The sequence below is a fragment of the Thermobia domestica genome, chromosome 7 (genome assembly GCF_964235325.1).
Source record: "Thermobia domestica chromosome 7, izTheDome1.hap1.1, whole genome shotgun sequence".
Taxonomy (NCBI): Eukaryota; Metazoa; Arthropoda; class Insecta; order Zygentoma; family Lepismatidae; genus Thermobia; species Thermobia domestica.
In genome coordinates, this window is record NC_137460.1 from 143,702,147 (window position 1) to 143,956,046 (window position 253,900).

The 253,900-nt window shown below is 35.9% G+C and overlaps 1 protein-coding gene and 2 long non-coding RNA genes across 15 annotated transcripts; 1 reads left to right on the plus strand and 2 right to left on the minus strand.

Moving 5' to 3' along the window:
* Positions 1-2,060: 2,060 nt before the first annotated feature.
* LOC145690439 (uncharacterized) lies at positions 2,061-188,058 on the minus strand. 12 transcript variants are annotated; one of them, XM_081765321.1, is made up of 4 exons: positions 187,793-188,052; positions 127,774-127,949; positions 115,158-115,540; positions 111,459-112,229 (listed from the first exon to the last, which is right to left on the minus strand). In XM_081765321.1, exons 3-4 carry the CDS (start codon positions 115,499-115,501, stop codon positions 111,557-111,559), a joined length of 1,017 nt encoding a protein of 338 aa, XP_081621447.1. In that variant the 5' UTR covers positions 115,502-115,540; positions 127,774-127,949; positions 187,793-188,052; the 3' UTR covers positions 111,459-111,556. The 12 variants fall into 12 exon arrangements, with proteins under 12 accessions (XP_081621443.1, XP_081621442.1, XP_081621447.1 ...); XM_081765319.1 differs by lacking the exon at positions 187,793-188,052 and adding an exon at positions 143,911-144,000; XM_081765324.1 differs by lacking the exon at positions 187,793-188,052 and adding an exon at positions 143,659-143,679.
* On the plus strand, positions 167,773-174,487 carry LOC145688950 (uncharacterized). Its single transcript, XR_014132034.1, has 2 exons — positions 167,773-167,925; positions 174,152-174,487. It is a non-coding gene; the product is annotated as an uncharacterized LOC145688950 (long non-coding RNA).
* Positions 188,059-201,744: 13,686 nt separating the features above from the next.
* On the minus strand, positions 201,745-218,489 carry LOC145690440 (uncharacterized). Of its 2 annotated transcripts, none has more exons than XR_014132215.1 (3): positions 218,357-218,489; positions 204,104-204,196; positions 201,745-203,085 (listed from the first exon to the last, which is right to left on the minus strand). It is a non-coding gene; the product is annotated as an uncharacterized LOC145690440 (long non-coding RNA). The 2 variants fall into 2 exon arrangements; XR_014132214.1 differs by having other exon boundaries at positions 203,867-204,196.
* Positions 218,490-253,900: the final 35,411 nt, after the last annotated feature.

The window sequence follows — 253,900 nt, forward strand, 5'->3', positions numbered from 1 at the left end:
AGAAACACGTAGAAAACGTACAATAGATAAATATAGCGTTGAACCACCTTTCACCTTCAAAACAGCTCTGGTGCTACGTGGAGTGGAGTCATAGAGATCGTGAATGGTAGCAAGTGGAACATTACCCGATTTAGCGTGCAGTCATTCCGTGATAGAAAATAGAGGCGAAATCTGCTCCGGAGATTCAACGGGCTACGAGAGGTATGCAACTTCATCCCAATGTTCCTCAAACCACGCTGCATCAGTTCCAGATGTGTGAATTGGTGAATTATTTTGACGGAATATAACATTGTTCAGAAACAACATCAAGGCCACAAAATGCATATGATAACCTTAAAATAAGGACATAATTTCAGGCAGTGAAGTAACCAATAAGAGTCAGGAAAAGATCCATTGAACACCAGGATACTGCAGCCCACAGTATCACAAAGCCGCCGTGTTTAACGGTTGGGCGGAAACACCGGTTCATTTGCTTCTTTGGACGCCAGACACACGTGAACACAGCCCTTGAATTGAAATAATGTGAACGGTGATTCATCCGACCATATCACACGCTTCCAGTGATCAGCGGTCCAGCAGTACACGTTTGCGGCACAATTGGTATCTTTCTAAAGCGTGATCATCTTTTCTCAGCGGTTTTGCTAGTATAACCCAACGCCATGTGTTCTAGTCATGTAATGTAACGTCTAATATGATTGTCGACACAGGCTCGGGAATGTACTGCTTGAGTTTCTGTTACTTGCACCTTAATCACATCATAGTTCTGGGCGACAATCTGCCTTAATGCTCGGCGAAATCTAAGATAGAACTTTCTATCAACCATTGCTCCGCATCACCGATGTGGTTTTCCGGTGAGTTTTGTAGAACATTGGACACTGTCCTTCGCGAAACGTCCAACACGTTTCCCACTTCCGTCACCCTCGTTTCACCTAAACAAATGCGAACAATTTGCACGCTTTTGCAATGAGAAACGTAGCCCATTTGCACTATTACCGTCTTCTCAGTTCACCTTATACTGCAATTCTAGTCTTCTTCACGTAGTGTGTAGTTTGTACTAACATACCACCATCAAGAGCCCAGTGATACGGTTGTCACCTAACCGTTGCCAACCCGGAGACATTATATGTTTCGAACTCAATATGTTTCTGTTATTTGGATAACCATCTGTAGAGATTTCTTGGTAAATGAAACTCCATAAAAATCGACAAAGGCATATAGAATGACAGAGAACGTAACTAAAAATCATAGATAAAAAGATGTTAAGCCATCGCTAATATTATATTATTCTGAGACGTGGTAGATGAAATGGAGGGAAAAGAAGAAAAACTATAGTTAGATGCGAGTAATTCGTGTGTCAAGACGAACAAATTGACTGAGGGTAGTAATGCATGGTAGACAATTATAATTAATTGTATAACCAGAGTCCCGCTAGCTCTAATTCCAATATCACCCAATGTCTTATGGTTTTGGTACAAAAATAGTTGATGTCTGCAGAAATCACATGTTTTTAGTGTTGTTTCAATTTTAACATTCCGGATACTTCCATGGCACTTGATAACACCTGAAAAGCTATGACCTCACCTTGACAGGTTAGCATGAACTTCAAAATGAATTTCAAAATCAATACTCTGAACTAACCTTCCTTCACATTTTAAGGAAATTGTAAGTGTTACAGCAGTATAAGTAACAGGTGTAAACACTGTGAATAATGTTTTAATATGACTTGTAATTCTAAATGTAGTTTCTGGAATCATGAAATAAAATACACAGATAGGAAAACTCAATTCTTATATTTGTACTCTGTTATAAGAAAACAGTCATTACATATTACAATAAATACTGGTAGAAATCGTTCGGCATTGGCACATTTTTCTTAATTAAATGATACAATAAACTTAAAATATCGATGCGATTATTCCAATGATATGATTTCGAGAGGTACACTTGCTGTTATCCTCAACCTCTACAACTAAGAAAATCAGTGAATGCAGAGAACTGCATATTTATTGGCTCGTAACTAACGTACTGAATAAAACAGGTCAATTGGTATATTGTAAGGATTTTCGTATCACTTTATATATATATATATATATATATATATATATATATATATATATATACACCGGATGCGTCATTTATGTCAAACCTTGATGACGGAGAAACCAAAAGAGAGAAAAGTGAAACTCTGCACGAAGCAACTATACAAAGAGGCACATTGGTAGACGTATTATTTGACATCACCGGATGAACAGTGTTGCCAACCCAATGAAAAGTTGATTTTTTAAATGGAACGACCTAAATTGTATTTCATAATTGAATTCAACACGAAAAAGGAAGACGAAAGATATGCCACACTCAGGTCAATCTTGCAAACTTCTCGAGAAATAACGTTAAATATGTGTTACATTTAAACGACTTTTGCACACACAGGGAGTGAGGTACATACTAGTTTTGACAATAATTTAAATATTGGCCAGAATGGTTTAAATTGACATAAAGTTTAGATGGGTCGGTTGAACAGTGTTGACATAACAGAAAAGACAAAAGTCGAGTTTGGAGATGGTGCAATAACTCGAAAAAGGCCATAAGTACATTACGGTTTAAAATTTATAGGACAATTTGGTATGTCATAAGAAGCATTCTCACGTTTATTTGAAGTCGATAAGTCAAGTACTTACCGATATATTCGGAATTTTGTAAAAGCTGACAGTGTTACCAAATTCTACAGAGCAAAATTATCAGGTTGCTTTGTGCAAAGTTTCGCTTCTGTCTGTCTTTTGGTTTCTCCGTCATCAAGGATTGACATTATAAATGACGCACCCGGTGTATATATATATATATATATATATATATATATATATATATATATAAAGTTATTAGGGTTATGACTTGTGTAACCCTATGTTCCTGTGTCACAAATCAATTAACTTTTGTTCAAACTAACGAAAAAAGCATTAATTCGATTTTGTTGTCGGAAAAGGTCACCCGCAAACCAAAAAAATCACAATATACGCGTATATTGTGATGGTGATTTCGTGTTCTGCCCTAAGCTAGGTCCTTGACAAGATGAACCGATGGTGGTTTCCCATTGCCTTTCATGGGATGATGACCTACAGTTTAACGTGGGGTCGAAACCACTGTGCTCTCATGGGGAATCGAACCCAGGACCACGCACACTAGAAGCAAGCGTGCTAACCATTCCGCCACGAGTGAGTATTTTGTATAGGTAGTTTAGTTATTTCGTATTTGTATGGTATTGTTTATTCTATATATTATTTCCCGCCAAGTGAACTTTGTGGTGGACAAACACCGTGTGCGTGGGTTTTCTCCGGGTTCTCCCGTTTCCTCCCACTTTCTTCATTCCACCATTTCATTCATCTCTCATTATCACCGTCTCCTTTAGCCTAACCGGTATAACCGTGCGACGTAAAACTCAAAAATTTCATTTCATTTTCTATATATTATTTATTGTATTGTATATGGATTATTTATTGTTATTGCATAACATAAAACATTTATATAAATGGAAAATTACAATCTTACATATCAATTCTACAAGTACGAATAGCATAATTAAAGCATAACGAAAAATTATAATGTTTTGTTAGACAAAATAAATCTAAGCTTATCCTTTATTTTACAGACGTCATTAGGATCTTGGAGACACTTGATAGTTCGTTCTGCTCCATTTGTTCTGGGAATTCTTAGTCTCCAAGGCTCTTGCTTCCAAAACTTTTTCACAGTTTAATGCTTTTAGATGAACCCTGAAGCTGCTATATAACTTCTGATAATCATTCACACTCTAGATTTGGTCAGTAAACCAATGGTCTGCCCATTTGTAAGAGAGGAATCTACAAATTTCGAGTAGAGAGTCTCTTGTCTCTGATAAAAGAATAAATGCCAGAAGAGCTACTATCGCTCGAAAATTCCATCTTGCATAACTCAATTTCGGTTTTTCTGAAACTTCACTGAAGAAAATCTTCCAGTTGCTTCAAAAAACCGGAAAACTCGAGTTAAATGTAACAGAAATTTCATATCATCACACCATCCAGCTGTTTCTGTTATTTCTTCACCAGTCTCAAAATGAATCTTAAGCTGCTCGTAGTTCTTTACAAGCTCCACGATAAATGGATATTCGATATTCGGCGATGTGTTGTTTCCTCCAAATTCATCCATCACAATGCGAAGCACTCGGTCAGGAACATGGTGTTGACAACCAATGAATTCTGGTACTTCCAGTTTCTTTTAGGCAAACATCCTTTCTAATTGAATTAGAATTCCATTCCTTCTTGCAGTGTTCACATTAGTAGTGTCCGCAATAATCATTTTTATATCACCCTATAAATTGTATTCATCGAGAACATCTGATATTCCTTTAACCACAGTATCTGCTTTTCCCGTTTGGTAGAACATAACTTCTCTTCTTTCATTCTTCAACACTAGCACTTGATGTTCTTTGCCATCAATACGTTTACTATCGAAATGCAACGCTCAGTTTTCTAAATGCATATTTTCTTCATTTCTTCTTTAATAGTAGACTTCTAAATAAGAGATTGTGAATGAGTCTCAATGTAAATTCCATCTTGAGATAACTGCCGGCAAATGGTTGCTGGTTCATAACTGGGAAGATGTTACTAAATTTGTTGCAGTTTCGGTTTTATTATACATCTTCCTTGTCCTTATGGAGAGTTCATCTGAAGTTTGGGCCTCTTCATAATCACTCTCAGTATCTGATGTTTCGGAAGTTGACGTACTCGTTGTTGCTGCTGCTGCTGTTGAAGTAGACTGCAATGACATTTTTCTTCGTTTGGATGGATGGATATTTTGGAACTCGCAGTCTTCCCAATTGTATAACCAACATGTCCTTTGCTTTCGATCTGAATGTGATATAACCTTCTATCCTCACTACACAGCAATTCACTTTCTTTTGTGATGTCAAATATGTCACCCAATTGATCGTATTTTCCTCATTTTACACATTCGTCGTAGGTGTGCAGCACGTTATTGTTTTGTTTCTATGACTTGTATAGATACACTGGGGAAATTTATTTTGCCATAAACTTGTTACTTCTTTTGCTATTACATTTACACGTTCTTTCCTTGCCTTGATGGATGATCCACGTAACAAATAGCAACCAACAATTAGGATTTTGAATGGCATCCTGCTCTCGTTTTCCAGTGATTGTTCTTCTAGTGGAACATATCTTCTTTCCCTATGTAATTCTTGAAATTGCACTAGATTCTTCGTCCAGATTTTCTTGTTTCTTTCGGTGGTAAAAACACCTTTTCTTATGAAACATTTTGATTACAAATGGTAGTAGGAGGTTGTAATTATTGCGGAATAGTGTGCATGGTTTGGTCATATACAACACATCACAATGCCACTTAGAAAATTACAGTCAATCGCACCCACTGCTTCAGTTGTATATATTCTTTTGTTCCTGAACACGGCACTCAAACAATATTTGACAATAACTGTTTGTACAACAGGGCTCTTTCCCCCTCGTTGCAAGTCACCATGCCGAAACGATGTTGTATGTTTCCTTCTAGCTGCAGGCCGCGTACTCTCTGTTCTCAGATATCCGGTTATTGGATGGCGCGCTCCACTATCTACCGAAATCATCTAACACTGCTTTCATATGTCTCTAACTTGTCTGCCAGCAAGTGCCAAAGGAGAAGAGAGCTTTAGAAGACTTCAGAAAACTATAGTACTAAGCCTTGCACATTGCATAAAAAATGCGTAAACTGCTTATATATTATTTTTAGATATTTTGTTTTGGAGGTGACGTTTCTTAAAAACTAAGAATTAAGCCCGTTGTTATTAGCATTTCACAAAAGTTCATCAATTTATGGTACAGGAAATCAATTATTTTACAAAAAGTCAGAACATATACGTAGGGCGTTTCAAAACAACATCGACAATGTTTGGGAGGTGATTCCTGACACCAAGATAAGGCGAAAAGTATAGACCAACCTGGGTGCACAAATGCTTCCTTTCGGAGTTATAGGGTGCCGAAAACATGAAAAAATGAAGTTCAAATATCCATAGCTCCAAAAGTATTGGACCTACCGCAATCGGGTCAAGATTTCACTTAAGAACTAATATGTGCTCTATCCAAAAATACATGTTTCAGAATCCTAAGGTAGTCACGGAACAATTTTTATGAAGTCAGTTTGGCTACGGGCATACAATCTGAAGTACTCACCAACTACATCTATAAAAGTTGTTGCGGAAGTACCGCATTACTCTGACACATGGATATTTGGATAGAACACTTTCAAGTTCCTAAATAAAGTCTTGACCCGACTCCGCTAGGTCTCATAGTGTTGGAGCTATGGACTTTTGAAATTCATTTTTTCATGTTTTCGGCAGCCTATAACTCCGAAAGGAAGCATTTGTGCACCCAGGTTGGTCTATAATTTTTGTCTTATCTTGGTATCAGGAATCACATTCCAAAAGTTGTCTGTGTTGTTTTTTTTCTATATTCATCAATACAAGTGAGAAACATGGTAATTACCAATAACAATAATTGCAAACGATATATACAGAATGTTTAAAAACTTCTGCATGTTAAATGAATAAAAAGGAATAAAATTGCATTACATACAATGAAGCATCAATTATCGAATCAATTTGGTCCGATCGTGTCCGAAAGATGAATAATACAGATAAACAATAAATGTTACCATGAAGTATTCAAAACAGCGCTAGCAATTTCCAGGGTGGATTGATTTAAATCAGTCTGATTTAAATCACGATTTTAATCAAGATTTAAATCACTTGATTTTTTAAATAAAAATCGTTGATTTAAATCAAATTCCGAAATGAATTAATTTAAAGTGAAAGTAAGTAAAATCCCGTTTCTCTTCTGGTATTCCGATTATGGAAGATAATAATCATAATACAGTGAGACTCAAATGTATGTAAGCACAGCATGAAACGAGTATCATGTGGGAACTATCAGGGAAAATCCCGTTTGAACGGGTTACGGGTGAACCCTGCTTTCTTCTCTTTGTAACACAGGGTTTTAAAATTTCTGTTCCAACGGGGAAATAACCATGGACATTTAAGATGAAAGCTCTTTTGTGTTTATGTCTATTTGTTTGTTTCCAGATAATAGGGGCGTATTTAGAGGGTTCGATCCCCTCTCCGAAACAAAAAAAAAATAGATTTTAAAATTTTGGGCGACATTTATGTACTAAATACATAGAAGTTCCTCGGGATCGTAATACGACAAATTTTGGATGCTTTAAAATATCCAATAATACTTTTGATAAAGTGGATACTTGACCCCATTGCAGAACATGTCGCGATCTGCGATGTGATCGCAGAAAATTTGCCGCGCCTGTGCAGGAAAAATTGTAAGAGGAAATAAAATAGCCAACAGAAAAGTATAAAAACGTGCCTGCTATGTATAGATGTCTTAAATGCACAGCAACAACTCGCATTTGAACTGTTTTTCACGTCACATAAACCATATTTTTAACAATCACAAGTGTTTCTTCTTCTGGAACTGATCATCTTGATTTTTTATTTTGGAATTCCTGCAGGGAATTCGTGTTATTTTCAGTTCAAAATCTCTTATCATCGCGAATTGTGTCGAGGAATTTGAAGCTTTAAAATATATAAAACGATAATTATGCCTGTTGTGCTGTATGGTTGTGAAACATGGTCGCTTACGCTGAGGGAAGAACGCAGACTGAAAGTATTTGAGAATAAAATCCTGAAACGAATATTCGGAACCAAAAAGAACGGAAATGAGAAATGGCGAAAACTTCATGATGAGAAACTGCATAATTTATACCATTCACCAAACATTGTTAGGGTCATCAAGTCTTGGAGGTTCAGGTGGGCAGGACTGTAGCAAGAATGGAAGAAAGTAGGAACGCTTTCAAAGTTTTAACTGGAAGTCCAACCGGAAAACGACCATTAGGAAGACCTAGTCGCACATGGGAGGGCAATATTAAGATGGATCTCGCAGAAATAAGAATACAAAATAGAAACTGGATTCAGTTGACTAAGGATAGAAGTCAGGAGAGCTTTTGTGAACATGGCATTGAACCTCCGGGTTCCATAGGTCATAGAGTGAGTTAGTTAATTTTAGGCGAAATTTATGTACTTTATATGTATTTCGTGCCGCTAGCTAGTTCCAATTGTTTAAAAATATGCCCCTGCCAAATATCAGTAACTTTCATGAAAAGAAAAGTGTCATGTTGATATACATTGCTGTACTTTTTCCTTAATGCTTAAGAAACATTGTTTGGGATTGAAATAGGTTAACGATTGGGATTTAATTCAAAATTAAAACCCAATACTTTCACTTAAATGACATAATTAACATTTAATACTAATTTCTAATATTTTTTCTTCAGTTCGCGACTTGTATCATACGAAGAAAAAGTTTTGATTTAAATCAAAAAAATCGATTTAAATCAAATAATCAACAAAAATGATTTTTTTGAAAAAAATCATGATTTTTTTCCACCCTGGCAATTTCAGAGTGAAAACACAGTACTGATAAAGGACTTAAAAAGAACTATTTGTGCTGCAGTATAACTGGAACATATTGCGCTGAGCGTTAAAAAAAGGTATAGTGAACCATTATATACAGCATTTTCTGCACAGTCTGTACTACATTTATAATTAAGAACTAAACACATAATCGCTGTTCTGTTGTAGTTGTTGATACTTTTACGATGGATGCATTAGCTTACTTTTACATTTTTAAAGAAATTTACTTTTTACAAGTGTATGAAATGATCGTTCTCCTGTTATTGTACTAACATATGACAAAACACAATTTTCCTACTCCTAACACAAATAAAAAAAAACATCGGTCAAATAAGGTATACATAGGTCAACAAATACATGGAAGTTGGTCGGGACCGTAATACGGCAAATTGTGGATGCGTTAAAATATCGAATAATATTTTTTATAAAGTGGATACTTCCAAATATCTGGGATCAAATTAACGGACTAAAACCATATTCATGAAGAAATTAAATGTCGACTAAAAGCAGGGAATCCGTGTTATTATTCAGTTCAAAATCTCTTGTCGTCGCGAATTCTTTCGAGAAATTTGAAGCTTAAAATATATAAAACGATAATCATGCCTGTTCTGTATGGTTGTGAAGCATGGTCGCTTACTCGGAAGGAAGAACATAGATGGAAATTGTTTGAGAACAAGATCCTAAGATCAATACTCGGACCCAAGAGAAACGTGAATGGGGAATGGCGTAAACTTCATAACGAGGAACTACATAATTTATGCCATTTACCAAACATTGTTAGGGTCATCAAGTCTAGAAGGCTTAGGTGGGCATGTCATGTAGCCAGGATGGAAGAAAGTAGGAATGGTTTCAAAATCTTAACTGGCAGATCAACCGGAAAACGACCATTAGGAAGACCTAAGTGCAGATGGGAGGACAAAATTAAGATGGACCTCGCAGAAATAGAAATACAAAGTCGAAACTGGATCCAATTGGCTAAGGATAGAAGTCTGTGCAGAGCTTTTGTGCACGCGGCATTGAACCTCCGGGTTCCATAGGCCATAAGAGTTAGTTATAGGTCAGCAATGGCGAATGTTTCTACTTTACAGGGACACTTTACTTCTCTATTTAGGGAGCAGAATTTTTACAAATCAAAGCACATTTTAAAGAATTGTACACGAACCGAAAACAACAATTATAACTTCTATTTAAGGAAAGAATATGCTCTGAATATTATTTGGTCTTTACGCTCAGGAAAACAGGAAATTCAGAAACAAAATTAACAAACTAAAAATAGTTTAAAATTAATAATAAACAATAATTACAGCTATAGTATACGGCAAGCAAATTAGCGAATGATTTTGAGAGCTGCTCTTAAGTTGATTAACTCGGATAAAGCGGCGTTGCAACCGCAATGAAGTGGAAGGCTGCTTTGGCCGAAACTACACACAAACGTAATGTTTGTGACCTAAAATAATAACTGAGAGTTATAGAATATTTTTCTTATAATATTGATAAACCAACCAAATTTTAACTTAATTTGTTCGATTTTCACAACCATTTAATTTTCCTACGGTTTCTTGTAATTGCTACATTATGAAAGTTGGTTGTACCAATGAGAATTATTAATAACTAGATAGGGTTTATGACTCGACTCAGTTAATTAGAGCTCAGGTGAAAAGTGGGGTCGGAAAAAGAAACAACAGACTTTGCGTTTCGCGCATAAAGTCAAAACCACGAGTAGATAAGCTACGCCAAAAGATCCGATGGCTTGCGTCAGGCACATCAAGAAGCTCCAGGCAGAAGACTTTCAGGAGTAAGTGTGTGATGAGAGAATTAAGTCTAACCTGTAGAACAGTAGTTCCGAAGAGGCTGAATCTGAAAATGAGGACGATTGACTTGATGCTCTCATCGCAATGAAAAAATAGCAGCATAAACTACATAAATGAAATTTTATGCATATTCCATGACCTGAAATTGTATTCATAATTCAATGTCACGCTGATGTGCACTGTAGGCCAAATCAGACAGATAACAAATACAATAATGACGATGGAAGAATTACCGGCACTACAATTAAGATAACAGGAAATCCCCGAAAAAAAAAACTTCGAATATGTTTCCACCACAAGCTTGTAAAGGTTTGAATCGAATCAAGAAATATCAGTATCATAGGTGAGTGTTGTACCACTTAGCCATTGTGTACTCCGATGTGTATTTCCTGAATTGGTGCACAACACGTTTCCTTGTATGAGATTTCCTGTTTCTGGATTTTAAAGAAAAAGTGAAAATGGAGGACATTGACTTTCAGTTTCCGAAGTCGTAAATTTAATCTTATGGGAAATCTGAATGTAATTATAAACGACATACTTATGCCAACTAATCTACAATCTATTTTCATTGATACGTCTGATATAAATTTTCGAACCAAACGAAATATATTATTCGTTACACATTTATAACAGAAAGTAACATTACTACAATACTATGATGACATTACCAGTGTCATACTTTTATATTATTATAATATACTGAATTTGCTAATCAGACGACGATCTTTACAACATGCAACACCCACCGCAGAAAGTTGGTTTTCTCTCTGGATGTTTGGCAAAAGCGCACTACGGAGTTATTGGTTGATGCCAATCGTCAGTTCGGTTGACGCAGATTATAGTATATAATTAATATTACCATTTACCTCCTGACGGCAAATACTCATATTGTGAGGAATGTCTCGTACCGGTGATTATGATACATTGATGGAGCACTACGAAAAGCTCATAATTCAGAGTATGTTTAGGTCTATCTTTAAAATATCTGGTTTCAAAAGGATGTATTTTGTGACCGATTTAAGGCTTCATTCAGACCAACGAAATACCTGAACTTCTCTGAAGCAATTTTTTAAAACAAAAATATTATTATTATTATTATTACTCCTGTTTTAGTTGCATTTCTTGTTTTATTTTATTCCTCTATCCTTTCCGTGATTTTTCCTTTTTAATCACCTTGTTGCGTTAAATTTTCATCGACCTTGTGTTAAGTTTATACATTTTTCAAAGAAAATATTGTTCACCGATTTGCAAGATCCGTTTAGCGGACGACGATAGTTTTTTTTTTCTTTCTTTACACGATCACAAGCCAAACGACTTATTGAACCATCACCAGTACTAGTCACACTTCGATTGATAGAATAATGATGTTCGCCTTGCGCCGGTGTCACATAAACACTTGCGTATGTAGCTTGACACTGCTTTGCATCCAAGCTCTTTGAGATTCTCTTTCATGTGATGTAGCCGGTCTCACGGCCTTTTGTGTTATATTTAGGAACTGCAAAGGTATCAAACCCACTATAACTAATTCACAATAAATATATGTGTACTTACGTAATGCTTCAAAATTCATGAAAATTTGAATATGTATAATCACTATTAACGAATTCAATTTTAATTAAGGGAAGTGATCCTAATCACCATCTTTATGTATCACAGGGTAAACAAAATTCCGGTACCATCCTTTTAATTTGAAAATGAAATAAAATCTTTCAGTTTAATACGATTATGCTTTTACGCTAAGGAACAGGATGGTTAAAGCAAGTGAATGATTATGGAAGAACTGGTGGAAGGAGATAGTGGGAGGAAACGGAAATACCGCTAGAAAGCCCAACAAGATGTCGTCCACCACACTTATTTGGATGAGGATCGAACCACACCCCACAAACTAGAGGTAACCGTTTTACCAGTGAGCCACCGTCTCCCAATCCTTTTAATTTGATTATGAACTGACGGGGTAAGGTGACACATGGAATAGAGTTAATAGGAATAACGGACAGTGTGTCACTGCGGTCATCTTTTAAAAAGGCGAGTAGTGGACAAGCACCGCGTGCGTGGATTTCCACGGGGTTCTCCGGTTTTCTCCCACTTTCTTCATTCCACTACTTCATTTTTCACATCATCACTATCTCGTTTAGCCTAGCTGGCATAATCGTGGGACGTAAAACTTAAAATTTCATTTCACTTAAACAAGACGATCCTTCATTTACATACGAAGCTTCAACGGCCTGGTCATACAGCATATTTTCTACACTAACTTCATCTCATGAACAAAAATATGCAGTTACTTTATACTTGTGACAATTTAAACACTTCAAATTCGCACATAGCAAAACACAAGATGAGCTCTTCGTTGTCTAACATGTAAGAAACAGTAGTAGTGTGTAAGTAAACAAGGAAAACACTACACCTAACTGCGCTAGGTTTACTCACATGTTAGTGATTACTGTAGATGAACATAAGTGACTTTCTTGTGATAAATATTGTAAAGGTGGTCCAGAGAGAAATCAAGGTCGTAAAATCCAGAGAAGCAGTGGTCAGCTGATATATCGTCGATGACCAATGATCCATAAACTGGTCGTTTAGCAACTGACAGTCACAATCCTGTTAAGAACAGACTGCGAATTGACTTAAGGATTCACCAGTGATGGAAACACCTCTTCATGACTCATCTTGACATTGCGGTCAACTTGAAATCTCATTGATAAATATGGTTCCCACAATTATGGTGCCACATATTCCACTCAGTGTAGTTACTTGTTTCACACTGATCTTTCTACAGAAGTTAAGCGGGAATAAGTTTCTATTAGACCAATGACAGTAGTTTTGCTTTATTACTTCTTCGTTGACAGAAAAAGACGTAATCAAAACACCGATAGCTGTTCAGAAATACGAGGTACTGATTGAACAGTACCAAAGCCCATTCCATATTTATCCACATGTCTTGTTTATCTTCGGATAAAAATTGCAGCATTTGTAATTTCTAGGTATAGCAACAGTTCGGACCCAAAACTCGGAGCAATGATCGCTTACTACCAATATGGACTCCAAACCCGGAAAAATGTTGCCGCGACTGGCGTTATTGTTTTCCCAGATTCTCGCGTCTTCTTCAAATCACGTTCCAGCCTCGTCAAACTTATGCAACAGCAGCAAATTTGTTGCATGCGCAACTTTTTTTTTATCTAAATGTTGCACAATGCAATACTACTGCGACAAATTTTAGCACTACGCTCCCCAACTATTAATAATTTTTAATTCTTTCATGGCATGTTTGGCATCTCTCGAATTTCAAAAGAATGATGCCATATTTCAACTTAAACGATTCCGATCAAATGCAAGTACGTATATTAAAAATAACCGTATGTTCGTAATTCGGCGTAAATGCTCGTCTCAAAGGATATATTATGTGCCCCCTAACCCTTTGGAAATTTGTAGTTAAAATCAGAATAATGCCTCAAAGATGGCACTATAATGCAGACGAAGTTTGTTTGGTGTGTCCCGCTCCTTCTACCCATATATCATCACCTTCTCTCACGTGGTATTCAAATTGAAGCCATAATATCAAACTTTCGGTCACCTTGCAGCTAATCCGTATTTTACATAGCTTTTGTGTCTATTACGTCGATTTCTTCGTATGTACTCTGCTATGTTTAATCAATTGTGATTTTTGAATAAATGCCCTGTCACACTGAACACAAGAAAAAGGTCGTTCATTTGTATGAATACGACTATGTGTCTTAAGATTGCTCTTCAGTGCAAAAGCTTTTTGGCAAATATCACAAACATAAGGCTTCTCTTGCGTATGAACTCTCCGATGCCTGGCAAGATGATTTCCCTCGGAGAATGACTTCCCACATGTTTCACATTCAAAAGGGCGAATATTTGTGTGGCGTCGCTTATGCATCGCAAAGTTTCCTTGAATATGAAATGTTTTTCCGCATTCTTCGCACTTATATGGTTTTTCACCCGTATGTACTCGAATATGTTCAATAAGTGTACACTTACGGAAATACGATTTCCCACAAATGGTGCACTTAAAAGAAGTACTGTTACTGTGTTCTTCTTTCTCATGTCTTACAACACTTGTTCTGTAACGAAAAGTTTTATCGCATTTATCGCACTTATAAGCTTTTTCCGTCGAATGAGTGACTCTTCTGTGTCTACCAAAGTTACTGCAGTCTGTGAACACCTTCCCACATATTGGGCAAGTATACAAACGTTCCTTTCGCTTTACGTTATCTATTTCTGGTAATGTATCATTTCCTTCATTCACACAAGTGGCTGCAGAAGAATGTCCTACTGATTCTTCTTGCTTTACCGCCAAGTAGTGATTTCTGTCTTGGAGAGATGTTTCGCAATAGTCTCTAGAAGAAAAAATAAAAATATCACTTATAAGGAAATTGTTTGATTTATTAGAAATAATAACCGCATTTAATCCTTTATTAGCGACCATATCGTACATTGAAAAAAGCTTTTTCCTAAATCAAACTAGGGGAATAAAGGCACTTATTTTATAATAAATTACTTATTATGTAAAAGAATTTCAAAACAGGAAGTACACAAAATAAATATAATAAAATATGGAGATACACTTTAGATCAGAAAAGATAGATATATATATCAGACGGTGTTCGTTACTGGTAGCCTGTATCTTCTTTCCACTGTGTGAGATCATACTGTTAAGCTAATATTTTCACCAGAAATTTAAGGTACGTAGCTTCATATACGTATAGTGTGCTTAACATATTTGAAAAAACAAGAAACTAATCGTATTTGATATGGTAAAATTGCTACAGGAAAAACGCAAAAAAAATGTATATATTGTCCTGTAAGACTCCCATAAATCAATCAGAACCACACACGATAACTAAATAGTTTGTTTCATCAAAATAGCCCCTTTGAAACGAAAATGAATGAAATACATAAATTGCTTCACCCAATCTACGTCGATAATAGCAACGATGCTTCGAGAAATTTATGAACCCCTACGAACTGCAAGCCTCACATTTCAAAAACCACGTGATCCTTCGATGTAAAAAATAACGATATAAGCAAGGCATACTAAGTATAGACATTTATTTTTCTCAGACAATTGAAACAATTAACCTGTGCTACAGTAGTTGTAGTTTTCCAGTATTTCAATGAAAGAAGCATATAATAAATGCAAAGGATGTATGTCCCTATAAACACATCTACTTATTCTTGAAAGTTTCACACGATGCGATCAGCTTCAATTCTTACTCAATTATCATCACTTATACTGTGAAATTGATTATAGCGCTGCTGATAAGATTGTGAAGCATTTTCATTTGCAAGGAACTATATTCCGTAAAGCACATTTATATTTAATATATTTCACACACATATATATATATATATATATATATATATATATATATTATGTATTCTTTCAAATGTCATTCGAACTGAATTCGCACTTGTGAACGAAATGAACTAAAGACGTGTAATCTCACGAGACGTAAAATAAATATAACGTCAAAATTTGGAGTGTGTGCTTCGCACAATAGAAGGGATGTTCGTACGCGAATTCATACTTTGAAGATCCGCCTTACACATTCTCACACTTGAAACGTAAGAGAATTGCTGTTAAAACATCTGTCAATACGACTGTAATCACAACCAAAATGACAAAAAGACGTAAACACGGACTCACATGGAAGTTATGATGGATCTAAATATCTTGTAGGTAGCATATTTTGAGACTAAATATCCGTCTCTGTGTATACCTGGAAACACTCAATGCATTGGAGGATAAGGCTTTACCCGATATTTAAAGAGGGTCATCACATTGAAATGGCAGAGGTACAGTAAAATCATTTCCTTTCCTAACCTTTGCGTCCCTGTGATATTTTCTATTAAAAAACATGCATTTCATTTTATTCATCTCCAATTAATTACTCAAGCGCTGTACTGCTCAGACACCCACGTACTTTCTCTCTTGCCATGCGAAGAACTATCCCAATGTTCGTTAGTAAGACCTGACAATTCAAACAATTAACTGTGGTTGCATCCTCACAGCACAGTGCAGCAAAATGGTGGAGATCTGGACTTTCACTTTGTGAAGATTTTGTGGGTTTCGCCTAACATTGTAGGATTTTTTTCCTAATTTAGAACTGTAGCTTCCGTGACATATTGTTATATTAAATTCCGAATCATAAGACTTAATTTTACTTCAATTAGACGATTTTTAATCATACTTTTTGTTACAATTTTGTCATATCAAACCATGCCTTGCTTATTATTTATTTTTTAAAGTGACGCAAAGATTGTGTTTAACTTTAAGTATGTTGTGTTGACGCTGATTTTATGTGCATGTTTACTTAGCATCTTCTGCATGTTTCGATTATTAGCTGAACAGTATCTACAACCTCTTGATGATCTAAACGATATTTCCACTACGTAGTACTTTGAACCCATAATTCATTTACCACCGATTGCCATTCCAGTTACTAGAAACTATTATACCAATCTTAAAGACAATTTGCATTTATCTACCCATTTCAAGTATTTCCTATTCTTTCACACCGGACAGTTTAAACATGGCCCAGAATAATAGTGAGAATGCAGAAAGATCATTGACCTCGATTCATACGATAGTAAGGCCCAAACCATTTTATGCTAAATTTGGAGAAGACATCACGCGGTATTTGCAGAAATACAAGGCTATTGCCTCCATTAATAATTGGACAGGCATAAAAAAAAGTTCATCCTATGTACATTGATGAAAGGTCCGGCTGAATTTCGGATGAATAATACTTCCAAACAACCCGAATTTGCCAACTGGACTTACGATGAGTTCAAAGAAAAATTAATAGAAGCTTTTGGGAGCAACACCATGCCTTAGTTGAAAGAAAGTGAAATGCGTGCTCGCGAGCAAGGAGAAACCGTGAGTATATCTGATTGTGTTTATTCTAAACTCTACCTAAACTCAACACAATCATAGAAGGGTTGCAACCTGAGTATTTTAGGACCGTTATTCGTAAGGAATATAAGTCAGTTGAAAAATTGATATCAGACTTGATAACTGAGGAAAAACAAAGATATTATTGGAACAGAAAACCATCGAGAAATACATTAATTATGTACAGTGAAGTATTGATATTCTATTTTTGATAGTTTTGAAACTACTTTTTAGTTTCTGAGATATTTTTATAATCTGTTCATTTTAAGTATTATTTATTGTGTATGAGTAGTGAGTGGGTTGCATGACAAGTGTCATTTGAATATGTTTCGTATTCTTTCTTGACCTCTTTTTGGTCGCTTTTTTCACTGTCAGTGAACCTTCAAGATAACATGGAAATAAATAAATAAGCATATATATATATATATATATATATATATATATATATTAGACGAAAATAAGGGAAAGAAGCACTCGGATGTTTCTATTGCTGTATAGAGTAGATGATTTTTAATATTTTTTATTATTGCCCATAGCTCTTCACCATGAAGTTAAGAAGTAAACACAGGAATACTGCTTCAAGTCTATATTTAATAGTATCCCAACCAACCCCTCATTACCTGATCACTTGAATTTTGGTGCTGTACAAATAACTCTACCGTGTAACATCAAATTGGAAGTCACTCAGCATTTCTTTGTAAAAACAAATTTTCCCTACTTAATAATGATTTATCAAAACCTAAACATCTACATTTCCGGCACTGATTGTTAACAATGATTTATTTCTCGTTGGACAAAAATACAAACCCAATGCCTTCTTTAATGTCAATACATTAGTGACTGACTTCTGGACTTCATTTATTAGCCACATGAAGGTAACACCTTTTTCATTGGTTGAAACATCATTTGAACGTCCTATCTTTGAACATGAATGGTTTGTTCCCGGAATCATTTTTATTTCACAATTAATACTCACCATTTACGTAATTTACGTTTTCAAACAAAACAAACTTTTAATTCTGCCATTTTGTTCCAAGCCTGTGAGAGCAATGGAATTATCTTGGGCGTTTTAAAGCTTTTTAGGAATTACTGACCTGCTCATCTTTATAACCGTAGTTCTCATGTTATTTGTGTTAAGAAAAATATTTCGATTACTACAGAAGAAACCATAATCTCTTCATCTTACTTTTCCAAGATTTTTGCCTGCTACCGCTAGAAAAAACGCCTCGACAGAAACACGCGAGGACTTGCATCACTCCACGCAAGAACTTACTCCAACAAATATCTCAGCATTGTATTTAAACAATTACATCCCTTATGTATAACGTATTTTATCTCGTGGTATTCCAGTCATTTAACTAATCTGGAATAGTGCTACTCTTAATATACCGTTACCGAGTAGTCCGCTGTATATCGAACTTTCCAAGTACTTAGTAGAGAAAATGCTACTAACCCAATTACTTAATTTGATTGTATCCTCCCTTATTCTAACACACCCACGATATCAATTTTAACTAACACAAACTTTTACGAATATCTAAACTTAGAGATTCTAATTTGCATATGTATAAAATATATATTATTTATCTTATTTATTATTTATAATTTATCTCATTATATTACATATACTCGTATATTTATTTTATATATCACAATTAGGTTAAGGAATCATATTATTGTACATAAACAAGTTGTAATTAATTTTTCCTTCAAATGTCACTTTTCTCTTCCCACTTAACCCCTTACTTATATCTCAGCCATAATATATATAATAATCCCATATTAATATGATTACACTTACCTTACCTCCCATCAAAATTATATAACACCACACTTCCTGAAGTACTATGAACTAATTCATTTTATTCTTCTTTCATATAAAAAAAATCCGAATCAGCGCAACCTTGAATTCTATCCTTTTACCTCTTCAGTTTGTACGTAGTAATAGGAGCGTCCACCAGAGGGCAACCTTCAACAACATATAATTGATTCATACCTGACCGCCATTTTAAGGACATTAGAGAACTACTACAGCGTCTTTTGGTCATCAACGCTCACCTCCGGAACCTCCGAATTTTTTCAAAATCGTCGTGAAGAAATAGAGCAGGAAGTGTAGAGGATATTAGGCTAAGCGCCTATTTTGGATTCTCCCTGTATGTTGTTATTTTTCAAACAAGAAATCGTAATTAGTAAATAATAAAGAGACTTCCCTATATTGTCACCTCATCCCAATACAGATTCATGCTTATCATTCTCTTCCTAGTTTCTGTAACTTCATCAAAACAAACTCAGCCACGCCGTTTCAGCAATTAGCAAACTTCTCTATTGACCAAAATAATTTTGATGAGCTAGTCACCCACGTGCGAAGCACCAGGAAGAAGAGAGAGCAGGGAAGTAGAACAAAACCAGGGGACACGGTACCCTCAAGCAGAAGTGTGACAGAAGCTGCCAGAAACACACTTTGGACCGCTATTTAGAAATCATCTTAACATTAATTGGGAGACGGTTGGTACGCCGGGGCCCTCACTATCCATTGCAAGACAGAGGTGTCACTCCGAAGAGGCCAGGACATCTGGGAGCTGTTGCCCTGAGGTCAAAAGGTCCTTCACTCTCGAGCGTGAGGTCCGGGATCGATACCAGACGGAAACACTCAACACATTGGAGGATAAGGCCTTACCCGATATTTAAAGAGGCTCATCACATTGAAATGGCTGAGGTACAGTAAAACCCTTTGCTTCCCTAATCTTTGCGTTTCTGTGATATTTTCTATTAGAAAACGCATTTCATTTCATTCATCCCCAATTAATTACTCAAGCGCTGTACTGCTCAGATCCCCACGTACTTTCTCTCTTGCCATACGAAGTACTATCCCCATGTTCGTTAGTAAGAACGGACAATTTAAACAATTAACTGTGGTTGCAGCCCCACAGCACAGTACAGCAAGAATACAATGTTATATGTGGCTTATTAGCAGTATCACCACTCAATACTAAAAGTTCAACATTCACGACATGGTCAACTTTTAGACTATTTCGTCACGCCCATTACGAGTTCTACATGCTTTGTATGTCACTTGCTTCGCTTTAACTGGAATTAGTAATTGCACAGATGATTATTATCGTAAAAAAGTAATTACATTTGTAAATAATATCACTAGATTATAACTTAGTATCTACAAAAAAGAATCTGTTAATTTATCTACCTAAGAGTACTTGGAAATATCTTTAAAATATATAAAAGAAAGTAATATTGATATAAATAAAATAGTGTACATTTGATATAATTTCAAATCGATGACAGTACCAAGCATGCAATATGATTCAAAAATTTTTAAAAAATGTCAGTTTCCTTCCCCTAAAAATTATAGCTGCTAGTGTGTGGTGCACAGTACGTCCATACGTACAACCTGGAATGCCACTTTCTAAAAGCACTAAACAAATATGTTTGAAATCTCTATTTACTTTAACATAATCAATGTCCTTATTTTAAAACTATCAACATACCATACTAGTCTCTTGCTAAGTCATTTTTGATTTTCCTACATGTTGTATTAAGAGATTTAAAACTGAAGACCCTATCAGGATAAGAAACTTTTCAAGTTCACATATTTATCAATGACAGTTTTGTTATCAAAAATCAATATTTAGGGTATTGTAAACGATAGTGAAATTCTCACTTGGAACACAGTAGCTTGCAAGACCAACTGACTAATTTATCTACATAAAACGTACGTTTACATGGGCCCCTATACTTGTAATTACAAGAAGTTGAATCTCCAAACATGAAGAATTCATGGGTACGAGAAGGACCCAAAACAAACTGGATCGAAATTTAGCTTCCTGCTTGAAAAATCGGTAACGGAAGCTTTCCAAATACTGCAACATGCTTTCAAGAAGGATTCTATAAGCCGCACACAACTTTTCGTGTGATTTAGGCGCTTTAAAAGTTGTAAGGTAAATGTTGAAGTTCATGCTCGTAACGGGTGTCGCTAATCATCTTCTAATGAAGAAAACTTTGAAAATAATCCGCCAACAGATCAACAAGGATCGTCGTTTCTAGATCGACGAAATTTCAGAAGAGTGAGTTGAAGCTCGTGCTAGCGGATTTTGACTGAGGATTTGCAAATGAGACGTGTGGGCGCTACGTTTGTTTGTGTGCTCACTCAGGTTTAGGATGTTTGGCTCTCAGAGGTGGGTTATAGTTCCCCACCCTCAATATTTGTCAGACCTAGTCCAGTGTGCCTTTTTCCGTTACCAAGAATAAAAAAAAATCTAAATCGGAAGCGTTTTGTTGATATGGAGGTTGTAAAAGGATCTTAGCAGAGGGCACTAGACGATATCAAAGTTGAAGAATTCCAGACATGTTTCAGACAGTGGAAGACTGAAAAAGTGTATCACATTTAATGGAGAGTTCTTTGAAGGATAGTAAAATAATTTTGTAAAACGCTTAATAAATTACATTTTAGTAGTCCGGTTTACTTTGGGTCCCTCTCGTATGCATATAACATGTGACAAACCTCGGGTTAATTACAAAGGAATCCGTAGCTGTTTCTTGTAGGCAATCAATTATTTCTTTAGAATCTTCCAAACGATCAACTTCTTCCTTCTTTATATTGTGCTTTGATTTTACCTCCCACGGAGTTTCACTTATAGTACTACTGATATTTTCAGCAGCAGTATCAGGTAAAATATATTCTTCTTTCACGCAATATGAACTGTAGCTCGCTTCGTCGATAACGCATTCTTTGTCAAATGTAGGTTCACATTTCACAGGCACAAACTCAACAGGAGGGTTGTCTTTCGACGCAGAGAACGTAACCCCAAAGTTCAGTTCCATATCAGATATTTAAAATGGTCTCCGATACATTTCAGAAATTAATGTCTGAAAAAGAACAAGAAATAAATAAACACATTTAATTTAAAAAAACAACGAAAATTGACAAATATACAACACTAAAAACTTAAATGAAAGAATACAGAAAATAAAATTTTAAAACTAGGCTCACTGAAAATAAAACACTATATCTCAAAAGGTTGACAAAATTTTGCTATACACTTACAAGCCTGTTCTCTCTCAAGAAGAATGTAAAAGAAAGTATTGTCCGCAAAAATAGTAAATCCCTAAACTAATAAAACACAAAATAATAATTTTCAATGATACAGAAATCAAAAGAAGTAAATCAATAAGAAAAAAGAGTATTATAATAAACTTGAAACTAAAGAATCATGCTATTATACAAAAGGGTAACAAAAAATTTTGTTAACTACTACCCTTTTAAAGTGCTCTTCTCTCACTTAGGAGAACTTAATTTAAAAAGGTAACATCGCATTACGTGTACCAACAACAACTTAAGAAACTTATTTTCTTAATTCTGATTTAGAAGAAATCAGTTTTATGTTGCTACAATTTGTATTTCTATTTCTTCATCCTTAGCCAACCGTACAACTCTATTACCAAGATAGAAAAAGAAAAACAACAATATGCAATTCATAAACAGGATTATTATTATTCATATATTTTGCCAGCTTACCGTTTTAAATGTATTAAATTTATTGAAAGTGGTTCACTAATCAATAGAAAAATATTAAGAGATGATTGCTTATGGAAGGAAAGAAACACACTTTCTACTTATGTTAAGAATCCCAGGTAAGAATAATATTACGATTTACAGGCTTCCGAAAAGGTTAGGAAGTACTTTCAGAGCTCAATATCGGCAAAACTATTAAATGTAGAATTGATGCAGCAAGTTGTCAGTAACCAATACGTGACTCAGCTTCTTAAATATCGGTTACGTTAATTAAACTTATGATGGCTCTGTAGTACAGCATCCAGGTCTGGTCTGAAAAGTTCCTGATTCGAACCCAAACAAGTGGCTTTACGGTGGATAACATCATACCTATGAGCTTCGCAGAGGTCTCTGTAACCCTAACATTCTAACTCCATGCTGTCCAGCGCTGTTACAACATCTATTTATTCAAGCCTGTCCCTCAAAACGCGTGCAAAAAATAACAACATATTCTTTTGCCGGAAAGCAAGGACAAATATACTGTATATGTCACCTACTTGGAGAATTAGTGCCGCTTACAATGCAATAAGTAAAACAAACTTTTTGGATATATTCAGTAACAAAGAGCGTCACTTCAGGAACTAAGTTTTGGAAATCCTATGATTCATGGCTTATTTGTACACTTAATGTATTTTATTTGTCTTGTCATTATGTGTTTATTTATGCATGTATTTAAAATTATTTATCATCATTACTCTTACTAGTTAACTCGACATAAACACTAATGTTAACCTTCTGTAACTGGAGTTTTATACTCTGATGAGAGTACAAATACAAATACAAATTTCCTTCATAATCATTCACTTCTATCATGCATCCGACTCTTTTATCCTAAAAGTGCTTGAACGTGGGATATTAAATTGAATAATTCATTTTTCACTTAAAGTAATGTTCAGGTGGCTTTAAGAATTTAGAGGTGCCTTATAGCAACTATAGCTGATTATTTTTACAAGACGTCCTTGCAAAATAAGATTTCTTTCATATTGAGGAAACTTGAGTAAGTAAAGAAAGGTGATTAATTGAATATGGTACTTTTAGTTTCACGTCCTGTGGTTATGATCTTTAAGCTAACTGTTGCAGACTAACTTCCGTGTTCCACAGTGGCGAACTCACTCTCTCAACTTGCAAACTTACGAGACACCTAGATTATCGATTGTGAAGTGCTCCTTGTTTTACAGGCTACTGCACGATTATAATAGTGTCAACAGGATGTAACATTTTTACCTCTAAAACTTTAGAACTCAATTGATGAGACTAAGAGTTGATCTTTTTTTCTGTATTTTATTCTTCTGTTTTGTTGTTGCATTTTCTTTTTGTCTTTATGCTGTACAGTTACAGTTAACTGGCCTAGCGCTGTATGAAACTTTCTGAATAAATAAATAAATAAGACGGATGATAGATTAAAAGTGAACGGTTGTGAAATTAATTTTGTTGTACTCTCCGACCTGGAATCGAATCCAAGATTACGTGAAATAAAGAGACATGTGCTAGCCGCTAGGGTAATGGATATAGGTAAAGTTCAATATATTCGTAGTTATTTCACCGTGACTTCGAATAGTATGTATCCAGGAAAGCATCTAGGAGTATGAATCTGGGCAAGTCCTTTCGGGAATTCATTACGTAATTCGACTTCTTGATTACGTGATCTGATTCATTTGATTAATTTTTGAGAACGAATTGTTCCACTAGCAATCACTGAAATTGTTCATACAGCATGAAATTATAGGTTTTGCTTGGAGTTACTTGTAGTCAGAGTATATAGTTGGTTATGTTGTATTTGGCGTTTTCAGAGTTCAGATTTGCGTTTCGCGTGTGGTGGAATCAGGTTACGTGAATAATGGTTTAAACGTACTATTTGCTGAAAAGAAATTGTAGAATTAAAATCTTTTTGTCTGTTAAATGTAGGTGCGATACCTAAAGTAATAATTATAGGTTCTGCCTTACTGTTGCAATAAATATATAACAGTTGTTTCTGCCTGGAGTTATAAAGTACAAGAATGTCGATAATGAATGCTCATTTACTGCATGAGTTCGAAAACTGTTTCATGGGATAAATCACTATCTGACAGAGTTAATGTGTAAAAATATCTCGTACTCGTGTACTACAAGACGTGGAAAACTATCAAATTGAATAACTTAACCATTACATGACGAACGGTTCAAGGGTTGAATTTAAACCTTCATCGCTCCGCTCCGAATTTACCTAGAGACATGAATTAGGTGTATATCTCTTTAGAAAGGATGAAACTTTCCAACGGTGTGCATTTCGTTTACACTGGAGGTCCAGCAGGGAAAGATTGGGGGAAAATTTGGATGCTTTAGTTCCCCTTCGCCCTCAGCATTTGGAGAAAATTCTTCCCCAAAAAATAAGCATAAAAAGTGGTATCAATAAAGATAAATAAACATTCTAATTAATGATAACGCATGTTCGACCATTCTTGCACACTACAAATAAGTGTTGCCAACTTCGAGAAAATGTATTTTTCCAATTTTTCAAAATTTCTTTTTACGGGTAATATAAACTGACAGGAAACCCTAAGTTGGTTGGCAACCCTGACAAACTAGGTTGCTTGGGAGGAGTGGTAATGTTCACAGACGTGTTTTTAGGATACCGATAAGTACTTATACCAATTTTGAGGTTGATATGTGAATTCGTATGGAAGTTATTGGAAAACGTTAATTTCGCGATCATTTGGCAACACTCACTGGGATATCTCCTTAGTGCTTGGATGGCCCATCACAATTTTTGTGTATGTAAAACTAAATGTAATAAGCTTTCAAACAAAACAAATTCATTAAAAATCCATGATGGGGATATTGAGAAATAAAGGTTTGAAATTTATAAAATTGCGTTCTAGTTTTTCCTCAAAATGTTAACTTTCAAATGACTATAAGTTTTCTATCAGCTCTACGGAAAGTTTTTATTTTTTAATGGTAAACAACTTCAAGACAGTGTGAATTTTAAAAAATAACAATGTATCTGGCATTAATAGGAAGCGAAATATGATTGTTTTAGTGTTCTTACAAAACGGGGAAATATTATGTGGCCAGTGCTAAAAATGGATTTTCTTCTCATTTTTAAATGCAATAACTTCTGAACCGCTGATGCTATTGCAATAGAATTTACATATATGTAATCAGCATAAAAACTTTTAACTCTACCAAATTTCACCCAAATCTGAGATAGTGAGTTTAAAAGCCTTGGTTGAACTGATGTGGAATGACTCTTACAAAAAATATCAAAATATGTTCTCAATCTTGTAATTTGTTTATTTTTGCGTATTTCTTGCTCCCACTTTTTACTATTACTGTTACTCCTCTCATTAAATACTGGAGAGCGGTCAGAGCTCAAGTGTAGCAAAATGGACTATCGTACTGATTAATCCTTAGGGGAAATATATGGGTGCTCTTCACAGCCACTTTCGTACCTTTGTTAGCTTACGATTATTAGACTATATGGGTTACAAAGTAATTCTTTTTGCATTACTCTTTATTTTGTGGTGATGCAGGCTCACAATACTTCGTCAAAAAAAATAAATAAAAAGTACTTTTACGGTTAAAATGAGTGAAAGCATATAAAAAAAAAACTGTATAGAGATAAGAATTTCCGGCCAAAGATCATTTCCGCACACTGTAACACACCTGCATTTTATGTGAAGAAGTGTAGGGTTACTAGTCTGAAACCATTACAAGTGCAATACCACGGTTAAAAGCGATTACATATGAGAAATTACTGTATTAGGTACTAGTTTCCGACAACAGACTATTTGTGCACAAAGCACAAAAGCTGTATTTTATGTTTTCAATTGTACTGTCACTACTGCAAAATTATTGTAAATTTTACAGAAACAAACACAACTGTGAAACCACCATTAAGGTACTTCTAAATGCAACAAATAAACAATAACCTAACGTGCTGTACTAGCCTAACCTAACATCCTACTAACCCAATATACTCCACTAATCTAACCTACTTTAATAACCTAACTCAACAATCCCACTAACATACTCTACAAACCTAAGCGTTTATTTGGCCATGTTGCTTACAAGCAACTCTATCGCGTCACACGCACGATTGACAATTTCAGTGATGTATAGCATTCATGCTTTCATAAAATATTCATATATATATATATGATCTGCGGATTACTTGTTTATATAATTGTGATTTTCGGCAACAAGGTACAGTAAATGTAGTGCTGTAGAAGCTTTCACATCCCGAGTTCCACAAATGTTTATTCTATTTGTGGTTTCTTCGCCTGTAGGAAGGTACTTCAATGACTACTACTAATCACTTCCTCTCACATATAGCTTAATTATAATTGGCAATATTACGGTTAATTTTTCTCACTAGAACAGATGATAATTTAGGACAATTTGCATCGAAATAAACATCCTGTATTTTGTATCTAAAACATAAAATTCCTCTAAAAATTATGAAATCGTCGTCAGGAAAACGTGTTTCAAACATAAAAGCAACCAATCATCTTTAGGGGAGTTTTTCAATGTTTGCCAATTAAAAGGCTAACCTAACCTACTCTACTATACTATACTCCACTATAGTCTAGCACACGTTCGTGCATTTTTTCATGGTACATCGGTTCGCACTCATATTATTCATCTGTGCGCAATTTTTTGAAGACTTGTATGAAAATGATAAGTCCAGAATGTCATAAGGATATTTGGGCATTTAAAGTAAAAACAGTGAAGTTGTTATTAAAAAAAAAAAAAAAAAAAAAAAAAGTTGGACGAACTATTGTAAACATGCACGTGTAACTACTATGTTTCATATCTTTTTCTATGACGTTATTTCGATGGTTGAGCGCCAAAAAGGAGTAACTGCAATTTTATTAATTTAGAGGCTTAAGTAATATGTGCCTCTCTGGCACAGAACCAAATGCTAATAACTCAGTTATACCTTTATATCTTTTTCGAATAACGTTCCAAGGATAGAGATTTTCATTAAGGCGTCTTGGCACAAGAAAATTCAATCCATTATACATGTCCTCATAGCATTAACTTAAAACATGAAAATTCGACACTTACGCCCTTTTGGCGCTCAACCATCGATTTGTATTTTAAGACGCTAGTAAAAGTAGAAGTTTTTCTCTGAGGCATTAGAATTCTACCGCTAAGGATATTATTAATTTACAACGACCAAATGCTATATTTTTCGCTACTTACGAAGTTCATTTAAACTCTCTAATTAATATCTGCAATGTTCAATCCGTTTTTCCCACCATGGTAACATTTATTCGCATGTGAAACATTTCATTTCATTATGTCTCTTGTTAATAATTGCTGTCATTGAACGTCAATATAACATCGTTAGAACTAATGTTCTTTGGATACTATGTCAAATATAACATAGCTACAAATCCAATGCTTAGGTCCTGTTTTTCTCTTCTTATGAGGACATTAGAAGTTTTATAAATGAGAAACTGGCATTTTTCCCACTGCCATGCCTTGTTAGGACGATATCAGCAGGCAAAACATTTACCCTACTTTTTCTCGCCAATTTAATGCCCGAGGCAGGAAACAACGTTGAGCAATTATGAAGTGTATTAAGCAGAAAATAAATAAATAAAAACACATTTCACAGTGAAACATAAATAAAAACTAAGCCTTTGTAGGTGTCATCACTTCCTACGCCCTGACCAGACTACATGCAACATGTTGCCAGGTTCTCCCTTATTAGAAACCATCAAGTGAATGTCAAATATCCCTATTATGTAAAAACTATCGCTACACTTATGACTAGTATGTAAAGCATGACAACAACAGGAGGGGACGGTGGTCCGTCAGATAAGAACTCTCTCCCCAAATGTTCCAAAATGTTTTTTCAAACAATATACTTGTTTTGTCGGCGCAGTTTTACTATATGGATCCATAGATTATAAATTTTACAAAAGAAATTGGGTCAATACCTTTCAAATCACCCAGAAGACAATGTCGCAACATCTTTTTTTTTATTATTTTCATGATTAATTTCCCAATAGGTAGATAGTCATGAAACACTGAAAAAATATATGCCTTACTTTTTTCCTGGCACCCATACATGCCATAAAAAATTATATACCATACTTTTTTAAAATGGTGGTTGGGCTCATTTTAATTTTAAAAAAAAATATATGATTTCCGGAAAGTTTAATTGCCACGCTATTTTTAAAGATATCAGAATAATTCAAAAACCAGTGTGTTTAGCATGAAATTAACTTCTAGTATATATTATTTTAATAATTAATGTTTTATTATTTTAATAATCAATTATTGTTCTATCATACAAGAGAGTCAGTCAAACTCTTTACTGTAAAAACCAGGAAAAAATGTTACAATGTTAAAATGTATCAATCGTTAATTTTGAAGACCACTAGTTTTATGTAGGAAAGGCAACTCACTAATGATATTTTGCCATTCTACCAGTTCCAGTTTTAATAGAGATAGTATATTTGTAGTTTTTTTGTAGTTTATGTAGTCAATTAATTTGTAGGTTTTTTTTTTTTTACATATGAATCATATAACACTAAAACAGTATTTGAAAATGAAATCTTTAAGTTTTACGTCCCACGCGTATGCCGGTTAGGCTAAAGGAGGCGCTGATAGTGAGAAATGAATGAAATGGTCGAATGAAGAAAGTGGGAGGAAACGGGAGAACCCGGAGGAGACCCACGCACACGCTGTTTGTCCACCACAAAGTTCCTTGGCGGGGACTGGGATCGAACCCGGGCCCCAAGCACCAGAGGTGAACGCTCTACCACTGAGCCACCGCGGCCCCTAAAACAGTGTTTGAAATCAAAGATTTGGGTCAATTTGTTGCCCACGGGACTCGAGAAATTTCTCGTCTCAAAAATAAGACGATAATTGTTGTTTTTCTTCCCTCTCGTCTCGAAGTTAAAAAGGTACTTCTCGTGTCTTTTTCGAGATTATAATCAAGACAGACGAGAAATTTCTCGCCTCGTGGACAACACTATGTTCAGAATAGAATGAACTAGTGAACTTGCGCGGGGGTGCGTTTCTAGGCAGGTGCGTTAGCAACGGTGAGTATGCGCGTAAACTAGAAATTTATCCAACCATTATGTAAACTAAAGATTTTTAAAAAAAAAAAAAATATACGCGTTTCCTAATTGCTACATCACGAATATCGATAAATATTCAGTTTGTGTTTTCCTTACGCCACAGTAAAATATTTCGCACTATAAACTACCAAGGCGCTTACAGAAATGCTAATTTCAAATGCAAATTAACAAGTATCTCTGACACTTTCATTCAACACTTCAACCCTTTGGGAGCTTGTACGACAATACCATATAGCGGAACAGCGGTATGCGTTTGCGTAGACTGGCACCCAAACAAACGAGTTTAAAACAAATCAAAATTCTCCTGAATTGGTCAGCAAAGTTTCTACAAATTACCATTTATAACTCGAGCAACAAAATTACAATCTGGAACAGGAACTCAGCTAACAACCAATCTGGATATCTTAGCTTTATAGGGTAGCTGTGGCCTCAGCCAAGACTAAACTTCTAAGGAAACAGGTGTACGTTTCTTGATAAAGACTTGATAGCCAACAACCTTTAGGATATCATTAAGAAAAGCAAAAGAATATGTTCCTTCCAGTACGCCTGCGGTTTGTTAGTTCTATTGATAATACAAGTCCACGAACCTGGGGCGTTAGAAAAAGTGTTCAAAAAGACAGTTACAACTTACGTGATGACTTGTCCCAATCAACGCACTCAGTATCAAAAGAAAACTCACTAACAAAACAAAAGAGAAACTTCACTAGACTGGGAGGGCACTAGTTAGTCCTAGTACAGGTTCAGGTATATAGGTGTGACTATTTGATCTACCGGTGAGTTACGTGCTAGCTAGGTAATTAACGTAGAGTTTATCAGAACCCACATCAAATTGGGGAGTAACGGAAATTCGACCGTCAATTTCCTAAGTTGGTAGCAGGTTTGGAGCTACGTCGGGGTTGAAGCGAAGCTTGCAGAAGCAGATTGCCAGTTCGAAGGAGGCAGACCTTAACGTCAGTTTCTTAAGCCGATCACCAATTATGGGCAGACCCCTGGCTGACGTCAAGCTTTCAGAAAAGGAGTGTCAAGTTAGCCAAGAGAAAGAGGGAGAAACGGCAAGGTTTACTAGAAACCACTTGTAGTTCTGGGCTAAGTCATACCTAAGACATTGTGGACTCTGTCCAGATAGTACGACCTTGAAGGACTTCAGAACGAGGGAGCAAGGTGCTGAGAAAGTGCTAAACATGAGTTTCTAAAGGCTTCAAAAACCCTGTACTCAGCATTAATTTAGGTGTCGTACGGAGAAGTGTAACGTATGCAGACGTTGCCCTCCGTCCGTAAGATCAAAGGTTGGTCATTAGGGTGGAGCGAAAAAAACTTTTTTTCACCAAGCAAAACGCCTGGGGTCCAAAAAGTTGCGTAGTGGCATGGTGTCAACGGGTGTAAAATCTTGATCGGTTGATATCTTCAGGTTGCGCATGCGCACTGAAGTTTTGCGAAAATGGGGGAAATTTTAAAAAATAGGATATTTTAATTTATTTGCTTTTATTTTTTTTGTCACCAAGCAAAACGCCTGGGGTCCAAAAAGTTGCGTAGTGGCCTGTTGACAACGGGTGTAAAATATTTCCTTGATCGGTTGATATCTTCAGGTTGCGCATGCGCACTGAAGTTTGGCGAAAATGAGGAAAATTTGAAAAAATAGGATATTTTAATTTATTTTTTTTATTTTTTTGTCACCAAGCAAAACGCCTGGGGTCCAAAAAGTTGACAACGGGTGTAAAATATTTCCTTGATCGGTTGATATTTTCAGGTTGCGCATGCGCACTGAAGTAACATCCTTTTTTGCTTTACCAATAAATTCTATTATGCCATTAAGCCCAATTCGTGCACTGAAGTTCTGTTAGCAACATTCATGTATTGTTTGTAAGAGTAAGTTAAGAAGCAATTAGTTAATTATTCATTAATTAATTAATGATTAACAGGGGCCAAAGTCTTTCTTAGTTTCAAACTTCGGCATCGCGAGCCGATTCGGAAGACGTGCCCGGATGAAAAACCATCGCGCCTGTCCTGTCCACAGACTTGAGTTGCAGCTTCTGTCACCACACGAATGCATCGTTCGACGGCTTGCGTATGGCACGGTAGATCCTTCCACCACAGATTTTGAAGTTGATCTTGATCCAGGCTATCTTCTGGCAGTCCAATAACGAGTGGTGGTTTGGTGACAGCGAGGTCTTGCCAAAAGATGATGTCTGTGTAATCCTTGGCGCTGAAGTTCAACGGCGGAACTTCGAAGGTTCGAATCGAGCCGCCAGGACCAGGAGGAGCCTCTCTTGCCTTCAGTATTCGTTTCTTGGCCGAAGTACGAATATGAGGTCTCTCGTCATGCAGCATCGCCAGTAGGAGGTTTTCGGGATATGCGGCGAAGGCGTTTCTCTGCATGGTGTCGTAAACGACCTTCTTCAGTTCCGGATCGAGGTACTGCGACAACTGCATGGAATGCCATAGATTCTTTGGTGCATCCGTGATCTTCCAATGGCGCTTGATATTGAACCACATTGGAGCGTACACGCAGACCACGAACGTGGACAGAATGAATAGGTTTTCAGATGGGATTTCACTCGCCACATACAGCCGCAAGATTCGATTTACAGTAGTCAACCATTGTGAATGGGACAACATGCCAGGACTTCTTCCTCCCAGCCCTTGCGGGAATTGCCCGGTTGCGACAGCCCGACAGATGTCGAGTAGATACTGCTGGTCGGTGCTGAGGTCTGGGACGACGTCGGGAAAACTGCCTTGGATAGGCTGGAACTCCAGGACAGGAAGGTTCTCGCAAATATGAAGGTTCTTTGCGAGTGGTCCCGTATACCCTCGTGGGCTACTCGTAGGACTCTCTAGATACTCGATTAGATGACGTAGGGTAAGCTCATTGAAGTGGAGTTAACAGACTATCCACTGCAATGGCTTGCCCAGCTGAACTTCCAGGCAATGAATAACCCCATTTTGCTTTCCTGTGTTGACAGCAGTACCGTCGCTGCCGATCGCCTGCAGTCCCGACAACTCCATGTTCACGACGGTTGCGTATTCCAGGATTGCATTCGTAATTGCTATAGCAGATCCGAATTTTGGAGTAACGTGTCCGAAGTATGTAGACCCTGGTTCACTGATTAGGGACACGTGTTCCTCCACAATCTCCCTGCGATGTAATTTTCCACCAGCCATCATTTCAACAGACATCGTTTTGTCCTTTCTCCCGTCGAAGTAGAGTACCTGCAGTGGTTGGAGCTGGAGGGGCGGATCTTGTAAACCCTCCCTCATCTTCTCTCGCTCTCCCCTACTTTGCTTCTGTCGTTGACCGTACTCTCAGCTGACGGATGGGCTGTGTCGTGCAGAATAGCAGAAGCAATCGCTGCGGCAGGCCTGTCAGCAATCCCATATCTTTCTAACACCTGGGCAAACGTGGGGAGTTTGAGACTGGTACTGGGCGACTGCTTTGTGGATTTCCGGGTATCGAAGGTTACTGATTGGTCAGTTGTCTCAGCACTAGCAGACTGCGCGCAATCGATGCCATCGTTGGAATCCGAATAGTCAGCTTACGTGTCAAATTGGGACCTTGGACCGGAGTCTTCCTGAACCTGACGATGCCGCATGCGCAACCTGAAGATATCAACCGATCAAGGAAATATTTTACACCCGTTGTCACCAGGCCACTGCGCAACTTTTTGGACCCCAGGCGTTTTGCTTGGTGACAAAAAAATAAAAAAATAAATTAAAATATCCCATTTTTTTCAAATTTTCTTCCTTTTCGCCAAACTTTAGTGCACATGCGCAACCTGAAGATATTAAACGATCAAGGAAATATTTTACACCCGTTGTTACCAGGCCACTACGCAACTTTTTGGACCCCAGGCGTTTTGCTTGGTGACAAAAAAAGAAAAGAAAAGAAATTAAAATATTACATTTTTTCAAATTTTCCTCATTTTCGCCAAACTTCAGTGCGCATGCGCAACCTGAAGATACCAACCGATCAAGGAAATATTTTACACCTGTTGTCACCAGGCCACTGCGCAACGTTTTGGACCCCAGGCGTTTTGCTTGGTGACAAAAAAATAAATAAAAAATAAATTAAAATATCCTATTTTTTCAAATTTTCCTCATTTTCGCCAAACTTTAGTGCACATGCGCAACCTGAAGAAATCAACCGATCAAGGAAATATTTTACACCCGTTGTCACCAGGTCACTACGCAACTTTTTCGACCCCAGGCGTTTTGCTTGGTGAAAAAAAGTTTTTTTCACTCCACCCTATTGGTCATGCATGGAAAGTCGAAAAGTTTATCGGGGAGAAACCAAATAATTGTAACAAACCTATAAAGGAAGTTGATAGTTTGTGCACGGCAGTAGAGCCAAAGTCCGCCTGAGACAGGTTCCTCTGCTTGGAAGGAAAAGACGGTGATTGGAACACGTCGCTCACCCAAGGATGCCTGGGCAGACCTGGAATCAGGACGAAGGGTTCTGTTTATGCGCATGCGTATCTGTGGTTGAAGATCGAATTCCGTGAATTTGGGTGTATTGCCCCGAAAGCTCTGTAGAAGCTTTCTACATCGAAATATACAATAATCATACATAGTATCATTATAGCTATTGAACACAATAAGAATTTACATACTTGTAGCATGGGTCACCATTCATATAATTTATAAAAAGAACACACTCTTTTAAAATATGCATACCATCCGTAGTTTGAGAAAAGAAAAATATACTTCATCTGACTTCTAAAAACGAAAATGAAAAGATTTTTTAAAACAAACAGATTATACCGGTTTTCCCTTAACAAGATTCTAACACTAATAATATTAAAACTAATATCACTAATACTAAGATTACATATAGTAGACATTTGGTTGTGAAACATAGATATTTCATTTGTTGACGGAAGAAGTTCTTTAATGACCAGAGAGTTTAATTTTGAGGTCAACGCGAGGGAAGATAAGCGAACTGCAGAAAGGAAGGTAATAAATCCTTTGCTCTGACTAACAGAAAACAAAAAGTCTTCAACAAAAATTTGGATTTAGAAAGAAGTAATAAAAATATCAATTTTGTTGCGAAAAATAATACAAAAAGACAAAACGGGGGAAAATAGTGTGGATTGGCAGCCCACTACAACGACTATACTTATTAACATTTTACGTGTTCTTATTGCTGTGATAATTCGGGTTTGAACTTCTTAAAAAGTATTTCTACTCACAATTTCGATTTAAATGTTATCAAAACCAGTGGCGTATTTAGCATCTTGTTTTGGGGACTTGAGAACTAGTAAGAAGCATTTGTGTTGTATGTATAATGCGAAAAAATAATAATGAAATTATTTCGGTTTGCTTGAGTCCGATATCCCCCTAAAAACGTCACCACTGATCAAAGCATATTTGTTATAATTATTAGTGCATAAATGTAAATTATCCCTTATAATATTACTAAATACGTATGTTCATTGCATTGTTCAGAGATCAATATCATGTTGATGGACAAAGGCGGACTGGGAGTAAAAGGGCCCACCCAGAGAATGATGCTTAAGGGCCTTGATGAATAGCGAGTTGGTATGGAGTCTGGACTGCCTTTTGGGAATGAACCCTTAGCTGGAGACTTGGATAGCTAACCCTCCGCCCCCATGAAATGTGAAGTTGTGTATGCGTATCTATAACCAACTCTTATCTCGCTTTCATTATTTTGTACAGTCTGCAAAATAATGATTTTTCGAGTAGCTTGGAGGCCTCCACGCGGATTAATCAGACACTAGCCGTGGTAAAGTCTTTGCCTTTTTATTTATGTTGAAGTAAATTGCTTTGTCGCTGACATTCCTCAAATTCAAATAAATGAATGAAAGATATAAAAAATATAAAACTTACCTTTACCGCTTGAGAAGTTCATAGAAAAAGCACTTTTCGCTGCTTTGGATTATTTTCAGCTGCGACAAGTGCATTATTCTCTGCTTCTTTACGTTTCTGATATCCGGATTTTTTTCTTTCGATTTTGTGTTAATCATGTACTTTTTCTCGATTCCATCACTTCCAGATTTTAAAGAAAACCAAATTTGCCAAAAGAAACAGTTCCATGCTCAGAGTACCGCATATGGAACATAATCCTTACTACAGTTTTAGCGTCGCAATTATCCAGCTTTTTCTCTACTGTACGTTCTATTAGCAATGGTTCGCAAATCAAGCGGAATTATACTGAAACTGAATTAGAATACTCCGAATAATGTTTATTTAACTACAATGGAGTTTATTTCTTAACGCTTTTCAATTCTACCTTTAAAAAAGAACAAGTTCGAAATGAAATGAAATCTTCAAGTTTAACGTCCCACAGTTATGCCGGTTAGGCTAAAGGAGACGGTGATAATGAGAGATGAGTGAAATGGTGGAAAAAAGAAAGTGGGAGGAAACGGGAGAACCCCGAGAAAACCCACGAGCGCAGTGTTTGTCCACCACAAAGTCCACACGGCGCGAGCTGGGATCGAACCAGGGACCCCAAGTACTGGAGGTGAACGCTCTACCACTGAGCCACCGCCCCCCCAAGAACAAGTTCGAGTTTTACCTCCCAGATGTTTTAGATGGTAGTGAAAACAATTGATGTAGGGACTTAATCAAAAGAAAGCGTTATTTTATTTTTAAAAAGTTATTTCTTAGGGATTGGAAAGGGTGGGATTATCCTTTATAAGCTAATGAAATGAAGTCGTAAGAAAATACCAGAAGGCTCATCGTTAATCGAGTTCCAAGTTACGACAATTATTAATTCTATCTTTCCCTGACCTGTTTGCTTTGGGAGCCCCTTCGTATTAAAGATCTATATGATCTGTGTAATCCATACATTCCCTAGGATGAATTATTACACATAACACACGCATAAATATAATTCAAATTATATTATTTTTAATGTTACTATTAGTTTACTAAGATCTCGTGCCGCCTACCCCCCGCAATATTCGCAAAGGTCCCCGTCAATACTCGTGCACTATTGTTAGGTATACCGATGTAGATCCTCCATCTTGCTAACTCCATCTTGCTTTATCGACTCGAAGTTTAAAAAGTTCGAGTTTTGAAAACAAGTATAAAAATATTTTTAAGAGTCAAAAAATAAACACTTGCAAGAAAGAAGTGATGCATTTCCATTCGGGTTCACTATTTCCCGTGTATTTTATATAAACGATAAAAAAGAATTTGTCGCAATGCCCTGTTTATAATTTCTTTGTTACTCTTGGATAAGAACATGCCCAATATTCCATGAAAATCCTCCTACAATAAGGAAACCGTATTAGACATGGAGTTGGAAACCGCTGGAAAGAATCGGGTGTCCTGAGCACAGCGGTAATGTTAGAAATCGATCCCATGCCCGAAATCCAAGAATTCGGTGCCCAAATATTTGGGCTCAAGTCCCTTCTATTCGATATCAGATATATTGCGCTGTTACTTACTGACATGCAGCATCACAGTACAGGCCCGTATCCAGGGGGATCTAGAAACCACCACCCTAAATTCTTGCTGGCCCCTCTAAAATTTTCACGGTAGGCCTACAAGTGAACTATAATACGGTGAACTATAATATGGTTGGACCGGGCCCCCCTAACTTCAGCCGGGTCCCCTTACATTTTTTGGCTGGCTACCGGCCTGTCACGGTATTGTCTTGTAATGTTCGGTTGAATAAAATTCAGGCAGAATAATAAGGAAACTGGTCAAAAAGCAAGAAGAATATGGCATGAACATCCTTTGGAGCCCTTTTCCCTGGTCTTCGAGCCCCGGGCCAGATCTACAACATCACCGGTGTGCTGAGGGAAATCGACTCTTTCAAATGCAACAACCCACGTCCAAAAACTCCATGCTTCATTGGTGAATAGAAGAGATACGACCCTATACTTTCGGGAGAGCTCCTTCGTAGCTAAGCGGTTAGCGTACGCGCCTTTGGCGTGGAAGACCCGGGTTCGATTCCCGGCGGGAGCTCATGTGGTTCGGATTCCACGTTAATCAATAGGTCCACGTCTCATATAGCCTCGCTGCTGAACGGGACGTAAAACTCAAAATCAATTCAACCCAACCTATACTTTCGGGTAGCGATATCAGGCCCCAGGCTCGATTTGTGACATCACCGCTGTGCTCAAGGGACCACGACCTTTCCATTGCCACCTCCCACGTCCAAGAACTATATACGTATTTCATTGGTGAATAGAAGGGACAAAAGCACGAAACTTGAGAACAAAATTTATGTGGTTTCGGGCCCGTTTTCTGACATCACCGCTGTGCTCAAGGGACCATTATTTATCACCAGTACTCGCGTCAAACAACTTCATGTGTAATACGGTTTCCATACCGTAGAAGAATCAGCTCCATGCTCTTTATATGTTATCGACTGCACATCACATAATTGAATACATAAACTATGGACGAGATTACGTTTTCGAGTTAATAACAACATACATGTATTTTTGACTCTTTTATTGTCTTATTGATTTTTCCACAAACAAAGTTACGGATTGGGCAGGGGCCTCCTTTCCCTAGTGTCCCCTTCGTTAGCACTGTGGCCCATTAGTTACGCCACTGGTTACTATGAACGAGAACGGAGTTTTAAATTAGTTAATTGACCCTTAAGAGATCCGGGGTTTTGGGGCTATTTTTTAGACTTTCAGTCAAGCAGCTACTGCATCGTTACTATTTATCCTAGGATCATGGTTCATACCTCATTCTCTTCAGAATGGAGCTGGCTTTCAAACGATACCACTTGCATGCTCATACCATATACCAAGAGCGGGAAAATTATGTCAAAGGGAAAATTTCGGAGGGAATTTTTTTCTCGCATTTTGGGCCCCCCTGGAGCGACCCTGTGTGAACGTAGCCATCTTAAAAAATCTGATAAATAGTACTTGGTATACTGAATGTGTGTGCCAAATTTCAAGTTTCTATCCTGAATACCAAGGGCGGGAGAAATTTTATCAGGAATTCCCACCATGCCCCAAATTACCGTAAAACACCATGATCTCAAGTAAAAAATTTCCTGAGACATCCCTAATTACCCTAGGGTCATGTTTCGCCCATCATCCCTTTCAAAATAGAACTGCCTTTCAGGCGGTATGACTCACGTGTCTCCATTATGTATCTAAGGCGGGAAAATGAGGAAAACGGGATTTTTTGGGTCTAAATATCTTTTTCAAATTTTAGCCCCCCTGGACCCCCCCCCTGTTTTAACGCAGATATCTGAAAAATCTGGTAAATACTACTCGGTGGGCTGAATGTTTATGCACAATTCCAATTTTCCAGGTCCAAAAGTAAGGCCGCCAAAAAAAAAAAAAAATATACCGACAATGTCCCATATTCTCGTATACAGAGGGAAATTTTTAAACATTCCCTGACACATCCCTAATTACCCTAAGGTCATGTTTCGCCCATCATTCTCTTCAGAATAGAACTGCCTTTCAGGCGGTACCATTCACTTGTCCCCATTATGTATCTAAGGCTGGAAAATCCCGTGAAAGGGATTTTTTGATAAAAATTTCCCTTTTTCAACGTTAAGCCCTCCTGGATCCCCCTATTTTAACGCAGAAATCTGAAGAAAAAATGTGGTAAATACTACTCGGTGAACTGAATGTTTGTGCGCAATTTCAATCTTCTAGGTGCAAAAATAAGCCAGCACAAAAATAGTACCGAAAATGTCCAAAATTCCTCTATACAGAAGTATATTTTGATAAAAATTCCCTGACACTTCCCTAATTACCCTAGGGCCATGTGTCGCACATCATTCTCTTCAGAATACAACTGCCTTTCAGGCGGTACCATTCACTTGTCTCCATCATGTATTTAAGGCGGGAAAATGAGGAAAAACTGGATTTTTGGGTAAAAATATCCCTTTTTTCAACTTTTTGACCCTCTGGATCCCCCCTGTTTTAACGCAGAAATCTGAAAAAAAATCTGGTAAAAACTACTCGGTAGACTGCATGTTTGTGCAAAATTTCAATCTTCTACGTGCAAAAATAAGCCCGCCAAAAATACTTTACATAACCCCCCCCCCAAAAAAAATTACACGAAAATATAAATTTTAGACTTATGACGTCATCACCTCCTATGTCTCGACACAGGAAGGTGTGAAACCATCCGTAATGTCTTCTGCAATGTCTCTGGACATGAAAAAAAAAACCGGACGAAAAAGCTCAAATAGAAGAGTTATAACGCAATGTACCATGAAACACCCGTATGGTACAAATTGTACCATGGGATCCCGAAAGGGCTAATCGTGCAATACCTTAAGTGATTTTGTAGAGGACAGGGCCCACCCGGAAATTTCCGGGTTTTCGGGCGGCCCAGTCTGCCCCTGGCGATGGAGCAAACCTTTCAGTGCTGTATCTCAGTTACTTGAGTTACGCTACAGCCAAGTAAACTATGTGGTGAACAAACAGCGTGTGCGTGGTTATCCTGGGAATTCTCCAGTTTCCTCCCACTTCCTTCATTCCACCATTTCATTCATTTCTCATTATCACCGTCTCTTTTAGCCTAACCGGCATAACCGTGGGAAGTAAAACTCAAAGATTCCATTCCATTACTAGAGTTACACATTATCCGCCTACATAAATAAATTTCTTCATTTCTGAGTAACAGGTCTTACCCGTAAATTTTCCAAAGAAGTGTCATCCCATTCTTGTTCTGCACCTCTATTTAATTAAATTATATGGTAAGCGTGAACTGTGAAGATATGTTTTCGACGCAAGTGTTATACTAATAAACCCTTATATTAATAAGAGCACGAATGTTATCTAAACGAGTTACGGCTGGAGTGCAGCAGGGGGACCGAACGCCAAAGAGGAGTGCTCCCGCAGGGAGCAGGCGCGTTAGCGTTGCTGGGCATATACTTAAATGATACCAGATTGTAATAGTATAGTTTTGACGCTACCACATTTTGGGAGATTTACACGTGAATGTCAGAACATTGCGTGAAAAGACATGTTTGAACCACCCGACCGATCTCAATTACATTTTCAACGTGAATGAGGTTTGAACCTGGAATGGCTTTTATCTATTCATTTTATCTATTCTGTAAGTAGTAGTCCCCGACGTTGGCCCGAATGACTCATCCTCACTCTCTTTCATGACCGGGGTGAAAGGTCAATGACCTTGGCCCGGGGTCAATGACCTAGGGGTACATAGGACCACCCCCCTTAAATTTTGGAAATTGCCAAATCTAAAAATTTGGTATGGTATGGTAGCGTTAATACAGCGTGTTCGGATGGAAAATATTAAGGGGTGATTCCTGCCATTGAATGAAAAAATGTTTTCTCAGTTTTTCACGCCCACATAGCGTCGCAGATATTACGTGCTGAAAGCTTGACAGAAACAAATCAGAGGCCCTAAAAAGAGCACAACTAAACACTTGTTAGAAAAGACTTATTATTATTATTATTATTATTTTAGGAATGTCAAGTAATATACAAAGCTCAACAAAAAGCGGTCATATACAAAAAAAAGATAATTATTAAAAAATCCATTAACAGTGAAATTACGAATGTGTAATCTGCTTTTTATACTACTCTCGTTATCTTTCTTCCTTCTCTAAGAGTCAACTCACAGACAGATCTCAAGAAAAAGCGGTCTCGTATCACAAAAGAGCATAACTACATACTTCTTACACAAATCTTCTTTACTTTTTTTCTAAGAACGTATTCTCAAAAGAAGAGTCACGTACCATACTAACATTTCTAAATAGACGAAGATGAATCTTCAAATGAACTTGATTTACCATGGGGAGTCTCCAAACATTTGTTGTTTCCGTCCATCTTCGGCATGACGTCCTTGATACCACGAGCAATTTCGTCATCTGTTGCTAATTCACACGATGGATGTAAGCTTGCTGTATCTTTAAAAAAAAAAACAAAAAAAAAAACTACAGAGTAGTAGTAGTCCCCGACGTTGGCCCGAATGACTCATCCTCACTCTCTTTCATGACCGGGGTGAAAGGTCAATGACCTTGGCCCGGGGTCAATGACCTAGGGGTACATAGGACCACCCCCTCTAAATTTTGGCAGGGGTACCATGGCCCACCCCCTAAATTTTGGCAGGGGTACATAGGACCACCCCCCTTAAATTTTGGAAATTGCCAAATCTAAAAATTTGGTATGGTAGCCTAGGACCATAGTATGTACCTCTATCAGTATTGGGTGTCTATGTCGTTCCCTTTCATGGGTAAAAAATTGCCAAAAATTCAAATTTCGGGGGTTTTTGACCTAATTTATCCCCTTTGATGAGGTGTTATTACCCTATATGGTTATATGGGCGTATACAGGGGTCCATTACCTTTTATAACATATGGGTATATTAATGCACCCCTTGAAAAATTTGGGAGGGGTACCTTGGCCCACCCCTTAAATTTTGGAAATTGCCCAATTTCAACATTGGGTATTATAGTATAGGACCCTAATATGTATTAGGTTAAATTTGGGCGGTCCACCTCATTCCCTTTTAGGGGTACAAAATTGCCAAAATATAAACGTAAGCAATACGTTATACCACGTGTTTGGTTTTTGGTCGATTTTATCCCCTTTGATGAGGTGTTATTATCCTATATAGTTATATGGTCATGTATAGGGGTCCATTACCTTTCATAAGATATGGGTATATTTGTGCACTCCTTTAAAAATTTGGGAGGGGTACTTTGGCCCACCCCTTAAATTTTGGAAATTGCCCAATTTAAACATTTGGTATTATAGTACCGGATCCTAACATGTATTATGATAAATTTGGGTGGTCCACCTCGTTCTCTTCTAGGGGTACAAAATTGTCAAAATATAAACGTAAGCAATACGTTATACCACGTGTTTGGTATTTTGGTCGATTTTATCCCCTTTGATGAGGTGTTATTATCCTATATAGTTATATGGGCGTATACAGGGGTCCATTACCTTTCATAAGACATGGGTATATTAATGCACCCCTTGAAAAATTTGGGAGGGGTACTTTGGCCCACCCCTTAAATTTTGGAAATTGCCCAATTTAAACATTTGGTATTATAGTACTGGACCCTAACATGTATTATGATAAATTTGGGTGGTCCACCTCGTTCCCTTCTAGGGGTACAAAATTGTCAAAATATAAACGTAAGCATTACGTTGTACCACGTGTTTGGTCTTTTGGCCCAATTTATCCTCTTGGATGAGGGCCTATTACCTTATATGGTTATATGGTTATGTATAGGGGTCTATTCCCTATCATAAGACATAGGTACATTTGTGCACCGGGAGGGATACTTTGGCCCACCCCTTAAATTTTGGAAATTGTCCAATTTAAACATTTGGTATTATAGTACTGGACCCTAACATGTATTATGATAAATTTGGGTGGTCCACCTCGTTCCCTTCTAGGGGTACAAAATTGTCAAAATATAAACGTAAGCAATACGTAGTACCACGTGTTTGGTTTTTTTTGTCGATTTTATTTCCTTTGATGAGGTGTTATTATCCTATATAGTTATATGGTCATATATAGGAGTCCATTACATTTCATAAGATATGGGTATGTTTGTACACTCCTTTAAAAATTTGGGAGGGGTACTTTGGCCCACCCCTTAAATTTTGGAAATTGCCCAATTTAAACATTTGGTATTATAGTACTGGACCCTAACATGTATTATGATAAATTTGGGTGGTCCACCTCGTTCCCTTCTAGGGGTACAAAATTGCCAAAATATAAACGTAAGCATTACGTTGTACCACGTGTTTGGTTTTTGACCTAATTTATTCCTTTGGATGAGGTCCTATTACCTTATATGGTAATGTATAGGTGTTCATTCCCTATCATAAGACATAGGTACATTGATGCACCCCGGGAGGGGATTCGGTATCATAGTACATGACTCAACATGTATTATGATAAATTTGGGTGGTCCACATCGTTCTCTTTTAGGGGTACAAAATTGCTAAAATATAAACATAAGCAATATGTTGTACCATGTGTTTGGTTTTTGGCCCAATTTCTCCCCTTTGAGGAGGTTCTATTACCTTATATGGTTATATGGTCATGTATATAGGTTCATTTCCTATCATAAGATATGGGTACATTGATGCATCCTTTAAAAATTTGGGAGGGGTATCTTGGCTCATCCACTCGGTTTTAGAAATTGTTTAATATAAGCATTTGGTATCATAGTACAGGTCTCCAATATGTACCACTATAAATTTGGATGGTCCACATCGTTCCCTTTTCATAGGTAAAGAACTACCAAAAATCAAATTTCGGAGGTTATTGACCTCTATTTAGCATGTTATATGGATATGTACAGAGGTTTATTACCTTTATATGTTTATGTTCCCTTTTAAATTTGGGAATTATCAAATAACAAAATTCGGTAAACGTTTTCTAAGCCCCATTGTAGATGTTGATGTTCCTCTTATGGCCAAATATTCAAAATTTAAATGTTATTGACCGGCTTTATTATTGAATAAGTACAGGATTTATTACTTTTTCATAAGACACAGGTGTATTTGTGTACCAATCTTAAATTTTGGAAGGGGTACATTTCTTATTGTCGTATCAATAATTGGTAATTGGATAGTATTTCATTCATTGGGTAAATCATTAGGATCACGTGATCGGTTATTGACCTATGATGGGATTAGGAGTCCAGGACATTGGTACATTGAAACTTTGTAGGATAATTTGATAATGCGTCATTGGTTTTGATTATTCCCGCCAAATATAAACGTAAGCAAGACGTTGTACCACGTGATTGTTCTTGATGAGGTAGTGTACAGGGATTCATTTCCTTTGTTGTGGTACTTCTTAAGTTTGAGTACACACACACACTTCTAGAAAACAGTTGGTTCTACTCAGGTAAACAATTGACGGACATTATTGACCTTATTGAACATATTAACTCTAAGACTTAGGTATATCAAGAGAAGTATTCTTTAAATTTTGGAATGGTGATAAACAGAATTTTAACATAAGGTGTGAAATTTGAAACAATACATTGAACTTTAGTCACAGCTCATAGTCTAAGATCATTGGTGGTGATTGATTTGAAATCTGATAGCTAACCTTATTGAATCTTATGATTCATAGACGAAAGGCAATACATGCTACAACAGTTTAAAATTTAATCATAAGGTGATGTAATCTGACACTAGCAAAGTTATTGTTAATGCAATTTGATTGGATGATCACTATCTTTCCTGCAATCTGATTGGTTGATCACTATCTTTCGTGCAATCTGATTGGTTGATGATTTTCAAATCTTTGCTGTATTCAGTTTTAAGTTTTGTTTAACATTTAAAAATCTTGGTTTCGTTCAACATTTTGCACTCACTGATAAATATGATCAAAACCGTTTATTTGTTAATCGAATAGTTAAAAACCGGATAAAGTTTGACGGTTAACCGTGAAACGTAAAATTTTTTTAGTTTGAAATTTTTTTGCTTGAAATTTTTTGTTTGAAACTTTTCGTTTGAAATTTTTGTTTGAAAAAATTTTTGTTCGAAAATTTTGTTTAAAATTTTTTGTTTGAAATTTTTCGTTTCCAAATTTTTTGTTTGAAATTTTTTGTTTCAAAATTTTGTTTGAAATTTTTTCGCTTCAAAATTTTGTTTGAATTTTTGTTTGAATTTTTTTTTCGTTTCAAAATTTTGTTTCAAAGATTTTTGTTCTAAATTTTTGTTTTCAAAGTTTGAGTTGACATTTTTAAAAGTTTGTGCACTCATTAGTAAAGAACCTGAACTATTTAGAACAAAAACCTCTGGCAACATTGTGGTGCAATAGTACACGTCAGAACATGATGTTGTAACGTCATCAGTTTTGCATCATCGTTCGAGTTAGTATTCATGATAACATTATCATGGCTACTTGTCTACAGTTTCTAAACACACGTGATGTGATGAAATCATTTACCAAGATTACTGATTTACAACAGAATGTACCTTATAGAATCTTAGCTAGCCAAAGTTTGGATTAAGAATCGTAGTGAAGCTTGAAAATGATAAGGATATAATTTTACCAGCAAGATATTTACCCATGGAAGCATCAAAACAAGAAGAACTGTTACGTTTCTTAAATACTGGATCTGTATCTTTATGTTACAAAGGATTCTTGGGTCGAAGTCATCAATTTGAATTTAGTACACAGCCAGATTCGTCAGCAATTGTAATTCAAACGTCAGCACGTCAGACATAGTTGTATGAATTTGGTTGGTCGGCATGACGTCAGCAACTGTGATGAAATCATGAATTCAAACGTCAGCACATTCCTTTCCAATGACGTCAGCAATAACTATAAACCAGCAAATACAGTGTCATCCCACGAAATCATTTGAGCAAGTGCTTTTCAGGAGGAAAGATGTGTACTTCTAACGATAAAGAGTTCATCTTCGCAAGCTATCTTATATATAAAAGAGAACGCACAAATCCTTTGTTACCTCATCACGCTAATACGGCTGAACCAATTTCTTTTATTTTTGTTTGAATTTTTTTTTTCGTTTCAAAATTTTGTTTCAAAGATTTTTGTTTCAAAGTTTGAGTTGACATTTTTAAAAGTTTGTGCACTCATTAGTAAAGAACTGGAACTGTTTAGAACAAAAACCTTTGACAACATTGTGGTGCAATAGTACACGTCAGAACCTGGGGTTGTACTTGAAATGAAAAAACACAATTCATTGAAATGGATCATTTTATTACACTCCACATACATCCATACCAGATAGTGGTTCTGGATATTGTCGATACAATGTATTTTGAACTTCTTGCACTAGTTTGTCTTTAGCATATAATTTTAATTCCAGTTGAAGTCTTTTAAGGTCTATTGCAATATCAATTGGTGGAAACTCAATGTCCATTTGATCACAAATAAACTGTTTATCAATACAGGTATGCACCCACGAACGATGTTGACAACCATCACAATATCTAGATACATGTTGTACAATATGCATAACACATTTTTCAAAATAGTACTTTTTCAGGAATATACTAGTTTTGTTGCACACTTCCACTGCATGTTTCACACACTGAAATACGCTGATAAATTTGTTCCATTCCGTTTGTGTTAGATACACCATGTTGCGAGGGACATGGAATGTACTCTTTTTACGTAACAGCACCATCTTCTCTTCGAGGACTGTACGCAGCAACACTTCATGATTTGAGCCTAATGATTTGACTATGGTCACATTTAGCTCATCATGAAAATAATCGTTCATTTGGTCGATTCGTGCCATTCTTCACAGGTCAGTTGTACACCAAATTGTTCTGCTTTGCCCAATCGAATTACTGGTTCAAATGTTCTAGCACTGATACCAATCATCACATGTTTTGTTTGAAATATATTTATTGGATAACTAGCAGCGTTCACCCCGCTTCGCTGCGGTCACCCCGGAACGCAATAAACTTTGTTACTTAGATAATTTTTACTTTTTCGCTTTCAAGTGATATGATAAAAACCATAGAAGATTGCAGTAAATGTTAACATTATATCGCCTGTCATTTATGTTAACCCGCCCCGCTTCGCTGCGGTCACCCCGGAACGCAATAAACTTTGTTACTTAGATAATTTTTACTTTTTCGCTTTCAAGTGATATGATAAAAACCATAGTAGATTGCAGTAAATGTTAACATTATATCGCCTGTCATTTATGTTAACCCGCCGAGTGACACGGTCATGCGGGTTGCATATAAATACGTTTATTTTTACCTATGATGAACTAACAAAGGATTTGTACGTTATGGACACTTGAATGGTCAATTATCTCAAGACACTGGTAATTAAAAATTAAAGTGATATGATAAAAACCATCTAGGGTCCAAATCCTAATAACCCCCCAAAAATAAAAGAAATTGGTTCAGCCGTATTAGCGTGATGAGGTAACAAAGGATTTGTGCGTTCTCTTTTATATATAAGATAGCTTGCGAAGATGAACTCTTTATCGTTAGAAGTACACATCTTTCCTCCTGAAAAGCACTTGCTCAAATGATTTCGTGGGATGACACTGTATTTGCTGGTTTATAGTTATTGCTGACGTCATTGGAAAGGAATGTGCTGACGTTTGAATTCATGATTTCATCACAGTTGCTGACGTCATGCCGACCAACCAAATTCATACAACTATGTCTGACGTGCTGACGTTTGAATTACAATTGCTGACGAATCTGGCTGTGTACTAAATTCAAATTGATGACTTCGACCCAAGAATCCTTTGTAACATAAAGATACAGATCCAGTATTTAAGAAACGTAACAGTTCTTCTTGTTTTGATGCTTCCATGGGTAAATATCTTGCTGGTAAAATTATATCCTTATCATTTTCAAGCTTCACTACGATTCTTAATCCAAACTTTGGCTAGCTAAGATTCTATAAGGTACATTCTGTTGTAAATCAGTAATCTTGGTAAATGATTTCATCACATCACGTGTGTTTAGAAACTGTAGACAAGTAGCCATGATAATGTTATCATGAATACTAACTCGAACGATGATGCAAAACTGATGACGTTACAACATCATGTTCTGACGTGTACTATTGCACCACAATGTTGCCAGAGGTTTTTGTTCTAAATAGTTCAGGTTCTTTACTAATGAGTGCACAAACTTTTAAAAATGTCAACTCAAACTTTGAAAACAAAAATTTAGAACAAAAATCTTTGAAACAAAATTTTGAAACGAAAAAAAAATTCAAACAAAAATTCAAACAAAATTTTGAAGCGAAAAAATTTCAAACAAAATTTTGAAACAAAAAATTTCAAACAAAAAATTTGGAAACGAAAAATTTCAAACAAAAAATTTTAAACAAAATTTTCGAACAAAAATTTTTTCAAACAAAAATTTCAAACGAAAAGTTTCAAACAAAAAATTTCAAGCAAAAAAATTTCAAACTAAAAAAATTTTACGTTTCACGGTTAACCGTCAAACTTTATCCGGTTTTTAACTATTCGATTAACAAATAAACGGTTTTGATCATATTTATCAGTGAGTGCAAAATGTTGAACGAAACCAAGATTTTTAAATGTTAAACAAAACTTAAAACTGAATACAGCAAAGATTTGAAAATCATCAACCAATCAGATTGCACGAAAGATAGTGATCAACCAATCAGATTGCAGGAAAGATAGTGATCATCCAATCAAATTGCATTAACAATAACTTTGCTAGTGTCAGATTACATCACCTTATGATTAAATTTTAAACTGTTGTAGCATGTATTGCCTTTCGTCTATGAATCATAAGATTCAATAAGGTTAGCTATCAGATTTCAAATCAATCACCACCAATGATCTTAGACTATGAGCTGTGACTAAAGTTCAATGTATTGTTTCAAATTTCACACCTTATGTTAAAATTCTGTTTATCACCATTCCAAAATTTAAAGAATACTTCTCTTGATATACCTAAGTCTTAGAGTTAATATGTTCAATAAGGTCAATAATGTCCGTCAATTGTTTACCTGAGTAGAACCAACTGTTTTCTAGAAGTGTGTGTGTGTACTCAAACTTAAGAAGTACCACAACAAAGGAAATGAATCCCTGTACACTACCTCATCAAGAACAATCACGTGGTACAACGTCTTGCTTACGTTTATATTTGGCGGGAATAATCAAAACCAATGACGCATTATCAAATTATCCTACAAAGTTTCAATGTACCAATGTCCTGGACTCCTAATCCCATCATAGGTCAATAACCGATCACGTGATCCTAATGATTTACCCAATGAATGAAATACTATCCAATTACCAATTATTGATACGACAATAAGAAATGTACCCCTTCCAAAATTTAAGATTGGTACACAAATACACCTGTGTCTTATGAAAAAGTAATAAATCCTGTACTTATTCAATAATAAAGCCGGTCAATAACATTTAAATTTTGAATATTTGGCCATAAGAGGAACATCAACATCTACAATGGGGCTTAGAAAACGTTTACCGAATTTTGTTATTTGATAATTCCCAAATTTAAAAGGGAACATAAACATATAAAGGTAATAACCCATATAACGTGCTAAATAGGGGTCAATAACCTCCGAAATTTGATTTTTTGGTAGTTCTTTACCTATGAAAAGGGAACGATGTGGACCATCCAAATTTATAGTGGTACATATTGGAGACCTGTACTATGATACCAAATGCTTATATTAAACAATTTCTAAAACCGAGTGGATGAGCCAAGATACCCCTCCCAAATTTTTAAAGGATGCATCAATGTACCCATATCTTATGATAGGAAATGAACCTATATACATGACCATATAACCATATAAGGTAATAGAACCTCCTCAAAGGGGAGAAATTGGGCCAAAAACCAAACACATGGTACAACATATTGCTTATGTTTATATTTTAGCAATTTTGTACCCCTAAAAGAGAACGATGTGGACCACCCAAATTTATCATAATACATGTTGAGTCATGTACTATGATACCGAATCCCCTCCCGGGGTGCATCAATGTACCTATGTCTTATGATAGGGAATGAACACCTATACATTACCATATAAGGTAATAGGACCTCATCCAAAGGAATAAATTAGGTCAAAAACCAAACACGTGGTACAACGTAATGCTTACGTTTATATTTTGGCAATTTTGTACCCCTAGAAGGGAACGAGGTGGACCACCCAAATTTATCATAATACATGTTAGGGTCCAGTACTATAATACCAAATGTTTAAATTGGGCAATTTCCAAAATTTAAGGGGTGGGCCAAAGTACCCCTCCCAAATTTTTAAAGGAGTGTACAAACATACCCATATCTTATGAAATGTAATGGACTCCTATATATGACCATATAACTATATAGGATAATAACACCTCATCAAAGGAAATATAATCGACAAAAAAAAAAACCAAACACGTGGTACTACGTATTGCTTACGTTTATATTTTGACAATTTTGTACCCCTAGAAGGGAACGAGGTGGACCACCCAAATTTATCATAATACATGTTAGGGTCCAGTACTATAATACCAAATGTTTAAATTGGACAATTTCCAAAATTTAAGGGGTGGGCCAAAGTATCCCTCCCGGTGCACAAATGTACCTATGTCTTATGATAGGGAATAGACCCCTATACATAACCATATAACCATATAAGGTAATAGGCCCTCATCCAAGAGGATAAATTGGGCCAAAAGACCAAACACGTGGTACAACGTAATGCTTACGTTTATATTTTGACAATTTTGTACCCCTAGAAGGGAACGAGGTGGACCACCCAAATTTATCATAATACATGTTAGGGTCCAGTACTATAATACCAAATGTTTAAATTGGGCAATTTCCAAAATTTAAGGGGTGGGCCAAAGTACCCCTCCCAAATTTTTCAAGGGGTGCATTAATATACCCATGTCTTATGAAAGGTAATGGACCCCTGTATACGCCCATATAACTATATAGGATAATAACACCTCATCAAAGGGGATAAAATCGACCAAAATACCAAACACGTGGTATAACGTATTGCTTACGTTTATATTTTGACAATTTTGTACCCCTAGAAGAGAACGAGGTGGACCACCCAAATTTATCATAATACATGTTAGGATCCGGTACTATAATACCAAATGTTTAAATTGGGCAATTTCCAAAATTTAAGGGGTGGGCCAAAGTACCCCTCCCAAATTTTTAAAGGAGTGCACAAATATACCCATATCTTATGAAAGGTAATGGACCCCTATACATGACCATATAACTATATAGGATAATAACACCTCATCAAAGGGGATAAAATCGACCAAAAACCAAACACGTGGTATAACGTATTGCTTACGTTTATATTTTGGCAATTTTGTACCCCTAAAAGGGAATGAGGTGGACCGCCCAAATTTAACCTAATACATATTAGGGTCCTATACTATAATACCCAATGTTGAAATTGGGCAATTTCCAAAATTTAAGGGGTGGGCCAAGGTACCCCTCCCAAATTTTTCAAGGGGTGCATTAATATACCCATATGTTATGAAAGGTAATGGACCCCTGTATACGCCCATATAACCATATAGGGTAATAACACCTCATCAAAGGGGATAAATTAGGTCAAAAACCCCCGAAATTTGAATTTTTGGCAATTTTTTACCCATGAAAGGGAACGACATAGACACCCAATACTGATAGAGGTACATACTATGGTCCTAGGCTACCATACCAAATTTTTAGATTTGGCAATTTCCAAAATTTAAGGGGGGTGGTCCTATGTACCCCTGCCAAAATTTAGGGGGTGGGCCATGGTACCCCTGCCAAAATTTAGAGGGGGTGGTCCTATGTACCCCTAGGTCATTGACCCCGGGCCAAGGTCATTGACCTTTCACCCCGGTCATGAAAGAGAGTGAGGATGAGTCATTCGGGCCAACGTCGGGGACTACTACTACTCTGTAGTTTTTTTTTTTGTTTTTTTTTTAAAGATACAGCAAGCTTACATCCATCGTGTGAATTAGCAACAGATGACGAAATTGCTCGTGGTATCAAGGACGTCATGCCGAAGATGGACGGAAACAACAAATGTTTGGAGACTCCCCATGGTAAATCAAGTTCATTTGAAGATTCATCTTCGTCTATTTAGAAATGTTAGTATGGTACGTGACTCTTCTTTTGAGAATACGTTCTTAGAAAAAAAGTAAAGAAGATTTGTGTAAGAAGTATGTAGTTATGCTCTTTTGTGATACGAGACCGCTTTTTCTTGAGATCTGTCTGTGAGTTGACTCTTAGAGAAGGAAGAAAGATAACGAGAGTAGTATAAAAAGCAGATTACACATTCGTAATTTCACTGTTAATGGATTTTTTAATAATTATCTTTTTTTTGTATATGACCGCTTTTTGTTGAGCTTTGTATATTACTTGACATTCCTAAAATAATAATAATAATAATAATAAGTCTTTTCTAACAAGTGTTTAGTTGTGCTCTTTTTAGGGCCTCTGATTTGTTTCTGTCAAGCTTTCAGCACGTAATATCTGCGACGCTATGTGGGCGTGAAAAACTGAGAAAACATTTTTTCATTCAATGGCAGGAATCACCCCTTAATATTTTCCATCCGAACACGCTGTATTAACGATAAGTCTTTCATCACTTGGTAGTGATAGTATAAAGTGATATTTCACAGTTTATGTTTTTCTATCATGTACAGATGGTGATCAGAAAAATGGAAACACCTGTAGTTTGCGACACGTCAGATGTATGAGTTGGCAGTGGTGTCGTGGCGCCCGCAGCGCCGGACCGCTGGTGGTGGTGTGTTAGGTCGGTCTCCATACTACGTCAGGCGCAGTGGAACAGCAGTGTCCAGTGGCTGCAGCAGACGGAGGTAGTGTAAAATGGGAAACCTCTCAGATTTTCAAAGCGGGCAAATTGTTGGTGCGCGGTTATGTGGAGTGAGTGTGACGGCAGTGGCTACTGTGTTAGGTGTGTCGCGTGGGACAGTGTCGAAGGTGATGACGGCCTACACAACACACGGGAAAACCACATGGGGGAAGCGGAACAGTGGGCGGAAGAAAATCATGAGTGACACATCACACCGGGTATTAAAGCGCATTGTCACGCAAAAACGTCGTGCCACTGCGGAGCAAGTGACGGAGGAACTCAATCAGAGCCTCCCCCACACTGTATCGACGATCACAGTCCGCCGCGAATTACATGACATGAACTTACGGGGTCGTGTTGCACGGCCCAAACCGCTCATCAGGGGCCATAACGCTTTCGCAAGCCGCAAATGGTGCCGCGACCATGCAACTTGGACCGTTGAAGACTCGAAACGTATGATATGATCGGATGAGTCATCCTTCACCCTATTCTCAACCACGGGCCGTGTTTATGTGTGGTGGGCCGCCATATCATGGTTTTCATTGGGATCAAACACATAGCGGACGAATCACTGTCAACGATTATGTCGCAATTTTAGGAGACCACTTGCATCCTATGGTCCGGATGTTGTTCCCGGACAATGACGCCATCTTTCAGGATGATAATGCACCCATTCACACAGCTGGCGTTGTTGCAGCGTGGTTTGAGGAACATCGGGATGAAATTCAACACCTTCCCTGACCCGCCCAATCTCCAGATCTCAACATAATTGAACATCTGTGGTCTGTCTTGGAAACACGACCCCGGCGACGATTTCCACCTCCATCCTCTCTCACAGAACTGGCCGATGCCCTGCCCGAGGAATGGTGTAAACTTCTACTTGCTACCATTCACGACCTCTATTCCTCCATCCCACGTCGCATCAAGGCTGTTCTGAAGGTGAAAGCTGGCCCGACACCATATTAATCTGGTAAGTTGCAATTTCGTTCAGGTGTTTCCATTTTTCTGATCACCATCTGTATATTTTAGAACTTCAGTATCTATCTCATATTTTTTTTTACTTGTTATGAATATTCAAGAAAATGCAGTTTTTTTAATAAAAAAATCAAACTATTTCTCATTGCGCATTGTAATTGTGTTAGTTAATGTTTTGATACTAGTTGAGCTCCGAATATATTATTATTATTATTATTATTATTATTATTATTATTATTATTATTATTATTATTATTATTATTATTCCTACGAAAGTGACGTGTAATATGTAATTCACAACAGGTTTCTCGGTATTTCTAATTATTTTTTGTAGTGTAGGTGAGTTTCAACAGCATTGTCTTACATATAATAGAAATTAGGAACACTTGGCAATTTTGTCAATAATTCAATTGCTACATGTTACTTTCGTATCATTTTAAGGATCTGCTAAACGCTCCTTCCACATTTCTATTTTTGAAAAAAGCTGGGAGAATTGAAGAAATAATAGATTTTCGAAAAGTGGCTCATATAGTAGCCATGGAACTCTCTAATCTGAACGAGAAGTTTTTAATAACTTATTTGTAGTTGAGATATTTGTTGCAGCCTATGACGTCATCATTTGCGATCTATTAAACATCTCAATACAACTGAGTTATTTAAAACATTTCTTAGTTTAGATTGTAGAGTTCTATGACCATTATGCGGCCCCTTCCCAAACGTCTTCTATTTTCTTTCATTTTCCCACAATTTTCGAATTTGGCAGCGAACGTTTAGAAGAGTCTAAAAAATGTTATCTAATGAACATCCCACATTGGACCCTATGTCATCCTATGATAGTCGATTCACATCCCATTCTTATCCCAAAGTTTATTAATGGGCATCCCTTTGTGGTTCCGTTGAATATTCCATTTACCCGCGGAGGTCTTGCGGATGTCCCGGGAGCACATTCGGATAATCCCGGGATATCCCGTTATCCATTGCTGGATCAGTCTCGGACGACCAGTGGACGTCCTTCTGCTATATGGAATAGTTGATTTACATCCCATTGTTATCCCACGATTTACCAACAGACATCCCTTTGTGGTCCCGTTGAATATCCCGTGTCCCGGGATATTAGCGGACATCTGGATCTCCCGCGGAAATCCTGTGGAAGTCTTGGGAGTAAATTCGGATAATCCCGGGATGTCCTGTCGTCCGTTGCGGGCTCAGTCTCGGACATCCCGTGGACGTACTTGTGCTATGTGGGATTAGCTCATCATGTAAGAGGGTTGGAGTGGAAGTCCCCGGGGAGCTGCAGTATCAAGACATGTAAAATTAGTTCAAAATGATCGATATTAGTGTCAAATCCATAGTCTTCAGGGGCACTGTGTTCAGTGATGAAACTTTGAACCAATTAACACATCATCTATGGGGGTTGGAGTGGGAGCTCTTCATGTATGGGAGTTGGAGTTGAGGTCCCCGGGGGCTGAAGTATCAAGACATGTAAAAATATTTCAAAATGCTCGATATTAGTGTCAAATCCGTAGTTTTCGGGGTCGCTGTGATCAGCGAGGAAACTCCGAACACATTAGCCCATCATTTATGAGGGTTGAAGTGGTGGGTCCCTCGTGGTTGTGAAATATCAAGACATGTAAAAATAATTCAAAATGACCGATATTAATGTCACATCCATAGTTTTCGGGATCGACGACCGAGAAAACTCATAGATACAATGTTGTACACCACAAATTTACTCGCATGGAGATTGGATCAGTTTAACGTCCAAAAAAATATGCCCCCTTACGTTAAGATAAGTGAAATAAAATGTGAAACGACAGTACATCGAGAAAACTCAGATACGGTGCAGTCCACCACAAAGTTATCCGCTCGGAAATCGAACCAGGGACCCTAAACACAATAGATACACTATTATTGAGACAGTGCCTCGTAGAGAGAGATGAAGTCCTTTAGTTTAAAATCCAATAAATATGTCTTCCCTTCCCTTTACGCTAAGGCTAGTTTTAGACGGAGGCATTTACCGTAGCATTTCTCGTAGCAGATGTGCTGCCAAAAATCTCGTATAATATTCTATGGCATCAAAAGTATATTGTTCTTTTACACGATAGCATTTTCATAAGCATTTTGTCGTGACGCAGCAAACAAATCACTGGAGAAAAGCGCAATTATGGCTTCAAAACTAGAAACAGATATTTCAGTCACTATTTCTTTTAAAGCCCTTTTTTGGATATGCTTATTATGATACAAAGGATTTTTAACGGTGCAGTTATACTATACAGTTCCATAGATTTTAAAATTTACAGAAGAAATTTCTAATATTTTAATAGAGTAGTGTATAAGTAATGGAAATATGGTGTGCACTTACATCTGAGATGCGTATTAAGGTGGAAATATAGAAATTAAAGTCGAACCTGAAATGCACGTAATCTTCAATAAGCTGCCATAAAATTTTGGCAAGTCTGTAATTTCCATATTTTGTATCGAGAACGTAACTCAACCAACCCCTTCGGGGCTTCTAACCCGTTCCCACTACTGCTACTACTACTACTACTACTACTACTATTCCAACTACTACTACTATCCGTTCCTACTGCTCCTCCTACTACTACTCTTACTATTACTACACCTACTGCTACTGTTACTGTTACCAAGTACTCCTACTCTTACTACTACTTACTCCTCCTACTCCTACTACTACTACTACTACTACTACTACTACTACTTACTCCTCCTCCTACTACTACTACTACTTATACTACTATGGATCCGTATAGTAAAACTACACGTTGCCACCTGTTAGAGTGAACCTGCACCGGAGAATGCAAGAGCACACGTCAGAAATGATTGCTGAAGGTACAATAAATGAAACGAGAAAGTTTTTTTTTTATGAATTTCTGTGTGGATCCGTATAATGAAACTGCACGCCTTTAACTTTGTACAAACAAGGATGTTGCTCATATTTTTTTAAGCAACATAATAATAGTATCCCTGCTCCAACTCATTTTTCTTTACTACAATTCAATTTCCCACACAAAACAAAGAGCATGGATATTTTTCACAAAATCTTTCGTTCCTTTTAACACACCACGGCGCTGCAATCGGAGCAGAAATACTAGTGAAAATGATACGAAATAGAGCAGGTTCTATCGACAAGAAATGCCATAGGATATGCCATGGCATCGGAAATCCTATAGCATTTGCTACTTTACATGGTAGGATATCGATGATACGATTTTTGCTACGAGAAATGCTACGATAAATGCTTCCGTCTAAAACTAGCCTAAGAGACATATGATTAAGGCAAGTGGGGACACATACAGTGACGGCTGTCAGGGGGAGCCAATAGCATCATTTTGTTGAGTTTTAGAGAAGGAAGCAGGGAACAGACGTAGATCAAGTTTATTTCTTACTTGAAGGGCACGGTGGCTCAGCGATAGATCAGAGTGCTTACTTCTATTACATGGTGTCCTTAGTTCTATCTCTCGCGATCATTGAGACACCGTGCCCTCCGTAAGAGAGAGTGAGATGAAACCTTTCAGTTTAACGTCCCATAAAAATGCACCTTACGCTAAGGGAACACATGATTTAAGACAAGTGATGGAATACAATGCGAAAAGAGAGTGCCAGCGAGAAAACTCATGGATACGATGTAGTCCACCACAAATTTACTCGCTTGGAGATCGAACCAGGGACCCTAAACACCAGAGATAAGGACGCTGAGATCAATGCTGAAACTCCACATGCATCCATTGCATTCGACTACCGCAGGGAATAGGAATAATGGGATATGTAAAACGGACGATATTAGTGTCAAATACATCTTTTTCGTGGTCGCTGAGATTAATGGTGAAACTCTGAAAGAATACGTATAAAAACCATGTACAGAACGTTGGTTCATCAGACAACACACTTGAAGCAAACTGTGAACATACATTTGTTTCAGTCACATGGAATACGAAGAGAAATTTAAAAAAAAATCATTTTAATACACGTGAGATCCTGAAAATTTATGCTTTTATTTCCCTGACATCACAAAGTTCTGTCTTACATGTTCCCTATATATATATATATATATATATATATATATATATATATATATATATATATATATATATATATATATATATATATATATATATATAGTTTTATAACTCGGGGGCGCGGTGACTCAGTAGTAGAGCGTTCACCTCCAGTGCTTGGGGTCCCTGGTTTGACCCAGTTCGCGCCGTGTGGACTTTGTGGTGGACAAATACCGTGCTCGTGGATCTTCTCAGGGTTCTCCCGTTTCCTCCCACTTTCTTCATTCCACCATTTCACTCATCTCTCGTCGTCACCGTCTCCTTTAGCCTAACCGGCATACCGTGGGACGTAAAACTTAGAGATTTCATTTTTCTTTTATAACTATTTGGAATGTGCTTGTAAGTAACGAGATGAATTTCTTTTTTATTTTAAGTTGAATACAAACAAACAGACAAGTGTATATTCCTTTCCTTATCCTTATCGGTATTGTTATTCCTTTTTAAATACTTATATATATCCTCTCTTACATACGTATATATTCTGTTAAAATGCGTATATATATATATATATATATATATATATATATATATATATATATATGAAAATATCATTTTAACAGAATAAAAGAGTAAGTATGTAAAAGAGGTGGTGCTGCTTGTGTTCCTAATGGTGCTGAGGCAGCTGTTCACGCAGCCCGAGTTTATAGTTTATTTCTCTTCTACTCACAGTGCTACTAAGGCGGTTGTAAAATCGGATTTTCGTAACGCATTTAATGAGCTTCGCCGGGATACTATGCTTGCCGTAGTGATGAATAATTTTCCTTCAATTTATCCATACGTTCATCAATGTTATGCTCAACCAAGTGACCAGTTTTTCAACGGAAACACTATTTCTTCTCACAGAGGTGTACAACAAGGTGATCCCCTAGGTCCAACACTTTTCGCTATAACCATTCACTCTTTAGTTAAATCACTGGATACCGAATTAAACATTTGGTTCTTAGACGATGGAACAATTGGTGGTGAACCCGAGATAGTTCTTTCATCTTTAATAGAAATAAATAAGAAGACATCACTTCTTGGCTTGCACCTTAACTTTTCTAAATGCGAGGTTGGTTGTCTTCGAACAAATGAAACCGCATTCGACGAATCTTTAGAAGATTTAATGAGGCTGCACCAGACATACGCCCTCTAACAATTCGGATTGCATGTCTTCTAGGTGCTGCTCTCACGTCGGAAACTCTCACTAACGTGCTATTGAATAAAATATCTACTTTAGAATTGTTCTTGTCTCGACTTCCCTCAATTTCAGCCCATTCAGCTTTTTTTCCTTTTACGAGCATCTTTATCAATCCCTCGCTTAACCTATTTTTTACGATGCTTTCCATCTCGGCATGAGGGTTCTTTGCTGGAAAAATATGATACTGTCCTGAAAACTGGCCTTGAATCAATTCTGAACTGCTCCTTAAATGACGACTCTTGGACACAAGCATGTTTACCTGTTGGCTTGGGCGGTCTTGGTATTCGACGAGCTGTGGATATGGCGATTCCTACATTCTTAGCGTCATACCATGGATCTCTGCGTTTAATCGAAGCTCTCCTTCCACAGGGTTATTGTTTGGACCCAGATGGTTCAGTTCAAGAAGGCTCTAATAAGTGGGCAAGCTTAGTAGATACAAGCCTTCCGGTGATTAGCAAAAATTGTTATCAGTTATCTTGGTATACACCAATTGCATGTCAATTACATAATCATTTGTTACAATCTGTTGTGGTTAGAGACCTGCACGGGCCGGGCTTGGGCGGGCCGACTCTGTTATTTCTTTGGGCCGGGCCGGGCTTGGGCGGGCCGACACTAATTTCTCTTCAGGTCGGGTCGGGCTGGGGCCGATTAATTACAATTCTTTAATAATTATTGACTTTCGTTAAACGATAATTAGAATAAAGGCAAACGTTGAAGAAGTGTGCTCGTGAAAAATGTTACAAAATGAAACTTTAAAATTTATCGGGCCCGGGCCGGGCTTGGGCCAAGAATTTTAAAAAACTTATCGGGCCGAAAATCTTCAAAACTTTTCGGGGCCGGGCCTTAGGTACATTCGGGCTGAATTGGGCTCGGGCCGAAAAATTCGGCCCGTGCAGGTCTCTAGTTGTGGTTCCGGAAGATAAAGCCAGGCTTCTTGCTGCCTCGTCTCCCGAAGCGGGTGCATGATTGATGGCGATACCTTCTTCGCCTTTAGGCCTTCATTTGTCAAATGAAAGCTTTCGAATTGCTGTAGCCTTACGTTTAGGCTTAGCAGTTTGTGAGGCTCATCGCTGTCCAGCTTGTGGAGATGAGGTTAACCAACGTGGCCTGCATGGCCTTTCATGCATGAAGAGCGCTGGTAGGTTCGCCCGACATTCCTCTGTAAATGATATAATACTACGAGCACTCAACACAGCTGGATTTCCTTTAATATGGGAACCTTCTGGTTGCTGTCGTTCTGATGGAAAGCGACCAGATGGGATGACACTGGTTCCATGGATGAGAGGTAAATGTTTATTGTGGGACTTCACATGCGCTGATACATACGCTCATTCAAGTCTCCCTCTGTCAGTAATGAACCCTGGAGCTGTTGCTAATCGCAGAGAAGCTGAAAAGCAAAGAAAATACAACAACCTTCTCGAAAAGTTTGTTTTCACTCCAATCGCTATTGAAACCAGTGGTGCTTGGGGTGCAAGAAGTCTTGAATTCATTAGGGAGGTAGGAGGACGCATTTCTTGTGTTTCCGGCGAAGTCCGCTTCACATCTTAGTTAATACAGCGCATATCCGTTTCTATCCATCGTGGTAACGTCTCGTCGGTCCTTGGCACTTTACCATTTGCCAAGCAACTGGATGAGGTGTTTATACTCTGAGAAGAAATGTTTTATATATAATAGTTCCTGGACAATAGTTTTTCTTTCTTTTGACGTTATAATTATATATTTAAGTTTAAAAATTCAATGGTGTTCATATTTAACGTCGAATAACAATGAAATATATTTAAGTTCTATTCCAAACAATGATTCAACAGTGTATAATGGAATCTCAACAATGTTCTCGATTGCCGGCATTTGCAGAAATAATAGAATGTATACTATATTTTCATTTTCCAATATATAACCTATTCATGTATCATTCAGTGTTGTATTATATGTTATTTCGGAATTTTTATTTGGTATATATATATATATATATATATATATATATATATATATATATATATATATATATCGTTTTACATACATACTTAGATATCCTGTTTGAATACGTACATATACTTATAGGAAAATATCCTTTTTGAATTACTTATATACAAATAGGGGGAATAAAATGGAAAACCAGAACAGTACGAAAGAACTATTAAAAGACATTACAAACTTTTTAACGACATAGAAGAAGAGTACGTACGAAATAAAGACGTAAGTTCTTCTAAGGAAAATAGATGATGTAACTGGGGTAGAAGACGATCATCATGACAGGAAGGAAGGAGTGCATAAGGAAGATGCTGAAAAAAAGAAGAAAGGAATACATAAGGAAGAAGTAAAATTACCATCAGATGAAACTGATCAAGAAAAAGACCCGCTCGGGAGAGTAATACTCCCGGAAGTACGTTTTTTCGCGCGCTACTGTAGCCAGCTGTTTTACGCGCTATCCTAGTCAGTTGTTTAAAGTTGGTCACAAAATCTATATCATTTAGTACAAGGGGAACAAAACGAGCCTTATATCATGGAGTACAAGGGTAACAAAACGAGCCCTGCGGGGCTTCTAACCCGTTCCTACTACTACTACTACTTATCTGCACAAAAGTAAGTAAATCACATTTTTGAGTATTATTTTCGTATTATTTTAATTTAAAAAGTGTTATAAAAATGTAAAAAAATGTTAAAAATAACTTTTCTCGGGCCGGGTTTGAACTCACGCCAAAAGAGATTTCCGTTACTAGCATATAGCACTAGCCCACTTGGCCACGAGGACCGACAACAACTGTCTGAATTCTGTTATTTGAATGCAACGTGGCAAGACATAGATAACGCCAACCAATCAGAAGTGTGTTTTCCTTTCCTACTTCCGGGAGCATTACTCTCCTGAGCTAGTCCTGACGACCCGCTCGGGAGAGTAATACTCCCGTAAGTGCGCTTTTTCGCGCGCTACTCTAGCCAGCTGTTTTACGCGCTATCCTAGTCAGTTGTTTTAAGTTGGTCACAAAATCTATATCATTTAGTACAAGGGGAACAAAACGAGCCTTATATCATGGAGTACAAGGGCAACAAAACGAGCCCTGCGGGGCTTCTAATCCATTCCTACTACTACTACTACTTATCTGCACAAAAGTAAGTAAATCACATTTTTTAGTATTATTTTCGTATTATTTTAATTTAAAAAGTGTTATAAAAATGTAAAAAAAATGTTAAAAAACTTTCCTCGGGCCGGGTTTGAACTCACGCCAAAAAGATTTTCGTTACTAACATATAGCACTAGTCCACTCGGCCAGGAAGACCGACAACAACAATCGTCTAAATTCTGCTATTTAAATGCAACGTGGCAAGACATGGATAACACCAACCAATCAGAACTGTTTTCCATTCCTACTTCCGGGAGCATTACTCTCCTGAGCTAGTCCTAGAAAAAGCCGTGGTTAATGAAATTCAAACAGTAGAAGAAGAAGAAGAAAAGAAGACTAGATTATGAACATTACTCAAGAAGAAGAAGAAGAAGAAGAAAGAGATGCACTTAATGAAATTCAAAATGAAGAAGAAATTATGAACGATGCTGTAGGAAATGAAGAAGAAAAAGAAGACACCACAGAATAATACAATTTGGAGGGTACAATGCTAAGAATCCGTTTAGCCTCCGAGCGTGCAGATGAATATCCTTTTACTGCTATTGAAACAAGTTTACAAGCTCTAATAGATTATTTGTTACGTAATGTGGACCAACATAATTACGTAGGAATAACAATTAGAAATGAAAGAGGGCATCGCCCTTTTCGGTTATCGTCCAGAGAAGCTAGAAATCTCTCAGCAGAAGTTTTATGGACGAGTTATGAGAAAGTACTGCAAAGTAATGCGACATTTTTTATAAATGAAGACTGCATGGTAAACTTACATCATGTACGTATGCCAAGAGGATAAGATCATCTGATACAACATGTCATGAATACCAGTGAATATGTAAAGGCAAAACGGGGTTATGTTACAATTAAGAAGAAAGGTACAAGATGTTTAGCACATGCAATCGTCGTTGCCATAGGATTAAAAAACACAGGCGGAGAATCAAGCCCTATACAGTAGATATAAAAATCAAAGTAATTATATAATAGAGAAAGAAGTAGAAGACCTGTGTGAAGCTGCCGGTGTAGATCTGTCATAGTGGTGAAATTCCAGAAATTCGTAAGTTTCACGATCATTTAAAGGATTATAAAGTCACAGTGTATAGGGGATTTTTAGGAAGTGATGTCATGTTTGAAGCACCACGAAGTGATAACGAGAAAACATTTTAAAATTTACTTTACATAGATAATCATTACATCATTGAAAGCTTAACATCATGTTTCAGCTGCGGTTATTGCGAAAGTTGTCATAAAAAATATAAAACAAAGCATGAACATTTGAAACATATAGGAATTCATATAGGCCTATCTTCAAACGTTGGCAACACGAACATGTGTTGAACATCATGACTTCACAGGTATAGTTTTACTCATAATTTGATTTTCTACATGTTATAATTTGTGTTCCATGCCATTTAACAAAACTTCATTTTGTGCTCAGTTCTCAACACGTCTTCCATGTCATTTAACAAAACTTCATTTTGTGCTCAGTTGGCAACACTGCATTACATGTAATGTTATTGAGCACGTCTGTGGGTACAATGCTTGCTTACTATACTGTTGTGTAAATGTCATTTTGATTACTTTAATCATTTTGAAGTTCTTTCTATGTCAATGTATATTTTGCATTGCTATCTTCACATGATTCTAGATTCTTCTTTCCTCTGTATCTCCTGTGTTTCTGGGTGTCGGCTTTTAAAACTTCGTACTTCTTACTTTTTTTGACTTCTCTATCGATTGCACATTGTTTGATTGGGCAATGCTACTATCAATATAAGATGTTCCCTTGTTAGTGTAATATTTATTACACAGAACATATTTCATCAGGGAAAATGACGTAGAGGTATGAGCTTGAATTGTTCTTGTTTCGTATTATTTAAAAATCCAAGAGATAAATCACAAATTAAACATATGAGTTATCAGCTAACTCCTGAGAATACAAAATTTCTTCAAGAAAGTTTCAACGACGCAACAAAGTTACCATATGGATATTTACTTATTGATTTAAAACAGGATACGCCAAATGAAGTTCGTTTTCAAATATATTACCCGATGATATTTATCATTACGTTTATGTTCCAACCAAATAGAAGAAGAAGAAATGTTTATAATGCTAATTTTAAACTGTGTTTGTTCATTCTGTCAATATGTCTCCAAGAGTAAAACACGGAGATCTTCATATGCTGAACAAAGTAAATCCTAAATTACGTAAAGCTATAATGGCAAAAGCATACTCTTCAGTAATTCGTAGTATTTGCGAATGTTGTTATAATGTATTAAAAGGGAATGTACCTCTTGCAAAGACGTAGAAAGCAAAGTTAAAACGATACAAGACGAATGTCCGATATCTTGCGAACAAAGGAAACTCCATCGAAAAGAAGAAGCATTTTTAGTACAACAGGTTGAATTTCTGCCGGCATTATTATCTCCTATTTTAAGTGGTGCATTATCAAGTTTACTGTTCCCTTAGTGAAATGGAACACGCAAAGGAAATGATTTTAGTTCCACCTGAAGTTCTTAATCGTATACAAACACCATCATAATCAGCAGCAGCAACCATGGAGAAACGTCAATCTAGTTTGGATCAAGAAATGCAACATATTTTACATTTATCGTCTTTTAGTGACGAAAAAATTGAATCAACATAATAATGTTCTTCAAAAATATTTACGTTTAATACGAAAAAAAGATGAACCTGTGACACTTTCGATTACGTCAATTATATCAGAGAAGCCTGAAGTAGAAGAATAAATATTGTTATCTATACCGAAAATATTTCGTAAAAGAGCTGAGTTACTACTGCATAGAATGAAACATGATGGTATAATAAAGGAACTCTCTACATCAAAGGTAACCTAGAATGATCTCAGATTGTAGAATTAATTTGTGATGTGCCGCGACCACGCAAAACACACAAATCGACCTGGATGGGAACAATTTTGTAATTATTTATCTTCTAATAACACACTTCAAGAACTTATTGGTAATCAAAAGCGTTTTTCGTATATTTTACGACAAACTAAGGGTGGATTTTCATGCAAGCGTCCCTTGAGTTCGTTGCTTGCGATTTCTATGTGTAGCCAACAGAAAGTTGTTACACGTAGAACCGTAGTTAACTTTCTCAATTGGCTATTCAGGCATATAGCAAACAAAGAACGCAACAGATGCTTTCATGAAAATCCGCCTTCAAGCATCACCAGTAGCATCATCGTCAAGGGAATAATACCTCTGAAATCGTTTGTAGAAGACGAAGAAGGAGCAGAAGAAGAACAAGAAGAAGAAGAAAAGGAAAAGTAGTATCTCCTATAAGGAAAAGAATACGTGCGTGTAAACGTCCAGTATGGTCAAGATAGAAACCATAAACAAATAGAAGCAAAATTTATTACAACCTTTCACATCCTGCTTCGTTTTCAACTGCTAAAACCTGTGGATAGCAACAAAGAAGAAAATTCCTATACACTGTATAAGAAAACGGTTACTGAAAGAAACAACATATACGTTACACAAACCAGTATGTCGTCATTTTAAAAGAGATTTATATGTGGTGAATAACATTGATGATGAGTGGGAAAGTAATATTAATGATCTTCAATCTCTTCATAAATTTAATGACGGATATCGGTTATATTCTTAGAGTGATAGATGTGTTCAGTCGAAATGCCTGGGCTCTGCCATTAAAATCTAAAAGTACAAATGATGTCTTAAAAGCATTAAAAATTTTCAAAGATAGAAAACTAATTACATTTCGAACAGATAAAAGAAGTGAATTTACTAATGAAACAATACAGAAGTACTTGAAGGAAAGCAAAATAAACATATTACAACTAAGAATCCAGATATAAAAGCTAGTATTGTATAGCGTTTTAAGAGAACTAAAAGAAAAAATGTGGAAGTATTTCACAAAGTATCAAACGTATAATTATGTAAATATATTACCTATTCTTGTGAAATTATACATTGAAGATTATCATTCAAGCATTAAGATGTTACCTGAAAAGGTTTCTCAAAATAACCTATTACAAGTATGGCATAACCAGTATGATAATAAAATAAAGAAGAATCCAAAATTCTCAAAACATTTTGAGATTGGTGATACAGTCAGGGTTTTTTGTTTAAAACAAAATGTTTAAAACAAATGATTAAAATTTGTCTTCAACAATTGATTTTGTTTAAAACAAATTTCATATACATTTTTAAACATTTTGTTTTAAACACACGTATTTTTAAGCCTTGTTTTAAACATATGTTTATTTTATTTTATTTTATTTTTGTAAAAAAAATCAGCCAGAGAAAGAAAATTGTCAAAAAGTGCTTCCAGGCCCGTAGCCATACAGGGGCTAGAGGGGGCACAGCCCCCTCTAAATTATTTTTCCCCTCTAAAAAACAGGCTGAAGCGAATTTTCAAACTGACACATAACCAGTGATATTCTTACTTTATAATTACCAAATTAAATTCAACTTTGCACACGCTACCCATTTATGTGTAAAATTATATGTTTCTTTGCTAGGTGCATCAAACATCTTTTACTAATTTTACCCATTTCAATAATTTGAAACCATGCCATGTTATTGTTACCACGAAAAGCATCCAAAAATACCAGGTGCAGTTCCAAACAACAGTATCATAGTACACAACGTTGGTTGTGAATATAAATAAACAGTAGGCTAATATTTCTTATTTTGAAAAGTAGAAAATTGAGTACAAACGTTCAATAAAACATATACGGACTTCTATTTTGTATTGATATAATCTAAAGTTGTTCTAATATAATTTTGTTCTATTGTCTGAAAAATAAATACTTCAATTTTAAGTAATATGAAACAAAGTACCTCGCAAAGAGCTCGTATTAAGCACATAAATGTGAAACAAAAAATTACGTTCGATTATACATATATAATAATATTCTCTTTTAATTTTTTCTATTAATAAATGCAAGTGCTTTGGTCTCAGTTTTTTTATCTAATCATTCTTAGGAGTTAATACAAACGAAAAACTGCTGTAAAGGCTTACGGGAAATTAATAGTTTGTAAAACAATATTACAAAATAGCTCTTACCGCTGGTCTAGTGAATAGAGCGCGCGTGTTTGAATGTGATCTCGGGGTTTGATACCCGTGGAATTCTTGAAATTGGAAACAATGTGGTGGTTTGTATTCCACATTAAACTGCAAGCTTCGCGTTTGTTATAGTCTCGGTACTGAAAAACAAAGATGCTAAATTTTAAGAAACAAGGGGTAATATATATGTAATATAGGGTAACTTTGGCAAATAACGCCAGTCGGGTAATAACGCCATTTAAAACTTTTCATAGTGCTAGCATGAACACGTGGTTCATAAGGTGACCACTTATGGATGTGTATTAAGCAGTGATGCTTGTTGTCTTTGTAGACACAAAGACTAGAGGCCAGCCGCTAGTCAGTAGAGAGAAAGCAGTGAATAAGTGTTGACATGGCAACCGCGGAGCAGAGGAAACAGCTCGCAAATTTTCAGTCCGTCAAACAAGGTAGGCGAATTGTTTGTGTAAAAGTAAGATTTTACTATTACTAAAGGTATGCGTTGATAGGGTCATACTTGCATATTAGTATGATATAGATCATATAAGCAGGATCGCTGTTCTTAGTATAGAAAGAATGGTCAAAACAAAGTCTATGGCTTCTAGAAATAACGCCACTATCGCGCCGGGAAATAACGCCATTTACCTAGTCGCTAATCGAAACTAATACTAGTGTTAAAAGATTTTTTGTCGAAGTGGCTATGAAATGTGAGACATCTGATCGTTTTTTCATTTTCTCTTCCAGATGGGAAGGAAATATCAAAACATATGGGCCAGGTTGTCTGAAAATCATTTACGTCAAGCTATCCCGGCCATCGAGCAGAGTATAAAAATTGCTAGCTGCATGTGCGTTTAACATTCCTCGCAGAATGTTAAGAGATTGGGTGAAACGAAAGGACAAAAAGCCCATTCAAAAACTTGGTCGCAGCTCTGTATTGTCACAGCAACTGGAGGAAGAATTAAAACAGAGAATAATTCGTTTACAAATAGCTGGATTTGTTTAACTAGAAAGATGTTCGTGAGGCTGCGTATAGAATATGTAAAAAGAATGCCACAACTAATCCATTTCATAGTGGTAGAGCCGGAAAAGACCGGTTTTATGCTTTCATGACAAGCCACCCCAATATCGTGTGCAGAAAGGCGGAAAATTTGAGCTATGGTAAACTCATGAGTTTTAACAGAACTATAGTGAACGAATTGTACAACCTAGGAAATTACACTTGATGCTATGAACTTACGTGACAGTTCTGAACTCATTTACAAGGCAGATGAAACTGGGCTACAAATAACACAACAGCAGCCTAAAAGTTCTGGCATGAAAAAGGAGCAAGCGAGTATATAATGCCACACATGGCGAAAAAGGTGAAATTGTGAGTGTTATTGCATGCACCAATGCATCAGGTTCAAATTGGATCCCTCCAATGGTGTTCTACAAGAGAAAGTATGAAAAAAAGCTTGGTGATGATCTTTCTCCAGGCAATGACACCTAAAGGTTATGCTACAAAGGAAGAATTCCGTACATTTCTGGAATATTTCAACAGACACCGGATCCCTGGCCTAGCACTGCTTATTGTAGATGGTCACCGTAGTCATCTTGATATTACCATTTTAAATACTGCTGAGACCATGGCATCCAACTGCTGCGCTTGCCTACACATTGCACCCACGAACTTCAAGCGATCGACAAGAGCTTCTTCAAATCGTTAAAAGTGTACTGCTTTGAAGAAGTTGACATTCTCGACGAACACATCCCGGGAAGAACACTTGGGAAGCTAGAGTTTCCAAAACTGTTTTCACAGGCATGGTTCCGTTCTGCAACACCTCAGAACACAATTTCAGGCTTCAGCACTACAGCGCATCCTTTTAACAATGCTGTACCCGATGTCACTTTTCTCCAAATGATGCCTTAGAGCAAGAGCAACCTCTACCAACACCTCCAAGCACATGCCCAGCCTCCATCTCTCCTTCAACACCACCGAGTGCACACTCCATCTACGAGCTTCTTCCTACACCTAAAATAACTAGGAGCAAATCTCATTCCAGGGGGCGTTCTATTACTGCCAGAGGAGTATTGGTAACACCAAACCTGTTCGCAACGGCTGGCCTTTCCACTTCTTCCGGCATGAAGAAACAAACATCCTCTAGAAAGAAGAAGGATGGAGATATGTTCCATGGGGACTGTGGGAGATATTACTTTGATCCTAGGGGTCCTAAAACGTGAACTCAGTGTATTGAATGCAAGATTTAGTTTCACGAATCATGTGATTCTAGCAGCATTGTAAAATGTGGCTTGTGAACTGTGTGAGACGCCTTTTGTGCATTGTTGTCTGATTCCGACGAGTAGTGCTCCATGTGACTGCAGCTGTCATGTTAAGGGATTTGCAATCATCACAAGAATTACTGGTTAACGACATGTACTATGAGTTTTGTGTACCAGCAAAGCAGGGACATTGCCAAGAGCATTGTTTAGTTGTGTTCAAAATGTATTTCATTAGGATTCTATCACCTTTCCGCTGTTGTAAAGCAAGTGGCGTTATTTGCCGACACGTCTGGTAATAACGCCATCTCATACTCCGATTCTCAGTGCATTGTGGTCAACATTGTGTGTGTAGGATCTTTGTTGTCTCATCGTATTATAGAGGAGGGTTCACTCCATCTTCCGTGTAATTTGCACGGTTCTATATATAAAAACACTTGAATACCACAACAATATGTTGAATTGGTGGAGTTATTTACCGAAGTTACCCTATATATACGTACTTTAAAAAGAGCAGACAAAATGCATACTTTACTGTGAAATGCAAATAGTCAGACAAAGCTTTTAAGTAATATTTTAACCAAACTATTAAGTTTAGTTACGCATGTAGATGCCATGACATATATTATAATGCGTGATGCCAAGTAAACTGTATTTGTGACAATAGCTTAAGTAGCGAATACGTTTCTGAAAAACTAGCTAATAGTTGTAGCGAGCTAAATTTTTTTTCATGTAGCTGTAGAGCAGCTACTTTTGAAAAGTAACTTTCCGATCACTGATTATATTAAAATAATGTTAGCAAATGGCGAATATACTATATACTTGCCTTCTACGTGTGCCTCTCGGGTCTACTCTAGGCGATCTTGCTTTCCTCGATTTCGACAAGCGATAGAAAGAAATTTATCACCTTTCTCAGTTGGTTTTCTGTATGCTCAGAAAACTGTTGAAGTTAAACATATGATTTAGAATACTCGGGTCATAACCAAAGAAGGGGCATGAAAACTATGGTCCTACTCACCTGAACCGATGAAAACTACTAAACACTGCTTACATCGATTAATTCTTTACAATAGCTACGTAAAAACTTTATCGAGTTGAAAATAGTGGTGTCAACCGGCTCGGCTCGAGCCCTGAGCCACCGGCGCAGCTTGAACTCCGGCTCGGTTCAACTGAGCCAACACCTCGAGTCGGCATGATTGGAATGAGCCCTTGGCTCGGTTTGGCTCGGCTCAGGTGAGCCATTGGCTAGAACCGGGTCCGCTGAGATGAGCTACCGGCTCGGTTCAGCTAGGCGCAGGTGAGCCATCGGCTCGAGCCTGCTCGGTTGAGGTGAGCCATCAGCTCGGTTCGGCTCAGCTCAGGTAAGCCATTGGCTCGAGCCGGCTCAGTTAGAATGAACCATCAGCTGTTGGCTTGGCTCACTTTTCAGTTAGGCTCGATGGTGACTGAACCGGGAGCCGAGCTGCTCTAGCCGTTGACAAAACTACTACTTGGAACCTGAAAAACGCCGATTTGAAAGCAATAGACAACACATCTCATCTCCACTCCCAAAATACTCATGAGAGATTGTTCGGGGTAAAATGATGACCAATGTTTCATGAAACTGAGGGCATTCTTGTGAAATAGATTCTAGCAAACGGTGATACTATTGAGAGCTATTAATACGTTTAAGTAAAAAAATGTGGGATCGTCGTGAAAACCTATCTAAAATGGTTCTGATACATCAAGATAACAACATACAGTCTATAGGTGTAACCAGGGCCTCAACTTAGATTTTTCTGGGAAAGGGGGGCAAGCATTAAGACGCGTATTAGAGTCCCATATAAAACTTGTTTTTTTTTTTTTAATTATTGGGCCCCGTCTTTCCATCTTCCTCCCGCACAGCAAGGTCTGCGGTTCCATTAGTTGCGCCCCTGAGCCCGTTTCATACATGACAAATTCATTAAGGGGACAATATTAACAAATCTCAAAACCATACTAATACATATTATTTCTATGGCACCTAATAGTAAACATTTTTACTGAATGGGCCCCAGACTCATTTTTGTTTTATTTACCTTTTGTGTGCTGTTTTGTTTATATAATGTAGTGAATCTGTTTGATGCTTCATTTATAATTTCATCTTCGTATCGTATATGGAGTATTTTTTTTTTTTTTGTCTTAACATGGGCCCCCATCGAACGGCGAGGAGTTTCTCTAGAAGGGGCAGTTGCCCGATGCCCCCACAAGTTAGGACCATGGGTGTAACAACAAACTGGTAGGAAATAAAATGTCTCACCAAATTTAGTAGGCCTACTCTAAAATCTTTTTTGTATTTCGTACTTACAATAATAATAATAATAATATATTTGATTTTGAGTTTAAGGTCCCTTTCAGCAGCGAGACTTAAGAGAAGTAAACTTACAGCTTAACGTAGGCCCCGAACCACACGAACTCCCGCCGGGAATCGATCCCGGGTCTCTCACACCAAAGACGCATATAATAATAATATATTTCATTTTGAGTTTAGCGTCCCTTTCAGCAGCGAGGCTATACGAGAAGTGAACCTACAGCTTAACGTAAGCCCCGAACGACATAAGCTCCCGCCGGGAATCGATCCGGGTCTCCCATGCTAAAGAAGCGTATAATAATAATAATAATAATAATAATAATAATAATAATAATAATAATAATAATAACTTTATTTTAAGTGCTATGAACAGCTCATAAGCAAAAATACAGCACTATGTTAAAATCATTATATAATCATTTTAAATAGACCAGAAATTATATAATATAAAATGGCTATTAGAGCAGGTTAAGGCCTTTGTCAGAAGATTAATATACTAAAATTATAAGGTTCAAACTGATATATAAAACAAAAAATAAAAGAAAACAGTCAGTTTCATAATATACGATTAAAAGAACTACCGGTATGCAATTAAAGTCTCATTTAATTACCATTTAAAATAATGAAACAACCTTACTTAAAATTTGACCTTTACATGCAAAAATCTCTTTCACTTATTGTCATATTTTAACGTAAAAGACTGGTTCTTTGAGTAAAAGATTATAACATAAAAATAAAGGTAATAGTATACATGAGAACCCCCTTGTCTTCCGTGCGCGAGGATACTTCTTACTGTTCCACTACGTAGGGAAATGATGTTATTTCATGTGCAAGTGGTAATAGAACACACAGGAAACCCAGATCACGTTGTATTCACACTCCAACATGAAGTGTGAATACACCGTGATCTACGTTTCTTCTGTGTTCCATTACCACTTCTACATCAAATAAAATCATTTTTATACGTAGTGCAACAGTAAGAAGCATCCACGTGCACGTGACATGCGATATGTGTTTTAAATGCCCCACATACTCATACATTAAGTACAAGGGCACATTATTATTCTTCGCATACCATATAAAAACACATTCCTAGAAAAAACATCTGTAAGTACAAGGGCAAATTTGAAGAATGCAATAAAAAAAGAGAGGAAGTACCAAGCGAAAACGTGCACACAATAAGTATAATACTTATTTTTTTAAAATCAAGAAATATAAAGCACTGTAAAAGTTAATGCCTAGAATGACCTACTCACCAGCATGTAAGTGCTTACCTTTCGAGTGATTACTTTTTTAATATAAAATTCAGCACACAAAAGAATCACTCATTAACTGGAATACAATACTTCAAACCACCAATAAACAAACAGATAAAAAAAAATCGTACATGTGGTTCACGATCCACGCACACAAGTCATTTTTTCTCCTTCCTTGTAGTACTCCAGCATGCTGCCACCTACCTGCTACGTCAATGTACGCAGAACCATAAAAAAATGTTACCTCCACGTAGGCGGAACCTCTGCCTAGAACTGCAGGACGTTATAGGGCCCGCAAGAAAATTCCCGAAAATGCAAATTACCAGTAAGTGAAAGTGAACAAGAAAAAAACAAACTTCGCGTTGCGTTCAGCTCACAAAACCTCTACGAAATGACGCAAACCTCTACGGAATAACCCCAACCCTTTCCTTTTTTGCACAAAACCCGCTAAGCAATCACGCTAGACCTGCTACTACTGCATACAGCTCTCAAACATTTGAACATCAGGAGACGTCAACATAAATAAAGTCAGAAGAACAACAAACACGTAAGTTCTTTTTTATTTTCGTATCAGTCAATAAGTAAATAAAAGTCGCTTTGTTACCCCCTTGGTAAGTTCGTAGATACTCAATGAATAATCCCTAAAAGTATGAGCGTCCTGCTCCTTCAGGAACTGACGCGGCTTTACGTATACTATGTTATAATATAATACCAGTATACTAGTAACTAAACCAATGAAAAGCTACTAGTAACAGGCTACAAAAACAGGTGGCGCGGGTCTGTGAGACTTGGCACCAGTGCCGCCGGGTTAAATAATCATCTATTACGTTAGTGAAAGATAAAGCAAACACTCCTGCAGAGGAAATATGCAATCCCTCTTATAGAATTTAATATTGGGTTTCAATCTCAATATATGAGTTTGCAATTCTAGTGCAATTAGCTCTTTTATCTTTAAAAGTTCAAATAGTAAACAGAAACTCAGGAAATTGTCACACTAAAATGGTGCCTTTAAAATATCTTTTTTTTTTCAAAGTTTTAGAAAAATCTATCCCGTGTAGAAACTCATTTGAATTTAGAATATTGTTATAGGACTTTGGTTCGATTCTTACTAGTGCAATGATATCACATTACAAAAGTAATCTCGCTTAATTCTATTTACATCATTTATTGTATTTGTTGAAATTTTATTGTCTTGCAAAAGATTTAGAAAGAAATTATGTCATGAAGTTTATTCACACTATTTACGATTCTTAAGTTTTGTTATGAAACAAGATACTGCAAGCTAGTAAAATTACATCAAGAAAACTTACATAATGAGATTGTTGGATAACTGTTATTAAATCAGCATTTCAACCTCAAAATTGTATCAGCAAATGTTTGTAATATTGTAAAATCTTTCTATTCGTCTTTTCAGTAACTTCCTGGATTGGCAAAATTCAAAATGTCTGGAATTTGTGTCCTGAGGATTTTAAAGATTTTTGGTCAGCAGAATGTCCTTTCTCAACCGTGTTCCACGTGCCTGCTGAGATTGTTGTCATATGGAAGGTTCTTTGGAAATCTGCAATTGCATGTTTCCGGTTATATAAAATGTTCCCTTCAAAATTAGAAGAGTAGTATAGAAGAACAAGAGTAGTATCGAAGAACGCGAGTAGTATAGAAGACATAAACGGAGAAAAACGAGAGATGCGATCCTAGACGTTACCAATGTCGCACTAATGGAAACGCTAAGTTGTTAAATAAGTCGCTCTCCGAAGAATTACGAACTTCATAGTGTCGAACTTACAAATCATTATTACACCATCTTCTAAGTTTGAGTAGTGTTCAAAGTATCCGCGATAGATTTTCTGTTATGCGTTTTGATTGCCAAGTTTGATACCTTCAAGGACATTAAGGACATTTTATATCAGCTGCAAGCTGAACTGTGGTGAAAGATCTCATGGACTGAAAGATACCAGCATGCACCAGGTATGACATTCTTATTTTGGCCAAATTCCTTTTATATTATTTCCTCACAAATCCCAGATAGTTAAGCTATGACCAATCCAAGTTCTTGAATACCTTAGTCTGTATCAACTTTTCCCAATAAACTGGATTAACATGAACACAAAGTCTTTGCTATTTCTAGAAACATTTTTAGTAACTCTCACTTTAACCAAGTAAGGTTTGCAATTCGTACGGTTTCTAATGACATTTCAGGAGCGTATTAGAAAGAGAAATTCCAGATATTTTTCTAGTTTCGTCTAGTCTTTACTCAAACGCTACGATCCCCATACATGAATAAAATTAGAGTAAGCCTAGCGAACAATATTTATAAACATATAATTGAAATGGATCAATTTTGGTTCTGAAATCCTTTATTTGATTTCGAAAATATTAGCAGAGATGAATGAAATCCTTAAGGCTGAATTTAGTAGTTGGCCTTCTGAAATTTCGAATTTTGTTCGCAATCTTGGTGAGCTGTTAATATTTTCACAATATACACAGATTCTTAGTGCATCTGGTTGATTTTACAGTAGATTGGTCTTCTTTGGGTTTGTTCTTGAGTCGTGTTTTTTAAGATTTAAATTAACAGTTCCAAATCTGAAATTTGTTTATTCGAATTGTGGGATTCAATCACGAGGTCGTCGGCAAAAGCATTTATCCTATCAGTTAGACCTTCCAAGATCATTCTGTTGCTATTGAAAATGCTTGTGCCGATGGAAAATGTCTTATAACATAACAAACGATGATTTTCGTGTATGATTGAAGTCGAGTGTTTAGCACATTTTGGATACAATAAAATTTGGAAATATTATTGAAAGACATCGATAGTCAAAATCACTACTTTTCCTTTAAGCATGTGTAACAAATCTTTAGTTGATTGGAACGGTATGCTGAGGTATTTTATTTGTTAGCTTATTGGAGATTAAGGACTATTCGAAAATCTGAGAATTTGGTTTCTTAACTATTAGTAAAGGGAACAAATTGTCGCTATTCTCTTCTATCATTTTAGCATCTATGGGTTGTTGAAACTGTTTTGTCAATTTGAAGGCGGACTGCTGAAGGAATCACTGTGGAATAGTTATGGAACGAAGCTACTGGGTGAATTTATATCTTATGCCTGTACTCTCAAAATATATCTTCAAGAGAATAGGTAAAAACATGTTTTATATACTAAATTATATATTTCATTTTTCTATTTCCGATAAATGTGGATTTACGTCAAATAGATTACTATAAAAATATTTAGCTGTCTCTCTCGAATTTCTTGCTCCGCCCTATATGGGAGTTGTGGTTCCATGTTTTCTTTGTTCTTGACTTAAGAAGTAACCTATTCGAAATTTGTTTCTGTGCATTCAACTAGAGTATTTTCCGTCTAAAGTTAAAGTGTGTCTTCTAGAATTGGAAATTATTAGAGCTAGATTGTCGCTTTGTATTTTCACAGTCAATATATCTAACAAGGAGAAGGCGGACTTTGGTTAGTGAACTTCGGGGCAATTTTTTGCGAGGAGGTAGTGCACATTTAAAGAGTTAATATTACAAACTGGGGGAGCGCAATGGGAGAAAAACCGTCTTCAAAAGTTTTCTACTCACCACATATACTGTTCGACGCGCAAATTTATCAAGTAACGGCGTGGTAGAGTGAGTAAAGTGTGTAATTCATATGTAAAGGGTCCCGGGTTCAATTCCCGTTCGAGTCAATCCTTGTTTTGTTTTTTGCTTCAACTAATAAAGCAACCATTTGTAAGTATAAATAAAATATTAATTCACCATATGTTTATAATGAATAAAACAATAGAAATTTTAAAATCACTTGTAAAATCTTTCAATGTTCCATGTTAACTAGCACGAAAAGTTAATCTATTCCGTAAATATACTGATATCACGAGTTGTATTATGGTTACGACAGTCAACGGCGCCGATTTCTCTGTAAATTTGGGGGCTTATTCATAAAAAAATACATACAATACATGTAACAATAAAAAATACATATGAAAATACGTTCATAAAAATACATGGGGCCCACATGAGCTTGGGGGAACGGGACCCCCATAATCGGCGCCCTTGACGACAGTCGTGTAATAAATGTTCTTGACGCTTCGTGTCTACATCTGTTGACAGTGTGCGATTTACAAAGGAGTTGAGGGGGAAAATCCCCTTTGCTAATACTGGATGTTGCTATAACCAAAGCAGATTTCCCCCTCATTCCACTTGTAATTCTCACACTGTCAACAGATGTAGACACGAAGCTTGAAGAACATTTTTTACACAACGACTGTGGTGACAATAATATTTACGAGAGATTAAATTTTGTTTCTAGTTAACATGGAACATCAAAAGAATTTACAAGTGATTGAAAATTTCTATTGTTTTATTCATTATGAACATATGGTGAATTAATATTTTACTTATAGTTACAAATGCCTACTTTATTGGTTGAAGCAAAAAAACAAGAAAAAGTTTGACTCGAACGAGAATCGAACCCGGGACCCTTTGTACTGGAATCGCTGATTCTTCTTACTCTGCCACGCCGTCACTTGATAGGTTTGCACGTCGTACAACATATAGGTCGAGTAGAAAACTTTAAGACGGTTTTTCTCCATCATTTTTGCCCATTGCGCTCTCCCAGTTTGTAATATTAACTCTTTAAATACGCAATCCCACCTCGCAAAAAATGGCCTGGAAGTTCACTTACCAAAGTGTGCCTTGTCCTTGTAAATCGAAGCGATCTTGTGAAGTCAATAGAGGTGTGACGATATAGAATATTACATCTTATTTTTTCTAGTAGTATGCATACCTAACCGTCAGCGCACTTTTCCCCTCCACCCCTAACTGCCAAAAAATTACGAAGGCGCCACTGACCATAGCACTTTAACGAAGAAGAATAGCACAAAGTAGACTGGGTATTGTACACTGTGCATTGAATTTTACTACATTTAAAATGATAAAATCTTACATCTAAAACTACATTTCTTCTATCTTATAATGTCCCCATGGTATAGTATTTACTCCATCCTCTAAAATACATCTTTTTTCATCTACACAACTTAAAGCTAACTTATTTACTTCTATACTGAACAAATCATGCTTTTAACTTCTGATTAAATTCATCTTTTTATAATATTCTTTTTGGTAGAACAAACAGTCTTTATAGTCGTTAAATGATATTCTTTACTTACAACATTTTTCTTAACTCCTTTTGCTTTTTTACAACATTTATCATTTTCGAACCTGATTGAACACATTTTTCATCTTAAACCAACGAATTCTTCTATGATTGTTCCTTTAAGTTCATCTTTCATCTTACCAAGTATTTTCTTATTGACTTGTGGCATCTTACACCTATTATCTTTAGAGTAATCACACGTATGAAAGTAATCAATATAATTTTTCATGTCCTCATACACATCTTCTGTTCGGATATGGTATATATAGCTATCAGTATCTGTATAACACTTCTAATCTGTCTTGGTATTTTGGCTTCATCACATTATAATGAAAGTTGTACATTAAATATTTTGACAGGTCTAAGATACTCTTTCCAACATATATTGGTTTATTGAAAGTTAATTTTGTTTTATTCATTATGATTGCACATAGTTTCTCAGTATGAATAATTATATCTTTAAAATTTGGTTTAGCAATTAGTTTCTCTACTCTTTTTGGGTCACATTCTATTTTTATTGGTTTACATCTCTTTCTAATATGTTCCATAGTCTTTCCAAAAACTGAATTGTTCATTAGCTTATAGAAGTCTTTCTCAAAGTCATTTGTTGCTCTTGTTCTCATCTATGTGTTTAAATCTATGTAATTCTTTAACCATTCTGATTGCTCAAACTCTATTACTCGATGAATTTTCTTAAATTTTAATCCAAGTGACAAACATTGTTTTAAGTTTCGATAGTGAGTTGAGTTGATTTTAGTTTAGCGTCCCTTTCAGCAGCGAGGCTATATGAGACGTGGACCTACTGATTAACGTGGAATCCGAACCACATGAGCTCCCGCCGGGAAAGTTTCGATAGTGAATTACATATTTTTCCTTATCGTATAGGGTTGTTAAACAGTTTTGATTGTTTTGAACCAGGTGGTCACATGTTTTGAGGTGCTAATGGGATGTCTTTGTAATAGTCATGTAATTCTTTAGGATATTCAAGATCAACTTCTAATACGTAACCAGTACCAGAATCATCAGATATATTTGTGAAATCTGTTTCTCTTATCTCGCCTTAACCATCTAAATCCCTTAAATCGTAAGTATTGACTCATTGCACACCCATACAAGTTGTTAGCATCCAAGTACATTAAGTAAGAATCTTCTTTATTTCCATCGTAATCTTCCATATACTTATTGTTTGCTTTTACATATCTTTTACTACATTGCAAAATTCCACCTCTTATACCTTTCTCTATCATCAGTACCATATCGTAATCAGTTAGTAACTCTAGTTTTATATTTGTCATCTTTAACATTGTATCGCAAGCTAAACCTGGTGCTGTCATATACCAAGCTGGATCAAGACCATAAGCTTTAAGGCATGTTTCTCTAAAGTTCTCAAACACATCTGCTAATAACAACACATCAGTTTTTAGATATAGGTCATGATACTGTCCGAGATTCTTAATTTTAAATGTTTTTCACGCTTTCTTTGCATGCTTATAATCCTCATCACTTATATGTGTTTTGTTAAGCTTGTTGAAAAATGCTTTCTTTGGAGGTAATTTTCTTTGTTTAAACTTATTCCAATCACTAACATAACCGTACGGGTAAACATCTTTTCTTGTTACAAGGTCAAATTGTTCTTCATTCGGGTAGAAGTGTTGTGTGTGAGTCATTTGTTCCCTCGTTAGGTTTGATGATAATTTGTCTAAACTACATGCCATAAATCTAAATGAATCTACGAATTTTAATTTGATAGTTTTAACTCTTTTACTGAATGATATGTAACGTTGTTCGTTATTCGGTATTAATTCTATTTGTTCTTTATTACATCCTAGTTCTTTTATAAACAAGTGGGAGTCATATCCAGATAAGTTATGTATAATCACTGGTACAAACTTAGGTATTCTAACTTTTAAATTACAGTTGTTACATAATTCGGCTACAAACTCTCCTGTTATATGATCGTGATGTTTAACTTTGTGGTTTTCTGGTGTATATTTTACTTTACAGTAAGAGCAAGATTTGGATTTGTTGAAATCTTTTATCTGTTTACGTGTTAATGGTAATTCATTATTTTGTCTATATATGTTTGATATTTTTTTAGGTTCTTTCTTTAACATTCTTATGAACTTCTTAGCTGCATCTTTACCTCTATACACAACAGGGTCTGTTTTACTTCCATCACTTTTCACAATATAGTAACAGAATCCAGATGGCTTGTGCTGCCGATATTTTTTGGTATATGCTTCATCTTCTGGATAACATTGTTTACATCCCATAATCTTATATAACAGGCATTCAAAATCAGCCTGTTTTATATTTGTCATCTTTAACATTGTATCACAAGCTAAACCTGGTGCTGTCATATACCAAGCTGGATCAAGACCATAAGCTTTAAGGCATGTTTCTCTAAAGTTCTCAAACACATCTGCTAATAACAACACATCAGTTTTTAGATATAGGTCATGATACTGTCCGAGATTCTTAATTTTAAATGTTTTTCACGCTTTCTTTGCATGCTTATAATCCTCATCACTTATATGTGTTTTGTTAAGCTTGTTGAAAAATGCTTTCTTTGGAGGTAATTTTCTTTGTTTAAACTTATTCCAATCACTAACATAACCGTACGGGTAAACATCTTTTCTTGTTACAAGGTCAAATTGTTCTTCATTCGGGTAGAAGTGTTGTGTGTGAGTCATTTGTTCCCTCGTTAGGTTTGATGATAATTTGTCTAAACTACATGCCATAAATCTAAATGAATCTACGAATTTTAATTTGATAGTTCCAACTCTTTTACAGAATGATATGTAACGTTGTTCGTTATTAGGTATTAATTCTATTTGTTCTTTATTACATCCTAGTTCTTTTATAAACAAGTGGGAGTCATATCCAGATAAGTTATGTATAATCACTGGTACAAACTTAGGTATTCTAACTTTTAAATTACAGTTGTTACATAATTCGGCTACAAACTCTCCTGTTATATGATCGTGATGTTTAACTTTGTGGTTTTCTGGTGTATATTTTACTTTACAGTAAGAGCAAGATTTGGATTTGTTGAAATCTTTTATCTGTTTACGTGTTAATGGTAATTCATTATTTTGTCTATATATGTTTGATATTTTTTTAGGTTCTTTCTTTAACATTCTTATGAACTTCTTAGCTGCATCTTTACCTCTATACACAACAGGGTCTGTTTTACTTCCATCACTTTTCACAATATAGTAACAGAATCCAGATGGCTTGTGCTGCCGATATTTTTTGGTATATGCTTCATCTTCTGGATAACATTGTTTACATCCCATAATCTTATATAACAGGCATTCAAAATCAGCGAAAATCACGAATGGTATCTTCATTGTATATTAGTAGTTTTGAAATTCAACATATGTATCTTTTGTTGACATTTCTATCTTAACAGCTTCGTGAGCAGAACAATCTTTTTCGTGTTTATCTAATGCACTTTGCGAGTAAAAGTATAACAAGCATCTATCACAAGTTTTTTCGAGCTGTCCATTTCGTTATTTGACTACTTACTAATCTACTTAGGTCTTTAATCCAACAATAGTGTTTTATTTTCTTCTTTTATATATAATAAATTCACATGGGTGTCTTTTTTGTTTTTAGTATGATATAAAACGTACACTATATAATTCCCATCATCATCATATGTATAAACGTTAAATGATATATCGAGCCGTCTTTCAATTTTTGGGATGTCACTTAGTTTTACAGGATAATTGATGCCTTTTAATTTTTTTCTAAGTCTATTACAACATGCTTGTACTTTGGTGGTCGTTGTGGGTCTTTTTCAACAGGATGTAATTCAGAAGCAATTGAATACAAAAAAACATTTTTCATCTTTGTTCTTTACATTGATAACAGCCCGTTTTCTTTTGATTTCATTTGGCAGTTCTATGTATGATCCTCGATATGGTGCATATTTATTAAGAGCTAATTCTAGATAGTTTATATTTGTAAGAGCTAATCCAGAACCTCTAGCTTGGAACTCATCCATTCTTGTTCTTAATATTTCTTTAGCATCACTTATGAACTCTTTTAGATTGGTTGATTGAAATATCTCTTTGTTATTAATGTTGAAGTAAATGTTTTGAATTTCTTTACCCTTCTTATATTGACAGCTTATTAGGAGATTAGCCTTTAACGATCCATGTTTTTGTAAGCTGATGTTCAATCTATTTATTAAAACCTTTGATGTTGAATTGATATATTGCTCTAGAGGATCATGCTCTTTATAAATTGTTGTAAATCTCCATGTTTCTAATCTTGATTCGAATGCCGAGTTTTTAAGTTTTACGTTAATTGGCTGTGATTCAGTTTTTACTTTTGGTTCTTCAAATACGTCTTTTTTAAATGGGAACATTTTTAAAGCTTTCTTCCTACTTAATCTCTTAGGTTTTGGTTTTTCAAAGATGTCTTCTTGAAATGGAAATGTTTGGTTAAAGTTTAATCTGTTTTGTTCATCTTCATGTTCTTTAACTCGGTCTATCAGTTCTGCTTTTTTTAATTGGGAATAATCTTTTATCCCCTTTTCTTTACACAAGTTTTTTAATTCTATTACTGTATGCTTAATTAAACTCATTATTATTCTATCACTTTTTATTATATAAAAATATTTTAATCATTTTCGTTATCTAATACAACAGCTAATATTCATGTGACCTAGGAAATCTCAATGTCCATTAGTATATTGTATTAGAACATGGCTTTCATGGTAATAACCCATCAAAGCTATTATTGATCTAATGGAAACTAATTCATTTTTAACAATCTACCTCCTCACTATCATTTGTAGACTCAAGTTCTTTGTCACTATCCCAAATTGATTCTGGTGTAAATATTTCTAGTGCTGCATTCTCTTTTTCTTTTAATAACATTTCTTGCTCTTTTAATAATATTTGTTTTTCCAGTAGTGCTGTTATGAGTTTAAGATCTTGGTGAATAAGGCTAAGTATCAAATCACAATGTGCTTCCATATTTATTATAAAGAAATTTAGCAAAAATTATTTTTTCTTTAATTAATATACAAAACGAGACTATGGAGAGGAAAACTGTTCCCCAACTTAAACAATACTGCAGAGAGAAAGGAATACATGGTTATTCAAAGCTTAGGATAGCAGAACTAATAACCTTAATCAACGAGCACAGAAATATCACAACAACCAAATGAACAAGCTAAAACAACTGCAATAAATTCACAACTAACTGAACTTATAAAAGACATGATTCAAAAATTAAATCCTGAACATATTTTAAACTACTTTCAAAATCCACTTTGTAGAAATATAGTTATAGATGTACTTAATAATCGAAATTTCGAAGAATGGAAGCAAATTTCAGAAATAAAGAGCTTATCCAATGAATTACTACATACTTTCAAAAACAAGGTAAAGTGGTATTTAGTTACATCAAACCATAATCTATCACTTTCGTTTATTGAAAATCATGAAGAACACATCGATTGGGCCAGATTATCAAAAAGAAAAGACCTACTTAAACACGAAAACATCATTAACAAGTACGGTGATAAGCTTTCCTGGGACAAATTGTGTGAACCAAAGTATAGATCAAAGTCTTATCCTCATTTAAAACCAGAATTCGTATTAAAACATAAAGAACATACAAGACAGCATATTTATTGCGATTACTACAAGTACGAATATGCTCGACAAATGAGTGAAGATTTTCTTAATGAGTTTAAAGAAGAGATTGATTGGCTTGCGTTCAGTGAAAAAATAACTGGAGAAGTATACACAGAAACAAGCTATTAAGTTTTGCACACAATTCAGAGAATACTTACATTGGGATATAATCTCTCATCATTCAAATTTGCTTGAACTTGCGTTCCTAAGAACTTATAAAGATAAACTTCGCTGGAATATAGTTCCTAAAAGGTGTTACATTGAAGGAAAAGAACTAACAATCTTCTTGAGCGAATTTCTCTTATCGATTGGCAAGCTATTACACCACAACTAGATGAAACACATGTGAGAAAATACCAAAATAAAGTTTATTGGCCAAAAGTTAGTTTAGATAATAAAAGCGAAAAATTCATTCTCGAGTTTGAAAGAAAAGGCTTAGATTTAAGCAAGATAGTAGATACTTGTTGGAATAGGAGGTTCTCTGGAAACTTTCTAATAGCGATCAAAGACAAGATCAATATAGCTCAATTCTTAAGAGTAAATTAGCATGTTAGCAATCCCCTTAGAAACAAGCTAATATTACTTTCATCAGGTTTACACTTAATACAAAACTCAGAAGAATGTCCAATATACAAAGAAACAAAAACTCAGTTGTGTAAAACAACATGCGAACATGTGTTCTGTGTTGAGTGTATGCTTACCTGGTTAGGAAATAATAACACTTGTCCTTTGTGTAGAGCGGTTATACATAACAATAACGACAACGATATTGAATATTCTACAGAAGAACTTGATTTTGATAATCCGGTTTATTCTAGATATCCTGAAAGTCCTAATATTGATAGCACGTTTTTTATGAAGAAGAAGACTGGAATTAGGTTAGTGTAGATTAATGTTAAGCTTTTATGAATAATAATCATAAAAGTTATATTTAAAGCTTTTACATAGGATTAGATATTAACCGATCATATAAACCATCAATTTCTTTAACCAAATCTTCTGATAGGGATGTCCTAAACTCATTACCCTTACCTTTACGAATATCTAGTTCTTGCTGCATTAGGTTGAATAGCTTAATACTGTTAGGATCTCTAAACTTTTCGTATATTATCTCACGATTCGGATATTTTTCTTCTGCTTCATTAAGAGGCTTATATAGGCTTCTCTTTTGACATCTGATAGCATAAATAAGGGAAAGGATCATTAAGTTTGTTCTTCTTGTATATGATTAGGCAATTATCTTTTGAATTATTATCTGTATATGGTGCTGCAATTTCTTTTAAGCCCTCCTTTTGAATTCTCAATCTCTCCATTGTTTGTTCTATTATTCCTACTCTTATTTGCAACTCTTTTTGGTCTTCTTGAATCTGTTTAAAGTCTTGTGTGAAGTAATCTTTGATTATATTGTAACACTTATCATAAAACTCATTTGAAATCCAAAACGAGATACTCAATATTAATTCTTTTCTTACATATGTTCATGATAATAATAGATCTTGTTTATGTTCTTTTGACTCAACTATGTAAATTGAGTTTTGGTGGTGCAGATCTGGCCCACCTAATTTCTTGTTATAATATCGTAGGAGATCTTTTGATTTATGTAACCTTGCCCAATGTTTAAATTCTTTCCCCCCATTTTGACACAACTTAGTAGCATTGAAATATCGTGTACTCTTATCTATAATCAATTTGAAATCACCAAAAATATTATACCAATAATTGTCTTTAATCTGTTCGTAACAAATATCGTTTAAACTAAGAGAACTATCCAAAGTACCCATATTTATTGTTTAGAAAAAAAAATTTAACTTATTTTTCCTCGCTATCTGCAAGTTTTATTTCGTAAGTTGCTTTAATAAAGTTCCTAGAATTAGAAGGATAAAATTTTTCGTTACTGTGTAAGATGAGTTTTCAAAGTAGTCCGAATTCGGTCCACTTAGTTTGTTATTATAATATACTAGCCTTTTATGGAATAATAACCATAAAAGATGACATTTATATTTACACTACAACATTACTTTTATCTATCCAACTATTGTGTGAATCATCAAATCCTAGCCATTTAACGTATACTTTGTTACCTTTCTTTCTCAACACCTTCTCCACCAAGTATTCATCTTTGTGTTTCGTCTTTAATAGTTCTCGTTCGTAAAATCTACCTTGTACATCCTCTTCTTCTAAATCTTTAATTCTATACGTAGGTAGATTAGATGGAATAACTTCGCTAATAACAAATACTTCTGTTGACCAATTAGGTGTATATCCTTTCTCAAATAATCCTTTCGATTTACTTATACGAACATATTCGTCTATTTTGTATTTGGGTTTAACACGCTTATATTCTTTTTGATAAATTCTACAATATTGTTCGTTCATTCTTGTTAACTTCTATAGGCTTCAAACCAATTGTTCTATGAATTTGATTATTATATTCGCTAACTAGTGTTGGTAATATTTCTATCCATTTATAATTTCCTTGTGTTGTAAACTTCTTCCACATGTTTTGTTTGTGTTCTATTGAATCTTTCAACAACAGAAGCTTTCTTACCGCTATAGGTTGAGTAATAAGTAATCTTATTTACCTCCATCAACTTCTTAAATTCCTTATTGTAAAACTCTTTGCCTTGATCTGTTTGTAAGTTATTAGGTTTACTAATTTTTAATATTGGTTCAAACGCTTCTGTAGCATTTTTACCACTCTTACCTTTAACGGGAACAGCAAAACCTTATTTCGAAGACATCAATAATCGTTAGCAAATAGTTATAGCCTTTATTTAACTTGGAGACACCTTTTAACACACCACTATCCATTTCTAAAAGATCTGCTTGCTGTAAGTCATCTATACCTTTAGTAATAACACTTAACCTCGGATAGTTCTTTCTAGAAGGTTTGTGAATTTCTTCTATAATGTCCTTCTATAATGTCCTTTACCTTCTTCTAGTCAATCTTTCTTTTTAACGAATTGAGATTTAGTAACACCACATACAGAACAAATACCTTTCTTAGTATATTTTCGATTCTTTGTTCTATTCTGATGGTATTTTTCTTCGTATCTGTTGATTTCTTACACTTAACATAATACATCCTATTTATTGTATAGAAATTAAAAATTTATCATTACCTAATACTATGCTTTTAACATTATCATCATTTGATTCGTTTTTCATCTCCATATTCTCTTTCTATATACATAATAAGCAATAATCGCCATGTTTCAGATTAGAATCTGTGGATGGTCTAATTGCTAATTGATCATTTATATTAAAGTGTAATGGTAAACTTTCAACCAGTGTTATTTAAAAATAGATCTATAATATGTGAATTGAAACTTGATTCTATATGCATTATCCTACCTTTATAAAGAAATTGGTAGGCGGCAGCTAAATTATATACAAAAAAGACTGGTTTCCCAACTTCATCTTCTGCCAATCGACATGGTAATTCAACAATTTCTTTTCGTGTAAGTAAATTAAACTCTTATTTCACTGATTCAAGATGTTCTAATGTTACATCTTGTTTACATAATGTTACATGTTACATCGATAGCATTAGATACATTAACCAATCTTATTCTTAAAATCAACCCAGGATGTGTAATTAGACGAAAAACTTCTCCAGATTCTTCTTTTCTACTTTTAACATTACCAAAAATATCCATATTTATTCCATAGCAAATATCTACGAAAACTCTCTTTCTATATACATTACAACAAACCATAATTGTCCTTCTTCCATAGCTGAATTTTTATTTGGTTTAATTGTAATTGTATCATTCTTGTTAAAGCTAAAAAGTAAAAGTTCAATCAAAGTATCACCCAAATATACATGTAGAAAGTATCTGTTTAGGCTTAATTCCATGTGCATTATTTTCCCATTATAGAGAAACTTATAACCATTAGAAAGATTGAATATTCTAAAGATAGGTTCCTTAACATTTTTAGCTTTCAATCGGCATAACAGAGGTATAGTTTCTTTCTGCATAATTAATTTTTCGCTGTCTCTCTTTAGCATTTGAAAGTCTTTTTGTAATATGTGTGTTTTGTAACGTTTCTAATACATCTTCAAATCGTTTTTATCATTCTCTAATTGGTTATTAATACTAGCTTCTAATGATTGAAGTTGTCCTACATCTGCAACATTATTTAAACTCTCTAGTAGTTTTAATTTATCTTCACTAATATTATTATCACTTATTCTACTTTTAACATTACCAAAGATATCCATATTTATTATATACAAAATTTATATCTATTTAACAGCGAGAAGAACAGTTATACGAGCTCCACCAAAATCAATTAAATCACCATTCTTATCTCGAATTGAAACCTTGAAATTTTAAATTTGTCGTGATGTATTGGGAAAAATATTTTTCTTTAGGCTCATAAATAATTGGCTCTCCAAATTCTGCATTTGTTCTAAACGTTACAATTAAATCTGTTTCGTTATGTGTTGTATCATTAAGTTTTAAAATCATGCCTTTTGCTAAATCACAGTGAATATTTATAGTATCAAATAGATGGAACCTTGGCGGCTTATCTCCAATACTTTCTGAGTTTCTAATTAAATTCCTCTGACTAAAACCTAATATAGTGTTAATGGTATCTAAGGTTATATCACAATGCTCGCTAAATATTTTAACTCAGTAAATTTAACATTTTTATAAGCATCGGCTGAGTATGGAAAATTTGATTTAATATATTATTCTAACTCTTTTAAATTATATTGACCAGGTTGAATTATGAGTTGTTTTGTAAGAATAGGATAGTTAGAAAAGTTACAACAAAATGTTAACTTCTTATTTTTCTATGTAATGTTTGGTGTTAAATATGTTGTATAAAATCCTGCAACAGCTACTTCTAAATCGTTTTCAAATGGATAATGCAAGTACATGCTTAGTTCAGATGAATAACCGTTTAAATTAAATACCTTCATTTATTATATAATAAAAGTTGAAATGAATAAATGGGATATCCGAGTAAGGTTATTAGATCGACTGTAAAAAAAGAAGAATGGTATATTGTTACCTGATGATATAAGATGTTTAATTGTAGGACCTAGTGGTTGTGGTAAAACAACACTAATGATTGATAACTTTTTACTAGCACCGCATTGGCTTAAATATACAAATGTTTATATCTATTCTAAAAGTTTACATCAATCTAAATACCAACAGCTAATACAACTTTTGCAAGACATAGTACGAGATATTAATAAGACAATTGCAATAGTAAAAGGAAACAACGAAGAGATTATTCCATTAGATGAGTGTGAGAACGATTCTGTGGTAGTGTTTGATGATTTCGTTTTAGAACAACAAAACCATGTTACAGAATATTTTACTCGAGGTAGACATAAAGGTTTAAACTGTTTCTATCTTGGACAAACATATTCTAAAGTACCAAAACAACTAATAAGAGACAACTTTAATTTCCTTTGTATCTTTAGACAGGACAATGTGAATTTAAAACATATATATGATGAATTTGTTGGATCTGATATGTCGTTTGAAAAATTACAATCACTCTGCAATAACTGTTGAGAAGAAGAGCATGGTTTCTTAACAATAGATATGACTAGGAAAACGAATAATGGGAAATACAGAAATAAAATTAAAAACTTTTTAAAAGTATAATGAACGTGAATGAACGTACTTGAACGTGTACGTTTTTATTTTTTCTTTATATAATAAATGAGTGAGTTAGATGCTGCTGCAGCTAGGAAATATATAAAGTTAAAAGAAGAACTTGTGAAAAGATTTAAGGAAATTAAACAAGCTAATCGAGGTAGATATGAGAAATATAAGGAACAAAGTCAGCCTGTTATAGATGCAATTGAAGGCTTAGAACAAAATATAGCAAAAGTAACAGAGGAAAATATAAATTTAATTCGAGAGTTAGTTCCAGTTGTAAATAAATATGCAAGACTAGATTCTGATTTATTTGAAACACCTCCAAGAACAAGTTATGATAGTTCGATAGGTGATGATGATTCGCCTGTGACTAAAGAAATTAAGTATATGAGAAAACAAATTAAAGATAAAGTAGAAGGTATAGAACCAATTGAAAAAGGAACACGGTTTGGTAAAGTTGCTACAAGATATTATACAACAAGAGATAATAAAGTTTTTGGAATACAAGCATATGATGAGGATGGGAAAATAATAAATATGGTTGGAGATAAAGTTAAAATAAATAGTGATGATTTAATAATAAACAATCGACATTATACAGGAACAGAAGGCTTATGGGAACTATTGACAAGAAACAATCCAACAAATTATGATGAGGATGATTTACAAAAATATACCCAGATAGTTATTGATTCTATTGTAGCATTTCAAGATAGCGACCCAAGTAGAAGAAAACAAAGATCTAACAGAAGTAAAAAATCTTGAAATCATTAAACCCATTTGGGATGAATATATAAAACCAACACTAGGACTAACACCACCAAGAAAGAAAACACCAAAGTCAGGAGAGGGAATAAAAATATACAACGAATTACCTATATGGATGGATGATGTGAGAAAATTAATTGATAGATTGATGGTTATAGATGGAGAAGAAAAAGCTGGAAACGATAACTTTTACAATGAGAAAGTAGGTATAATGGATATGATTAATTCTAAACTCGCACAATTTATTCCTAATGATCCAAAGGGTATAGGTTATTTGATAAAGATATTGAATACGTTACCACCGAAGTTTTGGAATAGTGAGAAGTATGGAAAAGGATTAATGAATAGGATTTTAAACATGAAGGGTATACCAGAGTTACATATTCCAGGTTTTAGATTTTGCGAGCCTTTTCGAAGCTACAAGAAAGGTTAGAAAGAGGAGATAAAGGTACTAACCCACTAGACGAAGCTTGTAGAGAACATGATATTTACTACAGATATAATAAAGATACTGCTTCTAGACATATTGCAGACAAAGAATTAGAAAATAAAGCATGGAAAAGAACTTTTGCTAAAGATGCAAACTTCTTAACAGAACGATTACCTGCTTTAGGAACTGCTTTGGCTATGAATACAAAAGTAAGATTTGGTTTAGGCTTATAAGTGTTTGTGTTTAATTTTTATGGATTTTACCATAAAAGTTTTATAATAAATATATAAGTATGAAGCTGACTAGTTTTACATTTAAAATTCCTAACGAAGAACTTGAACAATTAAATATTGATCACATTTTAACTAAAACAAATCAAACAAAAAGAAGCGAAACTAAGTAAAGAACAATGTGTCTTTAACTCTTTCTATACCACAAGTTAAGAAAATAAATAAAAAAATAAGGTCAAATGATAAAGTTCATTATGGAGGTTTTGTATTTACAATTCCAACCATTCTAGCTTTAATAGGTGCTCTTGGTTCAGCTGTTGGAGGTGTAGCTACTATTGTAAAAGCTGTTGATGTTGTAAAAAAGAATAAACATGAATTAGAAGAACAAAAGTGACATAATTTAGCAATGGAAGAGAAACAAGGTGGTACGCTTACAGAAAATGAAAAGCCCAAAAAAGTAAAGAAAAAGAAGAAATTAAACCTTTAAGTAATTTAGATCTAATACAACTTGTTAAGCGACTTAAGATAAGAAACATTAGGGATGTGTTTATGAATGATGAATTGCCTAAACAGCCATGGAAGAGTGTGGTATTGTTAACTTTGATGCATCTAAAAATATAGGAACACATTGGATTTGTTACTGGAAAGAAGGAAAGAGAAAGTATGTGTTTGAATCATTCGGAGGTAATCCACTAAAAACACTCGTAAAATACTACAAAAATGTACAATAACAATCGAATACAACATTTTAACGAAGTAATCTGTAGGTATTTATGTATTGTAGTATTAAAAATGTTTACAGATGGATATAGTTTTTCAGAAATCATTAGTCAGGTGAATAGAAATAAGGTTATTTGGAGAAGTTACATTTAAGTTGTTTTATGGATTTAATTCATAAAACGATAAGAACCCTTTTTTCTTTTATAATAAATATGGATAAGATAGTCATATGAGTTACAAACCTTTAAACCTAATCAAAGAATTGAAAACCTAAACAAACCAAACAGATCAATTGAGTTTGATATCGACATTGGTGACGGGTATGTTCATCCTTATTATGCTTATATGTATGTAAGATTCAAATTAGAGGAAGAGATGCAGACGTTGAGTACACTGGTAAACCAAATATTAAACTCATTAATAATTTCTTTCCACATCTGTTTTCTCAAATACAAATTAGCAAGCATGGACAAATATTAGATACTATAGACCATCCCGGGTTAACTTCAACACCTGTAAATACATGTACGATTTCAAAACCAGAAGCAAATCATTATGATGAAAGTGGATGGGAAGAAATCAAATGGTGGAGAACAGATGAGGAAATATTATTTCTATTAAGACTTTTACCTGGGTTTTGTTCTGATTATAGACATTCTGTGGAAAGGAGGATTGAAATATATATTTAAAAGAAGTGGATCTGATGATAGCGCATTTTTCATTTGGAAAACTAAGAAACAAGACGGAACGTATGAGAATGATCAAACACATCCAGGTAAAGTTAAGATTACAAATATGAAGTTAAGAATGCCTGTTGTTAATTATGAATCTAGCTATGGTACCTTGTTAAGAACTAACATGTTAAAAGAGTGTAAGATTCCTATTTCCTTCAACATATATCAATGTTTACAAGTCAGTTACAGGTAAATATTTAGAATTTGATTTAACTACACAATTTAACTCTAACGAATTCGATATGCCTGATTTCGTGATTGCCTTTTTCCAAACTGATAGAAATGATAATCAAGAAAAAGACTCAAGCAAATTCGATCACTGTAAGGTTCAAAATATTCACTTTAAGAATGGAAGAAATGAATGTTTTTCCTTAGAATCTTTGAACTTAGATTTCGAAAAACACAAATATCTCAAAGTTTACGAAATGTATACGGTATATAAGAGAGTTACAATTGGAAACACGGAGATGAATTACTACCCAAGAGAATTCTTAGAAAATAGACCATTGTTTGTTATTAATACAAGCAAGCATAAATCAGTAAACGTAAGTGATGGAACTAATTTGAAATTGACTGAATTTTGAAAGTGATGTTTCTGATAAAACCATTTGTTATGTGGTTATGATTGGTAAGAAAAACTTTGAATACGATGTACAGAAAGAAAAGATTGAGAAAGTTTAAATTCGATTAGATGTTTTTAGTTTGTAAAGTGTTGATGGTAATTATCATAAAAACTTTTATATAGACCAAGAAGATAAACAGGTACAAAACGGAACGAAAAGTTACATTTGTGTTTAAGCTAAGATGAATTGTGTTTAATAGGAACGAAAAGTTACACTTGTGTTTAAGCTTAGGTGAATTGTGTTTCATAGGAACGAAGTTACACTTGTGTTTAAGCTAATATGAATTGTGTTTAATAGGAACGAAAAGTTACACTTGTGTGTTGTATTTACTGTTAATTTAAAAATGATTATAAAACTTATTTAATAAAATGAAATGCCAGATAACATTCCACGAGAGAATCCAATTGCATTAATTGAGGATACGATATTAACACTCCAAAACTTACTAGCAAAAAATAAGAGAAAATTTAAGATTAAAATGTATTTATGTTACTCATTGCATTTTCGATACTACTTTCTGCTTCAACGGGGTTTATCAATATATTTATTCCTGTTACAGTATTCAATTATTACAACAGCATTTGCATCTGCTTCTGCCGTTATCACTGGTTTATCAACACGATTTAATATACCTTCGAAAAAAGAGTATTATAAAAATATGGTTACTCAAATTGCTATGTTTAAGGATGAGCTTATTGTTATTAAAGTAATGAATGGAGAATTAACAGACGAACATATAAAAGACATTGTTGATAGAATTAACTATATATATAACGAGATAAGATCACTACAAAAATGAACAACTTTTTAAAAGTTTTATACAATAAATGAGAAATAGCCTCACAATTAAACAAGAGAAACAATATTAACAGTTTAAAGCTTGTTAAATTGCAAGACCTGGAAGAAGGAAAATCATACGAAATGACCTCATGGAAATTGATACAAACAAAATATACTGGTGAAAGAGTATTAGTACATTTAAATAAGAAATACAAAACCTTATTGCCACAGAGATATAATTTAAAAATGATTTAAAAATTTTTTTTCTAAAGCAAAAATGGAGTGGTTAGTATGGATCCCCAAGAGAAGTTTATACTTACTAATAATTTCAATGTAATTGTGAAAAATGTGCAAACCGAAGTCCAAGTAGTTTTTGGTATTAATTGTTGTCTATTCAGCTTGAATTATGATCAATGGACAGAGTTTAAGAAATCATTGTTCCCCATAGAGAACGAGGTTAACAGAAGATTCCATTATCAGTATCCAAACTTGTAATTTTAAATATGTTCTAAGTGTATAAGTGTTTTTATGGTTTCAAGACTATAAAAACTGAGATCTTTAGACATTCACAGCGCTATGTTATTCGATTTTTAAAGTTCTATACATAAATATTTATTTGAGTTTTGTAATAGTATCCTTAGAGTTATACTGCCAACAGTACATTCAAAAAATTGCAAATTTATTTCTCTATTGGTTGTCGTTTGAATTTTGAAAATCGGTTAATAAACAACGGAGCTATAGCGATTTGAAAATTTCGGGAATTTTTGCGGGTTTATTTTTAAGTTTTTAAGAAAATGTCATTCTTTAAAAAAGTCTTAGAATTTTCTGTTGATTATGGTAGTACTTTTTATTTTTCAAATATCTGAATTTTTATGTTTTGCAGTGTTGCACTCATAATTTTTTCTGAAATTTGCCAACTTTTTTATTTGATGAGTTAGCGCATTGTAACTATGGAGGGGTAAAACTATCCTATTAAAATATTTGGGGTAAACACTAATATTTGATAAGTGGGTTGGCAGCACTGACATTTTCTTTTTGAACATTGATGCTTAAGCTAAATATGGCGGCTAGGTGAACAAATTCAAGCAGTTACTCACTCAATAAATGGCGTTGCATATCATTTAGTTTATTACTTTGCTAATAGATGGAGTATTTGTTCATATATAAGGACCGATTTTCACTTCATTTCCTTGAGTTCGTGTTAGCCGAGCGGACTCGCTCATGGTCTGGCCAACTGTGAGTAGTTATCGGCGTGGTCGTCGCAGGTTCGAATCGCCTCCAAGCCGGAAGGATTTTCACTCTCTCCTCTACAAGCAAAACAGATCAGAGTGAGTTGACGTGAATGGAGACTAGCACTAGTCGGGAAAGCAAAACGGAGGCATAACAGAAGCAGCAGTAGAAGCAACAGAAAGAAAAACAGAGAAAAGGATCCTGAGAGGCAGCCAAAAGCAGAACCAAACAAATAAGAGAAAGGCGTAAAACCTCTCAGGTCCAACTGTGCACAGGTTTTGCTGCTTTCTACTTTGAAAATTTAGTTATGTTATAAAGTTTTTAGATGTAAGATTTTATCATTTTAAATGTGGTAAAAGTCAATGCACAGTGTACAATACCCAATCTACTTTGTGCTATTCTTCTTTGTTAAAGTACTATGGTCAGTGGCGGCTTCGTAATTTTTTTGGCAGTTAGGAGTGGAGGGGAAAAGTGCGCTCACGGTTAGGTATACATACTACTTTTTCTTCATCGAAACAGGAAAAGTGTGATAGAGCAGAAATAGTAAAGTGCTCTTAATACATCTGCCGTGAATTATTGGCGTATAGAATTAACTTTGTGACGTTTCTGTGTGTTTTTCTTCTTTATTTTGAAAAGTCAGATTCCTTGGGTTTCGATATAAAGACATCAAATTATTTTCTAAGTTGATTTTAGCGTGTAATCTTTTCAGTAATCATCTTCGGAAAATGGATTAAAAATTCTATTCTAAAACTCGAAAACAATCGAAGAAAAGTGTTGCCAATTGTAAATTTAATGAAGGCGACGTGCTTTAATATAACGATTCTATTCGAAATCCCTTTGATGTTTCCTGCAAAAGGTAATAAATTTGCAGTTTGATGGTAAATCTTTTTTTCTCCATAATGACAGGGACTATTCGGTGTCAATTATTATGGGTAAAGACTGTGAATTTCCGTGTTGTGGGTTCCTGTCACCACTGCATGGCGCGTCCTCAGGTTGCGGATCGAGGAGAAGGCCTCTAGATATAGAGGTTAGCTGCGAATATACTGAATAAGCAGTCGCGGACAGACGACTAGGAGTGGTCCTCCAGCTTGGGGGTTTGGGTAACGCTAACATCCTCATCCTGTAAAAAAAAGGTACTTGTTCAGAAACATTCACAAAAGCCTCGGACAAGGACTGATAACTTGGCACGACATCAGCAAAAGAAAATGGACATGAGATTTGGAACATGGAATATTAGAAGTCTTTATAGGGCAGGCGCGTTAAAATCTGTAACGAGTGAGTTAGAGAAATACAGGATGGACTTAGTAGGAGTTCAGGAAGTTAGGTGGGAAGGAAATGGATCTGAGAATTCCGGAAATTTTACATTCTTTTACGGGGAAGGAAATAAAAATCACCAGTTAGGAACAGGGTTTTTCGTTCACAAACGAATATTACCAGCAATTAAACGGGTTGAATTTGTTACTGACAGACTTTCTTTTATTACTCTTAAGGGACGGTGGTGTGATATTATTGTTTTAAATGTACATGCTCCAACTGAAGATAAGGGTGACGATATAAAAGATAGTTTTTACGAAGAAGTGGAACGGATATTTGACCAACTCCCGCGATACCATATGAAGATTCTATTAGGGGATTTCAATGCGAAGGTAGGACGAGAGGATATTTTCAAACCGATTATAGGGAAAGAAAGTCTGCATAAGGAAAGTAATGACAACGGTGTTAGACTCGTGAACTTTGCAACATCCAAAAACCTAATCGTGAAGAGTACAAAATTCCCACATCGCGACGTTCATAAATACACTTGGACATCACCAGACGGAAAAACACATAATCAAATTGATCACGTTTTAGTAGATAGAAGAAGACAATCTAGCATAATTGACGTCCGGTCGTTTAGAGGGGCTGATTGTGACACTGATCACTACCTGGTAGTAGCGATAATACGGGAGAGATTATCGTTGAATAAAGGTAATATTCAATGTCCGAAAACGGAGAGATTTAATTTAAAGAAATTAGAAGAGAGCCAGGTAAGAGAGGAATACCAGATTGAAGTTTCGAATAGATTCTCAGTCTTAGAAGACTCGGAGTGCACTAGTGTTGAGGATACTTGGATTGAAATTAGAGATAGCATTAAAAGTTCAGCAATAGAAAAAGTGGGACACGCGGAAATACGTAGGAACAAACCATGGTTCGACCAAGAATGCATTAAACTAGCAGAGAAGAGAAAACAGGCAAAATTACGGTGGCTACAAAATCCGAATGAAATAACTACACAAAAATTCGCAGATATCAGGCGGGAAACTTCCAAAACTTTTAGAACAAAGAAACGGGATTTTTTGAAAGCTAAAATTAAGGAACTTGAAGATAATAGTAAAAATAAAAATATTCGGGACATGTATAAGGGGATCAGCGAATTTAAGAAAGGCTATCAACCTCGTGCTTATATATTAAAGAAATCTGACGGAACAGTTCTCACTGATACGGATAGCATCTTAAATAGATGGAAAGATTTCTTTGACGATTTGCTGAACACGCAGCCAAAAACTAATGTGCGTGGAGAAAAGGAGATACACACCGCAGAACCGTATATTCCAGAACCCAATCGAATAGAAGTGGAAGCCGCTATAAAGAAATTAAAGAAACACAAATCTCCGGGTGTAGATGAAATTCCGGCTGAGTTAATTTTAGCTGGAGGCGAAAAATTGTGGAACAAGATACACAAACTCATTCTCCTTATCTGGAACAAGGAAGAATTGCCACAAGAGTGGAAAGAGTCAATCATTGTTCCAATTCACAAGAAAGGCGACAAAACTGACTGTAATAATTATCGAGGCATTTCTCTTCTGTCAACATCCTATAAAATCCTTTCAAATATTCTGTTAGCAAGATTGACCCCATACGCGGATGAAATTATTGGAGATTATCAGTGCGGATTTAGACGAAATCGATCAACTATCGACCAAATATTTACCATTCGCCAAATACTCGAAAAGAAGTGGGAATACAATACCCCGGTACATCAACTATTTATTGATTTTAGAAAGGCTTACGACTCGGTTAGGAGAGAAACATTATACAACGTTCTTACAGAACTTGGAATACCGAGAAAGCTAATTAGATTAATTAAGATATGTTTAAGTGAATCCCAAAGTAAAGTCCGGGTAGGAAAATTTTTGTCCACGAGCTTCCACGTCGAAAATGGCCTGAAACAAGGAGATGCGTTGTCGCCATTATTATTTAACTTTGTGCTGGAATACGCCATAAGGAAAATCAAAGATAGCAACCAGGGCTTAGAGTTGAACGGCATTCACCAGGTTATGGCATATGCTGATGATGTAAATTTAATAGGGGAGGATAGGAGAACAGTAGAAATAAATGCAGAGATCTTATTAAACGCTTGCAGGGACATGGGTTTAGAAGTAAATGCAGAGAAAACTAAATACATGGAAGTGCGTCGGGACCGTAATACGGCAAATTGTGGAGGCGTTAAAATATTAAATAATGCTTTTGATAAAGTGGATACTTTCAAATATTTAGGATCAATGTTAACAGACGAAAATCATATTCACGAAGAAATTAAATGTCGACTAAAAGCAGGGAATTCGTGTTACTACTCGGTTCAAAATCTCTTGTCGTCGCGAATTCTGTCGAGGAATTTGAAGCTTAAAATATATAAAACGATAATCATGCCTGTTGTTCTGTATGGTTGCGAAACATGGTCGCTTACTCTGAGGGAAGAACATAGACTGAAAGTATTTGAGAACAGGATCCTGAGAAGAATATTCGGACCCAAGAGGAACGAGAATGGGGAATGGCGGAAGCTCCATAAGGAGGAACTACATAGTTTATACGGTTTACCCAACATTGTTAGGGTCGTCAAGTCTAGGAGGCTTAGGTGGGCAGGTCATGTAGCTAGAATGGAAGAAAGTAGAAACGCTTTCAAAGTCTTGACTGGTAGACCCATAGGAAAACGACCATTAGGAAGACCTAGGCGCAGATGGGAGGATAATATTAAGATGGATCTCGCAGAGATAGGAATACAAAGTAGAAACTGGATGCAATTAGCTAAGGATAGAAGTCAGTGGAGAGCTTTTGTGAACGCGGCACTGAACCTCCGGGTTCCATAGGCCATAGAGTTAGTTAGTTAGTTAAAGACTGTGAATTTAAAGCTGATTAGCAGCTTGTTCTCTTCAGCATTCAAAATGGTACTTCCCCGACAATTGCTTAGTATTATTCGGCTAGAAAATGAGTCATAGACTTCAGAAGAACCTTGGATAACGGTAGATGATAATTCATTGGTCTGTAATTCTCCAGTCTGTTGTTTGTTTATAGCTTGTTCTTCTCTTTTTGTTTGTCCTTATACCGCAGGAGTTTGATATCCAGAGGCAAGCTCACACGTTTCGCGAAGTGGTATTTTGTTGTTATCAAACAATTTCTATCACCCCTCGTAAAATGTTTATTATTATTGTGCTGATCATAGCATTATGTCATCTGTTACGTCTAAATTGTGAGCTTCACATGGCGCTCTGTCCAACCAGTAGTCATAGTTCGACCATTTGGTTTACAATTTCGGTGATGTCGGTTGAATTATTGGTTTTGGTTTGTATTAGTATGGGGGTTAGAAGATTGTGAAGCTTTTGTGTTGCGATAGGCAGGTAGTGGATTCATGTTGAGGAACAATTTGTATAGGTAGTGTCGAAGGCAAAGGTTGAGAGAATTTGAAATAGCTTGAGGATTTTGACATTTTTGAGTTTCGCACTTCAGAACTTGCTTGTTCTGTGTGTCCGTAAATAAAGAAGAGCTAATGGTAGTTGAATTATTAAGTTCGTTTATGAGTGATGGTAACGTGTGTAAAGGATCGCCATAAAAAAAAGTAAGTCGCCTGTAAGAGCGCTATGTAGTCTCTTTTCCTTAATAAGTCGTAGGCTGCTTTGAACGAATGTAAATGATTTTGATGCGCTTGCACAGACTGTAAAGTTTCCGAGGCAATCTTCTGGAGAAGGTTCCAATTCAATCCCAAAAATAGATCGGGGTATTTTGTATCTCTATCGCATCAGGAATAACTTGGCGTATTGCTCTTAATTCTCAGAGAAAGTATGCATGAATCGGGTCGTTTTCTACTGTTGTATTCGAAAATTTTTTAACACCTTTGTATTCAGGAAGCTTTGGACCACTAAAAGATGCCAACTTTTGTTTTAGTTTTTCGCAAGTGAATGCATCTAGTTTAGGGATTTAGGATTTAGATTTCTGGGCTTTCGGCATCTATGGCCATTTAGCCCGTCACGTATGAGGGATAACGTCCCTCGGCGAACACACTATCCGGGAAAAGGAAAGGAAGGAAACGGCCTGGGACCTATATGTTAGGTACCACCCTGACATTTGCCTAGTATGAATGAGGAAAACCCAGGAAAATCTCATTCAAGATGACTGGCCTGAAAAAGCTTTTTACACTTTTCCGACCGACTATCCCCACCGGGACCGCTCGCACCGAAGGCGAGAGCGTTAGCGACTACGCTACGCGGGGCCACAGCATCTAATTGATTTTGATATTTTTACTGGAAGACGAGATCAAGGGCAACGTCTTGAAGGTACATACATATTTTTTTTTCCGGAGTCCAAGTTTGAAGAATTGCTAAGTGATATAATCTATTTGTGACTTCTATGATTCTCCCTGAATATTTGGTTAAATGAGGTATATTGAAAAACAATTTAGTTCCCTGCTTATTTCTTGATCATATCGTTTCCTGTATGTTCCCTCCACGTATTTTTATCAGTTCTTTTTTTCGGCATAAATTTATCTTTTAATCCGATTTAATTTTTATCTTCTCAACAAATCTCAGTGAAAATCACTTGACAAAATGGTGTTTGACGTCCTCTGTTGAGAACGAGTGCCCCAAGCAAAAGAACAGAGTCTATCAATCCGATTGATGATCCGGACGTTTCTATTACGTAAGTTCTTTGTAATGGTTCTCTACTAACGCTGGATTTTTTTATTTTCTCCCTAAACCGTTTTATTACAAAACTTGCTATGATACAACTATTACAGGGTCTCTCTACAATGTTGGTTGCAAGATCTAATGTTCCCTAGTAGTTTTCAATTATAGTAGTATGGTATAGGAAATACTTTAGCCCCAGGGCAGCCAAGAGAAAGATAAAATAAATCTCAATCCCCAGAGTAGCCAAAAGATAAGTTTAAAAATTCTCAAGGCTCAGCGCAGCCAAGGGAATAATTGAATAAATCTTAGGGCCGCTAAATCTCAGAACAGGGAAGAGATTTATTATGGTGTCACTCAAGGTTCAGTACATCCAAGAGAGATAGAGAAGGATTTTAGGGTCCAGAGCAGCCACGAAAAAACAGGGATAGGTGGTTATCAAAACCCAATGCTGCCAATAGAGGAGTGGCATGATCAATTTAGGCAGTGTGATACCGTCCAGTGTACTGCGGCTTCCTTTATATCAAAACATTGTATGTTCTCGACCTTTTTTCGTGGGGGCGCTGTTGTAGTTCTTCTTTGGTTCACATCTCTGATGTTCACTCGTACTCTGTCTTATATTGTTGTTTATCTTTAGCATGTGGATCTTCGGTACAGGGAGACAATATGACAATATTCTGCTTACATATGTTTATTATAACAAACGTATGTAATAAAAGGCTACTGGTACCATTGTCCTTCTAACAAAACACAGTTCTAAGACCAAAATGATGGTCGTTTCTTAGATTTTGGGGCATTGAGTCCAAAAATAAAGTCAAAATTTGCCCATCACATCACGTTCTCTCCCCAAAATTATTATTATTATCATCCTAGGGACGCCAGATAGGGATTTCAAAAGATAAATAGATTTTCACGTTGGCAGCGCTGGCGACGTCCCTAATTATCACAGGAAGACAATTGTCTTCTTCTAAGGGTATGGAACGGAGGGGCACGAGTGATACCTCGTTTGAAACCCTATGAAACAGATTCCAAGGTACCACTCATGCCCCTCCGTTCCATACCCTTAGAAGAAGAAAATTGTCTTCCTTAACTTTTACTTTTTGGGCTCTAGCAACCCTGATTGTTGGCGTACGCACGCATAAAAAAACTCACATGTAGACCAGACATTGAGTCCACAAACATCAAAACATGAGGTGTGTAAGTCCGATAGCAAGGGAGAAAATATTCGGAACCTTGATCTTATTATGGTCACCCTGTATTTTCCTCTCCATTTTCTCCCGTTTGGCAGCCCTGGCAAAGCCAATAATTGTCACAGGGACATGAATGATACCTCGTTGGAAAACTTATGGAACACAGATTCCAACAAAGTATCAATGAAACCCCGCCGTCCCACACCCTTAGAAAAAGAAGAAAACCGTAACAGTGTTGCCAAAGGTAAAAGAAACAGTTTTGAAGCAATTCTTCTTCCTCTCTGAAAGCAACAGTTATTTGAGGCAGTATGTAATAAATGGTACCGTCACAGAATGTCATCAATGACTTACAGAGGTTGTTCAGTCTACATTTGACCAATTTCGACTTACCTAAAAATTTAAAAGAATCCATGGCGCCAGGTCCGTAAGTGCTCAATGTGTTTCCCTTGGTTACTAACAATAGCCCGACAGCGTAATTTTCACTGTAATAGGCTTCTCTGAAGAACTGGGAGGGGAATCTTGTCCTATTCCCTTTGCATAGATTTTCAAAGTTCTTCCACAGTTGCCACACGCCGTTTTCCCAAAGCCAACCTCAGCAATCCAAATCCACAATAATCCATAAGACTTGCATCTGGAGATTTAACAGGTATCTCATTGAAAGGTATCACCTGTATACCACTTGCCTCCACCTCCCTGTAGAATGCGAGGGACGATCGTGAGGTATGTGATGAGGCCTTGTCCATGTGAATGCGCACCAGATTGGCGTCATTTCCGTACATTGTTGGATATCATGCTCGTAGATCGGCCTCATGATCTGCTCCTGAAAATACTGCGAATTTATCTTCAGTGTACCTAGGTAACAGTAGCCAGTAACGACCATGAACCCTTTTGGGACAGATTCTTTACAGACACGGACCTACCTTCTGAAGTTCTTGGCGCCTTTCTCTCGGTACATGATGGCTCTCTGTTTACCGCAGTCGGAAAGGTAAATCCATGCTTCATCGAACGTTACGACGTACATCCGCCTTTGTTTTGCCAGATGCCGTTTGTACAGCTTCTGGTCGTTACACTTTCGCTCCTTTTGGTGGGCATCCGTGAGAAGATGGCCGCGAGCTTTCATGACTTTTCCCAGCTTAAGTTGATGGTGTAACGTCCGGCTCACAGTCCCCAAAGACATGTAAAGACGATTAGCCATACACTTTTGTGTTGGCGGATTTTCTTGCAATGCCATTCTGCGAAGTTTCCTCTGCATGGTGGAGGTGACCTTGGTGCATTCCCGCTTCCTAGGCAACTTCGTTGGTGATCCAAATGGTGGAGCTTCGTTGCCCTTGTACTTTTAATAACACTTTGAAATGAAATCTTTCAGTTTTACGTCCAACGCTTATGCCGGTTAGGCTAAAGGAGACGGTGATGATGAGAGATGAGTGAAATGGTGGAATTAAGAAAGTGGGAGAAAACGGGAGAACCCCGAGAAAACCCACGAGCACGGTGTTTGTCCACCACAAAGTTCACTTGGCGGGGGCTGGGATCGAACCCGGGACCCCAAGCACCAGAGGTGAACGCTCTACCACTGAGCCACCGCGCCCCCCTTTAATAACACTTTTTATTCCACTTAAACTGATGTTGCAACCATTCTTCTTGCACTGTTTTCTAATTACAGAAACACTAAAGTGGGCGTCACAAAGAGCTGCAACATAGCCTTCCCAAAACCAGCTTAGTTTGGGCGGCATTTTGGTCACAGAGCGGAAACCCACACACTTGGAAACAAATTTAACACAACACTCACAACAATCGTCCTGTTTTGTGCGTTATTGTCGTCCGCGCGGAAAAACAACTCCGTTCCCAGGAAGCCACTACAGAACGCCATGAGCCAGGTCGGGTGAGTCCATTCTGTCCGGGAGGGAAAAGGAACCAAATCGGCCAAACGTAGGCTGAACAACCTCTGTATTGTACACGATGCCATGTAACGTTAAAACTTTACAGTGTGTTACTAAAGGAGTCTATACCAAGTACTAAATACAGCATCAGAAATGGTTAGTTTTATGCACTCATTGTTTCTTTCATGGGGTGGTTCGATGCCCGGCCAAGTATGTGGTGGACAACATCGTGTCCGTGGATTTTCTCGGAGTACTCCTGTTTCCTTCCACTTTCTCACTCCACCAATTCTTCCATCATCATTCATTTGCATTAATCATCGTCTTCTTAGCCAAAGGGCTTAACGTGAGATGTTAAACTGAAATATTTCATTTTCTTTCAATAGGGACCGGGAAATTACCTCTCCAGACTGAGATATACCCCCAGAAAATTGATTAATCTATGACTTGTGTAATAAAAGATCGTGTGAAAAAGTTTGGAAATACTTCTCAAATGTACCAGCACAATAACAGTTGGCAGGGACGCAGTTCGTTTAATTTCCTTGTTTGAAACTTTTGATGGTATTCAGCTGATAAAAAAAAAAAAAAAAAAAAAAAGTCAGGCATCAGAAATATTTGTCAGCTTTCATGACATAAATGAAGATCATTTACAAACAGATGTAAAATCCTTCAAATTCTTGAGAGAAAGTCTTTCAGTACAATTAATAGAACAACGACACCACTAAAAAATCGACTCGGATTCATCATTGGACCAATGCATAAGGATTTCTATTGAAGGGGACGCGAAGAATTTTGAATTCGCATTCTTCAATAGTATGCATCGAAAACAGAAAGAAGCACCCATTTTGACTGATTACTATAAATAGTATTACAATAAGGAAGTACTACTTTGAAAACTTTAGATATTAGGTCTAGTTCAAACTAAAATTTTCTTTGTTATTCTAGGGTTCCCACAGATTTTTGTGAAGTGTTTTCACTGACTTTCCCTGACAAAGGTTTACCTATTTCCCTGAATTTTCCACTTATTCGTAACCCCATTAGTTTAGTTAGATACTTAAACTAGAACTAGGGCACTAACTTTCTATAAAATGGGTGGGCCTAGAAAACATGTGTGACGATGTGTGTATATATATATAAACGTCTAAACGATACGGAATTATACATAAACATACACAAGGTATTAAGATTATCAATTGTTGAGGATATCATGGTCCAACTCCAAAGACTGTCATTAGATCCTGATAAAATTACATGGAATCTGCGAGGAAGTATGATCTTTGAAACTGAAAAAGGATACTCAAAATCAGTACATCTGTGTGCCTGAGCATATACACAATGAAGTCAGTTAATTATATTAACATTAACAACCGTTGAGAAGTTTCATGTTCTAGTTCCGATGACTATCACTAAATCCTAATGAAATTTATACGAAACTGCACGAAAACATACTTTTTTCAAACAAAGAGTAAAAGAACGAAATTGGTGCACCTGTCCAAATCATGTGTGATCATTAAAACCTGGGTTTTTATGTAGTCCAAAGTAGCAAAATATCTACATAAATATGTAAAAAAAAATCAATGAAATGTGTAAGCAATATGTAAAATATCTAAACATGTATTTTTTATGTTTATTGTATTTCTGTGTTATTTTCTTATTGAAAAAGAAAATATTGTTAAAATTACTTACGTTCAAGTTGCTTATGCTAGGTTGCTCCGAACAAATTTATGCAAATTTGAAAGAAAATATTTTCACTAACTTGCTACCATGGTTGGCTGGTTTAAACCAAGGTTTAAACCAGCTGGTTTTTTCAAAAAAAAAAAAAAAAAAACAACTGGTTTAAACCAAAAAATCGAAAAATGTTCGTAAAAGTGTAAGTGTTTGTAAAATCTTGATGAACACACATTTGTGGGTTATTACGTTTCACTCCCGTATATTATTCGTATAATATTCAGACCTAAATTCCCCATTCATTACTCAAAAAGATTATACTACAAAAGCAACTTTTTTTGTATATATAAGTTTATAAATGTTTGTTTTGTGATTTTTTGTAGTTAATATTGTTGTGCAATTGCAATCAAAGAAAAATTCTAAATATTGTTTCGTTTCAATGTTTACTATTGATAAAATACATCGAAATGCCGTACTATTGTGTGTGTGGGGGGGGGGTCATACAGACCCCACGAGAGGCATTTAGTGAAATGAGAAGTATCTTTGGTATATATTTATGTATAAATGAGTCTGAGCCAAAGTGACTCAAATAATTCGTATCTTTATTCACTTTTCTTACACATATGCAAATTAAGTCGTTGTATTTCTTTAATTTGGACCAATAAAAGTCGTTGTTAACTAACTTGAACTAAATTAGTTCTTCTGTACTCCGTAGTACTTTGAAATTGTCCATATGTAATTCTGTATAATGGTTTCACTTGTGCAACTGTTTATCTTTTTGTCCTTCTGAAATGACTCTTGACAGTTATATTAAGAAGCATGTAAAGATCAGTACAACGTATTTTTATCAGGATTCCTTCAAATGGAGGACAATTTCTCTCGAATGTAACTCGAGAAGCGGTTTTTATTCCGCTTTAAGCTTATGTGACCCCTTCCAGCATAACCCGGCTGTTGCATAATAACATCAAGGCGAAACAAACTTATTTCTGTCCATATATGATGTGAATATATAGAGCAAATTATTTAAACCAAATAAACCTGGTTTAAACCAAAAAAACCTGGTTTAAACAAAAAAAACGGGTTTTTTGGTTTTTTTAATAAAAACCATGGTTTTTGCCAACCCTGCTTGCTACAGATAGTTTAAATTTTCAAAAGAAACAAGTGAAATTGTCTTGCAGAAAAACGGAAATCGCATTATAATGAGAAAAATCTTAAAATGAGAAGAATTATTTTTTGTGATCCACAGTGAACCATTACATATTTTTCCAGATATTCATCAGTTACGGAGGGTCGTTTGTCAGTCAGGATTCTTCTATAGGTGGAAAAAGATCTCTCCACGTGACAGGAGATGGCGCGAACTTCAACAGATAGCTGATGTCATGAGGGCCTCTGTCTCCTTCCAGTATCCTGCATAGACTTGAAGGCTAGATATCCTGCATTCTTCTTTAAAACTAACGAACTTCTGAGCAATGCCTATTTCTGCATATACGATGCTGAGTTTCTTTTCGGCATCATCCACTATTGTCATGGCTTCTTTCAAAGTAAGACGTGAAGTTTCTAGTTTGTGGATAGGTTTGCAATCCACCCAAAGTTACTCGCGATATACGTTAGAGAACATTCAACACTAGGGTTGACAAACACATTCTGAAACTCACGCACTGTAACACTGAACTCTACAGCAAATGTGACAACTGATTTTACAGCATCAAAATTATCATTGCAGAAGTCAGCAGCCTCTATCCAGGTGTTCCACCGTGTGAGAACAGGTTGCGGTAGTAAAGTCATATTTGGCAGCATATTTCTGTAGCACTGTACACGACCAGGGGTTTTCAGAAAATCTTTCTTAGTGGACGACACAAGCTCATTGACTACAGGGAAATTTACCCACATTTCTTCTGCCACACGATGTAATCCATGCGACAAATAGCACATGTGAATAAGGTTTGGGTAGAACATTTTCAACGCATCAGCAGCTTTTAACATGTAATCTGCAGCGTCAGAACATATCACAAGCACATTTTCTGCAGAAACAGTTTCTGGCCACACCACTCTCAGTCCATCATTGACGAAACGTACAACTGTGAAATTGTTTGTTTTGTCCAAAACTCTTGAACAGATCAGAAATGGTTGTGACGGTGAATCCGGGTCAAGCTTTCGTACCACCAAATTGGCAATGAAACGTCCCAGTAAGTCTGGAGTTTCATCCACTGGAAGCCATATGTGCGGAAGTACCCATTTCAGCCCGAATACTTCAGATAGTCTCTTCATAGCATACATCCAAATAGTTCTTGCGGATAGTAAACTCATCAGGAATTTTTCTCTTACAATATTTTTCCAAGAATAATGTAAATTCTGGAACTTGCGATTTGTACTATGGTATGTTTGCAACTATGAATGCACTAGCAAGATCTTTGAAAAATTCATTGCCGTGTTCAAATGTTCGCTTCATATAGGTTAAAGGTATTTGCTTTGTGGTTCGTTGTAGCTCCTTGTTTTTCCAGTGAATAGCAGTGTTCATGTGCTGTTCCAATTGCGACTTCATTGAATAGCCTACTTTCTTGTCGCACACTTAACATCCGATAATTTTACGTCTGTGTTATAAACATCATCCATTGTTATCCACGATTTCTATATTGATATTAAAGAGAAAGCCATTGTTGAAAGCAAGATACTCAATTACAATCATACACACTAACAATACGGTCGAGAAATTGAATTGTTTTCCCTCTTGGTTAAAAGAAGAAGTAACGTGGAGTAGTGGTCTTTTCCTCCCCTCCAAAATAAACGAACATGGTAACTTAGTGCAACGTCACCTCGTGGGCGATTATTGTGAATTCGAAACAATATGAGATAAAAATGAGATTGTTAAATTACATTGTGAATTATTGTTTCGAATTCGCAACAATAATTCACAATTAAGGAAAATTAGCGAAAAAGAGCAAAAAAACTGATTTTATGTAAAAATGTGTACAGTAGATGGAAAATATATGACGTGATTTGGATTTACATGGCGGCTCCTCACATCGTAACTTTCCAACATTTCTGACTTTCACCAACGTACATACAGAGGAAAAAGTATGTAAAAACATAAAAATCCGGAACTTAGTGTTCATATACACAATTATGTTATGAACATTGTCAGCAACTGAGAAGTTTCATAGTCTAGCTCGGAAGTTAGATCTTCACGAAATTTATGTGGAACAATCGGAAAAGAATACTCTCTCAAACAAACAAACAAAAAATAAATAAATAAAAAATAAAATCGGCGCATCTGTATCGAAGACTTATTCTTGAATCTTGAATCCCTTATCTTGACTTACTTACCATGAATTCTTTAATGCGTCTCTGACCTTCTGAACTGAGACACAAACGTCTTTTTCACAGATTTCAAAAACAGGAAAACAGGACGAGGTTTTCAATGCAACCTGTTTATATATATATGTGTATAAACAGGTTGAATTGAGAACCTCGTCCTGTTTTTGAAGTCTGTTAAAAAGACGTTTGTATATCAGTTCTGAAGGTCAGACGCGCCACGCTCTGTCAACACTAAGGGATTCAAGATGCTCTAGCCGAACTGATTTCAGAGTTAAGAACCTAACAATAAATTATAGCACAACACACCTAGATAGAATTTAATATCTGCAACTTATTCTATATTGTGTATTGTGTGATATCTAAATTCCAAATAACCTAATTACTTCAAAGTTGCTTCATTATCGAGAACGACTACTTTATTATCCTGACATTAAAGAAATTTTCAACTAATTTCTCTGATCTTCCCTGGCAAAAATCAAATTCCCAGATTTTCCAGTTCTGTGTGTGGTCATGTACTCATTTAGAGAAATCCAGAGTCAGCTCAAGAAAAAAAAAAAAAAAAAAAAAAAGTGGTTTTAAAACGGAAAATACGAGATCTATCAAGAAAAATAACTCAAGTTTCCGAATAAAAAGAGGACAAGTAAAAGTAGAAATTTTTTATTGTATACAGTTTGAAGATTACTTTCGACACGAGTTTAGGCACTTAACATAGCGAAGAACAAGCTTACGGAGTCCATTGTTATAAAAAGTTGCCGCCTGTGACTTCAACCATTCCTTCACGCTAGCCTGAAGATCTGTGTCATCATGAAAGTGCTGCGCTACTGGCCAGGTCTTCATGTGGGGAAACAAATGGTAATCGCTTGGTGCGAGACCCGGGCTATATGGCGGATAGTCCAAAACCTCCCAATAAAAGGCGTGAAAGAGTTCCTGAGTCTTCTCGGCCGAATGCGGGTGTCGGTTGTATGAAACAGCAGAACTTCGTGCTTCTGCTGTTTCTTCGGCGTTTGTTTTGAATTGCTCTTCGCAACTTCTGTAATATTTCACAATATTTTCCAGCGGTAATTGTTGCATCACGTCCCAAAAAATCCAATAGCAGTACACCTTCCGAATCGCAAAACACAGTAGCCATACGTTTTCTTGCAGACATGGTTTGCAAGTATTTTCAAAGTTTCTTTTGTGAACTGATGTATCCCCACTACATACTTTTTTTTTTTTTTCACAATTAACGTGCTTAATCCAATTCTCGTCCCCAGTAACGATAGATCAATAAAAGAATCGCCACGTTACGTTAGATATTGACCTCAAGGAATTTCAATGCGGCTGCCATCCACTGAATTTCTTGTTCCTCTGTCAAAATTTTCAGAACCCATATTGCATAAAAATTACGATAGCCTAACTTCTGGAGCACAGCTTCATGCATTAAGCTCAAACGAGTGCTCTGTTATCCTAAAACGGCGATTTTCACGAGTCTTGTCATTAATTTATGCGACCAATTCATTCATCTATCACATTGCTTGGTCTCCCACTTCGGTCTTCATCGTGAACATTTGTGCCATCTTTGAACATGAGGCACCAACGCCTCACTCCACTTTCACTCATTACATCTTAACCATAAACTTCACACACCTGTCGATGAGTGTTAATCAGTTTAATGTTTTTCGCCAACAAAAATCTTATGACCGACCTCATTTTCAAAGTTAGCGGAATTTTCAATCGGAATACTCATATTAAGAATGTATTACGAACAGAGCAGAAGCAAGACTAACTTCTCACGTCCACAGCTGGATGCGCACTGAACGGAAAAGAAGTTTTACCCTCAAGCGGCGCCCCGCCGAAATGTAAGCACTTTCTGAATGGCCCTAGTATAGATGTTTTTGAATCATAATAAGATTTACTATCTACTACTCACAAATTTATTTAATAATCACTTGAACACCTTCGCATATACTTAATATTTTCTTAAAAAATAAAGTTATATATAAATATATATAACATTATATACACATTTCGAATAAATAAAAAAGTATAGCTTAAGTTCAGGGGGAGGAGGATTTTAAGCCTTTGTAAATATGGTTCTGAGTAATTTCCGATCAATCTCCTCCCGCTCCCCCCCCCCCCCAAAAAAAATAACCTTTCTGAAAGAAATCCTGTATGCACTGATACACAGAATGGTCGAATGTTTATTTTTCAGGTGTCTATTAGCGCAAGTGAGGATAGTGTTACAGTTAAATGTTATCTAATAAAAAACACATACACAAGACGAAATTACTTTTGAGACTACGTAGATTTTTTAAAATGGGTTCTACTATGTTTAATCAATTGTGCTTTTTGAACGAATGCCTTGCCACAAAGCGTACAAGGGTAAGGTCGTTCATTGGTATGAATACGCCTGTGCGTCATTAGGTTACTTCTACCTGTAAAGGCTTTCTGACAGAAATCACAGACATAAGGTTTTTCTTGTGTGTGAATTCTCCGATGTCTCGTTAGATGACTTGCCTCGGAAAATGACTTCCCACATGTTTTACACTCAAAAGGACGAACACCCGTGTGACGTCGTTTGTGTGTAGCAAAGTACGTTGCAATGTGAAAAGTCTTCCCGCATACATCGCACTTAAAAGGTTTCTCACCAGTATGCACACGCATATGTTCGATAAGTGTAGCTTTGCGATAGTAAGATTTGTCACAGAGAGTGCAGTTGAACATGGTACTACTTTCTTCTTCTTTTGAATGTCGTACAAGACTAGTTCTGTAACGGAAAGTTTTGCCGCACTTCTCGCACTTATAATTATTTACCGTCGAATGAGTACCTTTCGTGTGTCTATTGCAATGACTTTTGTCTGTAAACGCTTTTCCACATATTGGACAGGTATACAAGCGTTCCTTTTGCACTACTTTCGATGAATTTGTATTTCCTTGTGTCGTTTCTGGGAGCGAAGCTTCACAGTATTCCCTACAAGATAACCAAAGGTACATTTGTGTTTGATAACAAAGTTTATGTCAATTAACAACAGTCATGTTAAAACAAATGCAAGTTACATTGGAAAGAAATCCAACTTTACACACAAATAATTCCATTTGCATTTCTTCCTAATATAGTACAATTGCAATTTTAGCTATAAAATTATAGACCAAGTTCTGCAAAGAAAACAAAGTCGTTCTCTTCAAATAAGTACTACGTCTATTGTTTGATTTATATTGGGGAGGAACTTGAATTTTCCTCCTCTTCTTTGTAAATTCTTCTGATGTTTCCTTTCCGAAACAGTAATTCTGTATGCCAATTTTACTGAAAATGACAGCGCATTCTCTTTGTTCTACATACATTTCACACAGATTTCATAAATATATGCACAATGTATTCTATAATTATTGTATTTTTGGATATACATGATACATTAAAAATTTCTAAGTTCATTTAATAATAGTAATTTCAATTAAGATTTAATTCAATTAATTCAAATTGTTTTAAATACTCATTAAAAGATCAACATTTTGATTTAATCAATGCTTAAGTAAATACAAAAAAAAAAAAATAATAAAATAAAACATTTTTATCTATGAAATAATAATAATAATTGTAATAGCTGCAACTTGCATAAATAACCAATGATGTAATCGCTACGAGGACGTGGAAATTTTTCAGCCTCTACAATATGTTACTTACTATATGTTACCTCTTTAGGATAGTATTCAATTAAGGACAATATTCTCGCGAAGCATTAACGTTTGTTGCTTATGTTTAACGTCACAAATAGAAACGATTTTAAAACAATATTCGGTATTTTATTTTCCAACGAAATTACCAATTTGCAAAAACAAATCGTGCCCAATTCAAACAGATGTTTTATTCTGAATACACATACAGAAATATTGTTATTAAATAAAATTTGGAAATACTTATAAATTTCGTTATAATTAAATTGATATTTCAGTTTCAAACAAACTTAAGCGTACGTGTCTTAATACTGCTCGTAATTTACTACTTTATTGACTTCATAAAGATTTTTAGAAAGCAAAATGCAAATTTTTCAAAGAAATCTGGATGGTCAAGTTTATTTTGTATGTGACTCTACGATACATACAATTTACTTTAAAGTAACTGAACCTGAAAAAGTGTAGTCTTAATTAGAATTGCATGCGCTTACCCTACGTTTTCGTTTCTAAATTGAGACGGTTGGTTAATTGCTTTGAAATTTAACGTTCCTTTTCAGCACCGAAGCTAGACGGAGTCTAGGTCTATAGCTTAACGTGGAATCCCAACTACATGAGCTCAACTGGAAATCTAACCCGAGTCTCTTGAGCTGAAAGTGCATGTACTGACCAAATAGCCATACGGGAGCTCCCACAAAATTTCAGGTACACTTTCTCTAGTATGAACGTAATTGTCTGCAAATTAATGAAAAGCGCATTGAATTGGTCCTTTGCTTTGAAGTTACTGACTAATGAACATGTAGGAGTAAAAGAATACCTTGAAGATGCGCAATTCATAATTTGTGCAACAGAAGCATGGGATTCAATTGCAAAGTAATGAATATCTCAATTCTAATATCAGCAACCAATGCTGTTTAACTGTTCACTTACTTACCGAATTGCTTAATAAATTCTACTACTATTGGGTGGCGTTTAGTCTAAAGTAGAAAAAAAAACAACATAAATTTAATAAACTTAGAAGAAACAATCATATTAATACCCCATTTAATAGCAGCATTTAGTTAAGACTTCCAAAATCCTTTATCCATTGTTAATGATTGTCATTTTTTGTTCAGAATTAATCTATACTAAGACATTTTAAACTTTTACCTCCTACAATTGTACCAATGTGAAGAAGAAAACATCATAAGAGTACGATAATAATTACATAAACAAGGAAGTGGTTACACCTTGAAGCTCTCTGTACTATTGAAACTCTTGTAGAGACCAATGTAGCGCTTAATATCAATCGACTATCTCAATCAACCGAATTCACGGTAGGGTCAATCCATGCTAAGTGATCGAGAAAAGAGAAAAATTGCCGCTCAACCTTTTCAAAAAAATCTAATTTTTTCATGAATGTTTATCCTACATCAGGGTACTTCAAAACCACAATTAATTATTTTTTACAACATCCCATGGCGGCACAGCGGCTGCCACCATTTTCTCGATTTTAGGCGTTTACATTGTTTTGAATATCTCAGCATGTATTTGCTCTACTAAATTGAAAATTGCTGGATGTCTCCAACTCGTGCAGAGCTAAAACTTTGATCTCTTAACATTTTTCTCTAAAACCACACTTGAAAAAGGTGAAAACAGGGCCTACAGTAGCAACATTTTTGGACATTTAAGACTTGTTTGGGAAGAGGAAACAACTGACGTAGAGGTCTGAATTTGTGTGTGCATGTAGTACGGGGTCACACGTTTATACACAAGTCCTAAAATGTTGCTATTGTAGGCCCTGATTTCACCCCTTTCAAGTGGTTTAAGGCAAAAATGTTAAGAGATCAAAGTTTTAGCTCTGTACGAGTTGGAGACGTCCAGCAATTTTCAATTTGGTAGGACAAATACATGCTGAGATATTCAAAACAACGTAAACGCCTAAAATCGAAAAAAAACGCAAAATGGCGGCAGCCGCTGCGTCGCCATGGGATATTGTAAAAATTGTGGTTTTGTAGTACCCTGATTTAGGATAAACACTCACGAAGAAATTAGATTTTTTAATGATGGTCAAGCGGCACATGCTTGATCACTTAGAATGGATTGACTCGGTAGCAATTCATCTTCTCTTGTATAACCCGAGTAGAGTGTCAGCAGTCCATACATTTTTTTATATACATAGGTACATACATATATATTTATTAAAACCCTGAATGTCAACAAACTATTCAAAGAATGAAACATCGCAAACCTTGGGTTAATTTCAAAAGAATCAGCCTCTGTTCCTTGCAGACTATCTATTACTTCTTCTTTGACATCTTCTGAAGTACCATCTGTCTTTTCTAATTTTATCTCGCACTTTGATTTTAGCTGCCATGGAATTCCACTGAGTGTATTGCTTTCACTTTCAACATTAGTGTCTGGTATAATACATTCTTCTTTCACGCAATATGAACTATACTCTTCCTCATCGTTAACACTTTCCTTATCTGATGTAGCTTCACTTTTAACAGTCACAAATTCTACTGGCAAAATGACATCACTAGCAGAGGAGGTAACTCCACACTTAAGTGCTTCGTCCTTTGTGTCATTCATTTCAAATTGATTTGTGATACATTAGTTCAGAAACAGTACCTGAAAAAGTACGAGTGAAGAAAAAACTCAATAAAACTACAATAGTTATAGTTAAATGTTCAATAAAACATAATGAACAAAAAACTAATATAAATCAATATGTACAAGAAAACCAATACTCATAATTTCCAGAGCTAAATTCGTTGAAGTTCCATATTTTACACATCATATTCCAAGATACAGACATCACATCTACTTATTTTGGAATTCACATTTACTACGTCTTCCAAGGTTCCAGTCCCCGAAAAGCATTTCTTGATCAATGCTTATCACATTCCAATTTATTCCCGAGCATCTGGAATTACTACACAACTAACTCCCCCTAACATCGATTATTTTATTGTTTTACCTATTACTTTCGAAGAAAACGTACACACTAAGCACAAAGTTAACACCAAACAAGAAATCTTAGTAATCATGTTGCAGCATCGCAAGTTTCTTCGCTGTAAAACGGCATGCAACTTAAGTTTGGGAACCCTTTAAATACGAACAACCCAAAAGAGCAGTACTCTGCTTTGCATCATTGACGATCATCACTACTCATCAGTGCTTAACAACACATATTAACAACGTTAGTTTGTCTATATTAATTTTATTTCGAGTTGCTGCTCCATTAGTCTTCATGACATAAATAATACAGGAATCACACTTAACAGTTTTGAAATTCAGGTATACAAGATCTTCCTTAGGCTCGAATCTCTCAACGCACCTTTTAGAAAATTCATAAATTTGCTATGTAATCCAACAAACTGAATTCCATCATCCCTTCCCACCATGAAGCGAAGTACCTTCTAGCTAAACGGTCCATATGTTTTTATATAAAAGCAAATGGAAAGTAAGGTTAACTCAGTAACCGAGTTGATGAAGTGTTGTCACCGTGTTATAAATACAGCTCGAATTGATACAAATCTTCTCGAAGAAAATTTGCGTAGACAGTGTTGTTTAATACGTTACTGTATGTTCATATACTTTAAAGTTTTAACATATTATGTTCCTAATTGGTACCTATGTGAAACACTCAAACATAACCCTTTATCTTTTTTCACATTAAGATTTCTTACAGAAATTGTAGACTTTCACTTAGGAAACTCCACTCTGTACCCTAGCTACTTTAGAATTATGGTTCGTAAGTTATTTCATTGTATTCAGAATGAATCAGGCTTTCGAGTAACACCGCGTATTTCTTATAGATGTAAAACTATGAACTCGGAGATTTTACCAGAATTTTCCCGAAAAGAATAAACATACATAAGATATATATATATATATACCTACTGCGGACAAGGTGATGATGTGCACAACAAAAATACGTCAAAAAATATCACACGTCCTACGCTATAGTCCGCGTCACCCGAATTGGCTTGTGGCATCAGCCAATAAGCTCGCAGTGCACTGTTACCAAACCTTCAGGGAGGAATCTAATCACTCATAATTTTCCACAAATACTAACAAAATCAAAAATTATGAATAATTAGATTCCTTCCTGAAGGTTTAGTAACAGTGCACTGCGAGCTTATTGGCTGATGCCACACGCTAATTCGGGTGACGCGTACTATAGAAAAGTCATCAATGTCACTGAAATGCGGGTAGTTAGTATGAAGATATATATATAGGATGAACGGTAATGACGTGGACAAACTTGGAGGGGTGATAGTACATCCAAAAAGAAGCAAAAAAAAGTCCTAGTGAACATGGGAGAAATTCTGTTCCGTTTAGGACTGACAGTGTGTCGAAAGCGCGGGAACATGAACTTCAGAGGCGAGCAGTTCAAAAGCAATACACCGTAGAGAGTGCGGTTAAAAACGTCACTTAAGAAGTCATACCTACTCTACTGAAAAATGAATATTTGAAAACGCCGCTATGCGTGCGCACGAGATTCCCCAAAACAACGGAGGGATTCCCGGACATGCTGTGAAGGAAAGAAGTGTCACACGTTGTTAATCTGCACGCATTCATAGCTGCGTTTTCAAACATGCATTTTTCAATAGAGCAGGTATGACTTCCTAAGTGACGTTTTTAACAGCACTCTCTACGATGTATTGTTTTTCAACTGTTGGCCTCTGAAGCTCATGTTCCCATGCTTTCGACACGTTGTCACTCCTAAACGGGACGAAGTTTTCCCAATGTTCACTAGGACTTTTTTGCTTCTTTTTCGATGTATTATCACCCCCTCGAAATTTGTCCACGTTGTTACCGTTCACCCTACATATATATATAAACCATATGTGCAGTGCAAAATTAGTAAAAACCATTAAAAAAATACAATTTTACGAAGCTCCTGTTCGTACCCTAATATCTTAGGCTCATGGTTGGTACGTCATTCTCTTGAAAATGAAATAAGCTTTGGAAATATATCATACGCATATGTTACGTTCTATACATTCGATAGACATTCACGATTTTTTTCTTTTATTATTATTATTATTATTATTATTATTATTATTATTATTATTATTAATAATAATAATAATAATAATAATAATAATAATAATAATAATAATAATAATAATATTTTTGGAGGTGGATTTAAAATGAAGTTATCTTCCGAATGAAGTATGTGTCACAGATCCATAAATTTGGGAGAAATTGGGTAAAACGCTCCCGGAAAATTTCTAAAAAGATTTTTTCTTTCTTTTACATTTGGAGATCCCTATTGGGGCCCCAGGTCTACGTACCTGTCGGAAAGGTATCCCAAAAAATATCACATACTTGAAATTATACATTTACTAAGTTTCATTTACATGCAGTTAGTAGGTACGAAGATAAAATAATAATAATAATAATAATAATAATAATATTTTCAAACCATATTGTGACATTTTCAAATATTTTTCCTTAAAAACTTCACTTTAAAAGCTTCTGATCGTAATTTAATTACCTTGGAGTTATGGTTCGAATGTACTATATTCAGAATGAAATACGCTTTTGAATTCTACCATACGCATATGTCACGTTCCATACTCGAGAGAGGCTTTCAGAAAATTTCAGCACTTTTTTCTTTTTTTAATTTGGGTGCCTCTATTTGTGCCCCAGATTCAGGAACTTGCATGAAAGGTACCTCAAAAGATACTACACGATATCAACCAGATATCTGCCAAGCTTCATTAAAGTAAGTAATATGAAGAAATACAAATTTTTCGAACCAAGGCCAACGATTTACTCTTGGTTTTGTAGCTAATATGACTTGGTGAAAGAGGAAGAATGATAAAAGGTGTGTCTATTCTTACGTAAACGGTAGCACGTAACCTCAAGAGTAAAATGGAGATGGAAAAGTATCTTCAATTTAACTAATGTAAGTACATGAAAATACCATTACATGTATCAACATCTGGCCATGAATCATACGGCGATTCATGGATTTTAAAGAGCTGACGAGTCTGTTTACTACAGTTAACGTCGGACAGATGAACTAACGCATTTTTCCGTTAGAAAGCAATGGACATATACCTAGGTATACTAAGACGTAAATATTTCGCCTTCCTACATGTTCTACCGAAGAAATTAGTTACAGCGATTTCTAACACAGGCTATCGTTTTTTCTCGGAGCCTTTTTGGATGAGGTTTTCAAGATAGGCTATTTATTACAAGGATGAGTCAAAAGTTTTGTAATATTTCGGTCTCTTACTTGCTTTATCCGTCACGTTATAACGGAAAATGCCTAGCATTCGAAGTAAAGGCAACCTTCTTGGATCATCTCGAGCCACCTTTCGGTCAATTTCCCGATGTCAGTATTTGTTCTTTGAGGCAAAGATCTGCACTGCAGCTTCCAACTCGTCTTGGTTGTTGAAACATCACAAGTTTATGAACCGAAACAAGTAATAATTGGAGCGTGCGAGGTCCGGACTATATAGTGATTAGTTCAATTCTGTCAAGTTTCCGGAACTATTCCAGGCTGTTCGAAATGTATGAGGTTTTGTGTTGTCTTGCAGTAGAAGAGCTCGCTATCTGTTCACTAATGTAAGGTATTTTTGGCACAGAATTGCATATATCAGTTTCAACTGTTCACAGAACAAGTTAGTATTGACGGTTCAACTGTCCGGAACAAACTCTTAATGAATTATCCCCTCATAATTCATCCAGACGGAGATCATCATGTTCGAAACACTCGTCTTTGGAGACAGGTTCTGCAACTGACCCTTGCTGAACCACTCCCTATTGTCCTTCCACATTGTTCTTCTTTAACCACTGTAGACTACGTGGATTTACCAATAGTTTCTTGCACACTCACTCCCCTCTGTATTTGAGATGAGGTGAGACCGTGAGGTACAATTCGGGAACTAATGATATATTTACCGAGCTCATGAATATCACGAGCCAGCCTGCTATGTGAGATACTAATTTCGTCTGATAACCTTCGAGTACTAATAGTTGAATCTGCCAGTATGGCATGGTGCACGACTTCGAAATTCACGGCCTACCTGACCTTGCCTGATCGGCGAGGTCCTTACAATACAACCGAAAATTCTTATATTATCTGGTTGTTGTTAATAGCAACTGTCGCTTAATCTCTTGCATAACAAACGTTTCGATTAGCTTTCGTGGTGTTATGACCCAGTTCAAACAAGTAAAGCGAAAGTTCCCGAATTAGTGTTTGTTGCAACTTCATCTCTGCCCCTGTCACACCACATATGCAATGGCGAAGAGTAATCCCATAAGTAGGGTAGGCCCGATAAACTAATATTCCCATTTAGCTCGACTACAAATATTCAGTGCAATTCATATTTTCTTCTGTCTGGGATTTGCAAGGAAGAGGAGGGGAATTTCCTCCTCACTCGCTGCTTTCGGATTAGGATTAGAATTTTAAATTTCTGGGCTGTCGGCATCTATGGCCAGTTAGCCCGTCACGTTTGAGGGATGACGTCCCTCGGCGATCACACTATCCGGGGAAAGGGAAGGAAGGAAGCGGCCTGGGACTTATGTTAGGTGCCATCCCGGTATTTGCCGGTTTGAATGAGGAAAATTCAGAAACACTTGCTGCTTTCATATCTTGCAATCTGAAAATGGAGAGCGAGGAAAAGAAAGCACATTCTTACTGTTAGCTGTCAAATTTCTTGGATAAGCGTTTATTACTTGCATCTCCCACTTTAAAATAAGTACAATACTGCATTTAATTAATACATCACGTGATAATGACTTCACTAGAAGCGCTAATGCTCAGAATGCTCAGAGGGAACTTCATTTGAATCAACGCTAGATATTTAATACTGTATTCTATGCAGTGGCATAGTTAAGGGGGTGACTTCAGGGTTTAAGCACTCACCGAAATTTTATTGCAATTTTTTATTGTTTTATATATATTGCAGTATTTTTCCATTTCCAGGAATAAAGTTAGCAAAGCCCCTCCCGAAACAAAAGCCTCACGAAACAAAATGGAGTACACACAAATATTTTATCTTGTACAGTAGCGTTTGGTAAATTTATACATATGTTTAATTTATCACACTTACATTTTACAAACCATTATGGACCAAACCCCATGTAGGAAAAAAAAAAGGAAGATATTCTGAATAACTCCTGAGAGTATATACCTAAATTGATCATGTTATCACTAATAGAAATACGTAATTCTACACAGAAACTTTTTACTCTATGTTAAAAAAATCATTTTATAACATATTAGCATTGAAAGACACCTTCAACGCTAAAACTAAACTCCCAGAAGCGAGCCTTCGCACATTCCCAAGAATGCGCGCAATCTCCAGCGATAATAGCTTCGCTCCCTGAGCAGAATAGCCCGTAAGCCTGTCTAGCGAGCTGGTGAGGCTCAGACGGAAGGGTCTCCAAATGTTTCCAACCTACTATTTTTTCCCGAAAAGACCAAAATGTTGAAGTACTGACTTTATTTTATAAAAAATCACAGATAAAGAAATTATACGGTAGAAAACATGGTTGGCCCGGCCTCAGAGCTTCATAGTACGCTTCGCCACTGCACATACAGACAAAGTATTGCAATATCTTTCAGGGCACAAACTACACTTTCTATACCCATGCTATCGAGCACTTATGAGGGCTTAAACTTTTTCGGTCACGTGACATACATACCGGAAACTATGCACGTATGTCAATATCGCAAAACTTATGACATCCTTGTACATATTAAAATATACCCAAGTTTCCCATGTGGTGATGCAAAACAAACGTTTATCAAGATGATGATGATGAAGAAAATGTGATTTATGTGAATAATGTTACTTTCTCTTTTTTTTATTTATTTTTCTTTCTTCTTAAGCCTATGTTTCAAGTGCTTCCCGCGAGCACTTTTCTTCGGGGCTTAAGCTTACGGCTTTCTTCTATGTAGATCTTCACATGTTCTTAGCTGCAGTGATATGTATGTATATATACCTTGTATTTTTCAGAGATCTTATCCTGTAATCTTCTACGATGCATATTACTGTGTCTTACAACCGATGAACATTCAAATTCCTGTGTGTACAATATTGCCAAATTAAATACTGTTGCGAATTAATGTTCAAATTCAACCCTTATTCTGTAATTTTAATATGGCCTAAAAGTGTATGATTATTTGGTCTTAAATTTAGTAGGTCTTAAATTATGAAAATGATCCTTGGAAGGTTGGAAAAGATCGTATCCCAGTCTTTCTCGAGGTTTCCTTTCTCAGTGTTCAATAGTGGAGTTAAATCCTTACATAATAAGCTTCAAATACGTTCCTTTCAATTTTAGAAGTGGCTCGTTGTAAAATTTCTATCTTTTAAACTGTATGTTTTGTAGTATGGAGATGTTTTGTCAACTCTGAGACAGCTTCTTTATTTTCAAGGGACTCTCTAATAGAGCAATAAAATTAATTTTAACTTTTAAAAAAAAGTTCGAACAAGCTCGATTTTTGTCGATATCTATTTTGACGTCTTCAGCATATCCTGAAAAGCCCCCTTAATGTGAACGATGGGTATTTTGTTCTGGAGGGTGTAAAACGGAGGGGAATTCGTTTTTTTTTTTCTAATTATCTCTAAAATTATCAGTTCTTCGAGGAAAATAATAGAAAAATTGTATTTTATAAAATTCTACACAAAAAAGATTATAAAATCTATCAGACCTTTTTTCATAGGATCAATTTCTAAGTTATAGACTGAATTATGTCCGAACAGAAATCGCGCACACCAAGCCGTTTGTTTGCCATGCTTCTAAGTAGTTTTCACGAAGATACTATAGACTGCAAAAGACTGTAGGATATATAAATTATCTGAAGCAGGAGGAGGGGGACTCGAAAGGTAGAGTGACCATAAAATTTTCAGCTGAAAAAGGGGCAGTTCCGGCTTTTTAAATATCATGAGAAAGAGAAACAGGCCAGTGTGTAAATTAGTTTCTGTTTACCTTAGCAATAGCTAATAAATTTATATTGTATTATAACATAATATATATAAGCCATAAAATATAAACAGCATTTAAATTGCAATATAGTAGGACTGATGCTACCTGCACTTGCTCATTTGCCCTAGCTCGAATCCTTGATATTACATTGGGTGAGAAGTTGACTCTTGAACTGGAGAATGCCAGTAGTATTTCTCAGAAGAACCTATCTTCTTGAAAATAGCTTTATTTTTCACTGTTCTTTCATAAAATTCTCTGCGGTTTTTTGTGAAGTTTACCTGTACCAGTAACATAGATTTCATTGTTGCAACATGTAAGGAAGATTTTTCACTTGTCCATATGTTATTCATGATTGAAAAAACACGCTCAACAGGAGTGGCTGTACCAGGCAGGCACAACCCACTCCTATTGATTTAAATAGAATATCAAAGTTTATATGTTTCTCTTGCCAAAAACTTGTACAAAGAGTAAAGATACTGGGTTTGTTATTTACTTCTTTCACTTGCATAAAACGGGACAAATACTACCTTCTTTTCCATCTACTGATGGAACGGCCGGGACACACCCCTAAAACGGGACTGTCCCGGTCAAAACGGGACGTATGGTCGCCCTATCAAAAGGGTAAGAGGTGGTTAATCTTATATGTAAAAACTAGATGAAATACCCGGCGTTGAACGGGAAGAATAATGTTTATGCACCATATTTTAAAATAAAGAACTGAATAGAATAAATAAAGAGCGGAATTGTCCCTGTCAATGCCCAGACCAGCTGACGTGCACGTTCTAGGCTAAAGTTGAGCTTAAGTGCCATAAGAACTGTCATGAATCAGCTTAGCGAGCCCGAAACCTATGGATTCATCACTAATCCCGGTAATTTTGGGCAATTTATTTTTCACCTCTCCCCCCCCCCTTTCCTCTCTTACAGGGGCTGGACTTAGACTTAGATGGCATTGGGAGTGTCATTATTCATCTCAGCGACACCAAAAGCTATAGATTCGACATTAATATCGGTCGTTTTCGATCATTTTGTATGACGTCCTCTTTGCATCCTCTCTAGAAGTGCCTTATCCGCACAGTATTTTTTTCACATTCTACGTTGTACTGTGTGTATGTCAGCTTGTTTTTAGAAATTAGTTTACATACTGAGTTTCATCTTCCTAACATCATCCTAACTCGTGCGATATTCTATATTCTACATAAATTTTAAACTACCTCCTACATTTGAAGTTCCCCTCCTCCCGCTGAAACTAAAACTAGACAGCCTACAGTCTCTCCCAAATTACAGTATTTTCAAAAGAATCACTTTGAAGTATGCCAAGTCAACGGTGTGGATTTAGATATTGTCCATTATATATAGATATAATATTCATGTGTTTGGCCGATATTCAAATCGGCATTGTTTGCTTGACATACTCCTAAATAACTGCAACGAAGAAACCATAATTTGGAGGAGACTGTAGGCTATTTAAAATTATTTAATGCACATCTTCTAAATGGAGACGAAGAAGAATCAAAGGGAAAGAGAGTTATATATATATATATATATATATATATATATATATAACAAATATTTGTTTGTCCTAATATACAAGTTCATACTGTTTGCTTGACGTACTTCATCGAAGACACCATAGTCTGTTAGAAACCGTAGGTTATTTAAATTTTTTGATGCCATCCTAATACGGGAGCAAGGGGATTCAAATGAAGGTGTTTTGTAGTATGGAGTATGCAGTATGTTTTTTTATATTATATATTAAAATAAATGTTTGATTGTTTGTTTGTCCGGTATACAAAATAGCACCGTTTTGTAGGCATACTTCTAAGTAACTGTATCGAAGAGACCATAGGCTATTAGAATTTTTTGATGCTTACCCTAAGGTAGGAGGAAGGTGTTCAAAGGAGAAGAGGCGGTTTAAAATCTATGCCAAAAATAGAGTATCTCACGAGTTCATCATTTTAGTAAAATGAAACCTGGCTTGTACATACGAGTACATTTTTCGAAACAAATGGACATATACATATGACTTACAATCTCCTAAGAAATACTGTGTGGGTAAGACACCCCAAGGGGTGAGGTGGGAAAGGAATGACGTAAAAATAATCGATAACAAGCGCTATTAATGTCGAGTCCATAGTTTCCGGGGTTGTTACAGTAAATAGTGATACACTTAATGCCGTAAGTTCAAGTTCAGCCCTATCTACATGGGTAATGAGAAAAGGTTAAAAAAATGTCCAAAATGACCAAAATTGGTACCAAAATGGCCTTCGAGGCCGTTAAGCTGATTGGTTACAGCTCCGATGACATTTAAGTCCGAGTTTAGCAAAGAATATGCAGCCCAGCAATTGACAGAGGCAAGCCTCGTCGTTGCTTATACTACTCAGTTCTTTATGTTTAAGCTGGGAAATTTTTGAGAAGTTTTTCCAACTTTTTTTCTAATTTTTCTGGGCTAGGAGAAACCTTAGTGAAATTAGTTTTCAATAGTTACAGTGTCATCTATTACAATCGAGAACAATGTTTTGAATAAAATTTACTTACAAGTAAACGTCACGTTTGGGTGAATCGAGTTGCCGCCTACAAGCGTCCTCTTATGAAATGAAATGAAATCTTTAAGTTCTACGTCCCACGCTTATGCCAGCTAGGCTAAAAGAGACGATGATGATGAGAAATGAATGACATTATGGAATGAAGAAGGAGGGAGGAAACGGGAGAACCCCATGAAAACCTACTCACAGGTGTTTGTCCACCACAAAGCTCACTTGGCGCGAGCTGGGATCGAACCAAGGACCCCATGCACCAGAAGTGAACGCTTTACCACTGACCCACCGTGCTCCCGAGAGGCGTCTTATGTATTGATTGAAAGGAAGATATTTGAAACTTATTATATAAGGTCCAAAAATAAAATAATAAAAAAACAAAAAAAAAAAAAACGCTATTGAACACTAAAACAGGAAACTTTCGAAAGGGCTGAGATACGATCACTACCAACTACATTAATAAAAGCAAAATTTAAGACTGTAAATATTTTATTATATCTTTTCTTAGGCCATGCAAAAAATTGCAGAAAAAAGGTGGAATTTGAACATTAGTTGGCAACAGTGTTTAATTTGGCAACTTTGTACTTACATGGATGTGAATATCCATCATCGGTTGGAAGACATGCATAGTAGAAGTATATACGATAAGATTCCTAAACAAAATACACGACACACGTTTGATTTAGTTATTAATGCCCTAACCAAATTATTCAATATTGAAAAAAATGTATATATATACACCACTATAGTGGAGTGTACGGGTTACAAAAATTACGTGAAGAAAGTTTTAAGCCTCAGCCCTGAAGAAATGTGCTTGTTGGAAGCACCTGAAATAAGGGTGTAAAAAAGGAAACAAAAATAATTAATAAGCATGAACGAAACGTTATTCAGGTGGGTTGTTAATTATTATAATATGTTAATATTTTACTATTTCTCCTCTGTTGCAATAAGTCTTCACAACGATATGTATATTGAACGTAAATAAATTTCACGAAATTAACACTATGAACTAAACAACATATTGATGTTAACTCGTTATGTCAATTATACACGATTTCTAAATATATACAATTATCTTTCAGTTATGCAACATTTCCAACTATATAATAAATTATCTTCCACTTTTTACTAAACTAGTTCGGTAGGAAATTTTTGGTATGAAATATAGGAACTAATTAATTAAAAAAAAAGTGCTGAAGAAATATTGATATATGAATTATCGGCGTGTGCAATCTGTGTACATGGATATTAAAAGCGTATTACCAGGAAATCCCATTCAGTAGCTAAATTACCTTTATCTACGACGATTGTTCAATAAGTTTAGTATTCAACCATCTACTTTATATTATTATTATTATTATTATTATTATTATTATTATGATTATTATTATTATTATTATTATTTCTTGTTGTTGTTGTTGTTGTTTGTGAGAGAATAATTTCACCCTCAAAAGGCAGCCTGAATCTTCTGCTTTCCTAGGAGTCTTTCACTTTTTAATGTAACCCCCACTGGCATCGAGGCACTTGTAAAAACGGTGCACTAGTTATTGGAAGCCGTCGGTGAAGAATTAGGCCGATTGCTAACGACACCACGAACGCACTCTCTTGATGCGTTCCATCCATGTTGGATGCGAAACGTTGGTCTCTCAAATGTTCCTTAAGCTTTGGGAACAGTCAAAATTCATAAGGGCTGTCAGGTGCGTGCGGCAAAACATCTCCGAATTGGAGTTGCCGTGGAGGCAATTTTCGGCTTGTGTGTTACCTTGCGTTGTCTTGTTGAAATACAGCATTTGTGTGAGAACGAACCCTACATAGGCATGCACACAACTTCGTTGGTGTCTGCACGCAGCGCTCGGAGTTACAGTGCCGCCGCATTCCGAAAAATCATCAGCGAAAGATGACCATAACTTTTTATGTAAATGGGTGCGTTTTGAACTTATTTGAGCTGAAAGCGAACGGATATCTGTACTCCACGGACTGACATTTACTCTTCAGTTCGAAGTCATGAACCCACGACTCGTCACTTGTTACGAGAGACATGAGAAAGGCATGTGCTTCGGTATTGGAACGGGCCAAATTTTGCTCACATGTGTTTTTGCGGGCTTGTTTCATTTCCACTATAAGATGACGCAGAACCACCTTAAACACACTTTCTTGAACCCAAGCTCGTCGTGTGTGATGTGATTCACTGTTCCGAGCGATATGCTAATAATATATGCAATCACCCTCTGGTCAATGTCCCGATATCCGCGAACCAGTGTATCAACCTATCCCACTTTCTCAGGAGTGGATGCAATCATTGGCCGTCCACTGTGGTCCTTGTCATGCATACACAATGTGATTGAATTCTCTTTGTGCATAGTCCGAACTAACCTCATCATTGTGCTGATGTCCATACGTGCTTTCCCCATACACAGCACTCATCCAAAGGTGGATACTGATGTATGTCATATTTTTCACAGCCGGGAATTCCATGTCCGTATGGCATTTTACCCACATGTCCATGTAGTCCATAACTATTCCTGCGACTGCTTTGTCAGTGGAATGATCTGGAAAAAGGAACAGATTTGTAAAACAGAATATTCAAACTTTTGCTTAAGAATACAATCATCCACGTACAACAATAAATAAGGGAATTACAGGGTATGAGCCAAAATTTATTGAGCAATCCTCGTATTAAAGTGTTCTTGCTCTGGTGAAGAGATTCAGAAACACTTAAATCTGTGGCGACGTGTAACACTTGAACTTGTTCACTATTATGCTTTATAATTTCCAAGTATTTTGGTAAACATGACACAGTAGTATTGCTCTACTTAAACTTTATTATGTAATCCTTAATCCTAGTTCCAACATTTCAGTTTGTCATTAAAAATAGTTGCACTTGCATTTCACCTCGTAACAAGTGATGAGTGGTAGGTTCATGACTTCGAACTGAAGAGTAAATGTCAGTCCGTGGAATACAGATATCTGTTCGCTTTCAGCTCAAATAAGTTCAAAACGCACCCATTTACATATATAATTTTAATTTATCTTGTATTCGAGTTACGTATCACAAGGTAGCTTTTATAACCCGTAAACGCTTTTCTTTGTTTAAGATAAATTAAAATTATATATTTTAGCTATTGTCTTCAATCGATACGAAATAATAGGGAAGATATCCATTTAAAATCCATGTCTTTAGTCAACTTATACATAGAGTTCATTCATATACTTCTGCAAGAATAGTATGGAGCAGTTCCGGTATGAATAATACGGGACACTTTCCATCAGAATTGCATGGTATAACAAAGGAGTATTTAGTTCTTGAATTTCTAAATCCACACACATTATCTTCGGTAGTGATTATCTTTATAGTGTTTGACGTAAGTTCATTTGCCAATGTATTCATGGACGTAAAGTGGTCTGTTTACTTCTAAAATGAAATGAAATCTTTCAGTTTAACATCCCGCGATTATGCTCTTTAGTCTAAGGGAGACGGTGATTAAAGCAGGTGAATGACAATGGGAGAATTGGTGCAATGAGAAAGTGGGAGGAAACGGAAGCACCCTGAGAAAACTCATGGACACGATGTTGTCCACCACATCCTTACTTGGCAGAGGATAGAACCAAGGATCCCATGCACGAGAGGTAAGTGCTCTACCACTGAGTTGCCGTGCTCTCCTTATGTTTAATTCGAATAACTATTCTTATCCTTTCAGCTACCTTTATATATATATAAACCTTTTTCAGACTCAAGTCAGGTGAAGATTAGGGCCGCATACCCCGAAAGTGCTAAATATGTCATCTCTCGCAGTGATTTATCTTTGACGTGCTACTGTGACAGATACAAATAATTGAGACAAAAAATCAGTAACAAACACTATTAACAAAAATTTACATGCGTAATTTATATGCAAATTAGAATAAGTCAGAATATAAAAAAGAATATAGTTTCTTTTCTTCAGAACAATTGTTTTGACTAATTATATAGTTCCTATATTTCACACTGAAAATTTTCTATCAAATTGTTTTAGTAAACTCTAAAAGATTATTTATTATGGATTTGGAAACGCTGCATAACGGACATAACTATAAAGATAGCCAAGAAACTTCTGTCGCTTTTTGCGGAGGTCTATTTCCTATTGGCCATCATACCGTGAGTTCAACACGAATGGTGATAAGGCGAAGGTCAGTTGCTGGTGTGGGTATATCTAACATACTACCCGATTGTAGCAGTTCAGTTACACCGTGAACTTGCGTAAGGACAGAGTGGACATGGGATCTACATAGAGTGTCATAAGAGCGTGTATGATGTACGACTTCAAACTGGGGTCAAACGCCGCTGCAACGGGGCGGAAGATACGCCAGGCCTTTGGTGACGGTATCGTGACTACGCGGACAGTGCAGCGATGGTTCAACAAATTTAAGGACAGTATTGAAACACTCGAAAACGCATTACATGCCGCAAGACTAACACATGTACAAAATGAAGGTCTTCAGGAAGCAATTGAGGCAAACAGTGCCCAGACATGTGAGGAACTGGGATTACAATTCTGTGTGAGGGAGATACCACTCGGCAGCACCTCCATCAACTTCGGAAGCACTACAAGTTGGGTCGATGGGTCCCACATGATTTCACTTCGGGCCAGAAGGCAACGCGAGCAGACACCTGTGCTTCTTTGCTGTCTCGTCTGAGGAAGGAGCCATTTCTTGACAGGGTGTTGACATGTGATGAGAAGTGGGTCCTGTACGAAGCTCCACGGCGCCGTCTTCATTGGTTAGCATTCCATGAACCTTATCCAAAACAGCCGAAACCAGCACTGCATCAGAAGAAGGTCCTCCTGTGAATTTGGTGGACTGTTCGCGGCTATATGCATCTGGAACTGCTACATGCTAGTCAGAGTATCAATGCAACTGTGTACTGTCAGCAGTTGAGCCATGTTCAATAAAAACTCAAAAACTCTGGAGCCACACTTATGAATCGCAAAGGGGTCCTCCTGTTACAGGACAACGCTATGCCCCACGTTTCTACGATGACCTGGGACACCATTCTGCGCCTTGGATGAGAAGCACTATTGCATCCGACATACTCCCCGGACATTGCACTGTCCGATTATCACCTATTCCATTCCTTGGACAATCACCTTAAAGGACGCCAGCTCAAACCCCTAGTAGACTTGCAAAATGCACTTGATACCTTCTTCGCATTACAGTCCACCAAATTCCACCACGGTGGAATCAATGGCCTTTCAGAACGTTGGCAGAAGGTCGTCGATGCTGACGAGAACTCATTTTGATCTTCCAGGTACGTCTTAGGTGACATATCGATGTTCGAAGGTGGTGGGTAAAAAAGCGACAGAACTTTCTTGGTTATCTTTATAGTTGCACTAATGTCTTTTCCAGATATTTCAGTAACTATTCGCTGTTACTTTTGACTACGGACGAAAATTCGACGAAAAACTGGATTCCACCTCGTTACATTTCAGTTTTCCCAAAGATCCTGGATAACTGCCTTGTTGTTTCAATTTTCCACCACCGAGTCCCTTCTTCAATTTGTATTAGTTCCTGTAATCTAAGCACAAATAATAATAATAATAATAACCCGTGCAAAAATTATAATGAAACACTCACTATTTACATTTTCCTTTAATCAGTTCCGTTTGTTGTGGTGTTACCAATTAATAAAACCATCTTTTTCTATCATGAGTTTAAGAAACTTCTAAAAACGTTCGTGAGTAGCTTCTTGATTTCCTGGGTAGTGTTGGTTCTGTCTTTAATAGTATTTAATAATGTAATGCCATTGTTTATCTAACACACCGCTATCCTGCTTTAATTCTGGTTTTCTGGTACTAATCAAATAGGATTGGTGCGTGATCTTTTCAATTTGTGAAGATGTTTTATGTAGTACTTTTACCTTATTTATGAAATGTTTAATTTCCATTAGATGTCTTAATAAGCAACAATTTTTATACTTGTTAAATACTTTTCTGAATTTAATTCTACTCTCAATCCATATTTTTAACCACCTTTTGCATTCGATACTAAAGTTTAGGCCAAATTGAGTTGAGTTGCGTTGATTTTAACATCTCTTTCAACAGCGAAGCTATATGAGACGGGACCTGCTGATTAACGTGGAACCCGAACCACAAGAGCTCCCGCCGGGAACTGAACTCAGGTCTTCTACACCAAAGACGCATACGCTACTAGGCCAAATTGATAAGACTATTCACATGTTCATTGTTAGTTCCTTTTCTTGTTCTTTTGTCTTACTCGTATTTTCTTCTTCACTATTGCTCTTATATATTTTAGTGCCTGTTCGCCATTTATTTAAAGCTGGTCTAGAGTAACCATTCTGCTTGCCTAAATTATATACCATTTTCATTATTTCCTGAATTTCACTTTCTTCAAATACTAATCTGTATACTCTAAGGAAAAGGGTTATCCAAAAATTAGCCTCAAATTTAAATTAATGAGATGATTTTTCATTAATGAAACAATTCGAGGCACCTTTCTTCTTGTAAACATTTGCATTAAATGTGTTCTCTAATCTATAAATAGTAATGTCTAAGAAATTAATTTTATTTTGATCTAGTGTTACATTATGTATGTGTTTTTTACAGTTTGCAATCAAATAAAATCCATTTCCTTTCAGACTATACATAGAAGTTTCCAGCCCCTATAAACACCCCTGAGAGGTAGTAAATGGTGGCATGTAAAAATAATCGACAACGACCAATATTAGTATTGAAAATAGTTTTCGTTTCCGTTCAGTTGAATAGTGACAGTTCTGATGCCTTTAAGTCCAACTTCAGTCCCCAGTGGGGTAAGTCTCCTAGAACACCTAAGGGGGAGTGGGAAAGGGTGATACAAAATTAATGGTAGAAAACGACAAATATTAGTGTCGAACCTATAGTTATCGGGGTCTCTGAGATGAATAGTGGCAATTCCGATATCATCTGCGTTACTTGAAGTTCAGCTTCATTAGCACCCTTGGAGAGGGGAGTGGTAATATGTAAAAATAATCGAAAACGACCGATAATATTGTCGAATCCATAGTTTTCTGGGACCCTAAGTTGATTGTTGACAGTTCTGATGACCTTTAAGTCCAACTTCAGCCTCCAGTGGGGGAGGAGGTCGCTGAAATGAATAGTGACACTCCAGATGCCGTATAGGTTTTAAGTTCAGTGCAGTGTCAAATCCATAATTTTCGGGGTTCCTAAATTGATCTGTGACTGTTTCGATGATCTTTACGTCCAAGTTCAGCTCCCAGCGGGAGTAAGACCCTTAAAATCCCTAGGACAGCGTGGGAAGTAGGAAGCCTGTAAAAATTATCATAAATGACCTATGAAGCTTCGAGTTTATAGTTTCTGCGGCCCCAGAAATGAATAGTGTTACTCCTGATGACGTTTAACGTTACTCCTAGGGTTTGAAAAGGGAATGACATGTAAAAATAATCGAATACGACTGATATTACTAATATTACAGTCGAATCCATAGTTTTCGGTTTTGCTCAGTTACATCCTCGATAACGTTAAAGTACAAGTTCAGCTTTCATCTGTAAGGGGGTTGAGAAGAAGTAAAAAAAAAAAAAAAAAAAATAAAATGTTTCAAATGACCCAGATTAGTGACGAATCCATAGTTCTCGAGGGAGGTCGCTAAGCTGTTATGTGACAATTCCGATTACATTTAAGTACAAGTTTAGGCAAGAAAGAGCATTTCAGCTGGATTGGGAATTTTCAGGGCAACGCTGAAAGCCTATATATATATCAGGTTCAGTCAAATGAAAAGGTCCAATTGCAAATATCCGGACAACGTGTTGAGGGAGCTGTTAGTCCTCTTTGATGTTTATATCCACATATGTGTAGGCAATAATAAATGTTATATTTGTTGCGCACTGACGTAGTGTGGCACGTTAACAGAGGTTGGTTACTTATTAATGTTTCTTTCTCTTCCCCAGGTAAGACGTGGCGCTGTAACACACCAATGGAGGTGCCAGTGACCAACGTTACCAAGGAAGAACAGCGAGGTGTGATACGTTTTCTTTGTGCGAAAGGCATCCAGCGGCCATACACAGGAGAATGCAGGGTGTGTATGATGTGAAGTGTGTTTCAGACAAAACAGTGCGAAAGTGGTGGCGTTTTCGTGCTGGCAGGGAGACACTGACTGATGATGCAAGACCCGGGCAGGTGACGAATCGTATTCCTGATGAGATATTTGCTGCTATTGACAGTTGCATTCAAACTGATAGACAGATCTCCTTGGATACCATTAGTGCTCAAGTACAGGTGACCCATGGCAGTGTGCATGACATTGTGCGCAATAGACTTGGTTACGGGAAGGTTTGTGTTAAATGGGTCCCTAAGTGTTTCCCCAAGGAACAGCGACACCACAGAATGGAAATATCACTGAACCATTTGACGCGATATCAGAACGAGGGGAACGATTTCCTTGCAACGATCATTGCCGGAGATGAACCCATATACCCACTTTTTCAACCGAATCCAAACGTGAGAATATGCAGTCGAAGCATGAGGATCGCCTAAACCAAAGAAAATCCGTTCCAGAACATCAGCTGCTAAGGTTATGGTGTTCTTTGACGAGCAGGAGCCTCTGCTAGTGGAGTTTCTCCCCAAAGAAGAAACAATAAACACCAACAAATATTGCGATATTCTCCGTCGGCTGTAGCTAGCAATCAAGACTAAACGCCGGGGTAACCTCACAAAGGGAATCCTTTTATTGCACGACAATGCTCGGCCTCATGTTGCCAAACAAACACAGGATCTTTTGGCGTCGTGGAAATGGGAAGTGCTAGACAATCCCATGTATAGTCCTGACTTGAATCCCTGTGATTTCTACGTTTTCGGGCCACTCAAGAAACAACTCCGGGGACACCACTATGGATCGGATGAAGAAATGCAACAAGCTGTGACAGTGTGGTTCCATACGCAATTTAAGGAGTTCTTCTTCCAGGACATTCATAACCTCGTGGCAAGGTAGGATAAGTGCCTCAACAGCAATGGTCATTATATATAGCTCTATCCAGTAATAAAGTATGTACATGGGAATGAGCCTTTTCATTTGACTGCACCTTATATACACACACACACACACACACACACATATATATATATATATATATATATATATATATATATATATATATATATATATATATATATATATATATATATATGTGTGTGTGTGTGTGTGTGTGTGGACGTAGGTGTATGAATATATATTCTAGTGTAACTCTGGAAAGCCTGGAGTGATATCAACCGAACTTAAACCATATGGCTTAGAACCTGGAGAAAATGCAGTGGGAGAAAGACATCCCAAGAGGTAGGAGTTGGAAGGGGTGACATGTGAAAATAATCCAAAATGACCGACATTAGTGTAAAATACACACTTTCCGGTTGTTGAAATGAATAGTGACGCTTCCAATGCCGTTTGAGTGCAAATTCAGCCCCATCAGCAGAAGAGGAGAGGGGAAAAAAGGGTGAAAAATATCATGTAAAATGCGACTGAGATTAGTTTCGAATTCATAGTTTCGAGGTCGGAAAAACGGCTAACATGTTAGAAATGACTTGGAATATAGTTAGCACCCACCTCAATCTGGATCTTTTAATCATATTAATTTGAAAATGGGCCTGTTCTGTGAGGGTAGGATGTTTCAAAAGTAGAGTATTTTTTGTAATTTTATCTTTACACTTCCATTGAAATACATACCCTGAGAAAAAAAGAAATTCAAACTTTCTCCATAAGTATTCTTCCCGTGCAAGAAAGGTCATTTTAGTTATATACATATACACAAAGATATAGATCTACAAAGATATACATAAACCAGTCTTCTTCTACTATTTAATAAAATATTTTTGATATAAACCTTGCTGTGAAGTTACATCAAAGCAAGATGTAAAAAAATAAAAAATAAAATACAAATAAAAATCAAAAATACACGTTAGACGAATAGTTTTGCGCAACATCTATACAAAACTTGATATCATTAGTGCTGGCTGGTGGTAAAAATCTGATAGTGCTACTAAAGACCTCCGGAGTTAGTTTACTTCCTTCACGGAGCTAATGTAAATTAAATTGCGATTATGTACCACCCTTGTGTGTAGGTACGTCTCTTAGCAAATAGTGTTTCCGTGCAGCTTCTTCACATTTTGGTTTTGCCTCTATTCGAATAAAATTTTCTGGAAGAAAATCTGACTACAAGTTTAGTTGTTTCGTAAAGAAAAAAAGTACTAAAGTTAATTCAGCTCACATAAAATGAACTAAAAAGCAGCAAATACTTCTAAGAATCAGTGATTGATATTTGGTGTGATAATATACTTTGATAGTTACATTGTAACGGTTGTATCCGTTTGCATTATATGTATGTAACAGAGACTAGCAAATACATTTTTTTTTCTTTTTTGTTTACAAAATTATGCGTGCTGAACCAGGTGTTGCTTTGTATATCATAAAAAATAAGAAGATTATCTAAGCTAAGTCGAAAACGCTAAATTTATTTATTAACTTTAAAATTAATTGTTTTTAACCAGTGAAAATTTTCTACAAGATATTTTCAACAGTTATATGCATTGTTATGAACTAATTCTTAACCTCCAGTTTGCTTTTCGGAATTCACAGATTTTAACAAAAGGATTGTTCATCACATCAAGGAAATCTGTAACAAGTCCGTCTTGCATAAAAAATATATCATTAAAAAATGGCATACAAAAGAAAACTTATGAAAACTTCCTTCCAACTCTGAAATTAATGTTATTGTAAAATTATATTCTTTGTAAATGCAAAGTGTTACAAGCACTTGATTGTAATTGTATGACTTTGAAAAAGTAACACACAAAAAAAACAAGAAATTCTATATTAGGGGCCCCGGTGACTCAGTGGTAGAGCATTCATCTTTGGTGCATGGGGTTCTTGGTTCGATTACAGCTCGTGCCAAGTGAGCTTCGTCGTGGACAAACACTGGACATTTACAAGGATTATGGTTTTATTATAACAAAATATTAGGTTTAAATTCCTTTAATTCGTGTTAAACTGTATTATCGCACAATACTACCCCTGTTTTCATTTAATGATTTGACAAAGATGAAACATAAAATTAGTTTCGATGGACATAAACTATATACTGAGTACTCTGTTTCGCAATAAGTAATATCAACACGTCATTGGAAGGACAATAACAATAAGAACGTGGAGTGCGTTTTTCGAGAAAGCAAATGTACCAAATTTGTTCAAAATAATGCAGTACCTAGGTATATTCTCGCTATACCATCAGTAATACACATGTCAAACAAGTGTTCAGTGTAATGAAAGTTTATGATGAGATAATAGAAATACTATGTGATGGTCGAAATTTATCTTCAAATGAACTTAAAAATAACCTGTCTGTTTTTCCATAAAACAGTTTTAGAAAATGGACTCCTCTTGAGCAACGGGGAAATGCAAAAATATGAATAATGAGGTAGGAGTCTATAATAATTTACGTGTTCATTTTATAACGACCACTAAATGTGTATTAATATGAAAAACACCAGTTTGTAATTAGCTTAATGCTTGTTTTGTATATTTTATATGTCGTTATAGCCCTCAGTCCGTATATTTATATAATCTATGTTACTGTTTTATCAAAATCCATCTAAATACTTCATTTAGATATTATCCTTTTTTATTGTAGTACGTATAATATGTTTTCCGTTACTATGACGACTTACAAAAGATGTCATATCACTATCACAACAGAACATCAATCATAATAACAGTAAAGAAATTACATTTATTTCTCTTTATATTTTCTTCTTCCTTTAAAACAGCTTGTGCATATTTTAAAAGCACAATTTTGCCCGTAAATACAAGTTATTATATAAAAATTACACAATACCGTTACAATTTCACTTAATTTGGTGCAGTACACATTTGGTTAAATAGTAATAATAGTGTCAGTATTTAGTAATAGTGGTTAGAAATAATGGATTGTAACATGCAAAAAAAATAAATAAATAAATAAATAAAATAAAATAAAAATAAAATAAATAAATTTGTATTCCTAATTACAGAATTGCTGATGGTCTCCAGGCTTGCCTTCAGATCAATCTAGTATTCCTATCTGGTAGGAAACTTTTACAGTAATAACAATTTCTGACTTCCTCTCTGCATCGCACGTACGAAGCCACCAAGTTCCACTCATCTTGAATTATGGCATACACTATCACGTAATTTCCGGTAGGACTTATCAGTCAATTTAACCCATTAGTTCTTACTGCCCCATTTTTTAAATTTTTGTTTATCGAAATTGTTTTCTTGATTTGAATGCGTTTCTTAACGAAAAACATGCGTACCTGGTGACATATGCAACGGGTTTCTATATCGACAACTCTTTTCGTTTTGAAGCAGTTACCAAGTGAATTGTGGGGCTTGTATGATGTAGTCAGGAAAACAATGGTAAGTGTAGTTTTAACTTATTTACAATATGTTGGTATTTATGTATTTTAAATCTTTAGATTATTCTTTCAGTTTAGTATCCTTCTTAATGTTTGTAAATTTATTACTTATAAATACACTATGTGATCAAAAGTATCCGGACACCCGCAAAAAACATACGTTTTTCATATTAGGTGCATTGTGCTGCCACCTACTGCCAGGTACTCATTATCAGCGACCTCAGTAGTCATTAGACATAGTGAGAAAGCAGAATCGGGCGCTCCGCGGAACTCACGGACTTCGAACGTGGTCAGGTGATTGGGTGTCACTTTGTCAGAAGTCTGTACGTGAAATTTCCACACTCCTAAACATCCCTAGGTATACTGTGTCTGATGTGATAGTGAAGTGGATATGTGAAGGGGCACGTACAATAAAAAATCTACCCTTCTACATTTAAGTATAACATATATTGATAATGTTTGTTAATGTCTATATAACCCTGTCGGTTATTAATCATTAGAGTTGCGGCTATAAAGCCATGTCGACTTTATCATTAGAATAATTCTAATATTGAATTGGTTCAAAAGTTACAGTATGAGCTGCCGAAACAACCTGCCTAAACCAAAATGCCCCGTCCATAAAACCTGCTCTAAGTATAATTGTTAAAGCTGAAAAATGCAATAAATAACGTAGGATAATGGCACCAGGCATGTATAAATTGTTCTAAGTAACTTACAGATTGTATAACACAAAACTATCTGAAAGTAAAATTGTATAACAAGTTAAAAATTTAAAACAGTGAGAGTTTTAAATTCGTGTACTCATATGTCCAGCCGATATCTTAATCCCCTTGATAACGTTTACGTGATGTATAACATATATATTAGGTGAGAAAATACACATACCAATAACGAAAAATATTGCATTTAAGTATAGTTTAGAAAATTGTTATATATATATATATATATATATATATATATATATATATATATATATATATATATACAGGGTGTATCAAAAAGATTCATCCACTTTGGCAAGTCTGTATTTCTGAAACTAATAAACATATACAAATAGTTTTTGTTTTGCATGAGAGTGAAACTCAAAAAGTTTTTATTGCATCATTTCATAGGTGTTCAATGTGCCCCCCGTGAGATGCACGGCATATGTGCATGCGGTATTCAAATTCGTCCCAAACTGCAGCTAGCATGTCTTCAGTTACAGCTTCCACAGCTGCCGTTATGTGATGTCGCAGTTCATTCAATGTGCTTGGTAACAGAGGCACATAAACGGAGTCTTTTATAAACCCCCACAAGAAATAATCACATACAGTAAGGTCAGGTGACCTTGGAGGCCAGTAATGTAACGCTACATCATTTGGTCCAGTGCGACCGATCCATCGTTGTGGAAACGTTCGATTTAAAAATCCCCGCACTTTCTCATGCCAGTGTGGCGGTGACCCATTCTGTTGGTAGATGAAATTATTCGAATCAGTCTCCAACTGTGGGAAAAGAAAGTACTCAAGCATATCAAGGTAGGTTATCCCTGTCACAGTGTTCTTGACAAAGAAAAATGGACCGTACACCTTTTTTCGGGAAACTGCACAAAACACATTAACTTTTGGTGAGTCCCTCTCATGTTGTACAACTTCATGTGGGTGTTCCGTTCCCCATATTCGCACATTATGGCGGTTCACATTTCCATTCAAATGGCATGTTGCCTCGTCACTAAACACTAAGCGTTGAACAAAACTGTCGTCCTCCGCAATCTTGCCAAGAATGAAATTACAAAACTCCATACGTCGTTCTTTGTCACCTTCACAAAGAGCTTGCAGTAGCTGAATTCTGTATGGTTTCATGGGTAAACGACGACGTAACACACGCCAGACGAACATCAAGGGCATGCTGAGCTGTCGAGCTGCACGACGAACGAATTTCTGCGGACTGCGTGTAAAACATTGACGGATGCGCTCCACGTCTGCGTCGGGCACTCGAGGACGTCCCGGTGATTTTCCCTTACACAAACAGCCTGTTGTTCGGAATTGTTCATGCCATCGTCTAATGCTCTGTGCAGTAGGAGGATCCACACCATACTTAGTACGAAAGTCATGCTGATCAGTTATCACTGACTTGCACTCCGCAAAACGTAGTACACAAAACGCTTTCTGTTGTCCAGATGCCATTTTAACCAAAACCGTAGTGGGCGTTCACTCAAGCACACTGCTGCTAACTAGCGGAAACCATGTACAACTAGAGATGTTCCTCTTTCCAACAGTACGTTGTTCACTCACATCTCTGAAAAGACAGAATATACGAGGGTCATTCGGAAAGTAAAGAACGTTTTTGTATAAACACTTTAATAACTGGCATACAAAGGCGAAATTTGTGTTACATACTATGTGATACTTAAGTTACTTTTCGACATAGTCGCCGTGTAAATTGAAACACTTGTCATACCGTGGTACAAGTTTTTCTATGCCTTCGGCATACACAGTTGCCGCCAAACTGTTGAACCAATCACTAACAGCTTCCTTAAGTTAATCATCACTGCCGTAGTGGCTTCCACCCAAAAAGTCTGTCAACTTTGGGAATTCGTGCAGCCCATCAATAGTGAATCGCCTATCCTCTTGAATTTTCCGCTCAATTCTTCCTTTGAGTTCGTCAGTCACAACAGAAGGCCGGCCCGAGCGTTCCTCATCGTGCACATTCGTCCGTCCGTCATTAAACATAATGCACCACTTACGAACTGATGCTTCATTCATTACATTTCCATACACCTCAGTGATTTGTCTATAAATTTCTATCGGACGCACTTTTCTTGCATTCAAAAATCTTATCACACTACGAACCTCACTTGGCGGGATCAGTAATTGTATCGCACATTTTACAGTCGCACAGCGAAGCAATAACGGGCCGTAGCGGATCGCAGCTGGTGTCAGACTGAGGCTAAAGCATGCCCAGGTCAATAACCCAGCGGCAGCGGGGGTAGGGGAACACGCGCACGCGCTAGGGCAAAACGTTCTTTACTTTCCGAATGACCCTCGTATATTATTGTTTAAAACCGGATGATTCTTTATGATACACGCTGTATATATATATATATTCCATTTTTCGTTTTCCTTGTTCCTTCAACCCGTCTTTGATTTTCTCCCAGTGGAATACTTGCTTTCCTCTGAAACTCTCAGTGCATAATATTAACGTTTCCGGTAAACACTGAGATAAGTGTATTGGACGCGAATATTTAGATCCAATCCCCAGATAATCACTTTTAAGATAAAAACAGCGTAGACGACCAAAATTCAGATATTAATAATCAGTTGCGAACACTAGGTTTGCTATCTGCACTGGATAAAGCTGCAGGCATTATAGAACTAAAAGCAGAAGAAGACGAAGCATTGACGATCTTCTTGGTATTACAAGATCCATTGACAACTCTTATCTTAAAACGTATAGCAGAACAATAACCCCAGGGCCAACACCGAAGTCCCACAAGAAACAAATTCCAGATAATATTATATTGGATTTACTCAATCACTTGCGTCACAATTCACAAGAATGCTACTAAACAGGGGTTAAATTCCAAAGTTGGGCGTCCGTTTCCGGCAAAATTTTTAAAATTTACAGGAAAGATATGGATAATTTGATCATTTGTGTCCTTGATAATGTATAAGAATCTCGAAAAATCTGTTTATTTGTTATATATAAGCGGTTATAAACATGGGACTAATACGGCGAGCGGAGGGAACTACTTGGCGCAAGGTAACTGAACAGTTGCATTGTGGGAAAGAAACGAGCATTTATGTTATCAACATGGCGAATGTACAAGGGCAATGAACTAACAGTTTTAACATTTGTGAAGGAATACGTTGATAACGAGCAAAATCTTTTAAAAGTTTGTGAAGCGCACGGACCAATGAACCTAATAACAAATTGCAGAAAGTGTGGAAAGGAGATAACAGCGAAAAAACGTAGCGAAAGCGGACGCCCAACTTCGGAATAAATGCCCTAAACAGTATAAGAAACGTAATGTTGGATCCCACGTACATTGTTTCGAGACATTCTATTCATGAATAGAAAAGGTGAAGTACAACCAGGAATCAAGAATTTACATATAAAGAATTTGCGATATTATTGCTTGAAGCTGTTGTGTACAATACAAATACTGCAAAACATATAAAGGACAATCTGGGACATTCAACGTTTCAGGAACTGTTCCCACTTCTCTTGACTCACATTGCTACCTTAGCTTAGTAATTTATCCTTTATTTCGTGAGTCAAAAAACTAGCCATTTCTCCCCACTCCCCAATCATGGGGCATTATTTGAAAGAAATCCCCTACTAGTTCATTTCCACTCCCCTATTTTTGGGCGATCTGCCATATTGTTGCAAATTTCCAGGAAAATATCTTGCCACCAAAATTGTTTAAGCGAAGTGTATCTCATTGTATAACATCAATATTATCGGAATTCAACCAAATTTTTAGTTCTAGGAAATTACTGGTTAAAGAAGAGACAAGGCGAGGTGAGGGAGGGCGAACACTTCAAATATGCGTTCATATGCCTGCAGTCTATCGATTACATGAATCTTGTTTATGATTCACGAAAAGTAAAAAAGTACATGACTGGACCGAGATTCGAGCCTGGGATCTTCGCGGTACCGTGTCGAGCGTTAAACATTACCTAGACCGCTCCCTGAACAGCCATACACTCACTCCTGAAGTACCGGTAGGTGTTGTTTTACTCAGACCACATGGCTTGTACCACAAATTTCTGTTGTGCTTGAACAATCCAGTGTCTACATTCAGAGCACCTGTAAAAGTTATATTATCGTTATACTAACGAATGTAGGCAACAATCCACACCAATTCCTCTATAGGTGCATATTCAATGATACACTAAGAGTGAAAAAGTGTAAACTGCACTGGAACTCAAATTTGGGATCCTCGTGATGTGATGAAATTGGCTGTTCTCTCCATTTGGTAATATAATGATAATATAACAGTCAGGGGTGTTCTCAAAGTGGACACTGAATTGTCCAATCACAACAGGAAGTTTGGTACAAGCCATGCGGTCTGGGACAAAGAATACACACTTCAGGAATGAGTGTATGGCTATTTAGGGAGCGGACTGGATAACGTAGTGGTTAACGCATCGGTACGGTACACCGAAGATCCCGGGTTAGATTATGGTATAGGTCGGGTCACTCACTTTTTCACTCCTTCTGTATTATTGAATTCGCATCTACTTGGAAATTTGAGTGTTAAAAATCGCTGTTTCCTCCATTCCTTAATATAATGAACCTTATTTACTCTATGTCCTCAAATTTATCCAAATTCATTCAAAAGCTAGTATAATAATATTCGTTGTAGGGCCTATACAGCCAGCATATTGTTCGAGTACACGGCCTGGCGAACTCCCTTATTTTTTGTGAACTCCCTGCCCTGGTGAACCATGACAAGTGCACTGTCTTTATACAATATAAAGTGTTTTTTTCACCCTCCTAGTGGGTATCATTTTCTATTCCTGACGCGCCTTATCCTTCTGGATACCCCGCGCCGGCCTCCCTGCGGTGCTTCTTACGTACTTTTTAATGGCCACCTAGCACAGGTTGGTTAGTGTTTTGTGCACATCATTTTTTATGGCATTCCTCCGGACGCGTAATTGTATTTATGAGTCACATCATTTTGCATGCTTATTATCAATCTGTACGAAATTATTTAAGCAAACGCCACGGAAACAAAAACGAGAATGTACTACGGAATAAAAAGTGCATATACACAATTTAATGGTGTATTGTATATCTCCACACAACGTATTGTAGTGCTATAGTGCTTGTAGTGTAAAATCATTACAAGTGCTATACGACGGTTAAAATAAGTGAATGCATATTAAAGATGAAGGCTGATAGTTTCTCCCCCAATCTTGCATATGTAAGATCTTGTCTTTTGAAGTACCGTACACTATGAAGGAAGGAAATAATTATTATAAGAGTAAAAGACATAATTTTTTAACTATTATTTCCAGTGGTATGCTTAAATTTAACCTGCATATGTATGTCTCCACATAATTACAAGACTTAGCGAATTATGTCATTATTATCCTACCTCAAATTTATTTCTATTTAGCTAAATGTATCATTTATTTAGCAGAAGTTATCATTCGCGGTTGCGATTTTTTAATTTCTTACAATGTTGCCAACTTAAATTTCATTTTCCAAACAGATTTGAAAAAAAAAAACAACTGAGAATAGCATCGAAATAATCCCTAGATTTAACTTTATTAGTCAATATCGTAAGTAATAACTCGGGTTTTCCAATTATCAGCAAAGAGCACAGCAGGTCAAATGCAATGTCCTATTGCCGATATGAACTTGGAGAGCAAGGTAATACCTGGCTTTGGAGATCTTGAAGAGAGAAGACGTTCCAAGGAAAGAGTAGTTATTATCAACGTGTCATTTTCTAGTTACATTTTCCGTGTAGAGCAAAACAATTTATTTGGTAAGATAACCGTTTTCGTAATTATTATCATTATTAAAAAAAGAAATATTGCAAAATAAATTCATGGTAACCAGAAAGTTTTTTTTGAAACCAGAAAACAGTTTTTTAAACTATTAGAATTATATATCAATCTATATATTAAAATGCTAGGTTTATATGTTTGTCTCCAATCCTTTCCAACAACGAGTTTCGAAAACCACAAGTGCCAGGAACGTGCAGTTTTCACTGCTCTATTCCAAATTTTGTGTAGATTGTCCAGTTCTAATTGGATATTTCAAAAACATGGACGTTATTTCTTTATTGCACGCTTTAGGTACACTGGAAATGTTGAAATTTTAAAAAATTACAGGATCTATCGTACGAGTTTTACATTCCAACACGACAGTTGTATATAGGGGGTGTATATCTCTGAGGCATTTGTTTCATGACCAAATGATAATGAAAAACGAAGGATAACCATTTCTCCAGTCTAAGGTGAAAAGGTAATATTGTTTGGAGTGTTTTGCCCAATGAACACTATATATCACTGATATTATCATTATTGTTATATATATATATATATATATATATATATATATATATATATATATATATATATATATATATATATTGTCAAATATAATAATTGCGTATGTAATGTATTTTCTTATTACATACTGCATGCAAGAAGAAAGAAAGAAAACACTGACCATACATGAATTAGAATCTCCAACAGGAAGTAGACTCAAATCTTGCAAACGGTGCGAGATATTGAAAAAAATAATAAAACAAATCTCCCCTTTATAGTACCCCTTGTCGATTTTTTTATCAAGACGTCTTTCACTTGTGCATGTATAGATGTTGTCAGGGCCGTGACTTGTGGGGGAGTAGTAGTGGCCCCTCTATATCTAGTCGAGTCAGCTAAATTTTTCTCGATTCTGATTGCTTGAGAGAGGTCACGTGACTTTAAGCCCCGCCCACGCGGGAAATTCAAATTTTAGCCACGCCCCCGGTCACGTGGTATGACGTCATGAGACCCTGCGGGAAAAATCCCTAACTGGATTTTTCAAATTCGTATCCTTTTACGGGTAAGATGAGTGTTTTGATACCTGATTCTGATTGGCTGATAGAGGTCACGTGATCTTAGACCCTGGGATATTTGAAATTCGTTTCCTTTTACGGGGTAAGATGAATGCTTTGGTACCACGATGCTGATTTGGCTGATAGATGTCATGTGATCTTAGGCTCTGGGATTTTTTAAAATTCGTTCCCTTTTACGGGATAAGATGAGTGCTCTGGTACCACGATGCTGATTGGTTGATAGAGGTCACGTGATCGTAGACCCTGGGATTTTTGAAATTTGTTTCCTTTTACGGGTATCCTTTTTGATGTGTACTTTGGTACTACGATACTGATTGGTTGATAGAGGTTACATGATTTTAGACCCGCCACACGGTGAACAGGTTACATGGTATAACGTCATGAGTCATCTTTGTGGGGAAATCCCTCACTCTGAATTTTTAAAATTTGTTTCATTTTAAGAGTAAGATGAGTGTTTTGGTATCTTATCTTGATTGGTAGATAGAAGTCGCATGATCTCAGCCCCAGCCCATGCGGGAAATTCAATTTTTTAAGGTTACGTGATATGACGTCATGAGATCAGGCGACCCACCCTCGACCGGGATTTTAGAATTTTGTTTCCTTTTTATGGTTATCCTTTTTTAGTACCTTGAAGTTCCAATGGAGGGTTCAACCCTTCCCTAAATAACCCTTTCCCGTATCATGATATTGTACTGAAGTTTACCTTAAATATTATCGTTCTCTTTGACAGATAAGATGATTACCAGCTTTCTTAACTTGATGGAGAAGGAGTCCACCTTATATGTTTACGTGTGGAGATCCTGTCCTTGAATTAGTATATCTCTGAAAGGACACGTAGAGGGGCCGTCCTTGTCGCTTGTAGATTAACTCTAAAAATTTCGAACTAAACCTTTAAAATTTTCGAATTAAAAATTTAAAACCAAATTCTGAAAATGTAAACCAAGTTTTGGAAAACCAAAAAGAAAAATTATAACAAATGTTTCTCCAGGAATCGAACTCAGGTCTTTCAAACCAAAGACGTGTATGCTAACCATTTTCCAATGAACGAATTCGGTTTTAATCGTGCATGGTGGGTTTCGAACCATGGTCCCTGAAATACTTTAAGATGTGTAAAAGAATATAACGCTTCCATTCGTGGATTAAAAGTTCGCTCCACATCTTATCTAATACAGCGCATATCTGCTTCTATCCAACGTGGTAACGTCTCGTCGGTCCTTGGCACTTTACCTCCTGGAAAGGAACTGGATGAGGTGTTTATACTCTGATAAGAATAATTGTATATATATTAATCCATAGACAATAGTTTTTCTTTGAACTTATAATTATATATTTAAATTTTAATTTATATGAATGGAGTGTAATTAAGTCACTTCGGTTAATAATCTGTTATTGTAAGTTTTATTGAGACTTATTGTAATAGCTTGTTACTATAGAATATTTGTTTTCTAAATTTACAAGACACTATTGAGTATGTATTTTTTATAACAGTGAATATGTACTTTTTTGTAATAGTTGAGGTCATAATGAAAGGAAAATTGTTATATTTGAATGAACAGAGGAAGGATGTAAATATTGTAAAATCTTTTTCAATACATTTTTTTATTTTACTCGAGGTTTCTTCATAGTTTATTAAAATACTTACCAACATATCCTCATTTTATTGTAATTACAAAACAATACATGTTGATAGTAAAGTAGTTTAGATTGATCGAGCTCCTGGGCCTTCAGAATTTCATGTCACGCCCCTCCTCCTCCCCCCGTTACGAAATCCTGGCTAAAGGAACCAATATATATTGCCAGTAAAATAGTTTGGAATGATCGAGCCCCTGGCGTGATGACCACAGTATTTCATGTGAAGGGCCTCCCCCTTCACGAAATCCTGGCTACGTACCTGCTATGTATGAAATTGTATATATTATGGTGCCTAGGTTTGAGAACTGGCGCTTAGGTCATAAGAAAAATTCTCGAACACTTATCTTGTTTATGATGGTCTTTCGGCGGCCTAACCAACTGTCTGCCTCTATTCGCTACAACTTTCTTCAGCTTCAAACCACCGCGGTGATCACAAAAGCATTTTCCTTGTAGAAATATAGTAAGAAAGTAAAGCGCTATATAATACGATTCTTGTAGCATTAAGATAAGAATAGTTGTAGCAATTGGGGGGTTGGTGACCAATTGCTAATATGCAGAGTAAATACTAGAAAAAATGAAACGACATAATAGGATATGAATTTCTTTAAAATGATTAAGAGCTTTAAGGAGCAGAAAGTGTCTATTTGCAGCCGTAGTATAATAGCATGGAGATTCACGAAAAAAACTTCAAAATAAAAGCTATAATATGGTGGCCTAGATATTCTCAATCTGCGCATGATTTAATTTGAACTACTATAGTGCATAAACTCCAATGTTTTTGGGATAACAATAGATATGATCAGTGGCGTATTTAGGGGGGGGCTTCCGGGCTTAAGCCCCCCCGAAATCTTACTATAGTAAAATATATTAAATATATTGCAGAATTTTCACATTTTCATTGAAATCCCCCCCGAAAATTAGTGAAGCCTCCCCCGAAATAAAATCGTAAATACGCCACTGGATATGATAGAACATTACATATGACCATTAATGCATTTCAAACTAAGAAGATGCGTTACGTTTATATACAGTAAGTGTATTACTTTGTAGTGCCCTTAGTAATTGTGTTATTTTATATTGGTAATATTTTTAAGTAGTATTGTTAACTCTCTTTTGTGAGATCTGGCAACATTGATACTTCCGCTTCTGTGGAGGGAGGACGAGCGGGTGCCTTCCGCTGTACTAAAAAAAAAAAGAGATGGTGTACCGCATGGCTTCTTGATATCTGTAAAAATGAAGCCTAAAATTATAGTTAATCTAGGCCTCTCGTAGCCATCCTCCTTTTATTAGTAATCAACAGTTTTGACAGAGCAACATTGAGTGTAAGTGAAGCTTTACGGTTACTTTTTCATCATAATTTTGGTGTGCAACTTCCAAGAGGAATTTATAAAGAAGAGCAAGTGGTCTCCCACGTGTTTTGGTTACAGCTACAAGTTTTTGTCTGTCAGTGTGTGCCTCTCCATTAATTATATTTCAAGTTTCTGTGTTCGTCCTAGTGACATTCCCCATTTAATACGATAATGGCAATTTTCGTGAAGCTTTTCTTAGTTGTGATGATGTATGAAATCATAATGAAGCACTAAAAAAACTTCTGTGGGAACCCGCCCCATGCACGCTCTGTCCGGTATCATATCAGTGAAGGAAGCAATGTATTCAACCTCTAGCACAGAATCATCAAGAGTCCAGATCTTTACAAGGATTGTAACGAATCAACAATGTACCTTCCCAGGAAGTAACTTGGTTTTCACGTACAAACAATTTAAATGCTGATTCCCATTCATATATTTGCTACAACCCTACTTCCTTGAACTTGAACATGTACTTCAACAAAATGTGGCTTCTTTACATTCTAGTGTACTTGTTACTGTACCAAGTATTGGATTCTATAGCTACTTATGGCATTTTAGTAGCAAGTAGCATGTTTATTCCAAACCAATATCCTTTCATATGTGTTGTTGTGAACCAGTGCAGTTTCTTAAGTGAGCAGTATTAGTCTATTAACAAGCAGCTTGTAGAGTGGTGCAAGATTTATGCCAAACGCATATTCAGTTGGAATAATTTAGAGGCATTTTAGTGGCCCATAGCCCAGGTGAATGAGCAGCATGAAGAATCCACCCGTTATTTTCGCCGCCGCTCGCTCAGTGTTTAGTCGAGCGACAATGCAGTTCTGGGACATGTTATTTTGCACCACAATACATTTCTCTGGAGTTTTTCATACTTTTTTTTTCATTATTAAGGAGTTACCTTGGAGCCCCCTTTGGTTTAGCTCCGCCCAGCCTTGCTCAGGATCAACTGGTAGTGAGATGAGATGCTGTTGTGTTAGTGTTTCTTATATGAAGATGGGCAGTTTAAAGGAGTTTTCCTGATAAAGGTTGCCTTCGTAGCAACCACATTCGTCATTTTTGATGAGTATGTTGTTTTTAGTTATGTTCAATTATGTTTGAGCATGTTTGTGCGTATTAAAGCTCATCTTTGATATAGCCTGTTAATTTACCAGGCCCAGTTAAGCTCTTCGAAAGCTTACTTTTCTAAGCCCTCTTTAGCGTTTATATTGTTCAGTGCTCTCTGAGTTGAGTGAAAGTGGCATTTTAGCCAGTGCTTTCTCATAATAATAGTGAATCCTCCAGCTATCTCTCCAAGCTCATTTCAATGGTGGTCTTTGAAGAACTGTGTTTACAAGTGTGGTGCACTACTTAATTATCTTGTTTTTTTATGTTGCTTCATAGCTGCAGTAAGCTGTATCCTCTACTATTTGTCAGTGCTACTTCACGAATAGCTGTTTTGTGTTCTCACCGGTGCTAGGTGTCCCTTATAATCTCCATATAATGTTGGCCACTCGCAGTTTAGTGCAGTTGTGTTGTTTACACAAAAGTGTCTTTATCTTATCTTATCTTATTGAGCATCAATCCTGAATACATGCATCATTCATTAGTAAGTATGCTTTGTGCATATTCTCAGGTAAGAATCACAATGTTGAATAAACAAGCTTAACGCTACATGTGTTCATGGCAGCTTCACTCTCACCGGGGTGGAGCATAATGTTGCCAGTTCAATCAAGAAAAGGGCACAGAATGCCCATATGTGGAATGTAAATCTCATAGTAACAGGTAATCAGTCTCAATGGGTTATTAGATGAATGTGTATAATTTTATTGCATACCTTTTCTTAGTGGTAACAATTTTAATACTGAGTTTTGCACTTATGTTTGGATAGTGCACATGTAGGCGCGCACCCGATGGTGGGTATACGCTGGCTAGTACCTTATAGCTATATTATTATCCTTGAAGTCTAGTTGCAGTGTACAACAATTAACAATTATGATACGATATTATCTTTCGCATAATAAAATTTAAACTATTTCTTTCATTATCTTCAGAAGTGACAATTCTTCTGGAATTTGGTAAGAATCTAACTTGCATATTATTATGAAGTGTGTTAATGTTTCAATCATTATACAAGGGAGGTGAAGATGGTTGTTCCTCCTCAATTGTTTATAGCTGCAAGAATTTTGATGTAATCATGCATCAGAAACTGTATGTTTTCACGCATGACTTTTTTTATTTACTGTTTTTTTTATAAATATACGAATATATGTTCTCGTGCATGATAGTATATGTACCTGTTATAAAGTACCTGTTCTATATCAAGCTTCCATGGCCTTAATACCGACTTTTGATCAAATAATAAATAATCTTTTTCATTTTAAGTGTTGTTGTTCAAGTGCAAGTCCCCAGTAGCTAGATAAGTTTAATTTAAGGGTAGCTATTTCTAAATTATGGTATACGCAGGAGCAAGAAGAGGAAGGGGGGTTTGTTCATGCCTTCTCGTAGAGCTGGTGTGGGCAAGCCTCGTGTTGTCGGACGTTGTCTGTGCGCCCCATACTTCATTGCCATTTCATCTTTCACAGACTGGCGACCCCTTGATACTCAGTTTTCTGGATTTTCTTTAGTCTGCGTTCTAAGTACGTTAGACGCCTTCCGCTCTGTAGCACTCAGAAGTTCCGGGCCATCCTCTGGGGCGCTACAGGGTGTGTAGGTTTTTGGCGCCCTTCAGCCAGGATTTCAGCTGAAATCTTCTGATCCCTTTCTCATACCATTGCTCTGGCTCCCCTTTGCTAGGTTCTTTGCTGGATCGTTCTTTTTCATTGGTATTGACTATTTCGGTTCTTGTTAGTCATAACTTACGTTAAGGTGCCTGGAAGTCTTGATTCTTTTCTTGTGTTTATGAGTCAATTATCACGTGTTATTAGTTGGTTTATTTAGTTGTGTTGGCCATGGAAAGCAGGTAAACATTCTCTACGTCAGCGCGTCATACTTTAATGTTAAATATTCTTTGAGATTCTTTTGAATATCATTTCTGGTTTGATGTAGTAATGTGGTTCCTAAAAAAAAACAGCAAGGCTGCTAAATCGCTGTTGAGACGGAACAGGAGTGCAAGGGTTACGGGTTCCCCATCTTCACGAATTGGTGTTCATATATATATATATATATATATATATATATATATATATATATATATAAACAGTATTGTGTAGTGCTAATATAGTGAACTTTATTTCTTTCTCTTATTGTGTTGAACTATTAGTGTCACAATGAACAAGAATAAAAAGAAAACGCGACAATGTGGCCATGCCGGCACATTGTTAGAGTGTACCTCCTGTAACACTTGGTACTGTAGACATTGCACCGAGTTAACAGAAGAGGAATTTAGTGAGAGAAGTAAACCTGAAGTCCTCTATGATTGTAATAAATGTGCAGCACAACCCAGTAGGTCAATAAATGATTCCACTGAGAATGGAGATTCAAATGTTATAGTCGTAGTTACTAGGAATCAGGATGATACCATTAGTGAAAAAGGTAGTGATACCTCCAACTTTGCTGAATTGATGTCTCAGCTTTCTAGTCAAATAGACTCAATAAAGGTGGCCGTAACTGAAGAAGTCTCAGTGATGAAAGCCACCGTGACTGAAGAGGTCTCGCAGGTAAAAACAGTGGTCATTGGTGAAATGTCTGAGGTGGTAAATAAAGAGGTTTCCCAAGTAAAGGTAGCTATAAATAAAGAAGTGTCTAGTTTAAAAGAAACTGTTGATCGTCTTCTCAAGGAACAGGATGACAGAATTACTTCTCTAAGTAATCGTTTGGAGAATAATACTGTAGAACTTACCCATCAAATTGAAGTTGTTAATGGAAATCTAGCCTCTCAAGAAGAAGCATTACTAAATGTCTTGAAGGACAACAGTGTTAGTAAGCGTCAATTAGATAGTTTGGCTAATCAGATGCAGGAAATTCAGCGTAATACTAATTCATGTCTTAATATGAGGGAAGACCTTGAGGTGTTGAAACAGAAATTGGATAGTTTATTTGAACAAGGTGAAGATGAAGAAGAGGAAAGTGGTGAACAGACTGGTTCAGTTATAAATGTGGAACCTAGGCATTTTGAAGATGTGGACCGTTTTTTGGGAATTTCTCATACTAGAAGTAACTCCTATGACACCATTCCGAAGGTCCCGGTGGTTGTTTCCAATCCATTAATGGGAACCACTTCATTTGTTACTACATCTTGTTTTCCATCCTCTTGTTTAGATATCGTTACTGATACGTACAGGATTAATAGTGGTAATAATACTCGCACTTCATTCTCTCATGCTCCAAGCCACGCTTGTTGTACTCATTCATGCTTTTCGCAGAATAGAGGTCAATTAGACAGTGGGGATAGGAACTTCTCTGGAGTTAGCAGTCGCATTTCTATAAATCCTGTAGTCTCCTCGTGCACAGTAGGTGTGAATAAGGTTCCTGGTGTGTCACTTGCTAATGCGAATAATGTTAATCCTGGTTGTTGTGGAATGTTGAGAGAGAACATGCCCAGTTCCTCTCTAGGGGCTGATAATTGTCCCATACTGGCTGTTTCCGATTCGTCCAATAAATGTCAAAAGTCATTAAAATTATCCGATCTTAGTCACTTTCCCGAATTTACAGGAAATGTGTTAGAAATTTCACCTTTAGATTTCCTTCAGCAATTAGAGCAAAACTTTAAGTTAGCCAATTTGTCCCCTGAGTACCAGATTTTGGTTGCAGTTAGGTCTATGAAAGAGTCAGCTGCTTGCTGGATTTCTCAGGTTAAAGATCAAATCTTTTCATACGATGATTTCAAACGTTTGTTTCTTGCACAGTACCTTAATCCTAAGGTGTGTAGGGCCCAGTTGCGATATCTACTGTCTACAAAGTACAATCCTAATGTTCACGGTAAGGCTTCAGAGTTCGTGTGGAAGCTGTCCAAAGGTATTAGAATGCTTAAAGGGAATATTCCTCAAGAAGAGTTCGTAGACTACCTCATTGATACCTTACCTCAGGAATATCAGTTTACTCTGAGTCAAGTGGATATTTCCTCTATGTCAGAACTAGCTGCACGGTTAATGAGACTTGAAATGCCTGACAAGTCCAAGTTATTGAATTGTCCATTGATTTCACTAGAATCTGTAGGTAACAAGCGTAAGGTTGGATTAGACTCAGATAATCATCCTAGCAAAAATAAGAAACGTAATGTTCATTTTGACGTAAACTTGGCTGCAGTCGTAGACAAGGAACCGGTTGATGATCAGGTTAGTTCAGTTCAAGTTAATGATAAGCAAGGCAAGGCGCAAACCAAGGATAAGTGGGTTCAAACTAGTTACCCTAGTGTTAAAGATTATATTGATAATAAGCAACCTAATGCCAATTATAATAGTAATAAGAAAAAGTTTTGGTTTAACAAACGAAGCAATAATAGTAATTTTAGGCCAAATACCAATAATTTTGCTAATAATAATAACAATCGCCCTAGGGGTAGGCCAAATAATGGTAATGTAAGACGAGCAAATGTAAGAAATCAGAATCAGAACAATGTTCACTCTGACCATACTGATAGCTCTGTGGCTCAATGTTTAGTTAATTCATGTGAACAATTTGAATCCAGAGTAGCACCTTGTGCTTGCGCTCATTGTCCTAACCTTAGAAGCAGCTATACTGAGCTTGATGCAACCACTTCCACCTCTTCCGAGCCTCATGCTCAATGCAGCACTGCGTTAAACCAGTGAGGCAGGCTCCCGAATGGTCGCCTGGAGTCCACCAAACTGAAACTCAGCGGCCAGAAGGTAATTTTTCCAATAGATGTAATGGCACTTGGTATACCCAAAAGCCCATAGTAGTAGTCCCCCCCGTATGGCCGAATGACTCATCCTCACTCTCTTTTACGACCAGGGTGAAAGGTCAATGACCTGGCCCAGGGTCAATGACCTAGGGGTACTTAGGACCACCCCCTCTAAATTTTGGCAGGGGCACCTTGGCCCACCCCCTAAATTTTGGCAGGGGTACATAGGACCACCCCCCTTAAATTTCGGAAATTGCCAAATCTAAAAATTTGGTATGGTAGCCTAGGACCATAGTATGTACCCCTATTAGTATTGGGTGTCTATGTCGTTCCCTTTCATGGGTAAAAAATTGCCAAAAATTCAAATTTCGGGGGTTTTTGACCTAATTTATCCTCTTGGATGAGGTGTTATTACCCTATATGGTTATATGGGTGTATACAGGGGTCCATTCCCTTTCATAAGACATGGGTATATTAATGTACCCCTTGAAAAATTTGGGAGGGGTACGTTGGCCCACCCCTTAAATTTTGGAAATTGTCCAATTTAAACATTGGGTATTATAGTACAGGACCCTAATATGTATTATGATAAATTTGGGTGGTCCACCTCATTCCCTTCTAGGGGTACCAAATTGCCAAAATATAAACGTAAGCAATACGTTATACCACGTGTTTGGTTTTGACCTAATTTATCCCCTTTGATGAGGTGTTATTACCCTATATAGTTATATGGTCATGTATAGGGGTCCATTACCTATCATAAGACATGGGTATATTAATGCACCCCTTGAAAAATTTGGGAGGGGTACCTTGGCCCACCCCTTCAATTTTGGAAATTGACCAATTTAAACATTTGGTATTATAGTACTGCACCCTAACATGTATTATGATAAATTTGGGTGGTCCACCTCGTTCCCTTCTAGGGGTACAAATGTGCCAAAATATAAACGTAAGCAATACGTTGTACCACGTGTTTGGTATTTTGGCCCAATTTATTTTCTTGGATGAAGTCCTATTACCTTATATGGTTTTGTATAGGGGTCTATTTCCTATCATAAGACATAGGTACATTTGTGCACCCCCGGGAGGGGTACCTTGGCCCACCCCTTAAATTTTGGAAATTGCTCATTTTATATATTTGGTATTATAGTACTGGACCCTAATATGTATCATGATAAATTTGGGCGGTCCACCTCGTTCCCTTTTAGGGGTACAAAATTGTCAAATTTTAGTACAACCACGTGTTTGTTTTGGCTCAATTTATCCCCTTGGATGAGGTCCTATTACCTTATATGATTATATGGTTATGTATATTGGTCCATTCCCTATTATAAGACATGGGTATATTGATGCACCCCGCGAGGGGTACTTTGGCCCACCTCTTTATTTTGGAAATTGCCCAATTTAAACATTTGGTATAATAGTATAAGACCCTAATATATATTATGATAAATTTGGGTGGTCCATCTCGTTCCCTTGAATAAGAAGTCCAGATTTAAGGAGAAAACGTGAATAATATGCTTTCTGTTGGGAATACCATAACAAGACATGAGGTGCGAAATTTGAAACAATACATTGAACTTTAGTCACAGCTCATAGTTTAAGATCATTGGTGGTGATTGATTTGAAATCTGATAGCTAACCTTATTGAATCTTATGACTCATAGACGAAAGGCAATACATGCTACAACAGTTTAAAATTTAATCATAAGGTGATGTAATCTGACACTAGCAAAGTTATTGTGTATGCAATTTGATTGGATGATCACTATCTTTCCTGCAATCTGATTGGTTGATCACTATCTTTCGTGCAATCTGATTGGTTGATGAGTTTTAAATCTTTGCTGTATTCAGTTTTTAAGTTTTGTTTTACATTTAAAAATCTTGTTTTTGTTCAACATTTTGCACTCAATGATAAATATGATCAAAACCGTTTATTTGTTAATCGAATAGTTAAAAACCGGATAAAGTTTGACGGTTAACCGTGAAACGTAAAAATTTTTTAGTTTGAAATTTTTTTTGCTTGAAACATTTTGTTTGAAAATTCTTGCTTTCAAATTTTTTTTGTTTGAATTTTTTGTTTGAGAATTTTGTTTGAAATTTTTTTTGACAACTTTTGTTTCAAAATTTTTTGTTTAAATTTTTTTGTTTGAAATTTTTTTTCGTTTCAAAATTTTGTTTAAAATTTTTGTTTGAAATTTTTTCGTTTCCAAATTTTTTGTTTGAAAAAATTTTTGTTTGAAATTTTTTTGTTTCAAAATTTTGTTTCAAAATTTTGTTTGAATTTTTTCGTTTGAAATTTTTTGTATTGAATCTTATGACTCATAGTCTTAAGGAAACACTGGCAAAGTTATTGTTGATGCAATTTGATTGGTGGATCACTATCTTTCGTGCAATCTGATTGGTTGATGATTTTCAAATCTTTGCTGTATTCAGTTTTAAGTTTAACATTTAAAAATCTTGGTTTCGTTCATCATTTTGCACTCACTGATAAATATGATCAAAACCGTTTATTTGTTAATCGAATAGTTAAAAACCGGTTAAAGTTTGACGGTTAACCGTGAAACGTAAAATTTTTTGCTTGAAACTTTTTGTTTAAAAATTCTTGCTTTCAAATTTTTGTTTGATTTTTTTTGTTTCAAAATTTGGTTTGACATTTTTCGTTTCCAAATTTTTTGTTTAAAAATTTTTCGTTTGAAATTTTTTGTTTGAAAATTTTTGTTCGAAAATTTTGTTTAAAATTTTTTGTTTGAAATTTTTCGTTTCCAAATTTTTTGTTTGAAATTTTTTGTTGCAAAATTTTGTTTGAATTTTTTTTCGCTTCAAAATTTTGTTTGAATTTTTTTCGTTTGAATTTTTTTCGTTTCAAAATTTTGTTTCAAAGATTTTTTGTTCTAAATTTTTGTTTCAAAGTTTGGTTTGACATTTTTAAAAGTTTGTGCACTCATTAGTAAAGAACCGGAACTGTTTAGAGCAAAAACCTCTGGCAACATGTGGTGCAATAGTACATGTCAGAACATGATAATGCAACGTCATCAGTTTTGCATCATATATAAGTATCGTTCGAGTTAGTATTCATGATAACATCATCATGGCTACTTGTCTGCAGTTTCTAAACACACGTGATGTGATGAAATCATTTACCAAGATTACTGATTTACAACAGAATGTACCTTATAGAATCTTAGCTAGCCAAATGATCCCTACAAAGTTTGGATTAAGAATCGTAGTGAAGCTTGAAAATGATAAGAATATAATTTTACCGGCAAGATATTTACCCATGGAAGCATCAAAACAAGAAGAACTACTGCGTTTCTTAAATACTGGATCTGTATCTTTATGTTACAAAGGATTCTTGGGTCGAAGTCATCAACTTGAATTTAGTACACAGCAATTGTGATGAAATCATGAATCAGCACATTTCTTTCCAATGACGTCAGCTGTAGTTGTATGAATTTGGTTGGTCGGCATGACGTCAGCAACTGTGATGAAATCATGAATTCAAACGTCAGCACATTCCTTTCCAATGACGTCAGCAATAACTATAAACCAGCAAATACAGTGTCATCCCACGAAATCATTTGAGCAAGTGCTTTTCAGGAGGAAAGATGTGTACTTCTAACGATAAAGAATTCATCTTCGCAAGCTATTATCCAATAAACAAAACATGTGATGATTGGTATCAGTGCTAGAACATTTGAACCTGTGATTCGATTGGGCAAAGCAGAACAATTTGGTGTACAACTGACCTGTGAAGAATGGCAAATATTATGTTCACGAATCGACCAAATGAACGATTATTTTCATGATGAGCTAAATGTGACCATAGTCAAATCATTAGGCTCAAATCATGAAGTGGTGCTACGTACAGTCCTCGAAGAGAAGATGGTGCTGTTACGTAAAAAGAGTACATCTCATGTCCCTCGCAACATGGTGTATCTAACACAAACGGAATGGAACAAATTCATCAGCGTATTCCAGTGTGTGAAACATGCAGTGGAAGTGTGCAACAAAACTAGTATATTCCTGAAAAAGTACTATTTTGAAAAATGTGTTATGCATATTGTACAACATGTATCTAGATATTGTGATGGTTGTCAACATCGTTCGTGGGTGCATAATTGTATTGATAAACAGTTTATTTGTGATCAAATGGACATTGAGTTTCCACCAATTGATATCGCAATAGACCTTAAAAGACTTCAACTGGAATTAAAATTATATGCTAAAGACAAACTAGTGCAAGAAGTTCAAAATACATTGTATCGACAATATCCAGATCATATATCTGGTATGGATGTATGTGGAGTGTAATAAAATGATCCATTTCAATGAATTGTGTTTTTTCATTTCAAGTACAACCCCAGGTTCTGACGTGCACCACAATGTTGTCAAAGGTTTTTGTTCTAAACAGTTCTGGTTCTTTACTAATGAGTGCACAAACTTTTAAAAATGTCAAACCAAACTTTGAAACAAAAATTTAGAACAAAAAATCTTTGAAACAAAATTTTGAAACGAAAAAAATTCAAACGAAAAAAATTCAAACAAAATTTTGAAGCGAAAAAAAATTTCAAACAAAATTTTGCAACAAAAAATTTCAAACAAAAAATTTGGAAACGAAAAATTTCAAACAAAAAATTTTAAACAAAATTTTCGAGCAAAAATTTTCAAACAAAAAATTTCAAACGAAAAATTTTTAAACAAAAAATTTTGAAACAAAAAATTTGGAAACGAAAAATGTCAAACAAAATTTTGAAACAAAAAAAATCAAACAAAAATTTGAAAGCAAGAATTTTTAAACAAAAAGTTTCAAGCAAAAAATTTTACGTTTCACGGTTAACCGTCAAACTTTAACCGGTTTTTAACTATTCGATTAACAAATAAACGGTTTTGATCATATTTATCAGTGAGTGCAAAATGTTGAACGAAACCAAGATTTTTAAATGTTAAACAAAACTTAAAACTGAATACAGCAAAGATTTGAAAATCATCAACCAATCAGATTGCACGAAAGATAGTGATCAACCAATCAGATTGCAGGAAAGATAGTGATCATCCAATCAAATTGCATACACAATAACTTTGCTAGTGTCAGATTACATCACCTTATGATTAAATTTTAAACTGTTGTAGCATGTATTGCCTTTCGTCTATGAGTCATAAGATTCAATAAGGTTAGCTATCAGATTTCAAATCAATCACCACCAATGATCTTAAACTATGAGCTGTGACTAAAGTTCAATGTATTGTTTCAAATTTCGCACCTCATGTTAAAATTCTGTTTATCACCATTCCCAAATTTAAAGAATACTTCTCTTGATATACCTAAGTCTTAGAGTTAATCATATCATTATATGTTCAATAAGGTCAATAATGTCCGTCAATTGTTTACCTGAGTAGAACCAACTGTTTTCTAGAAGTGTGTGTGTACTCAAACTTAAGAAGTACCACAACAAAGGAAATGAATCCCTGTACACTACCTCATCAAGGACAATCACGTGGTACAACGTCTTGCTTACGTTTATATTTGGTGGGAATAATCAAAACCAATGACGCATTCTCAAATTATCCTACAAAGTTTCAATGTACCAATGTCCTGGACTCCTAATCCCATCATAGGTCAATAACCGATCACGTGATCGTAATGATTTACCCAATGAACAATTACCAATTATTGATACGACAATAAGAAATGTACCCCTTCCAAAATTTAAGATTGGTACACAAATACACCTGTGTCTTATGAAAAAAGTAATAAATCCTGTACTTATTCAATAATAAAGCCGGTCAATAATATTTACATTTTGAATATTTGGCCATAAGAGGAACATCAATGGGTCTTAGAAAACGTTTACCGAATTTTGTTATTTGATAATTCCCAAATTTAAAAGGGAACATAAACATATAAAGGTAATAAACCATATAACATGCTAAATAGGGGTCAATAACCTCCGAAATTTGATTTTTGGTAGTTCTTTACCTATGAAAAGGGAACGATGTGGACCATCCAAATTTATAGTGGTACATATTGGAGACCTGTACTATGATACCAAATGCTTATATTAAACAATTTCTAAAACCGAGTGGATGAGCCAAGATACCCCTCCCAAATTTTTAAAGGATGCATCAATGTACCCATATCTTATGATAGGAAATGAACCTATATACATGACCATATAACCATATAAGGTAATAAAATCTCATCAAAGGGAAGAAATTGGGCCAAAAAACCAAACACATGGTACAACATATTGCTTATGTTTATATTTTAGCAATTTTTACCCATGAAAGGGAACAAGATGGACCACCCAAATTTATCATGATACATATTGAGGTCATGTACTATGATAGCGAGGACCCATATACATGACCATATAACCATATAAGGTAATAGGACCTCATCCAAAGGAATAAATTAGGTCAAAAACCAAACACGTGGTACAACGTAATGCTTACGTTTATATTTTGTCAATTTTGTACCCCTAAAAGGGAACGAGGTGGACCACCCAAATTTATAGTGATCCATATTAGGGTCTTATACTGTAATACCAAATGTTTAATTGAGCAATTTCCAAATTAAAGGGGTGGGCCATTGTACCCCTCCCGGGGTGCATCAATGTACCTATGTCTTATGATAGGGAATGGACCCCTATATGACCATATAACTATATGATGTAATAGGACCTCATCAAGGAGATAAATTAGGTCAAAAATCAAACACGTGGTATAACGTATTGCTTACGTTTATATTTTGGCAATTTGGTACCCCTAAAAGGGAACGAGGTGGACCACCCAAATTTATCATGATACATATTAGTATCCAGTACTATGACACCACATGTTGAAATTAAGCAATTTCCAAAATTAAAGGGTTGGGCCAAGGTACCCCTCCCAAAATTTAAAGGGGTGCATCAATATACCCATGTCTTATGAAAGGTAATAGACTCCTGTATACGCTCATGTAAACATATAAGGTAATAACACCTCATCAAAGGGAATAAAATCGACCAAAAACCAAACACGTGGTATAACGTATTGCTTACGTTTATATTTTTGGCAATTTTGTACCCCTAGAAGGGAACGAGGTGGACCACCCAAATTTATCATAATACATATTAGGGTCTTGTACTATAATACCAAATGTTTAAATTGGTCAATTTCCAAAATTTAAGGGGTGGACCATTGTACCCCTCCCGGGGGTGCACAAATGTACCTATGTCTTATGATAGGTAATAAACCCCTATACATGATCATATAACTATATAAGGTAATAGGACCTCATCCAAGCACATAAATTAGGCCGAAAACCAAACACGTGATATAACGTATTGCTTACGTTTATATTTTGGCAATTTTGTACCCCTAGAAGGGAATGAGGTGGACCACCCAAATTTATCATAATGCATATTAGGGTCCTATACTATAATACCCAATGTTGAAATTGGTCAATTTCCAAAATTTAAGGGGTGGGCCAAAGTACCCCTCCCAAATTTTTCAAGGGGTGCATTAATATACCCATGTCTTATGATAGGTAATGGACCCCTATACATGACCATATAACCATATAAGGTAATAGGACCTCATCCAAGAGGACAAATTGGGCCAAAAGACCAAACACGTGGTACAACGTATTGCTTACGTTTATATTTTGGCAATTTTGTACCCCTAGAAGGGAATGAGGTGGACCACCCAAATTTATCATGATACATATTAGGGTCCTGTACTATAATACCCAATGTTTAAATTGGGCAATTTCCAAAATTTAAGGGGTGGGCCAACGTACCCCTCCCAAATTTTTCAAGGGGTGCATTAATATACCCATATGTTATGAAAGGGAATGGACCCCTGTATACGCCCATATAACTATATAGGATAATAATACCTCATCAAAGGGGATAAATTAGGTCAAAAACCCCCGAAATTTGAATTTTTGGCAATTTTTTACCCATGAAAGGGAACGACATAGACCCCCAATACTGATAGAGGTACATACTATGGTCCTAGGCTACCATACCAAATTTTTAGATTTGGCAATTTCCAAAATTTAAGGGGGGTGGTCCTATGTACCCCTGCCAAAATTTAGGGGGTGGGCCAAGGTACCCCTGCCAAAATTTAGAGGGGGTGGTCCTAGGTACCCCTCGGTCATTGACCCTGGGCCAAGGTCATTGACCTTTGACCTATGACGTCACGAAAATGAGTTCAAGGTCAAATCGGCCATACGGGGGGGACTACTACTCCCATGAATGTGTTTTTCATTTTGAAAGAGAGTGAATCTTTAGATAATGATGATGTTGGTTCTTTTATCAAATCACCATTCTTATCAGGTAAAATAGCCGGTATCTTTCTTTCATGTATAATAGATAGTGGTTGTGAAGCTAATTTATTAAACTTTGGTGTTTGGAAAAGAATTGTAGAAACGTTGCCTAATGCTAAGTTATCTCCGGCTAGAAATGTAACTTTGCAATCTTTTGTAGGTGATGAAAAGTATAATGTCAAAGGACAGAAAATACTGTATTTAGAATTTTCAGATCATGTTTTAGAAATTCCTTTCTTTATTGTAGAAGGAATGAAGTCGGACGTCTTGTTAGGTACTCCTTTCCTAACCAAATATAATTGTGTAGTTGATTTTTCAAAGCAAATCTTAACGTTGGATGATTTGGATGGTAAACCTGTTAAATTAAATTTAAATTCTCTCTGGGTTAGTTCGGTAGAATCTGAACCTCTGATACAGGAAGTTAGTAAAGAGGAAGACTACTTAGTATCTGAAAGTGAAATTCGAAATACAATTCTCCAAAGAACAGATTTAATATCTGAAGTTAAGAGTAAATTAGTGGAACTACTTCTTCGCTATAGATCATTGTTTTCTGAACGCCCTAGGCCTGCTAAGGTTAAGCCTTTAAAGATAGAATTAACAGACAACGAACCTGTTGTATGTAAACCGTACCCCATACCATATGCTATGCGGGAACCTTTCAGAAAGCTCATTCAAAAATAGCTTGAGTGGGGAGTGATCGAAGAAAGGTTATCTCCTTATCTCAATCCAATTCATTGTGTTTATAAAGCTGACAATCAGTAAGACCCACCTTAGATTTAAGACATCTAAATACTAAAGTGGTATCTTTTAATGTTAAGGTAGAGCCAATTCAAGACATATTAGCACGTCTCAAAGGTTCAGTAGTTTTCTCTTCTTTTGATTGCCGAGACGGTTATTACTGTTTGCCTTTAGAGGAAGATTCATATGAAAAAACAGCATTTTTATTCGAAGGTAGGCAATATTGTTTCAAATATTTAGTCATGGGACTTAAATCTGCCACTAGTCTATTTCAATTTGTAATGAATAGCATTTTCGATTTAAGCACTAAGCATTTTGTATCTAGATGACTTACTTTGTTTTTCCGATTCTATCAGTAAGCATTTTGAGCATTTGGAATTCGTGTTGTATACCTTGAATAACTTAAACTTTTCCTTAAATTTTCAGAAATGTAAGTTCATGTTTTCCGAATTGTTGTTTTTAGGTCATATCATATCAGGTAAAGAAGTTAAAGTTAATCCTAAACTTAATGAAACCATACAGAGATTTCCAATTCCCAAGAATCGTAAGCAATTGAGACAATTTCTAGGTCTAGCAAATTGGAGAAGGAAATTTATTCACAATTACGCAGACCTCACCGAAAGTTTGGTAACTTTATTGCGTAAGGGCGTAAAGTTTCACTTTGGTCCTGAACAGATGCATTCATTTGAACTGTTAAAGAAAGCGTTGGTTTCTCCGCCAGCTTTATTGCTCCCAGACATGAATAAGGCATTTCATTTGTTCTCAGATTCCTCCATAATTGCCATTGGAGGCTATATAGGGCAGTATGAAGGAGATGATTTTCAGGTTATCTCGTATGCCAGCAGGCGCATTAAACCTACGGAAAGATCTCTGTCCATCTTTCAAACTGAACTATTAGCAGTAGTGTTTTTATGCGAGCGTTTTGCTGATTACATTCTAGGAAAAGAGGTAATTGTTCACACAGATAACAAAGCTATTACTCATCTGAAAACTATTAGAAATTTGGATGTTAGAACAACCAGACTATTATTAAAGTTGCAAGATTTTAACCTTAAGTTTGAACATCTCTCCTCAGCAGAGAACCGTATTGCAGACATTATTTCACGCAATCCTCCTGACGAGGAGAATACGATTAATTCTACTTTCATGGTAAACGCTGTATTTCGAAATTTAAGTCAATCTTCTTTTGTTAAGCTGTTATTGGAAGAACAAACCTCTGATGAGTTTGTAGCTAGATGTTCTGCTAAACTGGAAAAGGGTAATCCTAACTTTTGTAAGCATTTAGATTTAGTGTATATTAAGCAAGATGATACTTGGAAATTAATAATTCCTAAGAGTCTAGTAAACATTGTTATAGATGAAATTCACAAGGAAGCTCATTTCGGCTCACGCAAATGTTATCTACATTGTAAAAAGTTATTTCACTGGCCGAACATGAAACGAGATATAGCTAGGTTCATTAATGATTGTGAAACTTGTGCTAGAACTAAAAGTAAATCTCAAATCTTTGTACATCAAATTTGCCATGTGGATGCTGACAGCCCACATGCCAAGCTGAGTGTGGACCTCGTTGGCAGGTTACCAAAACGTAATGGTTATTATTATATATTATCTATCTTAGATGTTTACAGTAAATTTCTTGTATTATACCCTGTTAGGAATGCTAGCACCAAGGAAATCACTTCTATAATCTCTAGGAGATACTTTTATCATTTTCCAATCCCTCAGGAAATCATAACTGACAGAGGCGCCCAGTTCCTCTCGTCCCTCTGGCGACGTTTTTGTCGAAGGAATGGTATACATCACTTACTTTTGAGTCCGTACAACCCCAAAGCTAATCCGGTGGAACGTTATCATTCAGAGATATCTAGGTTACTAAGGGTATTTATAAGTCATGATCACACTCAATGGAGTCAACACTTATCTGAGGTGCAAACGCTGTTGAACAACTGTGTGTCACTTACCACAGGGTACGCACCTTCAGAACTTTTTCTAAATCATTCAGCTTTGGAAAATTTTAAAAAGGAGCTAAATTGGCCTCCTGAATTTGGTAATGTAGACCATGTCTTTCGGCATCAACATGTGTTATTGAATTCTAAGAAAAGTCATAAGAAGAATGAAACCAAGGTAAAACAAACAGGCACTGAGATTAAAATCGGTGACCTCGTATTTGTTAAAAATCGTAAACATAGCTCATTGTTAGATAAAACCATCAGTAAGTTTTTTGTTAAATATCTTGGACCTTTTTTGGTAATTGGTGTGGAAAGCAATACCGTAGATTTAGTAAATTTAAATAATGAATGGGTTGGTACTCAAAACTCAGATAATGTAAAATTATTTAACTGGTCTTTACAGAAAAGACAGGAATTGCTGGTAAACACTTACCTGTAAAAGAAAAAAAACAAACCTTGACAGCAAAGTTTCTTTTTTTTATTCAACTAAGGCGAGGATGTAGTGCCCTTAGTAATTGTGTTATTTTATATTGGTAATATTTTTAAGTAGTATTGTTAACTCTCTTTTGTAAGATCTGGCAACATTGATACTTCCGCTTCTGTGGAGGGAGGACGAGCGGGTGCCTTCCGCTGTACTAAAAAAAAAGAGATGGTGTACCGCATGGCTTCTCGATATCTGTAAAAATGAAGCCTAAAATTATAGTTAATCTAGGCCTCTCGTAGCCATCCTCCTTTTATTAGTAATCAACAGTTTTGACAGAGCAACATTGAGTGTAAGTGAAGCTTTACGGTTACTTTTTCATCATAATTTTGGTGTGCAACTTCCAAGAGGAATTTATAAAGAAGAGCAAGTGGTCTCCCACGTGTTTTGGTTACAGCTACAAGTTTTTGTCTGTCAGTGTGTGCCTCTCCATTAATTATATTTCAAGTTTCTGTGTTCGTCCTAGTGACATTCCCCATTTAATACGATAATGGCATTTTTCGTGAAGCTTTTCTTAGTTGTGATGATGTATGAAATCATAATGAAGCACTAAAAAAACTTCTGTGGGAACCCGCCCCATGCACGCTCTGTCCGGTATCATATCAGTGAAGGAAGCAATGTATTCAACCTCTAGCACAGAATCATCAAGAGTCCAGATCTTTACAAGGATTGTAACGAATCAACAATGTACCTTCCCAGGAAGTAACTTGGTTTTCACGTACAAACAATTTAAATGCTGATTCCCATTCATATATTTGCTACAACCATACTTCCATGAACTTCAACATGTACTTCAACAAAATGTGGCTTCTTTACATTCTAGTGTACTTGTTACTGTACCAAGTATTGGATTCTATAGCTACTTACGGCATTTTAGTAGCAAGTAGCATGTTTATTCCAAACCAATATCCTTTCATATGTGTTGTTGTGAACCAGTGCAGTTTCTTAAGTGAGCAGTATTAGTCTATTAACAAGCAGCTTGTAGAGTGGTGCAAGATTTATGCCAAACGCATATTCAGTTGGAATAATTTAGAGGCATTTTAGTGGCCCATAGCCCAGGTGAATGAGCAGCATGAAGAATCCACCCGTTATTTTCGCCGCCGCTCGCTCAGTGTTTAGTCGAGCGACAATGCAGTTCTGGGACATGTTATTTTGCACCACAATACATTTCTCTGGAGTTTTTCATACTTTTTTTTCATTATTAAGGAGTTACCTTGGAGCCCCCTTTGGTTTAGCTCCGCCCAGCCTTGCTCAGGATCAACTGGTAGTGAGATGAGATGCTGTTGTGTTAGTGTTTCTTATATGAAGATGGGCAGTTTAAAGGAGTTTTCCTGATAAAGGTTGCCTTCGTAGCAACCACATTCGTCATTTTTGATGAGTATGTTGTTTTTAGTTATGTTCAATTATGTTTGAGCATGTTTGTGCGTATTAAAGCTCATCTTTGATATAGCCTGTTAATTTACCAGGCCCAGTTAAGCTCTTCGAAAGCTTACTTTTCTAAGCCCTCTTTAGCGTTTATATTGTTCAGTGCTCTCTGAGTTGAGTGAAAGTGGCATTTTAGCCAGTGCTTTCTCATAATAATAGTGAATCCTCCAGCTATCTCTCCAAGCTCATTTCAATGGTGGTCTTTGAAGAACTGTGTTTACAAGTGTGGTGCACTACTTAATTATCTTGTTTTTTTATGTTGCTTCATAGCTGCAGTAAGCTGTATCCTCTACTATTTGTCAGTGCTACTTCACGGATAGCTGTTTTGTGTTCTCACCGGTGCTAGGTGTCCCTTATAATCTCCATATAATGTTGGCCACTCGCAGTTTAGTGCAGTTGTGTTGTTTACACAAAAGTGTCTTTATCTTATCTTATCTTATTGAGCATCAATCCTGAATACATGCATCATTCATTAGTAAGTATGCTTTGTGCATATTCTCAGGTAAGAATCACAATGTTGAATAAACAAGCTTAACGCTACATGTGTTGATGGCAGCTTCACTCTCACCGGGGTGGAGCATAATGTTGCCAGTTCAATCAAGAAAAGGGCACAGAATGCCCATATGTGGAATGTAAGGTAGTGCTTAGATCCACACCCCCTCAAGAGAGGCAAGAGGATAGAAACTATCAAACTTTGGGTTCTGTATGATGTCACTATTCATAGCAGCCAATCACTTTTTCCGTACCAAAAGCAAAGGTGAACAAAGGGTTTTACGTCATATGAGCGGACAGCGGACATATTTGAATGAAAAAAACACAACTGAGTGCTGTTTGTTTGTTCAGTTTTATTATCTTGTATGTTAAGTTATTAGTAGGTATGCTTATTATTTCGCGTTAAATTTTTGGTCTTTGGTTAAGAATAATTTGTCAATATTGGTGAATTGACGGTTAAAATGAGTGAGTGAATATGAAAGGAGAATTGAGAGGATATTAATTTCCATTGTCGTAGCATTTCTGCACCATGTAGGAAACCCTTAATTTCTGTTTACAAAGTATAATGTTACTGTAGTGAAACCATTACAAAGGCCATGGTAGGGTTCGCATGGGTGATTACAAAATCAAGTGTTTTTTGCACTTAGTTTTCTGCATATGCAGGGTGGCACGGTGGCTTACTGCTAGTCTTATTTTTTGTGCGTGGGCTTCTTCGATCCCCGTCCAAGTCAGTGTGGTAGATAATATCTGGCCATTTATTCCGAAGTTGGTCGTCCGTCTGGTTCTCCACCGAAAGAGTAATAAAAGCTAAGATTTAAAAATTTTCAATTTTTACTTTGTTTACTGACTTTCTGTTCGGTTTTGTTACCTCGCGAGGTGGAAGAAAGCTTAGGTTCTCTTTCGTTAGGTTGGGAAGGTTCTAGAACACACGTCCCTGCATATAGGTTAGTAGTTACATTGGTTTCTTTCTGTACCAAATTTTAATAGGTTATAGTTAAGGAGCCGTACTTCCCATTTAGGGAAGGACGAGAAACGCCATACTTTCAGGAATTATTCATTGACTATCTAGGATGTTAAAAAGTAGGTAATAGACTGAGTTCTTGCCCTTGTACTTAGGGTGTTTAGGTAGTGCAACAGTAAGATGTATCCTCGTGCACGGGAGATGAGAAGTAGCTGTTCTTAACTATTACCTTTTAATATTTAATTCACATAGTGTTGCCGAGCGAGCGTTAGCGAGTCAAGGCGGGTTAGAGACCCGCAGGGCATGTTGTTTTCTATCTTTATTACAGTTAAATGCGAGGGGAGACTATTATATTAAGAAGTATGGCTTAAGTTTAGAGTCGCCCCTCCAGTTTCAAACCTGCAAAAAAGCAGTAGAAACATTAAAACGTGCAGTTTTATTATACAGATCCATAGTATAAGTAGTAGTAGGAGTAGGAGGAACGGGTTAGAAGCCCCGCAGCGGTTCGATGGATTCTGTTCTCGACATAAAATGGGCATGCTGCTGATTCATGAAATCATTCACGTCTTGCAAATAGTACCAACTTCCACACATCTTTCCTCGTATTAAACATAACTTCACTACCAAATTTACACATGTAAACATAACATAAGAACTCCAAATCATAATTTCTTACCTCATTTCTCCTATAAATTTTCCTAATTTTTATGAAAAACGGAGGGGCAACTCTAAACTTAACCCAAAAGCATAACTTTCCCCGCGTTTTTTCGCACGTACTTCCTTACCACACTTTCTGCAATTTGTTTTAGATTCATTTGTCCTTGATTTTCACAAAGTTTTAAAAGATTACTCGTTACTTTTACACATTGCAGTGGCAAAGTTCTAGAACACAGGTCCCCCTTCCCATTTAGCTGTAATAAAGACAGAAGACAACGTGCGGGGCTCTGACCCGCCTTCACTCGCTAACGCTCGCTCGGCAATACCATGTGAATTTTATATTCAACTTTGGTACTTTGGAACCAACCTAGGTACAAACCTAAATGAGGGGACCTGTGTTCTAGAACCTTACCCAGTGCAACCATTCAGTAACCTTGAGCGAAGAAGTTCCTTCCGCTTGTTAAATAGTTCCATGTTTACAACTGCTTATACCTGACAAATAAACAAAATTTTCGATCCCCTTATATATCATCAACCACACGAACGAGCAAATTATCTATTTTTTCCCGGTAAATTTTCAAAATTTTGCAAGAAACGGACGACCAAATTTGGAATTTAACCCAACATCGGTGTCCGTAGTTTTTTTTTTCGGGTGCTCGCGTTTTGTCCCACATTCTCATTTCATCACTTCTTTCATTATCTTCACTTGCCTTATTCATCCGTCTGCCTCCGGGACAGGACATTTGGGCGCCGCCATTGGGGCGTGGACGTTTTGGCGCTGCCGTTTGGGCGCAAAGCCGTTTGGGCGCGAGGTACATAGTAAAATTCACAATTTACGACATATAAAGTGAGCTAGGCACTGAAAACTAAGCGCCAATCAAGATATATACATTTCCTACACTTCTATCTTTATCTCACCTCATTTATCTGTATATTTTCTATCTCTACCTTATTTATTCATCTAAATTAAATAGTTTAATGCGTTTGTGGCATTTGTTGCCTAACCTCGTCATGGATTGATTTTTCGCTTGTTCACGATTCTTGTACTTCTGATCTAATTTTTGTATTATATAAGAAAGCTAGGAAATAAAGGAATCAGACGAACTGTTAATTTTCTTAATGTTAATTAAAACATATTGATTTAATTTTTGTATTTTTTTTTAAAGAAAGTTAATAATTACATATTTATGAATATTAAAATTTGTTTTCTATTCGTATTACGTTTGCCAAACTCTTCTCTTCCTTAAGTCCAATAAAGAACTACCAATAAAAGATTGCAGCGTAGTCGCTAACACTCTCGCCTTCGGTGCGATCGGTCCCGGGTTCGATTCCCGGTGGGGGCACTCGGTCGAAAAAGTGTAACACGCTCTTTCAGGCCAGCCACCCTGAATGAGGTTTTCCTGGGTTTTCTTCATTCACACCAGGCAAATGCCGGGGTGGTACCTAATTTATGGGTCCAGGCCGCTTCCTTCCTTCCCCAATCCTTTCTTCCTTCTCTTTCCCCGGATAGTGTGCTCCCTCAAACGTGACGGGCTAAATGGTCTTAGATTCCAAGAGCCCAGAAATCTAAAAATCCTATATCCTAATCGAGTTGAGGGAAAGATATTTTGCATACATGGTGTCTAAGACATATTTTGCATACAGGATGTCTAACACATTGAGTTTAGGAACTGTAGTATGCCGTATTTCTGGTATCACTTTTTTTTTTAATTAACATTCCAATATAAAAATCAAAACTTAAGACATTTTTTTCGTCCCATTGTAAGCATTTAATCTGCATTAAAGAAAGTGGCGAAAGAAAAAAAAAACTATTTCAAAGTGAAAAATAATAGTTAAGTGTACATATATTGGTCATTTAGCCACTAGAAATGTGTTTGACATTCACACTTATTGCGTAACTACAGCAGAAGGCCTGCTTTAAGTTTTTTAATGGAATAGGCTCACTATGTATGTAATGCAGTCAATCATATGTAGTCTGGTCGACTTACATTTGGCTTGAAAACTTATCAAATAAAAAGCACACTTAACTTTCGTTGAAACTTAATTTAATTGTTAATTCAGTTTTTATAATTTTGAAATTCCAGTATTTCTAGTATGTAAAACAAAATCCAGTATAATTCAAGGACTTCCACTACAGTAGACACCTTGTGATATCTTGATTCGAACTTAGTACTCAGCGCCTAACATAACGACTTTTTAACTCGCGCCCAAACGTCACGTACCGTCTGCCTCAACCTGAAGGACATAATTGTGGGATGTTCAACTGGAAGATTTCTTTCGGTCGGACAGGCGTTGGGATTTGGTGTAGAAAAACAGTGAATTTCGAGAAAGTTTAGGCTTAACAACTGAAAATGTGTTAGTACGCATAAATAGCCTAGATGAGTATTTTAATGGGGTTCGGAGATTCCTAATTTACTCATTTTTAACCTATTTTGAGGCTAACGTTCCGCAGATGGCGGCCTCGGATGAAACACAAATGAACATGTTTTCAACTTTGTATTACTAATTACCGTTACTTATCTGTTAATTATTACATCATTATACCTTAACTACAATTACTCCTGTTTCATTTCCACTGGTTACTTTTCACTTTTAATCACGAATATTTCTTACTTCTATGCTTCCTTTGCTATTTCCTACATCCGTATCCATTTATATGATATTACAGCGCATAATTGGTACCTTCCAACTGTTAAACGTTGTAAACAGCGCATTACTCAGAAATTACTAAAGCAATGAATCGTTACAGCGATGTTTATAGGTTGGTTTCGGCGTGGTGCCCTCTGTCAAACACATGCCCTTGTAATAGGGGCCTATGTTTAGCAGAAGGGGTCCAGCTCTTTTACTTAAAAAAAGCTACAATTCTGCTAATGCCTGTTCACATTAGGTTAGGTTAAGTTACTTTAGATAAGGTTAGATTAGATTAGTTTTTCATATTATGTTAGTGTAGGGGTTGGCTAGTTTAAACCAGAGATTATACTGCAAAAGCAACTTTTTAATAAGTTTATGAATGTTTCTTTTGTGATTTTTTATAGTTTATTATTATTGTTATGCAATTGCAAGGAGAATCTAAATATTGTTTCGTTTCATTAATGTTTACTTTTCATAAAATACATCGAAATGCCGTACTTTCAGGGGGGGGGGGGGTCATAGAAACTCCACGAGAGGAAATTATTGAAATCAGAACTATCTTTGGTATCTGTTTATGTATAAATGGGTCAGAGCCAAAGTGAACTCAAATAATTCGTATCTTTATTCACTTTTCTTACTGATATACAAATTAAGTCATTGTATTTCTTTAACTTGAACTAATAAAAGTCGTAGTGAACTAACTTGGACTAAATTAGTTCTTCTGTACTCTACACTACTTTAAAAGTGTCCATGTGTGAGTCTTATAATGGTTTCACTTGTGCAATTGTTTATCTTGTCCTCCTGAAATGATTCTTGACAATTGAATCGGTGAGTAGAAAAAGAACATCATTCCAAAAATAAAGGATAACATTCCACGATAACAATTTCTCTATAACTAAATATCCAATCAGATTACGTGTTTGCAATTTTGGGAAATGAAAGGTCCTAACATACGCTACAAGTCTCCCATACAGATATTTTTACGTAAGCAATGGTATTTCCGGTAAACAGTTTTACTTTTCGTTTTTCAAAAGTAACGTGTTGGGGAATATTCTCCTTTTTCTACGCACCGATTCAATTATATTAACAAGTATGTAAAGATCAGTACAACATATTTTTATAAGGAGTCTTTCGTGAGTGAGTCGGCAGACGTATCGCATTTGTGGCCAATTAGTCCCGGTTTCGAGTTCAAATGGAGGACAGTTTCTCTCGGATGTAAGCGGATTTGGATTCCGTTTTAAGCTAATGTGACTCCTTACAGCATGACCCGGTTGTTGCATAATAAGCCAAAACAAACTTATTTCTGCCATATGTGATATAAATACATAGAGCAAATTATTTAAACCAAACACGAGGTGCACTGTAAATTAGAAATTACTTATACCATCGGTAGACAGAGGTATAAAGCGGATCATTTTTTATGTTATTCGTATTGATAATGTAAATTTTTAGATGACTGTGATGATAAGTAGATAGAAACTTCAAACATGTACGCATTGACGTTGGCTTGGCCTATGCTTGAAAGTGGTTGCTTTGATGAATATTGAAATCATTTCCATTTTTTGACTTTGTATTCAATGTAAGTCGTATTGTATGTAAATATAACGTCTTTAAAGTGCTATTTTGTATAATAATTATGAAAATTCTGTATTGAGTTAAAAATAATAAGTGCTGAAGAGCTTATGATGTTTGTACTCTTAATGCTCGATCTTGTTACATCCAGAGTTAAACTGAAAGAATTAGCACAATAGTTAGACAGAAAGAAGTGAAGGGAAAAGAAATAAAAACGGCCAGATTGAAAACCCACGATTAGAAAAAAAGAAAAAGTGAATGAATGAATGAAAGCGATAAGAAGGGGTAAAATGTTTCAACAAGGAAATTGTGTGCTGAAGTAAAACATTATTCATACAACGTACATCATCTACAATTAGAAGGAAAGACAGGAGTAAAGCAAGTGTCTTAATTAAGTAGTGCACTCTTATATAAAAATTGCAATGTTCACACACAATAGCAGGCAATTACAATTTTGTACGTGTTATACACACGTTTCTGATTAAAATACACAAATATTAATTTCTGCGCAAATTCTATTCAGGATCTATATTGTGTTCAAACCTGCTTCAAATTAGGTTAAAACATTGTTATTATCCACGTCTCCTTTAGTCTACACAGAATATCCGTTGGACGTAAAACTCAAATATTTCATTTCACTTAGATTACATTTCCAAACGGTGTTTCTGTGGGCCTGAAGTTATTTGCAATATGTGTAGTATCATAAATGGCATAGGTAATTTTTTCTCTCTCCTAATTGGAGACATTGTTCTTTTATCATTCAACGCATTATGTGATTCTTTTTTCAGACATGAAATTTACATGCAACTAATTACCATCGGCTAACTACATGCAGCTAGAGTTGACTTCAAAAACTGAGAGTGATAGAGAAAACGGTATGGAAAGTTGAGCCACCAAGAGAAACATGCTACCGTGAAAGGACAAAACTAAAGCTAATGCATTGGAGATTACTAGGATAATTCGTCAAATGCGTACTTCAATTTTTTTTTAAATAAATATGTATATATCTGCCCCGTAATCTCTGTATAATTAAATAAATCCGTCTTGGAGGGTAGTATTTAATATTTTCTTATGTATTGCAGAACATAATTTTATAGTAATAAAGTATGTCGTTGCCCAGTTCATTGCAGAAAAATAATATATTCTGTGCTTTACTCATTATGGTTCGTGTTTTTAAGAGATAATTACAATTAACATTTTACGTTAATAATACACAATTCATTTATCACGACCAGAATTGAAAAACAATTCATATATTTATGTATGCATAAGTAAATGTGATTTTATTTGACCAATATTTATTATGCAGCCTAACGTAACGGTACTCAGGATGTTATTTTACGTAATTGGTATACTCGGTTTAGGCCAATCTCAGTGAATTTCATTAATTGTTAATGGGCTATTGCTTACCACATGTCACCAATTATTGTTAACGATCCATGCAGAAAAATTTACTCCCAAGATGGATTCGCGTTCTCTTTTAGAGAATGATCACTGAAGCACATATTTAGCTCGATATGAACTAATATGTGGTGGCCAGGGTGTTGGTTAAATATATGAATCTTCCACAATAAATGTTAAATGGCTTAGATGATTTTCGAGGTGGTTAGGGCATTGACTTTTGTACACTATTTGCGGTGTTTGCATTGTTTTGTTTTGTTGTTGGAAAATATATTCATGGTGTCAGTTTGAAGTGTTTATTGTATTAATTGTCACATATATTTTGCACAACTTGGAGCAATGTCTGCCAGTAAACTTGATATCGAGATGAAGCTAAGTTCATGAAACAAAGGCAGTTGGGAATCATGATGTGGTGCTTGTAATTAGAATTGAGCATCCTTTGTGATTACTTGTTGCGCTTTGTTTATTTCTTCAAAGTTAGAGTAGATAATTATGTGACATCAGATCCAAGATAAAAGAAGACAATATATATATAGCAACCATTAGCCGGACAACCGACAACGAATAGGACATCTGTAGTTTTTCAAGAAATCGATAACTATGGGAATAGACAGAAAATGATGAGAGCACTATTCTAATGTTTAAACAATTTATGTGGCCACCTACGCTGTGCTTCAAATCTGAGCATTTTATATGATTAATATCCTTTTGTGTCATATTTGTGGCTATAGTATTATGAATACTGTCTTACACTTGTTTTAAATGTTTTTCCTTTCAGGATATTATACAAAACGAAGTCTGATCCCTCCAACTCAAATTTGCATCACTCTCCTCCAGAGTGAAAATATGAAACATGTTTAAGGAAGGATCTGTTGCGTGGTGGCGCATAGCTTGATATCGCAGAGACTCATGTTCATTTCTTATCCCAATCACACTTTTTGCTCTTTGAAATTTGGTCTGTCCGTTATTTTCGTTCATCTGTGTGTATTACCCATAATTGTAATATTAAAAGTAAATTTTAGCTCAATTCTATAAAATATATTTAATGTTCAGAAACGGAGCATAATAAAGTTCTATTAAGCTATTTACTAAGTTCAATAAAATGAATAACTAACCCAAATGCTTAGAAATATGTAAGGATATGTAATCGAACGTATTTTTATGGGATAAACAGATACGAAAATACGTAGTAGTGCCGAAGATACGCAGCGAAGAGAAAACGAAGGTATTATGACATAAGGTATGCTTCACTTGTAATACAAGGACTTCTTGTACTCCTGGGTTTGAGTATCACAGAGAACAATTTCAGTTGTAGTGTTGATAATATTGCTTTTATGGTCACAACCAGCACCGTGCCACAACTCTTTATTCATTGTGATATGAAGATTTTCAGTTGTAAGGCCATGACTGATGTGAGGAGTTGCTGTTACACAATTCGATTCCATTAAAATGGCCCCCACGAAGCCCGGACCTTACACCAGATAACTCGTTGTGGAGAATAATCAAGACATATGTTTCTCATCGTTGGTATAATAAAAAAAATGAAATCTTCGAGTTTTACGGCGCACGCTTATGCCGGTTAGGCTAAATAGACGGTGATGAGAAATGAATGAAATGGTGGAATGAAGAAAGTGGGAAGAAACGGGACAACCCCGAGAAAACCCACGAGCAGGGTGTTTGTCCACCACAAAGTCCACACGGCGCGAGCTGGGATCAAACCAGGGACCCCAAGCACCGGAGGTGAACGCTCTACCACTGAGATGTATATATACAAATTGAGGTATGTTTCAAAAGAATGAATATAGTCAAATATATATACATATAATACGAAGTATATTACATTTAACGTTGTAGCATATCTAATATAAAAATCATAGCTAAATCTTACCATATAGCACCTACGCCAAACACTTTTAGCTCATTGTCGCTAAAAGATATTATTCCCTAAGATATTATTCTATGTTACAGAATAAATTCTGTAAATTACAAACTTGCTTGTTATCTCTGTGTAATGAATCGTTCAATCCTGAGAATGAAATTACACAGTTGTATTTTTCAAATTTGCATAAAGTTTATTATTTAATTGACTAATAATATCCCTTCCTTTTCCTTTATTTTTTTATCTATATATGTATACAGTATATAGAGTTTGCCATTAATAATTGGCGTATGCGTTTCCTATAGATAAGGAAATATCTATTAGACTTTTAAATTACAATATTTTCTCTTGCCGGATGTCACTCTTGGCGGATTATTTAAAGTTGAGGGCCACAGTGGCAAAGTGGTAGAGCGTTCACTTTTGTGCGTGGGTTTCTCGGGGTTCTCCCGTTTCCTCTCACTTTCTTCATTTCATCCATTTCTCATCATTACCGTCTCCTTTAGCCTAGCCAGCTTAAGCGTGGGACGTAAAACTTAAAAGATTTCATTTCATTTGTTTTATTTAAAGTTGAAAATACATTGTTATTTCAACGTTTCTTCACGTAATTTTAATACTTTTCTATGCTTACAAAATCATACTCCATCTACTCTATCTAGAATCATGTCTGATCTATTCGACTATGAATTGCTTTAACGAGAGTTATTAAGAAAGCGTAACATCTTTGAAAACAAATATATATTAAGTGCTTTCTTTCCCTGGTACTGCTACTATTAGCAATACAAAAAGTAATAATGTTAAAGGTCGTATCAAGAAATAAATAGGGTGTTACAAATTTAAAATCTTTTTTTCTTACCACTGCCAAAAGGGCAACCCAAACTTCGTTAGTACAGTAGTTACTGGATGTTACAATATCCCAGGCTTTTTGAACTTATTTCATATCTTGACCCCCTTTTGCCAGTGACCCTATAAGCAATTTATAGCTTTTTGATTGTTGCTGCTTATCGCTTACAATTGTATATATGTGAGGACTTTATATGGAAATAGGAATAACAGTTTGACAATAAGTATGAGAATAAAAATATCTTTTAAAATAAGAGATTCAAAATAATCTTTAAAATATGTCATTTTCGTTACTTGGTCCTAATTACATCTAACATTTTCACCTCCCTTCGCAATCCCCAGGCTGAGAAACCGTGTCATATCTTACTCAAAAGTAGGTGGAAATCAAAACGAGTGAGAGATATAAATAAGTTTACCAGAGAAGAAGGACTTTAGCAATAGAAGGACTTCTGTTTTTCTGATATTTAAATTGTATGGAAATTGACATAGAACAGTGTGGATGGTCGAGTGTTCCTGGAATTAAGAACTTCTTGCTCCAGGTTTCTACTAATGTGGAAAGCCTTGGAAATCTGGAATGTATTTTTGTTCCTGGAAAACCTGAAATTTAGCCAGAAACCTGAATTTTTCACAAAGTTACTATTTTACGTAACTACTTCTGGTAAATTTAAAAGAAATTGCGCACGAAGAAAATTAATTTTAAGTCAGTAAGAAATATAGAAAAAGGAACCTGGATAACTAGGATTGCTTCTTTTAGTTCAATGACTTCTGAATATTTTCAGAGGAACTTTTGTCGCTGATTGTACAGAGTATTTCAGCTCAGAACATTAAACAAGTCTGACATACGAGTTGTGGGCCTATGTCGAGGGACCTCGGCAGAGCCCTTCACCAGTTAAATGGAACAATATCAAAAGTAAAACTGTCGGTGACAGAATATCGTCAAGAAAATATGGTATTACTCTCGATTTCAGCGATATCTTCGTTTACAAAAGGTAATATTCCAGATAGCTGCGTAACATAAGCAATATTTCGTGTAATATTATGAATAATGGGGCTAGTATTTGGTTTCTAACTTTTTTTCTTGCTATGAGTATTGTAAATTTGTTTTGAATATTTCTTCTGAGATGACTGAGATTCTAGATTGAGAATCTTGAATTCCTACGTCACTTGCAACTCAGTCTCAGTACAGTTCTTAATGGAAATGCTCTTTAACGCTTGACGGACCTATCACTGAGATTTTTCTTCCGACCACTGTTCCCCTTCGACGATGTGGTTTGCCATGAGTTTTGTAGGTCATCATCACTTTGGACATAACAGACTTGCCACTTTCCTCACGCTCGCACCACATAACCGAACGCCAACAATTTGCCTTCTTTGGAAAGCATATCCCATCATCTCATGATATTCAATATTACCATGTACTAAGTTCACTGCATACTGACATTTTGTTGCTTCTCACGTAGTACGGAGTTCCTAATACTACACGTCCAACAGGCCCTCGGTGCGGTCGCCGCCTGGCCACTGCCAACCCAAACATTTTAAGTGTTTTCAACTCCAGATATGTAAATTTAATTGATTAGTATCTAGTACCTCTCACAACAGTAGACGTAAAGTCACGCCCCGTATGGGACAGACACGAGTGCATATAATAAGCACAATAATGAGAAGTACAGTAGAATCATGGTGTGCCATACAACGGCATGAAATGGACTTTTCTAACTTACAGTACTTTTCCTGGTCCTATGTTACCATTTCAAATTTTTGGTTTGACAACTTCCAATATTTAAGAGGTGGTCCTGTGCACCCCTCCCAAAATTTAAGGGGGATGGGCGAACGTACCTCTACCAAATTTTAGAATGGGCGCTCCTAAATAACGTCATACTATGTGATCAGGGCATGTGATGTCCCACAACTAATTACGGCCTAATGCGATGAAGACAGAAGTTACTAGACTATGCTTCTCTAGCGGACAGACTTCGAGAAAACCCATGCACACGATGTTTGTCCACCACAACCCCCCTTTCTCGCAAGCTGGCATCAAATAAGGGACCCCAGGCGGATTAAGAAGTGAAACGTCAGTAATAGAAAAGTTTTTTTTTTTTTGTGTGTGTGTGTGTGTGTGAATAGTCACTTCGTCTTTCGTAACAATGACGCAAATCTGCTTATATTGGGGCTAAATTTCAATTAAGCTAACTATGTACTAAATACATTGGCTACAAAATCCTACTATCGATATCGAAGTTAAAAAAAAAAAAAAACTCATGTCTATATATAGATATAGATACACAGTTTGAGGAGTATCCCTGTGCGCAGTGGAAAAAAAGTGTGAAATGAAATACTGTATATTCAAGTGGTGCAGAGAGCATTCTACCAATCCTTTTTTGTTTATTTGTGTTTCATATTCTAATACTAATATTAAATAATATCTAAACAAAAATGGTTGGTTCATACCTAAATGTTCCCGAGGTCCTGGAACTGGCTAGTACACTGATTTTTAGATGTACCATATCATGTTTTTCTTTTCCAGCTGAAGTGGTGTGAAGGATTTTTCCCGTGTTTTCCGTATGTATTGTTACTTCCTAACGGGGCACAGGAAGTAAATTTTAGAACTCACGAGTATTGACACAGGAGCTATATAGTAAGGGAGATACTTTTTTTAAAAAAAAAAATAGAAATTGTGCACCACTTAGTTATCATTGGCAGTAGAGTATATTTTTTTATTTATTTATTTTTTTTTAATTTTATTTGTGACCATTAACGCTACTCTCTTGCTTCTGATGAACTCATATCAGCTTTATAGCTCCTGCATTCTATTTTTATCTAATACTCAAACGTCAGTACTCAGCCTTGTACACAGTAAATAAAATATAAACATTGTATTATTTAATTGAGTTCATGTAGTGGTGGCTCTGCAGTACTCCCACTAACAAAATAAAGTAGTAGCCTAGGTACATGGGTCTACTTAAGTGAATCCTCTTTAGGGGCTCGTCACATACATTTTTGGTCCCAGTAGACGAAGGGTCATTCACACCAGGTGACAGGTTTAGAATTGAAAAACTCACAACAGGCAGCATGCACATCATCATATGAATTCAATTGCCGACCACACAAGAAATGTGAGAGAGCGCGAAACAAACTATAAGCTGAGGGTGCAACATCTGGACTATAGGCAGGATGAAGTAAAAACTCAAACCTGTCAAGTTTAGCCAGGGTATTGTTCACACATTTCAAGACCGGTCTCTCGGAGCATTGCCAGTTTGCAGCAATAACCTCTTCCTCCCCGCTAATGACGGATATTTCTCATTCAGAATGATATACATTCGGCATAATTGTTCAGAATACAGTTTACCTGTTATAACACGACCTTCTGGAACAAACTCAAAATGAATTATCACGTCAATATTCCATCAAACACACAGCATGAGCTTTTTCCCAAATTTGTCCTTTTTTCACCCACTATTTACGTGTGTCAGGGTTTTTCAAAAACGCCCATTCTCATCTCCTGTCACAATTCGCAGACTCCAGAAACAAGGATCAGCGTTAAAAAAAAAAAAAAAAAAAAAAGGATGGCAAATTGCCACTCTGCGCTGGGCCAACTCCTCTGTTAGCTCATGGGGACTTTGTCGGGGCTGTTTATTGACGTAACCCATGTCATGTAATCGACAGTTTACTGTCGATTTGGATGCCCCAACCATTCTTTTTAACACACGTATACTTGATTGTGGTTCAACACTCACAGCATCTTGCAAAGGGCCGTTAATGTCCATCGGAGGTGTACCCTTGCGAAGCTTAAATCGCCTTTTTTTTTTTTTTTTTTTTTTTTTTTTTTTTTTTTTTTGAGCCGACGGGAAGCTGTTCAACGATCCAGTACTGCTTTGTTCTCTACACGACAAATTCCCACTGCTGCAGCTTTTGCAGTTAGTACTTTTTTTCATTAAAATCGTAGCACAGCTCCAATTGCAATTTGGTCCTCACTCATGTTGCCCTTTTTGACTTTACGGATCATTCGCTACACACGCAATACTTGCTTTCAGTTGATCCCACGAACCTGTCCACTATGCCTACCAATAGTTTTCAATGGTGGCGCAACCTATTCTCCCAAAGTTTTACCTCATGCAGGTCAGTGTACTGATGGTACAGGGCTTCTGGGACAGCCTGGTACATTCCAGCATTACACCACGTTCCCAAAAGCACTAAAGCCTTCTCTGTGTGTAGTACAGAAGCTAACTTGAGTTCACGTTACATTTTGTATATACACACACCAACATAGATCTGAAAGTTTCAGGGGGGCAGAAGGTGGTTGCAGGGAGAGCTAAGCTATCGTAGCTACGGGCCTGTTGCTAGCAGCAGGGTGATTGTAGCTGTTTCACTAATAGAGGGGGTAATACAATATGGAAGTTTTGAGTACATCTTGGAATTGACGATCTTATATGCATTAGCGTCATGTGTGAGATAAAGAAATAAATGTGCCAAATGTTTTGTGGATAGTAAGTAATCATGTTAAAATTGCAACATTTAAAATATTGTATGTCAATAACAAGCTCAGATCGATATTTGTTACGTACGATGTTTTTATATTGCAGAAATAAGATTTACTGTATACTATTTACAAACTAATTTGTAGATAATAATTACAAGGGATTTGTAGATAATAATACCCAAGTGTCCGGCTCCGATTTCATTGAAATTTTGTTTTCTGATAGAGGGCATGTATGCATTATTTGTGATGGCAGAAATTTTTGCCATGGTGCATTAAAACTGGCTTATGGGGCCGTTGCCACAGCAACCACTGTTGCCATAACAACGAATCCTGTCACCGCTCGTCAATCTAAAACTGATTGAGAAAAAAAAAAAATCTGCAACAAAAGTGATGCACAGAATAAGTCGTGAGTGGGAACCCTTCACCCCTGGTAGGGATGTTCATGAAGCTATCAGCTTATGCCTAATTACATTGAAATATAATTTCCATTTCTTAATTTCGAACATACTAGGTTCGATCGAAACGAGAAAACTTTTTATCGGACTTCTAAAGAAAATAAAATAAAATAAATGAATACATGACCGTGTTTATTACATATAGAATTCCCAGTCACGACCCCCCTTCCAGTTTTATTAAAAAAAAATAGAAGAAGAAGATGAAGAAAAGAAAGAAGATAGAAGAGGAAAGATGTAAAGTAAGAAGGTGATAAAGGGGAAGCTGTTACTAGATATTTTAAGGAATATGGTAAAGGAAAGTGAATAATTATCTAATTGTGATCATTTCCAATAGCTATTAGTTGAATATCTGGTATTAACGTGATCAACGGTAGACACATGTTAACTCATACATCCCCGACCTAGATCCATTTGACCCCAACTACCAAATTATCCCAATCTAGCTCGGAGATAGATGAGAAAGTTTAATTTTACCTTTTTTTTTTTAATATTTCCAGAAGTTCTAGACTAATATTCAATATTTGAAAAATGAACGACGAAGTTGATGGCATGTTAGAAACGACCACAGAAAGAAAAAAAATCAGAGTATCACATATGTGTCGAAGATTTTGACTTTCACAGTTCTCTCATGATGATCATTCGTTCAGGCTACTTCAGTCCTTTTTACCTCCTTCATAGAGCCAACTTAAGTTAGTATTAACATTCAATGAGTTCAATCGATAACTACCAATAATTATAATAAGTCACATATGTATGACAAGATAATTGGTGCACTTAATACTAAACCTACATTTCACTCACACACACATTCATACAGGACAATGTATACTTCGGGTTGTATTTGGTTGAATTAAACTAACCTAACTACAATGCTATAGACATTTATTACATTTCAATAGAAGAAGATGTAGTTTGACATAACAGAGAAAAAAAAAATTTAATACATGAAAAGAATGTTTCATAAACATGCACAGAAATTCGCTACTTTCAACAAGATCAAATAACACATTTCTCTTTATATATATATTTTAAAAGTTGGATTACATGAAAAAGAATTAAACCAAAGACGAGACAAGAAAAAAAATTCAAGGGTCAATATATATTTAAAACTCAGTGCAATGAATACATATCATTGCAGGAAAAGAAAAAAAAATAATTGGTTAATCATTAAAAAAAAAACTTTAGTAATATTTTATTGAGTCTTTGTCTCAATAGGAGACGTATCGACTGTTTTATGAGTCTTTGTTCTCACGTCGATAATAGCTCCTCCTTTTTTTTTCTTTCTTTTCAACTCTCTTTATGCACTGTGGTTTGTGTCCGTGAGAGTATTCAATTGTTTTTGTCTTAACTATAGACAACTAATTGCTTCATATCACATATATGTATATCTATATTTCTCATTTCGTCACTCGACGCACTTTATCTAAAATTTCAAAGTTTGTCAATATTAAGGAAAACTTATCAAATCCAGTCACAGATATTGGGAACATATTTCCATATTCCGGTATTCGCATTAACTTATTAAACAGATTTCAGTTCGTTGAATTTAAGATCACTAAATTTTTCCCTAGTATAGATCTTGTAGTCAAAAATTCTAGATACTGAATAGTTTGGTGTCCGATCGTAGGGGAAGGATTTGTTCCATGTTTTACTGATGGAAAAAGTCGTTGGAGGGGCGCACTGTTTCGTAGGTTGCTAATTTCACTCGCAAAGTAAATTTGGGTAAGGATTAGGGTTATTCTTATTTATCTTACGACCCGCTACTTGTTTATTCACATGCAGTATTTAACATTATATTCCACTTTAATAGTTACAGAAATTAATAACAACTCAACAAAAAGTAATTTATGACAATTTACGCGGTAATACTATATATCACAAATAGTTGGTTAATACCGGGTGTCAAAATCTATGGCAACCTAACAAGACCAGTAAATATCGAGCCCATTACATACATACTCGCATATATATACATATATGTATTCATATTAATCAATACAATAAATTTCACTTTAATATCTATCTTAATATTTCGTCGACGTTTAACTTCTACATAACCGTTCATATTCGACAAGTATTCATATTTTATAAATATTTATATTTATTTGGCTCAAAGACAAAACAAAACCCTGACTATCAAAATTCACCTTTTTCCTTCATAAGGTTGCAACATTATATTTTATATGTATAAACCCGATAATCAATAATCATTTTCAATTTACTAAAGATCCGCGTATATGAAAAAAAAATGTTGGTGTTATTTAATAAGTTGACATAAGAAGTGGAAAATGCAACAAATAGAGCAGGCACGTAACTTTTAAAACTATGTAAGTACATATATATAGATGTATATACAACAAAAAAAAATCAATGTTATTCGAAACTAGTGGGCCCAAACTATTAATACATACACACTATATGACCAATCAATAGAAATAAAAACCAGAAATCAGTAATCCATTTGATATAAGTTGTATTATCAATGAATAACAAAGGTCTCTAGGAATCTAAAAGCATAGTGTACCTTCCCGTCAATTTCTCCAGTGGTGGATTGAATATCGCGAAAATGGTCCCGAGATGTGCTGCAATACCTCCACGAATTGCATCCCTCGATGTCTCAGTTAGTACATACGATCGAAATAAGTGATATGGAATATTGTACATTTTTATGAGTTTCAGAAATCGGGGGGGGGGGAGGTTGAAAAATTTAAAAAAATCTCGAAGTAATGAAGACAGAGAGAGATAGAGAAGAAGGAAGACGAAGAATAGTGGCGCCAAAGACTTAAGTGAGAAGTAACTAACGCTACAAAGACGAAAGTCGAATTTCTATCTCAACAAATCCATAGCCAAAATATTCTTAACATGCCAAAAGGGTGGTCTACTCAAATACGTAGACTCAAGGAACGCCCTGCTGCCAAGGATGCAAGTTCTGTGTCCATCAGATCCCAATCCCACAAGAGTTTGGTTGTAAGATTGAAATCCGATCCCCGTATCCGGCCCAAACCAGCAGGTTCCCGGAAATCGTCCGGAAGGTTAGAGAAGGCGCTAATTTAGAATTTCAAGAAAAAAAAAATCATCCGACCTCTTGGAAACTAGAAGATTCCAGAATAGGGATGAAATTAGAGTAATAGCTAAGGTATCCCTAATTAGTGATTTGCCAAAATTAAAAAAAAAATTAAATAAATAAACTGAATTTTGGATCGGTGATTTCAATTACCGAAACATCACCGATGGCTACCCAGCGCAGACATGCCACCGTCTGGGACGTCGTTAATTTCCCTCATCTAATTAAACTAAGAAAAGACATGAAAATACTTAAGGGGACTAGGGGTCGACGTCCGGGTACGCTAAATTTAGTAGCAGTTAATTTAATCGGATAGTCCGAACTGAGTTATATGAACACTGCACCATAAATAAATAAGGTAAGCAACGAAAAAAAAAAATCTCGGAGAGGCTATGAATGTTAAAGGTACAACTGACCGAAACCTGTACTTTTCGATGATCACAGGAAATAGCAGTTGGTTTTCTTAATTATCATTTCTATCAACCTTTAGAAGTAATTCCCATATGATACTACTCTATCTATTGAAAGGCTTAAGATCTGGGGCTGTTATTATGAGGTACATAAATGCAAAGTAACACACAATTCCCAACTATAATTTACTATCCAAGTAGCAAACTCGGTTGGATGAATGCACCGGTGTAGAAGTCTAAACGCGAGAGATATTTTCTTTTCTTCGTAAACATATTCCTATTTTCACTATATAAAATTTACTAGGCCTATCCATTTAACTATAGGGGTCATCATCTTATTCATATTATATATCATATTATTAACATTTCATTACATTCATTCATTATCTACTAATTTCCGCACGAAATAATATTTTATAAACACCCTATTTCGTACATTTTCACGCAGGCCATACACATATTTACATTACGCAGTAATAAATATATATATATATATAACTATCACAATCTATCACGCTCAAACCACCACACGATCACATTCATCGAACCACGTACTCTTTATTTCGAAGCACCCAAATTGTATTTACTTTGCAGGTTTTAAAAAAAAAATCATACATGTATTTACGGAAAGTTAAATTATCAACGATTAATCTATTTCTGATTTGTTGATAAAACTGAAGCAACAATGGAATTTTCTACAGCCACGGGAGAGAAAGAATTTAATACTACATTTTTAAACAAACAGTAACAGCATATGGGTTTTACTTCTATTAAGAAAATAGGTGTTCTTTATTTCAGCGGATTATTCATTTACTATTGGACCTAGCAAACTGAAATTTTCAGTACAGTAAGATCTCATGCTATCTTATAGGAAGGTATACTCATCCGAACCGAAAACCATGTCCACGGGAAGTAATTTGAGAATAAATGTCCAAAATCAAACAATCTAAATCACTAAGTCATGCGATGTCGTAATGCCAACAAACAATTGACTACCGAAAACTGACGCTATGGCGCTGTAGTGGAGGCATAATTTACCGTGTACTGAAATATATACTTGTACTCATTAATCGGAAATTTAATATTTACTCTGGTTTATTTATGTTAGAAAAATGGTACTAAATTAAAGCATATTTATACACTGTCCAAATCGAAAATTCACACACTCACACAAACCTACTAACTACATACACCACTGTTAGTACTATACATAAAGACAACTAACTAAACTAAACATGCACCATTTAGTTACATGCACGTTGACGAAAATAACCTAACACATTAGATTTAAAATACATTACTCCCTCGTCGATATATATACAGTCGGCTCTATTTAATTTAAAGGGGGTCAAAAATGAGAAAGGTAACACTAGGTCTAATTGACCTGACCAATTGTTTACATAATGATTGCCAAAAATTGATGCCCGGGGGGCACCTTAACGAGGTTTATGGAGGGACCCTTCCCCTGAAAGGGGAAAAGGCCCTAAAACGAACAATAACTAACCCATTCCCCCGCTAGAAACTGGTTCAATTTGGAAAAGGGGATAGGAGCCCTTTTAAGCTAACTTAAGCTGCCATTATTATTATTCACTTTACAACCATCAAACCTACGTACATGCGATTACTGAATAAATAATAGAAAGTCACATTTAATTAATACACGAACAACATGCACCAAACAGGTCGTAATTTCCCTAATCCCTACTTGAGTTTGAAATAAAAAAAAAGTAAAGTCACTCTTTCACTGTTGTCTATTCTCGATAGGCAGCAAACATGGCTTCCTAGTAAACAGAACTGGAATTTGTTATTTCACTGAATTGCAGCTTCTTTACCAAAATTTGCGGATTTTTCGGGCTCCTATTCTGTTGTAAATCTTTAACTATTGGATTACATTATATGTTACCTTAGTTGTCCTTGTAAATTGGAATTCTTCCCGAAAAATATGTAGCACAAAATTCACAAGCTGCTTCTTGTAGGGTGTCGTCGATTGTTCTGATAACATTGCGCCGAAAAAGCCAGAGGTAAGAGAATTCCTCCAATCAGAAAGAAAACTTTAGCCGCGGAAATTACAAAGCGAATGGAAATTTGGCAAATCCAGATATAACCGGATCTGAAAGTGACTATGGACTAGTGAGAGGGGGTGAGGGAAAGATTAGGTACCTGGCCAAAATCTACATTGGTCTGAAATTAAGGAAATTTATATCCAATAACGGAACTATGTTCCGGTATGACGTCAGAATGGTAAACCTTGTAACTATTCAAGTTATATATCCGTAAATGGGATTTACACTCAATCAAAATATAAATAAATATATTATACAGTGGGAATATGGTTACTAACAAAACCTTTGGGTTTATTATATTTAATTCGAAGTAAAGAGAGTAAGTAAATTGTGTAACTAAACCGAAATTGAATTAAAAAAAAAAAATTGCTAGGTACAGGGTGCGTAAAAAAAAAATTGCCATTACTTTCAACTGTAATGGTATATTACAGCATATTTTCTATTTTTTAAAAATAATTTTTAAGAGTTGTGATGTGGTTATAGAGATTACTGCAGAAGTTCCGTACTACCCTTTGTAAACGGAGTGTTAATGAAAAAAGTTAAGAACAACCATGTAGATACATATAAGGCCTAGGGGAAAGTCGTATGGTAGGTATGACCTTGACGGCAGCCATCTTGAAATCCGCCATTTTGAATTAAGGTCAAGTTTTTTTTTACATGGGAATAGGGTAATATGATACATAATTTCGGGCTAGAATTTAATCAGGAAAACAATGGTGAAGTTAGTTTTAAGATACATACATTTGGGAAAGACTTACAGACATATTAATTGTTTATACTACCTATGTGCGTAAGTCCCTTACCTCCGCTTCTAACCGCCGTGCTCGTGGGTTTTCTCGGGGTTCTCCCGTTTCCTCCCACTTTCTTCATTCCACCATTTTCATTCATCTCTCATTATCACCGTCTCCTTTAGCCTCACCGGCATAACCGTGGGACGTAAAACTTAAAGATTTCATTTCATTTTTTCCGCTTCTAACCCGCGTATTAGTGATAATAAGTAGATAAAAACTTCGGTAATACATATTAGGCCTAGAGGGAAGTGGTGCGGTAAGGATAACCTTGACGGCAGCCATCTTGAAATCCACCATTTTGAATTAAAGTGAAGTTTCGAAAAATGAAAACCATAGCATCCTAATTTTAATAGCAAATTTTCGCAAAAAGTCAATGTATACTTATTTTTGTTTATTGAGTGTGGTGTTTACGTTGGAATTTACGTGAGGCACCTGATCGGTGGATCTACTTGTCTATTAATTGCTGGCGTTCCTTTGAAGATTATTATTAATAATAATAATAATAATTTTTCGTTTGCGCAACATTGTCCGCTATATTTCCTAATAATTTTGTGTTCATGTCACGAAAATCAATTACATATTCATTTTTTGTTTGTTCATGTGTCTCAAGCCTTCTCATGTTATGTCTCATAAGACTTCTCATGTATTCTAGTTTGAAATAAATAATTACATTGCAAGTCTTCAAAGTTCAGAAAGATTGCTGGATGTTTATCCCAACACTATTCATGAACTGACAAATCGCAACTCTTAAAAAATATAATAAATTTAGAAAACATGAGCCATGCAACAATTGCAAAGTGTCAGTTGGAATCTTAAAACATGCGGTGAAAATTAGGAGTGTTACCAATTTGAAAGATCGAATAATGGACGTTTGGTGCGCATTAGAAGCAGTCTTAAATTCATACTGGTTAACTATAGAACAGAAATAAGCACACCATTAGCTTTTTGAGAAAATTTGCTATTAAAATAAGGTGGCACATGCTATGATTTTCATTTTTCAAAACTTTACTTTAACTTAAAATGGTGGATTTCAAGATGGCTGTCGTCAAGAATACTCTTACCGCACCACTTTCCTCTAGGCCTAATATGTATTACCGAAGCTTTTATTCACTTATTATCATCATTAATACGAGGGTTAGAAGCGCAGGTAAGGGATTTAACGCACACAGTAAGTATAAACAATTAATATGCCTGTAACTTTTCCCCAAATGTTCGTATCTTAAAACTAACTTCACCATTGTTTTCCTGATTAAATTCTAGCCCGAAATTATGTATCATATTACCCTATTCCTATTTAAGAAACTTGACCTTAATTCAAAATGGCTTATTTCAAGATGGCTGCCGTCAAGGTCATACCTACGATACGACTTTCCCCTAAGCCTTATATGTATCCACTGGTTGTTTCTCATTTTTTTTTCATTAACATTCCGTTTACAAAGGGTAGTAAGGAACTTCCGCTGTAATCTCTAATAACCACATCACAACTCTTAAAAATTATTTTTAAAAAATAGAAAATATGCACCATGGCAAAAATTTCTGTCATCACAAATAATGCATAATGCATCAGAAAAAAAAATCATTGAAATTTTCACCGGACACTCGGGTGATGTCCCTTGTTAGATCATATTTATATTACGGTCTATACTAAGTTTTGCTTCAAAACAGTAGTTGTTACACGTCAGCCTTTACACTATAGGTTAAAATCGTGCTTAACTCAGTGGCGCCCGGTGAATTGATACCAGTTGTTGCAGTAAGACAGATCGAACAAAAGATAGAAATTAGACTGACTGAATAACCTTAGATTTAGATCAAAACACTATATTCACAGAAATAAAATTGTGTAAAATAAATAAATAAATAAATAAATAAAAGAACAATAGAGAAAAATTAATAAGTTTTATCAAAGTAAATAGAAAGGCAATTCTTTCTTTTATTGGAGGAAATCTCCTTATTGAACGCTGGTTGAAGTCTGGTATTCTCATTATTAGGTCTTTTCGATGGGAAGCGTGGTAATCTCTCTTAGAACATTGAATTCTTTAAGAACGTTTTTATTCTCTTCAATGTGAAGTAATGCTTTCTCCTTCTGTTAACTTCATAGATGCAGTTAATATACATTCTAAAAGGTTTGATGATTCATTAAATATTTGTTTCTAGACTAACGTGAACAATGAATTCTAACAAACCCATAACTCCCACTAATCTTAATTGATCTGTAGGTATCAGCAGCGTGTTTCAGATTTTGCATGAGAAAATGGGGGGAGAGGATCTTCCGATACAAGTAGAGATTCAGTTTTTCATTGGTATACTAATATCTTATTGATTATAATGTATGTAAAAATTTCAAAGTCAGAGGAAGGTGACAAAATGATGCAATTGTGACATAGGCTGAAGGCTGGCTGTACAGTTTAGTGTTGTTAAAGAAAAGAAATGAACACATTATTTTATTCAGGCGTTTCTAGGAAAATTTGAGATATACTGAGGAAACATATCGAGTACAAGCAACATTGCTGCTATAAGATGATTTGTGAATTTAAACCAGGCTTCAGCTTCGCAAACACATATACTTCTCTTGTTTCTCCATTTCATGCTGTGCTCTTTGTAGATTGTACTTCTTTGCTCCCGTCATCATCAATTTAATCTCCTAAAACTAATGTTCCCTTCAAAATTTGAAATCACCTATTGTGCAGAAGAAGAATCAATTTCTCTTTTGACGCTGCCTAACAAAATTTCCACAAGTATCATTACTTTGTTGAAGAAAGATGAAACAATTAAATAAAGAAGCATACAAGGTATCCAAGAAAGGGGCTTACACTGTTTGAACTTTAATAACTCGAACCGAAATAAACAAAATATGATTTTTTAAAGTCAAAAGATGTTTAAAACATTACTGATGATGTTCTAATGTGGAATATGTTCAAAGTGTCTTCCATTTGCATCAATACATATCGTCGGCAACGCTGTGGAACACACCGACAAACATGTGATATGGTTTTACTGGAATGAATTCACAGGAAGTCTCAATCGCCTCTCTCATGGAATAAAGCGTACCTGGTTTTGTAGTGTAGTGTTCTTCAGAATTCCTCACAGAAAGAAGTCTAACTGCGTTAGATGGGGAGACCTGATTGGATACTCGACACATCCTCGTCGGTCTATCAACCTCTCAACAAACGTTTCATCCAGGAATTGCCGACGTCTCAATGGTAATGTGTCGGTGCGCCATCTTGTAAAAAAAGTTCATCTAGGTACAGTTGATGAGCAGCTGGCACATTTTCCCCCTACAACACGCTAAGCTAGCAGTTGTTAAGCCCTTATATAAAAGTGGCAAGAAAAATCTTACTTCGAACTATAGACCAATATCATGTCTGTCTACCTTCTCTAAACTTTTTGAAAAACTTATGTATATAAGACTAGTTAACTTTCTAAATAATTTTAACTTAATATCTCCTGCTCAAAATGGCTTTAGATCAAATAAGTCTACTGAAACTGCTCTTTACTCCTTTCTCTATTCTGCTTTAAATTCAATAAACGCTAAGAAATATACAACCGGCATATTTCTTGATCTTAGCAAAGCTTTCGATACAAGTTATGGTATTAGGGGAAATGCTTATGAGTGGTTTAAATCGTATATATCCTACAGAAGGCAAACTGTTGAAATTAACTGTCAAACTCGAGACACTCAGGGAGTAAGCAAATGTTATTCAGATACCAAAGAGTTAAAATTTGGAGTTCCTCAAGGTTCCATCTTAGGCCCTATTCTATTTTTAATATATATAAATGATTTACCACAATGTTTAGACTCTGCTAAAATTGATCTGTATGCTGACGATACAAATATATTAGTAACTGGAGAAACTTACGTTGAGTTATGTAATGCAGTAGATTCCACCATGTCTGCCGTCAGTGACTGGATAGATAGAAATAAACTAATACTAAACACAACAAAGTCTTCGTGCATGTGCTTTCATGTAGCAAAAAACGAGATAAGAAAACGCCCTTGTGTAACAATTAACGGCAAAACGTTGAATTACGTCTTGGATATCAAATTTCTTGGTCTTTGGGTGTCAGATACATTAGATTGGAAAATTCACATTCAAAAATTATCTAGTAAATTGGCTCAAACCTGTTACATGTTAAAGCTTTTACGAAATAGTGTCAGTCAACATGTTCTGCTCACAACTTATTTTGGACTTTTTCATTCTAAATTGAAATATGGTATTATATTCTGGGGATCTACTGCACTGCTAAATTCCATATTCGTTTTACAAAAGAGAGCTTTAAGGTTTATGACCGGAAATAAACCTCGAACTTCTTGTAAACCTCTATTTAAATTTCTTGAAATCTTACCTCTTCCATGTTTATATATATATGAACTTCTAAAATTTGTAAGAAAAGATATACAGATCTTATATCTTTGTAAGAAAAGATATAAGAAAAGACAAGCAGCTTCCGGTTGAACTCAGATATTCATATGCATAATACAAGACAAGCGTCTGACCTTCATGTAGAGTCCTCACGTTTAAAAGTACATAAGAATAGTACATTTCCTATAGCAGTGAATATTTATAACAAGCTTCCTTCCATTTTAAAAAAACAAAACATCTGGTTTCAATAAAGCAGTCAAGTCGTACCTACCCGAGCACTGTTTCTATTCTGTAGAAGAATATCTCGCCTGTAGTAAATAATGTTTAAAGTATATATATTCTGTATATCTATAATGTAAGGTTTTATTAACTGTTATGTTGTTTTATATCGCTGTATGTAACTTAGAATAATGAAAAATTGTACCTTTTTTTTTTTTTTTTTTTTTTTTTTACATAAATTCACACTATTTTAATATTGCATGTAGATTTAAATCTATACATCTGTACACATTCAGTGTTCTTATGACGTATCCAACTCATACGTTCACGTTGTGAACAATTTGTATGAAAAAGGATGAAAATAAATACAATACAATACAATAAGATACTCTACACCTGTCACTACTACTTAAAAAAAAAAAAAAAAAAAAAAAACTACCTGACAAGTCCTCTAGTAGACAAACCACACCACTTGCGAGAGCAGCGTGGGAATGTACGGTTTTCACTTTGTTTGCATAGGAAGGATGACTAGCAAAACATAAACAGAGGAGTTACGAATTACAAAATAAAAATATTCCGGACTAACAATAAACTCTTTTAGTACAACCAGGCTAGGGCAGGTCCAAAGGGAATATTCAGAAGTCACTGAACTAAAAGGAGCAATCCTAGTTATCCAGGTTACAACATTTTCTATATTTCTTACTGACTTAATATTAATTTTCTTCGTGCGCAATTTCTTTTAAATTTACCAGAAGTAGTTACGTAAAATAGTAACTTCGTGAAAAATTCAGGTTTCAAAGACGTTACGCTTTCTTAATAACTCTCGTTAAAGCAATTCATAGTCGAATAGATCAGACATGATTCTAGATAGAGTAGATGGAGTATGATTTTGTAAGCATAGAAAAGTATTAAAATTACGTGAAGAAACGTTGAAATAACAATGTATTTTCAACTTTAAATAAAATAAATGAAATGAAATCTTTTAAGTTTTACGTCCCTTAAGCCGGCTAGGCTAAAGGAGACGTTAATGATGAGAAATGGATGAAATGAAGAAAGTGGGAGGAAAGGGGAGAACCCCGAGAAAACCCACGTACACGGTGTTTGTCTACCACTAAGTTTACTTGGCTTGAGCGGGGATCGAACCAGGGATCCCACGCACGAGAGGTGAACGCTCTACCACTTTGCCACCGTGGCTCTCAACTTAAAAAAAAACGCCAAGAACGACATCTCACCTACACGGTTAAATAACGTACGGTTAAATGACGTATTTTTCAGCTTGTGAGGTAATGCATTTTCAATGTTTAGAAGACGTACTGTATGTAAGCCGGCTGACTATTTTCATTATTACCAACTTGGTTGGTGTAGTGGTTACTGTGTCTTTGATGCATGTTTATTTATTTATTTATTTATTTATTTGCCTGTTTTCCATACAAATGAGTATTCTCGAGCACGCATACAGTTGTCAAAGTTACAAAGTAATTACATATATGCTATAAAAAACTTACAAATAGAGTAATAGATACGTAACTATGACTTTTATAAGCTTATATGTTCATAACATAATTAACAAAAAACATTTATCCATTGTCTTAAAAAAAAAACTGATTTACCGAGTAGTAACATTTATCTACTAAGAACTTCTGAAGAGCAGATTTAAACATAGGATATGATTTGTTTTGCTTTAGAAAGTCAGGTAACTTATTAAAAATTTTTATACAATTAATATATGCGCTTTTTTTGGAAAAAACGAGGAATTTTGGGGAATAACATGCAAATTATTAACGAATCGAGTATTGAATCTATGGGCGTAACTGTTTTCAATAAATAAGTGTATGTTACCTACGGTAAACAAGATAATTTTATATGGATACACAGAAGATAATGGTAATATTTTTTTCCTCGAAAGATTGGCTTTCAAGAAGACTTTGGTGACAATCCAAACACAACCCTTAGTAATTTCTTTTGTAAGCGAAACGTGCTAATATACTCAGTAGAATAATCCCAAAAAATAATGCCATAAGTTATTAAAGAATGGAATTTTGCAAAGTATACTGAAACTAAAGCCTGTGTTGTGACATTACCTCTTAGTCTACGGAGGCCGAAACAAATACTAAATTTTTTGTTGAGTTGAGAAATATGCTCATTCCAAGTTAGTTTCAAACTAATGGTGACACCAAGAAATTTAGTTGAAATAGGACAGTCGACGTGGTTCTGGGTGCAATTCTCGGTAGGAGAGAACTGAAATTTGAATCCGTTATGATGCTTCGAGTTCCATCTTGAACTGTAGGTCCACGTCGAACATAGTTTTGATAGTGAAAAAAGGCGCTAAATTTCAATCATCAAACAAACAACATTTCCATTATCCCTGACCAAATGTAAGTTTGGCATCTTTCTGCCTTCCCAAACTTTTGCCTCTAAACATAAATTTAAGCAGATATCGTTTTAATTCGTTTTAATAATTTTAGAAAAGGGTAGTTTCATGAATTATCAAAAACCTTGGCAGTTTCATTATTATTATTATTATTATTATTATTATTATTATTAGTAGTAGTAGTAGTAGTAGTAGTAGTAGTAGTAGTAGTAGTAATAGTAATATTATTATTATTATTATTATTATTATTATTATTATTATTATTATTATTATTATTATTATTATTATTACAGAGCTCGTGGTGGCCAATCAGGGACACTTTCCATCTTGTCCAGGCTCTGGTGGTTTAGGAAGGGTCCTGTGGTCTTCATTATTTTAATGACCCTCCGGCAGTGTTGAGAAGTGATTCCTTTTTGTTGTTGTTGTTGTTGTTGTTCCTTCTCTATTTGAGCTAGAGTGGAGAGAATGTGTCAAAGTTTCTATGTGTTTTCTTTCTTTTAGTTTGCTGCTTGTATTTTAGTTACTTTGGTTTTATTAAAGCATGCCGGCATCAGGTATTTGTCCTATTCGTAATACTCCAATTTATGGAAGGCAAAGAGCTGTTAAATGCAATGTTTGTTTTGGCAAATTTCATTTGGAATGCTTACAGAATCTAGGTGAAGGAAAAAAAGAAATACTATATAGGAATTTTAAGTGTACAAAATGTGAAAATCAGGAAACTCGGAACCTAAATAAATCTGAGTCCGTTAGTCTTAATAATCAGGACAATAGTACTCAGACTACTGATGGCCAAAATTCAGTGGTACCTCAACTGGGTAACCAAAACAAATCTCAAAAAGATGAAACGTTATCCTTGGTAGCTATTCAAAAACAAATTGAATTGTCCTTTGTTAATATGAAGCATATTTTCCTCAATGAAATCAAAGCTTTGAAATCTGAAAAAGTTAGTCTAAGGGAAGAGAATAAGGAACTTAGAGCTCTCTTTAGAAACGGGCAGTTTAACACAGCTACGTAAAGAATTCAGGACTGGTATTAGGTAAAGAGTTAAATGAGTCTCACAATAAGGTTAATCATGTATCCCAATCACTCACATGAGTTAGAGTTAGATAATAATAAAGATATTGAAGAAGTGAGGGATTATGGAGAGAAGTTGTATCAAGGAATCAATGATAAAAAACCAACTATAGTTGTCAATCAAAATTTGGGAAGAGATGCAAAAAAAGAGTGTGCGTAAACAATAAAACTGACTTGGTGTCTAGTATGAAGAAAAAAGCTCTATTTACTAGATTTAGTCCAACTGCCTCTGTTGCTGATGTTGAAGATATAATAAAAGAATATTTGAATAACTTTAAGCTCTTCATATTATATACTAAATTAAAAACTAAATATAATTCGTATGCATCCTTTCATATAGAAGTCAACAGTTGTGATTATAATATTATTAATGTTCCAGAAATTTTGCCTAGAGGTATCCTTATTGGCCCTTTCTACGGTAAATTAAAAGTATTCAATGACTGTAATGGTCAAAGTACTTCTGGTTCAAATGGAGAAGCAACGTGGTCTTAGGACCAAACATGAACAGTTTTTTTGTTCTGTAGCAGATTGTACTTATGATATAATTGTTATTGCTGAGATGTGGTTAAGTGATTTACATAACAGTGAGGATTATTTTCCGGATGTTTATAATTGTTTTAGAACCGACAGAATATATGAACCTAATGTTTGTGAAAGAGGAAGTGGAGTGTTATGTGCTGTTATAAAAATATCAAAGTTATTCGAACAACTGAGTTTGAGATCATTGAAGAATATATTTTACTTGAAATTGTTAATAGAACTGGCAAGAACTTATTATTACTGTGTGCTTGCCTTCATCCTAATTTGCCTCCTATTGTTTATGAGAATTTTTTAAATAACATTTTGATTAAGATTAATCCACTGGATTATGATATTTTCATAATTGGTGATTATAACATCCCAAGGTTGGTTGGGCCAATAGGGATTTCCGTGCTGGCATACATTATTATGCCAAATGCAAGGCCAGAATATTGTTTTCATTCCTGGATGACTTGGTTATATCAAATTTTAATGTTGTTGCAACTGAAGATGTTTTGCCTATTGTAACTCCTGATCCATATCATTATCCTATCGAGCTTTCTATTTGTAATAAGATATGTTCTTTGGATATTGGTTGCTCGCCAAGATACTCTTTTCATAAAGGCCATTGTCTAGCCTTATACCAGGAATTAGCAGAGGCAGACTGGACCAATATCTTGTTAACTGAGAATATTAACCTTGCTGTTGATGCTGTGGAAAATGTAATTAAAACTAGTATGAATAATAATATTCCTAAGTTTATACCCAAAAGTAGGAGTTTTCCTTTATGGTATTCTAAAGATTTTATCCTTTTAATTAAGGCGAAAGAAAAAGCGTATAAAAATATATAAAAACTAAATCTGATCATGATTATATTAGTTTTGCAAATTATAGAGGACAAGTCTAATTCAAACTTCGTATGGATAAGAAAATGTATATTTCGGACATTGAATATTCCTTAACCAAAATCCCTAAAAAGTTCTGGTGTTTTGTAAGTAAGTATAATAATCGCTCTAAATTTTCCTCAGGTATTATGATCGATAATGAATATGTAGATGATTCCAATAAACTTGTCAATGCATGGGCTAAGCTATTTGAGTCTATATATCAAAAACGTTCGTCTTATGACGAAACTGAATTATTATGTAATTCTGGAAATAGTAAATTTTTTCCTAGGTTTACAGTTGATTAGGTTATTAGTGTTATTAAAGGACTGAAAGTCAAATCCTCTTGTGGAATTGATGGTATACCAACTTTTATTATTAAAGGTATTGTGTATATTATAGCTCCTATTCTTACGTCATTATTTAATTGGAGTATACAAACCTCTACTTATCCTGAAAGTTGGAAAACTGTTCTTGTGTCTCCTATCCCTAAGGTTAATGGGAAAGATTATACGGATTATAGAGCAATTTCTATTATGGGAATATTACCTAAAATTTTTGATAAGCTTGTGTATAATTATCTTTATAACCATGTTTCTTTAGAAATTATGGATCAACAGCATAGATTTATGAAAAATAGATCTACTTTGTCCAATCTAACATGCTTTGTGTATGATATTGTTCCTCCTGTAAAAACTCAAGGACAAGTAGATGTAATAAATTTTATTTTACCAAGGCCTTCGATAAACTTCCTCATGGTATATTAATCAAGAAACTTAACTCATGTGATCTATCATCAACCTTCATTAGATGGTTTATTTCATATTTAACTTGTAGAAGATTTGTTGTAATATATAAAGGTCACATTTCTGATGTATATATTTTTTCTGGTGTTCCTCAGGGATCTAACTTAGGTCCACTTTTGTTTCTTTTGTTTGTCAATGACCTTAAAGAAAATATCGATTGTCAATTTCTCATGTATGCTGATGACTTGAAAATTTACCGTACTATAAATGATGCTAGTGATTGTGCTAAATTACAAGATAACATTAATATCATTGTTAATTGATCAAGGACTAACGCTTTACCTTTGAAGTCCAACAAAACGTGCATGGGGTTTCTGTAGACGATCTGGGTGTTACTTTTGATGCTAAATCGTTATTCAACAAACATTTGGAGAATATAGTTTCCAGAGCGAGAAGGAATCTGGGAATCACAAAACGGATCTCTAGAGACTTCTCTTTAAAAAACTTTTTATTTTATATTATGCAAATGTTAGAAGTCAACTAGAATATTGCACCAGTGTTTGGAACAAAGGAATTCAGTATTTTCAAAGGGATATAGAAGTAGTACAAAATCTGTTTCTTTCATGGCTAAAATGGAAATTTAAATTTCTATCAGGAAAAACTTATGATGAAATTAGGTATCATCTTGGCCTATTAAAATTATCTGAAAGAAGAACTTTATTTGATTTTAAATTGTTTCATAATATTTTATTTGGTAAGTTGCCACTGACTGAGGCCGTTAGTCTTGGTATTCCTAATGTGGCTAGGAGAAACTAAAATTTTCAAGTATAATCCGAAGTTTAGTAATGCGCCTATATATAAATGCCTGTTAAATGCAAACAACTATTCGCATGTCATTGATTTTCTATACCTGATTTTCTTTCTATCAAAAGAAAGTTTACGACTTATCATTTATCATAATCACAATTTCATTACTGTCTGTGCATGCCCGTGCTTGTGCATGTCTGAGCATTATTTTATAATTTATTGTAATCTTAGTTGTGTTTCATATGATATGTTTGTCGTTTGCCACTGGATGTAATTTTTATTTTTTATTCTATACTATTGTATGTACGATTGTTTCTGTGTCTATGTACCCTATTTGGAATTGCAAAGGGACTTTTAGTCTGTAATTTTCAATTATGCAATAAAAAATTATAGTTCTTATTATTATTTTAGTTGTAGCCCATATTAATACACTAACTGTTTACTTAACTGTCTGTAGTTTCTGTAGAGATGCTAAATGCTTCATTACTTTTTAAGTCCGATAATATCATTGAGTAGTTATTTAATAAATCAGTATCGGGAATGGCAGCAAGAGAAGATATTTTCATTTAAAACTTTAATAGATATTTGCTTACCTATAGGAAACGCATACGCCAATTATTAATGGCAAACTCTACATACTGTATACATATATAGATTAAAAAAGAATAAAGGAAAAGAAAGGGATAATTATTAGTCAATTAAATAATAAACTTTATGCAAATTTAAAAAATACAACTGTGTAATTTCATTCACAGAATTGAACAATTCATTACACAGAGATAACAAGCAAGTTTGTCATTTGCAGAATTTATTTTGTAACATTAAATAATATTTTAGGGAAAACTAGTGAGCGACAATGAAGCTAAAACAAAATGAAATGAAATCTTTGAGTTTTACGTCCCACGGGTCTGCCCGTTAGGCTAAAGGAGACGGTGATGATGAGAAATGAATGAAATGGAATGGAGAAAGTGGGAGGAAACGGGAGAACCCCGAGAAAACCCACGAGCACGGTGTTTGTTCACCAGAAAGTCCACACGGTGCGAGCTGGGATCGAACCAGGGACCCCAAGCACCAGAGGTGAACGCTCTACCACTGAGCTACCGCGCTCCCATGAGCTAAAACAGTTTGGCATAGTTGCTGTGAGGTAAGATTTAGCTATGATTTTTACATTAGATATGTTACAACGTTAAATATCATATACTTCGTAATATATATAGGGTAAATGAGCCAATAGTCGTCACTATTTATGAGGCATAATATTTATTAATGACTACTCGCTACCTGTACGACAGAAATTGGCGGAACTAAACCAAATTCAAGTTGGACATTATATATCTTCTCAGTAAAAATAAGGATTTTAAATGGCATATGCTAACTCTTTTAAAGTTAAAAATTCTGAAACATGTGTAAAATACCAGTGTTCGTCAACAAAAATTTAGTGCTCGTCATAGTTGACTACCAGTAGTCGTCAGTTAAAAAAAAAAAGAAAAGTCTTTTGAAAAATGCAAAAAGTAACAAATTACGGGTTATCAAATATATCAATATCGGAATCACTGTTTCGTACATCAAAACAAAACATAATGCTATAGCCACAAATATGACACAAAAGGATATTAATCATACAAAATGCTCAGATTTGAAGCACAGCGTAGGTGGCCACATAAATTGTTTAAACATTAGAATAGTGCTCTCATCATTTTCTGTCTATTCCCATAGTTATCGATCTCTTTAAAAACTACAGATGTCCTATTCGTTGTCGGTTGTCCGGCTAATGGTTGTTTTATATATATTGTCTTCTTTTATCTTGGATCTGATGTCACATAATTATCTACTCTAACTTTGAAGAAATAAACAAAGCGCAACAAGTAATCACAAAGGATGCTCAATTCTAATTACAAGCACCACATCATGATTCCCAACTGCCTTTGTTTCATGAACTTAGCTTCATCTCAATATCAAGTTTACTGGCAGACATCGCTCCCAGTTGTGCAAAATATGTGACAATTAATACAATAAACACTTCAAACTGACACCATGAATATATTTTCCAACAACAAAACAAAACAATGCAAACACCGCAAATAGTGTACAAAAGTTAATGCCCTAACCACCTCGAAAATCATCTAAGCCATTTAACATTTATTGTGGAAGATTCATATATTTAACCAACACCCTGGCCACCACATATTAGTTCATATCGAGCTAAATATGTGCTTCAGTGATCCTTCTCTAAAAGAGAACGCGATTCCATCTTGGGAGTAAACTTTTCTGCATGGATCGTTAACAATAATTGGTGACATGTGGTAAGCAACAACCCATTAACAATTAATGAAATTCACTGAGATTGGCCTAAACCCAGTATACCAATTACGTAAAATAACATCCTGAGTACCGTTACGTTAGGTTGCACAATAAATATTGGTCAAATAAAATTACATTTACTTATGCATACATAAATATATGAATTGTTTTTCAATTCTGATCGTAATAAATGAATTGTGTATTAACGTAAAATGTTAATTGTAATTATCTCTTAAAAACACGAACAATAATGAGTAAAGCACAGAATATATTATTTTTCTTCATACTGGAAAGTTTCTCGTCTTGCATTCTCTGAGTATTGTTCTGACATATGTAACTCACAAATAATGTTCAATATACAACTGATACATCACTCTCAAGCAGATAACATTAATAAACCAACGCAACAGTTAAACGGATTCGCAATCTTAATAAGAGGTTTATATTTGGCAAATAATTTAGTCAATTTGCCCATATGAGTTTAAATCATTGATAATATATAATTGTGTAAGTTATTTTTATACTAGCCTATTAAGAATGTGAATCATTACTGTTTAGAAATATATGCAATAAATACTTATAATATATAAAATATAACAATAGAGGCATGAAAACGAACATACGAATCATATACGATACTGGTTAATGGGATAGCAAAGATACTAGTTTCACATATATTACTTTCATTCCTGTGCACGATAAAACAGAGTAGATGTAAATGCAATGAACTGGGCAACGACATACTTTATTACTATAAAATTATGTTCTGCAATACATAAGAAAATATTAAATACTACCCTCCAAGACGGATTTATTTAATTATACAGAGATTACGGGGCAGATATATACATATTTATTTAAAAAAAAATTGAAGTACGCATTTGACGAATTATCCTAGTAATCTCCAATGCATTAGCTTTAGTTTTGTCCTTTCACGGTAGCATGTTTCTCTTGGTGGCTCAACTTTCCATACCGTTTTCTCTATCACTCTCAGTTTTTGAAGTCAACTCTAGCTGCATGTAGTTAGCCGATGGTAATTAGTTGCATGTAAATTTCATGTCTGAAAAAAGAATCACATAATGCGTTGAATGATAAAAGAACAATGTCTCCAATTAGGAGAGAGAAAAAATTACCTATGCCATTTATGATACTACACATATTGCAAATAACTTCAGGCCCACAGAAACACCGTTTGGAAATGTAATCTAAGTGAAATGAAATATTTGAGTTTTACGTCCAACGGATATTCTGTGTAGACTAAAGGAGACGTGGATAATAACAATGTTTTAACCTAATTTGAAGCAGGTTTGAACACAATATAGATCCTGAATAGAATTTGCGCAGAAATTAATATTTGTGTATTTTAATCAGAAACGTGTGTATAACACGTACAAAATTGTAATTGCCTGCTATTGTGTGTGAACATTGCAATTTTTATATAAGAGTGCACTACTTAATTAAGACACTTGCTTTACTCCTGTCTTTCCTTCTAATTGTAGATGATGTACGTTGTATGAATAATGTTTTACTTCAGCACACAATTTCCTTGTTGAAACATTTTACCCCTTCTTATCGCTTTCATTCATTCATTCACTTTTTCTTTTTTTCTAATCGTGGGTTTTCAATCTGGCCGTTTTTATTTCTTTTCCCTTCACTTCTTTCTGTCTAACTATTGTGCTAATTCTTTCAGTTTAACTCTGGATGTAACAAGATCGAGCATTAAGAGTACAAACATCATAAGCTCTTCAGCACTTATTATTTTTAACTCAATACAGAATTTTCATAATTATTATACAAAATAGCACTTTAAAGACGTTATATTTACATACAATACGACTTACATTGAATACAAAGTCAAAAAATGGAAATGATTTCAATATTCATCAAAGCAACCACTTTCAAGCATAGGCCAAGCCAACGTCAATGCGTACATGTTTGAAGTTTCTATCTACTTATCATCCGAGTCACCTAAAAATTTACATTATCAATACGAATAACATAAAAAATGATCTGCTTTACACTTCTGTCTACCGATGTTATACGTAATTTCTAAATTTCATTGCAGCGCGTGTATTCACCATGTTGCCTTAAACCTTGGAATTCTGCGAGCTACCAATAGTTATCCAAGTCTGCAAAATTCTGCTTCAATAACTGCACTATGTTCCAAATACCTGTAGAAAAACGGAAAATACAAATCTCATTTAGCTGAAAAGCAACATGAAACAACAATTAATGAATATTTTTTTTTCTTTTCTTTTTTAAAAATAAATATCCAAATAACCATTCTTCCATTACTCTTCTATCAAATTATTATCAAAATTTGTGTCAATACTTGTGCTCAATATATGAAAAAATATATAAACGATATCCTTACGGGAGGGATTTCGCAAAATTATATTAGACCAAGAACTTATAGATCACATTTATGATACAAACATTTTTAGGTCACGAACTAGCCAGCCAAAGAAGAATCTATGTATGAAGTTTTGTCGATGTTTAAAAAATCATCCGGTGGAATAACTAGAATCGCTTTATATCACGAATGTCATATACAGAGGATGTCACAGCAGGTGACCGAAAATATTAACATAATGAAAAGAGCAGAATTTGAGTAAAACCATTTAAGACTTCTCAGCATCGATATTGTTATACGGTAAAATCGCCTATAGTTAGTTACCTGTATAAGGTTTAGCCTATTTTTAAATGTGATGTACCTTCTGATAAAATCGAAATGCATTCGAAAATAATCAAACAAGTACTTGCTCGCAGTATTGTTGTTGTTATACGTATAGGTTCGAAAACTCCACAAAATGCAATGAATCTCAACTGCATAGGAACTTGAAACGTCCGAACTATACGAATGGGTAAACTTGAAAATTTATAAATGGAAATGGGTAAGTATAATGCAAACACTTGAATGAAGGGCAATGGTCGGAAAAAGGTGAAACAAGAAAGGTAAAAATGCGATATTAAACATGGTTTCAGGAATAATATACGGAACATTACGACTACTAGGAGCGGGCATAGATTCGGACCACAATCTCTTAGTGGCGAAAGTGCAAAGCTGGTTAAAGTCAATCAAGAAAAACGGGAGGAGAAATCGACAATTGTATGTAACAGCAATGCGAAAGAAGATAGGGAAAAAAAATCTGGCAGCAGACAATACGACAGGCTGCGTAGAACAAACTAAGGACAAGAGTAAGTTAAACAGACTCTACTAGATAAACTCAAGAACACTGGCAAGATGAAAAGAGCACCTAGAAAAACATAGATAACTGAATAAATGCTTAAGATGGTGGAATGCAAAAGGGTGAAAACCACAGACACCAAAGAATACAAAAGGTTGAATAATGAATTGAGAAAAGAAACTGACAGGGCCAAAGAGAAGTATTTGGAAGCGATGTAAAGAAATAACACAACTTCAACGACGTGGCAAATATAATCTGATGTCAGAAAGCATAAAAATGAGTGGGAAAAGTAACAAAATTATATACACATTTGGAATGGAATATCAAGATGGCCAGCAAGAAATCCTTAGAATCAAGGAGGAATGTACAAAGGATCTATATGACGAGAAGAACCGCTCAGGAAATATCGTGATCGAAGCAAAAGAAGAAGTCAACGAAAACAATGAACCAAGAATTCTGAAAGCTGAAGTAATACAGGTCATCAAAGACATGAGAAGGAAGAAGGATACTGGAGACGATGACATACCAGCGACTTGGTGAAAGGATTAGGAGACAATGCAATGAAGGCATTGACTTCACCAATTAACAAGGACACCTGAATAGATAATGGCCGAAGGATTTTCTAGATGTTACAATGGTTGTATTGTTTAAGAAAAAGCAAGCAAAGAAATGCACTGATCACATAATCTTAATAAGCGTTATTTCCCATACTGGAAATGTTATTAAGCACACACTATATACATGGCTGGTAAGTAAGACAAGAGATTTGGAGTAAGATCAATTTTGGAATTCCGGATTAAGGATCCGGAAAGGAAAAGGAACCAGATATGCTACTGGGTTGATAAGAATTACAACAGATCGAGTCCTTGAGGTAAAGGAAGAGTAGAATTTGTGCTTCATCGACTGGAAAAAAGCTTTGACGGGTAAACTGGACGAAAGTTTTAAAAAGTCGAGGTAAACTGGAGGGATAGTCCATTTATTCGCAACCTATACACAAAACGAAGAGTGAAGTTGTGTCTGAACCAAAAGAATTTAACAGTATAGAGATTGAGAGAGGAGTCTGCGACAGCGATGTTGTACGTCATCCCAATTACGTGAACGCTTAATGAAGGCAGAATTAATGGAAGTTGGAGATTTCAAGAATGGGGGAAGATCATTAACAAGGTGAGATAAACGGATAACACAGTTATTATAGATAGACCCGAAGAAGAATACAGATAATAGATAGGATAGTTGACACTGAGAAGCAATATGGAATATAGAATCAATATCGAAGAGTCGGAAAAAAAAAAAAATTGGAAACACGCCCTTACTGAGCAGAGTAGAAAAGACCACTTCAAATGTCTGGGAAGTACTTAGAGAGAAGTTCACAGCACTAAAAAGATCAGGTCAAGAATTGCAGTGGCTAAAGAGGCATTCGCCAAGAAAAGGTTATTCCTAACTAGCAGGCTTAACATTGAACTGAAGAAGTGGGTCAAATATTATATATGGAATTGTATGGTTCGGAGAGTTCGACATTATGTAAGTTAGAGAAGAAATACTTACAGAGCTTCGAAACATGGTGTTGGAGAAAAATCGAGAGATAAAACGGAAACTAACAAACGAAAATATTTTAACACGAGCTAGAAAAAAGAGGACGATTTTTGTGAAGAAATTGCTTTTTTGATATAGCTAAAGAAGGGAAGAAGAAGAACAACACAACTTATCGATGATTTGAAAAATAATAGGAAATATCAAGAACCGTGGAAACATTTCCAGACGTTAAACTAACGGAGGAGGGGGGACTGCCTGTTATATTTCATTCACTTTTGGTTCTGCGAGCTTCATGGGGGTTCACCTTATGAAGAATTAAATCGAGAAGTAATTCACATGCTGAGTAACTTCCTCACTAATATGACACTGGATGTACGTCTGAAATTACATTCCAGAATTCGCACAAACTTCGATAATCAGTTATAACAAGCGAAACGTGACATTATCAAAGAAGCGAATTGTATATCATTCACAGAATCGTTGGTAACTGACCAACTCTCGTTGCCATGGCAACAACAGAAATAATACATTTCAGTGTTGGTTAAAAAAAAAAAAAAAAAAAAAAAAACCGTAAGTGTTTGTAGAATCTTGATGAACACACATTTGTGGGTTATCACCTGTCACTCCCGTATATTATTCGTATTATATTCAGATCTGAATTCCCCATTCATTACTCGAAGAGATTATGCTACAAAACCATTTTTTTTTTTCTAAATAAGCTTAGGAATGCTTCTTTTGTGATTTGTTTATAGTTTCTTGTTATTGTTATGCGATTCCAATCAAAGAAAAATTCTAAACATTGTTTCGTTTTGGTAGTGTTTACTATTGATAAAATACATCGAAATACCGTACTTTTTTTGGAGGGGGGGGGTCATACTAACCCCACGAGAAGCATTTACTGAAATCAGAAGTATCTTTGCTATCTATTGATGTATAAATGGGTCAAGTCAAAGTGGACTCAATTCTTATCTTTATTCACTTTTTTTTTTTTTTTTTTTTTTTACCGAAATGCACATTAAGTCGTTGTATTTCTTTAACTTGGACTAATAAAAGTCGTAGTGAACTAACTTGGACTTAATTAGTTGTTCTGTACTCTGCAGTGTTTTGAAATTGTCCATATGTAATTCTGTATAATGGTTTCACGTGTGCAACTGTTTATCTTTTTGTCCTCAAATGACTCTTGACAGTTAGACAATTATATTTAAAGCATGCAAAGATCAGTACAACATATTTTATCAGGAGTCCTTCGAGAGTGATTTGGCAGACGTATCGCATTTGTGGCCAATTAGTCTCAGTTTCGAGTTCAAATGGAGGACCATTTGTTCCGGATTTAAGTCGAGAAACGGTTTGGACTAGGCTTTATGCTTATGTGACCCCTTCCAGCATAACCCGGATTGTTGCATAATAACACCAAGGTGAAGCAAACTTACTTCTGTCCATATGTGATATAAATACATAGAGCAAATTATTTAAACCAAAAAACCGGGTTTTTTGGTTTTTCAACAAAAAACATGGTTTTTGCCAACCCTGATATATTTAAAGTTAACTGAACTTTAAAATACATTTCAATGCAGACAACTAAGTGCGACGACTGGTGTATGAATATTTTTCATCCTGAATATACTTTGAAAATGGTCAATTCTAATTTGATAATGTCACTTTTAAGAATAGCTTCTATTTGCTGTAACTCACTAAAGTCTACAAGTTAAATCTCACACAGTATGTATTGAAAAGGGGGAGGGACGATGGACTTTGCTTCATATCCGATTAAAAAAAAAAAAAAAAAAAAAAAAAACTTTTTTTGTAAAGTCCAGCTCGGGCAAAGTTTTTCATCTTACGCCGCCACTGATGTGAAGTACTTCTCGATTTAACTGTTCAAAAATTCTCATAGTCATAACAAGAAAAAGGTAATTTGGTTTGTCATGATATTTTCACCTTACCATTCTCCAGTGTACACACAAAAGTCCAGGATCATACTTGGGAAGTGAAAAGAGGGGGTTGTAGCGATTGTGTTGAGAAGAACTACGAAAAATGCACAGTTGTACCTCTGTAAGAGGTAATAAAATGTAAATGCAAAACTTACCATTATAAATTATTACAAATATTTTCAATTTCTATCATTAAATAAATATACAAAAAGAGACTAAAGTAGAGCACTAATATAAGGTCGCATCTAAAATTACGGATTTTAATATAAGAACACTGGACATTTCATTCGTTATTTTTGAGCACTAAAATAGGAAAATCGTGGGTTTACTTACACAATTGGTGGTGAGTATTGATTACAAACCAGTATAATTCCGCAAAGTGAGAAATAAAATATTTTAGGCAATATAATATAAACATTATATATGTAATATGTTCTGTAGAAATAATATGCAGATAGTATTATCTGTATCAAAGGCATTCAAATATAAGACCATATTGCGTATATCTACAATAAATGCTGAAGACAATATAAGAATAGGAGGATGGAAGGAAAGGGGAACCAATTTCGTGCAGAAAAATTCATACTTGTAGCCACAATATACTAGTCAGAATATCATGAATTTGCACGTAACCGATATTAATAAGAAAATTGCACGCGCAAAAGACTTATTCCAAGTAAAAATCAACAAGATCACAGCCAAAGTGAATCTAATGTTAAAATTTAACTACTATTCCAAGTCTACAAATATTGTCGTCAAATGAACTAATATGAAGGCTGTATGGCAGGGAGAACCACCAACTTGACTTAACATAACCTCACAAAAGGAAGTACAAGCTTCGGTCATAATGCAAAGTATTTTATGACTTGAAGAGCTTATATTTAGTTACTATATTTGTTGATGTGTGTGTCTATAGTATCAAATATATGCTGTTTGCTTAAATACATAGATGGAAAAATGTTGTTTCTATGAAAACACAAATAAAATTCTTTCTCCGTCTGAAATGTTACTCAATTTTACAGTAATGTACAGTTCCGTTTCAGCTGTGCTTGTATGCAGGGGTCATGTCATTCTCAGTGCGTAAGACTGGATACTTATTGGGGTGGCGGCAATATAGTACTTTCGTACTGCCAAGTGAGAAGTTAGCCTACAACAGGGTTTCTCAACCTGGGGGTCGCGAAGCTAAGCAAAAGAGATAAATATAATTAGAAGCTAATACCGGAAAACATTTTTAAATATTATTTTGAATTTTGTTCTGATAGGCATATTTTAATTTTTATACATACTGTTAAGAACAACAAAAAATAGGTTTACTAAAGATTTTCAACAGGTGCAGAGCTGTTTAAAAATAAATTTAAATGAAAGAGGTACGATATAAAACTAATGAGAACTGCATATTGAAATACCAGAAAAATACAAACGCAATAAAACCTGCAATTAAAATTCAAAGGTAATGAGATACCTGAGCATGATTGATTTCACTAGTGCGGCAATGCCTGGTTTGATCTTCGTGACGTACATTATCAAATAATTAAAAGTAACTTTTTTAACAACTATCCGAGTTTTTTAAAACCAAAATTAGAAATCACTTTATTTTCTTTATCATATGACCCAAAATCAAGGGAGTTATGAAGTTTTAAAATTTTCAAACGGCCTCCATTTTGAAACAGTATGACGGATCGGATCTGATATTTGTAATATGAATGAAGTGACCAAATTTGGTTTTAATCCATTCGCTTTTAGGGAAGTTACTGTATGCACTATATACAAGAAATGGATTCTACTATTATAGAAATAGGTGGATATTGTGAGATCTCCGCAATAGGTATTTTAAAAACCCCACACAAGCTTATTACAGGGTTTGTATGATAAGTAATGAGACCAGGTCTGGAAACATTGTTTTATTGATCTGATCTGTACAGGGACTTAAAAGCTTTCGAAGTACTCTCCTCTTGCGTCGATGCACTTCTGCAATCGATGTTTCCACGCTGCAAACGCCCCCTGGAAGTCAGCAGCCGGCATGTCCTTTAGAAATGTGGTCACGGCTGCTTGGATGGCTGTGACGTCTGCAAAACGGGTTCCTTTCAAGCGTGGCTTCAGCTTCGGGAAGAGGAAGAAGTCGGCCGGGCTCACATCTGGGCTGTAGGGTGGTTGTGGAAGGACTTCCACCCCAATCCGGGTCAAAAAGGAGGTCACTAAGAAGGCGGTGTGGGCAGGGGCATTGTCGTGATGCAACTTCCACCGGCTAGCGATCGCCGGTCTTTTCCGCTTGACGCTCCTGTGCAGTCTCTCAAGGACTTGTTTGTAGAAGGCGGCGTTGACGGCTTGTCCTTGGGGTACAAACTCCTTGTGGACCACCCCCACATTGTCAAAAAAAACAATCAACATTGTTTTCACCTTTGACTTCGACATTCTGGCCTTCTTGGGGCGCGGGGACGCAGGAGTGTGCCACTCCGCGCTTTGACGTTTCGTTTCAGGGTCGTACTGGAACACCCACGACTCGTCACCTGTTATGACGTCATCTTCAAAGTTAGGGTCACTGTTCATGAGGTTCAACAGTTCCTGACAACAATCAACACGTCGTTGCTTTTGTTCGTCAGTCAACACTCGCGGCACCAGTTTCGCACAGATTTTTCTCATTCCCAATTGTTCCGTCACAATCTTGTGCACTGTTGTGTGGTTCATATCGAGTTCATCAGCAATCAATCTCAACGATAATCGACGGTCTGAGTTCAGGAGATCCCTCACTTTTGCCACAGTTTCGTCCGTAGTCACTGTTGTCGGGCGTCCAGCCCTCTCCAGATCCTCAACGCTTTCCCGGCCGTTCCGGAACGCACTGTGCCAACGAAACACCTGGGCTTTGGATAGGGCTTCCTCTTTGTAGGCCTCCGTGATGAGAGAAAGCGTCTGAGTAGCCGTTTTCCCCAGGCGAACGCAAAATTTGATCGCATAACGCTGTTCGATGGAACCCTCCATGTTTGTTGATTTTCCGCCGTGACAAGAATGTTCACAAGGGCTTTGTCCAAGGCTTGTCCGCGCTCCACTAAGGCTCGGAGCCAACTGACGCGCGGTGCGTTGCTTTGCTCGGACCCCCCCCCTACATCCTCCATCACCGACAAACCCGCTCCAGCGACACGCGCGCCGCGGCGCGGCGAGTCTCATTACTTATCATACAGACCTTGTACAAACCAGAAATTATAAGGGAACCGCTGGCAAGAGGATGTGATAAAATGGAGATCGTGATAGGAATTAGGTTGAGAATCACTGGCTTACAACGATGTCAGGAAGTAAATTTGAACAGTGCAGTGTAGGAAGGGAAACTAAAAGTGAATGTCATGGGTGATAAAATTACACTGCATTTCTACTGCATGTGCATCTGAAAAGAAGTGTTATCTTTCAGGAATTGAATCACTTCTGATTTGTTAACAAGTGTATGTAAACATCACAAGGCATATTTACTTGAAAACTTATGACCATTATCACAAGTTGTTTATGACCCATTTACATGTCACAAAAAACCAATCACTAAAGCTTTGAGAAATGTACACTAAGTGTTCATTTTGGAAAAACATTGACTTCGTAAAGGATATTTGCAGTCAAAATGCCTGATACGTGCAGAAACAAACTCGGCAAATTTTCCCATGTAAAATGTGAACAAAGTTGGCAACAGTGAACACAATATATCTATTTTGAAGTATCTGAAGAAAGAAAAAAAAAGTGAAGAGCATCTTAATGTTTCACTTACAGCATGAGGGTACTCACGTTTAAAATTCCATGCCATTCCGTCACAGTGAGCATGCATATGCTAAGAGGAGGACTAAAGTTCTTCTCTGAAAACTAAACTAAGCAAAGTTTTGGGAACATAGTTTTCCCCTGAAAAAGATTTTCGTAGAATCCCAAAAGACTCGTGATATGGATAAACTTCTGATTTAATAACGGTCAAACTCCACAGTCAAATCATTCGAAGAAAGAGAAAAAATACAGCTACTAACTTTCATGCCCTTGTCGTGGGGAAGGAAAGATATTGTCGAGAATTAAATGTAAGTGAATACTATTTCAGACTCAAACCATACCTCCACCTACAGTTTATCCAAGAAAGCGGCAGAAAAACTATTCTTGCCTTATAGTGATAACGCACATGTCCTAAAATGAGAATAGTATACAAAAAGTTAATTATTTTGAGGTGCAAGGGTGCATTTTACACTCTTAATGTACGGTAACCTTGATGATATATCTTTTTTACTAGATCTACAGACCTTCATGCACTTAAGATAAAATCTTAAAGTGATACACTGCTTACATACTGGGATATGATTTTCTGTATTATGCTCTATGCAATATTAGAAGCTCTCGAGAACGATCCGGAAATCTGCTATTCTACTACTTTGATCCTCTTTCTCCACAAACTATTAGAACAACGGAAGGAAGATTTCACAGGTCTTCAAACCGAAATAGTGTTAACAAGTAAACGAAGTTTCATTAAAACATGACTCTGTGGGTGACAATTCTGATTTTCTTTCTGCGTGATTTGACGTGTAATGAGCCAAAATGAACTAGAGTTAACTTCAAATAACTTTTCTCGGGCTATCAGCCAATAGAAAATATTGACTTCTGATGTTTCGAATGTAAACATTGCATTCACCTTCAAGGATTGTTATGAAGAGATCGGAGATATGTGAACGTGATCTCCATATGTGTCTTCATAACAGAAGCACTTCACACATCTTATAGAATTAGTTATGCATGATTCCCGAACTTTTTTCAATTGTATTCTATTGTCGTGATGTCTTGATAAATACATATTTTAAGCCAATTCTGACACTAGGCGCGTTCTAAGAAAATGATCGAACGAAGTAATTATAACCACATTAAGGTTATTAGTTAAATCTATGCTTTAAAGTATAATTTTGGAGAAATTTTTAAACCTATTGCAATAAAACCCACTGTGGATTTTGTGACTAGTTAGAATTCCAATAATACTGCCCTTCGGGTCTCGTTGTTATCCTATTTTAAGCAGGGTTTGCCCAAGTGGGCCCAGCCCGAAAAAAAGCCGGTGGGGTTATTCGGGTTGGACCCACCTGAAAAAAAAAAAAAAACACCTGGGTTTTTGAGCTTTTTGTTAGTATATTGTTGGTAAAACTAAGGTGATCACATTGAAAGTTATTTTTATCAGATTTTGGTCTTTCCTTGGGCGAATTAGATGCTTTCGCGTCAAGGTATACAACACCCTTCAACATAAGACATTTATAAAATCCTGAATAAATAAGAAACCTTACCTTAGCTTGAGATAATTGTAGAACAAATTAATATATGGATTATGCTTATAGCCTGTTTGAAGTAAAATATACAATTTTATATTTTAGAAAATACTTTCCGTGAATAGTGTGCTCACCGACTCGGCGGCGCCGAGGGACGTTATCCCTCATACATTTAACGGGTTTACGGCCATAGGTGCCGATACTAGCAATAAATATGTAGTTCATTAGTAAAACTATTAGTATTATTTTTTATTACCTTTGATGATAACAAGTATTTTTCAGTAAAATTTGGTTTTCCAACAACAACAGTTTAGTTCAGTTATTTGTTGCTACTCTTCAAATAAGCATTCTGTAGAATCAATACCAGCAATAGCGTAAAAATTCTTGTCAAAATAAAATGCTTAAGGTCCGGAGTTCGGAAGACTGCGTAACGCTTACTACTTCAAGTGCTCAATTCAAAATTCCGTACTAGTTGAAATTTCGATGAACAGTGAAGAAAGCTGCATTTTCGAAAGAAGGAAAAAAGTGAAAGAGCTCGGGAAGTTCCCAAAATTAAACGCACAAAGCATCGGAAGTGAATACTTTAACAATAAATCTATTTGTTTTACGCTGGAAGATATTTAATTTCATTTAAGACATTTTGAAACACTTGCTTTATAAAATATGAATTATATCTTTATTTCAAATTAATTTTCTGGAAAGAACCGTCTTGCAACAAGTGCTTGGGAAATTCCCGTAATTGAACACACAAAGTATCGAAAGTGAATTTCAACGAAACATTTGGCGAATATCACTGAGGCTCCTGGGATGATTCGAACTACATCTGTTCGTTCGTCTGCCAGTAACCACACTACTACAGGGCACCACTTTCGGTCTTTTAAGTTTAAATTTTCAGGATACAAACACGAGACACTAAATTTCCTATATAGAATTTGGCGGCATACCAACGTAAAATTTCAAAATGGTGGTCATTTTTCAAAATAGCTGTTATCCACGCTACAGGGTGCAATTTTCGGACTTTCAAGTCGAAATTTTGAGAGTAGAAGCACGAGACATTCTAAATTTGCTGTATAGATTTTCTCGGTGATCCAATGTAAAATTTCAAAATAGCGGCTTTTTTTTTCTAAAACAGCAGTGAATAGAATATTGTTGCAAGTTGTGACAATGATATTCTTGAAATATAAATCACATTTTAACACTTATACCCCAAAGACACGGAAATATTTCGAAAAAAAAAATTAAACCTGAAAATATACCATGGGCCCAAATGCGTTGTGAAAAAAAAAAAAAAAAAAATTCAAACCCTGATTTTAAGGGTGCAAAAACTTGTAAAATCTAAGCACAAAATATGTGAACTGATTCCACAATAAAATAAAAAGAAAGAAAGTATGATTAATCTTCCGCAAAGTGCGGCCCCGGATTAGACGCACATGAACCTGTTTTCCACGTTGTGCTGCTATTTATTTCTTGTTGTCATAATACACCTTACCTAGAATTAATCTTCTTTCATTTCCGTCGTTCATTCTTAACTATTAATCACAAGTATTTCCTATATTCATGGATTCTATGCTCTTCGCTAGATACTTATTCGTCTGTATTGTAATACTTCGCAAAATTAGTATCTTTCAACTGTTAAATGTTGCAAACTTTTGCTATAGAAGGGATGCTCATATTCAAGAAATATGAACTCCTCTTGGCAGAAAATGCACTCTTACTGCCTTACAAACTGTTTATTAAAGGAAGAGTTGCTTTAATAATCGGAGACTGACTTAAGCAGGACTGAGCGTATGCATATATGGCATAAAAACTGTACCGCATAAACCACGAATGCTATTTAACCCATCAGGGCAGGAGCGCAGAAGGGGTTCCGAGCATGAGCGAGGAGTGTATCCGTTATAAGCAGATGCGTCAGCGCTGCTACGTATAAACGAGGATGGTAGAAAAACACTATATAAAACACAAAGCACATGCCTTGTGTGGCACAGTCTTGCGGCACTGTGTACACTGTCTTGTCATAGCATTTCACTTCATCATGTCTTTTATATGGAGAACTACGTAGTAAAGAACACGCTTTACATATCATATTTCTACCTTATACATGTAAAGGTTAGATATATTTTCATTACCTGTACAATTCTATAGTGAAATCAAGTAATATTTCTTCCGTAAGTCTTACAAATTTACTTCCCCATATGGATAAACTTTACAAATACATGCTCCAGCTGCGCATCGATGAGTAGGACCACTTTAAAAGGCTACTTATAGTAGAGTAAGATAGGAATAAGTAGGGTAGGAGCAGGAACGGGTCAGTTTAAGGGAAGAGAAGTCTTGACCCACTTCCGTAAAATTAACAGAGTGTAATTTCTCGTTTCTGAATGAGTATACCAGCTGGATCGGGCACTGTAAAGTTAAACCCCCCATGAAAGGGACAGCATCAAAATTTGGGCCCAATTTGGTTCAGACGCGATCTCTTCTTATTAGTTTCAGCTCTACATTTCTGTATTTTCCTCCATTACCGTAACATACACATCGTGTTTGAAACACTGATATATTCCGTTTATCTCATATCGGATCCACCCGTGAACTGATATAATCCAGAATTTAAAATCGGTTTCTCCCTTATTAATCAATCTATACTGACGACCTTCATAAGCTCGTTTATTGCTCTCATGATGATATTTCGTCTAATATTCATTTCTCACCATCGCTGAGACGCCTGTTCCATAAGGACGCACACACGGCAGGTATCACTGCTGCGCTCCTGCCCTGACTCGGCTAGATAAGATTCATGCCATTTCTAGTGGCCACTTAGCACAATTTGGTTTGTCTATTTGCGAAATACAATCACAACTAAAGTAGAAAAACGAAAGCTGTTGGAGTGGGTGGGTACTAGTAGGCGGAAAGACAATAATACAGAAACCATTACGAGAAAATCAGTGACAGAACTAGGTAATACCTTACAACGCTGGTGTGGCTGTAACTTTTAAACTACATTTTTTTTCTGAATGGCATCCCTGAACTTTACTTGTTTTAAGTGTAGTATCGGCATGTGCGAAAACAACAAATAGGGGTAAATGTTTAGTATTGGGGGGCCAAAACTGGCAAAAACCAGGATGATTTACAGGGGAAATGAGTTGACAGTGGTGTTCAAGTTGCCAAGAAAGTATTGTACACAATTTTTTAAAGGCAGTAGGGGACCTGTACAAACCGTAAAGGTAACTGGAATAGAATATTTTTATTGTCGTTAAACAACATTTGTTGCAATAGACAACGTCAAGAGAGTATACAAAATATATATACATTGAATATATATAGAGAAAAACAAATGATTTCATGGTAACGAAGACAGAAAACAACGTGCCCTGCGGGGCTCTCACGCGCCTTCACTCGCTAACGCTCGCTTGGCAATACTATCTGAATTTAATATTGGTGACCTAATTAAAAGTATGAAACCCTAAAACGACCGAATCGAAAAAATACATCGCAAAAAAGTAGGCGAAAAATTGGCCCCCCAAAGCTAGCCCAAATAGGTTAAAAAGCATGAGGATGCTATTTCCAAAAGGAAATGTAAATTCCGTTGATTCATAATTGTTTTCATTTCTAATTTCCACAATACTCAATAGTAATGAACGATTTTTTTTAAACGATGTCTGTCCTTTTTAGCCTAAAGGGCATATCACATGAGATATTAAACTTAAAACAAATATTACTTTTATACTGTATCTACCTTCATAAATGACTTACATGTTCCACACCTTCATAATCAAGTTCGGCTTAAGTTTAGAGTTGCCCCTCCAGTCTGAAGGTGCCCTTGGACTTTGCAACATACAAAAAACAGTGCTTAAAGTATTAAAAGTTGTTACATTTCACTTAACTTCAGTACTCCGTGTGCTTCACAAAAATTTAAAAGGTTTTCTTCATTATTTTTGCCTATCCGTTACACCTGTTCGCCATATTTTACAACTACCATGCTGCTGAAACCTTCCGCATCCGGCAAATAGTACTAACTTCCACATATCTTTTCTCGTATTAAACATAACTCTCCTGCCGAACTTACATTCCTAAACATCAAATAAAAATTTCAAATTATCATTTCTTACCTCATTTTTCCTGTAAATTTTCCTGATTTTTATACAAAGCGGAGGGGTAACTCTAAACTTAACCCTCAAGTTCTTTAAATATTATCCTTCCCTTCCGAAGTAACATATTTTACCTGCTGATATTAATACAATGCCCCCATATTCGTAAGTTGCACTACCGAAGTTCAATCACATATCATAGCACTAAATTAATTGTTATTTTGCCGCCGGGAATGTTATACTTGAACTACATTAAAAGAAAAAAAACCCTCAAGGTTATAACTTATCTATAAACCCAAAGTGCCAAAGTGGAAGTGTATTAAAGAGGTGTTTAAAATTACTTACAATTATCCTTTCATCACTTATTCTCCCCGGAGCCCGGACTGAATTGATAACACGTCTGCTATAATTTTTATCCAATTATAAGGCTTGTTACAGTTTGGTTTATGACGTAACAGTAATGACGCTATCAAAGAATTGTACATGCACATTTACGACGAGAGAAGCAATTTGTGTGTGCTGCGCATGCGTAGTACTGAAGTGTATTGTTATTTTCACACTAGATTGGTACCAGGGGTGTGTCTCCAAGAGCGACCGAAATGGAAATCTCATAGTAACAGGTAATCAGTCTCAATGGGTTATTAGATGAATGTGTATAATTTTATTGCATACCTTTTCTTAGAGGTAACAATTTTAATACTGAGTTTTGCACTCATGTTTGGATAGTGCACATGTAGGCGCGCACCCGATGGTGGGTATACGCTGGCTAGTACCTTATAGCTATATTATTATCCTTGAAGTCTAGTTGCAGTGTACAACAATTAACAATTATGATACGATATTATCTTTCGCATAATAAAATTTAAACTATTTCTTTCATTATCTTCAGAAGTGACAATTCTTCTGGAATTTGGTAAGAATCTAACTTGCATATTATTATGAAGTGTGTTAATGTTTCAATCATTATACAAGGGAGGTGAAGATGGTTGTTCCTCCTCAATTGTTTATAGCTGCAAGAATTTTGATGTAATCATGCATCAGTAACTGTATGTTTTCACGCATGACTTTTTTTTATTTACTGTTTTTTTTATAAATATACGAATATATGTTCTCGTGCATGATAGTATATGTACCTGTTATAAAGTACCTGTTCTATATCAAGCTTCCATGGCCTTAATACCGACTTTTGATCAAATAATAAATAATCTTTTTCATTTTAAGTGTTGTTGTTCAAGTGCAAGTCCCCAGTAGCTAGATAAGTTTAATTTAAGGGTAGCTATTTCTAAATTATGGTATACGCAGGAGCAAGAAGAGGAAGGGGGGTTTGTTCATGCCTTCTCGTAGAGCTGGTGTGGGCAAGCCTCGTGTTGTCGGACGTTGTCTGTGCGCCCTATACTTCATTGCCATTTCATCTTTCACAGACTGGCGACCCCTTGATACTCAGTTTTCTGGATTTTCTTTAGTCTGCGTTCTAAGTACGTTAGACGCCTTCCGCTCTGTAGCACTCAGAAGTTCCGGGCCATCCTCTGGGGCGCTACAACTTATTTTGCCATTTTTCCTTTTACTGTTCTACTAAATTTCTTTGTAATTTGCAGTACAAAACTGAAACAGAAAAGATCCCCTGAAGCTTCCAATGCGACTCACAGAGCGATACGGACCTGTGACGTCACGCCAAAACCCTCGTCTGTGTTGCCCTGACGTAAGCAGCTCATTTTTCCATTGTTTGAAGTGTTGTATCTCCGTAATAAATAAATATTTTTTCTGAGATTTTTGGTATGTGGTATATTGAAGATTAGTTCTATACGATGATGTCTTTAAATTACAACCTTTGGTCAAAAAGGAAACGTTTTTTGTCAATATGTCTCCTTAATTAATTTATATATGGAACGGGCCCAGAGACGTAACTAACGGCCCCGTAGACCTTGCCGTGGAGGTAGGCCCACAAAGCCCGGGGGCCCATAAAGAGAAGAGAAAAATGGAAAGAGCGAGACCCAAGAATTAAAACAACTTTTCTAGGGGCTCAAATACGCATATTAATGCTTGCCACCACCCCCAGAAAAATATATAAGTTATGGCGCTGGATGTTGTGAGAAATGACGAGGAGATTCATACTCAAATGTGAATGATGCGCTGTGTAGAGAGCGCAGGTTCAGTTAGTAATAATTTAATGTTATGAAGATGACATAATAATTTAATGTTATGATTAACATTTAATGTAATGTTAATAAAAATTTAGAACATTATGGAATTTTTCCGAAATCGAAATTTTCTAAAATCCGGATTTTTTAATTTTTCCGAAATCCTTAATTTTCCGTATTCCGAAATAGGAACTTTTCCAAATTCCGGAAATTTTCAATTTTACTTTCCGCGTTCTGGAAAGTACAAATTCCAGATTTGGTCATCCCTAGTAATAATAATAGTATAATGGCCTTTGTACCGGAGAATAAACTAAAATATTAAGGATTATTTTAGTCATTAAGGATTATTTTGGGTTATGTTTCATATTTTGACCTACTCTCCGGGATTTAACCCTTAAGAGATCCGGGGTTTTGGGGATATTTTTTAGACTTTCAGTCAAGCAGCTACTGCATCGTCACTATTTATCCTAGGATCATGGTTCATACCTCATTCTCTTCAGAATAGAGCTGGCTTTCAAATGATACCACTTGCATGCTCATACCATATACCAGGAGCGGGAAAAATGATGTCAAAGGGAAAATTTCGGAGGAAAAAATTTTTCTCGCAATTTGGGCCCCCTGGAGCGACCTTGTGTGAACGTAGCCATCTAAAAAAAATCTGATAAATAGTACTTGGTATACTGAATTTGTGTGCCAAATTTCAAGTTTCTATCTTGAATACCAAGGGCGGCAGAAATTTTATCAGGAATTCCCACCATGCCCCAAATTACCGTAAAACACCATGATCTCAGGTAAAAAAAATTCCTGAGACATCCCTAATTACCCTAGGGTCACGTTTCGCCCATCATTCTCTTCAGAATAGAACTGCCTTTCAGGCGGTATGACTCACGTGTCTCCATCGTGTATCTAAGGCGGGAAAATGAGGAAAACGGGATTTTTTGGGTCTAAATATCCTTTTTTCAACTTTTAGCCCCCCTGGACCCCCCTGTTTTAAGGCAGAGATCTGAAAAAAATCTGGTAAATACTACTCGGTGGGATGAATGTTTATGCACAATTCCAATTTTCCAAGTGCAAAAGTAAGCCCGCCAAAAAAAAAAAAAATATACCGACAATGTCCCATATTCCCGTATACAGAGGGAAATTTTTAAACATTCCCTGAGACATTCCTAATTACCATAGGGTCATGTTTCGCCCATCATTCTCTTCAGAATAGTACTGCCTTTCAGGCGGTACCATTCACTTGTCCCAATTATATATCTAAGGTAGGAAAATCCCGTGAAAGGGATTTTTTGGTAAAAATTTTCCTTTTTCAAGGTTTAGCCCCTCTGTACCCCCTTGTTTTAACGCAGAAATCTGAAAAAAAAATCTGGTAAATACTATTTGGTGGACTGAATGTTTCTGCACAATTTCAACCTTCTAGGTGCAAAAATAAGCCAGCACAAAAATAGTACCGAAAATGTCCAAAATCCCCCTATACAGAAGTATATTTTGATAAAAATTCTCTGACACTTCCCTAATTACCCTAGAGCCATGTGTCGCACATCATTCTCTTCCGAATAGAACTGCCTTTCAGGCGGTACCATTCACTTGTCTCCATCATGTATCTAACGCGGGAAAATGAGGAAAAACGGGATTTTTGGGTAAAAATTTCCCTTTTTTTTAACTTTTTGACCCTCTGGATCCCCCCATGTTTTAACGCAGAAATCTGAAAAAAATCTGGTAAATACTACTCGGTGGACTGCATGTTTGTGCAAAATTTCAACTTTCTACGTGCAAAAATAAGCCCGCCAAAAATACTTTACATAACCCCCCCCAAAAAAAGTATTACACGAAAATATAAATTTTAGACTTATGACGTCATCACCTCCTATGTCTCGACACAGGAAGGTGTGAAACCATCCGTAATGTCTTTTGCAATGCCTCTGGACTTGAAAAAAAAAAACGGACGAAAAAGCTCAAATAGGAGAGTTATAACGCAATGTACCATGAAACACCCCGTATGGTACAAAATGTACCATAAGATCCCCAAAGGGTTAATCCAAATAATAATCATGAATGATTACAATAGGTCATCAAACTAAAAAAATATGTTTTATTTTTATAATTTTAAATGATTGTCTAACATAAGACATTTTGCACTGGTATTTTTCCGGCGAATGCTCAATAATTACAAACAGTTTTAATTTCTTAGACAGCAAAGACATTTTTAGAGGGACGGCTGGATTTTGCATACGGAAAATACATTAGAAACACTTTGCCTATATTTTAGAAACTGAAGTAGTGGTTTCGAGATTATTTGTACACCCTCTGAGAATGTGGATAAGTACTTTAAACAAAATTTTAAAAACGGTAATTCATTTTTTCCAGTCTTGGGAAGTAACGTAACGCAAGTAACGCGTTACTTTTTAAGTAATGTTTCCTAGTAACGCGTTACATTTTTTCCAAAGTAACTGTAACGGTAACGCGTTACAAATTTTTAAGTAACGTAGCTAGTTTGCGTTACTTTTTCGCGTTACATTTCGGATGAGTAACTACAATATATGTTTATTTTTTTATCGGAAACAAATGTTTCTTTCCTGTAAGTGAATTTCCCAGAATGGAACAATGGAGCATGAACGATGTCACTGAACGACAATTCCTGCACTGTTCGCCTTTTCCCGTTTCGCCTTATGACCTCTAGCAATGAAATTAGTATGTAAAACCTGTTATCACTTTTCATCTTAATGCAAGGCGGAACGGGAAATCTCGATGTGCATTTTCCCGTTTCGCCTCACGAACTTCATGTTCGTAGGCTTGCAAATACACTCATAGATACAATTTGATTTGTTTATTTACATAACAAAATATAGTGCCATTTGCTGCTTTGGAAGATGAGGACAGCCTCAGGGAAATCACGTGTACTGATTGCAAGCACCTGGAAGATTTTGTCTTAGATTTTGACAACTCCAAATCAATGCATTCAGTGAGTGAACTACGAGTGCAATGGTACTGGTAGTCTATTTTACTTTGAATGGTGTTGTTTTTATAAAGATGGAGAACGAAAATATTTTATCGTTCGAACATTTGAAAGAATACTTTTTCTTAAAAGCTGAAGATGATGATGAACAGCAGTGGCGTATTTAGGGGTGGGGCTTCCGGGCTTAAGCCCCCCTTCCCGAAATCTTACTTACTATAGTCAAGCATATAAAATATCATGCAGAATTTTCACATTTTCAGGCAAAGCCCCACCGAAACAAAATCGTAAGTACACCACTGCTGAACAGAATTTAAAAGTAAAGTGGTGCCCCGGCGGGAAATATTTATCAACATTTAGGGTGCCATAATGACCGACATTCAGTAAGGGTTTAATATGAATAAACGGTGTTCTGATGATCAGGCCTACTTTATTGATGTAATGTTGATGGCATGTAATATTAGGGTTCTTTTAGAACAGTTTGCATATCCTGAAGTCCCGTTGATTATAGAGTTTGGAACAACTTGCTTTAAAAAGCATGTATCGATTTTATAGTTAATGGCAATTTTGATTCACCCCCAGTTCATGTATTCTCATTTCGTCAGTTGTAGTGTAATGTTTCTCTATATTCTGTATTTTTAATTTTACATAGCAACATATTACATTGAAATATTTTGTTCAATACAAACAATCGAAATCATTAGAATACGTAGCTACCTCGGGAGTACCTCAAGGATCAAATCTGGGTCCATTATTTTTTCTATTGTATATTAATGACTTACAGTTCTCAATAAAACATTCCAAATACGGTACCTTATGTATGCAGACGATGTAAAATTATATAAAGAAGTAAGGTGTATTACAGATACAATAGAGCTGCAAGAAGATCTTGATTTAATATATAAATGGAGTGTAGAAAATAAGCTTAACCTTAATATTAAAAAATGTGTATTTATGATAATGTCAAGAGCGAAAGAGCGTATTAATTGTTATTCATATACTCTTAATGGTGAAAACATGGAAGAAATTACCACATGTAAAGATTTAGGGGTAAAAATTACACGTAATTTATCATTTGATAACCATATCACTGAAGTGATTCTTTATGCCTATAGACAGCTTGGTTTCATTATACGGAACACCAGAAATTTAAATGATGTTGTAGCTATTTCTATGGTGTATAATAGCTTGGTTTGGACCAAAATAGAATATACATGCGTTGTTTGAGCTCCATATTATAAATCTCTTCAGGAGAAAATAGAAAGTATTCAAAAGAAATTCCTAAGGTATCTCTATTTTAAAACAATGGGAGCTTCCGCTATAAGAAACTAAATATCGTATAAAACCCTTCTAGATAAATTTAACTATGTTAGTTTGAGTAACAGACGTGAGTTTTTCCAACAATTATTTCTCTATAAAATTATGAATTCTTATGTTGGCAATAGTAATTTCTTACAAAAAATTGGACTCAATGCTAGACCAGGCTATCTACGTAAGCGACATCTGTTGACTGTAGATGTTCCGAGAACTGAAATGTATAAAGGCTCACCATTATATAGAATGTGCAGTAGGTTTAATAGCATATCAGTGTTAAACAAAGATCTAGATTTAGCATTACCTCTGTCTCTGTATACAAAGAAGTTGAAAAATATATTGTATTAGAATGTGAATACATGTATTTGCATATACATATGTAAACCAATTATTTGACTTTTAATGGTTTCTTGTAATACTCTTCACGTTTAACGCTTTATACTCTTACGATAGTTATTATTGTCTTTGTCAGATATCTACAGGAATTTTGTCAGTATCATTATATTCACTATTATGTGTAATATTATATTATATGAACTATCTATATTATGTACCTTCTGTAATTGGAGATTCTATTCTCTGTTGAAGGACAATAAATAAATAAATAAACATTGTTATTATTATATAATTAGTTTAGCAGAATAATAATAAACAACCATTTTTTCTAACGCATACGGATGGGCACGAGTCAAGCTAAAACTCGACTCGAATCCGAGTCGAGTTCCGAACCGATTCACTGCTTTTGGCGTCGAGTTTTGAGTCGAGTCGAGTTTGATAAGTGGCTCGCTCGTTTTAACTCGTTTTGAAATCATGGGCTGATTACACTGGAAAGCGAAAGCTATGAGAAATGTAAGCTAAGCAGTAATATGGAATACTTTCAGTGTTGCTCACGAGAGGGGGACACTGCTCACATCTCGTCTCGTCTCGATAGCGAGACTACAAGAGACTTTTTTATAGCAAGCTTAGCTCGGCTCGGCTTAACTAAGCCGATGGCTCGAGCCGGCTCGCTTGAAGTGAACCATCGGCTCGAGCTGGCTTGGTTGGGATAAGCCATCTGCTCGGTTCGACTCAACTGAGCGAAGGGCTCTAGCCGACTCGGTTGGGTGAGTTGTTGGCTCAGCTCACTTCTCGGTTTGAGTCGATAGTGAATGAGCTGTGAGCCGATCTCCTCGAGTCGTTGACAATTTTAAACCCGGGCCGAGCAGTTTTGAAGATATTTGGCCAGTGTCCTATAACTTTTAACAACGTTTGGCTCGAGCCCGAATACTCAACCTAGACCCTCAACCCAAATTCAGAAGCTCGTGAACAATGTCCTTTACTCCTAGACTTCACGACTACCGAGGTTGGGAATCAACTACTTTTTTAGTATTCATATATAAACCGCCTATCTTTCATATTTATACACAGTGTTGTTAAAATAATAATAATAATAATAGAAGAAGAAGAAGAAGAAGAAAATAAGTTGTAGTAGTAATAGTACCATTGATAAAAATTAAATTGTCTATATAAGATACTTGAAGAGAGTACTCGAAACTTTACACCAGATTTGACTCGACTCGACTCGAAACTCGACCCGAATTCGAGTCGACTTGGAGGAAATTTTTCAAGCCGAGTTCTCGGATCGAGCTCAAAGATGTCTGTTTCTAGTCCAATCGAGTTTCAAAGAAAACTTGCTCGAATTCATTCGTGCCCATCCCTACGAGTAACGCAGTATGGCATTTTAGTCAATGTTACATTACATTAAAATGTTCATATAGTTAAGTAAAAATTTGTCCTTGCATTTACATAAATCGATTCAGAACGTGCAATAATAATAATAATAATAATAATAATAATAATAATAATAATAATAATAATAATAATAATAATAATAATAATAATAATAATAATAATAATAGCGGTAGTAATAGCAGTACGGAAAACTGAAGTAATAAGATTTTTTTCACATATTCAACTTTCGGACCTAAAAGTGACGCGTTAGTAACGCGTTACTTTCGAAGTAAAGTAACAGTTACTTTTTTGAGGCAAGTAACGCGTTACATTTTAAGAGAAAGTAAAGTAACTTGTAACGCGTTACATTTTTACAAGTAACTTATCCAACACTGATTTTTCCACTTTGTATTATCAAAACTTGCCAGTTTCAGCTTACGGGTTTTACTGAGTACATTACACTAGTTAACAAAGGTTTTGTTACATAAAAGGAAATACCTGTTCTTAAAGGAACTTTTTGCGCTGAATTCGAATATGCACTCGGTTTTTCTCAATCACGTACAATTTTCCCTAACAGAGGGATTTTCGGGAAAATCCCTCAAAAATTTCCCTTTTCGTTTATTTTACACCCCAAGATCTTGTCCCCTTGCATATACTAACATAGAAATTATACCTAAGTATACTTTGATTCATATTTAACAAACCCTCCAAGTTTCGTAATAATCGCTTTATTCTTTCTAGAGAAATAAATATGTTTGTATGTATACTGTGTGTACTGTTTATTGCACCTTATAGTAATGCTTTCAGATCTCTTAAGTTGATGTAAAACGTTTTGCTTTATTACCACAAACACATATATAAAATATAATACAATATAATTTACAAGTGTGACAATTTACAATAAACAATAATACAAATGTACCAAAAGGCCATGAAATACAATCAAAACTATCACAATATATGAAACTTACATTGGGTTACAAAAACGTACACTACTTCCTTCTTTTGTAAGAAATGTTGCATTCTCTAACAAGACCCCAACAATAGTCCCCCATCATTGAAGGATCCCATCGTCCCTGGTACCTTTTCTCCATTGCCATTATATCTTGGTGGAATCTTTCCCCCTGTTCGTCGCTGAGAGCACCTAGGTTAGCAGGAAAGAAGCTGAGGTGGGAGTGCAAAAAGTGGATTTTTAAAGACATCCTACAACCCAACTCTTTGTATTTCTGTATCATGTCCTGTACGATTTCTGTGTAACTCTCAGCTTTGTTATTGCCCAGAAAGTTGCGCACAACACACTTAAATGCTGTCCAGGCAGCTAGCTCAGCACTGTTTAACTTTCTGTCAAAGCTATCATCAAGCATTAATTTCCTAATTTGGGGACCAATAAACACTCCCGCTGAAATCTTAGCATCACTCAGGTTAGGGAACTTATGTCGCAAATACTTGAAACCTTCACCAGATGTGTCCATGGCTTTGACAAAGTTTTTCATAAGTCCTAACTTGATATGAAGTGGCGGTAGTAATATCTTATTAGGATCTACCAAATGAGCGTATTTGACGTTGCATTCTCCAGGTACGTAATTCACTCTAGGTTCCCATTCCTTCACTTCATAATGTTTGTCATCAGCTCGGCTATCCCATAAACATAAAAAACATTGGTACTTCGTGTAACCGCACTGCAGTCCTAATAAAATACCAACTACCTTGAGATCACAACATATTTGCCATCAATGGTCCTTGTAATTTATAAGATTTAGCAAAGTTGACATGGTGTCATAGGATTCCTTAATCTTCACTGAGAGCGCAAGTGGTATAGAAGGTTTTTTATTTCCATTATGTAAAAGGACAGCTTTAAGGCTGACCTTTGACGCGTCGATAAATAACCTCCATTCTTCTGGAACGTAAGGAATTCCTAGCTCCGCCATCAACCCATTTATATCTGTACATACGTACACATTATCTTGCATTGAGAAATAGCTTGAAAATTGAACATGCCTTTTCCTGTACACTGATATGTTCGTTTCTGCATCCAATAAGTTCCACTGCTGGAGCCTTGATCCCAGAAGTTCCGCCTCTTGTTTTGTCAGGTGCAAATCACGGACTAGGTCATTAAGTTCACATTGCCGGATGAAATGTGGCTCGCGAACACAGTCAGGGATGAACGTTGGATCCTTGCACGTACATGTTGATGTCGATGGTTCATCAAGGACATGATCATCATCAGAGTCTTTTGGCCATATCTCTTCCCAGTTGGTAGGGGGCTCGGGAAGTGGAAGTTCATCCCCGTGCGGAATAGGTCTAATTGCGGATTTAACGTTGGGATAACTTATTGTGTATTTGCTTTTTTTAGAATGTCCCTTAACTACTGTGAGACAAAAATAACAATCATCCAGATGGTTGGTGGGTTCTCTCCACACCATTGGTACAGCAAATTTCATGAACCTCCGTTTCCCTTTGGCCCATGCAAGTAAAGTGACGTAGCACGACGCACAAATTATGTTGGGTGCCCAAGTTTTGTCCTGATCTCCCACACGACATCCGAAATATATATATAATATGCTAGTTTCACCGATGGCGTAATGGATCTACACTGTCCTTTAACTACAAACTGGCCACACACATAACAAAAACTATTTGGTGAGTTAACACACGAACGCCGTCCTCTTGACGCCATTGTACTGATCACAAACTAAACTTCTGGTCTTAGTTGGGTATAATGCCGTTAAGATCAAACATGAAAGCACTCTTAGCAGCAAAGACAACTTTGAAAGTGAAGTAGTGTTAAACCACACGTCAATATAAAAATGTACAAAACTCCCTCACCAGGTGTCAAGAACACAAGAAAGAAAGAAATGCGCGGGGGGAGGGGGAAACGATACCGTAGTGGAAGATTCAGACTGCATTAGTTCATTGTTGTCAACAATGAGTCTGTATTCCATTCCTTCTTTCTTTTGCATTTTGTTACATTTGATAACAAATATTGATAACCATTTCATGAACAAAACGAAAAAACTTGGAGAATTGTATATATATGTATTAAGATATACATATACTGTACGTTTAAAAAAAATATACGTTGGAAGTACATTCTATTTTTATACACGTTTCTAATTTACAGAGAGCAATACAAGTGTGTTGTTGACTATTGTAAATATTCATTTTTATGTCTGTGTTTGTAGTAATAAAGCAAATCGTTTTTACCCCAACTCAGGAGATCTGAAAGCATTACTATCAGGTGCAATAAACAGTGCACACAGTATACATACAAATATATTTATTTCTCTAGAAAGAACAAAGCGATTTTTACGAAACTTTTAGGGTTTATTAAATATAAATCAAGGTATACTCAGGTATAATTTCTATGTTACTATATGTAAGGGGACAGGAGCTAGGGGAATAAAATATCTGAAAAAGGGAAAATTTTGAGGGAATTTCCCGAAAATCCCTCTGTTACGGGAAAGCTGTACGTGATGGAGAGAAACCGAGTGCCTATTCGAATTCAGCGCAAAAAGTTCCTTTAAGATCAGGTGATTTTTCTCATGTAACAAACAAAAAGTTTAAATTTGTTAACTAGTGTTATCAGACTGGGAGTTGGATTTTTTAAAAGAAACACGGTACTTTTCATTGCTGTTTCGGATTCCACTTCAAAATATGGCGAGAATTTGTTTCAAACCTTTTTTGTAAAAAAAATGCTTCTAAAGAGCTTTTAAGTGATCTTTTAAATCGTCTGTTTGCTGAACGCGGTATTAGTTTCCAGGCCACCCACGTTAACCAAACCGGAAACGAACGAGATGAGTAGGGGCACGATCACCCTCATGCACCACTCTCTATAGACCCAAAGGGAATTCGTTCCCACAATGGAACGAAATATCAGCGATCCTGCCAGCGGCAATCATAACTAATTACATCATCTGCTCCTGGCACTAGCTAATTGTACCATTGGTACCGACCGGCACGATATTCCTGCAGTTTTATGTTAGCTGTTAGTAGCATATTTATTCTAAAATAGGATATCAAATTAATTTTAATCTTGTCTACAGAAGTTTAGAAATATTAAGTAAGCACTATAAAATTATACGTTGATATTAACATTATTTCTGACTGCTTTCGATTTTATTACTAGTTAGAATGTGGCTACTATCGAACGTATAAGGAGCAGACATATTGGCAGCGTTTGTGTACTAAAATAAATATTTTTTGGTTGTCTACCCAGTTTTAAATGATTTTACAGTGTATTATATACATATACTGCAACTCCAAATTCCCTCTCAGCACTGTAAGCCTAAACGAAATTATTCCTAATTATCACGAAACACAAGAAATGAAATCTTTAAAGTCTCGTTATTCCTGGAACATAAGCCGGGACTAACCAGCAACTCATCGCCTAGAGGTGATCTGCCATTGACCCACAGTGTCCCATTGGCATAACGAAATATCTGTACACTATATAGGCCTATCAATATGATATTAGCAATAATAATAATAATAATAATAAATCATAATAAATCATAACATCAACCTCATCGTAAGTTCCCTGAAGATTGTTAGTTGCTAGCTTGTAATCTTATTCTGTAATTCAACGACGAAAGTAACAAACCACAGCAAAAAAAAAGCTAGATGCTGAATTTTCTAATATAGCAGCACCAAAGACTGACTTTGTTTTCTACCTCGAGAAGAGGTGCATAATTTACGGAAACACATCCACATATATTTACTTAATTTATCGTCTCAACATCATACCACATCTTCATCTAAGCAGACACTTACTTCAGCCACGGAGTAAAATGATCGGTGACTACCCTAGCTACAGAACGCGCTGTTTGTTCAAACCCACGCGCTCTGAATAATTCGATTCGTCCTTGTTTTCTGTAGTCCAGACTACCGAAATGCCATTCGAAAAAATGAAATGAAATCTTTAAGTTTTATGTCCCACGGTTATGCCGGTTAGGCTACAGGAGACGGTGATGAGAAATGAGTGAAATGGTGGAATGAAGAAAGTGGGAGGAAACGGGAGAACCCCGAGAAAAGCCACGAGCACGGTGTTTAACCACCACAAAGTTCACACGGCGCGAGCTGGGATCGAACCAGGGACCCCAAAAACCGGAGGTGAACGCTCTACCACTGAGCCACCGCGCCCCCAAAATGCTATTCGAGATGGTGTTGGTCACGTGAATTAGTTTCACCTTAAACCTGACCTATTGCGCAAGCGTAGAGACGAATCCAACCTACTATACATACGTAGACACACACATATCTACTGCGCATGGGTAAAGATGAAACCGACCTAATGCGCATTCGTAGAGCACAAAATAATATAATAGGCGGGCAGATCACTTTTTTTAAATGTAAAATTCGCATTTAAAAGATCAATTAAAGGTTTTAACAAGCTTTTTTTTCTTTACAGACCGCACAACCCGAAACCAATGTAAGAGGAACCATATTCCAATTTGAAAGCTGAAAATAACAAGATGCAATAGAGTATAGCCAAATACACGAAATACTGCCTCTAAATTTTTAATTTACTGATTCAGATTTCCAGGGGATGTACTACCATGAGCAAAATAAATGACGCGTCTCTTTATTTTGAAGTTTTTTGAAAATATCTCCGTTTTCTTTACATGTTCGAAATTTCGGAACGTTTCCCCAGCAGGACAGGTTAATAACAAACCCGTTTTTAATATTTGTGTTAGATATTAGCTTAAAATAAAGAAATTAGAAGCAAAAAACATTAAATCGACAGAAATCTCGAGAATTACCAACTCTGCTAAAGTGGGAAATTTTCAAGAACACGAGGGAATTCTGCATTTCAACACGAAGCAGCTACATCTATGTCATCGAGAGAAATGTGGATTAAATCTACAAACTAAACTTTTAAGGAATATTTCTAGTATGTCTTATTATATGCATTATCTGCAAACTCCAAAAATATGAATATATGCTAAGTATTAACATAAAGATAGAGCAAATAGTGGAAATTATCTATGGAAAAGGACGAATTGGTAGGACGATCGTAATGAAATATCGTCTTTACCGGAACAGGCTCAGTTCACGTAAAAAGCAAATAGCTCAGTTAGTTAAATCAACGAGTCTGTATGCTGAAGGTAGCGGGTTCGATCCCATGGAAATGCCGTTGTCATTTTTATCACTACACTACGGTTATTTTATTTATTTTTTTATGTGGGAAAGAATCAAATTGTAACGTATGTGTAAAACTCATGACGATACCAAAAAAAGAAAAAATGCCGTTGTCGCACTTTCATTAGCGTCCCTAATTTTGTTTGCAAACAGTTTCGTAATTATTTCCCCTGTGCTCACTGCTCACCATATGCTCGCTGGCGCATAACGAATGTTTCCCAGTAAATGTTAATTCTAATTTGGAGAATTTTATAAAGTTTCACAATATTTCTCACTAGATAGTCTTCTATCTACGTGTTTGGATATTTTGATAACAGATGTCCCTATTAAATGTTTAATTTTCCCTAGATCAGGGCTGTCCAAACGGCGGCCCGCGGGCCGCATACGGCCCGCCAAACCATTTCCTGCGGCCCACAAAGCTTTCATGATTTACGATTGTTATAACTGATAATATTTTAATTTATATTCATTCATTCATTTAATGTTTCCACTCTTCTTTCGTAATAAGGCATCCATTTAGCGCTTCTATACAACAAAAAGGAGCAGGCATCCAAGACAACACTGGAGTCAGTAATGTAACCGTTGCTGAAAGGGACGATTACTTCAATGAATGAATTTATATTTGATCTAGCTTTTTAAATCAGACCCTTTCTTCCTCGAACTTTGCCTAGAAGCCATACTTTCCAAGCTGCAATCGTCTGACATTAGATTTTGAAAAGGAAGCGTTTAATTTTTCTGAGTTCTGTAGAAACATCGAGAGTATCATGAATGGATTTAATGCGAGATTCTCAGATTTTGACAAATTAAAAAAACGGCATAGCATTATTTACTAATGCATTGACAATAAACATCGAAGAACAAGCTCCAAACTTACAGCTCGAACTTTGTGACTTTCAGTCTGACCCATTGTTTCAGACAAGAACAAAGAAAGGAGTAGATTTTTCAGACTACTTTCTAACAAACGTTTTCCTAGCTTTTGTGTGTTGTGTTGGAAAATAGTGTCACTGTTTGGTAGTACTTATCTGTGCGAAAGTGCATTTTCCACCATGAAAATTGCAAAGAATCGCTACAGAAGCTGCCTTGGAGATTCTTCTCTCTTACATCTGCGGGTTACATCTTTTACAAGAGGAATGGATGTAGATACCCCAGCCCTTGTAAACGCTGCTAGTCACCCTCATTAGTCACATTGAATAGGAATGTTAAATTTCAAATATATTTTTTATATTTTTCTTTTGTAGTGTAATAATAATAATAATAATAATAATAATAATAATAATAATAATAATAATAATAATAATTATTATTATTATTATTATTATTATTATTATTATTATTATTATTATTATTATTATTATTATTATTAGCTGAGGCCCTCCACCTTACTAGTAAAGACAGTTATGGCCCTCATGCTTATTATAATTGGACACCACTGCCCTAGATGTTTAATTACGGAAAAGTTTTACAATGTATTTGTATTGAATTGAAATTGTTTTGAATTTACTACATAAGGTAAGTAGACCCAAGGAGGAGAACTCAAGTAATTGATATTCTACGTAAAAGCAACCTATTGTAGAATGATGATGCTTTTTACCTTCAGCACATAATCTTTACGTTAGAGAGTCAGAGAGAGAAAAATCCTGTTTTTCCTCCTCTATGACCACCCATCTTAAACCTCTACATATCATTGTTCGTCTCACAAAATTTCGGTGCTCCAAAAACATTCAAATAATAATAATTATAATAATAATAATAATGATAATAATAATAATAATAATAATCCTGAATATGCCATCCTTACATAATGTAAGGATATCAGTTTCCTAGTTTAAATCTTAAATATCTTAGTTTAAAATGCTTTCTTTAGTACTTATTTGAGCAACCATGTAGGAGGGGGTACGACTTTTTATTTTGCCCCTCTCATTTCAGTACCCTTCCAACAGAAAGTAATTTTTGATAAGCAGGACAGACAAAATGAATAAGAAATATATTTACAGCATCCTCTCCCCTTTCATGATTGGAATATCACGTAATATTTTTTATTCTACGAAAGATGGCCCTTTGCGGTTAGGGGTAGGTAACTAAAAAAATACCTAATATATAGCGCCCCTTGATTGTAATATTACCGCTTCTTTATTTGTACGAGGGAGCCCCTACACAATCAAGGGTGACAAAAAGAATAGGAAGAGTGTCTATTGATTCCAGTGGTGGATCCAGCACGAACTCCTGGGGGAGGGGAGGGGAAGTGAAACATTCTTTTGATGATGTGAAGCTGTCACAAATTACCACTTAACTAAACTAAACAATAGTGGGGGAAACCGGAACCCAGTCAGTTTAAATTGATGTAAAAGTTTAATTTTTGGCTTCATATTAAAGTTTTCGTTTCAAATGAGAATTTCAGTCCAAGTGGTCAATGATCAAATCTCGTGGGGATCTTCAGTGTAGGCTAATACGGCCCCCTTATGAGAAAAGGCAAAATTATTAACATGTTTATAACTTTCGAATTTTTCGTCTATTTTAAAGAAATATTTTGCTTCGTATTAAAGTGTTGGTTCCAAATGACAAATTCAGTCCGAGTGGACAATGATCAAATCTCCGGGGGGGCCCTCTTCAGTATAGGGGGCTACGGCTCCCTTATGGGAAAAGGCAAAAATATGAAAATGCTTATAACTTCCGAATTTTCCGTCTATTTTAAAGAAATTATTGGCTTCATATTAAAGTCTTGGCTTCAAATGACAATTTCAGTCCGTGTGGACAATGATCAAATCTCGGAGGGCTCTTCGGTGTAGGGGTTTCGGCTTTTTTATGGGACAAGATTCACGTAGTTGATATTGCAAAATTGTTTTATATATATAAGTGGAAACTTGCACCATTTGGTTAATTTTACCTCTTATGTTTTGCAGATTCATATTCCAAGCAATAGTTACTCCGCAAAGCTAAAAGAAGGCACTTACTAGTTTCATTAAAATGAAATGTCTTTTATGAGAGGAACGAACAGGCACCCAAACGTTGGTTAAGTCGTACGGTTGAAACTCGTTAAGCTCGCTTCAATTATTATTATTATTATTATTATTATTATTATTATTATTATTATTATTATTATTATTATTACTAAAGCTTTTTGCTCCTAATTTAGTTATTTTACTTTATTATTTAACGAATATATTGAAAATTGTCACAGACACGTATGCAGTAATTTATTTCGGGAGGGGTCCGACTTCAATATTAGAATAAATTATAATAAAATTTTAAAAGATAATCCCCAAAATTAGGCTAAATTTACAGAAAAGTTGGGGTTTCAGAGGGGGTCCGGACCCCCTGGACCCACCCCTAAATGCGTCCTTGTTTGTCAGTAACATTTCCTCATTTTGAAACCCTCAAAAACTTCGGATAGACTATATAAAGGAAAACGAGTTATTTTCGATAAAATATCACTTCAAGGAGACGCGACAGTTTTATTGCACATGGTGGTATCCAACGTTCACAAGGGCAAGAATTCCTTCCCTTTTATTCTTTTGCTATTGTGCTGTATCGAAAGGTCAGGTTTGTAACATATTACTCCTACGAACAAGCATGACTGGCAGATAGGAATACTGAACACAACTCCAGAGAAATGCATGCTGAACTTACGTTTATAGCTACGCTTTGGTGATTTGCCCTCAAGGTCAATCGAGTGGTAATTCAGTTCCGTCTCTGTTCTTAAGCCATGTTCGTATTACTTCGAACACTTTTGATAATGAAAAGCATGTCTCTTAATATAACAGACTTCTTTCGCGTAAGAAATCGAAACTCAGTTGGTCAGAGCAACTAGTCTGTAAGAATTAGGTTGTTAGTTAGTTAGGAGCCCAGTACGAATAAGGGTTTTTATTACTATTGTTTTTATCTTTTTTGTGTGAGGAAAAATCAAATTGTGACATTTCGATATCAAATGTATTTGATTAGGTAGCTTTGTCTTAGCTAAACTTTAAACATCAGTAACTAACGAAATTATTTCACTAACCGATCACTTACTGAACATTTCAAACACGTCAAACCAGTGGCATAAAATGAAGGTTAACTTCTCCTCCGCAGTCCTTAGTTATGCGTCCGTACTTTCAAGGGCGGACTAAGGGCCGGGCGACTGCCCGGGGCGCCAGAGAAAGAGGGGCACCAAAACGAGCCTCAAAAAGTAAATTTTATAATGTGCTTTCTACTGACGTTTTTGGTTTATATTCTTGTAAAGTAGTGGCAATTATATTATCTTTTTCCATTTCACTATGGAAGAAGAGAGTTTCATAGTACTAAGGGGGCTGTATCGAAAAATTGAGAGATGGCATGTAGAATAAAGAGTGCCGGGAATTAAGTATTGTTTGTTTGTTTGCTTGAGTTTAGCGTTCCACGGTTATGCCTTAATGGGCAAGGGAGATGTGGATACTAATTATAGTGGAATCCGAACCACTTTTATCGTTCAACAGTAATCCACCGGGAATTGGATCCGGTACCACAGAAGGCAGGCGTGCTAGCCACTAGACCAGGGGGGATGGAGTTGGTATTGTTTATAGCGGGCCATATTCTTTGTGAAGTTTTCCTAGGTAAGGATTTCTTTTTGAAAATGGGTTTAAAACAGGGGCGTCATTTAGGGAGGGCAGGGAGGGGCATTTGCTCCCCCCTGAGTTTGAGATGTATATAGATTTTATCATTAGAATAGTAGTAAATCAGTGAAAAACGCGAAATTTTACTTATATCAAGAGGTCTTGCCCCCCACCCAAAGCAAAATCTGAAATGACGCTCCTGGTTTAAACTATTAAAAACACTATGATAAAATGTAAAATATAGGCTACTACTAGGGGAAGGGCGCCAAAAAGTCACTTTGCCCGTGTGAAAATCTGGCCTGCTCCGCCCCTGCGTACTTTCTGTATACTTTTTGGCCTTGCAGCTTGTGCGGTCCCCACGCCACATTGTTGCGGGGGCGCTATTTACGCCTACCCTTCGAACGTAATTCAATAACGGTTTAAGAAATTCTACCATCAGCGTGGAAACGGGAATATATTTTTCTAATAGTCCCATAGAACTTTCACTCAGAACGCCAGTTGCAATTTTTCAGAGTGGGCTCTGGCTAAGTAGAAGGAAGATCTGTTTCCTAAGTAAGTTGATTTCAAAAAGTTTGCTATTTCTTTAACAGTGATGTAAATAAACATACTCATCGTTATTAGCTCGACACCAAACCATCCTGGACAAATCCCTCTAGAACAATGATCGGCAAAAGTTATTCTGCCTAATTTTATAAGCGACTCAAGGGTTAAACACTTGTTAACGAAAGCAATGTTGTGTATATACTGCCTTGTTTCTGACAAACTATGAAGTCTTTTGTAATCTTTAGACACTTTTCCTATTCTTTTTGTCACCCTTGGTTGTGTAGGGAAGCCTCGAACAAATAAAGAAGAGGTAATATTACAGTTAAGGGGCGCTATAAATATATTAGGTATTTCTTTTGTTACCTAACCATAACGGCCTAGGGTCGTCTTCAGTAGAATAAAAAATGCTACGTGATATTACATTCACGAAGGAGGAAAGGATGCTCTAAATATATTTCTTATTCATTTTGTCTGCCCTGCTTCTCAGAAATTATATACCTTGTGTTGGAGGGTGCTGAAAAGAGAGGAGGGGAAATAAAACGTCGTGCCCCCTCATACATTTTAAATTTTGTGACGTGGTTGCTCAAATTATTACTAAAGAAAGCACTATAAACTAAGATGTCTAAAGTTACAACATTATGTAATGGTGGCATATTCAGGAATAATAATAATAATAATAATAATAATAATAATAATAATAATAATAATAATAATAATAATAATAATATATGAATGTCTTTGGAGAGCCAAAATTATGTGACACGAATCATTATAGGTAGAGCTTTAAGATGAGTGGTCATAGGGGAAGAAAAACAGGATTTTTCTCTCTCTGACTCTCTAACGTTAAGATTATGTGCTGAAGGTAAGAAGCATCATCATTCTACAATAGGTTGCTTTTACGTAGAATATCTATTACTTGAGCTCTCCTCCTTCGGGCAACTTTGCTTATGTAGTAAATTCAAAACAATTTCAATTTAAGACAAATATTTATAGAGAAAATTAAACAGTTAATAGGGAAATCTGTTATCAAAATATCCAAACACGTAGATAGAAGACTATGTAGTGAGAAATTGTGAAACTATAAAATTCTCCAAATTAGAATTAACATTTACTGGAAAACATTCGTTATGCATCAGTGAGCACAGGGGAAATAATTACGAATCTGTTTGCAAACAAAAATTAGAGACACTAATGCAAATGCGACGATATTTTCTCTCTCTTTTTTTTTCGTATCGTCATGAGTTTTACACATATGTTACAATTTGATTCTTTCCCAAATAAAAAATAAATAAAATAACCTTAGTGATAAAAATGACAACAGTCCTTCACGGGATTCGAACCGTCTACCTTCGGTATACAAACTCGTTGCTTTATCTAACTGAGCTATTTGCTTCCTTACGTAACCTGAACCTGTTCTACAGTAAAGACGATTTTTCATTACGGTTGGGCTAACAATTCGTCTTTTTCCATAGGTAATTTCCACTATTTGCACTATCTATACGTTAATACTTAGCATAGATTCATATATTTGGAGTTCGCTGATAATGCATATAATAAGACATACTAGAAATATTTCGTTAAAATTTTCGTTTGTAGATCTAATCCACGCTTCTCTCAATGACATAGATGTCGCTGCTTCGTGTTGAACTGCAGAATTCCCTCGCGTTCTTGAAAATTTCCCACTTTAGCAGAGTTGGTAATTCTCGAGATTTCTGTCGATTTAATGTTTTTTGCTTCTAATTTCTTTATTTTAAGCTAATATCTAACACAAATATTAAAAACGGGTTTGTTATTAACCTGTCCTGCTGGGGAAACCTTCCGAGATTTCGAACATATAAAGAAAACGGAGATATTTTCAAAAAACTTCAAAATAAAGAGACGCGTCATTTATTTTGCTCATGGTAGTACAGGTGGCCTGGAAACTAACACTGCGTTCAGGAAACACCCGATTTCAAAGGGTAGTGAAAAGTCTGTAGAGGTATTTTTTAAGTGTTTCAAACAAAAATATTCTTTTCTTGTTTTGACGTAAATTTGAAAACTGTAATCAAAAGTACCATCTTCCATTTAAAACATTCAACTTCTGGTAAAAATAGGAAGCTGGAAATAGCACGCTTCGATAGAGCATAGCGAAATACAAGAAATACCGCTTAAGATTTTCAAATTTCCAGAGAGATATACAAGTGGTCTGGAACACCCGGTATTTTTTCATTTAATGTGGGATCCTTCCCTTTTGCAGAACTTGTTTAACCGCACTATTTGCAGATTTTACTATACAGCTGGTGCAGGGGTGTAACCAGCAGGTTTGTGTAGGGGGGGCGTCGTTTTTGAGTGGGGACCAGCTATAATGTACACCTTGTCTCAAAAAGGTTGAGCGCATTCTTTATTGGTGTTTTGAGGCAAAAATTTTCTAAGTCCAGCTTCGGGTATCTTCGGGAAAATGTAAGCCAGGTTCGAACCTCCAAGCCAGCCTTTGCAATCGGGAAAAATTTTGCAGATGTGTTTTTCTTCTTTTAAATATAATAAGACTTGTTACCAAGTGTTTAAAAAAGCAACATTGATTGAAATACTTAATGATATAATATTTCGAAACCTTTTATTAATGTGAGCACATGCTTGTTTGTCATTTAGTTTTCTGTACGTAATGGAACATTTAAATACGTTAAAGAATCTTTCCATATGTAAAAGAATGCTCAAAGTTAAGAAATAGAACATAATTATCGCCTGAGTACTAAAATAAAAGTCAAAGTAGAACAGAAACAGCGTTTGTCATGGATATGAATGTCATAATTATCTTGAGATCCGTTATACATCGCTAGAAGCCTAGTTCTAGAAGTCCTTGTGTTAGCTCATTGGTAAGCTGTCGGATTTCAAATCATAAGGTTGTGAGTTCGAATCCAATCTGGGTCAATCCTTTTTTTAAAATTATATTTTCCGCAATGCATGAAAAATTATATAAAATAATTACATTAATATACATAAGTTGTTTATATATAACATAATAATTGCAGAACATAGTAACTATTATGTTTAAAATATAACATCTGAGATAATTTTCACAGTAGGTCGTTATTATATATGAGAATGTTAAATACAAGTTAGGAAAATCGTTTAATAGCAATAAATAAGTTATGTAGTGTATTTACTTGCAGCTATTTGTCATACAGATTTAACTTCTCAATATTCTCATTACAGTATGTTATTTATATTCGTGAAATACAGTATATTCCTACGGATATAGAAAGTGTATAAACAGAGTATCCAAAGTCGTATCCTGCTTCAAGACACATAGCTTTTCCCGATCCCCTTAACGTCACGGGAAGAAACACAAATTCTCTTTAGAACGGAATGTCGTTACTTAGAGTCTCATTCGAATACGTTGAATATGCTTTTGTGTATTCATCTCTCTCTCTCTCTCACTCTCTCTCTCTCTCTCTCTCTCTCTTTCGCTTTGTTTATGTGTGTGTGTGTGTTGCGGAATATCCCAAGTTGAATACAACATTTGCAAAGTATATGAGCATCATTGTCATCGAATACCAGAAATTGAAAGTCGTGTTTCTTCAGGTTAGGTTTGCGTGTTCATGTTAGCTCACTGGTAGAGTACGGACTTGCCACTGAAGAGGTCTTGAGTTCAAAGCCTACAGCTAATTATCATTCTTTTGTTAGTAGGATTGCACAGAAATCGGATACAAGGAGTGGTTTACTTCTAGAAATATTTTCAGAAGCGTTTAGGTAGCCCTGAAAAGGGCTGTTTTCGGGAGTTAAGGCGGGGATATTAATATTGTGTCCTAGACCCTTCTGAATTTATTACACGCTCCATTCTTCTGGGCATGGAATCTATTACATGGGTGACAAATCTATCTCCTTCCCCTACCTCCAGCCATGCTTCGGAAACAAGATGCCACAGGTCATCCTGAGTTCTTGGTGGATCTGCCTCAGGCCAACTTTCCCTTAGAGTACGCTTCACTTCTGCTCACATATTTTCCATGAGATTGAGGTCTGCTCCACGAGGCGGCCAGTCGATTAAATCAATCTCAGGGTGCCCTGCGAACCATTCCTGAACCACACGGGAATTATGTATTGGCGACTGGTATTGCTGGAACTGAATTACACCATCAGGCTGAAACAGATGGCACCATGATATTACTGATAATGTCTAAGTACTGAGCATTGTCCAGATGTCCTTCAATTCTATGAAGCTGTCCTGCTCCGCGACTGGAAATCCAACCCCAACATAAAATAGATACATGGCCACTGCGATTGCAAGTAGCCATATATCCATGGTCATATCGGGTGCCTCTCGGACGATACACAAAACGGCGTCCCTCCTTTGATGTTGTGAATATGGATTCATCTGAGAAAACTACGTTTTCCCAATTGAGACACACATTCGCCTGTGCAAACGCGAGACGGTAAATTTTGTGGTCGTCTGAGAGTTTTTCCTTCACGGCAGCAACACGGCCACGTAACCCAGCATGACGAAGCCTTCGCAGAGCTGTATGCTTACTACCAGGAAAGAGAGAAGCTTCCCTTATCTGTCTAGACGTCCTTAGTGGGTCTAACCGGGCTTCGTTTACTAATCTCGCATCTTGGGCTTCGGTTGACACATGCGGACGACCAAGAGATCGTAAATTACCAGTCTGACCTGTAGCACCATATTTCCGAATCCATTGCCTTCCTGTAGAGGCCGGGACACCTACTCGCCTGCTAGCTGCAGTTGCAGAATAACCTTCCAACTCCCATAAAGTAATTACTGCTGTACGTCTATCCATAGTTACCAATGTTCTGAGCTGTGAGAAGAAAGCAATAGGTAAAAGCTAGTACCTGACGTGTGATTGGTTACTTGCACGACACGCCTATTGTGGGGAACAGCGTTGCCAGATCTAGCATAATGATGCTAGATCTAGCATAATTTGCATGTCTCTAGCACGTAGCATCTTGCTTTTAGCATCCTGCCCAAATCTAGCACAATTTCAGCAAGTTATCAAAAAGCCGTAAAACCTGGAGAAGTTGGTCGTGGGAAGAAAAAGAACGGCAGAAATGTATCCTCTTCCATTGATTCATACACTCGGTAAACCATACAGGCAGTCTTATTTTCCTAAGTAAGTTCGGAATGGCTTTGGGCTTTTTTTTATGTGGCTCCACCCAGGGTTTTCTAATCCTTTAACTCCGAGGCATGGGCGGAGCTATGGGGGCCATTCTCCCCCCCCAACTTTTTGACAACTTCACCATCTTTACTTCTGACTTCATGATCATATTTATTCCTGAAATGACAGCTCCGAGACCGACCAAAAATCTGCCCCCTCCCCCAGCAGACGATTCCCAACTCCGCTTATTCTGCGAAGTAATTTTCTTTCAAAATATGTAAACAAAAACTTTGCATTCGTTTATACGATATATACGCCATTGAGTTTGGCAACGACTGCAGTTTTAGTTGAGTTAAAATTTTGGTGCGTGAAGTATTGAGTTCTATCCATGCATTCTTGCTCTCTGTGTATTTTAAGTTACGTTATCGTATCTCAACTTTGTTAAACTCCTGAATTAGTAATTATGAGGATCTAGCATAATTTGACCGAATCTAGCATAAGTTCGATCAGGTTTTGGAATAATTCCGAGCTGTGAGTCTGGCAACGCTGGTGGCGAACGACTTGGTCAACGACTCGCGAAAGAAATCTGAAAATGGTGCGCCGTAATAATAATAATAAAAACAGTTTTTATAAAGGAATATTAATACATACGAAAAGCTGTTTAAAGAATGAATTGTTATACTGACTTTACACGTATAAAAACATATACCATATACCAAACAGATTGAGCGATATGATTATAGCTGTTTTGAGACGAACACTTTCGAAGTCCAACTTCGGGTGTCTTCGGAAAACAGTAAACTAAAGCTGCTGGTTCGAACCTCCAAAGCCAACCTTAGTAATCGGGAAAAGATGTACAGATATGTTTTTCCTTCTGTTAAATAGCCTATAATAAGACATGTTGAAATGGTAATAAGTGTAGAAAAAAGTAACATTGATTGAAATACTTAATGATACAATATTTCGAGACTATGTATTCACACTCTCGTTTCGTCATTGTGATTTCCATACGGAAAAGAGAATTTACGTATGAGCTCAGTTATATTTCAGAAGCAGCTTCCGAAAAGCGGTCATGTTAGCTCAGTGGTACACCACCGAGCGTTTAAATCGTGAGTTCGATACCCGTTCAGGTGAGATTCCTTTATGATATTCTACTTTCCTCAATGTATGAAAATTATGTAAAATAGTTACATTACAATTCATCAGTTGTATATATATATTCATATCATCAGTTGTATATATCAGTTGAATATATATATTCATATCATTTCACGACATAAGTAATTCTTATCTTTAAAATATAACATCTGAGGTATTCACAGAACGTCGGTGCGTTATGTGTGAATATTGAATACAAATTTAAAAAATCGTGTAATAGCAATAAATAAGTTATGTAATAGATTTATTTGCAGCTACTTTCATCGCAGATAACTTCTCAATATTCGCATTACAGCATTTAGGTAGAGCATATCGAAAATCGGATCGTGGTTCAAGACAAAAAACTAGCAAGCCCCAAACTGTCACGTAAGAAATTCACGAATCGCAAAAGTAAAATGAAGAGATTGAGAGCGGTAATTCCTTAATCGCTCTCTCTCAACTCTCTCTTATCTGCATTTATACATATAAAAGTGTATGTATGTATGTTCCATCATAACTCATGTATGCCTAGAGCAGGGTTTCTCAACCTGGGAGTCGCGGCCCCTAGTGGATCGCGAAGATAGGCGGAAGAGATAAATATAGTTAGAATCTAATACCAGAAATTATTTTTAAATATTATTTTTAATTTTGTTCTGATAGGCATACTTTTATTTTTTATACACACTGTAAAGAACAATAAAAAATAAGTCTACTGAACATTTTCAAAGGGTGTAGAATTCATGTTACTATTCGGTTCAAACTCTCTTGTCGTCGCGAATTCTGTCGAGAAATTTGAAGCTTAAAATATACAAAACGATAATCATGCCTGTTGTTCTGTATGGTTGCGAAACATGGTCGCTTACTCTGAGGGAAGAACATTGACTGAAAGTATTTGAGAACAAGATCCTTAGACGAATATTCGGACCCAAGAGGAACGGGAATGGGGAATGGCGGAAACTTCATAACGAGGAACTACATAATTTATACGGTTACCCACGGTTACCCAGCATTGTTAGGGTCGTCAAGTCTAGGAGGCCAGGTCAGGTAGCTAGAATGGAAGAAAGTAGAAACGCTTTTAAAGTCTTGACTGGAAGACCAAACGGAAAACGACCATTAGGAAGACCTAGGGGCAGATGGGAGGACAATATTAAGATGGATCTCGCTGAGATAAGAATACAAAGTAAAACCGGATCCAATTGGCTAAGGATAGAAGTCAGTGTAGAGCTTTTGTGAACGCGGCATTGAACCTCCGGGTTCCATAGGCCATAGAGTTAGTTAGTTAGTAGAGTTGTTTAAAAATGAATTTAAATCAAAGAGGTATGATATAAAACTAATGAGAACTGTATATAGAAATACTAGAAAAATACACATGAAACAAAACCTGCACATTGAAATACAATTAAAATTAAAACCTAATGAGATACCTAAGCATGGTGTAATTTCACTAGTGCAGCAATGCCCGGTTCAATCTTCATGACGAATATTATCAAGCCATTTTCAACTGATAAGCGATTTCTTATCTTCGTTTTAATGTCTACCATAAAAAAAAAAAACACTTTCGCACAAGTACGATATAGCAAATGGAATTATTACTTTTAAAGCAGCAATCACCAGACCAGGATATTCTTCTCTCCTCATCAGGCAGAACTTGTCCAAGTCTTCGTTACAGAAAACCAGTTGCAAAGACTTGTCGCATGATCATTCTATTATTTGGTCAAGAAGTTGTGGGCTTAGATCGGATACGTTAATGGCCTCTTAAATGAAGGAGTTTAACATCCATCTTGAACCAGCACCTTCGTCGTTGGGAATATAGATATTACAGTTACTGTATCCACTGTCAGTGCCGGGCGCCGAAAAGAGGGGCCACACATTTCGGAGGAAGTGTGTTACTCAAGTTAGGAAAGTGCATGTGCACATGTGTAAAATAGAAGGAAAAACGTAATAAAATGTGCTCAAAATTAAGGAAAGGTAGGGTTTATTTTGAAAATGTTATTGAGCTTCGTGCCAACCATGGTGGCGCTTCGTAGCTAGTCTGTCGACGTCACTCATATATACGGTGACATCGTACTATACTCTCGCCCCGGGCAATGATTTTCCATGGCACTGTTCACTATAAACAAAAAAAATGGATTCTACTATTATAGAAATAGGTATGTTAAAAATCCCACACAAGCTTATTATAAAACAAATTATAAAAGGGTCGCTGGCAAGAGCGTGTGATAAAAGGGGATCGTGATAGGAATTAGATTGAGAACCACTGGCCTAGAGTAATTTTAACCACATTTCTTATAGTTTCAAAAAGAGTGCTGTCGGGTTACCTATGGTGAATGGGAAGGGGATACATATAAAAGATTGCTAGAAAATGATCGATATTAGATTCATAGTTTTCGGGGTCGCTTAGATAAATAGTGAGACTTTCAATTTCGCTTAACTCCGATTAAGCTCTCATTAGTAGGGATGGGCACGAACGACTTTTCTTTGAAACTCGACTCGACTCGAAACAGACATCTTTGAGGTCTACTCTTGGACTCGGCGCGAAAAATATCTTCCAACTCGACTCGGATTAGAGTCAAGTCGAACCAAAACGAGCCAAATCCTGTGTGTAGTCCTACCTAGACAATACATAGACAATAATTATTCTATCATCAATTATACTACTGTTACTACAAATAATAATAATAATAATAATAATAATAATAATAATAATAATAATAATAATAATAATAATAATAATAATAATAATTATTATTATTATTATTATTATTATTATTATTATTATTATTATTATTATTATTATTATTATTATTATTATTATTATTATGACAACACCGTGTACAAACATGAACAATAGATGTTTAGTAAAGGAATACTAAAAGCTAGTTGACTGCCGACGTCGGTAGTCATGAAGTCTACAAGGCAAGGACATCGTTCATTACCCTAAGCTGTAAGCGTCGGTGGAATACAGATGGTCAACTATTAACCTCTCGCCAGAAATTGGTGGCCCCGCAGCGACGATCCGTGATGGCCCAAGTTCCATTTTGAAAACTTTACTACCAGCGGCAGAGACGCGATGAAACGCCAACGAACCACAAAATTACTCTCCCAAAATATGTTAAAATGCCTATATGTGTGATTTGTTTATATTTAGGTGAAACAAAAAAACACAAAACAAATACCCCGGGGTGGACGCGAACTATCAATATTACGATTACTAGGCACGTGTTCTTCTGACTTCCCCACGGAAACGATCATAAAAAGCTTGGTTGTTGAAGGATAAATCATTGACGTCTTAATTTAGCCAATCAGACAAACCCCTACATCTCGAGTTCTAGGAGGTCATACCGTGAACCGTTTCAGATTTATTGCTTTCTGGTGGAGTACTATCCATGCGCAAAATTTGAGCATAATAGCCGACATGCATCTTCGGTGCCTCTTATCTTTAGTACAATTTTAACCAGAGATGGTGTGGGTCAATGAAAATTTGATCCACGACCCACCATGACCCACTATGACCCACCACCCAAATGACCCATTGGCCCACTCTGACCCATCAACCATCGTGATCCACTCTGACCCACCACCAACTATGAACCACTCTGAACCATTGCGACCAACTCCGACCCACCAAAACCCATCGACATCAACTTTGACCGATGACCCACGTCCTCCTCTCCATTGACTAAAGAGATTACACTTGTAATAAAACAAGACTGTGAAATTATCACTTATCGGAGTTTGAATTTCTACCGTCATTGGCTCAAGTACCTCTTTGTTACAATACTGGTGGGTCTGACCTTTACGATATATAATGGCAAAGTGTTTCTCATCTTCCGAATTAAAATGAATTTAAATTTATCATATGTAATTATTTCTTTGTTGCCTTACAGACACATTTCAGTAGAAAATAAGGTGAAATTTAAAAGTTTCGAATCAAGGAAAAGTAGACCAACGTAAAAAAAAAAAAAAAAAAAAGAGAGAGAGAAACTAATTTTCTATATAATTAAGCATGCCGTACTAATTGAAAATGCCCATGTAATTAAGTTTAGAATACAAATTTTATGGCCATTTTTCTCTAACTTTATGGCTTGATTGCCTTATGCTCGGAACGCTCCATATATTAAACACCAGCTTCAGCAATTATAAATAGAAAGCAGTGGGTATAAAATTCAAAAAGAACTTTAGTTTGCATTACTCAATTTTTTTCTCAACTAATATCAATCGTTTTCGATTATTTTTACAAATCAACCCACTACCAATTTCCAATATATAGAAAATGCACCCCCGTCCCCCCGCTCATAAAAGACAATTTTAAAAAGTGGCAGGGCATATTCTCTTTATTTTTCAATAAAGAGTTATATGCTGAATTTCAGCTCTCAGTGTAACGGCTTGTGAGATACTAAATTTTTCGCAAAAATTCGGACTTCTACTCCCCCTAAGGATATGTATTATAATGAAAGTGACACGCGTATGATAACTTCCCAGTTGGGATTGGAGCATGATTATATACCAAACGTCAATTCATTTGACTTTGCAATTTGACCGTGATGATTACGCAGACATAGTTACTTTCAATTTTTTATGATACATATCCTTATTTCATATGTTACAGATGATTCAAAAATATTTTTTCAAGCAGTTAGCTCCTCTAGAATCTCACAGGCTGCATCCCAAAATCCAACTCCTACTATCCTATGACAATCCAAAAGTGACTGAACTTTTTTTTATTAGGAACAAATGACAAAAGAAAAATGGAGATCTGGAAAGTAAAATGTAGAAAAGCTCGGTGCCCCCAATAACTCCATATTTCTCCGCCCCTTCATTCCGAACTTAAAAATAAAACTTAATTCGAATATGGTTAATTAGTGAATTTATTACAGTTAAATTCCACTCACTACATGCTACAGCTACAACTATGTAAGAAAAAATAACAACTGTGAAGCATGTTCTGAATTACTATTACATTCCTTACGCTATTATTAAACATATTAGAATAGTAAAAGAGGATTGTTCGTGAAATAGTATATTTGCTCATGATTTTTAACTTTTTCATACGGAAAAAATTAAAATATTATTCAAGTTTTAAAATTTGCACTCTGCAAATATGTTGCCCTCTAGGCAATGGGACTAATGTGGACTAGCTGTACTGTTAGCGGCGCTGAAAACTTACGATTCGATTCTAATATCGGTTGATTTCGATATCTTTATTTCGCTACGTAACCACCCTGGGTCCTAATGGGAGCTTAATTGGACTTGAATTGAAAGTAGAGCTATTCACCTAAGCGACCACGAAACTATGGATTCAATAATAATATCGACCCGTTTCTAGCATTTTTGATATGTATCCCGACAGTACTCTTTTTCCAGACTGTAAGAAATATAGTTAAAATTGCTCTAGATATATCAGAATTATGTTGAAACACACACATAAATCCACTTTTATATTCTGTATAAATAGAGAGAGAGTGAGCGAGCGAGAGACGGCGACTCAAGGCATCACCACTTCCACATTGCAAAAGCATATATCAGGAATTGAATTGAAAATCTATGTAAAGACTTTCTGCTGTGGCATGCTTCATAAGGACAATTCCAGTCTGCTCACGTGACCTTTGGGGTTCATGAATTTTTTTGCGAGCGTTCCGACTTTGGATTCTCTGTTTATACCCTCTGTTTATGCATCGAATAACTTTTCAAGAACATAAATGACATTCTATTTTATGAATGTTGAGAATTACTCTCTATATGACAAATAGCTGCAAATAAATACACTACATGATTTATTTATTGCTATTGAACGAGTTTCTTAACTTGTATTTACATCCTCATATATAATACCGACCTACTGTGAAAATTATCTCAGATGTTATATTTTAAACATAATAATTACTATGTTCTGCAATTATTATGTTATATATAAACAACTTATGTATTTTAATGTAATTATTTTATATAATTTTTCATGCATTGCGGAAAATATAATTTTAAAAAAAGTATTGACCCAGATGGGATTCGAACTCACAACCTTATGATTTCAAATCCGACAGCTTACCAATGAGCTAACACAAGGACTTCTAGAACTAAGCTTCTAGCGATGTATAACGGATCTCAAGATAATTATGACATTCATATCCATGACAAACGCTGTTTCTGTTCTACTTTGACTTTTATTTTAGTACTCAGGCGATAATTATGTTCTATTTCTTAACTTTGAGCATTCTTTTACATATGGAAAGATTCTTTAACGTATTTAAATGTTCCATTACGTACAGAAAACTAAATGACAAACAAGCATGTGCTCATATTAATAAAAGGTTTCGAAATATTATATCATTAAGTATTTCAATCAATGTTGCTTTTTTAAACACTTGGTAACAAGTCTTATTATATTTAAAAGAAGAAAAACACATCTGCAAAATTTTTCCCGATTGCAAAGGCTGGCTTGGAGGTTCGAACCTGGCTTACTTTTTCCCGAAGATACCCGAAGCTGGACTTAGAAAATTTTTGCCTCAAAACACCAATAAAGAATGCGCTCAACCTTTTTGAGACAAGGTGTACAAAGCCAAAAAAAAATGTGTTGCTGCTAGTGTTTTTGAGGCCTGAAAGAAAGGAAAATTTTGGTTTCCATCTGGAAAACTAAAAACACTATTTTAGCTTATTATTATTATTATTATTATTATTATTATTATTATTATTATTATTATTATTATTATTATTATTATTATTATCCATAAATTATATTCAAGATAGTTCTTATTATGCTTAATCAAGAACTACTGCCCGGGACCAAACGCTATATTTTTGTGCATAACTATAAAGGTAACCAAGAAAGTTCTGTCCCTTTTCGTGGAGGTCTGTGTTCAATTGGACCTTACACCGTGAGTTGAATGCGAGTGGAGATAAGGCGAACGTCAGTTGTTGGTGTGGGTATATCCAACATACTACCTGGTTGTCGCAATTCAGACACACCGTGAACTTGCGTAAAGACAGAGGGAACATGGGACATCCACAGAGCGTCATAAGAGCATGTATGCTGAACGAGTTCAAATGGAGGTAACGCCGCTATACCGGGACAGAAGATATACCAGGCCTTTGGTGAGGGTGTCGTGACGACGCGGACATTGCAGCGATGGTTCAACAAGTTTAAGGACGATGACGAAACACCCGAAAACGCCACGTGCCAGAATACCAACACATATACAAAGAGGAACTGGGACTACAATTCAGTGTGTGGAGAAACCATTCGGCAGCACATCCATCAACTTGTGAAGCACTACAAGTTGGGTCGATGGGTCTCACATATTTTGACTCCGGGCCAGAAGGCAACGCGGCAGTCGCCTGTGTTTATTTACTGTTTCGGAGCCATTTCTGGACAGGGCGTTGACATGTGATAAAACGTGTTTCCTATACAAAGCTCCACGGCGCCCTCATCATTGGTTAGCATCCCATGAACCGATTTCAAAACAGCCGAAACCAGCAATGTACCAGAAGAAGGTCCTTCTGTGTGTTTGGTGCATCGTGCATCGGGAACTGCTACCAGCTGGTCAGAGTATCAATGCAACTTTGTAGTGTCAGCAGTTGAGCTGTGCTCAACAAAAACTCAAAACTCTCGAGCCATCACTTCTGAATTGCAAATGGGTCCTCGTTTACGCGACAACGCTAAGTCCCACGTGGCTAGGATGACTCAGGACACCATTTTCCGCCTTGGATGGGAAACAATATTGCAACCACTATATTTCCTCGGGTAGTGCACCGTCCGATTATCACCTGTTCCATTCTTTGGACAATCACCTTAGAGGACACCAGTTCAAATCCCTAGTAAAAGACCAAAATGCACCTGATAGTTTCTTCGTTTCACGGCCCACCAAGTTCTACCGCGATGGATTCCATGGCCTTCCAGAACGTTTTCAGAAGGTCGTCGATGCTGATGGGGACTATTTTTGATCTTCCAGGTTAGGTGACATATCGATGTTCGAAGGTGGTGGGTGAAAAGCAACAAAATTTTTCTTGGTTACCTTTATATTTAAATTTAAGACCTTGTATACAGAACCTATCTACACAAGACTGATTTTCTTTGAAATTTCACTTAATTTCTTTACGGTTTCCTGACAAAAATATTTATTTATTATTTGTGACTAAAAAACATAGTTATTTTATTACACTGAGGAGAAATAAAACAGAGACCGAATGAAATCCAAATTGAACAAAAGCATTGTTTCTTACCAAATTTTCCATCCTCTATGTCTTTTGAAACACTTGTTAAAGCATATAAAAATATACTGTACTTACAAATCAGTTTAGTACCTTTGTTTTATGGCTGTATTTGTAGTACCTTGTTAAAACGTTTGTCTTCAAACTGTCAAATATAAAATCTGCTATCACAAAAAAGTATTCTATTTTCCGATCGGTATAAGGAAGAGGTACTATACTATTTATCGATCGGTATGGAAAAACAATATTTCTCCATACTATTTTACCATAAATTAATTGTCAATAAACTTCGTTACTTTTAAATGAATGAAGCGAGATAATTTTACTATGATGTTTTAAAAGCTGGTCATTTGGGGGGCAGGAAACCATTTGGGGGGCAGGAAACCATTTGGGGGGCCTGGCCCCGATGGCCCCCCCTTGGCTACACCTCTGAGCTGGTAGCAAATTCAGCTATGAAAAATTTGTGGTGTCTCATTCCCTTGATACCCTAAGTACGTGTTCATTTTGCTTAATAGTTAACCCACTGCTGAATAGCCTGCGGTCAATGTGCGGCCTAATTCAAGAAAAATAAGACAAAGTAATTTCGAAGCTATAAACCATTATGACGTCATATCTGGATCCTTATGTTAACCGATTATGCTTTTGAACAGATATTTCATGCGCGAACTATAATTTTAAGTTCTATAAATTGATTTTAGTAAATGGAATATCATGTAAGTTACTTTTCAAAGCCGACTTCCGCATTTTGTTAGTTTACAATTTAAACTTTCTATCTTATTAACTGTGATATTCTGCTGAACACCTTTTGTACTTTACCTCAAAGTATAGATTCCGATATAAAAAGCTAAATCAAGGTGCAAAAGAAAAATAATGTCCAATTGAATTTTGAATTTTTCGTGACATATGCCCTTTTGGTATGTTTAATGAAGACTGATATTGGTAGCGGAATGAAATATAATTTATTAAATTTTAGTAATTAAAAGTAAGATGAATTGTCTACGAGAATATAACTAATTCGTAAAGCTACGACGTTCTAAGGTAAATGTACATTTAAACCTAAGCAAAAATCGCAGTTTATTAGCTGCTGACTTCAGGAAATATATGGCTGAGTTTACGAATTTGTATGTTACAGCCTTGAAAATAATTTCAGCAAATCTGAAATTTATTCTTTTATGTCTATATTGTTACTTCTCTAATAGTTGGAGTACCTACCTTCTGTCAGACAGTTTATTTCCTGCTCCTATGAAACCTATAAAGGTAACCAAGAAAGTTCTGTCGCTTTTTCATCCACCACCTTCGAGCATCGATATGTCACCGAAGACGTACCTAGAAGATCAAAAATAGTCCCCATCAGCATTGACGACCTTCTCCCAACGTTCTGGAAGGCCATTGATTCCACCGCGGTAGAACTTGGTGGGTCGTGAAGTGAAGAAGGTATCAAGTGCATTTTGCACCTCTATTTAAGTATCTGAACTGGCGTTCTCTAAGGTGATTGTCCAAGGAATGGAATAGGTGATAATTGGACGGTACAATGTCCGGAGAGTATTGCGGATGCAAGTGTTTCCCATCAAAGGCGTAGAATGGTGTCCCGGGTCATCCTAGCGACGTAGGGCTAGCGTTGTCCTGTAACGAAGGAACCGTTTGCAATTAAGAAGGGCTGGCTCCAGAGTTTTGAGTTTTTCTTCAACGCGGCTAAACTGCTGACAGTACACAGTTGCATTGATGCTCTGACCAGCTGATAGCAGTTCCCGATGCATGACACCGCGAGCAGTCCACCAAACACACAGAAGGACCTTCTTCTGATGCTGTAGTGGTTTCGGATGTTTTGGAACCGGTTCATGGGATGCTAACCAATGATGACGGCGCCGTGGGCTTCGTACAGGACACATTTCTCATCACATGTTAACATCGTCCAGAAATGGTTCCTTCCTCAGACGAGACAGCAAAGAAACACAGGTGTCTGCTCGTCTTGCCTTCTGGCCCGGAGTAAAATTCATGTGGAACACATCGACCCAACTTGTAGTACTTCCCAAGTTGATGGAGGTGCTACCAGGGGGTAAAAGTGAGGGGGAACGCCGTCCACCCACCTCCAGAAAATA

Bases quoted from the DNA above. Each gene is read 5' to 3' on its own strand.
- LOC145690439 (XM_081765317.1), bottom strand. From the start codon at position 22,078: ATGGAACTGAACTTTGGGGTTACGTTCTCTGCGTCGAAAGACAACCCT. The intron at 14,685-21,758 runs GTTTGTCACATG...TTTTTCTTCTAG, and splicing joins TCCTTTGTAATTAACCCGAG to AGACTATTGCGAAACATCTC.